Raw genomic sequence first — 276,145 nt, 5'->3', positions numbered from 1 at the left:
CTCAACCACTGAGCCCCCCAGGTACCCCTATTTTTTACTTTATGTCATATTTACCATAGTATTGTTAACCTCACAGCATAGTATTTAAGTTATGGGATACCAAGGAGAAGAGTAGACATCAGCCAAGGACTTTGCATCCTCTTTAGGGAAAGCGTCAGTGCATTTTCAGTTGTATACAGGATAGTCCTGTCGTGTTGGAGGGACTTATCACCTTCTTACTGTCTCTGTCTGGAGAGCAGGTATGATTTAAGGAGGTGCGTATGGATGCCTGGTTGCCATGGAGCGGCGGCTGATGGTTAATTTTACATGTCAGCTTGGCTAGCCACAGTGCCCATGTATTTAGTCAGACTTTATACTGAACGCTTTAGTGAAGGTGTTTTTAGATGAATTTAATGTTTAAGTCCGTGGACTTTGAGCCAAGCAGATTACCCTTCATAACGTCGATGGCCTCACCCAGCTAACCGAAGGCCTTAATAGAAGACGGACTCCTCAGGAGAGGAAATTCTGCTCCTGACCACCTTTGAACTCTTCCCTGGGGCTCCACCCTGGGGCCTATGCTGATGCTTTTGACCTTGCGAAGCCTCCATCATCAAGAGCCAAAGTCCTTAAAATCCCTCTCCTTCTCCTCCTGTCCCTGCAATCACTGCCCTCCGGGGCTCACAGTCTAAGGAGGGGGCCCACACATCTGCAGCTTACCCACTCCAGGGCAGCTGGGGCGCACTACCAGGCGATTCCACGGGCTCTGGGAGGATGGAAGAGGGAGCTGTTCCTTCCGATTGGGGCCAAGCAACAGGGTTCATAGAGGAGGTCATTGCCTTGGATCACAGATTCAAAGATAGGATATTATTCCTCCAGATTTCTAGCTTGAGAAAAGTTTAAAATTACAGAAAAGATGAAGGGTATAATGAACACCCATTCAGTATAATCTAGAGTCACAATTGTCAATTGTTGGTCACATTTGCCTTCCCTAATACACATACACTTACACACTTGGCGGAGTCATTTGAAAGTATGTTGCAGGGATCCCTGGGTGGCGCAGCGGTTTGGCGCCTGCCTTTGGCCCGGGGCGCGATCCTGGAGACCCGGGATCGAGTCCCATGTCGGGCTCCCGGTGCATGCAGCCTGCTTCTCCCTCTGCCTATGTCTCTGCTTCTCTCTCTCTCACTGTGTGCCTATCATAAATAAATAAAATTAAAAAAAAAATTTTTGAAAGTATGTTGCAGACGGACATCATGACATATGACTCCCAAATATTTTAGAATCTATTTCAAAAGAACAAAGCAATAGGGCAATTCTCCTACATAACTGTGACACTATATTATCACATTTAAGAAATTTAACATTGATAACAGTAGGATCCAGTTCATCTATACTTAGATTTTCTTCAGTTGTCCTAATAATGTCCTTTTGTAGTTTTACATTTTTTCCTCTCCATCAAGATTCCAACTGAGGAAAATAACTTATGTTTAGTTAGGTCCAGTTAGTTTCTCTTAATCTAGAACAATACCCCGCCTTTTCCTTTTGGGGGACAGGGTCTTTTGTGATATTAACAGTCTGATGAGTCCAGGCTAGTTGTGGGCCACGACAATTGCCAAACTGGAAGGAAGAGCTTAGAGAAATGAAGAGAATCTAAAGAAATGAGGCTGAGGAGCGGCTGGGGTAAGGTGGGGTCGGGTGGGGAGCTGGAAAGCTTGGATTTCATGGTGTTTGGCAGTGTCTGTCTGACTCCTATGAATCTTCCAGGTCCTCTTTTGGGGGATCCTGGCCAGCAGGGGTATCCCTGGGTTATCCTAGCACGTTTTCCTCATAACTGGAAGCTACTTCAGCCAGACCAAGAGTTTCTGGAACCTCTCCTTGCTTCTTCATCCCTCCTACTTCACCAGTTTCTGCAGCCAGTCTCCAGTGCAATTGCCCAGCCTTCGTGTTCTTCTCTCCCAATCATTGGCTCAAGTCTGGGGTGGCCGAAGATGGAAACACAAGTTGGCATCCTAGTGGGCCAATGAGAGTTGAGACAAAGAGAGCATGGGACATGAGGAGATGACAACGGGGACAGGAAGCTGGAAGCAAAAGACTACCAGACTGACCAACCCAGTTCTCCGGTACTAACAAGCTAGAAGCAAAGGCAAAACTGGCAGTGTGAAGGGAAGTGAGATGTTTTCTGGGACTCGGGGCATAGCAGGTGCTTCCTCAACTGGCTGCTCATTTTCTTGTGTGATGTGATCCTGCAGCAGCCACAAGAGAGTATGAGAGCCATGCTTGCAGGAAGGGTATGTTCTGATAAGTGGAGGCTGGATCAGGGGATGGGTCCCCCCCACACACACACACAGACACACAAAATAATAATAGAGCTTCACCCATGGTTGAGGGACTTGCAGCAGGAAGGCAGAGACCCAGTGTCCTGTCCCAAAGAGAGACCCCATGCCCAGGCACTCAATGACAAGGCTGAAATCAGGCAAGAAAAAGAAGTGAAGTATAAATAAAAGGAGTCAAAACTACCATTACTGCAGGCCCTATGATAATCAATCCAAACTTTTCAGGATAGTTAACATAATAGTTATTAGAATAATAATGGAGTTCAGGAAGTTGAACACAAGACAAATCGAGAAAATTTAAAGCTTCCCATTTAGGGCACCTGGGTGGCTCAGTCAGGCGTCTGCCTTCATCTCAGTTCAGGATCCAAGGTCCTGGAATTGAGCCCCCTGTCAGGCTCCCTGCTTAGTGGGGAGTCTGCTTCTCTCTCTCCCTCTCCCTCTGTTCCTCCCCACCCCTTGTGTGTGCACCTGCTCGCTCTCTCTCTCTGTATCAAATAAATAAAATCTTTTTTAAAAAGCTTTCCTGTTTAGAAAATGTAGTGGTAAAAAAAAAATCATAATAATCACAATGCAATAAAAACCGAAGTACCTGGAGACAACAAGAAATTGCAAAGCCTTTGTTTAAAAAAAAAAAAAAAAGTTGTAGGTCTTCACTAAGAGACATGAAAGATGAACTGAAAAATGAGGGGCCATACCATGTTTCCAGATAGAAGACAACATCATAAAAGATGGGGTTTTCCTTACATTTATCTAGAATTCATGACATTTGAGGGGGAGAGAAGAACTTGGCCATTGATTCTGAATGAATAAATATGCAAAATTAAGCAGGATAATTTTGAGAAATGCTTCATAAGATCAAGACATACTACAAAGCTAAGCTAATTAGGAAGTATGGTGCTGGTGCATGAGTAAAAAGGCAGATTAATGGAATAGATAGGCAGTCCGGAAATGAAACCACAAGTTAATGGAAATTTAATATACCCTAAGAGTGGCATTTCCAACCAAAAAAGATGAATTATTTAATGGTATGCGGACACATACCATCACCCAGGGTGTGATCCTGGAGGTGAGGATCCTGGATCCTCAAAAAAGATGAATTATTTAATGGTATGGGGACGATTATCTATGCATATACCATTCACAAAAATAAATTCTAAGTAGATTAAAGATTCAAAAATGAAAACTAAAACTATAAAAATACTGGAAGAAAATATAAAACTATTTCAATAACCTTGAGGTTGGAAAAGGATTTGCTAAACCTAACACAATGCCCAGGAGACACAAAGGAAAAGACTGAAAGATTAAACCACTTAAAAATGTATACTTTTGTACGAGGAGAACCAACCATTCAAGTCACTGGCTGAGCAAAAACATTTGCAACATGCAGATCAGAGAAGGGCTAAAAATCCTCAACATATAAAATACTCCTACAGATGAATAAGAAAAAGAGAAATAATCTAATTGAAAAAAATTGACAAAAGGTAGATAAATCACAAAAAAGAAAATCGAATGGCTGATAAACATAAGAAGATGGGCTCAAATACGATGATGAATCAACTTTAAAGTGTAAATTAGAAATATATTTTTGAAAAAAAAAAGAAATATATTTTTGTCAATCACATTGGTGAAAATTAACAGATTCGTGAGAAGTGAGGAAGCAGCACCCCCATACGCTTCTGGCAGGAGGGAAAATTGCAATCGTTTTTGAAAATGATTTGGCAGCATGCATGATACCCACGGACGCGGCAACTCCGATCTAGGACTCCAGACTACAAAAATACTAACACACTTTACAGACCCGTGTGCACATGGGTATTTGATGCAACATTATTTGTAACAGAAAAAAATAAAAAATAAACGATGGAATGTTTAAATAAGTTATGGTTCACCTATACCAAAAATACTACCTGCCCAGATTGGCTACTTTTCTGAATCACTCTTCCTCGTGTCCCGGCTTCTCCATCCCCTGAAACATGATTCTTGTTAGAACAAATCAGCCTTCCTGGCCACAGATGATGGGGTTTATGGGGTTCCCTTGACCCACAGCAGGCCAATTAGACACACCCCCTGAAATTCTGGAATTGAAAGAAAGAGGGCCAGTCTAAGGGTGTGACGTATGAAGCTTAGGAGGTAGCTGGGGAGTTCCCGAGCCACAGCTCGGACACCTTGCACCTGACAAATACGGCTGGCCCGGCCACAGGGAGCGTGACCGGAGTGGTGAAGCCCAGAGGCAGAGAAGACCAGCAAGTAGAGAAGCCGAGAGCCCTGCCCGGGCTCCGTCGTCCCTCATGCTCACAAGCCCCCTGAGACATTCTTCTTGCTTGAACTAGTTCACACCTGCATCCAGGCACACACACACACGACCAGGCAAGTGCTAACCACTCTGATTCCCGGCCACGGAACACCGCACAGCCGTTAACACCACTGAAGTCCAATATACGTGGAGACAAGGAAAGAGATCCAAGACATACAGTAATGTGAAAAAAAACAAGGAACAGAACAATATGTACACCATGGTCCACTGACAGTGGTTTTTTTTGTTTGTTTGTTTATAAAGACTTATTTATTCATGAGAGACACAGAGAGGGGCAGAGACACAGGCAGAGGGAGAAGCAGGCTCCATGCAGGGAGCCCGACGCGGGACTCGATCCCGGGTCTCCAGGATCACGCCCTAGACCGAAGGTGGCGCTAAACCGCTGCGCCATCAGGGCTGCCCCTGACAGCGTTTTTTCAAATCACACGTGCTTTTTAAAATTCCAGTTAGTTAACTAACATACAGTGTAATATCAGTTTCATGTGTATGACATGGTGATTCAACCCTTCCGTTCGACACCTGGGGCCCGTCAGGACACGTGCACTCCCTAATCTCCATCACCTGTTTTACCCATTCCTCTACCCATCTCCCCTCTGGTAACCATCAGTTGGTTCTCTATAACCTGTTTTTCAATTTGAAGAGAACTATTTGTGGGATATGCAACATTACAAACTTACTGGCATGAAGAAAGATGTGGGATATTAGATGCCGAACTCCCAATGGTTATTATTTCTAAGGGATTAGGATGGTAGAGGGGTGAGGGCCTTTTACTTTTACTTCATTTCCAAACTCCTTGAATTTCTTACACTAAGAATATACTACTTCATTTATGCTTTAATAAGCTTTTATTTTGAACAATTTTAGATGAAAACTTCACATATTCGCCTCACCCAATCTCCCCTAATGTGAACATAGATGACATTAACCTTGGCACTTGGTTAAAATGTCTGCCAGGTTTCTGCCCAAAAAAGTTCCTATTTTCCCTCTTCTATATTCATTCTTGGGAGACAAGTCACTAATTCTAGCTCATGCTCAAAGGGAGGGAATTAAGCTCCTAATCCTGGTATATTAATTTTAAATTAAAAAGCCTTCTGAGAACAGAGGAGCTGCCCTATGCATTTTTTTTAAATTGCTCTAATATTCAGTTATTTATTCTATAACTATATATTGAGCCCCTGCCGTGTGAAATCCTAGACCCTGACATAGATGCTGGATACAGCAAATTCCTACCCTCATGGAACATACATTCTAGACTAATACTAAATGTACAGTAGGTTAGAGCAGCCCGGGTGGCTCAGCCGTTTAGCGCCGCCTGCGGCCCAGGGTGAGCCTGGAGACCCGGGATCAAGTCCTGCATTGGGCTCCCGGCATGGAGCCTGCTTCTCCCTCTGCCTCTCTCTCTCTCTCTGTGTGTGTGTGTGTGTCTCATGAATAAATAAATAAAATATTTAAAAATTAAATATACAGTAGGTTAAAAAACAAACAGCAAATGGAAGCCTCCACGATACAAGGAACTAGGCTACGGAACCAGAAGTGGAGGTGGGGAATGGTTAAGACACAGTCCCCAAGGGAAGAAGGGGAGGTAGGAGAAAGGGAGGCAGACGGCAACCCAGAGATGTGGCCCTGCCGTGGTGGCGCCCTGCAGTCTGTGGGGATGCCTGTCGCGTACTGGAACAGGCAAGCTGGATTTAGTTGAAGGAACAGAGTCAACTGGATGGAATATAAGGGGATATTATAAACAGCTCAAGACACCCAGTAGGCACTTCATACATGTTCGTTGAATAAATAAATGAAGGAATAACTACATTAAGTAGGCACAGCCACCTTGCTTACTCAGCATTAAAAACTCCGGTAAGACTTTCCAAGGTCGGCAGAGAAGGGACAACCCCAACATTCTGGGGTGCAGCTGCTCCTGCCTCCAGGGCCCCCTTCTTAGGTATGTCCAAGGCTCCTCCCCTTTACCTGTCCACCCAGGCATGAGTACACACTTTTCCCCTAATTCCAACCAGGGGCCAAGAGGGCAGAGATGTTCTGAAACTGGTTCAAATGTCTACACAGCCTTGGCCAGAGGCAGAGAACAAACTGAAAGGAACATTCCCCATGCGATGCCGGCAACCTGATTCCCGAGGTGACAGCAACGGAGTCACCCAGGATGCTGTGATCACAGCTAATGTGGGACAGCCACATTATTCTGGGGACAGCCACTTACATCTGTACCCATATTTACTTCATCTTCTGAGGTCTCTCTAGTGTTTCTGCTTCCTGGGGCTTGATGGAAGAAAACACAAGCTTTTTTGCTTTTATTTACCACTTTCCCTTTGCCTGACGGGAGAGAGCCAAAGGGGGCCCCTGAAAATTGGTGGTGCCCACTCCTGTTTTGTTTTTTCCCATTCTTTTTTTTTTTAAGTATTTTATTTATTTATTAGAGACACATGGGTGGGGGGTGGGGGCAGAGGCACAGGCAGAGGGAGAAGCAGGCTCCCTGCAGGGAGCCCGACGTGGGACTGGATCCCGGGTCTCCAGGATCACGCCCTGAGCCAAATGCAGACCCTTAACCGCTGAGCCGCCCAGGCGTCCCTAACTTTTCCCATTCTTAAAGTGCTCTGAGAGACAGGCTTTTCAAGGGCAGCCTGTGTCAAAGTGACAAAGCTGGGAAGAACTCTTCTTCTACAGTCTAATTATAAATTAGCAGTTCAGCAGGTCTGAACACTTCTCCAGAGTCAAAAAACCAGCATCCAGTTTCTGCCACTATGTTGCCATGTGACCTTAAAACCTCTCCTGCCTGGGAACAAGACAAGGATGTCCAGTCTCACGGCTTTTATTCAACATATTACTGGGAGTCGTAGCCACAACAATCAAGCAAGAAAAATGAAAACAAGGCCTCCAAACTGGTAAGGAGAAAGTAAAGCTTTCACTATTTACAGATGATATGATACTATATACAGAAAATCCTAAAGACTCCACACACAAGAAAACTACTAGAACTGATAAATGAACTCAGTTAAGGTTGTGGGATAGGATAAAAAATCAACGTACAGAAATCCATCGCATTTCTATACACTAATAACAAAGCAACAGAAAAATTGATAAAGTGATCCTGTTTACAATTACACCAAAAATAATAAAATACCTAGAAATAGGTTAACCAAAAAAAAAAAAAAAAAAAGAAACAGCTTAACCAAGGAGGTAAAAGACCTGTACTCTGAAAACTATAAAACATCAATGAAAGAAACTGAAGACAGCACAAACCAGTGGAAAGATATTCCATGCTCACAGACTGCAAGAACAAATGTTGTTAAAATGGCCATACTACCCAAAATCAATCTATAGATTTAATGCAATTCTTATTAAAATGCTAACAGCACTTTTCACAGAAGTAGAACAAATGATCCTGAAATTTTTATGGAATTACAAAAGACCCCAAAAAAGCCAAAGCAATCTTGAAAAAAGAAAAACAAATCTAGAAGTATTACAATTCCAGATTTTAAGTTATATTACAAAGCTGTAGTCATCAAAACAGTAGGATACTGGCACAAAAGTAGACATATGGATCAAAGGAACAGGAGAGAAAGTCCAAATACAAACCCACAATTATATGGTTAGTGAATCTTTGACAAAAGAGGCAAGAATATGCAGTGGGAGAAAGACAATCTCTTCAACAAATGGGTGTTGAGAAAACAGGACAGCTACATGGAAAGGAATGAAACTAGGCCACTTTCTTACACATCATTTACCATACACAAAAATAAATTCAAAAAGGATTAAAGGGGTGCTTGGGTGGCTCAGTCAGTTACGGGTCTGACTTTTAATCTCGGCTCAGATAGTGATCTCAGGTGGGAGGATGGAAGCCGGCGCTGTGCTCCGTGCTCAGCAGAGTCTGCCTGTCCTTTTCCCTCTGCTCCTCCTCCTGCTTACACTCACCCCCAATCCCTCTCAAATATATAAATAAATATATAAAATCTATTTTAAAAGTCTTAAATTTTAAAACATAGATTAAAGACCTAACATGTGAGACTGGAAGCCACAAAAATCCTAGAAAAGAACATGGGTCGTAATTTCTCTGATACTGGCTATAGTAACATTTTTTCTAGATGTGTCTCCTAAGGCAAGGGAAACAAAAGCAAAAATAAACTATGAGGACTACATGGACATTAAAAAGCTCCTGCATAGCAAAGGAAACAATCAAAAAAACTAAAAGGCAAACTACAGAATGGGAGAAGATAGTTGCAAATGACACGCAATAAAGGGTTAGTATCCAAAATGTATAAAAAGAAATGAAACAACGCAACACCCCAAAACCAAATAATCCAATCAAAAAACGCACAGAAGACACGAACAGACATGTCTCCAAAGAAAACATCCGGGTGGCCAACAGACGCATGAGAAAGATGCTCAACATCACTGATCATCCGGGAAATGCATATCAAAACCACGCTGAAAGACCACCTCACACCTGCCACCGTGGAAAACATGGAGTTGCCCAAAAAGTCAAAAATAGAACTACCCTATGATCCAGATTCACATTACTGGGTATCTACCCAAAAAAAAAAAAAGGAAAACACTAATTCAGGGAGAACAGGTGTGTTCGCTGCAGCATTGCTTGCCAGGCCTAATCACGGAAGCAGCCCGAGAGGTCACCAGCAGAGGAACGGGCGAGTGGAGGAGAGCACGTGCTGCACATGCACACAGCGGAACGTCCCGCAGCCACAGAAAGAATAAAACGTTTGCCGTTTGCAAGGACTTGGGTGGACCGGGCGGGCATAGCGCTAAGTAAAATAAGTCGGAGAAACACAAATACCGGGCGATTTCACTCATAGCTGGAATTTGAGAAACAAAGCAAAGGAGCAAAGAAAAAGAGAGAGAAATCAAGAAACAGATTCTGCACTAAGGAGAACAAGCTGACGGGGGAGCGAGCAAGGGGCACTGAACACCCCACTAAGGATAGCCGCCCCGTAACTGCAGCGGCCCAACCGCTACATGGGCACCTGCACCTGACATGACACTGCATAGTAACCGCTGGAATTCTAACACTAAAAAAACAAGCCTCTCCTGGGGCCCTTGGGGGGTCCGTGGGTTAAGCCCCTGCCATTGGCTCAGGTCGTGATCTCAGGGTCCGGGGATCGAGCCCCGCATTGGGTGCCCTCTGGGGGGGGGGGGAATCAGCTTCTCCCCCTGCCTCTGCCCCCTGCTCATGTGCTCGCTCGCTCTCTCTCATTCTGTCTCAAATGAATAAAAACAAAACCAAACAAACAAAACCTGTGCTGACGGAACATCCATTTCTTTGTACGTAGGACGACGAGGCAGGCTTGGCGACAGCGCGACACCTGGAGCCCTGATGGCCCGGCTCCTACCCGGCTCAGGGCTGCGGCCCAGGGCGCACAGCAGGCCAGGTGGGGCGGCAGGAGAGAGGGGGACCCCAGCCGCGCGGGCGCTGGCGAGACACGGCAAGGAACCAGGCCGGCTAGAGGCAGGACCCCCGTTCCGGCGAGAAGGCATCGGGCTGTATGTTGAGCTTAGAGTCTAGTTAAGTATCATCATTCCACAGTGCAGCAGCGCCGTGTCGGGTAAACACTCCTCCAAACACCAGTAGCCTTTGCCGGGGACGAGTGACCGCCATACAGAGGATCACAATTGCCCTGCTTTTCCTCTAGGAGAAATTAATCTGAGTGTGACAACTTAGTTTAGGCCAGAAACACTAAAAAATTCAACCTAATGGGCTTTAATTAATTAAAGTGAGGCTTTGGAAGATGCCTCTCAAATGTAAGGCACAGCAAATCTGTGCACCGTGAAGTTGTAGATATTTAGTCCCTTAATAAAACTGCCCTACGAAAAATGCATCATTTTGCTCCCAAATGCTCAGTGGCATTTAAAGCAGTAGCAACCTCAACCCTAAGAAGGTGTTTAGAAATTTGCTTTCCTGACTATGGCTCCATCTCTCAAGTCTGTTTAAATACTCCCAGCTGGGGGGATTCCTGGGGGGGGGGGGGGGGGTGCTCAGCAGTTAAGCGCCTGCCTGCGGCCCAGGGCGTGATTCTGGAGTCCAGGGATCTAGTCCTGGGATGGAGTCCCACGTCGGGCTCCCTGCATGGAGGCTGCTTCTCTCTCTGCCTGCGTCTCTGCCTCTCTCTCTCTCTCTCTCTGTGTCTCTTATGAATAAATAAAATATTAAAAAAAAATACTCCCACACAGGTCTTTGAGACTCAGACCAAAACAGCCCCGGAAAGGCAGTGACCCCATCAAAGATCAGAGTCAGCCGCTGCTAGGTCCTTGGCGGCAGGCACAACTGGCAGGACACTTAGGCCTCAGTATCGCTTTCCGCCTACCGCAAGATGTACCCGCGCTTCCCGCCACCACCAAGCCCCCCGGCCCCTGAACCACAGCACACTTACTGCTGAGCCTGGAGAACCCTTGCATGTTCGCGGTGTTTGTCCAGATCCCTGAATCCTGACACACTCCCCAAGTCTACTCTGACCCGTCCTGGACATCCCTGCTGTAGCTTATGTCCCTGCCTTGCACTAATCTCACCCACCCTTTAAATCTAACGCTGCCTCTCCCTCTCTTATCGTTGCTTCCATTCTACCTCCGCTCTTCTTAGGTATTCAGTCATCCCTTAGGACTGGCAAGTGTCCTGGGGCATCGCTGGGGAGCAGGGTTTCTTATCAGGGGAGGAGTCTCCGAAGCAGAAAGACTCCAGCGACACTGCTCAGAAGTGCAGCAGCCTGCCACAGGGAGGTGCCCTGGGGCTGATGGAGCAGAAATGGGCCCTCAAAGCTGCTCCTGCTTCCCGCCAACCGCCCTGTACCGACATCCCACATCCACACCCCTATTCTACTGACCCCGCACTTCCAGACCAAACTCCAGCACAGGAGTGTTGCCAGGGGGACTTAGGCTTCGGGCCCTTGGTGAACCTAGAGCCACCTTCTTTGCCATTCCTCCTGCCTCCGTCCTCCTCCCAGGGTCCTGCTGCCTTCTTTTGGAGTCTAGAAATACAAATCATCTTACGCTACTCCTTCAAAAGTAGAACTTCATTCATTCAATAAAAAATTTTGAGCACTTACTATTTGCTTTAGGTGCTGGGGATATACCTAGAAACCAAACAGAATGTAAAAATACCTGCTCTCGGGACACCTGGGTGGCACAGGGGTTGAGCGTCTGCCTTCAGCCCAGGGCGTGACCCTGGGGTCTGGGGATCGAGTCCCACGTTGCCTCCCTGCATGGAGCCTGCTTCTCCCTCCGCCTGGGGCTCTGCCTCTCTGTGTCTCATGGATAAATAAATAAATAAATAAATAAAACTTTTTTTTTTTTTTAAAGAATTATGCACAAATAGGACTCGATCTGACCTTGGAGGTGCAGGAATTTGGGGTCTCATGAAATTCAGCAAGTCCCACAGTGCTGAAGAGAGACTAACTCAGGCAACAACAGCAAGGGGAAAAGGCTCTGAAGGTATCCGGCCCGGGGAGGTGCCGCGCTGCCCTGCCTTCCCCCCTCAAGCACCGATTGCTACTTCATGTCCTGAGGCCTGTGCATCCCGGGCACGTGGCAATGTCCTGTGGCAGGGGGGCTCCAGAACCGGCTCAGGAGGGGCGCAGGCGGGGCAGGCTGGAGGGGAAGGGGGGCTTTCACGTGACTTCTGCAGCTCTTCACTGCAGATCCGAGTGACTGTGGCTCGTCCCTCTCCAGGACTGGGCGGTGTTGGTGGAGATGGAGAGGCCCGCAGGAGGCAGGCCCCGGGCAGGCCAGCACCGACTCTCCCGCATCGCGGCCCCCCCCCAACCCCGACAAGGCCGGAGCCGCAGGTGGCGGCCACAGAGGGCGGCGCTTCAGCGGACCGCGGCTGCCTCGTCCCTGCCCGCACCCCTGCCCGCACCCCTGCCCGCCTTCCCGCCGGAGGCTCCTAGTCTCCAGGGCACGGGGACGGGTGCGCTGCTCCTGCGGCTGGGTGCCGGGCGCCCACCAGCACCCCACACCCCGCGCCCAGGCGCCCGCGGCCCCACCAGCCAGCCGGGCCCGCAGGCTTCCGGGGCTCCAGCGCGCCCCCCGCAGCGCCGCCCCCGCCCCCCAGCGTCCCTGCAGCCCCGTGCTCCTGCTCTTCGCGCCCCCCCAGCGCCCCCTGCAGCCCCGTGCTCCTGCTCTCCGCGCCCCCGCACCCCTGCAGCCCCGTGCTCCCGCCCCCAGCGCCCCCCCAGCGCCCCCCGCACCCCCGTGCTCCTGCTCTCCGCGCCCCCGCACCCCCCGCAGCCCCGTGCTCCTGCTCTCAGCGCCCCCGCACCCCCTGCAGCCCCGTGCTCCTGCTCTCCGCGCCCCCGCACCCCCTGCAGCCCCGTGCTCCCGCCCCCAGCGCCCCCCCAGCGCCCCCCGCACCCCCGTGCTCCTGCTCTCCGCGCCCCCGCACCCCCTGCAACCCCGTGCTCCTGCTCTCCGCGCCCCCGCACCCCCTGCAGCCCCGTGCTCCCGCCCCCAGCGCCCCCCCGCAGCCCCGTGCTCCTGCCCTCCGCGCCCGCCCAGCGCCCCCTGCAGCCCCGTGCTCCCGCCCCCAGCGCCCCCCCCGCACCCCCTGCAGCCCCGTGCGCCCGCCCCCGGGCCCCCCGCAGCGCCGCCCCGCCCTCCCAGCGCTCCCTGCAGCCGCTCCCGGGCCCCCCCGCAGCGCCGCCCCGCCCTCCCAGCGCTCCCTGCAGCCGCGTGCTTCCGCCCTCCGCGCCCCCCCGCACCCCCTCTAGCGCCGCCCCTGCCCCCCCGCAGCGCCCCTTGCAGCGCCGCGCTCGCTCCAGCTCCGCCCCCGCCGCCCCCGCCCCCTCCCTGCTGCACCCCCTGCAGCTCCGCGCCCCCGCCCCCTCCCCCCGTACACCCCGCCCCCCCCGACGGCGCCCGAGCTGGGTCCGCCGCGGCGTAGATCCGGGAACCACCACGGGAGGCCGCTCGTCGGCGTGGGGCGGGGAGCCGGGCGGGGAGCAGGGCGGGGCGCGGGCTCGGGGCGCCCTGGGAGGGGAGCCCGCCTCGGCCCCTCGGTTCCTGCGGGGGACCAACCTGCTTCGAGAGCCCGCGGGAGGGGAGGGGAGGGGAGGGGAGGGGAGGGAGGGAGGAGTAAGGAGGGGAGTGAGGGGAGTGAGGGGAGTGAGGGGAGTGAGGGGAGTGAGGGGAGTGAGGGGAGGGCCCCTCCCCCGGCCGTCGGGGTCGGGCGCGCGCTGGGCTGGGAGTCGGAGCGGGCGGGAGGGGGGAGGCGGGAGGGGGGGCGGGGCCCGGGCGACAGGTGGCGGGTGCGGGTGCGGGGCGGCGCAGGCGGAGCGGAGGGCAGCGCGCAGCCCCCCGCGGCGCCCACCTGGCCCGGCCTCCCTGGCCCGCCCCTCCCCGCCCAGGTCGGTGCGCGAGGCCGGCGCCCCAGGGGAGCCCCCGTGCCCGTGGTCCCTGCCCGCGGGACGGCCCCGGCGGCCTCGGGGGAAGACACGGGGGACCGCGCCCCGCCCGCGCTGCCGGCCCGAGCCTGCGGGCCCTCGGGACCGAACCCCGCGCCCCCTACGCCCTGGGCCCCCCCCTCCCCCCCAGGCCGGGCCGACGCCCCCGACCCCCGCGCCCCGCGCCCCGCGGGCTTCCCTCCCCGCAGGCTGCTGCCTCCTCGCTTTCCCACACGTGCATCGTGTGACCTTCGGAAGGTCTTTGACTCAACACGGCGCTCCCACCCGAGCTCAGGCCTCGATTGCACGGGCGAACTCCGCGTCCTGAGGGACGAGCCGCTGACCACGAGGAGGACCGCGGCCCTGGAGGGCACCGTGACCGGGCTGCGGCCCTAGGAGGCCCAGCATCACACCGCCGCTGCGACGGGCGCGCATCTGCACCAGCAGCAGTGGACGCTGCCCATCGCGGAATGTCTGCTGCTTCACGTAAAAAGTAGCCTCCCGGGGTGGCTCAGCGGTTAGCGCCTGCCTCGGGCCCAGGGCGTGACCCCCGGGGTCCCGGATCGAGTCCCACATGGGCTCCCTGCATGGAGCCTGCTTCTCCCTCGGCCTGAGTCTCTGCCTCTCTCTGTCCCTGTGTCTCATGAGTAAATAAACACCTGGTGGCTCAGTCGCTTAAGCATCTGCCCCAGCTCAGGTCATGATCCGCCTCCGGCTCCCTGCTCGGTGGGCCTCTGCTTCACCCTGTGCCCTTTCCCTTCCCCAGGTTCTCTCACACACACACTCTCTCTTTCTTTCTTTCAAATAAGTAAATAAATGAATTTTTAAAAGTTACCTAGGGGCTCCCAGGTGGCTCAGTTGGTGAAGCATCTGCCCTTGGCTCAGGTCCTGACCCCGGGTCCTGGCATGACACCCCTCTGGCTCTTCCTGCTAGTGGGGAATCTGCTTCTCCCTCTCCTTCCTGCTTGTGCTCTTTCTCGCTATCTCTCTCTCTTTCAAATAAATAAAATGTTTTTTAAAAGATTTTTATTTATTTATTCATGAGAGACACACAGAGAAAAGAGAGAGAGGCAGAGACCCAGGCAGAGGAAGAAGCAGGCTCCATGCAGGGAGCCGGATGTGGGACTCGATCCCGGGACTCCAGGATCACGCCCTGGGCCAAAGGCAGGCTCTAAACCGCTGAGCCACCCAGGGATCCCCTGAATAAAATATTTAAAGAGAAATACAAATAAAAAATAAAATTCTAAATTTAGTTTAATTAATTCCACATGTAACACCCAGATAGGAGTATGGGTTATTTGAATAGAACATTTTTCAAATATTTACATCTGTGTGTAACCCGTAGATTCAAAGAATGTGATTCAATTATATTTTCTAATCTGTTTTTATTACTTTCTATATATTTTACGTTTTTAAAATGTGTGGCCCATTCACCCACTTTCCCACTGTGCTCTAACCCCCATAGCTGACAACCACCAAACTGTTCACTGTATCTCTAAACTTGATTTTTTTTTCCTGGAATCTACATATAAAATAGATCATACAGTATTTGTCTTTCTTTGACGTATTTCACTTAACATAACGCTTTGAAGCCCATCCATGTTGTCTCAAATGGCAATATTTCAGTCTTTTTTATGGCTGAATAATACTCCATTGAAAAAAACATATATATATACCAAGTATCTTTATCCATTTATCCATCAATCAACACTTCAGTTGTTTCCATATCGTGGCGATTGTAAATAACACTGCAAAGGACATGGGGTACCATATATCTTCCAGAGTTAGTTATTTGTCTTCTTTGGATAAATACCCCAAAGTGGAATCACTGCAGCACAGGGATTTCTATTTGTGATTTTTCCGAGGAAGCTCCATGCCCTTTTCCGCAGCGGCGGCACTAATTTGCATTCTCCCCAACCCGCAAGGGTTCTCTTTTCTGCACATCCCGTCAATACTTCTTATTTCTTGTCTTTTTGATAGCAGCCACTCTGACAGGCGCCAGGTGGTACCTCACTGTGGTTCTGACTTCATTTTCCTGATGATTCGTGATGTTGAGCATCCTTTCACTCGCCTGTCGGCCATCTGGATGTCTTCTTTGGAAAATGTCTCTTCAGATGTTAGAATCAGCTGGGGAATGATTTTGATAATCATGAGGCCTGGCTGCAGCCAGACCTAGGAGGTCAGGCCCTCTGGCCTGGGGCCCCGAGGCTGGTGGAAAGCTCGCAGGTTCAATCCACCGCTTACAACCTGAAAATGGTGGGTCACGGGAAGGCCCACTGGCTCCAGGTAAAAGCAATAACTGAAGGTGTGGAGCCAACAGCAGGCCCACGAGCATCGTGCAAGAAGCTTCCGCTGAATATAGGCTTCAGAGGTGTCAGTGGACCTCACGTCCCAGGGGACGAGCACGCCAGGAGTGACCCTTTCCTGATAGGGACACCAACCTCAGACACCCCTTTCAAGGATAAAAACACTTGCATCACCTTACAGAGGAACAGTGAGGCAGCTCCTCGCCTCTTCTCGACAAAGCAAATTGCGAGCAGCTCCTTGGAAGAAATTTACCTTCAGCTTACTTGGTAGCCACTGCTAGTAACTAAAAAATACTCTAACTTGGAGGAAAAAAAAAAAGAAATGTCTCTTCATATCCTCTGCCCAGTTTTTAATCAATTATTATTTTTTTTCTATTGAGTTATGTGGGTCATTTATATATTTTGAACATTAATCCTTTATTAGGTATATGATTTACAAAAATTCCTCCTGCTCAGTAAGTTGCCTTTTCATTTTGTTAATGGTGTCCTTTGCTGTGCAGGAAGTCTTTACCTTGCTGTACTCCCATTGTTTACTTTTGCTTTTGGTGTCAGTTTTTTATTTTATTTTTTAAAAATTTTTTTAAAATTTTTTATTTACGATAGTCACAGAGAGAGAGAGAGAGAGGCAAAGACACAGGCAGAGGGAGAAGCAGGCTCCCATGCACCGGGAGCCCGACATGGGATTCGATCCCGGGTCTCCAGGATCGCGCCCTGGGCCAAAGGCAGATGCCAAACCGCTGCGCCACCCAGGGATCCCTGGTGTCAGTTTTTTAAAAAAATCATCACCACATCCTATGTCAAGGAGCTTACTGCCTATGTTTCCTACTAGGAGTTTTATGGCTTTGGGTCTTATGTTCAAGTCTTTCATTCATTTTGAGTTAATTTTTGTGTATAGTGGTCCAGCTTCATTCTTTTGCATGTAGTAGTCCAGCTTTCCCAACATAATTTTTTGAAGAGACTGTTCTTTCCAAATTGTATATCCTTAGCTCCTTGGTCATAAATTAATTGACTATATATATATATATATATATATATTTCTTTTGAGGCCCTCTATTCTGTTACACTCTTCTGTGTGTCTGTTTTGGTTTTTTGTTTGTTTGTTTGTTTGTTTGTTTGTTTTGTGTGTGTGTGTGTTTTTTTATGCCAATACCATCCTATGTTATAATAGCTTTTGTAAAAGAGCTTGAAATCAGGGAGTGTGATGTCTCTAGCTTTGCTCTTCTTTCTCAAGATTGCTTTGGCTGGGATCCCTGAGTGGCGCAGCAGTTTGGCGCCTCCCTTTGGCCCAGGGCGCGATCCTGGAGACCCGGGATCGAATCCCACGTCGGGCTCCCGGTGCATGGAGCCTGCTTCTCCCTCTGCCTGTGTCTCTGCCTCTCTCTCTCTCTCTCTCTCTGTGACTATCATAAAAAAAAAAAAGATTAAAAAAAAAAATAAAATAAAAAAAATAAAAAAAATAAAAATAAAAAAAAAAAAAAAAAAAAAGATTGCTTTGGCTATTCAGGGTCTTTGTAGTTCTATAAAAATTTTAGAATTGTTTTATTTCTACAAAAAAAAATGCAACTGAATTCCATTAGGGTTGCATTACATCTTAGATTGCTTTGGGTACTATGGACATTTTACCAATACTAATTCTTTCAATCCATGAGTATGGAATGTTTCCATTTATGTCTTCAATTTCTTTCCTTAGCGTCTTGTAGTTTTTGGAGTACAGGTCTTTCACCTCTTTGGTTAAATTTTTTCCTAGGTATTTTACTCCTTTGATGGAACTGTAAATGGAAATGATGCAACTGTAAACGGCAAAAAAAATCAAGTTTTCTTTCTGATAGTTCATTGTTAGTATGTAGAAATGCAATAGATTTTTGCATATTGATTTCATATCTTGCAACATTACTGAATTAGTTTATTCTAAGTTTTTTGGTGGAAACTTTAGGGTTTTCTGTACATAATTTCATGTTATCTGCACATAGTGAGAATTTTACTTTTTCACTTCCAATTTAGGTGCCTTTTATTTCTTTTTCTGGCTCGGACTTTCAGTACTATGTTAAATAAAAGTGGCAAGAGCGGGCATCCGCGTCTTGCTCCTGATCTAGAGGAAAAGCTTTCAGCTTTTCGCTGTTGAGCATGATGTTAACTTTTGGCTTATCATAGATGATCTTTATTATTTTGAGATATACTTCCTCTTTACCAATTTTATGGAGAATTGTTATCATAAAAGGGTGTTGAATTTTGTTAAATGCTTTTTCTGCATCCATTGACACGATCATATGATTTTTATCCTTCATTTTGTTAATGTGGCATATAGCATCGATTGATTTGATTTGAACCGGCCTTATATTCCTGGAATAAATCCCACTTGATCATGGTGTATGATCCTTTTAATATGCTGTTGAATTTGGTTTGCTAATATTTTGAGGATTTTTACATAAATGTTCATCAGGGATATTGGCATCCTTGTCTGATTTGGTTTTAGGGTAGTGTTGGCCTCATAAGATGAGTTTGGAAGAATTCCCTCCTCTTATGTTTTCTAGAAGAACTTGAGCAGGATTGGTACTAATTCTTTGAATATTTGATAGAATTCACCAGTGGAGCTGCCTGGCCCTAGGCTTTTGTTTGTTGGAAGATTTTTTTTTATTACTGATTCAATTTGCTAGTAATCAGTCAGTTCAGACCAGTTTGTGTAAACCGGTTTGTGTAGGAGATGAAACTTGTCGTTTAAAACCTGCCCTAGCTCTTGGTTGTTTCTCAAGCTTGAGTGCTCATCTAAGCACCCAATTATGTTTTTAATAGCTCCCAGTATCTGCCAAGACCCAGTATCTGCCAAGACACAGTATCTGTGTCCCTAAGGGGAGGATCTTAGCACCTCGTTTCAAGCTGATTGAAACTGGACTCTGAGACAGCAGCTCTTAAGAGTATGCAGATATATAGAGTCCTGTGGGACCACAAGCAGAAGCCCTGCTGCCACCAGAGCCAGGGAACCTGGAAGCACACCCAGAATGGCAGTCACAAAAATTAGAGCTCCAGGCAAGTGTTTAAGCTTTTCTCTGGGAGATTCCAGAGACCTGGAGCAAGGCAGACAAAGAGCACCAAGATGGCATCTATAGCCGGTGTTCCTTGAGAGCAGCTCTGGAGGCCACCAAATACGTATCAAACCTGACGCCTGTCCCTCAGGCCAAAGCTTCAGGACAGGCAAAGAGGCTCCTTCACAGAAAGACCGGGTGTGTACCCCCGGCTGCTGTCTCTGCAGTGTCCTAGGGGTGGTAGCCTGCCAACTGTCCCTCTGATTGTCAGAGCCCTGTGGATCCCAGGAATGTAAGTCCTCTGGCTACCAGAGCCAGGAAATCAAGGGTCATCCCCTGGGCAGCATCCATAAAGGTAGGGGAAGTAAACCTAAAAACCAAGGAAATATAAAAACCAGCTTTTAAAAGTATGTAAATATATAGAGTTCTGTAGGACCCTCTAGCATAAGGCCCATTCGCCGTCAGACCCAGGCGACATAGAGGTGTCTCCTGCTGGCAACTACAAGAATCAGGGCACAAGACAAGGGAATAAACTCCCTTTTGGGTGACTCTGATTGTTATAGTCTCATGAGACCAGGGATGTAAGCTCCTTTAGCCTCCAGGCCTAGATGATCAAGAGGCATCCTCCGGGCAGCTGCAGAAATCGGGGTACCAGACACATGTAATAAAAGGTCCCTTCCAGGAGATACTGGTGCTTTGGTTGTGACACAGGGAGAACACAAAGATGGTGCCCACCCATCTCTGGCCCTGGAGGGTGCCCCAGCAGGCTCTGAGATGTGCATGTTAAATTAGATGCTTGCCTCTAAGGTATCCTCACCTTCAACCTGGGCACCGTCAATCTACTTACCACCTCTGAGCTGGGCCTGGGGTGTGTGAGGCCTTCACAAGCCATTTCTCAGATCGTCACAGTCTTATGGGTGTCAGGACCTGAGCCCATTTGCTTTTCTTTTCTTTTTTTTTTCTTTTTATTTTTTTTATTTTATTTTTTCATTCATGAGGGATACAGAGAGAGAGAGAGGCAGAGACACAGGCAGAGGGAGAAGCAGGCTCCATACAGGGAGCCCGATGTGGGACTCGATCCTGGGACTCCAGGATCACGCCCCAGGCCAAAGGCAGATGCTTAACCACTGAGCCACCCAGGGATCCCCCCCATTTGCTTTTCAAAATTAGCTCCATCTCTCAGGGTGCAGGTCCTAAAATTTAGGATGTCTGATGTGGGGTTCAAACCCTTTGCTCCTCATGGAGAAGCTCTGGGTTTTGAGTTACCTCCCAATTGTGTGCTGGGTTGGTGGTAGGTTTTATGGTGGGTTTGTGTTCCAGCCTTCCTACCTGCTTTAGGGTGCACTGCCCTGCAGGCAGTAACCCGATGTATAATGACTACTCAGCTAGCCTTTGGGTTGGTTTTTTTTTTTTTCTTAAGAGAATATTATTCCACATGTCACTGTAAATTCACTGTGTCCAAGGGAGGAGGTGAGTTCAGGATTTCCCTATATACCATCCTGAACTGTTCAACTCCTCCTCCAAGCTTTTCTTCATCCAGAAAAATGGCAGGCCTTAGCCAGGGCTGGTTACACACCAGTAGTGTTCCATGAGCCCCAAGTGAAGTGTAGGCATTTGTGTCTTCGGTTGGAGAACATACAGGAGATGGTTCCATATAAAGGCCAAGGTAGCCCAGCAGGCCTATGAATATAATATGCCGCCAGCCCTCCTCTTCCCTTGGAAGGAATAGCACATCCGTTGTCCAACTGTTAAATGACTGGAGGTCCTCCTTCTGCAGCCCGTCCGTGCCAGGCATCCTCAGGGTGCAGACACATGTAATGGCAGAACCAAAGTGTTTAGTGTAAAGGTTGAATTCACTCACCCGGCTGAGCAGTAGCTCTCTCTGCAGCTCGAGTGTGAGCTTCTTGAGAACAGGGACCCTGCTATTCATCCAGATACATTTCCCCCCACAGAACCAGATGCGAAGCCTCCAGGTGTGCTTCCGGGAGTACTCGTCCAATCCACCCCACTCCTTAACCTCACCACTGACTTGAATTAGCCTCGGCTACTTATCTTGGGGGAGATTGTTTTCCCTGGAACACAGGAAAGATCCCCAGATACAACAAGTCAACATTTTGCACAACGACCATTTAAAGACATCTGTTTAATTTTTTTTAAATTAACTCCTGAAGAATGGACCTTGCACAAGCAGTGCCCAGTGTCTCCCAAGAGCCTCTGTTGTTAGCATATTTCTTCTCTTTTTATCTTTGAAGAACCAACTTTTTTTCCCCAAGAGAGTGCCTTCTGCAATGTAGTTTACCACCCTTGAGAAACCCGTTTGTGCCAGAAAGGAAAGTTAAGCCCTGAGAACAGGCTCTTAGCCCACTCTTCTTGACCTTGGAGAGCTTCTTTAAAACAATAAGGGAATAAGACAAATATTTCTGAGGCTTTTATATATTTTTCTTACGAGTGGATAAAAGTAAGATTTCTTCTATTGCCAGTGTGTCCCCAAACCCAAGCCTGTTAACATAAAAGTCACACTTCAATTTTCCCATCACCCCGTACCATCTGATTCAGGACCTCAGCCCACCGCACCCAGTATCTCCCTCCACCGCCACCGATTTCTGGGATCCCCTGCAACTGCCTTAGATGTGCTCAGTATCATCTCCCTCAGACTTTTCTCCAGCCACCTTGCATGCTCCTGCCAGCAAAACCTCATGCAAAGCCCCTTGCCACTGCCCCTTCAGCTGATGTCCCCCCAGAGTGGCAAGATGGTCAAGGTGCCAATGTGTTTGAGGTTCCCTACCAGCTACCACCACACCGGAGGTTCAGACTCTGAAGCCAGCCCAGGCTGGGCCTGCCCATGCTGCTCTTTGTCTTTCCCTATCTTTCTCTCTCCTCCACCCCTGACCCCAACACACCTAAACCTGCTTCCTCAGGACCCTTTTGGCATTTATTCATTTACCTGTTCATCACATCGACCTGGTGGTTCCCGAGAACTACTCAGCAGGCATCACCACTCTGACTCAGTTCTACAGCCGAATAAACATAACCCTCAGTGGCCCCTTTCCCTGGACTACACCTGGAAAAAGGTGTCAGAAAGTTTACCTTTGCGACCCCAGCTTCTTACGGGCAAAGGGCGAAAGGACTTTGAAAGAAATTGCTGCATGTACTTTAATTGCTGAGGCATTTCTACTCTTATGTCACTAAATGTAAACCGCATTCAGTATAGCACCTCTCGATAGACCGCGTTACTCGGTGCTAGGTAAGCAAAAGCTGAATATAAGAATGTATCTCTATGCGATAAGCTGAACAGAGTGAGATCATGTTTGGGAAACCCAGAAAGGGGGTTGAATTTGGAAGAGACGGAGTCTAGGGTGACGTTTCTTCTTCCTTTCTTTTGCTTTCCATTAGAGCTGATTGAATTTTTCTTTTTTCTTTTTTTTTTTTCTTTTTCTGTTAAGATCCGTTGAGATGAGAGGAGTATTGACGGTTGAGTGGTTAACTCAAATTAATGAGCACGTACTTATATCAGAAGGATAACCAGGCCCTGTGTCCTTACAGCGTCCTTCCCTGAGAACAGGGTCCTCTTCTCAGGCCACCTTCAGGCTCCTTGAACCACTCGACATAGACTTACAACCTGCTTGGTTGCTGCTTTTCAAAACCCTCGTTCCGGCCACAGTTATTATTTTTAAAACTCATTTATCAAGTTGAAGCTTATGTGGCGATTGAGCCTGTAAAGGATACTTAGCCTTGGTGCCATTTCTGGGAGAAAAAATGTACATGTCTCTCCTGATTGTACCCCTATCGTCCTCAAAATAGGGCTGGGCCCCTCTGTGGGCGGCCTGGGCCAGCACTAACCTAATCATCCCTCCTCCTCCTCCTCCAAAATCTTTAGCCCTCACCATGTTGCCATGGACCTTTCTTGTTTCTTTTTTGCTTTTTTTGGTAAGATTTTATTTGTTCGTTTGAGAGACAGGGAGCAGGGGACCAGGGACGGCCCAAGCCAGGGGAGCAGCAGAGGGAGGGGAGGCAGGCCCCATCCGCGGGCTCCGCCGCAAGGCCCCGGAGCAGCCTCACCGCCGAGGCCCCCACGTACCCCTGGCCTGTGCCTGTCCAGCAGGAGGTGGTCGCTGGCGAGGACTTTCTGTGCCCCGCCAGCAGGAGGGACGGGGCGCCCGCCTGCCAGGATCAGGGTCCCTGGCTGAGGGCCATGGCTCCCCGTGTGGGGGCTCCCCGCGGGTCTCTGCTCTTCCCCACCCCAGCTTGGCCTCAGCCTGACCAGGCCCTGCCCCCGGGAAGGAGGGAGCCCTCACTGCTGGCATTCAGGTGCCCCTGAGTAGGGGCATTCACTGGGGAGAACGCAGAGGCCCCCCCTTTGTGGTGGGGGAGCCTCCCCTGGGGTTTCCTTATACCCTCAAAGGGAACAACCTGGACCAGCCGTTTCTGAGCAAGATGTAATAATCCTCTCCCACCCAAACGCAGCCCCACACCCAGAGTTGACTGGTTCACTTCCCTTAATCGCCTGCTACGCGCTGCCAGCTGCTAAGTGCCGTGCACATGTCATTCCACGTCATCCCCACAGCAGCCCCGTGGGGTGGGCACTCGACCCGGCTCCTCCCTAGAACGGCTGCCCGCAGGCACCCGGCACCCAGGAGGTTTCCCACCACCCACAGCCCCACCACGCGGTGCCGACACTCAGCTCTGTGACGTCCGCCAAGCTAGCAGGTGCGCGGGGTGGCCTCTTCGTCCCGTTCACTTGTGTCGCCCCGATGACTGGTTTAAGCAAGTTCGCCTTCTGCCCGTGGGACTCTCGGCTGCTTGCTCTTTCCTCTCGTGGATCCTCAACTGAAAGTGTTTCCCAGACTCTTTTTGGAGCTCCCCACAAGTACATGTGGTCTTTCTGCCTGGTTTATTGTCGTCGCTCAGGACAGTCGGTTGTAGTCGGAGGCCAAGTGTTTCCTCCGGCTGTTGGCCTGCGCCTGAGTGGCCCTGGAAACACGCGGGCGCCTGGATTCCACGCCGAGGCTTCTGCCACCTTGGGGCTTTATGTTGAGTCGCAATAAGTAACTAAACAGCAAGACTTTTCAATCAGCATATTTGGGGCCGGTCCCCTGGTGTTCGCCGCTTACTGGTAATGGCCCCGGGTCATCGGCCTCTTTCTCCTGGGGGACGCAGGACTCAGGTCCCAGGCCGAGTCTGGAAGGGGGGGCGCGTCTGTGGGGAGCGTCTGGCCTGTGCTGTGGAAGGAGCTGGCTCAAAAGGAAACAACTGCTCTCTGAGCAACAAACCAAACCCCAGACGATACAAGCGTCCTCTAACTACGCTAAGGTCTCTAAGCTCTTTGGGTTTGGGTGAGATGTCAGGGCTCACAGCGCGCAGCTGGGCGGCAGAGCAGCAGGACCGGGATCGGCTACGTGAACCCTCCAGGGGTGGATTCCTCTGAGCCAGATGTGTGGTCAAATTTCCCTCTGAGTCCCCGGACTCCTGTGACCCAAGCGCTACAAACTGTTGGGCAACCTGGTCCTCGGTGTCTCTGCCGCCGGGCTGTCCCGGGCTCCGGCTCGATCCAGCAGCACAGCGCCGGCTGCTGGAGGAGCTGCGTGCAGGAGGGACAGCCAGAGGCTTCGAGAAGCCGGTAGTGTCCCTGTCCACCCCTGCCCCCGCTGGCGCCATCCCCTCATGGGCGTGTTAGAGAAGAGTAGGCCTGCCGGGATTTTGGAAGAACGACTCTTTGGCAGCCACCCCGCTGTTTAGCAGCAGAGGGGGCCGTTGTGTCCGGGCCCACAGTGTACAGTTGTGTAGTTTATACGTTGCACATGAAGGCCCAGCAGAGCTGGCAAAGAAGGTCCGAAATCCAAGCTGGGTGTCCTAACTCAGAGATAGCACCTCCTGGAAGAGGTGGCACACAGGTGCCCCGCAAGCTTACCGCAGGGCCCACGTTAGATCCCATAGGGCCGGACCCAAAACTCGGGGAAGGATGAGAACAGGCTGACGTCCTCCCAAGCCGAGTCATGTGTCCTTCGTCGCGCCCTATAGAAGTTATACGCTCAGGAGGCTGCCTGAAAAGCCTCTGCGGATCCTGCGAGAAGAGGGCTGTAGGAGCAGCTCCCGGGAAGGCAGTGGAGATCTCGCCCCCAAGGGACATTTGGCAACGTCCTCAGATTTTTTGATTGTCACGACCGGGGGCTGCGAGCGGTGCTTAGAGGCCAGAGATGCTGCTAAACACCCTACAGTACACAGGACCTCCTCCCACAGCGGAATTATCTGATCTGAAATATCAATAACGCCCTGTTGAGAAGCCCTGGGCTACAGGATAGTAAGAGGGGGGAGCTTCCTCCATTGGCGGATGTGCGGTAATAATGTGATTATTTTAATCTAATATTTAAGAAGAGCCAGCTGTAGGGGCCCCTGGGGGGCTCAGTCAGTTAAGTGTCTGCCTTCAGCTTGGGTCACGATCCTGGAGTCCTGGGACCCTGTGCCCCAGTCAGTCAGCCCGCAGGGAATCTGCATCTCCCTCCCCCTCTGCTCCCCCGCCCCCGCCCCGCTCCTTTTCTCTCTCTCTCACTCGCTCTCTTCCTCTCTCAAATAAATAAAATCTATAAGAAAGAAAAAAAAAGAAGAGCCAGCTTTATACTTTAAATTTTTCCCTGGAAGTAGATGTTCCTCCCCTACCCCAAGCCTACCCCACCACACCCTCATTTCCTGACCCCTGTCCCCCCTTGTCACAGAGGACAGGATGCTCAAAAGAAACTGCTATATATGATCGTGTGCATGTCCATGTGTGTATGAGAATCAGAAACAGACTAAGAAACAGATAAAAGCACCTAGAGATGCAGAGAGAGATGTGCAGAGAAAAGCAGATAGTAAGGGAGTCAAGAAAGGGGTAGATGGAATGAGAGAAAGAGAAAAAACCCGCAGCGGAGTGACACCTAACTACATTTTTAAAAAGATTTTATTTATTTATTCATGAGAGACACAGAGAGAGACAGAGAGAGACAGAGACACAGGCAGAGGGAGAAGAAGGCCCCATGCAGGGAGCCCGACGCAGGACTCGATCCTGGGTCTCCAGGATCAGGCCCTGGGCTGAAGGGAGATGCTCAAGCACTGAGCCACCCGGGCTGCCCTAACTACATTTTTTTTTCCCAAAAAATACCATCTATAACCTGCCAGTGTGGAAATCCAGTGATACCAGGCGAAGAAGGTCTCTGCATTCTGCAAGCCCACAGTCCCCAAGAGGCAGAGGTAACTGGTTGGACTACCTGGGGAAAGCGGAAGGCTTGCTCTAAACTCTAAACTCTAAACTCGGGATCCCTGGGTGGCGCAGCAGTTTGGCGCCTGCCTTTGGCTCAGGGCGCGATCCTGGAGACCCGGGATCAAATCCCACGTTGGGCTCCCGGTGCATGGAGCCTGCTTCTCCCTCTGCCTGTGTCTCTGCCTCTCTCTCTGTGTGTGTGACTATCATTAAAAATAATAATAATAATAAATAAACTCTAAACTCATAAAGCTAGAGGAAACTCGGAGGAGGCTGCCGTTCCGCAGGATGGGGGGGATGCGGGGCGGCCTGGGGGAGGGGGATGGTGGAGGTTTACTTGGAAGAAGCATTTTGTGAACAGGATGAGACGTGAGGATTCTTGGCAGGTGGTTTAGGGAATGGTAGTGGGTCAGGGGGTGAGGATGTGGATGGACTCAAACAGTGGGGAGGGAATGAGGTTGAAAGGAGCAGCTATGACTCCCCATCGTCCCCCAGAGCAGGGTCCCATCATGAGGCCACACTTGCTGTCGTCTACCTGTAGGATGCCCAGAGTTTCTCGTGCAGTATTTCCTCACTTCTTTCGACTTTCACTCAAGTGTTTCTTTATCAGTGAGGCCTACCCTGAAAAATTTCAATTCACCTTCCCAGTGCTCCGACCTCCCTTCTCTCTCCTTTTCTATCGTACTCGTTATTTAAGAACATACTATATAATTAACTTACTCATTTCAAGTTTGTAGTCCTTGACTAGACATATAAGCTTCATGAGAGCAGGGATTTTCTCTTTTTGTACTAATGTATCTAGAACAGTGCCATGGACTGGTAAGTACTCAGTAAATATTTGTTGAATGCATGAATGAATGAATGAATGAGCGTCGGGATTGGAGGCATACCACCCCTTCCTGAACTTTACATTTCTTTCTTTCTTTTTTAAGATTATTTATTTATTTATTCGTGAGAAAGAGAGAGAGATAGAGAGGCAAAGACACAGGTAGAGGGAGAAGCAGGCTCCCTATGCGGAGGCTGATGTGGGACTCAATCCTGGGACGCCGGGGTCACGCCCAGAGCCGAAGGCAGACGCTCAACCGCTGAGCCCCCCACCCACAGTGTCCCCAGGACTTTACATCGCAGGAGGTGTAATAGTCCTCATTTGGTGCATACCAAAGTACCACAAAGTCCGGTTTAAAAAGAGCACACGTCTTTATCCCACAGTTCCTCTGGGTCAGGCATCCAGGCACAGCTTGACTGGATCTTCTCCTTTGGGGCTCACATGGCTACAGTCCAAGTGGCTTTCAGGGGAAGGGGCTGCTTCCAAGCTGCCTCGGTTGTTGGAAGCTCCTGTGTGACTGAGGGCTCCGGTTTCCTGCTGGCTGTTGGCTGGGTCTGCCCTCAGCCCCCCGAGCTCCCCCCCACTGCCTTGCCATGTGTGGCTCCCCAGCACGGCCACTCGCCTCCCCAAAGCCAGGCAGGGACATGGAGACTCTAGCAGGATGGGTGCTACGGCTTTCTGACCGTGGGAATGTCACCGCATACACGCCTTCACCCGCATCCTACCTGCTTTGCCATATTTTATCAGTTAGAAGCAAGTCACAGGTCCCACCCACACTCGGGAGGGGATCACACAAAGATGTGACTACCAGGAAGTAGGGTCGCAGGGGCTATTTTAGGAGAAAGCCCATCACAGGAGGTGACAGATGGAGGTGATGCTTCTCCTCTGAACAGTCCCTTGATTTTATGCACACGCAACCTCTGCCCGTGTTAGAACTATTTATGTACGCAGATGCATGCATACGTCCCACGAGGTTGGGGACAGGGACTGTTCTTGCTCATCTTTAGAGTCAGCTTCTAACACAAAGCCTGGCACATACGTCGCCAGTTTTGGATGAATGGGTAGAAGGCTGGATGAATGCATGGATGGACGGATGGACAGAGGGACAGATAGTGAACGGATTTAGGACAGTGGATGATGGATAAATGGAAGGAAGGCAGAAAAGAAGGAAATGTGGTGAAACAAAGGTGAAGGCAAAGCCCCTAGGCAGAGAGAATGCGGCCCTGCCCTCGCGGACAGAGAGGCCACCCACTGTGAAGTAAGGAGCCCTGTGAGCACGGAGCTTGACCTGCTCACGGTCCCAGCCTGGTTCCTGCAGCTGCTCCTCCTCGGAGGCCTTGTATCAGGGCTGCCAAGACACCAGAGGCAGGCGGTTCCTCTCTCCCAGATCTTCTGCTTCCTACTCAGGAAATAGGAGTGCCAAAAACTCATGAGCGACGTCCAAGTGTTCCATGTATGAAGACCCCAGTGAACCCCTGCAGTTCTTTGTGACTGGCAGGTCTGGAGGTAATTTCCTAAGAAATGAGCTGGGAGAAGAAAGCATTCCTTTGTAACCCTGTCCAAGGCTCTAGGCAAAAGCTTTCGATAACAAAGTGCTTTGTGCAATAAATACTGAGTTTTGAGCTAAACTCCTCTGAGCTCTGGCTACAGTGGGACAGTGGATCCAGGCTATTCCAGGCCACGGCCCGGAGGCTGAGATGGAAGCCCGGGCCCCGGCACTCCCAGTGCTCCAGGCAGGCGCTCAGGCTGTCCTCTCCCCGTGGGGACCGCAGTAAGGCCAGTCACAGGCCCCTGGGGCCAGACTTCCCTGACGATGCCTCGATGCCTCGTGCCTTTCCACCCGGGAGTGCCTCATGGGCACAAAGATTCTGACATTTTTTTCTGTTTGGTACTTTAGATGCGGTGACCTTATGGGTTGAGCCTTTCATTCCCCACCCCACCCCCTTTGCTTGAATTTTTATGATTTATTCTGCTCACCTGTTCCATGACAGGTAATTTGCTTTATGTCAGACGAAGGTCGTGAGTAGTCGAGGTGAGTGAATTGTGACGTGTTCACACTGGAGGCCACGATATTTATGTCTTTATTAATTAGAGCCAGACTCTAAACCTGAGGAACACTATTGTTTTTTTACCAGAGATGGCTGAGCTTTTACATGGGTCCACGTTTGTAAAAACCTCTGTGTTTTGTGAATCTGGAAAATGTTTGGTGCTCAGTCTCCTGTGGGGTAGATGAGCTCAGAATCTCTGGACATTCTGACCAGGAAGAGAATGTCAGGTTCCAGGGTAAGTTACTAACTTTCAAATAAAAATTTTACCTTGGATTTCTCGTCCTGCATTTTTTCTTATAACCCATCAGCAGGCCGGCACCAAAGAAACCTGGAGAAGCCGCTGAATAACAATGGGATTTTACTTACTGAAGTTGCCCTGAGAGCAAACCAGTAAGAAGAACTTGGAATTTCTAAAACGCAGTGTTCATCCTTGTTTTGACAGCAGCGTCCTTGTTTGACAAGAAAGAGGCTTTAATCTGTTCCTCCCCACGTTGGCTCGTCTCCTAGGGTTTAGCTGGGGCTCCTCATCTCTTCTGTAGCATCCCCAACAGAAGGAGCACAGCTCCTCTGGATCCAAAGCCAGTAACCAGGCCTGGAACCACCCTGAGAAACATTAGAAGATCCCATCAGGTCCCTGCTGGGACCTTTGCGTCCGTCTGGAGTCCACACTTCAGGCCCTTTTAAAAGCTTTAAAAGCTGACTCTGCACAGGTGGAGAGCTTTTGCATAAAGGCCTCCAGAAGGATCAGGTCCCTGCTGGGTGCTGTGAGGGGGCACAAAAGGAGTAAAGTCCTAGTACTTACACTCTGGTGACAGAGAATTGTTCCAGAGTCAGCAGGAACCCTTGACCAGGGCGCTGACCCTGGGGAGTCAGGGAGCAGTTCCAACTTAGGTAGTACCTGGTGCTCAAAGCCTGTCTGAGCAATTCATCTGGGGTTCCCGGGCAACATTAGAGGAAATGCAGAGCCATCAGCCTGCTCAGCTCCCCAGCACAGGCTGGTCGAGTGGGTTCTCTGTGTAGGGAAAAGGGTGCGCACGTACACACGTGCCAGTCGTCTGTCCCAAGCATACCCTGCGTGTCCTCAGCGTCCACCTTTAGCCCAACCCTTCACCCGACTCCGATCTTGTATAAGGGGTTCCATGGCACAGCCCGGGCTCACTCTCAATAAATCATCTGCAGTAGTGCCTGTTAGAATGAAAGACTTGTCTCCCATAAACTTCCCCCTTTCACCAACAGAACAAAAAGAAAGAAAAAGATGAAACTCAACGGCTCCCATTCTCCCACGGAATCTTTTCTTTTGGTCTCTTTCCCCTTGAACGCGGGTCTCTGGGACCGCTAGCTTTCCATCTCTACTCATACTTCCTCTTAAGAAATTTAAGCTCTGTGAAGTATCTTTCAAATACACGAAACTTCTAACAAAAACTGCTTTCTTAATCGGTCCACATCCTTTCGACTTTCTAATATTCAAAAATGCATTTGGATACAACGACCTTCTCCCTCTATCTTATCTAGAGCAGGTCCTACCCTCCTGTCCACCCAGGCCCATTTCTCTCTATTTACACACTCCTTTTGTTGTTGTTGTTGTTTCATTTGCATATTCGATTTTTTTGGTCTGTCCTCCCCTGTTGGGCTGTAAAGCTTCATGCAAGGAAAGACCCCATTTGTTCTGCTCTTCACTGTACCCCCAGCACCTAGCGGGGGTAGGTGCCATTTAGGAGAATCTCATTAAAATATTTGTTGGATGGATGGAGGAAGAAAGGGAGGAAGGAAGGAGGGAGGGAGGGAGAGAGGGAGGGGAAAGGTCACAATAAGTGATATATCATGGTTTCCTTAGCTAGTTAAAGTGAAATGCAGGGCGCAGCAGAGCAGAAGGTAAGCAATGCCAGATAGGTCGGAATGGGATCTTGGGAGGGATCCCAAGGAGCAGAGTGCAAAGGAGCTGATGGGACTGATGAGTCAAATAAACGTGCCTGTCACTGGAGGGAACTGTCCACAGGTGGCCCAGAAAGTAGAGAAGCTGAGGGGGTGTCCGGGAGGGTGGGCACTGCGTGCCTGGTCTCGGCTTCATGCCAACGAGGCCGGCCGCTAGGTAAACGACGAGGTGTGTGGCTACCGAATGGCTGCTGGTCCACCTCCAGCCTTCAGATCTCGCAAGAGAAGCCTCTTACGTGTGCCCTACCCCGGCCAGCAACAAACCGGGAAAGGGAAATGTGGTTCGGCCTACCCACGCGCACACCCACCATTATTGTGTGAGTAAACGGATGAACTCGCGTGGCAGCAAGAGGCATTTGGCCGCTTGGTCTCAGCAGCATGAGAGCTCCAGGGCGATGGGCCTGCTTTGTGCCACCCCCTGCTGGGTGCATACCCGCCCGGGCTGCCCAGGACATGCTTCATAAGACTGTGCGATGAATATTGAGTGGATCTGGCCCAAAGTCTAAGGAGCCTGTGTGGAGTCCCTAGAAGACCCCACCAAATGAAAACTTTCCTACACCGTAGGGTGTGGGAAATCCATGAGGAACCATTTCTACCCATTCAGCATAAAGGAGCATAAAATGGAACCAAGGAAAAAGCATATTTCCTTCTCTCACAACGCATCCAAGGGGAGCAAGATACACAGCCATCGTAGTGACCGTAGGGCGAATATCGTAAATAATTAGTCAATTAAGGAGAAGCCTGGCTCCTGGGAGTCAAGAATCCTGGCTAAAGGGGGAAAGAAGAGAGAGGAGAAGCTAAAAGCATTTCCTTCACAGCTTTCCTCATGGTCCGTGTGGGGTGCTACACAGCAGAGTAAACCCCAGGGCCCTGGGGAGCTGAGAGCCACGGACGGGTGGGCGCTGCTGGCCTGCAACAGCGCCGCACAGGTAGAGCCAGGCTGCACGCAGAGGTAGCCGGAAAGGCCAGATTCCTGGGATTTTGTCCTGGGAGGGCCTGAGGCTTAGCTCAAATACTCCACCTCTCTCTCAAAAGGTCTTGCCTGAATCCTGGTGCCACCGCACTGTCTCTCTCACCTTTCTGTCTCCCTACCTGTCCGTAAGATCTCAGCTTTGTTTCAAGAGACGTCTGCCTCTCTACCCCTGTGACTCTATCTCTGTACGTCAGAAATACTGAGTGTTACCCAGGTTCTGTCCCACTGCTGGGATCACTGGCTCCTATAGATGTTTCTCTTTGGGCTCTCCAGTGTTTTCCACATTTTTTGCACTGACTATGAATTACTTCTATGATCACACACACAAAAAACAGTTACAAAAATGCTTTAAAGTACTTTAACTTAGGGTGAGTGGGGCAATGAACAAGAGAACTATTTTTTGATATTTTTAAAATGAATATTAACAACATCTTGGAGCGCCTGGGGGGCTCAGTTGGTTAAGCATCTGACTCTTGATCTTAACTCAGGTCTTGACCTCAGGGTCATGAGTTCAAGCTCCCTGTTGGACTCTATGCTGAGCTTGGAGCCTACTTAAAGATGTGTATATATATATATATATATATATATATATATATATATATATAATAAAATATATATATATTAGCAGCATCTTACAGCTCCACATGAGCAACTTGAAGTAGATGCTACTTCTAAGACACAATATCATGAGTGAAATATCTATTGCATATCAACAACATGGTGCTTGTGCTTTCTCTAGGCATAGCACCGTGGGGAAGGTCATCATCTGCCAAACGTTGTTGGTTATCAACCTGAATTAGACTTTCTTTGATCTTTATACCTTATATAAACTATAAGACTATATGCTCTATTTGTGTGCAAAAAATGCAACAAGAAATTAAAAGGAGTTAACTTTCCATTTATTATGTGTGGCATCTGCAGAATTGCATGGCCAAGAATTAAAGATGTCAGGACATGAAGACATGAAAGATGCAATTATCACCGTGTCCTGGATCTAATAAGCAGTATAAGTAAAAAAATAAAAACCAAATTGAATATTTGAGGCATATTTGAGGACTAAGCTTTCTTTTTTTTTTTTTAAGATTTTATTTATTTATTCATGAGAGACGCAGATAGAGCAAGAGAGGCAGAGACACAGGCAGAGGGAGAAGCAGGCTCCATCCAGGGAGCCTGAGGTGGGACTCTATCCTGGGTCTCCAGGATCAGGCCCTGGGCCGAAGGCAGCACTAAACCACTGAGCCACCCGGGCTGCCCAGGACTAAGCTTTCTAATTCAACCCTATTTTCAGGGCTGGTTGAAATCTATGACAATAAAGGGGATCAAAGTTTCTTTCACCCAAATCTCCCTAAACAAAGTACTAGAGGTGGCCTCAGAAAAGTAGATATGGAAGATTAAGATCATTCTAGACCTTGGAGAGCTAAGTTTTGTAAGTCTCTTCCTGCTCTAATTCTTGGTAGAGGTGATTCAATAAGAGGTACTTCTGTCCCCAAGTCATAGTCCTGGTCTTCCTCTGCTCCTCTTTTCTCAGGTTTCTTCCGGATTTTATCATGGAGTTCAGCTAGTTCGGTTGAGCAAGGTCCAAGGTCCTCCGGAGGAGTGAAGGCTAGTGTGGGGATAAGCTCACTGCCCTCTTCCATCATTTATATCCAGCTGATATTGGATAAAATGAGCACCTTGGGAAGGGGGTGAGGGGCAAAGATAGAGGGAGAGTCAGGAAAGGGACTCTTGCTGCCTGAGTAGCATGTGGACAGGGAAGGTCCAGCCCTCTTGTGAGGGAAAATCACGGTGTCGCGCGCGCTGGGGGCGACAACCGTCCAGGGCTGAGGGTAAGGGAATGAGGAAAAGAAAGGAGACATAAACAGGGTGGGAACAGGAGGGACATAGGGCCGGATTCAGCCACAATGCCAACTTTATTTGTATTATTCACTCTTTTATAAAGCAGGGTTGTTTAACAAGCAGGATATTTTAAGCTTAGTTCTCCAGACATGTCCTTTCACAGTAGACAGCAACAGTGTGCGCCCTTGAATAGATAGCAAAAGCGTCCTTGAGCCACAAGCCTCCAACAAGGGTGAGACAGGTGGGCCGCGGTTGGAAGAGTCAACAGAGAGCCTCTTTGCTCGATCCATTAACCGCTTCCTGGCACGCGGCTCCCAACATCACGGAACCATTGTGTGTATGTGCCTGGATTCCAGGTTTGGTTTGCACTAGATGAGCGAATGACCTTCCCCCCACCCCCCACCCCCACCCAATAAAAAGCCGGGCTAAAGCACCCAGGCACTTCTCTCTGCCTTCTCCAGATTGACTCAGGGCTCCGACTCATATCCCAGGCCAGTTCTGACCTGACCACTAGAGGCTTACCATTAAAAAACTGCCTTCCTCCTGGAGTCCAAGAGCCTGAGCTCTTAGTGACAATGCTAAGTCATGTGTCTCCGATAAACACTTCCCCTCAAATAATCAGTTCTGCAATTTGGGAGAAAAACCAACCAGATAATTTGGATCCAACAAGTAAACTCACCTATGGAATCATGGACTGTTCCCATCCATTCTCAATCCGTGATTTTGTGCTGGAGAGACAGACCTTCACATTCACCAACTGTCCACTAGATTGAGTGTTGAACAAGCTCATGGGGGTAAGACCATAAGGATGACACAGAAATGAAGTTCTTCTGGTGTCAAAAGGAACTCTGTGAGGACAGGATCCATTTAGAGTTTGACTCCATCTCTTCTGTGTTGTGGTGGGTTACTACAGTTCATCGGGAAAACTGTTTGGAATTTGCAAAATCTCCAAATCCTGCCTTGGGGAGTTTGTGCCTCTTGGCTTCCTTACAGAGTTCCTTTGTGCTTATAAGATAGGTTTAATAAGCACACTCTTGGTTGCACAACTGGTATTGCTCCCATCAGAATAACACAGTGCAGAAAAACAGAACCAGTGTTTTGCATTTCCTTTTCTGATAGACAATTTCATCCGAAGAGAAGAGCAGATGCTATTCATCCACGACTATAGTCCTATCCTGGTGTTGGGGCTGAAGGGTCTACAGGACGATTTCAAGACAGAAGCAGCGTCCCCTTGTTCTTTCCAAATGCCTTCTCTCCTCACCCACTAGTCTCTCTCCCTGGCTTTCCTCCCCCATGGTGGCCGCATATAGAAAAGAAACAGGGACCCAGCGATTCTTGGTGCTTCCAAGGGAGCCCACAGGCCCTGGTGAGAGCTGATGGTTTGGGGGGTAGAAAACAGTCAGTGGACTTCAGACATTTAAAGATGTTAAACAAGTTATGTACGGATCCAAGGATTTTTACTAGTTCTCAAGCTAATATGACCCTCCCCTAGCCTCACTTTCTGATTTCCCTAACCTTCCTTCTTCCCATGACCAAATTACAGTCATAGAATGTTAAAGTAGCAAGAAAGAGGATGAAACCTTGACATAGGCAGAAAAGGTGCCTTGCCAAGGTCAGCTGCAAGTTCATGACAAAGCTGGGTTTAGAACTCTCCTGTCTTGATTCACAGACCTGCGCTCTTTCCAGAAGCCCTAACGCGAAGAGGATTCTTAACACAAGAAGCAACAGGTGTTAGCAAGGATGTGGAGAAAAAGGAAACTCCTGCATTGTCGGGAGGAACGCAAATTGGTTCAGCCACTATGGAAAACAGTATGGGGCAGCCCGGGTGGCTGCCTTTGGCCCAGGGCGTGATCCCAGAGTTCCGGGATTGGGTCCCACATGGGGCTCCCTGCAGGGAGCCTGCTTCTCCCTCTGCCTGTGTCTCTGCCTCTCTCTCTCTCTCATGCATAAATAAATAAAGTCTTTTAAAAAAAAGGAAAACAGTATGGAATTTCCTCTAAAAGTTAAAACTAGTATTACCCATGACCCAGCAATCAGACTATTGGGTACTTATCCGAAGAATACAAAAACACCCCTATTTTACAGCAGCATTATTAGCCAAGATATGGAAGCAGCCCATTATTCATTAGTTAATGGATAAAGAAAATGAAATATATATATGTATATATATGGAATATCATTCAGCCATAAAAACTATAGTATCAACTATGATGGCCTGTCAAGATACCAAAATTGGAATAAGGCAAGCGAGCACAAACTTAGTGTGTATCGCATCATTGAGAGGAGACTACAGACTGCCAGGCCCAAGGGTCCCGGAGGATCAGAGCAGGGTTTAGGAACACAGCGGACATGTGCAGTTACACAAACTCTCCCTTCCCTCTTCCATCTGCAGCGTGATTCATCCCAACACCATTTAGCTCCAGGTCTCTGGGGGCAAGGAGGGCCTTAACGAGCATGCGGGTTAAGCCACTGTCTAGGCGCCCAGAAGACCACACGTGTGTGAAGCAGTTGCAGGCCCAGAGGTGGCCTCCTGATATTCACGGCCACACGTGCCTAGATCCTGCTGAAGTCTGCAGATTTGGCAGCGATCTGGCCAATCTGGTCCGTTCATCAGAATGGGTAGCAGTGGAGCTGAGTCTGTCACATTGGAATGTTCACTCTGCCACCTGAATTATTCTAGTGGGCAGGCTATGCTGCAGGCTCCCTAACGTAGGCCCGGGAAGTGCCCTCCACTTATCTGATTTTCCAGTCCAAAGTCTTGTGTGTAACCCTCTGTTCCACAGATGTCCGAACGTAGCCGTTTATCTCCTGGACCAGAGATGCGCTTCCTCCCAGCTCCCACGGATGCTGTGGGAGGCCTGGTACAGCGACCTGGGCCGGGCTGACCCTGCCACTCCATCTGCTCATGGGGACAGTGCTTCCTTTGTACCATTGTTTGCTTTTTTTTTTGTTTTTTGGTTGGTTTGGTGGTTTGTTTGGTGGGTTATTTTTTTTTTTTTTTTACTTTTCCTTCTCCCCAGTTTCAAATCCAGTCCCTCAGGACCTCAGGACCTCAGCTGAAGCCAGCCCTACCCAAGCACACCCTTGCTCCAGAACTTGTAATTATTCCCTAAGCAGACCATGACATCTTTCAAACGATCCTCCTGAAGCGGGAAGGTCCTGGGAAATCCAGTCACTTCCCCGCAAATGGAGACACCAGCCTCTAAGAATTCCATGGCCCTGGACCCTGGTTAGTGGAGAAAAAGGGGCGAGGGGTGACTTAGGAGGTTGGTGCCTAAATCTTCAGGCCATCAGTGGGGTTCTCTTGAGCATTAGGGTGAGTCTCCAGGACGTGAAGTTCTCAACCCAGGGTGGTTACCGTGACAACAGGAAGGTCATCTCAGGCTACATTGTAGAGAAAAAGGCAAAATGTGTGTGTTCATCACCTAGAGTTGTGAGGCGGGAACCTCCTTCAGGCCCCGGGGTCTTTCTTTAGATGAGTCTCTTGAGTCTCGGGAGCACTGACTCAGTAGAGAAGTTTCTTCAATGAAGCCCCAGGTCCCAACTCCCACTGAGGTCTCGTCACAGAGCATGAGTGTAGGGACACGTGAGCCTTCCCACGGCAACCTGGGTGGTGGCGGGCGTTGAGGCATCGCCCCTGGGGAGAGGGGATGAGACAGAAACTCGGGGGGCTGGCGGAAGAGAATGCAGGGCCTAGGTGGTGTTGAAGAGGGACTCAAGGTGACACGCCCAAGAGGTAAGTACTTCGTGGGGTGCTGCAAGGAGCAGAGTTGGCGAGGAGTCCCCGCAACGGTGGCGCTGGCGGAGGGCGGGTGGCAGGTTCCTAAGGGGAGCTGCTTTTCTCCTCGTCGTCCCTCTCCCTTTGCACCCACGGTGAGTCTCTCCCACGTGGAAACTTCGAGTTCCCGCCCAGGAGCCTTTGCCACCACCGCGGAGCCTGCATCTCGGGGCCTGGAGGTCACCGACGCACCTCTGCCTCTCCTGGTCCCCACGGAACAGACAGAAATAAAAGCGGCTTCTCTCCAGAGCTGCACCAAGAAAACCCTGAAGGCCCTTCTCTCGCAGCCAGAATGTTCCCTCTGTTACCTGGGACAGAAGCCACATTTCCGCGAGGCACAAAGAGCAGCCTGACGCGGAGCCCGCAGCCGAGGGATGGGGCACAGGGGGCCGGGCCGCGGGCCTGGGCTGGCGGCTCGCTGGGCCCCCCTAGCGACACCCCGACAGCGCCTTCTCCTTCCTCACAGCTGGGCGTAGCCGGTTCCGCGTGTCAGGGTCATACTCAGCCTCAGTCTCTCCCACACACTCCCGCCTGAGCGAGCTGGACGCCCTCCGGGCCCTGGGGAAACTAGACGGAGTCCGGGCACGGTCCTGGTTGTTGCCCCGCAAATACCTCGTCCCCACTTGCATTCAGCAGGTATTGGGGGTATTGGGCCCGCTCGCGCCTCGCAGGCTCTGGGCCGGAGGGGGCTTCAGGGACGGGCCGCATCCCCTTCCCGAGCAGCCTCGTAGGGCAGACACGCAAGCCACAGATGGGGGCTGCGTGATGTGAGCCCAGCAGGTGCGCGGTCCTGGGGCCCGGAGGGGGCTGCGGGGGAGGCTTCGCGCAGGACCAGCAGGTGTCGGAGCTTCCCAGGGAAAGGAGTGCGAGCGCCAAGGCTGGGGCAAGAGACCATGGCTCAGGGGTTCCTCCCAGCTGTACACCGAGGCCGCCGGCAGAGCTCCCCACAATTACTGTCCCCCAGGCTCTCAGACAGATGTGTCAAGTCCGAATCCTTGGAGGGGGGCCCGGGAAGCAGTCTCGGCCAAAGCACCCCGTGTATATGCCAGAGTTAAGGACCAGTGGGTTAAGGGGGTTAAGGAAGAGTCACGAACACAAGACCTTTAGAAAAGGAAAGCACAGAGTGTGTTATCAATAGCTTACTCTGCAGGACGCCTGGGGGGCTCGGGGGGGTTGAGCATCCGCCTTCGGCTCAGGGTGCGATCCCAGGGTCCTGGGATCGAGTCCCCGCGTCGGGCTCCCCGCATGGAGCCTGCTTCTCCCTCTGCCTGGGTCTCTGCCTCTCCCTCTGTCTCTCATGAATAAATAAATAAAATCTCTAAAGATTCTTAAAAATATTTTTAAAATATTTTAAAAATAGCTCACTCTGCCAATTCTTCTACAACACTGGCTCCTAGACCCTATGCAAAGCACACAAGGCCAAGGGATGACTGGTACACTCCTGGGTCTACAGCAGATCTGCTAGACAGCCCCCTCCGGGAGATTCAGCCCTGAAAAACCATTTGCCATTCTTAAAGGAGCGTACTGTGGCTCTCAAATCCAATAATACTCTTCTCATGGCTCTGATAAGGACCTACTTAGAAATACTAGGGTCAGAAAATTCTAAAGAATGCTTTCGATCAAGCACAAAACTCCGAACACCCTACAACACTGTTTTTGACAAAGTATATAGTAAGTCAATGACTCGAGCTTGGCATCTTCTTAGAGGCTTGGATGAAGACACAGAAGTCCTGCCCTTCAAACTGGGGCACGTCCCAGTCGGAGAGGGAGAGAGAAGACCTTGAGCCAGGAGACCGGCCGATGGCTCCCATCCATGGGAAGCCGAATGTGGAAATGGGTGTGAATCCCAGTTCAGCCACTCCCTGCACCATATTGAGCAAGTTGTTTAACTTCTCTGAGCCTGTTCTCTTCTCCATGAAATGGATATAATCATATTTACCTCACACGGTTGCTCTTGGCTTAAAGGAGATAATGTGTGTAGGGCGCCCAGCAAGTGCCCAAGATCTAATAGGTGGCTTATTGGTCAGTGACAACCTTTTAACCAGGATCTATTCTAGCATCATAATTCTATTATCAGAAACTGTATTATGGGAGTGGAAATAACACAGGAGGTAGAAGGCCAGGCCAGGTCATGGCTCTTCTCCCTCTCCTTCCTCTCTCGAGGCAGCAGCACATGGTTCTCTAGACATCCAGTTGGCAGGGAGCTCCTGCCTCTCAGGGTGGTCCCCAGATGCACTTCGGGTGTGTGAGTCCCCCTACTCAGATGATGAGAGCATGTGAGAGCCAAGAGTCTAGGTTTCCCCGTCTGCTGGTTGGGGCCCCAGCCCAAAGGTGATGCTGACCCCACTGGCCAAAGTTGGGAAACCGCCCTTCACTCTTCCACGTTCAGTTGGACTTTGTTAAAAGAAAATTAGTTCCCAGAAGGTATGTTAATCAAACTCAACGTCAGATTAAACAGGAAACCCAGAGATCCTCTGAGAGTATCCTACCCTTTTTGTGCCATGACCCCTTTGGCTGTTTGGCAAAAATGTCCATGAATGCACAAACTAAAAGACCACAAGACCACAAAGGAATTCAATTATACCGAAATACAGTTGCATCAATTTCCCACGGGGTCCCACCCATGCTCTACTCTGACCCCTTGGGAGTCAAAGCCCTCACTGAAAGCTTGGGAAGCTCTCCAAGGTCAGTCACCCAGCTATGAGGTGAAACAGCCAAGGCAAGGGCCTCATCTCCCCCCTCCTGAACCTAGGCTCTTTCCACCAATTCACTTATTATTTTAGACAATTGAGAAAAGGAAAGCAGAAATCTTACAGCTCTGCATGGAAAAATCCTGAATTTTGTGCAAGTTGGAAGGTATGGATGACGCCCTGCTGCCCGACATGTATTCAGAAGAACCGACCTTATTTTGTAGAGGATTGCAAAACCGGACAAAGATTGTTTCCCAGCAAACATCTGGAAAAACCTAAGGCCACAAAAATTTGAGGATTTATCTAATGCCCGGGTAACTGGCAGCAGATGTCCCAGGTGCACAGATGACAGTGTTGGACTACAGGCTTAGGTGGGTGTGTTCAATCCTTCTGCCTCCACACAGAGGAGTCGAGAACATTAATCTCCGAGCCTGCTACAGAAAACTCAGCTCTCCTGCTTCCCGTGGCAATTTTTAGGAACCAATGAGCAATTGTTGTTGTCTCTCTCTATGGAGAAGATTGAAAGGTATTTAACCTGAGGAGCCCCGACCCTCCTAGCTGAGCCCTTTCGCCCCTTCCCCTGCAGAGGCAATAGAATACAAATGGCCAAAAGTAGGGTTTAAATTTACTTCAGGGTTTAAATTCTCACTGCATCATTTTAGAAAAGTCGCTTGACCATCTCTTCCTACCTCGGCTTTTTAATCTCTCTCATGGGAACAGTACTAAAGCCTGTCTCGCAGGGTGTGGTGGGGACAGGGAGGGTGAATTTATGGAAGCCCTCATATAGGATCTGATGTATAGTATTCAGTAGTTAGAATCGATTATATAATTAGCTCTAGGCTGAACCCCGCACCTTCCCCACTAGGCCCCTTACTGAATAAAGCAGATGCTCAGGCAGGTGTAACTAGTGGAGTGACTGTGTAAAAGAAGCACATTCAGCATGATTGGAGCGGACCTGTTTAGTTTTTCAACGTATGTTGGCAAGGTAAGTGAGTCAATCACAGTCACACGCAGGGAAAATCCTGCATCTTCTTCTCACCAAACCCACATACTTCCCTGTGCCCGTTTGCCTCCCTGCTGCCTCCCTTCTGGTTTCTATGGGCCCAGAACCCTCCTTCTCTCCAAACCCAGCCTCTCCACCTGTGCTCTGGGTCCCGTGCCCTCTCTTCTGAGTAGAAGGTTCCTCCTGCAGTCCCCACCCCTACGTAGTCAACACTTCTCCTCTACTGGATCATCCCCATATGCATGCTCTTAGCATCTCCCTTAACCCCCACGTCTCCTCTCAGCTACTACCAAATTTCTTTACTTTCCTTCAATTTTTCAAGAGGGTTGTTGTCTCCATGTCCCCTCTTCAATGCACTCAAACTGGGCTTTCAGCCCCACTATCCATAGAAACTATTATTGTCCAGGTCACCAATGACCTCCATGTTGCTAAATCCAGAGGCCACTTCTTTGTTCTTATTTTCTTTTTTTTTCTTCTTATTTTCTTTGACCTTACAGCAAAAGTTGATTATTTCCTCCTTCTTGAAATGTTCTCTTGGCTCTGTGATCCCCTGCTGTTCTCTTTTCCTTCCTCTCCTTTTCCTTCTGTCTTCTTTTTTGGCTCCCTCCCCTCCCTTCTCCCCTACTACTACCTTTGGTAACCCCATCTAGTCTCATGGCTTTGGAGACCATCTATGTCCTTATGATCCCCAAATCTCCACATCCAGCCCTGATTTTTTCCCCAATGTAGTTGGATATCCAACTGCCTTCTTAACATTTCCATGCAAATGTCTGATATGCAACTCAGCCATAATTTATCCACGAAGAACTAGAATTTTCCTGCCAAACTTGCTCCTTCCTCAGTCTTCCTACTTTTAGTCATTAGCACAAGCATCCACCCATTTGTTCAACCTATGAATCTAGGATTCAGTCTTGAGTCCTCTCTTTCCTTATCTTCCATATTTAATCTGTCAGCCAGTCTTGTCCACTTTATCTACAAAGCATATTCAAAAAAGTTCATCCACTTCTCTCCATTTTCATTACGATCACCCTAACCCAAATCCACGCTGCCTGAATGACAGCAATGCTCTCAGCTCATCCCTCTGTAATCATCCTGAAATCAGTCTATTCTTGGAAGGGCAGCTTGAATGATCTCACCCTCTTGATTAAAACCCTCCAGTAGCTTCCCATTGTACTGGAAATAAAATCCAAATTCCTCAAAGCAGGATATATTATGGCTTCCGCCCACCTCTTCAAACTCATTTTCAATCACGTTCTTCCTCACTCTCACTACTCCAGCCACACTGGTCTTTCTTTCCCTTGGAAACACAAAGTCTGTTTCTGCCTTAGGACCTTTCCCCTGGCTGACCTTCCTGGAATGATCATCCCAATAGTCCTTGAATGACTGGCTCCTTTTTATCACTCACATCTCACCTGAAATGTCAGTTCTCAGAGACACCCTTCCTGACCACAAAGCTGAAGCAGCCACCCAGGTACTCCCCATCACATCACCTTTTACTGTCTGGGTGTTGGACTCTCCTCCTCTGGAAGACAGGAGTTAGGACCTTGTCTTTCTTCTTCACCACTGCATCAGCAGGATTTAGAAGAGTGCTTGACATACCTTGTTGAAAGAGTGAATGAGTTAGGACCGGAACCTAGGTCTGCAGTCTCCTGGTTCAGTGTTCTTTGCCTGGGCCAGGGAAAGTTGCTGCTTCACCCCTTTTTTTATTTTTTATTTTTTTTTAAGTAAGCTCTAGTCCCAATGTGGGGCTTGAACTCACAACCCCAAGATCAAGAGTCACATGTTCTACTGACTGAGTCAGCCAGGGCCCCTCAGCTTTAACAACTTGATTGTTTTCTTGCTGTTCGCCAGATGCCTGGCACCATTCAATTGTCAACAGCTTCCAGTTCTTAGCAAGAAAGGAAATGGCTATAAGGGAACAGGAAGGAGAGGAAAGAGGGCATCTGAATAAATCATGAAGTATGTAATCATCCCCGCAAAGAATGGGAATGGGACGTTCTATTATTCATTCAACCATCCAATATTTAGTAAACATTTACTATGTATCTGGTGTTACACAATTTACTAGGGATAGAAACCCAGACCTACTCTGGAGGATCTGGCCGTCTCCGGCAGGACATGATAGGCCTGCAGTGATGCCTGCCTGCCACGCTGTGGTACCCTGAGGACAAGCGCCTATGTGCAGAGAGTGAGAATGGCCTAACAGAGGGGGCAGGAAGACATCCCAGAGAGTGGAACTCGTGAGCCGAGTCTCAAAGCGTGAATATGTGTTAGTGGAAATCTTAGTCTGAGTCTTCACATGAAAAGTACAGTTGTATTTTCCCTTGCATTGACAAAAAAAAAAAATTACTTTAAAAGGGCAGGCAGGATGACCCCGGTATTTGAAAGAACCCCTTATTAATGACATTTTCACCAATGAAACACTTAACAAAAAATGGAATCGTTTTCTATTCCTTTTTTTTTAAGGATTTTATTTATTTATTCATGACAGACATAGGGAGACAGAGGCAGAGACACAGGCAGAGGGAGAAGCAGGCTCCACGCAGGGAGGCTGATGTGGGACTTGATCCTGGGACTCCAGGATCACGCCCTGAGCCTAAGGGAAATGCTCGACCGCTAAGCCACCCGGGGATCCCTCGTTTTCTATTTCTCACTACAATAAGTCCAAAACCAATTCATCTTCCCTGAAGATCTTATAGTGAAACCCTTGAAGCAATCGCTGTATGACAAAAGATCACCCAACCAAAGAAGAACCACTTCCCTGTAAAACCACAGGCAGTGTCCTTGAAGAAATATGCTGTCAGGTAAAAGCAACGTTGGCAGCAGGTAAAAGAATGAAGTAGATCTCTGTGTATTGATAGACAAAGAGATATGTTAGTACGTGAAAACAAGCAAGTTTCAAGATACTGGATATTGTGGCTCCTATTATTATGTTAGGATCTGTGTAGGAATCCCAAGAAGAATAAATGCAAACATAACAATGGTCATCTCCAAGGTGTGGGATTATGAGGCACTTCCCATTTTTGAGTCCTACATTTTGGTACTATTTTAACAGTTCACAATAAATGTGTACTATTTTGGAATTTAAAAATAAAGGTTCCTTTAGACCATGGGTCTGATTTGTTTTATGAAACTCGTGCTCGGCTCTACATTCCAGAAACAAGCTGAGACTCAGAAAGATAATGTGATTTTTCTTAAGCTGTGACTCCTAGACCAGTACAGTCAGCTCCACAGCTCTTGATTAAAGCTGAGGAATAGAAGATAAAGTATATTGGGGCACTCGGGTGGCACAATCAGTTACCGGACAGACTCTTGGTTTCGGCGCAAGTTCTGACCTCAGGGTTGTGAGATCGAGCCCTGCATTGGGCTCCACACTCTGTGCAGAGAGTTGGCTTGGGACTCTCTTTCCTTCTCCCCGTACCACTCCCCACCCTGCATTCTCTCTTTCCTTCAAATAAATAAATCTTAGAGAAAAAAAGATAAAATATATCAATTTCCAACTTACACATTTGGAAACGTTAGCAACATTGCTTTGTAGAAAACCATGTAGCTATTTAAAGGAAAATATCCTTTTTATGAGGTTAAAAAGAGGTTTGTTGTGTATTTCTTTAGTGACAGGCAATTCCTGGTGACAAATGTGATGCAGGTAAAGAAGACACAGAGATTTGCAGGCTACGACTTTCCCAGAAAAACAATTCAAATAAAGTCTCTAGAATATTACCTCCAGTTCCTTCTGTGGAGCTTAGAATACTCAGCAAAATCTTGTTTTTGTTTGTTTGTTTGTTTGTTTTTAAGTAGGCTCCACGGTCCAACATGAGGGTGGGATTCACAACCCCCAAATCAAGAGTCACATGCTCTACGGACTGAGCCAGCCACATGCCCCTCAGTAAATTCGAATAGATAGATCCCTTCCATACAATTTATTGAGTGCTTATGACGTGGTCTTGCACTGAGGGTACAGCAATGAGTCGGTGAGACGAATTCTCTGCACTTGTGGAGCTTATACACTAGTGGGCAAACACAATTAGCAAAAAATACATAAAATCAGGGGTATAATTTCAGGTAAAGCTATAACAAAGCAGGTAAAATGGTAGTGACAGGAGTACTGTTTTTCAAAGGTCAGGAAGGCCTTCTAAAGGAGGTGACAATTGAGCAAGGACATGGAAGGAGGGAGGCAGAGGGCCAGCAGAGCTCTGAGGGCAAGCCTTAGAGGAGCCCGGCAAGTCAGGGCCCTGAACGAAATCAGAATTTCTCCTTTTCTTGAAAAGGTAAGGAACATCCCAGAGAATGAGCTCTCCTGGTCTGGCATGTCAAGGATTCACTTTTGTTCTTGCTGTTGCTTTTCATGTTTATAAGGCCTGGCGCTAGAAGTTTCTCTCTATTGCTTAGACATTGGAGAATGCATTTTATTTGGGAATAGAAGTCTACTACAAAGGTACTGTCCTATCCACGTCCTAAAAGCATCTGCCTTGGGGCGTCTGGGTGGCTCAGTTGGTTAAGCATCTGCTGGTTCCCCTCAGGTCATGGTCTCAGGGTCCTGGGGTCTAGCCCCATGGGGGGGGGGGCTCCCTGCTCAGCAGTTGTCTGCTTCGCCCTCTGCCTCTGCCCCTCCCCCTGCTTGAGTCCACACACACACACACACACACACACACACACACACGCTCTTTCTCAAATAAATAAAATCTTTAAAAAACAAAAACCAAAAAATAAAAATAAAAATAAAAAACAAAAACCACCTCCTGCCTTATCATAAAGGCATAGAACCCAAGTCCTAAAATCCAACGCTGCTCATTCCACAGAGATGAGGCCCAGCCCAACCTCTGTGGATTGAGCAGCTTAAACCCGCTGCCACCCTAGGCAGGAAGACGCTGCAGAGAAGGTGCTGCTGGGAAGGGCCTGAGGGTACCTTTGGCGTTCTCAGCTCTTGGCCCCAGCTCTTCCCTCACTAACTGCCCTGTAGGCCCAGGTCCGGCGGAGGCAGAAAGGACAGTCTACCTCACAGTGAGGCGCCCAGGCCCAGAGAAGTGGGTGGCTGGTCCAGGATCACACAGAAAGCCAGCTCTGGTTCTTAACCTTCACTCCTTTGCCTGAGCCGCATTCCAGGCCTCCAGGCCGGGACCACATGGGGTGGAAATTCATGCTCCATTTCAGGAAATGAGATTGTTGATCTTTCATTTACACAAAAATGAAAAATAAATACCAGATGCTTGAAAACATGTTGCAACTCATCTTCCTGGAACTTAAAAGTGCATTCTGACTGAGAAAATTAAATTAGAAAATCCACACAGCAAAAAAGATGTTTTGAATGAAACGCACTTTGTCTTTCCCTCTATCTCACACACACAGTCTCTCATTGTTTCTTTTTCAGGGAGCAGCTGTGAAGGAAATTGGGGGAGGGAGGGAGATGGACAAAACATCCCATCTTTGTGTTTGGTACAGAGCTAAGCTTTTAGGCCAGCCTTCCTGAGCTGGAGGGGGTGTGGCATGCATTAAAATTAAACATCAATGACCCCACGAAGCTTATAAAAAAGCTTGGGAAAAGCCAGCCAACAAAAGAAGGCATCCTCGTTTGGATGAGTTTGCATGTGGAAACTGCCTTCATCTTGACAAAAAAGGTAGGTACTGGGGTTTTCATTTTCATTTATGACGAATGATGCTTCAAATAGAGACAGGCTTGACTGTTCAGCTAAAAACAGTGACTAACACGGTGGAGGGTTCGTGCCAGCTGCTCTGCAACTTTGGTCTCATTTTTTTCTCAAACACCCTTGCAGAGTAGGCACTAGTGGTGCCTTTTTCAGTGATGACATTGACAGTCAGCTATCCCAAGCCATAAGTCTAAGGGAAGACCGCCGCCAGATGCCAGGCCTGGGGTGCCAGCCCAATGTCGACTCACCTCCAAGTCTTCCGCTTGCCCTATGCAACCTCTTTTGTGCTACAGAAACAATAAGAAAAGGTTCCCTATGCGATGCTGTGCTGGATGAAGTCTCAGGGAGTGGTCATCCAACTGGGAATTACAGTAAAAAGTAACTGAAAAGTGAACTGGAATTCATCCTGTGAATAGAAAATGCATTTAACAATATGACCCCAAAATATTTTCTTCAAAAGACATGTTTTCTTCTTTTTTTTTTAATAATAAATTTATTTTTTATTGGTGTTCAATTTACCAACATACAGAAAAACACCCAGTGCTCATCCCGTCAAGTGACATGTTTTCTTCTTAGATCCAATAGTGAAATGGGTTTTTTTCAGACCCATTTACTTGTGGAAATGTGTTTTGTTTTATCACGTGAAATCTAAAAATCTAGTACTTAATTAGCTGCTGCTCTTTGAAATCAAGTACTGTGTCCTCACTAAGATGCAGGTATTAAGAGAACAGGCTCCCAGGAGACCTGGCATAAGTTCTGGCTGCAGAGCTAGCAGGAAATAGCCTGGGCACATTAACACCACTGAGTACAAAGAACGTCAATGTAGGATCCTTCCAGATATAGGGCTTGTGGCAATTCAGTGTGTGGCACATTTAAATACTGAGGCCAGGGCTTCTCCGTGGAGAAGTCCAATGAGCGTGAGTACCGGTTCACAGAGTCAGTGCTGGCCCAACGTGGATGCACCTTAACTTTAGTAGAATTATTATTAAATAACTTAATATTCAGTTAAAATAGCACCTAAATTACACTTATGTTTAAAATATGTAAACTCCCCTCATTAAGGCAATCTTGCCATTAGTATTAGAAGATGATGCAAAAATATAGGTCACACATACCCGAGTTCACAAGTGTACTTTAATAATGTCATTTACCTTTGATGTCGGATGGAGCTGAGGCCCCAGAGGGAGGGTTCTCGGCTTTGTATAGGAAAGAATTCAAGAGCAAGCCATTTAGAGGCCTCCCCTCCCAGTTGAGGAAGAAGACACCACTTCGCCTCTAATAAAGGGTTTTATAAGTTTTTTTTTAATTAGCTAACCATACAAGGAGGGGCTTACTCGTTAACGTTGGCTTTATCATTTACTACGGGGGGGGGGGGTGGTTATTCCATTGTTTTAGGATCATGAAATTACCCACAGGGAGCAATTTTAAGAATGTCTGACCTCTGTGGCTTTACTGCCGGAGAGAGTGGGGTCTCACGGTCTTCCGTGAGTCAGATCTTGTAATTCTTTTTATGACCCGCCGACCCTTAGGTTAAACAGCCTAAAACTGAAATGGCTTTACTTTGCTCACCTGGTCTCCCGAGTCCTTTCCCTCCTGCCTCACCTTCCGCAGATGCTCACTAAGTGTGGGGTGAACCGGCACGGAAGGGGCCTGGAAATTAGGGATGCCATCAACCTCTCTCTCACAAAAAGTTTTAACCATAGGAATGAAACTACTTCAATAAAGAGGCATCTTTGGAAGAGATGCGAGCAAGAATTAGCCTTCCTATGAAATCCTCCTACGGAGCTAAAGCACAGGTTCAGCCCACAATAGAGCATTTTCTAATAAGATATTTGTCAGAGGAAGCCATGGAACTGACTTTTGCTGTAACTGTCACTGGTGAGATGAGACTCAGCAGGTTAGGGAGGGAGGCGTTTATCGAAAGCCACCAAAGGTGGGGTACAGAGGGAAGCACGGCTCACAGTCGCTGCCGGACGGACAGCTGGTGATGGCACCGGAGTCCCGGCTCTCTACCTCTTCTGGTACTCAGCTGCCATCCGTACACCTGCGGGCTCGGGGTGTGGGTAAAGGACCCCTCAATCCCTGCCAGTTTGGGAAGTCCTGTAGAACGTACATAATGTGTGACCATCCTTTGAGGTTGGATCTTCTGGGCAAGGCACCAAGCTTGGAGCCTACGGAAGGCCAAGAGTAAAGCTCCATGGTTCTAAGAATTTCTCGGAAATGTGTGAATGTTTCTAAGTTCAGGCAAATCCATCATCTCCCATAAGGTTTAAGGACAGGTGTTGTGTACATGATGGTAGGAGCTGATGGGGAATGGACTCTCAGAAGGCAGCGTCCCACCACAGACTTGGCTTGCTCAAGGGAAGCTCACCAACCACCCTGCACGCCCCCAGCTGGCAGCTTTGCTCATTATGTAACTGTTCCTTTGAAAACGGGGCAAAGAAACCTCCAGAAGAAAAGCTATTGATTGTTAAAGGTTATTTGGAGGTTTAACCATAATAAAGTGGTTATAGTTATTCGTGTTATGACACATCCTTTTAAATGCTCAGATCTGAGAACATTTTGCTTGCATTGATTCCGTCCTCTTCACTGAGAGGGAGAAAGGGAGCTGGAGATGGCTCCTGTGCAGCTACAGGCAAGGAGTCCCAAGGGAGAGAACAGTCAGGGCAAGAGGCAGGGAGGGGTGCTTGGGCCGGAATGCCTGCCGCCAGCTCCGGGTCCTCCTCTGGGTGAATGCACATCCGTGTCCCCGTCTGTGCAGGGACGAAATAATTAATTAATTAATTAATTAATTAATTAAAATAAATGCATGTCTATGAAAAAACATCCCCAACAGAAGGCCAAAACGAAATTCAGGAAATAATTGGCTGTTTCCGCTTTTCATGGTAACATGTAACTAGCATTCCTGAAGCCCTTTCTTTGCCTGTGTGGGACACAGTCCTACCTGCTCTCTCCATAGCATCTCATTTAATTCTTGTAAAACTTCGTGAGGTCGGAATGATCATCATTTGCAGTTAATAGACGGGGAAACTGGACGTAAAGTGGACACGGTTCGGTTCTGCTGGGTGTGGGACAAAGCAGCCTCAGACCAGCTGGGGCCCGGGGGCGGGGTCCCCGCACTTGGCCTGTTGGAGCCTCGGGCCTCGGGGGGGCGCGGCCCCCTTGGGAGGCTCCTGAGGCCCCGCACATCGCGCACCTTCACCTCCACCGCCTCCCTGGCTCCGCGGACCCCGCTGGCCTCCGCGGACCCCGCTGGCCTCCGCCTGGCCCCCCGCGCCCCCTGCACCTGCCCGTGACCCCGCCGGGCTCCCGGGCGCCCGCCGGAGCAGCGCAGGGCAGGAGGCGGCGGGGCCAGCAGGCAGGCCCAGGAGCTGCAGCCCAGCGGGCTCCGCGGGGTCGGAGGGCGGGGGCCGGGGCGGGGGTCGCGCCCTGAGGATGGAGCCCCGCGGCCCTGCGGAGGGTCCCCTGACCCAGGTCCCCCACAGCCCAGGATGCTGACGGCGCTGCTGCTGCTCCCCGCGCTGGCCGGCCTCTTCCCCGCCGCAGACGGTCAGGCCTTCCACCTGGGGAGATGCCCGACGCCGCCGGTGCAGGAGAACTTCGATGTGCACAAGGTAGGCGGGGCCGCGGGGCCGGGGCTCGGCTCGGGTGCGGGTCCCATCCCCCGGGACCCCCCCCCGGGGCTCCGCTGCGGGTCCGCATCCCCCGGGACCCCCCCCCCCCCCGGCTCGGCTCCGCTGCGGGTCCCATCCCCCGGGACACCCCCGCCCCCCGGCTCCGCTCCGCTCCCCCGCAGGTCCGCATCCCCCGGGACCCCACCCCCGGGCTGCGCTCCGCTCCGCTGCGGGTCCCATCCCCCGGGACACCCACCCCGGGCTCCGCTCCGCTCCCCCGCAGGTCCGCATCCCCCGGGACCCCACCCCCGGGCTGCGCTCCGCTCCGCTGCGGGTCCCATCCCCCGGGACACCCCCCCGCCCCCCCGGGCTCGGCTCCGCTGCGGGTCCCATCCCCCGGGACCCCCACCCCGGGCTCCGCTCCGCTCCCCCGCAGGTCCGCATCCCCCGGGACCCCACCCCCGGGCTGCGCTCCGCTCTGCTGCGGGTCCCATCCCCCGGGACACCCCCCCCCCCCCCCCGGGCTCGGCTCCGCTGCGGGTTCGCATCCCCCGGGAACCACCCCCCGGGGCTCCGCTCCGCTCCCCTGCGGCTCCGCATCCCTCCGGGCCCCTCCCCGACGGGAGCGCAGGGCTTGGGGCGGGCCCCCGGGAGGCACCGAGCGCACCTGCAAAACGGCCAAGCCCGGGGCAGCACAGGTGCTGCGTCCCCTGCGGACCACAGGCCCCCTGCGGGCCCCGAGGATGTGCGCGGCGCCCGGATTGGGCCCGGCGCCAGGGGAGCGGCCCTGCCTTCCCCGCGGGGCCCGCAAGCCTCAGGCCGAGGTCGCGGTGCGGGCGGGGGCGGGTGGGCTGTCCCCGGAGGCCGAGGCAGGCCGGGGGTGGGGGGGGGCGCTGGGGCTGCTCCCGCCTTCTGTGCCCCAAGCAGCTGAGCCTCGGAGAGCTCGCGGCCCACCCGGGCCTCCCAGCCAGTGCATGCACAGCGGGACCCAGAACTGCCTTCCCCAGGTGCAGGGCGCCCACGAATTGCTCACGCAGGGCCTGGAAGGGGCCAGGCCTCCCCAAGACACTTGCTAGGCACCTGCTCGGGAAACACCCGCATGACCAGACCCCGCACGTGCGTCCTTCCTGGGCTCAGGCCCAGCCTTGCTGCCAGTACGTGCACAGGTGCAGGGAACAGCAGAGTCAACCGGCCCAGGGGAAGCACTTCCACCGCTCAGGACACTCGCCCAGGGGCTCCCTCTTTTTCTGGGGGGGCTGGTTTTAAAGATCTTATTTATTTATTCATGAGAGACACAGAGAGAGGCAGGGACACAGGCAGAGGGAGAAGCAGGCTCCATGCAGGGAGCCCAATGCAAGACTCAATTCCGGGACCCCGGGGTCACGCCTTGGGCCCAAGGCAGGCGCTCCACCCCTGAGCCCCCCAGGCGCCCTTAGAATCTCCCTCTTAAGACATTTTCTCCTTCATAGAAAGTTTGGATCGTTTGTAACAGGCAGGACTCGTCATGAGTAATATTAAAGTTATCAGTCACCCACTTCTCAGTGTGAATGAGTGTTGGGACCCTGCGGGGATGGATTAGATAGAGGAGTGAGGGAGGACAGCTCAGAGCCTGAGGGCTGTGGGGAAGGAGCACTGTCAGCAGTCACCCCGGGGAGGGAAGAAAGGAGACACACAGCACAGTCCACCTTGCCTTACTCCGGAACTATGATGGGCCCGTCCCTTTATTCAGGTAATCCTGCTAAGGCACGGGAGTCTTTCCCGAAAAAAATCAGGAACTTGAATTATATTTCAATGTGAGGGTAAAAATCCGAAGACACTTCAAAAAATGATAATTGATCTATATTTACAAAAGTCCTTTGAGGAGTAAAGCAGGATGTCTAAAAAAAAAGTTTTATTGGAATATAAGCCATATAGTTCACCGGCTTAACGTTCACTTTCATTGGGTTTTTCGTATAATCGCAGAGTTATGAAACCATCACCACAATCAATTTTATTTTATTTTTAAAGATTTTATTTATTTATTCATGAGACAGAGAGAGAGAGAGGCAGAGACACAGGCAGAGGGAGAAGCAGGCTCCACGCAGGGAGCCCGACGTGGGACTCTATCTGGGGTCTCCAGGATCAGGCCCTGGGCTGAAGGTGGCGCTGAACTGCTGAGCCACCCTGGCTGCCCTCCACAATCAATTTTAGAATATTTTCATCATCCTTAGCCACAGTCACTGTCCATTCTCCCCCACCCTGACCCCCGTCCCAGACAACCAGCTCTCTGTCTCTATGGATTTGCTTATTCTGAACATTTCATAGAGATGGGATCATACAGTATGTGCTCTTTTGTGACTGATTCCTTTTACTCAGCATAATATTTTCAAGGCTCATCCATGTACCATGTATCTGTACTTCCTTCCTTTTCACTGGCAAATAATATCCTACTGCATGGATAAAGCCACATGTTATTCATCTGTTCATCATTTGGGCTGTTTACACTTTTTAACTATGAGGAATAATGCTGCTATAAGCATCCACGTACAAGGTTTTTGTGTTTGTGTTTGTGGGAGTTTTTTTGTGGACATCTATTTTCGGTTCTCCTGGGCACACACTTAGGAGTAGAATTGCTAGGTTATATGGTAACTCCAGGTTAGCCTTTTGAGAAACAGCCAGACTGTTTTCCAAAACAGCTGCGTGCACCATTTTATATTCCCATCAGCAGTGTCTAACACCAATTTCTCCATAGCTTTCCCCATACTTGTTATTGCCATCTTTTAATTATAGTATACCTCAAAGTTTTAGTGGCAAAGAAGTGGTTTCTCCCTGTGGTTATGATTTGCATTTCCCCGATGGTTAATGACATTGAGCATCTTTTCATGTGTTTAGTATCCATTTGTACATCTTTTTTTGAGAAATGTCTGACTCCTTTGCTCATCTTTTAATTGGGTTATTTATCTTTTAATTATTGAGCTCTGAGAGTTCTTTTTTTTTTTTAAGATTTATTTATTTATTCATGAGAGACACAGAGAGAGAGGCAGACACAGGCAGAGGGAGAAGCAGGCTCCCTGCAGGGAGCCCGATGCTGCGGGACTTAATCCCAGGACCAGGATCAGGCCCTGAGCCGAAGGCAGGCGCTCAACTGCTGAGCCACCCAGGTGCCCCAAGCTCTGAGAGTTCTTTATATGCTTTAGACACAAGTCTCTTATCAGAAACATGATCTGCAAATATTTCCCCCCATGAATTGTCTTTTCACTTTATTGACAGCATAAAGGTTTTTAACAGTAATGAGATCCAATTTATCTTGCTTTTTGTTGCTTGTGCTTTTGGTATCTAGAAAATCATTGCCTGGGTACCTGGGTGGCTCAGTCAGTGTTTGCCTTTGGCTCAGGTCATGATCCCAGAGTCCTGGGATCAAATCCCGAGTCAGGCCCCCTGTTCAGGGAAGAGTATGCTCTCCCTCTACCCATTCACCCTCATGATCTTGCTCTCTCTCACACACTCTCTCTCAAATAATATTTAAAAATCTTTAAAAATTAAATAAAAATAAATCATTGCCTAATGCAAGGTTATGAAGATTTATTTCCGTATTTTCTTATAAGAGATTCATAGTTTTAAAGTTTGTCATCAATTTTAAGTTAAACTTTGTATATAATGTGATATAGAAGTCCAACTTGACTATTTTGCTAATAAATATTCAATTGTCCCAGAGCTATTTGTTGAGAAGACTGTTCTTTCCCCAACCAAATAGTCTTGGCATCCTTGCTGAAAATCAATTGGCCATATATGTAAGAGTTTATCTTTGGACTCTCAATTCTATTCTGTTGTTCTATATGTCTGTCCTTAGGCCAGCCCTATATAGTATTGATTACAATAGCTTTAGAGTGAGTTTTGAAATTAGAAAATATGAGGCCTTCAACTTTGTCCTGGCTATTCAGGGTCCTTTGCATTTCCATATGAGTTTTAGGATCCATTTGTCAATTTCTACAATGAAGCAGAGTTGGGTTTTTGTTGTTGTTGTTTTATTTTTTATTTATTTTTGTTGTTGTTTTAAATAAAGACTTCACTGAATCTAGATCAATCTGGAGAATATTGTCATCTTAAGAATTTTAAGACTTGGGGATCCTTGGGTGGCTCAGCGGTTTGGCGCATGCCTTTGGCCCAGGTCGTGATCCTGGAGTCCCAGGATCGAGTCCCACGTCGGGTTCCTGGCATGGAGCCTGCTTCTCCCTCCTCCTGTGTCTCTGCCTCTCTCTCTCTCTCTCTCTCTCTACATCTATAATAAATAAATAAATAAATCTTAAAAAAAAAAGATTTTAAGGCTTCCAATTCATGAACATAGGTTATCTTTCCATTTACTTAGGTCTTCTTTAATTTCTTTCAACAATGTTTTGTACTTTTCAGAGTATAAGTTCTGTTGTTTCTTTGGTTCAGTTTATTCATAAGTATTTTATTCTTTTGATGCTATTGTCAATGGAATTTTCATAATTTAATTTACAGAGTTTTCATTGTAAGTGTAGAAACTCATTTGATTTCTATATATTGATCTTGTATCCGTTAACCTTGCTGATTTTATTTATTAGTTCTAATAGTTTTTGTGTGTGTAGATTCCTTAGGATTTTCTATCATAAAATCCTGTTGTCTGCAAATAGAGATCATTTTACTATTTCCTTTCCAGGATTCTTTTTTCTTTTCTTTTCTTTTCTTTTCTTTTCTTTTCTTTTCTTTTCTTTTCTTTTCTTCTTTTCTTTCTTTCTCTCTCTCTCTCTCTCTTTTTAAGAGAGAGAGTGAGAGTGAGTGTACACAAACGGGGAGCGGCAGAGGGAGAGAGAGAGAGAGAGAGAATCCCAAGTGAGCTCCACGACCCTGAGATCATGACCCAAACCAAAATCAAGAGTCAGAAACCCAACCCAGTGAGCCACCAAGGTGCCCTTCCAGGATTCCTTTTAAACATTGCATTCTCCTTATATGGGCAGAGAAACTGAGACCCAAAAACATGAAAGGGCTTTCACAAAAATATTATGAAATTATAAGGGAACATGACATAAAAAAAAATCTTCCACCTCTGAGTTTCTTCTTTTCTGGAAAATCCACTTCCTCCGTTTTAATTATGGAGCACTAAAGTCACCTTAACAATAATAGAACTATTTTAAATGCTCTGTGTACATTGGAGCTTTTTTTGTTGAGAATGCCTATGAAACCAATTGACCTTTAACCTTATTTTTTGGTGGTGCTTTAAATGAGTGTTCATTTCAGTGGTTTTAATTGAAAGATGTGCTGTAATAAATGAGTGGAAAATTTAGGCCGTAAACAAGGGTATATGTTTGAGCAAAGAGCCATGTGACTGAAGCAATACTGCCACCTGTTTGCAGTACACTCTCAGTTCAAATTCTGACTTTTTGAGTAATAGATTTTTTTTTAAAGATTTATTTATTTATGATAGACACAGATAGAGAGAGAGAGAGGCAGAGACACAGGCAGAGGGAGAAACAGGCTCCATGCCAGGAGCCCAATGTGGGACTCGATCCCGGGACTCCAGGATCACGCCCTGGGCCAAAGGCAGGCACTGAACCGCTGAGCCACCCAGGGATCCCCGAGTAATAGATTTTTAAGTTTCTAAAATTTTTTCAATTAATATATTGACTAAGTAAATATATTCACATGGGTCCGAATTCTAAAGGTGCCAAAGAATGTTCAATGACAAGTTCTTTGTCATTGAACCTACCCCTGTTTCCCTCCTACCTCAGTGTCCCTCCCTAGGAGCAACCAGTTAAAAACAGTTTATTGTGTATCATTTGGGAGATAGTGTATACGTACACAAATACCCACATAAGTGCAGTAGGCAGAATGATGTCCACACCCTGATCCCTGGAACCTGCGAATATGCTACTTTCCACAAAAAGGAGGATTTTGCTGATGTGAATAAAGTTATAGACTTGGAGATGGCCAGAGAGCGTGGATTACCCAGTGGGCTCAGTCTAATTATTGAAAGCAGAGAACTTTCCCCAGCTGTGGTCAGAGAGATGTGATGATGGAACAAGAGAAAGAGAGATGCGATGTGAGAAGGATTTCACCCGCTTTTGCTGGCTCTGAAGATGGAGGAAGGGGTTCAACCAGCCAAAGAATGTGGGTGGCCTCTAAAATGTGGACAGGGCAAGAAGACAGAGTCCCCTAAACCCCCTAGAAAGGAACACAGTCCTGCCAACACCTTGATTTTAATCAAGCTCACTTGATGTACAAACCCACGAGACCATAAATTTGTGTTGTAAGCTTGTGGAATTTGTTATAGCAGCAATAGAAAATGAACATAATAACCTTTCCCCCCATTTTCCATATACTCTTATTTTTCACCCAGCTCTTTTTTTCCATTGAATGCATCTTGGATATAGTTGCGTGACTCCTTTAAAGGAGGCTATATAACATTCGGTTGTATGGTGTGCCATACACATTTATGTACCCAGTCCCCTACGAACGCTCACGTAGACTCTAATTTCCTGTCTTTTGTTCTTACAAACAGCACTGCATCAAATAACCTCATAAATTCACTAGATGTATTTTCTTTGCTAGATATTGTCAGATTGCCCCCCATGCAGGTTGTAAATTGGAGCAGTCTCCACGCAAGGCAGTGCATGGAAGCATGAAAGTACTTATCTCTCCTCACCGTCACCCACACCATTACACACTTCCTTTATTTTTTTTAATTTTTTAAAATTTCTTTAATTTTTATTTATTTATCTTCCTTTAATGTTGACTCTGTACACGAAGTGATGAACGGAGACCAAGTCCCCAGTGAAAGAATGATATCAATCTTCTGAATCCTGATCACTTGCTAAAAGCCTTTGTGACCAACTCCCTGTCCGGGGTCTTATGATGAGAAACAACCAACTCTGGAGTCCCAGTTCCCCAGAGTGACCATATCTGGTTTTGCACACAATTCAAAGATGCCTCGTAGAATCACAAAATATATGAGATGGAACCTTACATCATCTGGACCGCTCCCTCTCCTTTACAGAGCTTAAAATTTCACATAGATTTTGGCTGGAGGGCCCACTGACATCACATCTAAATAAAGGTCACTTTAGGAATAAAATGTGGCATTCGACCAATGCCTGCAAATCTGACTCACTTACTCTCATTTGAATCAATATCTTGCTCAGTTGCTGTCGGGAACAGTGCAGCCCTTTTTGCGTGGTTTCCCCAGGAAAGGGCTCTGCTCTAAAAGACAACAATAGGGAAGAGTTAGCAGGTCCCCAGAGAGCCACAGGGTTTTCTCTGCTTATTGTTATCTCTGCAGTATCTTGGACGATGGTACGAAATTGAGAAGATCCCAGTGAGCTTTGAGAAGGGAAGTTGCATCCAAGCCAACTATTCGCTAATGGAAAACGGAAACATCAAAGTGATAAACCAGGAGTTGAGGTGAGTGGCTGCGGTTTCAAAAGCAACACGGTCCCGGAGCCAGCCTGCCGAGAGCTGTCCCCGGGTGACTGGGTGTCCTTGCGGCCTAGCTCAGCGGGGAGGCAGATGTGGCTGTGTCTGCACTGACTGCTCGCAGCAGGTCCTGAGACGAAGGCTTTTGGCCGGCAGGATGGTGGGGACTAGAAGCCACTCGCTTATTTGCAAGACCTCTTGCTGGGCATCTTACTGTATTGTGTACTTACTGTATTGTGTGTTCCCGGCGAGCACTTACACTTATTCTGGGCCTGTTGTGTGTGTGCCCTGTAAAAGGTACTGGGGACTCAAAGGGAATCCAAACTGCAGGGTTCCTGCTCTCCTTGCAAAACAGACATGCGGGTAGCAAAGGGCAAGCAAGACTTTGATCTGATCTGATCTCCAAACCAAGAGAGAAGCTCTTTCTACCTCATCTACTGACAGGGCATCCAGCTCGGCTTGAACCCTCCCAGGGACTGGTTGCTCATGGCAATTCATTCCGTCTCCAGACAGCTGTGACGACTAGAAGATGCCTGTTCTCATTAAGCAAGAATCAAATACATTCATAGCCACACTCTAGGGTTTGTGAACAGGACAGCCTCTGGAAGACGCCTTTCTGTTTCCGAGAGCTTCTAACCGATTTCTATTTGATAGAAAAATTCATACTTTAGAAAGCAAACATAAACTTTAAAAATGCCCCAGGAAGAGCTCCTACCTACCTTCCATCAACAAATATAAGAGCAGGGACGCCTGGGGCCTCCGTGGTTAAGCACCTGCCTTCAGCCCAGGGCGTGACCTCCAGGGTCCTGGGATCGAGTCCCATGTCGGGCTCCCTGCATGGAGCCTGCTTCTCCCTCTGCCTGGGTCTCTGCCTCTCTCTCTCTCTCTCTCTCTCTCTCTCTCTCTCTGGGTCTCTCATGAATAAATAAATAAAATCTTAAAAAAAAAAGATAAGAGCAACAGTAAACAATAGTGGTAAGTATTAAGCATTTCCTGCGTGCAAGGCGCTATCCTGTGAGTGGACGTGTATGTGCACGCGTGCACCTGGGTGGATGTGTATGTAAACGAGCATGCGCCTCCCGGCCCTGAGGCCCTTAGCAAGGCCACTTTTCTAGATGAAGAAACAGAGGCACGGGGCGGAGGGGAACTCGCCCGATGGCCACACCGCTTATAAGCAACGAGGCCGACGTTCAGGCCCAGAGAGCAGGGGAACGTGGAAGACAACAGACGCCGGGAGAGAGGGCTGGGACCAGGGGCTGTCCCTCCTGTCCCCTACGGGATCTGGGAACTGTGTCAGCTCCAAGGAAACAGCCACGGCGCAGCCTGGAAGGCCCTGCGGCTCCGGGAGGCTTTGCGGGCCGTCCTGGTCCCCACCAGGCTTCCTGTGCCGGACCCGGGGTGGCCCCTGGCCCTGCAGGAATCCGAGGAGCGAAGTCGCATCTTAGCGGCAGAGAGAGAGAGAGAGAGAGAGAGAGAGAGACCGGCTTATCTCAGAGCCGGGGCAGGGCGACCGGGTCCGGGTGCAGGCGCATCGAGGCTGCGCCCCAGGAGTTGTCCCGATCTGCGACGAGGGTCAGACACGGCCCGGATCGGCCGCTTCCTGACGCTGGGCCCATCCCTGGTCAGGGAGTCAGGGCGACGAGGCCTGTGTCCCCCCGTAAGCCGGTGACCCCCCGGGGACCCTCCTTCACGGCCTGGGGAGCCTGGGCCGGGAGACACGCGGCGTTGGCTGCGGGTAACCCTGAGGAAGCACGACCCGTCTGTCACCCGCTCAGCCTGAACATACAGACGCGTTTTCTCCATGAACTGACCCTGAGTTTATTAGGACCAGACGGCGCCTTGGAACTGTTCGGGCCAAACAGCCGACGAGGGAGGGCGTCCGTGGGGACAGCCTGCGTGTCCCCCTCGGGCTTGGCCTGCAGCAGCGCCTCCCCCTGCCCACCCTTCCCCGCGGCCTCCTCTGCCCCGCCTCAGGCTGCCTTCCAGGGACGGACAGGCGGCCGACAGCCTCCTAGGAAGGGCCCCGGGCCCGGGAGCGCCCTCCTTGCCCTCCTCGGGTGTAGCCCGGGCCTTCGCCCTCTGGCCCAGGCCCAGGCCCAGGGGTCCCGGCGCGCTCCCCCGAAGCGGAGCCAGCTCCCAGCAAAAGGGCACAAGTGCCTCATGCGACCCAGGGCCACCAGTCCTAGACCCCTAGACAGAAATGGCCCTGCCACTCAAGTGTCAGGCGGCACCGGAGGACGTGCACTTCTCCCCATTCGGTGCCTCTGAGCGTCACAGGTGCCTCCCCACTGCCGCCTCCCTGGCCTGCGGCCTGCAGCAGGTGGCCCGCACTCAGGCAGGGGCTGCGTGGGCCGGATAGGGGCCTCGGAGCTCGGCGAACGCTCGCCTCTATGGGACACACGGAGTCCTGTGACGTCACTGACACCCCAGGAGCGGGGCGAGCTTGCCGACCCCCAGCCTCTCAGTAATCACATCAGACCTTGTTTTCTCCTTTGGCTCCGTCTCATTTTTCAAGAGGCGAATCTTCTCAGTGCTTTGGGTTCTTCTGTTGGTTTCCCCTTGTCTTTCACTCCTTCCTTCTGGAGACTGAGAGCAGGAAGTGGTCTTGCAAAACTTAAAAAGCAGTCCTAAAGCGCAGGGGCCTAATATACGATACAGTCCTAGAGCATTTCAGTAGTCGCTTCCTCTCACTCCTAGGCCTTCTTCCTCGCTTGAGTCTCAGAGACGGTGACAAAGGGGACAGAACCTTCCCGACTAGAAACCACAGCCTTGAGCCCCTGCTCCTTGGTGTCACAGATCTTGCCTTTCATTGATTTGTGGCTTCCAATGAGTTAAGGGTCTTTGTTTGGTTTGTTTGAACTCATTGCAGATCTGATGGCACCGTGAATCAAATTGAAGGCGAAGCCACCCAGGGCAACCTTACAGAGCCTGCCAAGCTGGGAGTTAAGTTTTTCTGGTGTAAGTATTCACTTCTCTTGGAAGGTTTCAGGGACAGGAGATATGCAAACTGAAGGCTGCAGCCCTGGGTTGGAGTACTCCTGTAACATCTGAGTGACTTAATACATAATTATTTGTCGAGCACCTACTACATGCCAAGCTCGGTGCTGAGCACCGGAGATGTGCTGATCAGCAAGACAGAGCTGGCTCCTGTCCCAGGGGGGCTTGCACCCCAGTGTGGATACGGACAAGTGCACCCACAATTTAGTATAAAAACAACCATGTTTCTATGGAGGAAGCACAGATTGCAGCACATCGGGCCTGAGCAGTAAGAGACCTAGTCCTGTCTTGTTTCCCAGAGGAAAGGGAAGCCTGAAAAATTAGTAGTTAGTAGTGGTATTATTAGCATAACAAGTGATGGGTGCAAAAGCTTGGAAGCAGGAGATGACAAGAGTGAAGGTAAGTTTGAGCCCTGGCTCTGTCTGCCACTTTCTCGCCACACAGTGGGGTTCCCCGAGGGATATCCGGTCCCAGGCATTTGCCCTCGGAGCCTTGGTCTAACTGAGGAATGAACACAGGCAACAGAGGAAGCACCAAACACTGGCTTTCCTGTTGATGTAGACACGCTGAAGAAGCCAGCTCAGAAACGTGAGATTTCCTAATGCTGGGAGTGCTTGAGGGTCCCTCTCCCCACCAAGTGGCGGACACTGAAGTCACAGCTGCAGAGGAATCGCCACCTCTTACCCCCAGCAAGACCCTGGAGTGGAGCAGAGAGGAAGCTCTGATTTGATAGACCAAAATAGGAATGCTGGGAGATGAAAGTAGCTCTTCCCACACACGTGATCATGGGCAGCCAACTTCACTTCTGTGCCCAGTGTTGCAAAGATAAGTGGCGTGGCGTGTGCCCTATGAACCGTGGGGGGCATTATACGTGTCAGTTTCTCTCGTTTATTCTTACAAATAAGAAAGTCAAAGTGCAGAAAAGCTAGATGATGTAGGCAAGGTCACTGGAGACCTGGGACTAAAATGTAGGACTTTAAACTCTCATGAAGGATGGGGATGGGAGTGGAGGCCAAATATTACGGGTACAACCTTCCGAAGGAAGGCTGCAACAGGAGCTAGAAGAGGCAGGAGCTGCCGGCAGGGCAAGCAGAGGAGGAAGAGATTTATTCCAGTGGAAGGGACCAGACGTTTGCATTGGGTCTTCCAGGATGTGTGAGACTTACAGGAAAGGCTGCCCTGAGTGCAAGAAAGGCGTAAGGAAAGGCCCCGAGAGAGGACCCGGAAGATGGGGGCAGGTACATGGAATGTGAGACAAGACAGGGCCGAGCCTCAAAAGCCATGTTAATGGGTTGAAGAGCCTTCCAGAAGCAGTAGGAGGCTGTTGGGGTTTTCTAATACAGAGACATGGAAGGTTTCTTCGCTAAGAGGAAATGTCTGGGTAAATGTATCTTGAGAGCTAGACCCTGTGGGAGGAAGACCGCATGTGAGTGCCTGGCTGTGTGCAGCTGGGGCATGATGCCCTCACCAGAGGAGGTGGGAGGACATACGACACGACGCAGCACTGCGGAGCTCTCAGTCCAGCTGGGAACACACAGTGGAAATCCACAGGTAGCGGACCCACGGCGAATACGAGCCCGCGTGGGTGAGCCCGGCAGGCAAGCAGCAACAGTGCTAGAAAGGGAAGTCAGAAACAGGGCCCTACAGCCTCGCACGGGCTTCTGTCCACATGTCCTCTGAGTGTCCTTCTGTTTAAATATTTATGGGCAGGTAGAAGTGAGAGCCAGGAGGGGCCGTGTTGGGTGGGCATCTGGATAGGCCGCTGGTGTCATCCTGACAACCAGTTGGGTCCTTGACACCCAGCCAAGCCCTAGCCTCTTGCACATCGTCTCCTTTGTCCGGCTTCTCATGGTCATTCACAAGTGCTGAGATCTGGTCTGGCCGGGCAATCAGAGGGATTATTTTTGAGTGAGGAGGTGGGAGGCTTGAAACCCAGGAAAGCACACCTCACGTGACTGCATATGTGTCCAAATCTTTGGTTCGTATGAGGTCAGCACGCATTTCTTTCTCCCATTTGGCTCCATTTTTTTTTTTACTTAACTTTAACAAGTTGGGCTATGAGTTTCCCTTACTGTGGACCTTGGCTGTGGAGGTAGTAAGTTCACAGAACACAGTTTCTGGATTCAGATGGAGAAGGTAAATCCTCCCTCTCTTTCCTTAAGGACCCTTTAAGGCTGGGCTTTCGATACTATACAGATGTCAATCAGTGCATCTTTGTAGGCCCTTTGTGAGGAAGAGTAAACCTCTTACCATCTGATTGACCATATTCTTAAGAACAGGGGAGTTTTTGAAGGTCACACCAACAAAGGGACATTAGCCCTTAATTCCTTCCCCAGGCAGATTCTAGAGGAAGCTGGGAAGTACTGAGTGGAAAGCCTGGGGCCTCTGACCTCGTGTTCTTGACTCTACTTAGCTAAGTGGCATCTCCACTGGTACTCGTGCTAAGAGCCCGGCCTCCTACAGACCGACCTGTTACCAGGGAGGGAGGAAGGATCTAGAATGATGGCTCTGAGCTCTGGCTGCACGTGGGAATCACGGGGGAGCCTTCAGGGGTACCAACCACCTCCACATCAGAATCTGGGGAGGCCTGGAGGGAGGTGGCCGAGGAGCTTTTTCAAAGCTCCCATAGGATTCCCACATGAAGCCAGATTTAAGAGCCACTAATATAGAAGGACCAGGACCCTGGCTTCCAGAGTCCTGGAGAGGAAGGTTCCTCTTGCCCTGGTCCTTCTTAATGCTTAATGTCCCTCCTCTGGTCCTCAGTGATGCCATCAGCTCCATACTGGGTCCTGGCCACCGACTACGAGAACTATGCCCTCGTGTACTCCTGCACCACAATCGTCTGGCTTTTTCACATGGATCATGTTTGGATCTTGGGAAGAAACCCCTATCTCCCTCCAGAAACAGTGACCTATCTGAAAGATATCCTGACCTCTAATGACATTGACATCGAGAAAATGACTATCACAGATCAGGTGAACTGCCCCGAGTCGCTGTGAGAGGCGCGCGTTCACTCCACGTTACTTCTTTTGCTTTGCTTCCCCCCCCCCGCCCCGCCTCCACCCCCCATAAAGACCGACCACCACGGCAAACCGTTGCAAACACCGAAGGGAAATTGGACAGCGGAAGCCCATGGAGAGAAAGTCAAGGAAAGTTGGCCCAAACACTTAGCCATGCACCACCCTGTTACTCTGCCCGTCTAATAATAAACTTGTTGCTGACCTGCTGTGCTCACAGTAGATTCTGAATTGATTATTGTGGGGTTTTAATTATAAGCTGATGTTTGGAGATCCTCGAACACTTCTGTTGAAAGAAACTAAGCGTTGCGCAGTAGGAAGGTAGCAATTCTGTTTCTGGAAGGGGAAAGCTGATGGCAAAGGCCTCTTGTGGGTGGCCTATCCAGGTGTCCCCGTCCTGCAGTGGGCACTCCTTTAGGTGGAATCATTTGGGTTTTTTGAAAACACTGTAAAAGGTACTAACTATAGTCACCTTCATGGTCTTTGATGTTACCGGACAGCTGTCACAACTTATTTTGTCCCATGAGATAAGAGATAGGCAGGTAACACTCTTGGGGATGACAGTATTTGAGAAGAGGAGCCAAGTGCCCTCTGGTCAGTGGGCAGCATGACAAAGCACAGGCATAAAGGCAGGCAGAGCAGGGGAGAGAGTCTTCTCGTCGTTCAGGACCTACCTCCTTCTTACTGCCTTTTTGCCTGGTAGTTTTCCGACTTTGGGAATGTCAAACCGGAAGCTACAATTTGAGATCATATTTATTTAGTAAAAGGAAAATTGTACATTTTAAGATGCTTGGGTTTTTTTGTAACCTTTAATATAGAACATCCAAGAGTCTGAAGAGCTCAAGGAAATTCATACCTTAGCTCAATATTCATGCTCAAAAGCAAATATCTAGGGGCGCCCGGGTGGCTCAGTGGTTGAGTGACTGCCTTCAGCCCAGGGCGTGATCCTGGAGTCCTGGGATCGAGTCCTGCATGGGGTCCCCTGCATGGAGCCTGCTTCTCCCTCTGCCTGTGTCTCTGCCTCTCTCTGTGTGTCTCTCATGAGTAAATAAATAAAATCTTTTAAAAAAAATACTTCGGGAGTCCAGAGGGAAGCATGAGGGCACCAAGTAGCACAAGGAAACATGAGGAAAAGAACAAAAATTCCAGAAGGGAGAGGAAAAGAAAGGCAGAGGGAGAAACAGCAAAATACACAGAGACAGTCGTGGAGAATAGATCCCCAGTGACCTGTGGTCGGCTGGGAGTCATCAACGCCTCACCAATCTGGTTCGGCAATCTCTCATTGCCCCCCAGTGTTTTTCCTAGAGGGTTTGAAGAAAATTCCAGATATCACATCCTCTTATTTTGCCCATAATTGCCCATGTACAAATCTCTAGCAAATATGGGTACTTTTTAAACAAAAAACATAAGGTTACGTGTTATATCCTAAAGGTGCTCAGGGAATGCAATTTCAATGTGATTGAAAGATTGATATAATGCAGATGACAGGGAAGAAGCATGACAGAAGGGTTCATCATCGGGGCCCCTGGCTGGCTCAGTGGTTCAGCGGCTGCCTTCGGCTCAGGACGTGACCCCGGGGCCCCAGGGCCCCGGGATCGAGTCCCGTATCGGGCTCCCCACATGGAGCCTGCTTCGCCCTCTGCCTGGGTCTCTGCCTCTCTCTCTCTCTCTCTCTCTCTCTCTCTCTGTGTGTGTCTTCCATGAATAAATAAATAAAATCTTTAAAAAAATAGGTTCACCTTAGTTTTACTTGTGGCAGCCCCCAAACCAAAAGGAGCTAAACCGAAGCTGCCACGAGCAGCCGAGGAACGGAATCATGAATGGTGGAGCTTGATGCAGTACGTTCACTACAGTCCGTAGTTAGGAAGACAGAGCAGCCCCAAGAGAGCTGGCGCCTGCCCACCCAGCCACACTGCCTGGGGAGGGGGGGGCAAGGTCCCTGCACGCGGCCGGATCGCACCAAGGTGTGTCCACCTGAGCCAGCGACAGGCCATCCACGGGCTGAGCAGCCACCTCTGACTCTTGTGGCCTAACTGGATGGAAAAGATAAATGAGGCCAATTGAATCAGGATCTGACTTTAAGAGATTGGGAGAGAACGACTGAAAACTCCGGAACTGCAAGGTCGTGGGGTTTGGGGCGCTCATCGTTGATGATGCACAACTGATGCTTACGAGATTGTGGAACAGAAATAGGGAGACCAGCAGGGACCCCCCCACCTGCCCTCCCAGCCCGGGGCCCCTAACAGAGCAGCTCCAGTAGCTGAGGGCGGGCCGCGCCCAGGATCCCATTCCTGTGGAGCTTAGCTGTCTTAGGTTCCTCTCCTGGGATTTGTGCAAGATTAGCCACATTCACATCTTTTTTTTTTTTTTTTCAGGTAATTTAACTTGACTGAGTGAATGTTCCTTGCAACCAAAATAGCACTAAGACAAAAGTGTTCACATTATGATGTTGAGTGAAAAAAAAAAGAACGAAGCATTGTCTCTGTGTCATAGTTAAGTGAAATGAAGGCATAAAATCAAGGACTAAAAGTAACAGAGAAAATGAAAGCGATTAACGTTGTTAGGATGCCAGAATTCCGAGGTGATCTTCCTCCTTTGTAATTTTTGCTTTCGGTGTTTGTAGCAAAGGCCCTACAGTTCAACCTGCCCTCTGGCAAGGCTAGCACCGAACACGAAATAGGCCTTTTCTTCTAGTAACTACTTCAGACTTCTAGACCCTTCTGGACTGTTCTCCTATCCCACCATAATCCTAATACATTGGAAGGGATGGTTTGTTGTGTGAATATAGGATGTGGTACTAAAGCAATCCTTATTTACTACAACAAGGTCCTCTGTACACTCCTAGGAGACATGAAGGAGGGTATCAAGTAATTAGAAAGTTTGTATTTGCACAGTTGTCTAAACATTATGTAATTTTAAAAAATATTTTGTTTATTCATGAGGGACACACAGAGAGGCAGAGACACAGGCAGAGGGAGAAGCAGGCTTCCTGCGGGGAACCCGATGCGGGACTCGATCCCAGGACCCGAGGATCAGGCCCTGGGCCTAAGGCAGGTACTCAACCGCTAAGCCACTCAGGGGTCCCTAAACATTATGCAATTTTATAAAAGATTCCCCCCAAAAGCAATCACTTTCACCTTGATAATTATGAAATACTATTAAAATTTTTAAATATTTGGGGGATTTTGTTTGTTTCAAGATTTATTTTATTTTAGAGAGAGAGTACGTGGTAGCAGGGAGTGAGGTGGAGAGGGAGAGGGAGAGAGAATCCCAAAGCAGACTCCCCACTGAATGCAGAGCCCATCATGGGCCCCAACCTCACAACCCCGAGATCATGACCTGTGCCAAAATCAAGAGTCAGATGCTTAACTGACTGAACCACCCAGGTGCCCCATGTTTTGTTTTATTTTTTTAAGTAGGCTCCACACCCAGCATGGAGCCCAACACAGCCCTCGAACTCATGATCCTGAGATCAAGAATCAGACACTTAACTGACTGAGCCAGCCAGACACCCCTAAATATTTGTTAAGTATGGTCAACTTTAAAAAATCTTTTTATTTAAATTCAGTTAACACATAGTATATTATTAGTTTCAGAGGTAGAGCTTACTGATTCATCGGTTGCATATAACACCCGGTGCTCATCAATCACATCCCATGCCCTCCTCAATGCCCACTGCTTGGTTACCTGATCCCCCACCTCCTTGCCTCCAGCGACCCTCAGTTTGTTTCCTAGAGTTGAGTCTCTTATGATTTATCTCCCTCTCTGATTTCAACTTATTTTTTTTAAGATTCTATTTATTTATTCATGAGAGACACAGAGAGGGAGAGACCCAGGCAGAGGGAGAAGCAGGCTCTATGCAGGGAGCCCGATGCGGGACTCGATCCTGCATCTCCAGGATCACACCCTGAGCCAAAGGGAGACGCTCAACCACTGAGCCACCCAGGCATCCCTCAACTTACTTTTTTTTTCCCTCTCTGCCCCTATGATCCTCTGTTTTGTTTCTTAAATTCCACATATGAGTGAGATCACATCATTGTCTTTCTCTGACTGACTTATAATTCCCTATTAGCATAATACCCTCTAGTTCCATCCACATCGTTGCAAATGGTAAGATTTGTCTTTTTGATGGCTGCGTAATATTCCAGTATCTTCTTCTTTATCCATTCATCTGTCGAGGGATATCTGGGCTCTTTCTATAGTTTGGCTATTGTGGACACTGCTGTGATGAACATTGGGGTGCAGGTGCCCCTTCAGACCGCTATGTTTGTATCCTTTGGGTAAATAAGATAAGGTCAACTTTTATGCTAAAATCAGTATTTTGACTAAATACCAAATATGAAATTGAAATGGCCTCACCAAGAATTATCTAACATTTTTTAGCAAAATAAGTGATCTGAAGGCTCTGGCAGTGCCGAGGCGGCGTGGCGGCAAGCGCCCTGGGGTGGGGGAGCGCTGCTCTGGGCCCAGGTGAGTTAGCAGCCCACTCCAGCGGCCTCTTCCCCGGGCAGCCCCGTCCCCTCGCTTGTATGCTCACTTCTGCTGCAGACTGTGGGCGCTGCTGCTTGCATGCTGCTGGCTGATCCCTCAGCCCTCCTGGGGGCCCTCCCAGCCCGGTTTCCCCCCTTCTCCCCTCGCTTATTCTCAGGCACCCAGTCTCCCGGTCTCAACCAAGGCACACCGCAATGACCTAAGAGAAATCATCCATTTTGGGGAGACATCCCGGAATAGGGAGACGGTGGGCAAAAGTGGCCAAAGATTACAAGAAGTCCCCTCCAATTCAGATTTGCTTTCAGGTTTCAAATGGGACCTGCTGCTTTGTCAAACAGAACTGAGTCCTTAGCACTCCCTGTGTTTCCCACACCTACACCTTTCGCACACATCATTCCCCTTACTGAAATCTAGTGCTGTCAAAATCCAGCCCACCTAGTGTACGTTGATACTTTTGCAGAGAAATTTGGCAGAGTCTAGCAAAATTGAGGATGATATAAGCTCTGACCTAGTAAATCTACTCTTTGGCAAATATTCTAGAAACACCCCACACACGAGCACAAGATGTGTGCAAAAAATCTTCAATGCATCACTGTCTGAAAGACTAAAATAAAACAACCTAAATAAATATCCATCGGCAGAAGAATTGATTTTATTTTATTTATTTATTCATGAGAGACACAGAGAAAGAAAGAGAGGCAGAGACACAGGCAGAGGGAGAAGCAGGCTCCATGCAGGGAGCCCCGGGGTGGGACTTGATCCTGGGTCTCCAGAATCATGCCCTGGGCCAAAGGCAGGCACTCAACTGCTGAGCCACCCAGGGATCCCCCCAGAAGAATTGATTTTAAAATTGAGGTATACACACACACACACACACACACACACACTAAAATACTATGCAACAGTAAAAGTGAGCTAGAGCTACATATGTTATCATATATATAATTTATAATATATATTTACATATATAAATTAAAATATGCGGAAGTATAAAAGCAAAAGGCAAAACATGGAATAATATAGTAGAATACATAAAATGATACTATTTCAGAATACACACATACATGTAGTAAAAGTATAATGAAATTCAGAGGATTGTAAGTGCCAAGTTCAAAGTCTTAGTTACCTCCTGAGGTAGAAGCAGTGGGCTGCAGCTGGGCAGGGAAACCCCAGTGGCTTTCATTGCATTGGTAATGGCAATAATTTTCCATGGCTGCTGTAAGAAATTATCACAAACTTGGTGGCTTCTAACAACCAAAATGTATTTTCTCACACCTCTGTAGGCCTAAAATCCAAAAATCAAGATCACTGAGCCAGAATGAGGGTAACAGGAGGGCCGTGCTCCTTCTGGAGGCTCTACAGGAGAATCTGACTTGTCTCAGCTTCTGGCGGCTGCTGGCATTCCTTGGTTTACGGCCTCCCCACTCCAATCTTCCAATCTCTTCCTCCTCTGTCTTCACTGGGCGGGTGTGTGTGTGTGTGTGTGTGTGTGTGTGTGTGCCACCTCCCTTATCAGGATACTGTGATGATATTTAGAACCCATCCAGACAGTCCAGGATAATCCCCTCATATCAAGATCCTTAATTTAATCATACCTACCTGCAAAGACCTTTTTTTTTTCTCCCCCAAATTTAACATATGTAGGTTTTAGGGATTAGGACCTGATATCTCTGGGAGAGAGGGAACTTGTAGCCTACATAGTACGGATTTGTTTCTTAAGCTGAATGGTGGGAAACGGCAGACACGGACTCATGGACCTCTCTCTCTATCTTGAGCTCCTGTTATCTGTGTCTTACGTGAGACACACTGTGAACCAGTCATGGCAAGAGAGGGCTCCGGGAGGCTGAAGAGCAATGTGATGAGAGTAACTCGGGGCGGGTCAGAAGACTAGGAGTTCTGTTCAAAGAGTAGAGTGTATGAATTTGTCATTTCAGAGATGGGGTAATTCTGGATAAGTCACTTATAAACGGACTCTTGTCATTTTTAGAATTTTTTGTGAGTCCCTTTTAAGATGTTAAATTAGAATCTTTGGGGCTCCTGGGTGGCTCAGTGGTTGAGCACCTGCCTTGGGCTCAGGTGGTGATCCCAGGGTACTGGCGTCAAGTTCTGCATCAGGCTCCCCACAGGGAACCTGCTTCTGCTTCTCCCTCTGCCTGTGTCTCTGCCTCTCTCTGTGTCTCTCATGAATTTAAAAAAAAATTTTTTACAATCTTTTAAGAGTGGCCCCTCCTCCAAAATTGAGAAAACTGAAGACTGAAAACAAACAGAAACCTTTCAAAGCGGAGTGGATTGCCTGCTCACTTCTGGCAGTCAAATTTCAAGCACTGAGGACAGGTCAGGGGAGAAAATTCCAGTTGTATGACATAGGCGGTCACCAGCTCCACCTGCCTTTTATCCAAGCCAGTTTCCAACCGCTCCCAGGGCAAACAGGAAGCCAATGCCCTGAGTCAGCTCTATTCCCACGAGATGACAAATGGGCTCAGAAGCTCTTTGGCCAACGTGAGCAGAGCTGAGGAAGCAGCAGGTGGTCACTCTTTTCTCAGCACGGTTCAGTTATGACTAAGCAGGTGTTTGTTCTTTGCCTGCAGCCTGGTGGGAGCGGGACTGAGGAAGCCAGAGCACGCACCACAGTCAGCGGACGCCCTGCATCCTCCATCCTCAAATGAGGAAGCAGTTGGTGGGAAAATTAGTAACAGGAAACCTCTTTTAGAAGGAATCCGGGGCTCAGCAAGGGGTGCTCTCAGGCCCGACCACTCAGCTGCAGGCCCAACGGGAAGAGGGGGGACCTTGCACATGAATTCCAGCAAAAGGAAGAAAGTTTTTACTCCTCCCCTGGCAACAGCCCAGCCAGTGAAAGACTGTTCACACTCAGCCAATGAAAATCCACTACTGTGAACCCCCAGTTTATTCCAATGAACTTTTTAATTTTTTAAGATTATATTTATTCATGAGAGACACACAGAGAGAGGCAGAGACACAGGCAGAGGGAGAAGCAGGCTCCATGCAGGGGGCTTGATGCGGGGATCACGACCTGAGCCAAAGGCCGACTCTCAGCCACTGAGCCACCCAGGCGCCCTCCAACGGATTCTTGATTTTTAACAGCCCTCCCAACTTCCCCTTTCCTCCATAAAAGAGAATTCTTCTCCTTTTTCTCAGGTCTTGTCCACGGTTTTGCAGTAGATGGCTTGTCCTGGACTGTGATTCTCTGTCATTCCCAAAGAAACCCACTTTTGCTGGTGAAATAACAGACCGTTTTATTTTTAAACTTAACATTGGTAATGGGCAGGACCAACCCTACTGGAGGAGGCCATAGACATCTAAAACCTTGAGGCTGACATCTGTGTTATCCTGCCTGAGGGCATTTTGCCCATTTTGTACAACGTGTTACTGGTGCACGGGAAACAGTCTAAACAGGTCATCTTTGCACTTACGAATTACTAGGATTACTAATGTGAATAACTGTTCTACGTTGTCAGGCTTAGATGCTTAAGTCTGGCATGTCATTTGTCAAGTCTCAGCTCAGATGGTCCCTATAAGCATCCACCTGCAAGCATTGGTCTCCACGACCTTCAATCGCATAACCCTTTCTCTTTCCTTCTTAACCACTTTTTCACTATTCGCAATTTTCTTATATCCTATTTGCTGATGTATTTATTGTCCATCTTTCCCACTGAAATATAGGCTTTCTGAAGTCAGGAGCCCTGCTTTGATACATAGATAGATAGACAGATATCTTGTATCGTCAGAGGTTAGGATAGTGCCTGACATATAATACACAGCAAATGTTTACTGAATGAATAAGTGAATGAGTGAGCAATGAATGGATGAATGCAGAGACTGAATAAATGCCTCAGGACTCAAAAAGAATCAGTCATGGAAGTGAAAACAGAATCCAAATTAATATAAATATCCCATATCCATGTGCTTCAACATATTCAGCTGAGATTCCTTCCCAATTTACTATTTCTGCTTTGTTCCCATAATATACCACTGTATGCACATTCATATGCACATTTGCACATTCATCATCCAAATGGAGAAACTGAAGCCCAGCAAAGTGAAATGCCTTGAATAAAACTATGTGGCTAGTTATAGTTATGACGAGGACCCTATTTTCTATCAGAGAAGTAATTTACTCATAGAATGATTTGGGATTTTTGCCTCATTTTGTTCCTTCCCTCATAAATAAAACAACAAAACATCTCCTATGAGAAAAGCGTACCATAGTCTTTGTCTCACGGAGACATGGTACAAAGTCAGTGTTACACTCGGCAAGTAAATAACCACATCGGAGGTTGTACACAAGGAAAGGTTATCAAGAAAGCAACTTTGGCTAGGCTTGATGATACTCTATGTCATTAGAGATGAGTGAGAGGAGGACTCCCGGGGCTACGAGGTACACAAGATGACCAACATGGAAGTCTTGGACTCAGACACTGGTTATTTTTAGCATTAGGGATATTGTTTCACATAGTTAAGGGGCAATTCTGCTAGGAAGCAAGACACCGACTGATTTTGTGAGGCCTTCCCAGCATCCGGGTCCAAGTGGACAAGGACAGAACAGGAAGCATGAAAAATAGGAGCTCCTAAAACCCACTTACTCTCCTCCCATGAGATTAGGCTGCCTCCTTTTGACTGGAGGGGCAAAAACTGATTGCATGTACTTAGTCCATTGATTGAGAAACATAACTAATTTTTAAATATGTCTGAATGTTTTATCTTGTCCAGTTCTCATTTTCCATTTCCAGAACTCATTTGCTCATCCTTTCTATCTTCTTGTTCCTTGAAAATGCTGCCCATTCTGAAATCGATTTTGAACTACAATAGAAAAGCATAGCTGTCATTGAAAGGAGAAAGAATTTCAAATAATTTCAATTGCAATAATTTCAAACAAACAAAAACCCTGAGGTGCCCTATCTTCCCATACATAAGTTCGCCATTAACCAACAACGAAAGAATTACACACAGTAAGGGAAGACTATGAAGATGAGAGATTCTATGAAGAAACAATAGCCTATCTTTGAGAAATTTTCTTATCTTTCCAACAAACTTCATAATTAACTGATAGTATTCATTATAACTAATAGTATTGCAGCAACCACCTCTAACCACCATCTTAAAGAAAAGCATCTCCTGTAAAGCCCAAAGAGCAACCAACAGCTGGCTTTCTAAGAGTGATTTTAATACAGAATGATGGTACCCTAAGTGTTCAACGCAAGACACACACACAAAAAAAATCACAAAGCAAAGCAATTTAAAATTAAGCATAATTATTATTTCATTTTTTAAAAAGATTTATTTATTTATGATAGACACAGAGAGAGAGGCAGAGACACAGGCAGAGGGAGAAGCAGGCTGCATGCCTGGAGCCAGACGGTGGACTCGATCCCGGGACTCCAGGATCGCGCCCTGGGCCAAAGGCAGGCGCCAAACCACTGAGCCACCCAGGGATCCCCCATAATTATTATTTCAGAAAAATAAAATAAACTATTCAGATGGTAGAAAAGCTAAAAACAGAATCCACAAAACCCGCCAGAAAATATTACAGTAAGCCACCACATTCAATAATAGTCAAGGAACAGCGTGCTAGTTTTCTCCCTGAGGGACAAAGAATGGCAACCTGTGCAATGTTTTCACTTACCTGCTCCGAGGACTGGTTTGATTCATTATTTGAATCATGCCTAAGAACTCCAATGGCTCACATATTAGCTGTGGCAGGAAGGCATCTAGTCTTCTTTGAATTACTGCCTCCAAAGATAAATCCACTGTGTCCACTCTAAAAATTGACCTAAGTTATCTCCTTGACTCTCCGCTGTTGGTTGGCCAGCACACCTGTCCTACTAGATAGTGAGGGCCTATTGGGCAAAAACTCTGACATTCATGTTTACATTCTCCACTTGGAGCACAGAGGAGTAAAGTTAACATGTGATTGAGTGTGGAGCCTGGCTCAAAAGTCAACCCTTTTTTGAGCACCTTTTTATTATATCTGTTCTATTCTTTGTTCCTATATTTTTGGCATTTTAAACACTTTAAAAAGTATTTTTATCAAAAGCAACTCAAACTTTGTTTTTTTTTTTTGGTTTTTTGTTTTTGTTTTTGTTTTTGTTTTTTCAAACTTTGTATTTCAAACTAGCTCATGACAGATTCGGAACATCTTATGAATGGTGTTATTGCTAGTTCCCTTATAACTGTTATTTTTCTTTTATTTACTATGAGCCAAGATCTCAAAATCACCATAAAATATACTGGATTCTGAAATGTTAATTATAAATAGTAATTTTTAGCAAATATATGGGTGACAGAAAGCAAGTTATTTCAAGCATTTATACTTGGGATCCACCAAGAGACAACAGTCTTCAGAGTCTCCATATCCCAATATCTCATCCATGGCAATGTTTCCAGATGTCTGCTATTTGCTCCATCTCCACGCCATTCAGACTTTGCTGCTCAACCTCCATCACGGGTATCCACAAACACTACCTCTTTGAAGGAGAGCGCCACAGAGCCACATCTAATGTCTATGGAAAGCCAGCAATTCCGTCAAGAAAAGGCAAACTAAATTGCAAAAATCAAATTCCATCAAGAGAAAACAAAATAAAAATGCCAAAAATAAGGGGGAGGAAGCACAGGATACTCCTACAGATGCCAAAAGGGGTCAGTATGTTAGGCACGCTGCTTTTAGGAGAACTGACCTGAAGTCTACTTGAGTTCCCCAGAATCTACAGAGATAAACAAGGAAATCAATCATCACAACGTAGGATTGGGAGACCACATAGGAATAGGAGGCTGTAATTGAGGTTAGAAAGGGCCATTATGGGAGCACAGAGGAAGGTCACTTGACCCTAGCCAAAGAGTCAAAGACGGTTTCACTCAGGAGCAAACCCTGAGCTGCATTCAGAACAAACTAGAGCAAGCCAGAACTAGAAGGGGGAAGAGGTTGCACCCCAGGCAGGAGAAAGACAGTCACCCAAGAGAACTCCCGTAATTCAGCAGCATTTGGGGTCCAGGGTTTGTGGGGGAGCAGTGGAATATGAGACTAGTAGGTGGCCAAGGGTCCACTCCCCATGAAAACCATGACAAAGAGTTTGGGATTCAATGTGACTGTCAAGGGGAACAATTTAGGAAGTAATTTAACTTGCATTTAAAAAATAAAATCGGAATAACAACTTGTTGATTCACAGTGAAAAGGAGAAAAAAATGAGTCAAAGTTCTTTTTTTTTTTAATTTTTATTTATTTATGATAGTCACAGAGAGAGAGAGAGAGAGAGAGAGAGAGAGAGGCAGAGACACAGGCAGAGGGAGAAGCAGGCTCCATGCACCGGGAGCCCGACATGGGACTCGATCCCGGGACTCCAGGATCGCGCCCTGGGCCAAAGACAGGCGCTAAACTGCTGCGCCACCCAGGGATCCCTGAGTCAAAGTTCTTGATGAAATGTGGAGATTATGGGGCACCTGGGTGGCTCAGTGATTGAGCGTCTGCCTTTGGCTCAGGTCGTGATCCCACAGCGCCTGCCTCTCCCTCTGCCTATGTCTCTACCTCTCTCTCTCTCTGTGTCTCTCATGAACAAATAATAAAATCTTAAAAAAGAAAAAAAGGGAAGTGTAGAGATTGGCAAAAGCTTATGAGATGGCAACCACTGAAAGGAGTGGACAGGGATGTATAGTAGCTCAGGAGGGAGTTTTTACCTGCAGAGGTGGGTTGGGGTGGAGGAGTGATGAGGAAGGAAGCAGCACTGAGATGCCTGAAGATGACAGAGAGAAAGAGGCTGCACATCCAGGGAAGCTAAGGGTGACAGGGCTAGGAGACCTCGTGAGTGGAGCAGGCCTTGAGTGTGAAAGAGCTGGCCCCGGGCCCTTTGAACTCTCTGACAGCTCGCTGAGCTGCTAGCCTAGCTGGCTCCTAGGTGGCTCCCTAGGAGGGAAGAGCTTAGCCAGGTCCCAGAGCCTGGCAAAACTGAAAGCAGAGTTCAATCCCTGGGGATGGGTGGGGGCAACATTTGTGCTACATTCTACTTAGAGTTCTTTTAGCATTGACTTAATTTCATTATATCCTAATTTGTAGGTATTGTATCACATTTAGTAGGTATGCTAACTTGATTAACCAGAGGATTTTATCCCTACCCACTTCATACAAATTTTCTTTATTTCTATTCCCTTACCCCCATGTAGACAGAGGAAACATTAAACAAAAGCAGTTAATATTTATGCATTTGCTTCGACTTTAAAAAAAAATCACAGGGGCAGCGGACACCTGGATGGCTCAGTCAGTTAAGTATCCAACTCTGTCTCAGCTCAGGTCTCTATCTCAGCTCAGGTCTTGATCTGAGGGTCATGAGTTCAAGCCCCACCTTGGGCTCCACATGGGGAGTGAACCCTACTTAAAAAAATTTTTTTAAAGTCAGACGGAATTTATTCTGTAGCCTTAATTCATTGTTTTCTATTTGAAGAGCTCCAATAAGATCAAAGTGAGCTTCAACTATGATTACCCATAAAGCTCCACAATCCTACACTACAGCCCTTTCTAAGCAGAGAATCAAACATGCTTCTGGACCCTTGTGAAATGTGGCAAATACAATTGTTTTTGACAAGCACACTTGAGCAGTGTACTTAGGAAGACCAGAATATTAGGGGTGGGGTAGACCTTCATAACTGAGACAAAATTAATGGGAACTAAGGTCTTATTTTGGATAGAATTGGGTTTCCAAGTCAGTAAACTATTAATGACAGGCAGTTAGAAAGAACTTTCTAGTTAGTTACCTACAATACAACAATATAGGTACCATAGTTTAAAAAGAAAAAATTCTGGGGACGAAACTAGCTTTTACTTTGGCTTCATTTTTAGTTCAATTTAGTTCAAGATGCTGGCCAGAAAACCCCATATGAAAAATGGTGAGAAGCAGATTCTTTTGCGCCCTAGAATATTCTTGATAAGAGATATAAAAAAAGATTATTGGAAACCTTCACCATTTCCTGCTTTATGTTTCACAGATGAGAATGTTTGCACAAAAACCACCAACCCACGTGACTCTTGCTCTTGGTTTCCCCAGACATGAGCTTCTCTCTGCAGTGTCCCTTGTTTTGCTTCCTCCTGACTTTCCTGTCCACAGGGGAGAGAGCTAGACATCAGGTGCTCTTGTGAGAGCTGTGTGTGTCCTACTGAGGGTTCCCCCCCCGCCCTGCGTTGGCCACAGGAGAGCACCGAGGGGCTGGAATCCTATCCAGAGCACCTGCCCACATAATAGAAACCTGAGTGTCACAAAAACAGCAACTTTACTCTTAGAGCAGAGGACCAAAGCTCGGAGAGACCTAATTAAAAGTAGATGCGCGTTTAAAAAAAAAAAAAAAAAAGTAGATGTGAACATGTGTGAGCACATGGATGTGTGCATGTGTTTTTAATGATGATTTTGGTTTTTTGGTTTTTTTTGTTTGTTTGTGTTATTCATGAGAGACACACAGAGAGAGGCAAAGACAGAAGCAGGAGGAGCAGGCTCCCTGCAGGGAGCTCCATGTGGGACTTGATCCCAGGACCCGGTATCACGCCCTGGGCTGAAGGCTGATGCTCAAACGCTGAGCCACCCAGGCATCTCTTTGGGGTTTTTTTTGTTTATTTTTGTTTTTTGGGGGGTTTTGGTTTTTTTTTTTTTTTTTTAAAAGCATTCTGAATCTAAAGTGAAAAGAAAGAGGATGCCTGGGTGGCTCAGTGGTTGAGCATCTGCCTTTGGCTGAGATCGTGATCCCTGGAGTCCCAGGATTGAGTCCTGCATCGGGCTCCCCGCAGCGAGCCTGCCTCTGCCAATCTCTCTGTGTGTCTCATGAGTAAATAAATAAAATCTTCAAAAAAAGAAAAAGTGAAAAGAAAGAAACTACTGCTGTAGTTCAGTTATTGAAACCAAGCAACATCGGGCTCCCTGCATGGAGCCTGCTTCTCCCTCTGCCTGTGTCTCTGCCTCTCTCTCTGTGTGTCTCTCATGAATAAATAAATAAAATATTTCTTTTTAAAAAAAGGAGGGGACACCTGGATGGCTCAGTGGTTGAGCGTCTGCCTTTGGCCCAGAGCATAATCCCAGTGTCCTGGGATCGAGTCCCACATCGGGCTCCCTGAATGGAGCCTGCTTCTCCCTTTGCCTATGTCTCTGCCTCTCTCCGTGTCTCTCATTAATAAATAAATAAAATCTTAAGAAAAACAAAAAACCCAAGCAACAGGTAGTACCTAAGACAGGGCCTGGCACATTGAAAGGTCCTCAATAAAGACTTGACTGGTTGTTGGCAGGACAACATCTTCCTCAATGCCTCCTCCACCGTGTTCAGTAACCTTCTTTTCTGTAATTTCCTTTCCAGCATTACAGCTGTTCATACCACAATCTGGCATGTGGAACAAGATGTACCATCACCTTGTTTTCCATGTTTTTAAGGGCATCACCATTTGGATGGCGAATTTCAGAACAGTTTACTCACTGCTTTGACCAACACTGGTTGAGAGCCTCCTCTAGGCAGACACCACATGAAGCTGTGCTGTTGGCAAGTGAAGGGAGAAATACACCTGCCCCAGGAGGCCCCCAGGAGACAGACAGACACAGAAATATGACCCTATGAGATAGAGGAACGTGAATCATTCCTGGGGATCTCCGCGAAGGCAAAGACTGACTCGGCCCGAGTGGAGTGGGAAAGAAGGTGACTTTTGAGCTGGGGGCAATCCCAGGAGGATGGCATTTCACACAGATTGAGAAAGGCATGAAAATGTGAAGGCACGTGGGGTGCTCTGGCACTTTGAAAAGGGTAGTGTGTCTGGTGCAAAGAGCAAAGGAAGGGGTGTGAAAAGAAACAGATGGGGCCAGATTGTGAAGGCCCAAGGAATTGGACTTTATCTTATGCGATGAGCAGTCCCTGAAGACTGAGCCCTTGGAGCAAATGATAAAAGCAGGGAAGGGTCCACTTGCTCCATGCTCAACACCACACCTGGCAAAGCAGAATTGAACTTATAAATTCAGTCTCGTCATGTAACCCAATTTTTGTTTTAACATGAGACCAGTGGAATATGGTGCCTAGACCAACCCAGAGACTGTTAACAGATACAAATAAGATTAAATATTTGAGAAATTTCAAAGTAGAACAAATCCAAGGGAGCGTAAACATAGTTATTAAAGGAAGGAATCTTCCTAGCGTAAACAATGACTGTGCAGACTTCAAAATACATTTCAGGTTTCCCATGAAGTGTTTATATGGACATCATACGTATTCTGAATTAAAATCTATATACTCCCAATTCCATTATGAGTTCACAGAATATTAAAACACAATAGGGCCTGGCGACATTAGCACAATGAAATTACAGTGTATGGCACTGCTTGCTTACTTCCTGGGATAATTTATAAACCAGACCAGTTGACATGTATGGGAAATTTATAGTCACAAAAAAAAAACGGAGTGATTTCTGGCAAGGCACAAAATAAATCTGTGGCTTAGCCAAGAAAATAATTCACATTTCCTACTTACCATTCCCAGGCTCTCCACGATAGTTCTTCTGCCTTCTTTTTTCTTTCCTTTTTTTAGCCTGAAAGGTTTTGAGAAAAGTAAATGCTTCTTGAGATTCCCTCAATTTAACCAGTTTTTAAAGGGTCAGGATACATTTGGAAACTAACAAAACCTCCGTATACCTGACACATCTACGTTCTGTGAGTATTTGGGCACCCGGGGGCTCTTGGGGGAAGGCTAAGGAATCTTCTTGGTAGATGTCTTCGAAGAGAACAGGTAAAAGTTCCAAATCAAAGTCATTTTTTTAAAGCAGAAAATGAGGAGTGCTTGGTGGCTCAGAAGGTCGCCGCAGTCTGTCTTGGGCTCAGGTGGTGATCCTAGGGGCCTGCTCAGTGGGGAGCCAGCTTCTCTTTCTGTTGCTCCCACCCTGCTTGTGCTCTGTCTCTCTTGAGCAAATAAAAAAATATTTAAAAATAATAAAGCAGAAAATGCTTCATCTTTGTTCTCGGCTTTCTCTCTTTTTGAACACTTTTTGTATTTTATTTAAATAATCTTGTCCCTGCTACTATGAACTTCTATCACGTACACTACAAAATCTGTGATTCTCCTGTCCTGTTGGAGGGGTTACTTGAAAAGGAAATGAATAATGTGCTATTCTTGGCAGGGAAAGAGGTGCTGCTGACCCGTGGTCATGAAGGCACAACTTTTGGATATTGTTCCAGAGTTCGGGAGGCAAGTACTGTCATTTCTCTGCTCATCAAACCTGGTTGATGACTTGGGCGGCCTGGGTGGAGCCAGCCCCTGAAGCCCTTGCTAGGTCTGAAACTCTGTTCTTGGTGAGAAACCAAGCGGTATTGGCCTCAGTTAGCCAATTTCAATGAGCAGAGAACCAAGTGGCTTAGCCACATTAAAAATATCTCCCGTCCTCCTTTCCATATGTAGCATTGAATCAGGCAACCATGATGACGTCTTCAAAAAGAAAGCAGGAATAATTGTGAGATAATCCTTAACCATGACTGTATTTTTAAATACACGATTTGCCTTGAGCTCGCTAGTTACCTCCAGAAGCTGGATCCACGATGGAAGATTCCATCCACAATCCATCTCTTGGCAGCCGAACCCTCAACATTCAGGAAATAATACAAATCCAGCCAAATTTAGTGTTTGGGCTGTTTTGTCCGGATGACTTCCTGTCCTGGAAGAGTGGATCTCGGCGAGGTGCAGAAGGAGAGGTGTATTTAGAGACACTTGGAAATCTCTGGGCTACCCTGAGCAATCAAGTGGTTCAATTATTTTAAAATATAAGGAAGGAAAAGCTGTACTGGCACTCACAGTCTTGCAAACGAACATTTTATTATTTTTTTAATATTAAGAAAGTCCTCTTTGTCTGCATTCACTTTGAGGGGGTTGGGATTGGAAGAAATAATACAAGAGACAAAGTTTGAATTTTGATGAGGGAAACTTTTTTTCAAGGTTCTTCAGAGAACTCCTCATTACTTCCTATTACAACGTATTTTAATTTATGAACTGTAATAAAACGCATTAGGTCATACTATGGCAGCCCTTTTCATGAGAGGGTCTCAAAGCAAGGCAGTGCTTAATTAGGGGCCAAGTCACAGGTTCAGGGAGGTGACTGTGGGCCCAAGCAGGAACAAAGCAAGTCTGCCCAATAATTTAGAACATGATAGGAGGTTTTGTGTATTCCCTTGAAAACAGGATTAGCACTGCTGACCTGGGCTCCTGCTGACAGGGCAAGAGAGGCAACACAGGTGTGAGAAGATGTGGTGGAAAGGCCTCCCGAAGGGAGGTGGCCATCCTGCTTCCCCTTTAATGAGAACCTTCCCTCTGCCCCAGGAGCTGGGCAGGGCTGTTGGGGTGTGAGGTCAGATCCAACTGTGGTGAGGGAAGAGGGCGACAGGGAACCTGTGGCTTGGAACAGAGGAGGGGCCAGAGGGAGGTGCCCAGGGTGGCTGTGGAGGGCTCTCCTGGGGAAATCCCCGCGGGGAACCCCAGGGGGCCCTTGGCTGACAAAGCTATTCCTTTCTGCCCTTCCTGCTCACTTCCCCTCCATTATCTTCACTCAGCAGGCCCTGTTCCATGCTGGGATCTCAGCGAGATGCTGGGGCCAGACAATAGAAGCAGAATGGTTCTCAGGAACCCTGAAGTCATGTCCCAGGAGCAGGGTTCTAAGGACCTGAATTGTGTTGCTCCTTAAGGCACAGAGCCTGTGTTATGAGGATGAGATGTGGGTCCCAAAGACAGGAGTTGACGAGCTGCCATTGGGGTAATTACCCCCGGCCGTGTTCTCTCACCCTACTCCCTACCCTGGTGGCCCAAGGCTGCTCAGAACCAGGTGTCAGCTCTACCTGAGGAAGAACTTTCTGAGTCAGAACTGTCCACAGATAGAGTGAGCTGTGTTGGCGGGCATGGCAAGCTCCTGGCCTCTGGGTACTGGAGAAGAGGCTCGGTAGCTACTGGTGGGATTGACAAGATCCCTTCCAGACCTGTGGTCTATGAATCCCCAAGGGGCTGGTCTCTTGGAGGCGGCAGCTCTGGGTGAACTGGTCTGCTCTGCTCTGGTGGGTCATGAGGATGATAAGGCCTGACCAGGAAATGGTGGTAGGAGAAAGCCTGGTGATGAGGGAGTTGGGAACTGGGGGTAGGAGGAGGAGGGAAAGGGGTGCACAGGGCTGCCACAACAAACTGGGGACCTTTCAACAGCAGAAATTTAGAGTCTTACTGTTCTGAAGCTAGAAGTCCAAAGTCAAGGTGTCAGCAGGACGGGTGTCTTCTGAGAGCTCTAAAGGAGAATCTGTTCCCTCCTGCTCCCGGCTTTCAAGAGCCCCTGGACTTCCTTGCCTTATAGATGCATCACTCCACTCCTCTGTCATCACATGGGGTCCTCCTTGTCTTCATACGGCCAGCTTCTTCTAGGGACATATTGTATGAGGGTCCCACCCTATTCCAGTATGACCTCGTGTTAATTTAACTAATTAGATCTGCACTTATCCTATTTCCAAATAAGTTTTCATGGGATCCCTGGGTGGCGCAGTGGTTTGGCGCTTGCCTTTGGCCCAGGGCGCGATCCTGGAGACCTGGGATTGAATCCCACATCAGGCTCCCGGTGCATGCAGCCTGCTTCTCCCTCTGCCTATGTCTCTGCCAATCTCTCTCTCTCTCTCTCTCTGTGACTATCATAAATAAATAAAAATTAAAAAAAAAAAAACAAATAAGTTTTCACTCCGAGGTACCCCAACATATCTTATTTTTTTAAGGGAACACAATTCCATTTCAATCCATAGCAGGAAGCGACTTGCTTAATCTCTAGCACCTCAACTTTTCCCATCCGTACAGCTCCTGGTGCTGACACTGAATGGAGAGAGGCTGGTGGCCGGAGCGGACACACTCCCTCCGCTAGCCCTAGCTTCCCTTTATTTACAGCGTAGTTCTGAGGTGGTTCCCAGGGCTTCAAAGTTCTGTCCTTTCCTGTACTCCACAGAATGCCTGTCTCCTCACACCATCCACAACAGCCCCAGCCTGGACACCCACTTTTCCTGACACCCTAGAGTCTCAAGCTCTGTCCTCTCATCAGAGTCCTGAGATCTTTCCTTCACACTCAGGCACAGAATAACTTGGACTTGGGGAGGGTGTGTGTGTGTGTGTGTGTGTGTGAGGTTTTGGTGTTTTTTTTTTTTTCTTTTTTTCCTCCTTTGGGATTCTTCTTACCCAAGTACCTAGACAGCATCCAAGATTTCTGGCCTACTTCATCCAGTGTTGGGCAGCTGAGTACCTTAAGTGAATTTCCTAGATCTTTTAGGAAGACAGAGTTATGTACCACAATGGTACGACTTTATGCCTGCGATACCTTCCATAGGATCAGGAGCACGTGGGGAGAGGCCGGACTCCCAGGCGCCGGAGGCCCCAAGTCTCCAGGTCTAGGACCACACGCTGGTCGTGTGACAGTGATGGCCAGGTCGCCCTCCTCGGCCCCTTCGCCGCTCCGGCGGTAAGACAGGTCAGGCTATCTCCAGGCTGGCATCCTATGATCTCACAAAAGTCAGGTTTCCGTGAGGTCATACTAGGCCTCCAAGGCCCCTGCCAGTGCTGATGTTGCATGAATTCATGGTAGCTAAAAGTTTGCGGGTAAACGGGAGGGAAGGGGTGGCCCCTACGTGATCCCCCTAGAAGCCAGGCAACAGCTCTGTGGAGCAACGTCACCGGGAACACAGACCCCGGACGGGGGCAGCGCGGGGGCGGGAGGGGGCCGGGAGCGGGCCGGGAGCGGCTTGACCCGCCGCGCTCGTCCTCGGCGCCCCGGGCGGGGCGTGGCCAGCGGGCTCGTGGGCGTGGCCAGCGGGCCCGGGGCGTGGCGGGGGCGGGCTCCGCGCTGGCCCCGCCCCTCCCTAGATATCGCGAGAGGGCGGGTCCGCGCGGCGTCGGCGTCGGCGTCGCTCCCGCGCTGGGGCGCTAGGCCGGCTGTGCTCGGCGGCGGCGGGTGCCTGCGTCGCCACAGCGCTCCGGGCCGTCTCCGCGCAGCAGGCGCGGCCGCCTTGGCCCCCCGGCGGGCTCCGCGGCTCCCGGCCAGTGCCTCCCCGTCCCGGCCCGCGCCGGGCAGCGACGCTGAGCCGACCGCCGGAGCGCCGGGCAATGGCGGCCTCCACGGCCTCGCACCGGCCCATCAAGGGGATCCTGAAGAACAAGGCTGCCGCGGCCTCCTCGGTGCTGGCCCCGGCCGAGCAGCCCGGCAGGAGCGTCGACGACGAGCTCAGGTGCGAGCCGGGACGCGCTCCCTTCCCGCCCGCCCCGACCCCCACCCCGACCCAGACCCCGCCCGGACCGCGACGCCGGGCCCCACCCCCCGGACTCGGACCCCCGGACCCGGACCCCACCCCCCGGACTCGGACCCCCGGACCCCGACCCCGGACCGCGCGACCCCGGACCCCGGGCCCCACTCCCGGACTCGGACCCCCGACCCGAACCTGGACCGACCCCAGGCCCCCCTCCCCGACCCCGGGCCCCGACCCCACCCCCGCCCCCACCCCCACCCCCACCCCGGCAGCGACCACCCCCCGACCCGAACCCCGGACCCCCCCCGGGCCTCCCTCCCCGACCCCGGGCCCCGGCCCCAACCCCGCCCGGACCGCGACCACCCCCCGACCCAGACCCTGGGCCCAACCGCGGACCCCCCTCTCCCGGCCGCGACCCCGGGCCCCCCTCCCCGGCCTCGACCGAGATCCCGGGCCCGACCGCGGACCCGGACCCCGGACCCCCCCAGCCCCGCTCCGGCCCCGACCGCGGACCCCCACCGCGGACCGCGACCCCGGCCCCGACCGCGGCCCCCGACCTCGACCCCGGACGGCGGCCCCCCCCCCAGCCCCGGACCCGACCGCGGACCACCCCCCCCTCCCCCAGCCCCGGCCCCGCCTCGGCCCCGTCCGCGGACCCCTCCACCCCGGACCCGGCCCCGACCCGGCCCCTGACCTCGACCCCGGACGGCGGCCCCCCCACCCCCGGCCCTGGCCCCGGCCCCGACCCCCCCCCCGCGGGTCCCCGCTCGCCCGCCGGGCCGCCGGCACAGGGACCAGGGACCGTCACGGCAGGAGCTGTGACGTTGGCCGCTTTCTAACCCTCTTTAAAAGGTGTCCGCGCACACGGAGTGTTTTTTAAGCAAACATCTGACCTTTGAGCTTTGGGGAATCGGGACTACTCAAGAAAGTCTCAAAGATTCACCTGTTAAGCCTTTGCTATTTCTTAACCTCGTATCCGAGGCATTTAAAATTCTTCAGGAATAAAAACCTTTGCTTGGCTTGAGAGCCCTTTAGGGTCTAGTCTAGGGCCAATACGTAAAAGAGACCCTTTCCCCCCGTTTGTCTGATGGAGCTTCCACAGTCGTTCCTTTTTAGGGGAACATTATCCGAAGCATCGAGCCACCGCCACGTCCTAGGTCGCGGTTTGTCATTATCTCTACGCTAAGAGAAACCGAGAATTTTCGAGTCTTTGGTCTGTATTTAATGGAAATCTGCTTATTGCCGATTAGTTTTGCATCTGCAACGAGAGTTTGGAGCGTTTTCTAGTCTTTGTTCCTCTTGGAAGACGTAAGCTCAGAACAGCCGAGAGGAGCAGCTTGCAGTGGTCCAGGGGTGTTGGACATACTCACCCTGTAAAAAATGCCCCACAGCATTGTGTGTGATAGGAAATAATCGGAAACGATCCAAGGACTTAAGCAATGAAGAAGGACTCGTATTAATTATGGTACATTGATGTAATGAAACCACATACCACTCTTAAAAAGAGCAAGGTAGATGTCCGTGCACAGCAGATACCCCAGGTGCAGTGCTCAATGGAAAGAGAGTAGTACCCTACGCCTAGTGTAAAATACACCCCTGGATTAGAAGTGCTAGGAGCCTTGGGTGTTACAAGATACTAAAAACACAAAGATTCTGTATTCTAGAAACCAGGCTTAAGAGAAGTCATCGTCGAAATCTGTAAAGCTGTAGAGCTAAAACAACGGCATTTGTAAAAACTTGGAATATTGCAACTGGAGCACACCTGTTTAAATATCAGTTTAGGACTATAAAAGGAGCCACTCCTTGGTGGTGGTAAATTTATAGATTTGTTTTACCTTGGAGGAAACATTAAGTAGGATGACAGCTTAGAATCATAGCCCCTCTGGGATTGGAAAGGACCTTAATGTGTCTCACAACTCCTGCACTCCCACTCTCTTGGATGCTTGACTTAAATTCTCTAACAAGAAATTTTCAAGCCTCTATTTTGGGTACACTGCTTCAAATGGGAATTGGTGAGGAATGATGGTTGTAGGTTACTGAATTAAGAAAACAGAATCTCCCGGGAACATGGGGAAGGCAGGAAGACTAAGATAGTTAACAAAGCCAACTTTAGAAAGCTCTTACACAGTTTCAGAGTATTGGACAGCAAGAGTATCCTCCTCACGGGCTTTATGTTATTTAGTTATTCTTGGTGTGAGCTGCTTTTTGTTTGGCTACCAAGTGGCTTATTGTTTTCTTCTCTTTCTCTTCCTTATCTTTACTTATTCTTTTTATTTCTTTTTAAAGATTTTATTTATTTATTTATTTATTTATTTATTTATTTATTTATTTATTTATTTATTTATTTATTTATTTATTTATTTATTCATGAGAGACACAGAAGCAGAGACAGAGGGAGAAACAGGCTCCCTGCAGGGAGCCCAATGTGGGACTCGATCTCTGGACCCAGGATCACGCCCTGAGCGGAAGGCAGACGCTCAACTGCTGAGCCACCCAGGTGTCCCTTATCTTTACTTTCTTTTCTCAACTTTCATCTGCCATAATTTCCTGGTCTTAATGGGTTAGCCTCTTTCTGTAATTGGCTAAGGTTTACTTCCAGGTCTTTCTACCTTGAAAGCCACTATTCTAGGCTGCTAGAAGGACAGATTATCCCTGGGTGGCTCAGCGTTTTAGCGCCTGCATTTGGCCCAGGGCTTGATTCTGGGCTCTCCAGATCAGTCCTGCATCAGGCTCCCTGCATGGAGCTTGCTTCTCTCTGTGTGTCTCTGCCTCTGTCTCTGTGTGTGTGTGTGTCTCTCATGAATAAATAAATAAAATCTTAAAAAGGGGGGGAGCTATTTGCAAGGTTCCAAGGTGGATGATTTTGATTGACTTATCTAGTTAGAGGGTTAGACAGCACTTAAATCTTCAAAAGGAACTACTAAACTCGAATTCATGGAGGTTCATGAGGGTTGTAATTAACTAGTAAAAGGGGATGGACTTTTTCATTATTAGTGTTATCTGACTAAAGCAAAGAAAACTTTTAATACAGTACATATTATGTCACAGCTTATGCAAACATAATTAGCAACTTTATGAGAGCCTTTTTGAGCAGAAATGATAAAAGTATAATTGAACCCTCTTTGTAATGTTTGTCATTTAATTACGAGTATTCCCCTTTTCCTATAAAAATGACTGAGAAGGGCAGCCCCAGTGGTCCAGCCCTTTAGCGCCGCCTTCGGCCCCGGGGGTGTGATCCTGGATCCTGGGATCGAGTCCCATGTCGGGCTCCCTGCATGGAGCCTGCTTCTCCCTCTGCCTTTGTCTCTGCCTCTCTCTGTATCTGTTTGAATAAATAAAATCTTAGAAAAAAAATAAAAAGGATTGAGAATAAATAGTTCTTTTAATTACAATACACTTAAAATCCAGAAACTAGTGAGTGTAGTGTAATGATTTAACTTTAAATGTTGGAACAGAGTATAAGGCAAAAGACTCCTATTATGAAAATGACCAGGATATAAGTCAATTCTTGTTATTCTCAGTAGTTCTGTTCTATATAATCACCACAAATTCTGAATTAGTGAATACTGAACCATTGTGCCTAGGGGAAGTACAGAGTTAGGTTCCTTGCACTTAGAACACTCGACAGCACTTTAGCAGTACACTTGGGAGCCGTTTAAAACAACGCAGTCAACAAAACACAAAAAGTAAAAAAATGGTACTAAATGGACTGCAGAAGAGATACTTCTAGTTGAGAGCTGGAACAACAAGAAAAATACCAATCACCTTGTTTAACAGCTGGGAAGATATAGCGACTCAGAATTTTTCTGGTCCTGTGCATGTCTGTGAGAGAGAAAGTACCTCACGTACTGATTTTGGAGGTAACAAATTTTATCAAGTAGGCAAATTTGCAAATACAGAATCTGCAAATGACTCTTTATTGGTGCCTTTATCAAGTAAAATGCAGTGGTAATTTCCTTTTTCTGTACATACCACTTCATCCCCTCTTCATTAGTTCTGAGGATATTGTTCAACATATCATTGTATTTAACATGAATAGATGTTACCAACGGATTTTTTCTAAGGTCAGAAGTTGAGTTGTCTTATTCCAAGTATCTCTAAGCTTTTTTATTATGTATCTTTTTAGTAGGAAAAATTCAAATATTCTTCAGATATGTTTGTTTATAATATATCTCATATATTACTATCATTACATAATGTTTCAAGGCTCACTGTACACTTAAAGTGAGATTCGTATAATGCCATGTTTCAAATAGTCTTAAAATTTTTTTTAACCTATTCTTGTCAAACTTTTTTTTTTGTCTCAGTGCTGTTATTTTCTTTTCTATTTATGCTTTGAATTGGTACTGTTACCTTCAGTGAATGGTCTCTTGTCATGCCATTTTTTGAGGGTTAGTTCAATTACAGCTGGGTAGAATCTGTAAATCCCCATAATCAGGAATAGATAAATCTCAGTATATTGTATCACAGTATTAGTTAGAACATCAGTGTCATCTCCTATGATGTTAGAACTCCCGTGCTATCAGGATACCTTGAATATGGTGTATAACTTACAAAGGTCTAAAATAATAGATGTATTGAGTAGCTATGTGCATTTCATCAAATACAAAAAACCATTGATTCTAAAATATACCATGATTTTATGTACCACCAGAAAAGAAAATACTATCAGTTATAAGATGCTATCCATTTTAAAATGTTTTCAGAGGGATTAAAATGAGAATGTGCATTTTGAATTGAAGATAAGAAATTAAATGTTACTAAAATCTATTTTTTGAGAAGTGTTATTACAGATTAGTGATTAATCTGGGGTAGAGTGCCTAGATTTGGATACTTTTTTTTTTAATTCAGTTAGTCTGTCTACTACTTAGTAATTCTGTGACTTCCAGTGACTTGTACGTTATATCCATGCATAGTTTAATTATTAAACAAGTTAGCAAATGTAAGGTGTTTAACTCAGTACCTCATCCTCAAATGTTAATCTTATTCAAGTAGAAATAAATGTAGGAATCTAATTTTTCCCCCATCTCAGTAGGTTGTTTTATACAATATGCTTTGAAGTCACTATGTTCTATTCAAATTCTATATTACTCTTAGGTAATGTAGGCAAATTCTGCTTGAAAACATTGCACTTGAATTAATTTCCTTTAATATAATTTTAAATAAACATGCTTCAACTTCGTCTTTTTCTGCCTCTAAAGGGATACAGGTTCTAAAGCCTTGCTGAGTAAAGTTTTCCAAAAGTGACTTTTTGATTACTGATTGCTTTTATTGTCAACTGTTACTTTAATTGTTCAGTAATTGTGCCAAGCTTCAAAGTCTTGTATTTTGTCAACTTATGTATGTTGAATCTTTATATAAAGAAAAAAACCATTTCTTGAAGTGTGCAATTAAAGTTTAACACCTTGAAGCAAAATCCTGCTTTCTACTTCAAGCATGGCTTAAAACTTATCAAATGAGCAAGTCACAAGCAACAAGGAGTACAAGTAGGTCTTTGAGGTGGTATCATATGAGCTATCAGAGTGAAAGTGAGAAGGGGTGACTTTTTCTAGACCAGATTTGGACTGCAGGAAATCCAGTCTTCCAAGAGGGAGAAGGAACATGAAACACCAGCGGGTGCTTTCATCCTCCCAGCAGATCTGTGATGTAAGTGGGGGTGCCCCTATTTTTCCTAGGTAGAGATAATGAACTACAGAAGGTCATACAAGCAGTTTGGCATTAAACTCACTTTCTTCACCTTTTGGATTTTGCTACTCTATAACTAACATTAATTCTGCCAAAATGTTATAGATGCTAATTTCCATATTTAGTGTTCTCTCCTGACAGTTTTCTTCTACTTCACTACTTTCCACCTAAGAATTCCTGGCATGCTTTGTAGCCTAGTGTTTTATGGCCTTATTTAAATTTATGTTTTTGCAAGATATTGTTCTCTTCTTTGGAGCTGAATAATTCCAAGAATTTCTATTGCTCTTAGTATTGTGTTGAGGAAGTGGAGTAAATCTTTGAATATATGAAACTTTAGTTCTTTTATTATTAATTTTTTTATTTATTTTTTTTTACATTTTTTTTTACTTTAGTTCTTTTAATAGTGGAAGGTAAACTACAGGACAGGAAGAATTTGAGTTACATACAATGTGATTATAATGTTAATATCTGATATATATCTTTGGTTTACATATACATAACATGGTTTAAGTCTTTAAGTTTGAGTAAGTTCTTTATGTTTTCCTACAACATTGTAAGTCTATATGTTAATGTATGAGAACTTGCTCATATTTAAATGTAAAGAACTTAGATATATAAGAGAAGATTTTCAATAGAAAGGCAAAGGATATTAACATAATTCATAAAAGGAAAGGAAAGTGACCAGCATTTTTTCATATTTATAAGGTAATGATCAAAGAAACATCAAATAGTTTTTAAATGATGATTTGTTCCTGCTCAGGTGGAGATAACATATACACAAATACCCAATTTGGCAAAGTTTTGGTAACTACTGGGGGCATTACATATTGTTCTCTCCTTTAAAACTATTTGGCAATGTGGAGTGAACCCTAAAGCTCTTGATAAATGTTAACCCAGATATGCCGATCTAGGAAATTATCCTAAAAATATCATTGAATAGAATATGCACAAGTATGTTCATTTCTGCTTCATTCTTGATAGGAAAAACTTGGATTCAATGTAAATATCTAAGATTTGGTGAATGGTTTATTATTGAGTATTATGCAGTTTTTAAAAACTAAAGACTTGAGATGCCTGGGTGGCTCAGCAGTTGAGCATCTGCCTTCAGCCCAGGGCGTGATCTTGGGGTCCCGGGATCCAGTCCCATGTCGGGCTCCCTGCAGGGAGCTTGCTTCTCCCTCTGCCTGTGTCTCTGCCTGTGTCTCTGTGTCTCTCGTGAATAAATAAATAAATAAAACCTTTTTAAAAATAAGTAAATAAAAACTAAAGATTAGAAAATACAAATGGCTTATAATAAAATATATATACTAATAGCTTCCATATTAGCATATGCATTTTTATATGGTGTGTCTACTATTTTATATATGTCTGTACACAGTATTTATATTTTTATATATTTTGATAGCTTATATATTTTATGTAATATGTGTTACATAATGAAAGAATTTGCAGAAGTCAAAACTGTTAGTGGGTTAGGGTGGTGGGATTATATCATTATTAAATTTTATCCTCAATTTTAAGAAAGCCTTTCTGCTTGTATCCTTTAGTTCTGTTTTCCCTGTTATCTTACAAAACAGATATATGGAATATTTGGGTTTCCACCCATTAGAGAAGCCTTTTCAACTCCTAATGACCTATATCATTCTTCTATCTTAATCAGTAATGATAAGAAGTTTCCATTTTTAATTCAGTATTGTTAACATCATTTAGGAAATAACTTGTTTCATTTTGAAGTTAGGGAGTACCTAACAAGGTTATTAATATGTGTATATTTTAAAGTTTTTTTTTTTTTAAAGATTTTATTTATTTATTCATGAGAGACGCAGAGAGAGAGGCAGAGATACAGGTAGAAGGAGAAGCAGGCTTCCCGCAAGGAGCCCATTATGGGATTCAGTCCTGATCCCAGGATCATGCCCTGAGCCGAAGGCAGACGCTCAACCCCTGAGCCATCCAACTATGCCTCTTTTAAAGTATTTTAGGGCAGCCCAGGGCTGCCTAGGGCTTAGCCGTTTAGCGCCGCCTTCAGCCTAGGGTGTGATCCTGGAGCCCTGGGATTGAGTCCCATGTCGGGCTCCCTGCATGGAGCCTGCTTCTCCCTCTGCCTGGGTCTCTGCCTCTCTCTCTGTCTGTGTCTCTCGTGAGTAAATACATAAAATCTTTAGAAATGTATCTCTTGGGATCCCTGGGTGGCGCAGCGGTTTGGCGCCTGCCTTTGGCCCAGGGCGCGATCCTGGAGACCCGGGATCGAATCCCACATCGGGCTCCCGGTGCATGGAGCCTGCTTCTCCCTCTGCCTGTGTCTCTGCCTCTCTCTCTCTTTCTCTGTGACTATCATAAATAAATAAAAAAAAATTAAAAAAAAAAAAAAGAAATGTATCTCTTCACTATGAGTTTCCTTATATAGCGTGAGTAGACCTAGCCATTTAGAAAGCAAAGCTTTCTAAAATATCACAGAAATATCACAGAAATTTGTAGATAAGAACTAGTTAGCCAAGTGTCTGAAACTAGACTTAGTTGAATACGAAACTGGTTGCTTTTTAGAAAAATTCATTCTGAATTTTGCATGGCAAGGTGGAAGGCATTCAGTACAAAAGCAGTTTTAAACATTTCTTCAAGACCATCCCAGCATTAAGGGATATTCCTATTAGTGAAGTAAACCAGATATTCTTCCTTGCAACCAAAGAACATTATGCCAAAAACTAAATTGTATGCAGACTCACATTACACGCATTTAAGTTTTTGATGTAATGATTTTAACTATAATTATTTTGATTCTTACACACCATATTGAAATGTTAAAAAAAAGTAAGTTGGTTCTTTTAAACCAATTTTTTAAATATTAGTAATGAACAGAATAAATAAAATACTGTATTACCATATAGCAGACTTTTTAAAAAATAGATATCAGTAAAAGCAAGAAGTCCTTCCAGAGAAAAAAATAAATAAACATTTCTTCAGAATGACCTTTCTCAACCCATTCTCTGCAGTGCTAAGTGAGATAGTTTCAGGAATTTTAACCTAAAACTTTAGATTTTAAAGTCCTAAAACCTTCTTATGTTTGTATGGTACTTTTTTTATTTGTTTATTTAATTTATTTTATTTTTATTTTATTTTTTGTATGGTACTTTTATAATTTGATTTCACAGACATTATTTCAGTTGATTCTCACAACAATCCTGTATTGTAATAAAGGCTGTTACTAAAACTCCCATATTATGATTTCCATGTAGAGTAAATATAGCCCAAGAGTGGGTGTTTGTTGGACTTGCCTGTAGTCACAGGACTAGTGAAAGGTAACTAGAACTTGAACCTTAAACATCTATCTCCCAGTTAAGCTGTTGTTGTGTTTTGTTTTTTTTTTTTTTTACTGCCACAAGACCAATTATGTATTAACTCAGCAGCTACACACCTAAAGAAATCAATATTATAAAGAGGGTTTAATTTTCCCAGTTTAGTTCACTCAAGTGTTTTTGTTTTGTTTTTTGTTTTTGTTTTTTAGTCTAGTAAGATTTAAATTTGATTAGTTGAAATTTCAGGTCCATTCCATGCTGAGTTTAGAAAGAGGAAAAAAACGAATAAATCTTGTTTCTGTGTTTCAGTTAATGACTGATATGTCTTGATTTTTAGCTTCTTAACAAGCTTTTAAGATTTTGACTGTTTCGTGGTGAGGAGACATTAGGTAACTTCTGACTGCTTTTTGGGGAAAAGTGGGAGTTGTAGTTTCTGTCACTTGTGGAGTATGTCTGGACCAACCTTTGCCTCTTGATAAAACAAAGGGTAGGTACCTGAAGTTGTAGTTGAAGTGTACTTAGTCTGTAGTGGAATATTAATCAGCTTTGAAAAGGAAGGAAATTTTGATTTGTGCTACTGCACAGATGAACCTTGAAGCCATTAAGTGATATAAACTAGTCACAAAAGAACAAATGCTGTATGAGTCTATTTATATGAGGTATCCGGAATAGTTAAATTTGTAGAAACAAAATGGAATGGTGGTTGCCTGGGGCTAGGAGAGGGGAGCATAGAGAGTTAGTGTTCAGCGGGTAGTTTCAGTTGGGGATGATGAAAAAGGCCTGAAGATGGATGGTGGTGGTGGTGGTTTCACAACAATGTGAATGCGCTTAATGCTGCAGAACTACTATACACTTAAAGATGGTTAAAATGGTGAATTTTATGTTATGCATGTTTTACTGCGATAAAATATGAAGAAGAAAAAAGTGCTTGGTCTGAAATAGGGACACTGAATACTTTGGAGAAGAAAGCAAGAGAATGTAAAAGGCTCACCTGTCAGGAGCAGGCACCTGTAGTTTTAAGATGGCTCAGGGCATGGAGAAGGGAATATGGTGTTAAGGTTTAAGTATGTCATTTTTCAAGAGCATTTCAGAATCTGGGTGTTGGTAGATTTAGGAAGATTAAAAATATCTACGGTAAAACCTCCAATGTGGGCAAATGCAGAAAAGATGTGAATATGTATAAACTCTACATTGATTCTTTTTTTTTTTTTTTTAAGACTTTATTCATTCATGAGAGACAGAGAGAGAGAGAGAGAGGCAGGCAGAGGGAGAAGCAGGCTCCATGCAGGGAGCCTGACATGGGACTGGATCCCGAGACCCCAGGACCATGCCCTGGGCTGAAGGCGGTGCCAAACCGCTGAGCCACCGGGGCTGCCTGCCCTACATTGATTCTTACAGTAGTTTTATTTTCAAGTAAGCAACCGACCTGTACACGTAGCAAAATATTGTTGGTTGGCAGAAAGATCTTTGATGTCCTTTTTAATGAGTAGATCTGAAAAGTTTGTAATTAAGTCATCTAATTACTTAGCACCTTAAAAGCTGTGTAAATATTTTGTTGAATGGATATTAATATGGATGTTCATAAAACACATTTTTATTTAAGTAGGTTTATCTCAAGTAACCTGAATGTACCATTTCTTAGCACATTCTTATTTTTCTAGATTAAAAAAACTGAACTGTAATTTTGTTTGCAATCTAAATCTTTATTGATGGTATTTAAATTTAATGAGGTATTCCCTGTAGTTTTATTTTTTTTAATCTATATATACTGATTCTATCAGCTTTATTTTTTTTTTTTAAGGATTTTATTTATTTGTTCATGAGAGAGACAGAGACCCAGGCAGAGGGAGAAGCAGACTCCATGCAGGGAGCCCGATGTGGGACTCCATCCCAGGTCTCCAGAATCACGCCCTGGGCTGAAGGCAGTGCCGAGCCACCCAGGCTGCCCCTCCCTGTAGTTTTATGTTCTAATTCTTTTGATTGTTTCTTGGATAGCTCTGAAAAAATTAGGTGAAGGAAGTATTTGTCCTTTTTTTAAAAAAAATTATTTATTTTGTGTGTGTGTGTCGCAGCCTTCTTTAAGAAAGTTTTGAGTGATGTGGGGATTAAAAACAAGAGCATCCCTGAACTTCACCTTCCCTCCAACCAGTTCCCTCCAAATTGCCTGCCGCCACAACCTTTGCATTCCCGAGTCCTTTCTTGGTGAATGAAGAACTTAATCCCCAAGCCCCAGGTCCTCTCTCACTGGCTCTCCCCTTTCCTCTGGCCCCCATTCCTGGGAAAGGCTGGCATCTTAGTTTTAACCCATGGGAGAGCCCAGAGTGGTGACAGACACAGAGGGAAAGGCTTCACTCTCAGGGAGAGGGACTGAGAAGTACAATGCAGTGAAGTGAGGGGCCCCATAGCTTGGGGTACCCAAATGGAACCCTGGTACCCCTGAGAAAGGGCACGCAGCAGCCTCAGAATCCTCTCATTGCTAATGGTCACTGCTTGATTGTTTGCCCTTCTGCCAACCATTGCAGAACCATGCTCAGACCACATCCTTCTCAAGCCCGAGCTGCTGGGCATTGTGGTTGATTGGCTGCAGGGTAGGTGTCAGGCACTGCAGGCATGTGTTCTCCAGGTTGCCTCTCACTTGGTTCTCGATCCTTGTTAGCTTTCTCTTTCAGGCCTGCACAAGGGTCTCTGCTTTGCATATCTCTTGTAGATTTTTGTTGTTGTCAGCTTCCCCCACCCACTTCTGCAGCAAGGGCCTTCCTACAGAGATTTGATGTCCTGGGATTCCTCAGGGTTTTGCTCCATCTTCTCCTTATCCGGCTTTACAGCCCCAAGTGGAGTTGCGCTGGGCTGGGCAGGGGTTGGGGAGGCCCCTTCAGAGTCGCTCTCCACTTGAGCTATTTGGCTCCCTGGTGGCCCTCCAGGCCACTTTGGGGCACTAACCCCACTCCAACCTGAGGTCCACAGTAGGCCATCCTTTCAAAGAACTCATACGGCAGAAGGGCACAGGGAAATCCCCCACACCTCAGTACCTGGCTCAACCCCTGGCCTGATTCCTGACCCATCAGGAGGAGGGTCAACCCAGCCAGGTTCTGATCTTCCAGGCTCATTGTCTCTACCACCAGACAGGGGTGAGCAGGCCAGATTGGAAGCCTGGTGCCCTGCCATGACAACAGAAATGGGAACGGAAGCACCCCAAGCCAGGGGTGTGGAAAAATCTCATAATTTATTAAACTGTTACCAATATAGAGTAGATGAAAAATTTTCAACTACTGAGATCATGTAGTGTATAAGTAATTTTGCTATTATTACTTCTATAGGCCAGATGAAGACTAAGCATGTCATAATGTAATGGTGTCTTGAGTGTCTGGTAAAAATTCTGAATAGGGTGTTTTTAATATGTGGGCACTAAGTATTCTATAAAATATTTATTTGATTGTAATTACTTACGGCTTTTACCCTATGTCATTTTCTTTTCCAAGAAAGTATATATAAAAATAGAAGCTAGCAAATAGCTGAATTGTGGGATTTGGATGTTTGTCAATTTTAGATGTGTACATTTTTTATCTTTTACTTCACTGAGGAAATTTTTTTCTTTTTAATTTTAGTAAAAAATCCCAGAAGTGGGATGAAATGAACATCCTGGCAACATATCATCCAGCAGACAAAGACTATGGTTTAATGAAAATAGATGAACCTAGCACTCCTTACCATAGGTAATGTTTTGTAGGCATCCTTCCTTTTTTACTTCCAGTTTGCATTCCTATGAGCTTCTAGGTAACAGCTGGTTTAAGTTTTTGTTTGATTTTATGTTTGTTACCCGAGCACTAATCAATAACCAACTGCATATTTCTGTAATATATAACTTTAAAATTTGGGAGATCTAAAAAAATAAATAAATAAAATAATAAAATAAAATTTGGGAGATCTAAGGGCGCCTGGGTGGCTCAGTCGGTTAAGCCTCCTGACTTGATTTAGGCTCAGATCATGACCTCAGGGTCATGAAATCAGGCTCTACACTGGGCATGGAGCCTGTTTAAGATTCCCTTTCCCTCTCACTCTGCCCCTCCCCCAGCCTCCCTTCTCTCCCCCCTCTCTTTAAAAAAAAAAAAATTGGGAATCTATTTTGTACATTATAGTAGTGGTAAGTGTTTATTTGTAGCAACTGAGTGGTCCCTAGCCACTGATGATGCACACAAATTAGTAACTTTTGCCTTCCTTAAAATAATCTTATTTATAAAAAGGAAGATCTGAGGATTGGGCTTGTTTGCTTTCTAAGAAATCAGGGGCTTAATCTCTGCAGAAAAGGATAACTTCACAGCTTTTTTTTTTAACCCATTCAAAGACCAAGTGGTCATTATTATTATTCTATGTCCTTATTTTTAAAATGAGATAATATTGAATTTCTGATAATTACGTTATGATTATTGGCAGTTTTGAATCTTCCAGAATTTTTTTAATGAATTGTAAGATTATAGTGTTTGGCAATAATTAATATGAAGACAAAAATAATGTACCAGTAAGCATTATGAAAAGATACAGATTCTAAGTAGTAGAAATACCCAATACAATCATGCCCAAATTTGCATTGAAAAAGATTTCCAGGGATCCCTGGGTGGCGCAGCGGTTTGGCGCCTGCCTTTGGCCCGGGGCGCGATCCTGGAGACCCGGGATCGAGTCCCACGTCAGGCTCCCGGTGCATGGAGCCTGCTTCTCCCTCTGCCTGTGTCTCTGCCTCTCTCTCTCTCTCTGACTATCATAAATTAAAAAAAAAAAAATAAAATAAAATAAAATAAAAAAAGAAAAAGATTTCCAGGAATGAAATGCCTTGTCTATGAAGGAAGGTAATATAAATCCAAGAGTTACTATTAAAGTAGAGTTATGAAAGTCTATATTTTGAATCAGTGAATGAAAACTTTGGAAGATAACTTGAGATAACTTATAACTTGATAGCAAAAACAGTAAAAACAAGAACAAACAAAGATTTTGACAAAGGTAGAAATAATGGAATAGGTACAGGTGCTGAAACTCAATACTAATAAAGCTTGAGGGGAGAAATAGACATATCATTTATGAAAAATTTATACCCTTACTTTTCTTCTAATTACAAAAATATACTTTAAAACATATATTAAAGCTCTTATTGTGCCAGAACCCACACTTAGAGCTTTCTTCCATTTCAGTAATGGTAGTAGATAGATTTCTTCCATCCTCCCAAAGATGACAAGGGTATCATGTGATGCTTAGCATCCTGGGACCTAAAGATAGAGTGATACTATAGCAGACTTGGTACGTTCTGCTTATGGTCATCTCCCCATGAGGGTGAAACAAAGAGAAGCATCTACCTTTGTATGGGGATTTTCTATGAAATATTGTTACGATCATCTCCCCTTGGGAATTAAAAGATACCTAAAAGTTATCCTGGCCATGTTTAGTTGAATTTTTGTGTATGTTTTGGTTTTAAAATGCACCGTGTAAAAAAAGAAAAAATTAAAGATAACTATCTACTGGTTAAGCCCAACCAACTAAAGAAATAGGTCTCTTAAAAAAAAAAAAAAGAAAAGAAATACGTCTCTTGAATGAAATAAAACAGTTGAACTGAAAAAACAAAACAAAAAACCCCTTCCTTGTCTGTGTTGATTGGAAATCTCTATCCTAAAAGAATTAACATTGAACATGACTCAAAAAAATAGTCATAGGCATTATTTTTAGACTGTTTATATTTAAAATATAACAAATCTGAATGGTATTTACTTGGTATTGTTCCCTCCCCCCCTTTACCTTATGCATTTCCTTCCTCTGGGAGTTGCCAAAGTTACTTGGTTCCTAAGTAATTGAGACTATGTATGTACCGATACATGTGCCCAGCTTTTAATAATTTAGTGCTCAGTTTTACCAATTTCTTTCAAGAGTTTTATTCAATAGAAGAGGATGCTTTTAATAGATCATGTTATATTATCTAAGAATTTCACAGTTAGTATACAGAAGTTATTAATGATTTTATATATTGTATGTTTGTATATACTCACACACATAATTTGTCTATAAATTTTATAACCTAGAGTTGTCATTAAAATTTCTACAAATTGATAGATTATTTTATTCTGCTCTGTTTAATTATATCCAATAATATAAATGAGTTTATTTCAGCTTTGCATGGAAAAAAAAGCATCATCTAAACTGTAGCACTTATTTAACATGTCTCCTAAACTAACCAGGATATAGGTGACTTCTGCTTTTATACACCTTTCAGTGGCTTGAGCATTAAATATGGCCCGGGGTCTGCAATTAAGTGGGGAGAAAATTTTTTATTAGAGGGTAGATTGGGAAAGCCAATAGCTTTTAAATGTGTCCTGAATAAGGTCTTTAGGATCTAATTATGGTATTCTACCTAGCCTTAAATACATATTCTAAAACCAGACAATGGTTTTGTTTTATTTTCCAAATATTTGTTCCTTCTCACTAGATGGAATAATTGAAGTATTTTTATTTTTTACAAATGATTCAAGTTCTTAGTATTTATTTTCATGGTTGCAGTAGTGGTTTTTTAAAATCCTCTGGAGGATTTTCTTGGTGCTGTATTTTCAGATACTTGCGTGGAATAGAAACAATTTAAAATTAAGCCTGGAAGATGACAACAGAGCTATAAATAGGTTGATATTATAACTAAATCAATAGGATTATTATTATTACACCTTGTTTTCTGCTTGAAACATTATAGTTCAGGTATTAATTATAATGTGCTTGTTCTTCTAGTATGGTAGGTGATGATGAAGATGCATTAAGTGATTCAGAAACCACTGAAACCCTGACTCCAGATATCTTAGCTAAGAAGTAAGTACTAATGACTGTGAAGTATTTTCACTTACACAGTTTTACTTGTTTTTAACTGGACAGAATTAAAGGTATTCTGCTATACTTGTACACATGTAAATAAAAAGCATGAGCCAAATTTATTTGGGTTTTTCATAGCAACTTTTGCAGTCTTGTTTCTAGATTAAAATCAAAGTATGCAGGTAGCAGAAAGATTAGAGTACTAGAGCCTGGTACACAGATTCCTTATGTCAAATCCCTGTGCTTTTAGTGATTTTTGTTTTTGTTTTTATTTAAATTAACATCCTATGTTTTAAAGGTTGAAGTAAGATGGAACATCTGGCTAGCTCAGTCAGAAGAGCATAGGACTCTTGGGGCTACCTAGAGGACTAGGACATAGGACTACCTATGAGGACTAGTCCTCATAGGACTCTCTAGCTACCTAGAGATTATGTAAACATAAACAAACTTTAAAAAATTCAAAATAAGAAAGGCAAAATAAGTGGATTAATAAACAAAAAGCTCTATTTCTTTGTTGTACACTGATTTCTGTCATTCTCCACTGTTCTTTTTGCTTACTGGTTTCTATACTCATTCCTACTTTCTTGCTTTTTATTTTCCTCATCAGGTTATAACTGGCATATTAATGATCTTTTAAATGTTTTTATGAGACTCAAGAGTTGAATGAATGAGACATTCAATAAAAGAATTCAGTGTTGATTTCTTTGTAAATGATTGTTGTATAGATTAGCTGCTGCTGAAGGCTCGGAGCCAAAGTATCGGGTTCATGAACAAGAAAGCAGTGAAGATGAAGATAGTGACCTCTCACCTGAAGAACAAGGTAGTTGATTTCCTTTACTGCTCTCAGCAGTGTGCTAATAATTTTTGCTAAAATAAATCTATTATTTGAAGATTGCCAAGTGGTTTTCCTTTTGAGGAAGTGGATGATGGAAGGTTAGGGAGCAACATTTTTAGAATTCAGATTCTACTTCTATGGGTTTATTGGATAGCAGCATCCTTCTCCCCTGCATACACACATCACCCTCCTTGGTTTTAAGAATTTGGGAAAAGATGTTAATTTATCCTTTAAGTAATTATAGGTGCTTCTTTCTTTTTACTTTTTTTTTGTTACTATCTGTTATAGAATAGATGCTCAGTAAATATTAATGCTTTTAGAGTCATTGAGTGTTTGGATGATCTTAAAATGGATAGTAATAAGAGCTAATTTCCAGTTGCTTGTGCTTTTCTGTTTTAAAATAGTGATGAAGTCTACCAAGTGAACCAAGATGATCAGATGTAGAGTGAAGATCTTTTATAGGTCCCATTGAACAACAACAAAAAAACCAGTAATGTCATAGGCAAGGAGATAAAAGAGCCTTCTCAACAGGGTTGGAAGATCCTCTTGTAGCCCATACAGTTAAGGCATTGCCAGCTACTCATGGTTTCTGTTTTTATAAGTAACAGTGGTTGTCTGTGGAGGTAAGAAGTAAAGGAAGAGATTTCACCTTCTTGCTTTTTCCACTTTTTGAACCATGTAGAATGTAGAGTCTTTTCAAAAAATAAAATTATATAGTTCTTAAACAATTTTTAAAAGGAAAAACCCCCAAAAAAATAAATAAATAAAAGGAAAAACCAAGCCTATTTATAGGAAAAAAGATGCAAGAAAAACACACACCCTCACAAAAAAGAAGAAGAGTTAGTAGTGTGCCTGAAGACTTGAAATGTGGGTGAAATTTGGATGTTACCTGTAACTATAAAGAAGTTCAAAAACTTTAGAACTGCGATTCTGAATATTTGCTAGTTGTCAGGATCTTTGTCATGTGTAACTCCTAAGATATAATTTGCTACTCCTGTCTGTCATCTTCAGAGTATAGCTTATTCAACAAACTGTAATGCTCTGAGTGTTATTGTTGTACAAGAGAAAAAAATTTTACATATAGTCTAATCCCAAGTTTTATTATGTTTTGTACCCTCAATGACTTCCTAACTTAGTATCCAAAAATATACCCCAAAGACCCTTGAAAACAGTTTGAAATATAAGTGGTTTCTGGAGCTGGTTTGTAATTTTTTAATTTTTATTTTTTAAAGATTTTATTTATTTATGAGAGACAGGGAGAGAGAGGCAGAGAGACAGAGAGAGAGAGACACAGGCAGAGGGAGAAGCAGGCTCCATGCAGGGAGCTCGACGTGGGACTGGATCCCGGATCCTCAGGATCACACTCTGGGCTGAAGGCAGCGGTAAACCGCTGAGCCACCGGAGCTGCCCTGGAGCGTTGTTTTTTTTTTTTTTTTTAATTATTTTCGTAAAAATATGATCTAATGAGAACAGTAATTTATTATTAGCCTGTATTGTCAGTATTTGTTAAGGGATTCCCCCCCAAAATTGTAATTCTCTGAATTGGCCAGCAGGGGGAACAGTTTGGTTACAATTTCAAAAGTTCTATTCCTACTAGTAGAATTACTCCTGTAGGTGTTTATTGCTTTTACACAATTACATATCTGAAAGTCCTTGTTTATTGATAGAAATGCTTAGAAAAAATTATCTTGTAATTGATAGTATAACAATTAAGATATTGGTTGTAGAGTCAGACAAATATAAGTTGGTACTCCAGGTATAGGTCACTTGTCTCATTTGTAATTTCTCTGAGCCTGTTTCTTCATGTCAAGTTGGGAACTATAAAATTATTTAGAGGTATTGTGAGTATTAAATGAGATAAAGAATCTAAAGCACTTAACACTGATTCCATCATATTGTGTTTAGTAAATAATAACTTCTAATAACTTAAATAATTGGTGTATTCTCCATTATTTTACAGAATAGTAAAACAAAGTATAAAAAAAGTAATTCACTTGTGAAATTTACCTGGAGAGTTGATTATTGTTAGAGCCAAGCCTAAAATCTTAATGTCCTTGTACTCTTTGTAGTATGTTGCTCTGCCATACAAGGTTATAGATAAATGAACATGAATAAAGAAGATTAAGACCACTTGTATTACCATCATTCTACAAAATGAATATATTGTGTATTTTAAACTTACATAAAGAATTTGAATATTCTAAAATTAAAATGTATCTATAACAAGCAAAACCAAGTTCAGCATCTCTTAGAATAAAAAAGAAATCATTTTCTTAGACTATAAATACTATTCACAGGAGAGAAATACTGTAATGTCAACTCCTAGGAATAAGAAACTGCAAATTAAAACAGCATCATGAGGATGCCTGGGTGTGGCTCAGTTGGTTTACCAGCCGACTCTTGATGTCAGCTCAGGTCTTGATCTTAGGGTTGTGAGTTCAACCACTTATATTGGTTGAGCATGTGGCCTACATACATACGTACGTAGGTACGTACATACATACGTAAATAAGCAATATTATGGTCTCTGTCTTTACTTTCAGATTAACAAAGATTAGAAAAAATGAGTTTCTCTTTGGGTGTGACTGTGGAAAAATAAATTACTCATATACTATTGGTGGGCATGAAAAATGGCTTGGCTTTTCTGGAGGGCAGTTGAATATATGAGCCAAAAGGTGTAAAAGAAAATGACACTCTTTGATCTAGCAGTCAGTTTCTCAGAGTCTGTTCCAATTTGTAAATATTTCTGACTAAGTTCATATTAAGAGAATAGAACCAAAACATAACATGTATGTGTATACTATAAAAACTATAAAACATTGAAAATATACAGGAAGAGATTAGAAATCTTTGACCCAAGAATAGAGAATTAAATGGTAACTCAGTGCATTGTAACCATTTAAAAATTAGATAAATCTTTTATGTACATTGCAGAATTTTACTGTATCTTCATGTACCTTATTGTCTAGACTCTGGATCTCTTTATGGTAAAAGAAAGGGTCATACACTTTCTCAGATGATAGGCATAAACTGAACCTTCCCTGGGCAAACTGGGACTTCTGTAATTGTGACTATATGGTGAATGAAAAAATAGCATATATAAAAAGGAGTTATTTTTATTTTATTATTATTATTTTTTAAAGATTTTATTTATTTATTCATGAGAGAGACACACACAGAGAAAGGCAGAAACACAGGCAGAGGGAGAAGCAGGCCGCATGCAGGGAGCCCGACGTGGGACCCGATCCCGGGTCTCCAGGATCACACCCTGGGCGGCAGGCGGCGCTAAACCGCTGAGCCACCGGGGCTGCCCGATAGGAGTTATTTTTATTTTTATTTTTTTATTTTTTATTTTTTTATTTTTTAGGAGTTATTTTTAGAAAACTTTTTAGAAAAAAGTCTGAAGTCATAAGATGTTTATTTCTGCCTGAGGAAATCAAGTGTTTTTTGTTTTTTTTTTAAGTTTCTATCATATGTTACTTTGTAATGATAAAAAGTGTTACCTTTTTAGTGAATAGATCTGGTATTGGAGGCAATTAGAACCATTTTTTTTTTTCAAAGATTTTATTTATTTATTCATGAGAGAGAGGCAGAGACACAGGCAGAAGGAGAAGCAGACTCCATGCAGGGGGCCCAATGCGGGACTCGATCCCAGGTCTCCAGGATCACACCCCGGGCTGAAGGCGGCGCTAAACTGCTGCGCCACCCGGGCTGCCCAATTAGAACCATTTTTAAAAATTTATTATTGAAAAAAGTTATTATTGAAGTATAATTGATGTTACGTTAGTTTTCAGATGTATAACATCTATTCAATTCTGTACATTACTTAATGTTCATCATAACTATAGTCACTGTCACCATATAGTGTTATTACAGTATTTTTTATCGTATTCCCTATGTTTTTCTTGACATCTCCATGACTTACTTTGTTACTGAAGTTTGTAAAACCATTTTGTTTGTTTCTTAATACTGGTTTTTATATCATTTGAATACTTGAAAGGCATCACTAAAAATTTATGTGATGTCATGTGGATTTGGTCTTTTTACTGGCCTCTTTTTTTCAATTTGACTTCCCTCTACCGTATGAAGTTCTCAAAGAGTAAAACAGATTACAAAAATAATTCATAAGCAGAGAAGAAAGATGCCTGGCAAGATCTTGGTTTGAAACAAATGTTTATGGAATAATACTGAGATGGTGGTTGGTGGTCTCAGAACTTTTCTTCTCCCAACCCAAATAGAGGCTGAAAAGTGATTGATCAGTATTAACAAGAACTATAAATGTCTGCTTTTGAAACATAAATAAGTGTAAGTCATTTATACTTACAGATGATTATAAAAACTTGGAATTAAATTAAAGGAGATTGAGAGTACTTTGAGTAGCCTTATTCAGAGATTTCTCCATGCTTTTGTGGCATTAAAGTACTTTCATGAATACTATAATAAAACTATGATAAATGAATTTTAATCCTCTTGTTTGAGAAAATAAATACTTGGCAATTTTATGTCACCCCCCCTTTTATTTACTGATCTAAGAAATTTTAAAATCTTAGAACTATTTCTTTGTTAGTAGTCCTTAAGTGCTGTTAATAAAATATGATCAATTAAAAAATACATACATGATCAGTTATATTGATTTGCTGCTAACCTTATGTTTCTTTGGTGAAGACTATAAATAAAAGAATAATCTAGGATTACTTCACTGTTTGTTGTAACAGCTTTTCCTTAAAATTACTTAGGGAATGAGGTTATGTTTTTAGCTAGCAGTGTTTTAAATCATGGCAGTTTCTTAATGGATAATGAGAATTTATTTTGCTGATAAGAATTTTTAAAGGAATTTTAGTTAATTATAAAAATGGAAGGCTCGGGATCCCTGGGTGGCGCAGCGGTTTAGCGTCTGTCTTTGGCCCAGGGCGCGATCCTGGAGACCCGGGATCGAATCCCACATCGGGCTCCCGGTGCATGGAGCCTGCTTCTCCCTCTGCCTGTGTCTCTGCCTCTCTCTCTCTGTGTGTGTGACTATCATAAATAAATAAAAATAAAAAAAAAAATAAAAAAAAATGGAAGGCTCAAATACTAAAATTACCCCACAGTTCCTTTACCCAGAATTATTATTTTTTTTATTTTTATTTTTTATTTTTTTATTTTTAAAAAAATACTTTTAATTTTTTTTTTCAATTTATTTATTTATGATAGTCACAGAGAGAGAGAGGCAGAGACACAGGCAGAGGGAGAAGCAGGCTCCATGTACCGGGAGCCCAATGTGGGATTCCATCCCAGGTCTCCAGGATCGCGCCCTGGGCTGAAGGCAGGCGCCAAACCGCTGCGCCACCCAGGGATCCCCTATTATTATTATTTTTTAAAGATTTTATTTATTTATTCATGAGAGACACAGAGAGAGAGGCAGAGACACAGGCAGAGGGAGAAGCAGGATCCACGCAGGGAGCCTGATGTGAGACTCAATCCTGGATCCCAGGATCACACCCTGAGCCAAAGGCAGACGCTCAACCACTGAGTCACCCAGGTGTCCCAATCCAGAATAAACACTGTTAATTTTTGAGTCTTATTTTCTGTGTGTATGCATACCCATGCTTGCAGACTTTTTACTTGACATGTATATGGTATTACATAGCTTGTTTTTCCCCATTCAACTCTTTCTGGAGATTTTTCTTATGTCTTTAAATTTTCTTCACAGATATAACTACCAATGGTATTTATTCCTATTTTCCCATTAAGTTGTACTTGAACTGTCTAAAGCAGAGGTGTGCAAACTTTTTTGTAAAGGTCAAGATAGTAAATATTTTAGGTTTTATGGGCCACATGGCCTCTATTGCACCTACTCAACCCTACCATTGAGCTCAAAAGTAGCCATAAGCATTACAGAAACAAATGAACATGATTTTGTTCGAAATAAGGTGTTTTGTGTGTGTGTGTGTTTTTTTTTTAAGATTTTATTTATTTATTTGGGGGAGAGAGAGAGGAAGAGAGAGCATGAGTGGTGGGGAGAGACAGAGGGAAAAGCAGACTCCCCAGTGAGCAAAAAGCCTGATGTGGGGCTCTATCCCATGACCCTGGGATCATGACCTGAGCTGACAGCAGATGCTTAATTGACTGAGCCACTCAGGTGCCCCCCAATAATAGTTTATTTACCAAACAGATGCAGGCTGTAGTTTGCTAATCATTGAGCTATTTCCTAAGCCTACTTTTTGTATCTTGTAGAAAAAAAGCGACAGTTTGAAATGAAAAGGAAGCTTCACTACAATGAAGGACTGAATATTAAATTAGCTAGACAATTAATTTCAAAAGACCTACATGATGAAGAGGAAGATGAAGAAATGTCAGAGACTGCAGCTGAAGAAAGCATGAACACAGAAGAGTCAAATCAAGGTTAGATGTTTCTGAAATTATCACTGAGACACTTGTGATTCTTTGTGCCTAAATAACAACTTTCTTTTGCTTTACACGTTTGAAAAGCCTTAGAAAAAAATTTTTGATATTGACTTAATTTATTATGCCAAACTTTCTAAAATTTCAACCCCTTTGGCCAATTTCAAAATAAAGTTTTTATGCCCAGAGTTGATATGATTGAAGACCATATGTATATGGCTGGGATTTTTTGTTTAGTTGGCTTAAACAGTGATGTTTGTCTTTACTTTTTTTTCTTTTTTTTCTTTTTCAAGATTTTATTTATTCATGAGAGACACAGAGAGAGAGAGAGAGAGAGGCAGAGACACAGGCAGAGGGAGAAGCAGGCTCCATGTAGGGAGCCTGATGTGGGACTTGATCTCGGGACTCCACGATCACACCCTGGACTGAAGGCAGATATTCAACCGCTGAGCCACCCAGGCGCCCTTGTTTGTCTTCACATTAAGCTGTGTTTTGTTTTTGATGTTTCAGATTATATTTTATCTAAATTAAGGTTTAAACTTTTTTAAAGAAGAGTATTTTTAATAAAACAAGATCTGTTTTTTACCATCTTTTCAAGTACAAAGTGTGTAATTTCTTTCTAATGTTGATTCTTTTGACTGTTGGATTGACAAAATATGTCTGATTTTTTTTTTTTTTTTTAAGATTCTTATTTATTTATTCATGAGCGACAAAGAGAGAGAGAGAGAGGCAGAGACACAGGCAGAGGGAGAAGCAGGCTCCATGCAGGGAGCCCGACATGGGACTCGATCCCGGGTCTCCAGGATTACACCCTGGGCTAAAGGTGGTGCCAAACTGCTGAGCCACCTGGGCTGCCCTGATTTTTATTTGTTTTTGTTTTTTTTTAATTGTTTTATTTATTTATGATAGTCACAGAGAGAGAGAGAGGCAGAGACATAGGCAGAGGGAGAAGCAGGCTCCATGCACCGGGAGCCCGACGTGGGATTCGATCCCGGGTCTCCAGGATCGCGCCCTGGGCCAAAGGCAAGCGCCGAACCACTGCGCCACCCAGGGATCCCCTGTTTTTAAGTCTTGGGACAGTCAGTCCTTACAATCTGCCAACTCCTGATCCATCATAGCTAATAGATTTTATTTATTTTTAATTCTGGTATTTAATGAAGGTGAATCTTCTTTATTGCTAACGCACATTTTATTCCCATTTACCTACTCTTTGTACTTGAAAACTAATGCTTTGTCCTGCAAACTAGAGATGTAACTTACTTTATTTGTGGTGCCTCAAATGCTTAAGTCTTAGGAAAGTAGATCATTATTATATTATTGTTTTGTTGAACATATAAAATATGAATGATTCTGTGATAGAATCTGATGACTCTGTGCCTCATTTAATATCCTAATTACAGGGATCCCTGGGTGGCGCAGCGGTTTGGCGCCTGCCTTTGGCCCAGGGCGCGATCCTGGAGACCCGGGATCGAATCCCACATCGGGCTCCTGGTGCATGGAGCCTGCTTCTCCCACTGCCTGTGTCTCTGCCTCTCTCTCTCTCTCTCTATCATGAATAAATAATAATAAAAAAAATTAAAAAAAAAATATCCTAATTACAATATTTTTTATTCCATGTTATACATTAGCCTTTCATTTTGTTTCATATATATAGCATTTCACTTCAGTTTTATTCACCATAGTTTTTTTAGCTTATATTTAAGTGAACAAACTTCATTTCAAGTAATTATTGTCATATATCTCTCTCTCCCTCTTTTAAAATTTATCCATTTTTAGGTGACATACCTTAATCTATCTTTGTTTCCTATTTACCTGTATCTTGATTTATTTTGGTTTTTTTGTTTTGTTTTGTTTTTGTTTTTTTTTTTTTAAAGATTTCATTTATTTATTCATGAGAGACACAGAGAGAGAGAGGCAGAGACACAGGCAGAGGGAGAAGCAGGCTCCATGCAGGGAGCCCGATGCGGGACTCGATCCCCGGTCTCCAGGATCATGCCCTGGGCTGAAGGAGGCGCTAAACCGCTGAGTCACCCAGGCTCCCTCTTGATTTATTTTGATGTATTCAAAATGAATGTTTCTTTGGTTACAACTTTTCATAAATTTCTGCTTGGACTTTCAATATTGATTTTTAGTGACTCTGTTCAAAAACACTAGAAATGGGGCAGCCCGGGGTGGCTCAGCAGTTTAGCGCTGCCTTCGGCCCAGGGCTGGGTAGAGTCACATCCCGCTCCCTGCGTGGAGCCTGCTTCTCCCTCTGCCTGTGTCTCTCTCTCTCTCTGTGTGTCTCATGAATAAATAAATAAAATCTTAAAAAAAAAAAACACTAGAAATGTCCCTTGTTTGCTGCAAATTTGTACCAGTACCATTGTGTCAAAGATTAAAAGGATTTTTTTTTTAAGATTGATTGATTGATTGGAGGTGGAGACAGAGGGTGAGGGGAAAAGAATCTTAAGCAGATTCCACTCTCAGTGCAGAGCCTGACGTGGGGCTCGATCTCATGGCCCTGAGAATGTGACCTGAGCCGAAACCAAGAGTTGGACACTTAAGTGAATGTGCCACCTAGGTGCCACAGATTTCGTTGTTTTTTTTGTGTGCTTTTTATTTTTAAGCCATTGCTTTTGAAAAATAACTTTGGCCTTTTGTCTGTCATTGCTGGTAAGATACTAGATTTCACACATTTAGTACATAAATACATTTTTTTCTTTTAAATATAATAGTTGGGGGCAGCCTGGGTGGCTCAGCGGTTTAACGCCGCCTGCAGCCTGGGGTGTGATCCTGGAGACCAGGGATCAAGTCCCATGTCAGGCTCCCTGCATGGAGCCTGCTTCTCCCTCTGCCTGTGTCTCTGTCTCTCTCATGAATAAATAAATAAAATCTTTAAAAGATAATTAAAAAAAATAAATGATTAAAATTTGTGTTAGCTCAGTGCCTTATTTTTCTTCAATGGAGACATTTTTTTATTTAGCATCATAAAGTCCACAAGGATAGTAAAGACTATGTAAAAAGGCTTAGGGAAGTAAGCTCCTTATTTCTCCTGTAGTCGTTTTGAGCCTTAAAAAATATCCAGGTTCTATGTAGCCCGTTACTTTATGAGCATTGTCATTCTCCTCTGTTTTTTTTGTTGTTGTTGTTTTTATAAAAAGAAAAGTAGTATGTTTAGACTCTTACGGAAATATTTTCTTGTTTTGAAATCTTTTTATAACTTTGGATATTTGAGTTAACTGTCTAATTGTGATTTATTCACAGAAATGTTCAGTCTGAAACCTTTTGTCCCATCACCAAGCAGACACTCTTGTTCTGCTCTTTAAAATATTTAGGAAGTATACAGGTTCTTTTATGTCAAACTAATCAGCCTACATCAAATATACCTTATTTGTTTATTAGATTTCTATATTTATCATCCATGGCAGTAAAAGAGGACTTTAGCTCAGGTAGTTCCAAAGTTGGCAGTACACAATAAATTATGTTGATTTTTTTTCTTTTATCTTTGCAGGATCTACTACAAGTGACCAACTGCAAAACAAATCACAGAGTTCGTAGAAAAGATTTGTTCAACACTGTAATTGTTTGTCAGATACAGACCCTGTTACTATAATACACTGCTTCTTGTTCTCAACAATTCATGACTTAAGTACCAAAATGCATACCAATTATTATATATTGCCAAGAATTAAATGACTTTAGAGACTAATTAGACTGAAAATGCCTAATTGATACATATATTCTTGTGCCTAGTACTTCACCACAAATATAGTATAATATCATCAGTCCTAAACTGCGTTACTTTTTGTAAGAACACTGGTTAATTTGTATAAGATATTATATAGCTTTTTATGCTTTAGAGGTTAAAATAATATCTTTTGGGGGGATCTAATTTATTTTCTTCACTTCTAGGTGTGATAGCTCTTATAAAAAGGTATTTTGTTTGTTTGTTTTTTTTTTAAATCAAAGTCCAAAAAAAAGAAAAAATAAATAAAAATAAATCAAAGTCCAGTTGGAATAACAGAGTATATAAGCTGGTAAATACTCAATGCGAAAAGTATTTTAACATGTATCTTCAACTTGATTTGTCTGTTTAATTGAAAAGGATTATAAGAGTAACTGTTGCATTTTCTGGCCTACTATCTTTAAAATTCCCCTTGAATTTCTTTGTTTACAGGGGCAGGATTGAATTTTTCCTCATCAAAACTAGCTTTTTTCACAAATAAATTATCAGGTTAAACTTGCACTAACATCTGCTCTGACTGTTTTTTGTACAATTGATGGGCAGACTTTGAGATCAGTTTTTTAAATAAATAAAGTTCTGATACAGTCTCAACATTCCCTTTGTACACCTGTCTTAACCTCCTGCCTTTGTTTCTTACTCCTTTCCACATATACACACATCGTCCTTTACCTTTATAAAGGATCATAAAGATTGTCTTGAAATTAGGAACTCTTCCTTCTCTCATATATTCTATCATTTGCTGCTACAATGAAATTTTTATTTGACTATCAATGCCTATTCTTCTAATACATGGAGAATATTAAAGAGCAGCCGTCGTATAGACAGGAAACACAATTCAACTGTGGAATTTCTGCACCTCTTTGATTTACAGCTTGCTAAATAAATTGCTGTAACTAGTTTATTGTTTGACTTGATTAGACCTTAGGAAACAACAGATTTTTTGCATGATGAGAGAATTGTGTGTAACCAGTGATATGATAGTTCCTGAATGTACAGACAGAAGTAATCCTGAATACTTTTTAATTTAAAAACTTTAAATAGTCCCTGCTTTAAGGGAATATGATAATGTAAACTATAACAAATGTGCTTTATTCTTCTAACACAGTAAGATCTGAATTTTTTTCCTGAAATGAAGTGTAGCTCCTGTGTATCTTAGTGATAGTTTCATTTCTAGTCAATTATTTGTATCTTAATTTTTTGTCAGTACCAAAAGAACTCATTATATGAACAGACTTTTAAAATAATTTCTGTATATTGTGTATATGAAATGGCTTTTATTGAAGAGCTTATCTTCCACTTGCAAGTTTATGAAAATACCAATATGTCAAAATAAATAAAAAGTGGGAGAATTCTTTGCTGTTAGAAGAATGTGCCTATTATTTTGAATAACTTTTTTTAATGGGATCCAATCAGAGTACTTCTAAACTATATAGTGTCCTAACTAAACTTATTAGCTCGTTATACCTCTGATATATAAACAAAATAACATTTATATCTGCTTTTTGAATTTAGAATGTTGAAGTATTCTTACTGGTTTAAATCCACCTTGGGGAATTTAAGCTTATACATATGTGTATATATACGTTCATGCCACATAGACTTCTGTTCTTGGTGTTGTCATTTTGAGTTCTGAGAATGTATCCACATACTCTTTATATTTGTAGAAATAGCTGTTCAACAGTGAAGAAAAGGTAAGACCTTTAGTAACTCATTTGTTTGGCTGTTTTCTGCAAACTGTCTTGAAACTATAATCACAGGCAAATTCTCATTTCTGGGTTCAGGAAGTAAGTAATTACCTCAGGAATAAGACATGAAAAATGACAATGCTTAGTAGGATGAAAACTGTTTTCATCGTGTCATGAGTTCCTCATTGATGGGGCATTGGAGTGTTTTAAAAAATGAGTCTAGAATTCAAGTTAGATTTTACTTTGGAGAAAGTTATATGTTAGTGTTCAGTTAGCCAAGGTAGATTTTATTTTCAACTTCTTAGTATCACTTCTACTTAATCCTTTTGTTATCATCTTTTTTGTTTATTCATTTTTCAGTCTGAAATTGAGCAGTGATCCTCTTTAAAATCAATATAGTGGTATGAAAGATTGTTAAGAATAAATTGAATATTGAGGAAAAGAAGCACTATTTTCCCCTAGACATTCACAAATATTTTTTAGTACAGTAAGCACATTGTAAGAAACTATAGTAGAATGACAGTTTTCTACCTGTAGATTTTATTTTCTTGCTGTCCGACTGTGTCGGGACTATGTTCTATTCGCCAGGTGTTCTGGAAACCATGAGAGGTTCCTCGACTATATCGTTGCAAACTAGTTGTTTTTTGTGATGGAAATGATAACAGGAGCTACCATTTCTTGAAAACCTATTATTTGGGCAGCCCCAGTGGCGCAGAGGTTTAGCGCCGCCTGCAGTCCAGGGCGTGATCCTGGAGACCGTGGATCGAGTCCCACGTCAGGCTCTGCGTGGAGCCTGCTTCTCCTCTGCCTGTGTCTCTGCCTCTCTCTTTCTGTGTCTCTATGAATAAATAAATAAAATCTTTAAAAAAAAAAAAAAAAAGAAAACGTATTATTTGTTGTTATCCAGCATGTGTTCCAAACAACCACACAAAACAAGTATTCTTACTAATACTTTGCTGGGAGGAAAAAGCTCTTGGCCAAGTTATTTAGTCTCAATCTCTCATAAATGCTAAATGACAGGATTCAAATCCAGACCAACTTAATATTATGCTTTTTTATCCGTGTTTTTTTAGATGTTGAAATTCTCTTATTTTAGAAGTTGCACCTTACAAATAAACTTTATTTGAATTATTGATAGACATTCTGTGTTTTAAGGAGTAGTATATTTCAAGGGATTGAGTTTTTTCTTTTTTAAACTGAAAACTTGAGAGTAATTGTATTTTGTTTGAGTTTAGTATGCCATTTAGGAAAAAGCTCAAAAGCACAAATAATCAATGGCAATAGATATCTAAATACATATGATTTGGTTGCATTTGGCAAGTTCATCTTTAAGTGGGTTTCAAACTCAGGACATACTTTTTTTGTAGAACTAATACTATGAAGTAAGAACTAAGCTAGCCTATAAAAATGTAACATGTACCTAAACCAGTGTTTTCCAGTGTGTTCCATGGAACCCTTATCTCAGTATGTTCCATGGAAAGGATTCCAGGAGCAAGTAGGTTTTGCACATCATACATAACTTTATTCCCCTACTCCCTTGAAGATTTAAAATAATGTTGATCATCATATTAAAGAGTCTGAGGCATCCTGCACAAATAACCTGTTTAAAACAGTTTAAACTACCATTTTCAAATATATTTCACTGTAACTTCCTTTCCCTCAAGTAACATAGCAAATAGAGGTAGGGGAGCATGATAGTTGGAACTTTCTCCTAGTAGAAGAAGAGAATGGTTTACCATTGAAAGAGGGAAGGCATGGTAGCAGTAACTGTACAGTATTTATAGGTCGTATGTGATTTGTAAAACATAAGACTTCAATTTTTGGTAACTTATGCAAGAAACTATAAAATATATATCCAACAGATGAAGATGTGGCTTATGTGGTTGGTTATAAGCTGCTATACTTTAGTATTTTTTAAATTGAAATATAGTTGACATACAATATTCTGTTTTAGCTGTACAACATAGAGATTTGTCATTTATGTACATTATAAATTGATCGCACCGTAAGTCTGTCACCGTATGTAGTTATTACAGTATTATTGACTGTATTCCCTATGCTGTACTTTACATCCCTGTCACTCGTGTGTTTTATACCTGGAAGTTTGTGCCTCTTAATCCACTTTACGTGTTTTGTCCATCCCCCTGTTCTCCTCCCTGCGGGCAGCCATAGTTCCCTGTATATGAGTCTCTTTCTGTTTTGTTTATTCATTTGCTTTTTAGATTCTGCCTATGAAATCATGTATTTGTCTTTCTCTAACTTATTTCACTTAGCATAATATCCCCTCGGTCCATTCATGTTGTCACAAGTGGCCAAATTTCTTTATTTTTTATGGCTAACTAATACTCCATCGGATACATATACCATATCTTTATCGATTCATCTATTGATGGACACATAGTTGCTTCCATATGTTGGCTATTGTAAATAATGCTGAAGTAACAAAGGAATACATATGTATTTTTGAATTCATGTTTTCATTTTCTTCAGGTGAGTACCCAGAAGTGGAACTTCCGATGTTAACATTTTTAATTTTTTGAGGAACCTTCATACAGTTAGTCGTAGTGCCTGCACCAATTTACATGGCCACCAACAGTGCCTAAGAGTTCCATTTGTCCACATCTTTACCAACACTCGTTCTCCTTTTTTTTCATTTCATTTTTTTGTTTTAACTCCCATTTTTAATTAGTTTCATGAGTACAATACAGGAATTGAATTAACTGTTCCATACATCACCCTGTGCTCATCACAAGTTGTTCTTGTCTTTTTGATACTAGTTACTGACTTGTGTGAGGTAATTGTGGTTTTGTGTCATTTGTGTCCTCTTCAGTTTCTTTTATCAGCATCTTAGAATTTTCAGAGTATAGGGCTTCCACCTCCTTGGTTAAATTTATTTCTTTGTATCAGATGCTTCATGCAATTGTAAATGGAATTACTAATTTCTCTTTCTGATACTTAATAGTGAATTAAAATGTAGCATATTTATGTATATTTTGTATTTTGAAACTTTATTAAGAGTTTATTCATGAGAGACACAGAGAGGCAGAGACACAGAGAGAGGCAGAGACACAGGCAGAGAGTGAAGCAGGCTCCCTGTGGGGAGCCTGATGTAGGACTTGATCCCAGACCCTGGGATCACACCCTGAGTCAAAGGCGGACACCCAACTGCTGAGCCACCCAGGAGTTGCATAAAGATTTTTTATTATTATTATTTATTTATGATAGTCACAGAGAGAGAGAGAGGCAGAGACACAGGCAGAGGGAGAAGCAGGCTCCATGCACCGGGAGCCCGATGTGGGATTCGATCCCAGGTCTCCAGGATCGCGCCCTGGGCCAAAGGCAGGCGCCAAACCGCTGTGCCACCCAGGGATCCCCATAAAGATTTTTTTATTTAGAGAGCGAGCACTAGTAGGATGATGGGCAGAGGGAGAAGCTGACTTCCCACTGAGCAGGGAGCCCAACATGGGCTCAATCCTGGGACTCTGGGATCATGACCTGAGCTCAAAGTGGATGCTCCACTGACTGAGCCACCCAGCCACCCTGTATTTTGAAACCTTACTGAATTCATTTATTCTAATATTTTGTTGTATGGAGTATTCAGGGTTTTCTATATATAGTATCATGTCATCTACAAATTGTGACAGTTTTACTTTTTCCTTACCAATTTGGATGCTTTTGTATCTTTTTTCTTGTCTGATTTCTGTGGCTAGGACTGCTAGTACTATGTTGAATAAAAGTGATAAGAGTGAGGGGGTCCCTGGGTGGCTTAGTGGTTGGGCACCTGCCTTCAGCCCAGGGCGTGATCTTGGAGTCCTGGGATCGAGTCCCGCATTGGGCTCCCTGCATGGAGCCTGCTTCTCCCTCTTGCCTGTGTCTCTACCTCTCTCTCTCTGTCTCTCATGAATAAATAAATAAATAAAATATATATTTTTTAAGTGGTAAGAGTGGATATACTTGTTTTATCTTGATTTTAGAGGAAAAGCTTTTAGCTTTCTACTTTTGAGTGTGCTGTTAATTTTAGGTTTGTTAATATGACCTTTATCATGTTGAGGTATATTCCCTCTATACCTACTTTTTTTGAGTTTTTATCATAAATGGATGTTGAATTTTGTCATGCTTTTCCTGCATCTGTTGAGATGATCATATGATATCCTTCATTTTGTTAATGTGTTAAATCACATTGATTTGCAAATATTAAACCATCTTTGCATCCCTGAAATCAATTGATCATGCTACTGAACCTTTGAATGTATTGTTGAATATCCTTTGCTAATATCATATTGAAGACTTTTGCATCAGTGTTCATCAGGCACATCGTCTTGCAGTTTTCACTTTTATAGTATCTTTCTGGTTTTGGTATCAGGGCGATGCTAGCCTCATAGAACAAGTTTGGAAGTGTTCCTTCCTCTTCAGTTTTTTGAAATAGTTTGAGTAGTATAGGTATTGTTAATTCTTTTTAAAATATTCGGTAGAATTCACCTGTGAAGCCGTCTGGTCCTGGACTTAGGTTTGTTGCGAGATTTTTTTTTTATTACTGACTCAATTTCATTGTTAGTAATCAGTCTGTTCAGATTTTGTTTCTTCCTATTCATTCTTGGAAGATTATATGTTTCTAGGAATGTATCCATTTCTTCTAAGTTGTTCAATTTGTTGACGTATAATTGTGTTAGTCGTTTCCTTAGCTGTTCCCTTAGATTGTTTATTTTTCTTATTTCTTGAGGTAGGTCTGTATTGCTTTGAACTTCCCTCTTAAAACTGTATGTGGGGACGCCGGGTGGCTCAGTGGTTGAGCATCTGCCTTTGGCTCACTCAGGTCGTGATCTTGGGGTCCTGGGATCGAGTCCTGCATCAGGCTACCCAGAGGGAGCCTGCTTCTCCCTCTGCCTCTGTCTCTCATGAATAAGTAAATAAAATCTTAAAAAAACAAAACAAAACTGGGACGCCTCGGTGGCTCAGTGATAGAACGCCTGCCTTCAGCCCGAGGTGTGATCCTGGGGTCCAGGGATCGAGTCCCACATCTGGCTCCCTGCATGGAGCCTGCTTCTCCCTCTGCCTGTGTCTCTGCCTCTTTCTGTGTGTGCCTTTCATGAATAAATAAATAAAATCTTTAAAAAAAAACCTGCTTTTGCTATATCCTACAGATTTTGGAATGCTGTGTTTCTACTTTTATTTATCTCAGGGTATTTTGTTATTTCCTCCTTGATTTCTTCACTGACCCATTGGTTTAATAGCATGTTATTTAGCCTCCATGTGTTTTGTATCTTCCATGTTTTGTTCTCGCAATTGATGTCTGGTTTCATACTGTTGTGGTCAGAATAGATACTTGATGTGATTTAGATATTTTTAAATTTATTGAGATTTATTTTGTGGCCTACTATATGGTCTATCATGGAAAATGTTCCACGTGCACTTGCATATGCATTCTATTGTTTGGGAAAAAAGTGTTCTGTATATTATCTGTTAAGTCCATCTGGTCTAATGTGTCATTCAAGATCACTGTTTCCTTACTGATTTTCTGTCTGCATGATTTATCCACTGATGTAAATGGGGTGTTAAGCTATTCATTATTGTTATCTGTCCGTTTCCCCTGTATGTCTGTTAATACTTGCTTTATACATGTAGGTGCTTAGATGTTCAGTGTATAGATACTTAAAATTATTCTATCCTCTTTTCAGATCGATACCTTTATCATCATATAATACCTAAGATTTTATTTATTTATTCATAAGAGACAGAGAGAGAGAGGCAGAGACACCGGGAGAAGCAGGCTCCCTGCAGGGAGCCCGATGCGGGACCCCAGGATCATGACCTGAGCCAAAAGCAGACACTCAACCACTGAGCACTCAGGTGTCCATATAATGCCCTTCTGTGTCTCGTTACAGTCTTTTTCTTTTTTTAAGTCTATTTTGTCTGATAAAAGTGTTGCTATCCCAGCTTTATTTTTGTTTCCATTTGTATGTAATCTACATCTTTTTCTATCCCTTCACTTCAGTTAGTATGTGTCTTTAGGTCTGAAGGGAGTCTCTTAAAGGAAACCTAGATAGGTCTTGGTTTTTTTATTTATTCAATCATCCTGTGTTTTGTATTAAATTGATTATATAGCCACCGTTTTAATGAGCTGGCTGGAGTTAGCTTCTCTAACTTTCTACCAAGAATGCTAACAACTCCAGTGAGTGTTCAGAAATGGGCCAACGAGTAGAGGCCATTTTCTAGGCATAGCGCACTGTAGTAGTGACAAAATCGCTAATTGATTTTGTCCCATAGGTGCCGACATGTTACACAAAGTTCTTGAACATCAAGTTACACACCAGAGAAATACATCAAATTGGATGTGTTTTACCTGTGGAGGAGCTGACATCTCAAGTCCATTTATGCTTGAAAGAATTATTGATAGGTGTGTACTTTTTAAAAAAATATTTTATTTATTTATTCATGATAGACACAGAGGGAGAGGCAGAGGGAGAAGCAGCCTCCACATGGAGCCCGATCCAATGTGGGACTCGATCCCAGGACTCCAGGATCACACCCTGGGTCGAAGGCAGGTGCTCAACCGCAGAGCCACCCAGGTGTCCAGGTGTGTGCTTTTATTGCCATTTTATTAATTGTGTTTTGATGGGTTTTGTAGTTCTCTCTTCCTCTCTCCTTTTCTTGCTGTCTTCCCTTATGACTTGATGACTTTCAGTGTTATACTGGATTCTTTTCTCTTTATTTTTGTGCATATACTGCAGGTTTTTGGTTTGTGGTTACCATAAAGTTCGTATGTAACACCCTGTGTATATAGCAGTCTATTTTAAGCTGGCAGTCACTCAAGTTCAAACACATGCTAAAAGCACTACGTTTTTATTCCTCCCCAGTCAGGTCTTATGTAATTGATATCAAATTTTACGTATTTTATCTTGTGTATCCCTTAACTAATTATTGTAGATATACTTGGTCTTACTATACTTTTGTCTTTTAATCTTCATACCAGTTTTATAAGTGGTTGGTCCACTGTCTTTACTATATGTTTGCTTTAACCAGTGAGATGTTTTTTCTTTCATGATGTGCTTCTAGTTTTGACCCTTTCTTTTCTGCTTAAACAGGTCCCTTCAGCATTTTTTTTAAGGGCAGGATAGGTAGGGGTGATGAACTCCTTTAACTTTTGTTTCTTGGGGAGACGATCTCTCCTTCAATTAATTGCCAGTGATAAACTTGCCAGGTAGAGTATTCTTGGTTGTAGTACATACCATGCCGCTCCCTACTGGCCTGCAGACTTCCTGATGAAAAATCAGCTCATCATCTTATAGGTGTTTCCTTATACATAATTAGTTGTTTTTCTCTTGCTGTTCTTAAGATTCTCTCTTAATATTTAACTTTTGACACTGTAATTAGTATGTGTCTTTGTATGGACCTTTTTGGGTTCATCTGGTTTGGGGCTGTTTACCTCCACAGGTTAGGGGAGCTTTCAGCTATTATTTTTTCAAATAAGTTTTCTGCTCCTTTCTATCTCCTCTTATGGGATTCCTATAATGGGAATGTTAGTATGATTGATGTTAGCCCAGAGAGGTCTATCCTTTAAAATTTATTCCACTTCTTTTTTTTTTTTTTTTTTTTTAATCGTTCAGCTTGGGTTATTTCCAGTACCCTGTCTTCCAGATCAGTGATCTCTTCTTCTGGAGCCTCTAAGCTGCTGTTGATTCCCTCTATTATATTTTTCATTTTAGTTATTATATGATTCATCTCTGATCAGTTTATTTTCTTTTTTGAAATTCTGTGTTCATGTATATGCTTTTCCCCAGTGTGGTATCTGACCTTTACCTTGGTCTCTTTATCAGATAGATTGCTTATCTCCATTGTATTTAGTTCTTTTTCTGAGGTTTTTCTTGTTCTTTTGTTAGGAACTTATTCCTCTGTCTTCTCATTTTGCCCACCTGTCTGTGTAGGAGTCCTGTGAGGCCCAGAAGCACAATCACCCTTGGTAACCAGAACCAAGAGCTCCCAAGGCATTCCCTTTGTGGGCTGCTTGTGCCCCCCTGCTGTGGCTGGCTCACAACTACTGTGGGTATACTGTTGGTCAGGGCTGGCCCCTCTTCATCCTGGGCAGGAGCCATTAAATGAGCACTGGTCCCAACCAAGACTGTCTACCAGATGTGACAGGGCAGGAGCTGTTTCGTGCTGTGGTTTACTAGTGATATGAATAATACTCAAAGACTTGCTCTTCTAAACAATTTTCCAAAATGCCTTCTCCCTATCAGCTCTTACATAACTGGTTGACAGGAGCACATCTGCTACACATTAGGAAAATAAAAGAGCAGATAGCAAATGTCTCTGGTCTGTGGCTTACACCCCCAGGCCTTGGTTAGCTGCCCCAGCAAAGTGTTTTGGGGATTTTGGTGGGGGGGGTTGACTCATCTAGTTCTTTATTTGAGGAATTATTTGGGGGAGGTAATGCTGAAAGTAGGTGACTGAGGGTGGATTTGGCAAGTGTTTAGTCATGATTTTATCTCAACTGCCCAACCTGAAGTTTTTTTCAGTAAATCTGCCAAGTGAGTTCTGCATTTCAGTTCTATTACCAATAGGATTATTGAAATGAAAGAGAACTATAAATTTTTGTTCTCTGTTTAATTCTTTTTGAATTGATAACAGAGTATTTGACTAGAAATAGAAGAGGATTATGCAGACTAATCTTTTTTATCTTAATATCATTTGACCTCACTTTTTAAGCAAAAAGGGATTATAAGCAGCTTTGCAGTATGAATTGTTCTAAGAAAATGGTTCAGCCTGAAAAAGTCTTAGCGGTAATAGAACTAGCAAACATAGGAATAATAAAGTTTAGTTATACTTCTTGTTTCATTTTATTCCTGATATCTGGAGTATCTCTTAATATAGGCAATTACTTACAAGACAGTGTTTAATTGACCCTTGCATAATGCAATGGTTAGGGGTGTCTACTCCTTACACAATTGAAAATCCATGTATAACTTTTGACTCCCCCCAAACTAACCACTAATAGTTTACTGGTGACCTGAAACCTACCAACAATATAAACAATTGATTAACACACACTTTAAGTATATGCATAATACACTGTAGTTTTACAAATAACGTAAGCATAGAAAATGTTCATGCAGTTCAATTTGTTGTTCAAGGGTCAGCTGTATTTTCTTTCATCTTCCGATGTAAAAGAGGTACCCAATTGAAAACTAAACAAGCACTTACTGTAGGGCACCATGCCAAGCTGGGAGCTATGGACATGAAAAAAGGTTTCTTCCCTTTAAAGATCTTCAAATTTATGTGTGCGTACAGAGCAGATTTTTACGCAGTTTCCTGAGGACCAAAGTACAGTCTATTTACCACAAAATTGTTACTAAGCAAGTTAGGTCCCACAGAAAATGTCAAATGATTTTTTTTTAACTTTTTTTTAATTTTTATTTATTTATGATAGTCACACAGAGAGAGAGAGGGAGAGGGGCAGAGACACAGGCAGAGAGAGAAGCAGGCTCCATGCAGGGAGCCCGACGTGGGATTCGATCCCGGGTCTCCAGGATCGCGCCCTGGCCAAAGGCAGGCACCAAATCACTGTGCCACCCAGGGATCCCTCAAATGATTTTTTTTAAGCCAATTCTGAAATGTTGGATTTCAGAACTTGAATTTGAAGCAGATTATGAACTGTTGCCCATTAAGCCATCCCTAAGTCAGTTTATCGAGGGTAAGGGGAGGATGGGATAAGAAGGTCTGGGTCAAGGTCACAGTTATGGAAGTCCCACCCTAGCTTGAAACTACCAGGAAATGTGCTGTGATCCAGTGCTAACTTCAAGAAGCAAATTACTTTCCACTAACCTAGTGGGAGCATCTTGAATGTTCCATGGTAAATCACAAAGTATAGAACCTAATCTAGGAGTCATAAAAACAGCCCTTGGGGGGAAAATTGACCAGATCGCAAAGTTAATTAGACCCAGAGTAGCATTCTCTGTTATTGTAAGCTTCAAGCATTGTACTGTAGACCTAGACTGGAGATACCCAGAATTTTAAGTTTTGGATGAGAACACATTGATGAATATAAAGTTGGGGAAAGATGTTTAGTTTTGAGAACATTATTAAACATTTATTAAACACTATATGCCAAAAAAAAACCAACCCCATTATATGCCTACAAATGTACTGAGCAATGTGCATTAAAAAAAAAGTAAATAAAAGATGGTTTTAGAAAAAAGATACACAATTACTGTGACCAAAATCAAAACATTAAGATACAAGAAGTGGGGGTGGGGGGGTTCAGAATGTCTGTTGCTTGCAGATGCCCCCACATCGAACAGCACATCCGGAACTGAGCTCTTTATGTGTCCTCTAGCTAATCTGACTTGACTGTGCCCCAACTCAGCATTCTTCCTCTACGTCACTTCTCAGTGTTGGTTTTGCACATTCTCTCAGATACATAAAACCAGTCCTTTAGTGAACATTTTTGATTACTCCATGATGCAGCTTGTATCTCTTCCCTCTCCAGTTCTGGTCAAGCTCCACTATAATTTGTACTCTCACAATCTCTGATTTCTCCACTTTGGTTCTCTCCCTTCCCCATCTGTAGCGGCAAGCTTCGCTGCCCCACTTACAGCCCCTCCGTGATTGCCGCTTTCTCTCATGTACTAGTGCCCACCTGCCCCCCAGATCTTCCTGTGCCGCTCTCCCACACAGTGTCCACAACTAGTGACCCCAGACATAATCTTTACGTATTGACTCCAGTTTGTTTTATGAGCATTGATCATGGTGTTTTCTGAAAGTCTTACCCTCCAGGGCCCATTGAAGGAATTTAAGTAAAATATATAAGGGTAGTTACCAGCTTCTGGGTGTGGGCTGGATGACTCTTCCTTGATGCCAAGAGGCTTTTCATTTCTGGTTTACTGTCTTTGTTTCTGGCTGTAATTGCCAAAAATTTCACACGAGGGTGAATAGGTTATTACTGTAACGTAACACTCCTTGAACTGTGCCCACCGTGACCTGTTTCAATAAGGTCTTGAACGCTTTTGCAAAAAATGCCAAGTTCTGTCGTCCAAATAAGAGCATGAGTCAAGAAAGTTCTATGAATTTTGAGAACGAGATTTTGAATACTTTGAACACTTAATGTTCTCTTTTGCCCAAATTCTGGAAAACTATATATGTTGATAAGATTCTTTTGAAGACTTAAACTGGAAGAGCATACTTTACCTTATAATTTTATTTTCCTGGTGAGTGTATATGTGATGGCTTTTCAATTATTTTAAATAATGAAAAAGGGTGCCTGGGTGGCTCAGTCGGTTAAGCATCTGTCTTTGGCTCAGGTCATGATCCCAGAGTTTTGGGATCCCGCACCGTGCCAGGCTCCTTGCTCAGTGGGGAATCCTCTTCTCCCTCTGTCCCTCCCCATCGCTCGTGCTCTCTCTCTCTGTCCTCCTCCTTCTGTCTTGCTCTCAAATAAATAAAACCTTTAAAAAAATAATGAAAGGATCCATTTGCTGGATTTACCTGTAGAAGATAGACCAATAAAAGACATGTTTGGAACATATGTTTAACATTTCACTCAGTGCTCAGTATAGAATTATTCAGTCCCCAGAGCAAGAGGGCTAACATGACCGAGTCTTCATTAGATTGAGCATCATCTAGATCCTGGTGATCTTGGTGAGAATTGACTTCACTGGGCTTGTGAAGGTGGGGTTGGGGCATTACAGGGGGCTGAGGAGTGAGTGGAAAGTGTGGACCCAGAGTCTGATGTGTGGGTAGCTTGTTCCAAGGAGTTTGGTTGTGAAAGGGAAGATGGAGATAGAACAGACAAGGTGGAACAGAGATTTTTATGTTTATATTTTAAAAATTAGTATTGAGTTAAAAGATCGGAAGAGAAGGGTCTCCTTTTGTATATAGGTATGAATGTACACATTACTAGATAAAGTTTAAAAAAATTTTTTTTAAAGATTTTATTTACTCATGAAAGACAGAGAGAGACAGAGACACAGGAGGCTAGACCTTCCCCTGGGCTGTCCCCCCCTATGGATTGATTGGTACTGACTGGCAGTTTTCTGGGCCCTGGGTTCCTTGGTGGCCAAGGACCCAACTTCTAGTACAAACGAATAAAAGTTTTTGTATAGTCACATTAAAAAAAAAAAAGGGTGGGGGGGAGGCTCCATGCCGAGAGCCCGAGGTGGGACTGGATCCCGGGTCTGCAGGGTCACGCCCTGGGCTGGAGGCGGTGCTAAACTGCTGAGCCCCCTGGGCAGCCCTGAAGGTTAAAAATTTATCGCCAGCAATAACAGTGAAATACCTAATTAGTAACTGTGCCTTACAGCTCTGCAGCGGAGCTGCCGCCTTGTCTGCGCACACTGTAAAGTGCACATACTCCTTAGTAAGCATCTCACTGCAGCAGCATCTCAGCCTGTTCTTTTAAAGCAATGCCTGAAGCACACCATTGTTTTCTGTAGCGTAGGTTTATGAGAGCCATATTTTCTATTATTTTCATGTCATTTGCCTTCAAAAGATTATCTATTTTTAAACCATTAATTAGCTTCTAAACAGATGGCACAACAACTAAAGAATATGTTTTGGAGTCAGAGGCTTTGGTATAAAGTTAGAACCCCAGACTTTATGGTTCTTTTATTGCATGCAAAATTTTGTTATAAGAAAAATTCTACCCATGGTAAGGGAGGGAAAGGCTATTAAGGAAAACATTTAAAATTACTACTTCCAGTTTTTTTTTTTTAATGAAATTTTGGACAGTAAAAGTGGCAGGTCTTAGAAAAAGGGGATATTTTAATGCCCCAAAACAAAGCACTTGAGCACAGAGCTAGATACCTCAGAGCTAATTTTGGAACTCAACAGTCAAAGCAAAATTTTTCAAAAGGCTATCTGAAAAAAAATACAGATTTAAGTTTGCATCCTTTTATTTTTTTTTATTTTTATTTTATTCTTTTTAGTTTGCATCCTTTTATTGAAACTCAATGTGTACAAAACCAAACTCAAAAATTCTCTACCAAACAATGCCGTAATGGTGGAGCAGTGTTTTCCTGTCAGCCACGCTGTGCAAAGTCCTACTTGATGCCCTTCTTGCCCTCCTCCTACATCTTCTAAATTACTAAAGTGGGAATATTAACCTTCAAAGTTTCCCTTTAATTTTTTTTTTTAATTTATTTATGATAGTCACAGAGAGACAGAGAGAGAGGCAGAGACACAGGCTGAGGGAGAAACAGGCTCCATGCAGCGGGAGCCCGATGTGGGATTCGATCCCGGGTCTCCAGGATCGCACCCTGGGCCAAAGGCAAGCGCCAAACCACTGCGCCACCCAGGGATCCCCAAAGTTTCCCTTTAATGTCTCCTTTTCTAGCTTCTCTGTAACTGTCCTCACTCTGATCCTTTAGTACCCACCTTCCAGCTGGCCTCGTGCCTCCAGTACCTCTCTGTCACCCGTACTAATTTATATTCTACTCCTGGATGTTAATCTCCTTTTAAAATGGATGTAATCGTACGTTAAAATATTCCCAGTTTGGAGACCCCGGGCTCCCTGTGGCCTGCAGGATAAAATAAAAACTCCGTGTCCTCAGGTCCTTTATGCTTTGACCCTGGTCTACCTTCCCAGGCATATTTCTCTCTACTCGTTGTATGTCCTCTGGGTTGGATGAAGCTGACAGCTCTTTTTTCTCTAAGATAGCTCTTGCTTTTTTTTTTTTTTTTTTTTTCTCTCTCTCAACCCTCTATCATTCTGACCATTTCTGTCTTTTAGGTTGTTTCACCTCTTTCAATAGCCTTCTTTTTCCATGTGATTTCTTTCCCACAGACTCATGTTCTGTGTTACAATTATTTGTGTACCTTTCTTCTCTTTCCTTGGACTAGTCACATCTTATGTGTTCTAACATGTAGGAAAGTGCATGACAGATGTTTAATAATTCTTGATGGAGCCTATGATGTAACGATTTATAATAAATATATACGTGGTCACTCAGATGACCAAAATAAGTTTCTCAGACATACTTGGTCTTCATCCAGTGTTCTGGAAATGCTTCAGAGACGAAAAGATGAAGTAAGTGTCTCGTTATTAATGAAGGTGGCTTTTGGGTGCCACCCTCCAAGGGTGAGCCTGGTTGCTGGGAGGACCAACCATGTGATGATTGGGAGGACAGAACTGGAAGGTGCATCAGCCAACGGCTAATGGCAGCCTATCGTGACACGTAAAAACCCCAAAGGACCGGGTTTGGAAAGCTTCCATGGTGATGAGCACATGGCACGCCTGAAGAGAGCATGGAAGCCCTGCGCCTTTTCCCGGGCCTTGCCCCACGTATCTTCATCTGGCTGTTGATTCATATCCTTTATCCTATCTTACAACGAGCTGGTAAACGCAGTGTTTACCTGACTTCTGTGAGCTGCTCTAACAAATTAATCCAACGTAATAGGAGGCTTAGGGATTCCACAATCCATAGCGGTTGGTTCGAAGCATGGGTAACAGCCTGAGGCTTGTGACTAGTGTCTGGAGAAGGGGGTGGGGAGCAGTCTCAGACGACTCTGAGCCTCCGCATAGGCTCTGATGTTCTCTCTGGGTAGATAGTGTCAGAATTTACTTGAATTGGAGGACACTGAGCTGATACCTGGTGCATTGATTGGATGTGGGGGGAAGCCTCCCACCTCCACACATCGGAAGTCGGGTCCAGGGACTCAAAAGAGCCCTAATGTCAACCTCTAGCTGGATATGGGTGAAGGGACCAAGAAGAAAGATTCCAGTGCCGTGGACCTGTTTCATTATTGGGTGTAAGAAAACATGTCAGCGAAGTTGCCCTTCGTTCCTCTTTAGATCTAGGCACCAAACAAACTTGCTGGATCGCCACGGTGTGATCTATATGTGGATTCCGACATGGGATTTGGGCTGCCACAGACACCCTTATTCAGCGTGGCTTGAGCTATTCAAGTGTTCGAATCCTTACAGTCTTCAAAGGAGATAGGAATTAGTGATAACATAGTCCGTCTCTTGGAGGACCGGAGTAGGTTTGGCCTGAACAGCTGCTTCTAAATGCCGGTTAGCAGGAAACGCGGGGATACTCAGATTTTCCAGGAATGTGTGGGTCCAGGGGGACCAGGATGTTAGTTGCAGCAGCTGCGTCAATTTTACTTCAGAGCAAAGGTGTCGGAACACGGCCCGTCACCAGAAAGAAATAGCTTCTTAAAGGCACTGGATGCCTGGACTTAGAAAAGTTAAAAATAAAAACAAAAACATGTTTACTTTTCAAATGGTGGTAAAAATATGTTACGCTTCACACCAGGACTTCCTCAGTGTGCTTATTTATCAGGATGTTTTCCTGCGTGACCCAGATGATAAACATCTCTGCCAAGTTTTTATAAGTTCCGAGGGATTCTTCACCTGCCTCTTCCATCTCAAGCTATTTACTGATATGAGGAGACTTGTTGCCCAGCATTTTGTTTTTCACATTCATCTTAATCCAGTTTTGAAGAGAATTTGTTTTTGGCTCTTGCTCAATTCCAAGAGAGCAAATTAAGTAAGGTGGGTGACTGGGTAGCTGGTTGGCAGCTGGGTTTTAGAACCACTTTGGTCTTAATCTGGTTTACTTCAATTACACGTTACTCTAATTTCCTTTCTACATTCAAACAGCAAAAATAAGATTTTTCTAAATATTGTAAGGGGAAAGTTATAAAAATATAAAATAGGGTTGAATTTGTGGATATGGAATCACACAACTGAAAACAGATGTTGCCTTTTTATTATTACACAAAGATGCAAAAATAGCATCGCCATGGTACACTTACTAGTTTTTGCTGATACTGAAGTAACTTTCTCTGAAAAGTAACAAATATAATGAAAGCTTGATATGACCGGTCATTCCTAAGATGCCTCGAGTAGCGCGAGGTCCTGTAGACCTGAAAGCACGGGTTACCAACAGCACTGACAGTCTGTGCCTTGGTTTATCAGCCGAACTAACAACTGATTTCTAACTTCCATCGTGACCCATCCTGTAACAGCCGTATTGAATTTTTAAAATGTTTTTTAAAGATTTATTTATTTATTTATTCATGATAGACAGAGAGAGAGGCAGGGACACAGGCAGAGGGAGAAGCAGGCTCCATGCAGGGAGCCCGACGTGGGACTCGATCCCGGGTCTCCAGGATCGCGCCCTGGGCCAAAGGCAGGCACCACACCGCTGAGCCACCCAGGGATCCCCCTGAATTTTTAAATTTAACAGATTCTTGAAGCTAAACAAATAATGTTGTTTAGACACAAGCAATTACGGATTTTGGAAAATCAGAGGGTCTTTCATAGAAAGTACAGATATCAAGAGTCTTTTGGTACAAGTGACAGACTAAGTTGTTTTTTTGTTTGTTTTTGTTTTTGTTTTTGTTTTTAGATTTATTTATCTGACAGCACAAGGCAGCACAAGCAGGGTGAGCCACAGAAGGTGAGGGAGGAGTAGAGCCCTGCTGGGCAGGGAGCCAGGCCAGGCTCAATCCCAGGACCTGGAGATCATGGCCAGCGCCAAAGGCAGACAACCAACTAAGCCGCCCAGCCACCCCAACCAACCAAGTTCTTTTAAATATTTTTTTAACGACTTTATTTATTTATTTATTCATGAGATACAGGGGGGGGGGGGGCGGGCAGAGACCCAGGCAGAGGGAGAAGCAGGCTGCCTGCAGGGAGCCCGATGTGGGACTCGATCCCTGGACCCCGGGGTCACGCCCTGGGCCCAAGGCAGACAACGTCTGAGCCACCCGGGCGTCCCAACAAACTGAATTCTTAAGCAGAATAGGAGTTTATGGCTCACGTGACTGTCCAGCCCAGAAGTAGATCTGACTTTCCACACGGCTCAATTCCCAGGAGGGCTCTGGTCCACCTTTTGACTCTTGCGTTGGCTCCCTTCTCGGTGTCTGGTGGTAGGTAGAGTTGGCGGCTGGTACCTGGTCCACACCACCCTTAGAGGTGTGAGGTGCCAGAGAGCATGGTTGGCAAAAACCCCAAGGAGAACTCTGATTTGTCCCAGTCTGGGTCTTGTGCTGTTCGTTCTTGGAACAGTCACCACGGGCACACACTGCAGAGAGTGGGAGGGACAGTGATGGCGGGGAGCAGCTGGAGAGCTCTGGGCCCCCTGGACCGTACTTCCCACCTTGCCGTTATTACACGGACCAAGAAAAGTCATGGGAAGAGGGAGGGCTGGTCCCCCGAAGGACAGAGCAGGGGGCGGTAAAGCCCTACGATGTGTTTATTGATACCCTTTATATTTAAGCACTTTATCTAATACTTTGGAGGAGGCTCATTTCTTGCCTGGATTCTATAACACTTTGTATATTAATATACATTTAATTTTTCTGTTTAAAATGTTTTTATATATACATTTTTTTTAAATTTATGATAGTCACACAGAGAGAGAGAGAGAGGCAGAGACACAGGCAGAGGGAGAAGCACCGGGAGCCCGACGTGGGACTCAATCCCGGGGCTCCAGGATTGCGCACTGGGCCAAAGGCAGGCGCCAAACCGCTGCGCCACCCAGGGATCCCCATTTTTTTGTTTAAAGATAAGTTGTAGGGCACCTGGGTTAAGCATCTGCCTTCGGCTCAGGTCGTGGTCTCAGGATCCTAGGATCAAGTCCCACATCGGGCTCCCTGCTCCGCAGGGTGTCTGCTTCCGTTTCTCCTCCTGCCCCTCCACCCCTGCATGTGCTCTCTCTCTCTCTCTCTCTGTATTTCAAATAAATTCTTAAAAATTAAAAAATCGTAGATTCCTAGAGAACTGTGCCCCACCGAACTCAGGCTGCTGCACGGCACGGTGAGTTAGCAGTAGTGATGGCTAACGCACCCGAGCTCGTTACTGGGCTCTAGAGTCATTCTAAGGGTCACACACGCGACATCTCATTTGACCTTCGAGATACCTCTCACGCGGGACGTGCTGTTATTACTCCTGTTTCGCAAGTGGGGATCCCCTGTCCCAGGCCACCCGTGGCGGCGCATGCGAGGTTCTGACTCGGGCTGTTGTTGCTCCTCCTTCGCCGTCTGTCTTCTCCTCACGTGCGTGAGACCCCGGACCTTAGCCACGATGCCAGGGGGACTTCTCGGTATTTATTACATGAATGAGGTTAGCTTCTCCCGGGAGGCTGTGACGTAATGAGGTAGAAATTATATCCTGTAGAGCCGAGGTGGGCTCAGAAAGGCGCCCTAAGTGCCTCGCTGTCGTGGCTAAGACGTGCTTGGGCCGGAGCAGGGCCGCCCTGGGCCTGGGCACTTGCCACTTTTCGCCCCTTTGCCTGCAGAGCGGTCACAAACCACTTCTGAAGTGGCCACCCGCAGCCCTGGGCGGGCGGCCGACCGCGGGCAAAGTGCCTGCGCTTGGGGCATTGGCGGCGGGTTGTGCCGACTCCTGCGGTTTCTGCACGTGGCTGCGCCGTGGCTGTAACTGAGCCGTGGACAAAGCTGCGTTCCGTCCCCGCCTCTCCCGTTCCACGCATGGTCACAGGATTTAGCGAAACCCGAAGTCTGATTAAGTTGAATTAATGTGTTAACCCGGCGTGGATTTAAGTCCTGGTCCTCTCTTTATTTACGTGTCATTTCATCTTTCTGGGCCTCAGTTTCCTCATTCGGCAAGTAGTGGGAGTAGTAGAGGCCGTTCTGGTGATTAAAAGGCTAAAGCACGTGACACACGGTGGCGGCTCAATAAGCAGCGATCCTGAGCTGTACTGCGTGCGCCACGCACTTGGCGATGTGAGGACGCCACCAAGAGCAAGCCAGACTCGAGCCCCCTTCCCTTAGGACCCTCAGTCTACAAGGGAGTGTTTCCGTCACATACTGTAAGTCGAGGAGAGAGCGTCGGCCTCGGACATACCCTTGACTTCTCTCACATCCCACACCCAATCCATCAGCAAATCGTGTCACCTCTACCTGCACAGAACATCCAGAATTTGACCCCATCTCTCCACTCTGGGGTAGTCGGGCCCAGGCCTCCACCGATCTCACCTGTAGTACCCGAATGGCTTCCTACCTGGTGTCCCTGCATCCACCTGTAAATATGCTGTCAAAGGACTTTGCAGATGCGATTGAGGACCTTGAGCTGCGGAGACTATTCTGGATCATTCAGGTGGGCCCAATCTAAGTCACATGAACCTTAAAAGTAGCTGTGGTCAGAGGCGGATGTGGCCACAGAAAAATGGCCACAGAAATGGACGTTGCTGGCTTTGGGGATGGAGGGTCTCCGGGAGCTGGAAGATGCCAGGAAACGTCCCCCCGGAGCCCCCGGAGGAGCCGCAGCCCTGCCCCGCCGCCCTGGAGTTTAGCCCGGAAGGCCTGTGTCCAGCTCCTGCCCTTCAGAACTACAGACAGTCGGGCCACTGCACTGTGGCCACCTGCTCCAGCGGGAACACACAGCTGACTCACGACCCTTCCGCTCCGAGCCGGCCGGTGGCTCACACGGCAGACGACAGTGACCGGCAGGGCCCCGGCCGCCTGGCCCCTTCTCGGACCCCCTGCCTCCTAACCTCGCTCCCTTCCAGCCGCACTGGCCGCCTTCCTCTTCTGGGACCCTCCATGCCGTCGCTTCCCTGCGGGCACGTAACCAGCGGTTCTCTGTGGCCGGGTCCCCCCGAGAGCCCCGTGGTGTCTCTGGCTTCCTCTGATCTGCGCGCGGAGGTCCCCCCTCGGCCAGCCCTTCCCTGCCACCTCCCTTGCCCTGCGCGTGCCCTGCCCGCTCGACTCTGCTCTACTTGTCTCCTTCGCACGACACCCCCTGGCACCCTGTTTAGTCTTGTATTATCTCCCCCTCACCCCCTCCGTGCCCCCGGCTCCCTTTTGGGAAATAGGAGCTCCGGAGGCCAGGGCCTCGGTCACATCTGCTCCTGTGTCCCCTTGCATGGAGTAGTACTCAGCAGGTCTCATCTGGGGGGACGGAGGCGCAGTCCTGTGGGAGCTTGGGGCCTAGGCCCCGGGAGTGAAGGACACCCGAAGGGAGGCTCGGGTGCAGGAGGGGACTCAGGCCTGGGGAAGGGCGGGTCCGGAGGTGGCGCCCACAGGGGGCTCGGTGAGCGCTCTAAGTAGCGGGGTGCGCGTGCCCTGCCAAGGGGAGCGGGCCTGGCAGCCCACAGTGCCGACTCTGGGAGTGGCCGCTGCTCGGGTTCAGGTCCTAGCTCGCCTTGCCCGCCTGTGGGTCGCGATTGGGTCCCTCGTCATGGTGACATGGGCCAACACGCTGACCTAGAGCCGTCGTGGGGGACAAGTGAGTGAAGCGTGTGAAATGTGTATGAGAGCGAGGCGGGTGGCGGGAAGCAGGAGCGTTGGCTGCTCTCCTCTCCGCTGGGGAGCTGCACGCACGGCCGCCCCGGGGCCTAAGGCCGGGACAGCTCGGCCCGGCCCTGCGCAGCCGCCGTGGGGGCCCGGGCTCAGCGGGCAGCACTGCCTCGGGCCAGGGCGTGACCCCGGCCCGGGATCGAGGCCCCATCGGGCTCCCCGCCCGGAGCCTGCTGCTCCTTCGGCCTGGGCCTCTGCCTCTCTCTGTGTCTCAGGAATAATAAATAAATCTTGGGAAAAAAAGAAATGGAGTGATGAGCCGGGAAAATAATTGTTCTGAAAAGGGCTTCACCGAAGTAGGAGACCCCTTGAACTAAGTGCTGATTACTTGTATTTCAGAGAATCTTACCCCGTAAGTGAGAACGGGTGAGGTGGCTAGGCGGGGCACAGGGCGTCTTGCTGGCCTGGGAGCTACTGACTCGGGGTCAGAGACCAATGCGCTGGCCCAGGGCATGGCCCCAGGGCAGGGCGTGTCCGCCCGGAGGCAGCTGCTCGGCCTCGGTCTCTAAGCGTGGGTCCCTAACCGAGCTGTGCCCCGGCCTTTCCGGTCCTGGCGCTGCTCGCGCCGGAGGGTTGTCGCGGTGGGGGGGGGGGGGGGGGGCGGGCTCTCTCGGGTGCGTGGCCCCGGGTCTGGCGGCAGCCAGGGGAGACCCGGGCACAGCCCAGCCTGGTACGCCGCCAGGTAGGGCCACCAGGTAGGGCCACCAGGTATGCCGCCAGGTAAGGCCGCCAGGTAGGGCCGCCAGGTAGGGCCGCCAGGTACGCCGCCAGGTAGGGCCACCAGGTGCGCCGCCAGGTGCGGCCTCCAGGTAGGGCCGCCAGGTAGGACCGCCAGGTACGTCGCCAGGTAAGGCCGCCAGGTAGGGCCGCCAGGTACGCCTCCAGGTAGGGCCGCCAGGTGCTCCGCCAGGTAAGGCCGCCAGGTGCGGCGCCAGGTAGGGCCGCCAGGTGCGCTGCCAGATAGGGCCACCAGGTAGGGCCACCAGGTACGCCGCCAGGTGCGGCACCAGGTACGGCTCGGACGGGGGCAAGAGCCTTGGGGGAAGGAGGCGGTGCAGCCGGCTGGGGGCCCCGCGCAGGCCAGGTCAGGGCCCTGGCTGCAGCCCCCGAGGCCCTGCTCTGACATCTGCCGGTGGCCTGTGGCCTCGAGGCGGGCGGCGGTGGCGGAGTCGGGGCTGCGACAGCGGCCGCTCTGCCCCTAACCCCGCTGAGACCAGCCGGGGACACGCAGTCCGGCCCGGCCTGGGTCCAGGCGCCGAAGCCCCGCTGGGGGCCCCGGGCTCTGAGCCCCGGCTCGTCGGGCGACTGTTCTTTACTAAATTGCAACATCTCTCCCTTATCTCCTCAGAGAGCACAATTCTGGTGTTTCGAATGTGCAGTTTGGGATTCTTTAAAAAAAAACATTTTACTTACTTATTCCTGAGAGACACACCCAGAGAGACAGAGACCCAGGCCGAGGGAGAAGCAGGCTCCACGCAGGGACCTGCCGGGGACTCGATCCTGGGACCCGGGGTCACCCCTGGGCCGAAGGTGGATGCTCAACCTCCAGGCCACCCGGGCGTCCCCAGTTCGGGATTTATAGCACTTTGGCAAGCATTTGTTTTGGTGCAAAAGACTATTAGTAACGGCGACATGACAACATTTTAAAAGATGAGTACCTCAACCATATTCCTATAAAAATAAAATATAAAAATGAATACTTCCCTCTGGTGAAACTAAACCTCTATTTAAAAGATGTTTTTGAAGTCATAATTATAATGTAGATCTGTACTGTGCTGTAGGGTTATATGTTCAAAGGACTGACAGGTAAAATTTGTCCTCTCCGTTCCCAAACCCTACCTTTTTCTTTTTTTTTTAAACAAGAAGTCACTTTGTCATTAGGAGAGATCCAAGAGGGGCGCCTGGGTGGCCCACTTGGTTAAGCTACTGGGCTCAGGTCACGATCCCAGGGTCCTAGGATTGAGCCCCGCATCGGGCTCCGTGCCCCATGGGGAGTCTGCTTCTCCCTCTGCCCTCTCACTCCCCTTGCTCCTGTGCGCGCTCTCTCTCTCCCTCAAATAAAAAAAATCTTTAAAAAAGAAAAAGAGGGATCCCTGGGTGGCACAGCGGTTTGGCGCTTGACTTTGGCCCAGGGCGCGATCTTGGAGACCAGGGATCGAATCCCACGTCGGGCTACCGGTGCATGGAGCCTGCTTCTCCCTCCGTCTATGTCTCTGCCCCTCTCTCTCTCTCTCTGGGACTATCATAAATAAATCTTAAAAAAGTTAAAAAAATAAATAAAAAAGAAAAAAAAAGAAAAAGAGATGCAGGAATGAAGTACCTATAAACCATGCTGGGCAGATCGTTAGGTATAGGGAGCTTCTTAGCTTTTAAGGGACATACTGAGCTCTCTTTGTACTATTCATAAGAATTGAAGAAATGTTTTAGGGATCCCTGGGTGGCGCAGCGGTTTGGCGCCTGCCTTTGGCCTGGGGCGTGATCCTGGAGACCCGGGATCGAATCCCATGTCAGGCTCCCGGTGCATGGAGCCTGCTTCTCCCTCTGCCTATGTCTCTGCCTCTCTCTCTCTCACTGTGTGCCTATCGTAAATAAATAAAAATTAAAAAAAAAAAGAAATGTTTTAAATTTCAACCACAGAAGCCAATAGCTTGGTTTATCCATCAATATCAGGTTTATCACATGAAAGAAGACATTTTTTTTCTATTGCCTAATACATCCCCTAGCACCGCCACCTACAATCTGGAGGCTATTAAAGGGAAAGATATTCAGAAAAAAAGCAGTTCAGGGGTTCGTGCTGAGGGCTGTCGATGGTTTGGCATTTAAGGAGAGAAACAGTGAAGCTGGTTCAAGTCGAGGCTTGAGTGACCCCCACTTCAACGGCAGCAGGAGAGAGACCTGTTCTTTGTTGCATACCCCTTTGTACCATATGCAAATATTTAAACGTATTTAAGTCATAAATAATAATAGCAACAAGACTAGAGTCCCCAAATATTTCAATTTAAACTTCATTTTCATGTTTGGGAATGCCAAATTTTCTTAATAAAAGCAAAGATAACAGGGTATATGTTTTGGTGCCCACCAAAAGGAAGTGCTGGAATGTTCTGTGAGACCATACCACATCCTCATGTATAAGCACTTTTCAAGCTGTGGATTCAGCATCTGAGACAGACTTCAGTGGAAGAGCTGCTTAGCTGGCTAACAGGAATAGAAATTAGGCTTGTATCAATTCCTCCTGGAACTCAGGAAAATATCTTTCTTAACAGGCTGCTTTGAATTCTTTCTTTCACTAATTAGAACAATTAGCCTTGTCCAAAACAAAACCTAGGTTTTTGGCATTACTTTTTACTCTCTTCCCTGTAAGGTGTTAATTGTTTTAAACTTTCATTTTAATTGCCTTATTATTTAATATTTTCAATTCAAGAAATATGCAGGATATAAATAATTAAAACAAATAGATAAAATTTGAAACTCTTCAGGATCTACTATTCTTGGAATAATGAATCTGAACAAAAAGTTTTTCTGATTGTAATAGTAATATAAGGAGCGCCTGGCTGGCTCAATTGGAAGAGCATGTGACTCTTGATCTTGGGGTTATGAGTTTGAGCCCAACAATGCATGGAGAGATTACTCAAAAATAAAATCTTTAGGGGGCCCCTGGATGGCCCAATTGGTTGAGCTTCTGACTCTTGGTTTTGGCTCAGGTCTTGATCTCAGGGCTTGAGACTGGGCCCCAGGACAGCTCAGTGCTCAGTGCTCAGTGCTCAGTGCATGGTCTGCTTAGGGTTTCTCTCGCCGTCTCCTTCTGCCCTTCCCCCAACCTAAAAAAAATAAATCTTTAAAAAAGTAATAAAACCTTAAAATATATATAACTGTCTACAACAAAAGAAGAGATAAAGGAGTGAAACAAAACATATAATCAATCATTCCTAGCACTGGATTTTTTTCCTTTTTTTTTCCCCAAGAGTAACTTACATAGTAAGTTACATAGTATTCCACTGTATGAATATATTGTGATTTATTCAACCAACGTATTAGTAAAAAACTTAGGATATATCCTTTTTTCCTCTGGGAACAACACTGCAGCTAACCTGCATATGTATAGAAGTCCTGTGTTTTTCGAATTGATACACATATTTAGCCTTTTCATACCTATGGGCCTAAATGTCCAGAAAAGTTCTATGTTCCTACTAGCAGCTTATGAGAACCTCTGTCTGCACAGTGTCACCAATTCTTACTAAAAATTTCCCCTTATACATGTTTCCTGTTTCCTTTTTGAAACTAGTTTATCTTCTCGTGAGCCGGAGCTCTCAGAACTTGCAGCATGGCCAGCCCATGCTTCTTTGGGAGAACAGGCATTTCCTCCTGTGTTGTGTGTGCCAGAAGGCAGGCCGTGGCTGGGATTTGCCTGCTTCAGGTAAAGCAAGCCCCGTCTCGTGACTGCCCATAAGCGCTAGTCATGTATTTAATATTAAATAGTAATTGAGCTCCAACTACCTGCCAGGCCTGTGCCACTTGAGAGGAGAATGATGGTGAGCAAAACAGCCGGCTTTTTTTTGCTTCTCAGGAAGTTTATACTCCAACGGACCATTTCCTAAGGCGTTCTTTTCTATCTGTACCATCTGAGAGGGGAGGAAAAGTGTATCTTTCTAACTTGCATGTGTTCGATTTCTGAATTCAAAATTTTTTTGCCCTTTTGTATTTCTTCTACTTTTTAATATAACCATTCTTGGTCTAGTCTTTTTCTTTCTGATTTGTCAGGATTAATTACATTAATCCTTTGCCACTGTGGCAGATTCCAGTGCCCCTCTTTGTCTTTGCCAACTGGCCCTTGACTTAGTTCAGCTCCTAGATGACCATGGTAAGTGGAGCTGGACTTGGTGCTTTTAGGAGAAACAGGAAACAGCGTTTCTGAGCCCTGGGCACTGAATCCCCACCTGGTCTCATAAGTGCACAGATCACTCACTCACTGGGCCTTCATTTCCTCACCTATAAAATAAAGGAGCTGGACACAACATGGTTTTTAGGTTCCTTCTAGCTCAGATAATGTTATGGATTTTAGAGTACATTTGCAAACTCAACATGTATTGCATGTTAATGCAAGGAACTCTGCTGGACTGTGAATATACACGGATTAAGGGCTAATAAGGGAACATAGATGTGTAAGCAAAGTAATCTATCAGGATGGAGTGTTGAGTGCACAGCCCTGAGACAATGAGCTCTCTCTCTCTCTCTCTATATATATATATATATTTTTTTTTTTTTAAGGTAGCAATCTTGCACTATTCACAAATATTGAGCCCACGTGGGATTAAAGATTTACACGAGAGGAACAAAATTTTTGAAGCTCGTATAAGAGAATGTCTTCATGATTTCAGGGTATGAAAGGTTCCCTCAAATACAGAAAGCACAAATCATAAACGAAAAGATAGATTTGGCTACATTAAAAGTAATTACTTCTCTTTATTAAAAGTCACCATATAAAAAGAACAGCATCCACAACTGAGAGAAGATAGTTGCAACACATAATTGACAAAAGATACAACGATGTTCTGCAAGTAAAGAAAAAATAACTCTAATAAAGACTGGGCAAGACAGACACGACTAAACATTTCACACACGTGGCCAATAGCATGCAAAAAGCTGTTCAACACCATCAATAAGGGAACCTTGTATATGTAAGTTGTGAACTCAATGAGATGATGTTTATACCATCAGATTGGCAAGAATCAAAACATTTGGCAGCACCACATGTCAGAGAGGGTAAGGAGTAACGGGGGCCCATGCGGGGTGGAGGTAAGACAGCGGTTTAACACTTGGCCATGAGCTATCTCCAGGGTCTACATGCTCCATGGCTCAGCAATTCCACTCCTAGGTATGTGCCCTGCAGCTATTCTTGTAAATGTGGGCATATCTGTGTGCACGTGCATCCCTGCTGTCCCTTCCTCTTGATAGAAGGCCACCACTCATATCAGATTAGGGCCCCAGACTTAGAGACAAGAATGCTTACAGCAGCATTGTTTCTGAAAACAACTGTAAACAACTTAAATTCACAGGGGGAATGGATAAAGTATATTCATACTGCAGTGAAAATGAATGATCTAGAATGACCTAGAATTATGGACATCAATATGGGTAAACTCCATAAACATGATTTTGAGCCAAAAAAAAAAAAAAGTACAGGAGAACATATGTAAAGTTAAAATATCATACAAAAGTAAACAGTATGTTATTTGGGGGGACAAATACAAGTGGAACACAAAGTGAGGGAGTAACAAATGCAGAATTCAAGATATTTTCTGAGAGGGAGGTAATGAGACAAGCCGGGAGGAACTCAGTGTCGGGAACGTTCTATTTCACACCCTGGGCAGTGGGTACAGGCACGTATCAGTCTTCATGCTCTGTATTTCTAGATAGCATGGGCACACGCACACACATACACGGGGTGTGGAGTGGGGAGGAGGGGGCAGGTTGGGAAGCAGCATGAGGTAGCACACGCAGGGGCCCGGGAAGCCGCACGGACCCGGGGAACTGTAAGCAGTTTGGCGTCCCTTGAGCATAAGGTGTGGGAAGAGGATTGGAGATAAACTCCTTCAACAGGCCCTTGTGTTGTCTGCTTGGAGCTGAGCGCTGGGCCGCCCGGCGGGTCTCCCAGGTCAGGGGGCAGCTCCTGCCCGTGAGCCGCGGCCTCGGGGGACGCGGTGGAAGTGTTCTGATGGGAAAGCCCCCCGGGGTGTCCTGGGAGCACGGACGGGGCCCAGATCCGGAAGGGAGGCTTCCCGGAGTCCCGGGCCTCTGGAGCGCATCCTGCAGCAGGAGTGCGAGCAGCAGCGATCCTGCGGGAGACTGAGGCAGGCTGGGGGGGGGGGGGGGGCCCACGCTGAAGGCCTGAATGAAGGGGGCGCTGGGCTTGGAGAAGGTGGCTGCAGTGTGCGGAGCCGTCCAGGAGCGCTCAGAGGCAGGCCACAGCCACATCAGAACGTTAGAAGCAACTGCTTAGAAGCACTAGTGCTTCGGCCCGGGATGGTACCTGGGCCAGACTGAGCCTCCCGCTGCGTGAAGCATGCGGGAGGGTGGGAAGGGGGTGGAAGGCAGGAGGAGCAGAGAGGGCTCAGTGCATACACACCGGCAGGGAGAGGCTGAGCTTGGGATCTGGGCCCCTCTAACCTAGATCTATCTTTAACCTCAACCCCGTGGCTAGTTAGATGTAAAAGAATGTTATATCCTAAGCACTGAAAACATTCCACATTCCAGTTCGACCTCCTCTACTTAGTGAGCTCCTACTGCATTGCCAGCGTCGGTGCCAGATCTGGAGCTACAGAGTGAACACGAGCGTTTGCGGAGGTTCAGGGAAGGCCACGCAGCAGAACCGTCGGGCGCCGCTTGCCCGCACCCCCTCTGGAAAATACCACTTAGCCCACGAGTGCATATTCAGACAAGCACAGCAAACCTCTCTAGGGGATTCTGTTATATATGGAGCCAGGCACTGTCGGGCACTGTCCGCGTATCTCACGTGACCTCGGACCACCCCGACAAGCGAGCATCACTCTCTGAGCTGTCATCCCTGGAGAAATCCATAACGTGCACAAGTAATCGTGCGGATGTGAGGAAGGAAAAGCTCACTCTGGGAGACAGATAACACCCATTTCTCCCTTACCAGACACTAAGTGCCAGCCGCTGGGCTCGCTTCTAGAGCCACAAAGACGGAAATAAAGGCTCCTCCCAGACGTGCCAGGCCTGAAGACAATCTGGGCATAAAAACCTCAACTTCTGATGCCGAAGTCTCTGCTACTAGTCAGGTACAGTCAGGTACAGCAGGTGAGAGAAGGTCCAGGACACAGGGAGCCGGCAGGGCACTGTGAGGGCGGCCCACCCGAGGAGATTCCGGTTGAGCCAAGTTTTAGATAATGGGCAGGAGCTCGGGGCAGGGAGGAGGCCCAGCCGGCGGGGGCAACCCTCTGCGGGCGGAGGAAGCCCCCTGAGTTGCTGAAGGCAGGACAGGTGGATCCAACGGCCTAGGAGATGGGGTCCTGGGGTGCAGTTGGGAGTGTGAAGTGAACGTATGTGAGTGAGGCAGCAGGAGACATCTGAGGTTGAGCCTGTGTATGGAATGTGCTGGGTGAGATGAGGTTTAAGGTGGGGACATTTAAGGACCGTTTGAAGTGACTTTTTTTTTTTTTTTAAAGATTATTTATTTACTTATTTGAGAGAGAGAGAGAGAGAGAGAACAGGAGCAGGGACAGAGAGAGAAGCAGAGTCCCCGCTGAGCAGGGAGCGGGATGTGAGCCCAATCCCAGGATCCTGGGATCACGACCTGAACCCAGGGCAGATGCTTAACCAACTAACCCACCAGGTGCCCCTGAAGTGACAGGAGACAGAGATAAACTTTCTTCTCTTTATGGACAGCACCGCGTCCCACCAGTCATTCTCCAGCTTGAAACCTGTAGTCCCCGTAGGAGCTTGGTCTTGTCTTACTCCCTCACATTTAGTGTGCACCATCAGATCCTTTTGATTTTGTTGCCTAAACATCTTTTGATTGCAAAGGCCTTGGTTGAAAACCTCTCAGCTGCTAACAGTGTTTTTGGTCTCAGTCCTCAGAGCCCCGCCCCCTGGATACAATCTTTTAAAATTCAGACTGAATTGTGTCACTCCAGGCTTAAGTTCTTCCCATGGCTTCCCGTAGCCTTAAGATAGAATTCCATAGGGTGGCAAAATGCTTTGTGTTCACTTCTGGAACTGCGACTAAAGGTCCTTGGGAAAACCTTCCTCACTTTCTCTTGGTTCTTACTTTTTCAAGATTCCTGATGTCTGGAAGATACCAGAACCCTAGTTCCTCCTCCAGAAGAAATGACCGTCAGCGTATGAGTCGCTCCCCGGGCTCTAGAGGGGAAACACTGTTTCACCTGTAGACCTCAGAGCCTGCTTTGTGACTGACCTGCATATCTGCTTAATGGACATTATTAAATGAAGAAAGAATAAGTGAATGTTGAAATCACCTTAGCTGGTGGCAGGAGTTGGGGTGGAGGACCGTGAGTCAAAAGGCAAACATGGGTTTACTAGCTGTGTCTTATGGGACCACATCCCTGATACTCTTTTAGGGAAATTGCCTTGTCTACTAGTCAGTCACCTGTCCTGCAGCCTCTGTCCTGATCTCCGTTCCTGTACAAATGATTAAATTGGGTAATCCGACCCTCCTATTTGCTCACTGTGGACCTGTGTGACCTGTCATGAAGGATGAGCTGGGTTAATCTGTTTTCTCCTGGGATCTGGGAATTAGGAAACAGATTAAAGTGATAAGCTCCAGGAGCATAGGTTGAAAGGATCCATCAAGAGTTGTCAAAAAAAAAAAAAAAAAAAAGAATTGTCAAAAATATATGAATTGCATAGTGGCCCTGAAATTTATTTTTGTGACCTGTGTAATCTTTTCTAGTATTTTGAATGTGTTGCCAACATTTGAAAATTGGGGAGGATTCACATTAAAATCTAGCTGTTTGGCTTCTCTTATAAAATCTGAAGGCTTGATATGGCAAAAACATACTGGAGCTGAGCAGTACACAGGGCATACGCTTGCCCCTTCACCTTGCCTGCTCCCCCACCCCGCATACTGCTTACACCTGGCCAGCTTCATTCACTTACATCATCTGCTCGGCCCCTGTAGCTGTCTGACAACCAGCTTTTTGAAGGAACCAGTAGCAATGAGGATTGTATCCAGGCCAGGCTCACAGGGGAACAGAACCCACACAGAGCAGAGTGGATACCTGGTGAGACTTGGGCAGTTGGTGAGAAAAACTGAGGATAGAGCCACTAGGGGAGGGAAACCAGTTCCCACAGGTGTGTGGGTTCTTCGGCTTCCCAGTTCCAGAAGCTACCCACAGTTTCCCTCATCAAAACGCCTGGTTCTTGACAGAATTTGCAATGCACTGAGCCAGGCTAAGTCAGCGATTGAGTGGGAAACTGGTAGAGAATAGCAATGAGGACAGTAAGACAGTAGTGTAGTGAGATGACATTAGCCGCCCCCAAAATAAGTTCTTGTACGAAGGTGGAATGTCAATTATAAGTTCTCAAGAGTTAGATTCTTGCTAAGTATCCTGGCCAACGGATCAGGGAAGGGGTAGTAAACAACTTCTACTGAAGAGCATACAGTTAAAAGTATCCTCACATGGGATGCCTGTGAGCATCTGCCTTCGGCCCAGGGCATGACCCCAGGTCTCGGGATTGAGTCCCACATTGGGCTCCCTGCGTGGAGCCTGCTTCTCCCTCTGCCTCTCTGTGTTTCTCATGAATAAATAAAATATCTAAAAAAAGGTATCCTCACAGAGGGGCCCCTGGGTGGCTCAGTTGGTTGGGGAGTGGACTCTTAATTTCGGCTCAGGTCATAATCTCAGAGTTGTGAGATTGAGCCCCATGATGGGCTCAGCGCTCAGCTCAGAGTCTGCTTGGGATTCTTTCTCCCTCTTGCTTGTGTGCACACCCCCCTGCCTCCCCCCGCCCCCGCCACTCACACACACTCTAAATAAATAAAATCTTAAAAAAAAAAAAAAGTATGCTCAGAGATAATCCAAAGTGTCCTGGGAAGGATGGACTATGGGCATACAGGGTTCCAGAGGTTTTGGAGGAAGGTATTGGGAAGTCTGGGGAGAAGACACTTGTGAGATTTAAGGTTTGATCATTTATATCCCTTACTAATTCTCACTGCCTGTTGAAAAGAGATGTCTGTATTTCAGCAAACTGAGAAGGCTTCCTGAAAGAGGTGGCATTTGAGCCGCACCTCTGAAATGAAACACATGAAAAGGAAATGTTTCATACGTAAACAGAGCCACACCCATAAAGGCCAAATTCTAAAGGGGAAGCAGGCAGTTTGCAGTTAGAGTCTTTATTTGACACAGCAGCAAGGGTAACAGCAGGCAGGGAGACAGGGAGAAGCAGACTCCCCGCTGAGCTGGGAGCCCGACGAAGCAGAGCTCAATCCCACGATCCAGGGATCACGACCTCAGCCGAAAGCAGACACTTAGCTGACTGAGCCACCCAGGCACCCCTACTTCTAATATTTCTTAATTTAGAACATATCCTACAATTGACAACCCCCGTGTGCTTGCTTTACCACAGGGCAGAAAAAATTTGAGTGTTATCACTGACTGGATGTACATACATTTAGCTGTCCACATTAAGAAAATGTTCATTATTGACAATTAGCTTATCTGAGTTACTTTCATTGAAAGTGGCATACAGCTGAATTTTTTTTTTGTTTTTTCATACAGCTGAATTTTAATTTGAATCTCAAAGTGTCATTTAGGCCTTTTCTAAAAGGTCACATTGTGTTGAAGCATTGAAACAATATTATCTTACACACAGATTAGTTGTCATGCATTTGGAATACAATTAAATGTAGAAATGGCCAAACTCTCTTTCTAAATTTGACACAGAAGGTGTAAGTCCGGAAGAGGTTGGCTTGACCAACTGAAATGTCTGAGGACACTGAAAGCTTAACTGTCAATAGTTTCCAGTTATCAAAAGAAGCTGTGCAGATTCCAGGCATATGCAATTTATTTTTTTTTAAAGATTTTATTTATTCATGAGAGACACAGGCAGAGGGAGAAGCAGGCTCCAAGGAGGGAGCCTGACCTGGGACTTGATCCCCAGTCTCCAGGATCACAACCTGGGCTGAAAGCGGCACTAACTGCTGAGCCACCCAGGCTGCCCAGAGGCATATGTAATTTAAAAAAGAAACCAAATTACCATATGATTTCACTCATACATTTAAGTATGTAAGTATGTTTCTTAAATTCCTTAAGAATTCCTTAAGGAATTTAAGAAACAAAACAAATCAGCAAAGAGAAAAAATAAGAGAGATCAAGAAACAGCCTCTGAATTATAGGGAACAAATTGATGATGGGGGGGGGGGATGGGTTAGTGATGGGGACTAAGGGGTGCACTTGCCCTGAGGAGCACAGAGTGATATATGCAAGTGTTGATAACTATACTGAACATCCGAAACCAATATAACAGCTGTGTGTTAAGTAGAATTATTATTATTTTTTTAAGGATTTTACTAATTTATTCATATGAGAGAGAGAGAGAGGCAGAGACACAGGCAGAGGGAGAAGCAGGCTCCATGCAGGGAGCCCGACGTGGGACTCGATCCCGGGTCTCCAGGATCAGGCCCTGGGCTTAAGGTGGCACTAAACTGCTGAGCCACCTGGGCTGCCCAAGATATAACTTTTTTAAAAAAATATTTTATTTATTTATTCTTGAGAGACAGAGAGGCAGAGACACAGGCAGAGGAAGAAGTAAGCTCCATGCAGGGAGCCTGACATGGGATTCGATCCCAGGTCTCCAGGATCAGACCCTGGGCTGAAGGCAGGCGCTAAACCGCTGAGCCACCCGGGCTGCCCTGTTAAGTAGAATTAAAACAAAAGGTTAAGAAAATAAACGTCTCAAAATGATACTATTCCTTTTCTTTTTTCCTTTTCTTTTTATACTGTTAATTTCTAATGGTGCAAAAGGAGATCAAGATGCAACCTCTGGTTATGTAAACCATCATCCCATCATGCTACACTTAGCCAGACGGGCGACACGGTTATGTAAGACTTGACCCAGTGGAAGTGAGGAGGCTTACATTTATTTATTTATTATTTATTTAATTATAAAATTTACTTATTCATGAGAGACACAGAGAGAGAGAGAGGCAGGGACCCAGGCAGAGGGAGACGCAGGCTCCACGCAGGGCCCCGAGGCGGGGCTCCATCCTGGGTCTCCAGGGTCACGCCCCGGGCTGCAGGCGGCGCTAACCGCTGGGCCACCGGGCGTCCCCGGGAGGCTTACACCTAAACTCTGAGCACAGCACCGAAGAGAGCGGTACCGGGATGCTGGCAGCCCCCGCTCCCTGCGAGGCTTCTCCGTGGCCTCGTGTCCGTGGACTTCTCAGTTCGGCTTCGGGGCAACTGCATCCCATCAGCGCTTTCCCGTCCCTTTACAGCCACAACAGACGTTCCCATCTCTTTGCCTTCAGGCTCTCGCTCCCTGACACTCCGCCGTGGCGTTTTACGAACATTCTGTAGCTTGCGCTACATTTAGGTGTAATGTTTGCTTTTTAAAAAAAATTTATTTTATTCATGAGAGACACAGAGAGAGAGAGAGAGAGGCAGAGACGCAGGCTCCATGCGGGGATGCGGGACTTGAACCCGCGACCCGGGGTCACGCCCCGGACTGCAGGCGGCGCTCACCGCTGAGCCACCGGGCTGCGCAGGTATAATGTGTTCATCGCGGTTTCTTTTTCTTGTTTTTTTTTTTTTTTTTTGTCTTTCTTCCTTTTCTCCGGCCAGCGGCGTCTTGGGCCGGGTCAGACCCCGCGCAACCTGCAGGGCTCCGGGGGCGCGTGTGCGGGGCGGCGGCGCGGCCCACGGGGCAGGGAGCTCGGCCGTCAGACCCGCCGCCTGCGAGCCGGGGAAAGCCCCGGAGGTCTCGGGGCTGTCCCCCCCCCCGCGCGGCCCCTCTCCTACCTGCCGGGACCCTCCCGAGCGAGGCCCGCTCGCCCCGCCAACCGGCTCCGCGTTCCCCCGCGCGGCACACGCCGTCGACGAGCCGCCACGAGCGCCCCCGTCCCGCCACCTCCCCGCCGCTCCCAGCGTGCCCCGCGGCCCCACGCGCTGGCAGCTCGGCGGGGCGGGGCCTCCGAGGGAAGCGCCGCGCTCGGCCACGTGACTTCCTTCCGGGGGAGCCTCCGCGGGCCTCCAGCCACGCCTGCGCGGCGCGCTGGGCCCTCCAGGCGCTCCCGGCGAGGGGGCGGGGCGCGCCCACGACCGCGCCGCTCATTGGCTCGAGCTGCCGTCGCTCGGCTGCGTTGCCGCGGCGCCCGCGGGGGCGGGGCCGCCGGAAGCCCCGCCCCCGGCCGCCGGGCCCGTGGCTGGCTGGCGGAGGCTGTCACTCCGGGGCGGCTTCCCTGCGGCCGGCGCTCGGCTGGGGGCGGGAGGAGGAGGGGCCGGCCTGGGGTCCGACCAGCCGCCGTCGCCGCCGCCGCCGCCGCCGCCTGCGCGGGGCTATGAGCAGCGGGCGACGCGCCCTCCGCCGCTCCGCGCAGCGCTAGTCGCCGCCCGGGTGCCCAGCGCCGCGGCCCGCGGCCCCCTCGGCTCCCCCAGCGCGGCCGGCGACGCGAGGCGGGGGCAGGATGAGGATGGCGGTGGACTTCGAGGAGTGCCTCAAGGACTCGCCGCGCTTCAGGTACCGGCGGCCTGCCAGGCCCGAGCCCCGCGCGCTCCCTCCGCCGCCGCGGCCCTGCCTGCGCTCCGCCCCGGCCCCGCCGCCGAGGCCCGGCGCCCCCCCCCTCCCGTCCAGGGCCCGGCCGCCCGGCGGGGCTGCGGGGGGCGGAAGTGGGAGCGCCCTGCCTCCTCCGCGGCGGGGCTCCGGCGGCCCGGCCCCTCGGCCCCTCGGCCCCTCGGCCCCGTCCCGGCTGGGCTGGGCCCCGTCCTCGGCTCCGTCCTCGGGCTGGGCTCGGTCCTCCGGCTGGGCTCGGTCCTCCGGCTGGGCTGGGTTCAGTCCTCGGCTCCGGGGCTCGGATCCTCGGCTCCATCCTCGGCTCCGGGGCTCCGTGCTCGGGTCCGTCCTCGGGTCCGTCCTCGGCTCCGGGGCTCGGTCCTCGGCTCGGGCTCCGTCGTCCTCGGGTCCGTCCTTGGGCTGGGCTCGGTCCTCGGCCCCGGGGCTCGGTCCTCTGGCTGGGCTGGGTTCAGTCCTCGGCTCGGGCTCGGTCCTCGGCTCCATCCTCGGCTCCGGGGCTCCGTGCTCGGGTCCGTCCTCGGCTCCGTCCTCGGCCCCGGGGCTCCGTCCTCGGCTCCATCCTCGGGTCCCTTCTCGGCTCCATCCTCGGCTCCGGGGCTCCGTCCTCGGGTCCGTCCTCGGGTCCGTCCTCGGCCCCGGCTCGGTCCTCGGCTCCATCCTCGGCTCCGTCCTCGGCTCCCTCCTCGGCCCAGGCTCCGTCCTCGGCCCCGGGGGTCCGTCGGCCGAGCCGAGCGGCAGCCCTCCCTGGGCGTCCCGAGCCCGTGCGCCTCCGCCTGCGGTCCGCGCCCCTCGGGGCTCCAGAGCGGTTTCCGGGGACCCCTTTGCCGGGCTCTGTCTCCCGGCGCGCCCGTAGGCTGCCGTCGGGCCGCTCGAGAGCAAGGGAGGCCTTGGGACGTGCGTTAGCCGGGGAGCCCGCGGGCACCAGCCTGCCCAGCTGCGGGCCGAGCGGCGCGCGGGGATGCTCGCCTGCATCCTTCTGGGAACTAGCTGTGCGCATTCTTTTCTTCTTCTTTTTTTCTTTTAAAGATTTTATTTATTTGTTAGAGACCCAGAGAGAGAGAGAGAGAGAGAGAGAGAGAGAGAGGCAGAGACCCAGGCGGAGGGAGAAGCAGGCTCCATGCAGGGAGCCCGATGCGGGACTCGATCCCATGACCCCGGGGTCACGCCCTGGGCTGCAGGCGGCGCTAACCGGGGGGCCACCCGGGCCGCCCATGTTCTCATTCTTACCACGGATTTCCCCATTCCCTTTACAGTGAAACGCAAAGAATTGGTAAAACCGAGGAACTCCTACTTCTAAGAACATTTTGTTTTGTTTTGCCTTTTTTTTTTTTTTTTTTTTGGAGGAGGATGTTAATTTTATTCGCAGCTTAGAGCTGTTGTTTGTAAAAAGCTGCATCTGGTTTGATCGCGGTTGTTGGCTTTCGTTTTTTGACAGTTTTATGGTCCATGTGAATTAGGGACCCAGAGGGGACACGCATGGATTGCCTAGGACAGCTTGTCAGGTTGGAGTGCAGACTGTGGCAGATGAAGTGATTTTTAAAGTATACCTCAGAAAACCCTGCTTTTCGTGAATTTTTGTTTATATGACTTGGCCTTTTTTTTTTTTTTTTTAATGAAGCAGCACAGCATTTTTCCTCCGGAGAATGTGGATTTATACTCCATTTGTTTCACATATTAAGTTTGATTTAAAAAAAAAAAAAACAGGGATCCCTGGGTGGCGCAGCGGTTTGGCGCCTGCCTTTGGCCCGGGGCGCGATCCTGGTGACCCGGGATCGAATCCCACGTCGGGCTCCCGGTGCATGGAGCCTGCTTCTCCCTCTGCCTATGTCTCTGCTTCTCTCTCTCTCACTGTGTGCCTATCATAAATAAATAAAATTAAAAAAAAATAAATAAAAAAAAAACAAGTTGAGAGAAGGGATATGGAAATACTTGTGGCCGCTGATGTTCAGAAACTTGTGATGTCTTTGTTTTTGAAATAAAGGAATCATCGAATATAAAATAAGAGGGAAACATACTGATTAGATCGTATGGAATATTATGGTGAACTTTGTAAAACTTGAGTATATTCTATTTTAATTCAGTATTAGAGATTTTTCAAGCGTTGCTTCTGGTATTCCAGTTATTGTTGGCTGCACATTGGAAAGAGAAGTCAAGCTTGAAGGAACTCCAGTATCTGGTATACGTTTTTTTAAAGCTGCATTAGATTTGCAATAGAAGGGGGGCCTCCCGGGTGACTAGATCAGTGAAGCATCTTCCTTTGGCTTGGTCTTGATCTCGGGGTCCTGGGATCTCATCCTGAGTCTGACTCTGCTCAGCAGGGAGCCTGCTTCTCCCTCTCTCTTTCCCTCTCTCTGCCTTCTGCTCCGCCTGCTTGTGCTGTTTCTCTTATTCTCTGTCAAATAAATAAATAAAATCTTTAAAAAAAAAAAAAGATTTGCAATGGAAGTATGCCAAGAAATAAAAGTCTCATCGCTCACATTCCTAATTTTTCCAGTCTCTATGTAAGTTTGTATAGCATTTGAAAATAATGTTTTAGAATTCTTTTATCCATATGCTTCATGTATAAGAGAAACTTGACTTTTAAGAGTATCTGCATGTGGTGAGTGATATGTTGAAACTTTCATATTAGAATAGAAGATTTGTGAGGGGTGAGCTTGTTAGTGGTTTTGGTTTTGTTTTTGCTTTTTAAAAAAATCTTAGATTTTATTTAAGAGAGTGTGGGAGAGCATGAGCAGGGGCAGGGACAGGGTGGGGGGAGCAGAGGCAGAGGGAAAAGAGACTCCCTGCTGAGCAGAAAGGCTGCCTTGGGTGGGGTCTCCATCCCAGCACCGCAAGGTCACGATGTGAGCCACCCTGGTGCCCTGTTTAGGCTTTTTGATTGCAAGGCAGCTGCACCATTTATTCCTTGTGGGGTTCTGATCTGTTGCGCTGTTTTTAAACTAATTCTTACTTTTATTTTCCTTCATACACAAATCTTATGGCATTTAAGTCTGGCCTGGGGACATGCCTTAGGTGTTGTAGAATTGATGCAGAAGGCAGATCTTGCTGAAGAAAAATTTCACCAGTGTTCAAGTTTTAAATATATTTTTTTAAATTTTTATTTATGATAGTCACACAGAGAGAGAGAGAGAGAGAGGCAGAGACACAGGGAGAGGGAGAAGCAGGCTCCACGCACCGGGAGCCCGACATGGGATTCGATCACGGGTCTCCAGGATCGCGCCCTGGGCCAAAGGCAGGCGCTAAACCGCTGCGCCACCCAGGGATCCCAGTGTTCAAGTCTTAATCATTAATTGTCCTGCTAGGTTGATAAGGAAAATTGGAGGGGAGATTGATGAAATAGGGGGAGAAGGATGTTGCTATTGCAGCATTGTCTGTAGTAATTTGAATAAAGCCAATGGTTACGTTTACATTCCTATGAACATTTTTTTGTTTGTTTTGTTTTTAGATTGGAAGGCACGTTTCATTGTGTAATTTTGTGCATCCAGATTTAGTTTTTTAAAAACCAGTGTAAAGGTCAACATCTTGTTCATCTAAAAATCTACCAGAAAGTACATGTGCCTAAGTATACTTTATTTAAGTGGGAATTTTCCATTTTGATCAACATTTGTTTGAACAAGTTTGAATTTGTTTGGACCCTAAATTGTATATGCAGTTGGTCTTTAAAATTTTATAAAATTTTAATAAAATTATGCTTTTATTTAAACATGTGGTTCACACAGGAAGTGAATATTTTCTTTTTAAAGGTTTTATTTATTTATTCATGAGAGATGCAGAGAGAGAGGCAGAGACACAGGCAGAGGGAGAAGCAGGCTCCCTGCGGGGAGCCCGATGTGGGACTCGATACCGGGTCTCTAGGATCACTAAACCGCTGAGCCACCCAGGGTTCCCCGAATATTTTGTTTGAAACAAAAAGCTGAATTAATTTGTGCTTTCTGAATTGTAAAACATTTTTGCTCTAACCAGTGTTCAAATATAAAAATACTGGCATTTGTAAGTCTTCAAAACTTTAGTTTTTTTTTTTTTTAATTTTTATTTATTTATTAGTCACACACACACACACACACACAGAGAGAGAGAGAGAGAGAGAGAGGCAGAGACACAGGCAGAGGGAGAAGCAGGCTCCATGCACTGAGAGCCCGATATGGGATTCGATCCCGGGTCTCCAGGATCGCGCCCTGGGCCAAAGGCAGGCGCTAAACCGCTGCGCCACCCAGGGATCCCAAAACTTTAGTTTTTACCTGACGCACATTTATGTTTTATCCTTAACACTGTTTGTTGTGTGCCATTCTGAAAGTTTTTTCATTTGTAGATTCTGTTTCAGATATGGTCTTTATTGGAGAACTTAGGAAAAAAATCTTAAAAAGGTTTTTTGGGGAGAAAGGTTTTAAGACTTTGATATAATATTTATCTATTTAGGTTATGTTTTGCTCTTAAATTGCAAATTTACCTTCCATCTTTAGAACAGATAGACTTAACAACTGATGCTTTATGCATGGCAAACATAGAGGGCGAGGAATGGGGGGAAACATCCTTTCATTTCTGGAGTGGTAGAATGGAATTATTAAGTAGATCTATTGTGAACTGAAATACAGGTATCCTGCTATTCCTCATTGCAGCTTGTAATTCCTCATTTAGTGTAATAACAACTTAAGTTGAAATAAGGAAGAACAAGCTGCTATAATATGGCAGACAGATTTCATACTAGATGCTTTTATGGCTATTCTCTCATTTAATATTAAAATATATTGTGAAGTAGGAATTATCTTCATTTTTAAAATTCAAAAAAGAAATCCCAAACTTGGTATCTTGAGAAGTTAAAATTAACTTTTTTAATGGTGGACTTTCAAATGGTCGACCTGGTGAATTCACTCTTTTTATGCTGTCTGTCAAGCCACAGGGTTTAGTTGTGTTAATTAAATTTGCATTAAGTTGGTTTATGGTGTTTTTTTTTTTTTTTTATCATACAGAAATTTAAAAACTGGTTTTAGGGTATTGCCTAGAAAAGTCTCCCCATCCCCTTATTATTTATAGAATATTTTTCTATCATTTCATAGTAATTTTTAGTTTCATGTAATAAAGCTGGATTTTAGTTTTGAGAGAGTTCAATTTTATTTTCTTCCTAATAGAAGTCATTTGTCCTAACACCTTTTATTGAATAGTTAATATTATTTACACACACACACACCCCTTTGTATATTTTTCTGGGTTCTACTCTTTTTCACTAATATATTTGTCTATTTGTCAACTACCATTTATATTTTAGTTACAATACTTTTCATAACTAGTCTGTTGTAATATCTGGTGGGACAAGTTTTCCCTTGTCCCCCCCCCCCCCCCCCATTTAATAGCTATTCTTGAATATTTTGTTTTTGTAGTACTTTCTTCAATTTCAGAAAAGGGTATGCCATTCTGGTGTATTTTGCCCTTCTTTTCTTTTTTTTTTCTTTTTTTTTTTTTTTTAAGATTTTATTTATTTATTTATGAGAGACACACAGAGAGAGACAGAGACACAGAGACACAGGCAGAGGGAGAAGCAGGCTCCATGCAGGGAGCCCGACGTGGAACTCGATCCCGGGACTCCAGGATCATGCCCTGGGCTGAAGGTGGAAACTCAACCACTGAGCCACCCAAGGCTTCCTGCCCTTATTTCTTTAAAAACTTTTTCTTCTATAAAATTTCAGTGTTGTTACATACAAAGGTATGTTTACAAGAAACATACTTTAGTTTTTTTAAATTTTTAAAAACATATTTGACAGCACAAGCAGGGGGAGCGTCAGAGGGAGAGGGAGAAGCAGGCTCCCTGCTTAGCAGGAATCAGGTGCAGGGCTTGATCCCAGGACTCTGGGATCACAACTGGAGCCAGAGGCAGAAGCTTAACTGATTGAGCCACCCAGGCACCCAGGAGTATTTTTCTTTTTGTTTTTTAATGATAATTTACTTTTATTTATTTATTTTTAAGTACTCTCTATACCCAGTGTGGGGCTTGAACTCATACAGGAAACATACTTTAGATTCAAAGACACAGATAGGTTGAAAGCAAAAGGGTAAAAAAGATAAATCATGCAAACAGTACCCAAAAGAGTTGGAATCATATACTAATATCACTTAAAATAGACCTTAAGACAAAAATTACTAGAGATAAAGGACATTTTATAATGATAAAAAGGTCAATCCATCAGGAAGACCTAACACCTACACACATTCACTTAGCAGATCCCCAAATACTTGAAGCAAAAACTGACAGAATTCAAGGAAGAAATAGACAATTCAGTAATAAGAGTTGAAAACATAAATACTTTCAATAATGGGCGGAACAATTAGGAGAAGATCAATAAGGAAATAGATGTGAGTTATAACACAATAAGCCAACAAGATAATAATAGGTGCATAATAAATGATAGATGTATAATAGATATCATTAAAACATAATCTATACAACATGTCATACAACAAAAGTGAGTTCACATTCTTCTCAAGTACATGGGAAACATTTTTTTTTTAAATTTTTTTTTATTTATGATAGTCACACAGAGAGAGAGAGAGTCAGAGACATAGGCAGAGGGAGAAGCAGGGTCCATGCACCAGGAGCCCGACGTGGGATTCGATCCTGGCTCTCCAGGATCGCGCCCTGGGCCAAAGGCAGGCGCCAAACCGCTGCGCCACCCAGGGATCCCCATGGGAAACATTTTTAAGCATAGACTGTATGTTCGGCTATTAAGCAAGCTTCAATAAATTTAAACGTTTTGAGACCATGCAAAATATGTTCTTTGACCACCATGAAATGAAACTAGAAATCAGTAACAAGAAAATCATGGGACGCCTGGATGGCTCAGCGGTTGAGTGTCTGCCTTTGGCTCAGGTCCTAATCCCGGGTTTTGGGATCAGGTCCCACATCAGGCTCCTTACGGGGAGCCAGCTTGTGCCTGTGTCTCTGCCTCTCTCTCTCTCAGTGTCTCTCATGAATAAATAAATCTTTAAAAAAAAAAAAAAAACAGGGATCCCTGGGTGGCGCAGCGGTTTGGCGCCTGCCTTTGGCCCAGAGCGCGATCCTGGAGACCCGGGATTGAATCCCACATCAGGCTCCCGGTGCATGGAGCCTGCTTCTCCCTCCGCCTGTGTCTCTGCCTCTCTCTCTCTCTCTGTGACTATCATAAATAAATAAAAAAAAAAAAATTAAAAAAAAATGCCTTTAAAAAAAAAAAACAAAAAAAACAAAACAAAACAAAATCCAAAAAAAAAAATCAGAAATATGTGGAAATTAAGTAACACAGTCTGAAATAACCGATGAATCTAAGAAGAAATCATAAAGGAAATTAGGAAGTACTTTCAGGGTTCCCTGGGTGGCTCAGTTGGTTAGCATTGTCTTTGCTCCAGTCAGGATCCCAGGGTCCTGGATGGAGCCTGGCATCCAGCCTATCCAGTCCTGAGCTGGACGCCCTGGGTATCATCTTAGGCTCCTTGCTCAGCTGGGAGTGTGCTTCTCTCTCCCTCTGCCTGCCGCTACCCCAGCTTGTACACTCTCTCTTGATCACTTTCTCAAATTAAAAAAAAAAAAAAAGTCTTAAAAAAAGGAAATACTTTGAGACAAATAAAAACAAAACCATGTATAAAACTTATGGGATGCAGCTGAAGCAGTGCCTGGAGGAACATTTATACCTGCAAACATCTGTGTTAAAATCATCTCAAATCATAATCAAACCATATAAAGAAACTACAAAAAGGAATTAGTGAAGTGATCTCAAAGCAGGAAGAGGGAGGAGATAAAGACTAGAGCAGAAATTTAAAGAGAATAGAAGAAGAGGAGAAAAAGTAATAAAACCAAAAGTTAGTCTTTCAAAAAGATCAATAAAATTGACATCTTCAGCTAGACCGATAAGAAAAAGAAGACCCAAATGACTAGATTCAGGAATGGAAGGGAGGACATTGCTTTTGTCCTACAGAAATACAAAGGGTTATAAGAGAATAATTGTGAATAATTCTATGATAATAAGCTAGATGAAATGAATATATTCCTAGAAAGATGCAATCTATTGAAACCAACTCAAGAAGAAATGGAAAATCTGAATAGACCGAAAAATATATAAAATATATAATTTTATACAATAATTTATATAATTTTATGTATATAATTTTACATATATATATATAAAGAGATTGAATTAATACTCAAAAAAGCTTCCTCTAGGGGGCGCTTGGGTGGCTCAGTTGGTTAAGCGTCTGCCTTAAGCCCAGGGTTCTGGGATGGATCCTGACACTCTGTGTTGGACTCGCTCCCTGCTCATTTTTCTCCTTCCCACTACTCATGCTGTCGCGCTTTCTCTCTCTCTCTCTCTTTTTTTTTTTTTTAAGATTTTATTTATTTATTCATGAGAAACAGAGAGAGAGAGAGAGAGAGAGAGAGAGAGAGAGAGGGGCAGAGACACAGGCAGAGGGAGAAGCAGGCTCCATGCAGGGAGCCTGATGTGGGACTCAATCCTGGGACTCCAGGATCACGCCCTGGGCCAAAGGCAGGTGCTAAACCACTGAACCACCCAGGGATTCCCTCTCTCAAATAAATAAATAAAATCTTTAAAAAGACAAAAGCTTCCTAGGTGGTTCAGTTGGTTAACTGTGTGCCTCCGGCTCAGGTCCTATCTAAGGGTCCTGGGATTAAGCCTCATGTGGGGCTCTGCTTGGTGGTGAGCCTGCTTCTCCCTCTTCCTTTCCTTCTGTGATCTCTCAAATAAAAAATCTTTAAAAAATTAAATAAAAAAAAAGTGCCTCAGTTGGTTCAGCATCTGACTCTTTGTCTTGGCTCAGGTCTTGATCTTGGGGTTGTGGGTTCAGGTGTCCTGTTAGGCTCCATCCGGATGTGGAGCCTACTTAAAAAAAAAAAAACAAACAAAAACAAAACTTCCCCTAAAGGAAAAGCCCAGGGTAAGATGGCTTTACCAATGAATTCTTCCAAATGTTTAAAGGTCAGTAAGCAATAATTTTTTACAAACTTTTCCATGAAATAGAAGAGGAGGTATCACCAAGTCATTCTGTGAGATCAGTGTTACTACCAAAGCCAAAGATATCACAAGAAAACAACAGACTGATAATCCTTTATAAATGCAGATACAAGAATCCTTAACAAAATATTAGCAAGCCAAATATAGCAACATATAAAAAAGATTGTACATCATGACCAAATGGGATTTATCCAGGAATGCAAAATACCAATGAAAGTGGAATAAAGGACAAAAACTATATAATCATCTTAATAGACACAGAACAAGCATTTGGCAATCCAACACACTTCCATAGTGAAAATATTTAGTAAAGCAGGAATACAGTACTTTCTTAACTTGGTAAAGAACATGTATGGAACATTCCTATATAACATCATACTTAAAAGTAAAAGACTAAAAGTTTTCCCCTATAACCGTGAATAAAAGTCTACTCTCTCTACTTCTATTCCACAATATAGTAGGGGTAATAGCCAAAGTGTTTGGCAGGAAAGAAAAATAAAAGACATCCATATTAAAAAGAAGAAAAAAAAAGTAGTGCTACAACTATTTTTACTTTTATTTTTTTTAAGATTTAATTTATTCATGAGAGACATAGAGAGGCAGAGACATAGGCAGAGGGAGAAGCAGGCTCTCTGTGGGGACCCCGATGTGGGACTTGATCCCAGGACCCCCGAATCACACCCCAAGCCAAAGGCAGACACTCAACCCTGAGCTGCCCAGGTGTCCCTATTTCTACTTTTATTTATTTTTTAGAAGATTTTATTTATTTATTCAAGACAGACAGAGAGAGAGAGAGAGAGAGAGAGAGAGGCAGAGACACAGGCAGAGGGAGAAGCAGGCTCCACGCAGGGAGCCCGACACGGGACTTGATCCCCCGTCTCCAGGATCATACCCCGGGCTGAAGGTGGCGCCAAACCGCTGGGCCATTGGGGCTGCCCTCTACTTTTAGATTATATATCTTGTATATAGAAAATGTTAAGGAATCCACCAGAAATCTGTTGGAGCTAATAAGTTTAGCAAGCCAGCAGGATGTAAGGTCAGTGTACAAAAGTCATTTGTATTTCTATGTACTAGCAAAGAAAATCATTCTATTGAACAGTGGCATCAAGAATAAAATATAAAGGCATAAATCTGGCCAAAGAAGTACAAGACTGTACATTGTATAGGATTGTACAATGAAAACTATATAACATCATTGAAAGAAATTAAAGACCTAAATTAAGGGAAAGATATTTCATGTTCATGGATCAGAAGACTTAATATTGTTAAGATTACAATATCCCCATATTCTCTTCCCTTATAGGCTAAAGGCAACCCCTATCAAAATTTCCAGCTAATTTCTTTGAAGTCTGGCAAGTTCATCCTAAAATTCATATGGAAATGCAAGTGACCAGAATAGCCAAAACAATCCATAAAAAGAACGAAGTTGGAGTGTTTACTTCCCATTTTAGAAACACTACACAGCTATTGTAATCAAGACAGTGTGGAATTGGCATTTAAGTAAGATATATATAGATCAATGGAATAGAGTCCAGAAACCCTTAAATTTATGAAAAACCAGGTTTTGATAAGGGTTCCAGTACAATCAATGGAGAAAGAATAGTCTTTTTAACAAGTGGTGCTGTAAACAACTGGACATCCACATGTAAAAGAATGAAGTTAGACCCCTGTATTGCATCCTATCTGAACATTAGGTCAAAATGGATCGTAGACCTAAATATAAGAGCTAAAACTATACAATTTTCAGAAGAAAACAAGAGTAAATCTTTGTACCCAAAATATTTACTTGAATTGCCTTGTTTCCATAAGATTTACCTTGAATTAGGCAGTGTTTTTTTTTAGGTACAATGCCTAAAGAACAAGCAAGTATAGAAAAAATTGGCAAATTCGATTTCATCAAAGTTTAAAACTTTTGTGCTTCAAAGGACACATCAAGAATGTGAAAGGATGATGTACAGAATGGTGGGAAGTATTTGCAAATTATGTAAGGGATATGTATCCAAAGAATATAAAGAACTCTACAACTCAGCAATAAAAATGAGCAAATAATCCAGATTAAAAACAGGTAAAGGGGGACACCTGGGTGGCTCAGCGGTTTAGCGCCACCTTTGGCCCAGGGTGTGATCTTGGAGACCTGGAATCGAGTCCTGCGTCGGGCTCCTTGCATGGAGCCTGCTTCTCCCTCTGCCTGTGTCTCTGCCTCTCTCTCTCTCTCTCTCATGAATGAATGAATAAATAAAATCTTAAAAAAAAAGCAGGCAAGGATTTGAATAAACATTTCTCCAAAGAAGATATACAAATGGTCAATAAGCACATAAAAGCTGCTCAAGATCATTGTTCAGCATATATTCAGTAACCATCTTGGGATTCTGTATTCTGAATCTTCTGGCTTCAAATTGGCTTTACCAGTGCACTTTGAAGACTTAGGTTCTGGCTTTCTCTGGTCTAAATGAGTTCCCCCCCTTTTTTTTTTTTAACCTGCCTTTCAGTTTCCAGAATTGTGTTGCTACTGTTACTCTTCTCTTCTTTGTCTTTGTGAATTAGTGCTTTAAAAAAATTTTTTTTCTGTCATTTTAATTGGATTTTTGGAGAAAATGGAGGTAAATGGGTATGGCTAACCTACGGTGTTTAAACCTGGAAGTTTCTGGTGCTGTTGATAGGCAAAGCATAATTCATACTGGAGAACATTGTTTTAGGGTAGTAAATAAGGACCAAGGATACAACCTCTGGAGGCAGATGACCTGTTGGACTTCTGTCTTTTTCATTTATTGGTAGTGAATCTGTGGGCAGATTTCTGAATTTTTCCCAGGCTCAGTGAGTGAGAACAATACTGCCTTTCACGGAAGTAGATAGGGAACAACCCACTTAATGCTAATTCCCTTTCCTCTTTCTCTTGTGTCCTTGAAAAGAAGTTTGGATGATTTAGTTAAAGATGCTGGCTTTCCCCTGTGGAAGTAGACTATTAGTTGGGAGCGTCTAGAATGCATGAAGAATTAGAATTAGGCATGTTACTTGTATATACGAAAATCGTCTATGTTGGTGGATTAAGAAAGAATACAAACAAATGGGCAAACTTCATTGAACTTTGTAGAAGTAAAGCAGTATAGATCTTTAAAAAGAGCCATTTATAGATTTTATGTTTAGAGTATTTAAGAAAGTAGAGTGAGCAAAAGTAGAGGAGGAAAACAAAACAAAACAAAACGGAGGACATGATGCCTTGAAGATTTATATCTGAATGATGTCAGAGCAAAGGGTAAGTAAACTGAAAGGTCATGAAAGAAAACTCCCGTGAGGAAGTATATATATGTTCATTTGGGATTATGTGAAGTCTCTTTCCTTTGAATTGTATCTCTAGGAGGATCTGGACGTTAAATGAGAAGAAATGTGAGTTAAATTAGTATATCATTATTTCTATTCCAGAGATGAAATTTTCATAGAAAGAGTTGAATTGATTGCCATCTTGTAGTAATTTGTATCTTTTTTTTTCTTTCTTAAGATTTTATTTATTTATTCATGAGAGACACAGAGAGAGAGGCAGAGAGAGAAGCGGGCTCCTCGCAGGAGCCCGATGTGGGACTCGATCCCAGATTCTGGGATCACGCTCTGAGCTGAAGGCAGATGCTCAACTGCTGAGCCACCCAGGTGTCCCAAGTAATTTGTATCTTAAGTAAGTCAGGGAGCACCTAGATGGCTCAGTTGGTGGAGCTTGTGACTTTTGGTCTCAGGGTTGTAAATTCAAGTCCCACCTTTGGTGTAGAGATTACTTAAAGGAATTTTTTTCTTTTTAAATAAGTCAGGATTCCTTAATGAAATATAGTCAATTTTCCCTTACAGTTTTTATATTTTCTGTGATGTCCCAGATATACTCATTTAAATATAAAAACTTTCACTGCTAAAACCCAGTGCAATATTGAAATGTAAAACATGGTAAAACAGCTTAATCCAAGGCAGGCAGTGGAGAGAGTCACTTAGATGATTAATATCAAGGATTTAACTTTGTTTTTGTATGTATTTTATTTTATTTTTTTTATTTTTATTTTTATTTTTTTTTGTATTTTATTTTTTTAAATTAAAAATATTTTATTTATTTATTTGAGAGACAGAGAGCAGAAGCAGGGGAGTGGGAGCCTGATTTGGGGCCTCTATCCCAGGACCCTGGGATCACGACCTGAGCAGAAGGCTCAGGTGAAAACTGGTTCCCTTGTATGTATTGTACTGTATTGTATTGCATTTAATTAATTAATTAATTAATTAATTTCATTTATTTATTAGTGAGAGAGAGAGAGAGAGGCAGAGACATAGGCAGAGGGAGGAGCAGGCTCCATGCAGGGAGGCTGATGTGGGACTCGATCCGGGGTCTCCAGGATCACACCCTGGGCGGAAGGCATTAAACCGCTGAGCCACCCAGGCTGCCCACCTCCTTGGATTTTTGAGTCAATGTTTTGCACTAATATAATAATAAAGAGACTGGGTTTTATTGGTTATTATCAAGTAATAGTTTTGTATGGATAAAAATAAGATACTTCCTAGCACATTTATCGTTTAATTGAAGACATTCTTTGGTATTTCTTTTAGGGTTTATCTGCTGGCTAAGAGCCATGTCAGTTTTTTTTTTTTAAACATTTTATTTATTCATGAGAGACACACAGAGAGAAGCAGAGACGTAGAGGGAGAAGCAGGCTCCATGCAGGGAGCCCGATGTGGAACTTGATCCCGGGACTCCAGGATCACGCCCTGAGCTGAAGGCAGATGCTCAATTGCTGAGCCTCCCAGGCGATCCCCATGTCAGTTTTTGTATGAAAATAACTTTGGTTTTCTTTGATATTAGAAGGCTATTTTACTGAAGCATGGAATAGTAGGTTGGTTTTTTTTTTTTTTTTTAAAAAACAATGTCATTTCATCATCCTTTGTTCTTTTGTTTGTTTTTTAAGTCATTTGTTACAAGTTTTATTAGATTTATTGTTGCTATTCAAGGATAATGTATCTTTTTCTCTACTTTTTTTTTTTTTTTTCAAAGGCAGGCGAGGGAGAGAGAGAAAGAGGAGAGGAGAGGAGAGGGTAGGGGCAGAAGGAGAGGGAAAAACAGATTCTCCAGTAGGCTCCACACCCAGCGTGGGGCTTGATCTCACCGTCCTGAGATCATGACCTGAGCTGAAATCAAGAGTTAGATGATTGACTGAACCACTTCTGCTTTTTTAAAACTTTTTTTCTTTGACTGGTTTTCAGCTGTTTTACTGTTGTATGTGTAGGTAGGGTTTCTGTTTTATTCATCCTCCTTGGGACTTGTAGAGTTTTTACAACATGTGGGGTATGTAGGGGTATGTCTTTGATCAGTTTCTAAAATTCCTGGCAGTTATCTCTTAAATATTGTTTCGCCTTTTTCTTTCCTTCTGGGCACTCAGTTACACATGTTAGAGTCTCTTGTTGTGTCCTACACGTCTCATATTCTTTTCTGAAATGATAAGCTTCGCAGAAAAGTGGAATATTGGGGATCCCTGGGTGGCTCAGCGGTTTTGCGCCTGCCTTTGGCCTAGGGCGCGATCCTGGAGTCTGGGATCGAGTCCCGCATCGGGCTCCCGGTATGGAGCCTGCTTCTCCCTCTGCCTGTGTCTCTGTCTCTCTCTCTCTCTCTCTGTCTCTGTGTCTATCATAAATAAATAAAAAATAAATCTTTAAAAAAAAGAAAAGTAGAATATTATCTACTGATCTATGTTCCTGTTTATTAAGCTCATCTTCCACTGTATATAATCTCCTGTGAAACCTATCTGTGGAGTTCCTTAATTGTGTTTTTCACTTTTGGAAATTTGATTTGGTTTTGTTTTTTATTGATTCTTTGGTGAAAATTGGCACCTTTGTATTTGTTCCTTGCCTATTTCTCTCTAGTTTCATGAACATATTATTGCCACTTTAAGTCCCTATATAATGAAACCAGTATTTAGGTAATTTGTGTGTCTATGTCTATTTGTTTTTTATTCATTCATTCTCGTCCTCCTCTTCTTCATTTCTTTTAGTGGGCTAGCATTTTTTATTTAATATTATAAGCTGTATATGAAAAACTGTAAATGCTCTGGGTGATGTTATCTTTCTCTTAAGATGATTCACTCTTTCCTTTGTTAGGTAGGTAGGGTAGTAGATGATCCTCTTAGTCCAGTCATGGAATAAGCTTTATTAGTTTCCTATTGCTGCTATAACATATTATCCCAAACTTTGTGGCCTAAAACAATACAAATTCATTCTTATAGTTTCAACACAGATCTGACTTGGCTAAAATCAAAGTGTTGGCAGGACTGCATTCCTTTCTAGACGGTCTAGAAGAGATTTTTTTTTTTTTTTTTTTTACCTTTTCCAGTATCAAGAGGCTGTCCACATTATTTGGCTCATGATACTCTTCTGTCTTCAGAGCCAGCAATTACTGGGGCACTTTCTGTTCTGCCTCCCTCTTTCACTTTTATAAAGACCCTCGTGGCAATGTTGACCTACTTAGATATTTCCAGCATTTTCTATTAACCTTAATTCTGTGTGTTGCCTTAATTCACTTTGTAGTGTAACCTGACATATTTATAGGTTCATGGGATTAGGATGTTGACATCCTTCGGGCCATTATTCTATCTACCATAGTTCCTCCCTCTGGCTTCCAAAGATGAACCTCTGCCCTATATGCAAAATATATTCACCCCATCCCAGCATCCCTATAAGTCTCAACCCATGTTGCAATTTATATCATCTTCTTATAATCATACTGCAAATTTTTGGTAGTTTTGCTACTTTTTTGTTTAGTGGTATGTTGTACATTTTCTAGATTGTTAGGAAATTTTTTTTTTTTTTGGAAAATTCTTATGATTTAAAAATGGTTGGGATCCCTGGGTGGCGCAGCGGTTTGGCGCCTGCCTTTGGCCCAGGGCGCGATCCTGGAGACCCGGGATCGAATCCCACATCAGGCTCCCGGTGCATGGAGCCTGCTTCTCCCTCCGCCTGTATCTCTGCCTCTCTCTCTCTCTGTGACTATCATAAATAAATAAAAAATTAAAAAAAAAAATTTAAAAAAAATAAAAAAAAAAATTAAAAAAAAAAAAATGGTTGTATCCTGTTTTATCAGGATGTTATAGCATAACACTTATTGCTTATGCCTGTTTTGGATGTGTTGCTCCTCCACTTTCCTGGATTATAGACAATATGATAGCTAATAATCTCATGCTAGTTACTTTCTTGAAGAGTGTAGGCAAATGATCTTGTAAAATACCCCACATTCTGAATTTGTTGACTCTCGGTAGATTCTGTTTACATATTTTTGGCAAGAATACTCACAGGTGGTAGGTGATGCATTATTTTCATCAGGAGACCAATGATGTTTGTCTTCTTGTTGGCATTGCTAATTTGGGTCACTGGTGCCATGGGTGGGAGACAGAGGGAGTGGAGGATTGAAGATCAAAGGACTTGAGCTTGAGAAGGAGCTTGATCTTCAAGGAGCAAAAAGACTAGTGTAGGTTGGAGCAACCTGAGCAGAGGGGATAATGGTAGGAGGTAAGTTCAGAGAGATAGCAGGGACCAGATCAAGTTAGGCCTTATAGGCCATCCATAGAAAGAAGTTTGGATTTTATGATAAATAGTGCAATAGGAAGTGCAGTAGGAAGTTATTAGAAAGCTTTTAGCAGTCATGAGCAATTATAAGGCTTATATTTTAAAAATATTTTGACTGCTGTTTGGAAAATTAGTCGTAGGGGGCAAAAGTGAATATAGAGAGACCAGTTAAGGAAGCCATTGCAAGAAACTAGTTATCAAGGTAGGGGAGGCAAGAGATGATTTGGTAGAGAGTGGAGATAATTTTTGTCGTAGAATCAATACAAATTGCTATTGAATTGTTTGTAGGGAATGAGAAGAATATAAATAACATTTCTGGCTTTAGCAACTGGATGGATGGAGGTATTGCTATAACTGATAAGGGGAAGGCAAGGGAAGAATAGGTTTGGGGTAAAAAAAAAATCAAGAATTTGATTTTTGTACTTGTTGAGTCTAAGATAGACACCCAAGTGGACCTGTTAAGTAAAATTGGCACTTCTGCATAGCCTTTTGTAATTCTACTTTACAAACAGATGCAGTCACCTCTCACACTCTCTTTTAGACTATATGTAAACTGTAACCAAGCTTACTAGCGTTATATCCTTTGAGCACACTTCCTTGCATATGATACTTAGGCTATAGACTTTTATTGCCAAAAATTACTTTCATAATATAGTCATAGATTCTTTATTTTCGTGTAATATGCTCTAATTTTTATTTAAGGACTTTCTCTGTTACTGTACTATTGATGAATTGGAAAACTATAAGTAGTATATGAATTGTTTAGGCTTTCTTTTCCAATGTAGTAATTAGAGTCAAACCAAAATCTTTAGGTCCTCTTGGATAGTTTGTCATAGTTGAGAGACTCTGATTAATCTTTTTCTAGGCTGCTTCTCCCTCTGCCTGTGTCTCTGCCTCTCTCTGTGTGTTTCTCATGAATGAATAAATAAAATCTTTAAAAAAAATGAGCTATTTGAAAAAAAAATGTAACTAAAGCTCCTTAAAAGCTATAAAAGGCCATAAAAAAATTGTTCCTAAGATGCTTATAGCAATTGGGAAATCAGGAGAGTGTGTTTTTTCCAAGGTAACTTTTGGAAGTGCATGCTTGTTTGGAGATATATTAAAATTTTTACCAGTGGTTACTTAATTTTTTTTGAAGATTTATTTTAGAAAGAGAGAGACAGAGGAGAGAGGCAGAGGGAGAGGGAGAGAATCTCAAGCAGACTCCTTGCTGAGCAAGGAGCCTTACATGGGGGTCAATCCCACAACCCTGGGATCACCACCTGAACCGAAATCAAGAGTCACATGCTCAACTGACTGAGCCACCCAGGTGCCCCTCACACATTACTTTAAATTGTGTTCTAGGGATCCCTGGTGGCACAGTGGTTTAGCGCCTGCCTTTGGCCCAGGGCGCGATCCTGGAGACCCGGGATCGAATCCCATGTCGGGCTCCTGGTGCATGGAGCCTGCTTCTCCCTCTGCCTATGTCTCTGCCTCTCTCTCTCTCTCTCTCTCTGTGTGACTATCATAAATTAAATAACTAACTAACTAACTAACTAACTAACTAACTAAATAGTGTTCTAGTTTATCTGTTACTCTGTAACAAATGAAAACTTAGGTACTTGAAACAACCATTAAAAAAATGAAACAACCATTTTATTTTGCTCAAGGTTTGTAGGTCAGGAGTTTGGAATGGTTTGGGCTGGATGGTTCATCTGTGGTCCATGGTCTGATAGTTGAGTGGCTGAGGCTGTAAGATCCACTTCCATATCTGATGTCCTGGCTCTTGGTCTTTCTGTCTTCTCTTCACATGGCATTTCATCCGTTAGAGCTTTTCCTTGTGAATAGGCTTCTCACAGCATGATAGTATTAGAGTAATTGCACTTAAATGGCAGCTAATTTTCTTTTTATTTATTTTTTAAAGTAATCTCTACACCCAATGTAGGGTTCGAACTCATGACCTCAAGATCAAGAGTAACATGCTTTTCCTACTGACTCAGCCACATGCTTCTTGGCAACTCATTTTTAAGAGACAGGAAGTTGAAACTAGCAGGCCGATTAAAGGCTAAGTTTAGAAGAGATACATCATTTCTACCATATTCTTTTAGAGCAGTCACAGGGGACACCCAGATTCAGGAGAATAGAGAAATAGAAATATTGATATTTTGCTGGGGGAATGACAAGGTCATGTTGCAGATGACCATGTGTAGCCACCTTTAGAAAATACAGGCTGCTGCACATTGTGTCCAAACGTGTCTTGGCAATCATTATGAGGAAAATTAAGATGCTGTAAGATTGCATATTTAAAGCTAAAAGCAAGCAGGTTTTGTCTGTCAAACTTCAATTTTAAGAGTTCCTACTCCTGGGAAAGTTTAGGGAAACAGTCCTCATACTGTTGGAAAGAATATAGTTTGGTAGAGCTCTTTCAAAGGGCAAAGTAGTAAAATATCTCAGAACTTAAAAATACACACTTTGGGGATCCCTGGGTGGCGCAGTGGTTTAGCGCCTGCCTTTGTCCCAGGGCGTGATCCTGGAGGCCCAGGATCGAATCCCACGTCAGGCTCCCGGTGCATGAAGCCTGCTTGTGTCTCTCTCTCTCTCTCTCTCTCTGTGTGACTATCATAAATAAAAAAAAATTAAAAAAAATACACACTTTGCTTCAGAGTTTTTATATCTAGGAATTTCTTCAAAGGAACAATAGGAAAAATATGCAAAATTATATGAACAAGGATACTTATCAGATTGCTTATATATAGAAAAAATTATGCAAGTAGAATGTTTGCATCCCTACAAACAGTGCACAAAGTTCCTTTTTCTTCTACATCCTTGCCAACACTTGTTGTTTCCTATGTTTTTGATTTTAGCCATTCTGACAGGTGTGAGGTGATAGCCCATCGTGGTATTGATTTGCATTTTTATGATTATTAGTGATGTTGAGCATCTTTTCATGTGTCTGTTGGCCATCTGTTTGTCATCTTTGGAGAAATGTCTATTCGTGTCTTCTACCCATTTTTAATTGGATTATTTGGGGTTTTGGATGTTGAGTTGTATAAGTTCTTTATATATGTGGAATACCAACCCTTTATCAGGCATGTCATTTGCAAATATCTTTTCCCATTCGGTAGGTCGCCTTTTAGTTTTGTTGGTTGTTTCCTCTGCTGTGCAGAAGCTTTTTACCTTGATGTAGTACCAGTAGTTTATTTTTGTGTCTCCTTTTCTTCAGGAGACGTGTCTGAAAAATGTTGCTATGGCCAATATCAGAGAAATTACTGCCTGTGCTCTCCTCTAGGATTTTTATGGTCTCAGGTGTCATATTTGGGTCTTTAATTCACTCTGAATCTATTTTTGTGTGGTATAAGACAGTGGTCCATTCTTTTGCACGTAGCTGTCCAGTTTTCCCAGCAGCATTTGTTGAGGAGACCGTCTTTTTTCCCATTGCATATTCTTGCCTCTTTTGTCGAAGATTGACCGTTTTTTAAAGAAAATTTTACTTTTTATTCATGAGACACAGAGAGAGGCAGAGACATAGGCAGAGGGAGAAGCAGGCTCCCTGTGGGGAGCCTGATGGTGAGACTGAATCCCAGGCAGACGCTCAGCCATTTAGCCACTCACGTGCCCCTAATTAACCATTTAATTGTGGGTTTACTTCTCTGCTTTCTATTCTGTTCTTTTGATCCATGTCTATTTTTTTTTTTTTGCTAGTACCATGCTGTTTTGATTACTACAGCTTTGTAATTTTTTTTTTAAATTTTTATTTATTTATGATAGTCACAGAGAGAGAGAGAGAGAGAGAGAGAGTCAGAGACATAGGCAGAGGGAGAAGCAGGCTCCATGCACCGGGAGCCCGACGTGGGATTCGATCCCGGGTCTCCAGGATCGCGCCCTGGGCCAAAGGCAGGCACCAAACTGCTGCGCCACCCAGGGATCCCCAGCTTTGTAATTTTTTAAAAGAGATTTTATTTATTTGATAGAGCACAAACAGGGGGAGCAGAAGAGGGAGAAGCAGGCTCCCTGCTGAGCAGGGAGTGTGATATAAGGCTTGATCCCAGGACTCTGGGATCATGACTTGAGCCCAAGGCAGATGCTTAACAGACTAAGCCACCCAGGTGTCCTTACAGCTTTGTAACATAATTTGAAATCTGGGACTGCGATACGCCCAGTTTCATTTTTCTTTTTTAAGATTGTTTTGAAAAATACTCTTGATATTTTGATAGACATTGCATGAAATCTGTAGACTGCTTTGGGTGGTATGGATATTTTAACAATATTTGTTCTTTTTTAATCCATGAGGATGGAATATCTTTTTGTTTGTGTCATCATTAATTTCTTTCATCAATGTTTATTATAGTTTTCTAAGTACAGGTCTTTCACTTCCTTGGTTAAGCTTATTCCTAGGTATTTTATTATTTTTGGTGCAATTGTTTGTGGGATTATTTTCTTAATTTCTCTTTCTGCTGCCTCATTATTAGCGCATAAAAATGTAACGGATTTCTATACATTGATTTTGTATCTTGCAACCTTACCAAATTCATGTATTGGTTTTATAGTTTTTTGGTGGAGTGTTCAGGTTTTTCTATATATAGTATATCATCTACAAATAGTGAAAGTTTTACTTCTTCCTTGCCAATTTGGATGCCTTTTATTTATTTATTTTTTTGGGGGGGGGCAGAGAACAAGAAAGCAAGCAGGGGAGGGGCAGAAGGAGAGGGAGAAAGAGAATCTTAAGCAGGCTCTACCCCCAGTGTGGAGCTTCATGCAGGGCTCAATCTCACGCTCTGAGATCATTACCTGAGCCAAAATCAAGAGCTGGATGTTTAACCGACTGAGCTACCCGGTTCCTTTTCTTGTCTGATTGCTGTGGCTAGAACTTCCAGTACTATATTGAAGAAAAGTGGTGAGAGTAGACATCCTTGTCTTGTTCTTGATCTTCGGGGAAATGCTCTTAGTTTTTCTCTCTTGAGTACAATGTTAGCTGTGAGTTTGGTACATACGAGCTTTATTATGTTGAGATATGTTCCTTCTAAACCTACTTTGTTGAGGGTTTTTATCATGAATGGGTGTTGAATTTTGCCAAATGCTTTTTCTGCATCTATTGAAATGATCATATACTTTTCTTTTCTCTTGTTGTGATTTATCATGTCGATTGATTTGTGAATTTTGAGCACCCCCCACAGCTTTTTATTTAAAAATTATTCAAAAATTATTCAGACTTAAGAGTTGAAGGGATCAACAAACACCTGTCTAACCTTTGTCTGGATTTTATCAGTTGTTAATATTTTGGCATATTTGTTTGCTCTGTCTTATACACATAAACACATACACACACAGCACATGTGTATACACAGCACATACATTTAGAAGAAAATAATTTGGAAGTGTGGTATGCATCTCCTGAAGATAAGGACATTCTGGGCAGCCTCGGTGGCTCAGCGGTTTTAGTGCCGCCTTCGGCCCAGGGTGTGATCCTGGAGACCCAGGATTGAGTCCCATGTCAGGCTCCCTGCATGGAGCCTGCTTCTCCCTCTGCCTGTGTCTCTGTCTCTCTCTCTCTCTCTCTCACATGAATAAATAAATAAAATCTTTAAAAACAAAAAAAGGACATTCGCCCTCAGAACCACATTATAACACTAATAGTAATTAGTGATACTCACATTTTCCCAACTGTGCCAATAATGCTTTGTATAAATAACTTTTTTCCCCTAGCATTTAATTAAGGCTTATGCAGTGGATTGGTTTTTCATTACCTGTAGCTGACTATACATTTTTTATTCTTTTAATCCATCATCTCTCACTGGGATGAATTAACTGTTAAGAAAATACTGGATTGTCTTAGTCATCTCTGAGGCCTTGATTTGGGTAAGGGCAAATTTTTCTGTCATGTTAAAGACTTTGTTGGCTCATCATAGAGACAGTGGAAAGCTCTTAAAATAATGTGATGTGTTCAGATTTGGTTAGTATATGTAGCATTAACTTCTGAGGCAAAATAGTTTATCACAATTTGATACAAAATGACATAGCCTTGAACAAAACTGTAAAAAATACATTTTTGAGACAATTTGGGAAAGTCAACATGAAATGAGTATATTTGAAGGAATTATTGTGTGATAATGATAGAGTCCATTAAAAATTGTGTATCTGAAAAAAAATTCCATATCTGTTAAAGATCAACAAAATACAATATCTGGGATTTGCTTTAAAGTACAACAGGAAAGGGATAGAACTATATGAAATAAGAATGATCTTGTTTCATTTGTTGAAACTAGGTGATGGGTATGTGTGTTTTATTTGTTTCATAAGAGGCTAAAAAGACATGTCCTCTGACATTTCATGTTTTGACTTGAAAAATGAACTAGAAGGTTTAATTTGCAATGTGAAAGTTGTCTGGTATTGAAAACTTTTATTACTTTACAGGAGAGTTCTTTATATAGAGTGTCAAGATCTATATCAAAGAAACTTATTTTAAATATTTGATTAGAAAAAAATAGCAAAAATAATGTTTCTGAATCTCATGAGAAGAATCCAACATTTTAGGATATTAAATAATCTTATTCTTACAGTATTTAAAAACTGCCATCTTTTATGTATGGCAGAAAGCTAGCTATGACAATAGAAAAATTCTGTACAAATTACAAAACTTTAATTCAAACCACCACTCACAGTTGTAGAATGCTGTTGTGGAGATTTCTTGCTTATCAATCAGCTATTGTGTAAATTATGTGTAATCTTCCCTTTGAATACAGCATTAATGCATTACTAGTACTGCTTTACTATGATTCCAAGAGACATAAACAATGGCATCTCTTTTGATTTGAATCCAGCAGCTGCATTCTGGTCGCAGGTGCTGATAGTAGTCACTGAAGTAAAAACACGACAATGTTAGAAGGTAGTGTTTGATTCTAAGTAAGTTAACAGATGATTTAGTGTCAAGGCCTTTGTCCTCTATATTAAGGATGTTTTCTTTTTCTTTTAATGTTGCATTGATAATTTGAGAAGCCATCCATGTGATCAAATAAGCAATTTTTAACCAGAGGTGCACATTGGAATTACCTGGGAAGCTTTTTCTACAGTACTTTTGCTTGGACTCAGATCCAGACCTACTGGATCAGAACTTTGGGGACAAAGGTAGTTTGAAGAACCTTTATAGGTGATGGTGATCTCACCCTTTACTCAAGGACTACTGCTCTGTGTTAGTATTTTCTTTAATATATGTAAATAGATAATGATAAAGCATAGTGATTGTCAGTCTTCTTGTTTTTTACTTTTTAAGATCTTAATTTTAAGTAATCTCTACACCCATCATGGAGCTCAGAGTTACAACCTCTAGATCAAGAGTTGGATGCTCTACTGACTGAGCCAGCCAGGCACCCTTCTCCTTGGTTTTTTAAACCTAGTCCTTTCAGGCAAGGGAGTTTTCCACCAGCTGTGTCTACAGCTCTATTTCTCCTTATTCTGTTTCTCTGGTACAAGTAAATCATTTACAGTTGCAATGGATAGGCATTAAAGTGTTTTTATGAGGCAAGTGATACGATAGCATTTGTATCCCACTTATTAGTAGCAAAAGTATTGTGTCATACCTCAGCTCCATCTCCACTCCCATGGTAGACAGCCTCATTATAGGGCTTTGTTAGATAACCCGTTCTTGTCCAACCCAATGCTTCCAGGTATTGTTATTGTGGTGTATTAACAGTAGTCTTCCTAAGATAGCCATTTCATCGTTTTTAATTTTATACACAAAAATTCTCAGTCTTTACATTGCCTTTGAGGTACACTTTGCTAAGGCCTTTTAATTTACTTCCTTCTGTGTATTCTGCTCTCTGATTTTTTTTTTGTGTGTGTGTCACCTAAACTTTGCCATAGCACTTCAAACTTTTATATGTAATGCTCTTTTTTCTTTCTTCTGTCTTAAAAAAAAAAAAATTAGGAGATTTTATTTTTGTTGTACAAGTTTTAATTTTTTGTATGGTTTATATGGGAAAAATAGTACAATACAAACATTTAAAATAAACTCATACTGCCAACAACTTAGTTTTTCTGTTTTCAGATATTCTGCTAACATTTATATTTTTCTTGTGTGAATGAGATCAGATCCTATTCAGTCCGCTGCACCTTGTCTTTTTTCACTTAACAATAATTTTCATATTTCTTTGTCAGGACATGGAAATCTGCCCTTTTTTTTTTTTTTAAAGATTTTATTTATTTATTCATGAGAGAAACCGAGAGAGGGAGAGAGGCAGAGACACAGGCAGAGGGAGAAGCAGGCCCCATGCAGGGAGCCCGATGTGGGACTTGATCCTGGGTCTCCAGGATCACGCCCTGGGCTGAAGGCGGCGCTAAACTGCTGGGCCACCCGGGCTGCCCGTGCCTTATTCTTTAAATGGCAGCCTACTCTTTAAATGACAGTGTAATAATTATTGAATAATTTGAATAACTAGTTACCTGATGGGTTTTTCTTTTTTTTTTTTTAATTTTTATTTATTTATGATAGTCACACACAGAGAGAGAGAGAGAGAGAGAGAGGCAGAGAAACAGGCAGAGGGAGAAGCAGGCTCCATGCACCAGGAGCCCGACGTGGGATTCGATCCCAGGTCTCCAGGATCGCGCCCTGGGCCAAAGGCAGGCGCCAAACCGCTGCGCCACCCAGGGATCCTGGTTAGTGTGTCTTGATCATGTTTTTGCTTATTAAAAAACATGTTGATTGCAGTGTTTTTTTTTTTTTTAAGATTTTAATTTATTTATGAGAGAGAGAGAGAGAGAGAGAGAGAGAGAGAGAGAGAGGCAGAGACCCAGGCAGAGGGAGAAGCAGGCTCCATGCAGAGAGCCTGACATGGGACTCGATCCCGGGACTCCAGGATCAGGCCCTGGGCTGAAGGCGGCGCTAAACCGCTGAGCCACTGGGGCTGCCCTGACTGCAGTGTGTTGATGCAGTTAACTTCACTGGAGCAGGATAGTCCTTTAGAAGGTGGTTGCTGCAACTCAGGTGAGGGGAAATGATGGTCTACTCTAGATTGTTAGTGGAGATAGAAGTAGGTAAGCATCAAGGTAGTTAGGTGGTAGAGCGTTAGGACATTGTGTTTGCTTGGCTGTGGGGATGAGGAAGAAAGAGTCCGGGATGATTGTAGGTTTATGTCTTGATCAAGTATGGCATGTTGTTACTACTCACTGAGATAGGAAAGGGCAGATTTGATGGAGAAGACAATGCTGAATTTGTTTAGTTATGGTCCATTTAGGCAGAGATGTGCAGTAGGCCGTCTGAAGTGGAGATAAAGATTTGAGATCTTGATACCTATTTCCTTGAGGGTAAGTTGATTTTGTAAGTTGGGATAATTTCCTTTTATATTTTATGACAGATACGTAATCAGCTTGTGCTGAAAGAACTGCTTGCCAAATAGCAGGCATTTCAAAAATGTTTTGTTGAATATGTTTATTTATTTAAAAGATTATTTGTTTCTTTATTCATGAGAGACAGAGAGGGAAGCAGAGACACAGGCAGAGGGAGAAGCAGGCTCCCTGCAGGGAGCCGGATGTGGGACTGGATCCTGGGACCCCAGGATCACGCCCTGAGGCAAAGGCAGACGCTCACCTGCTGAGCCCCGCTGGCGTCCCTGTTGAGTATGTTTATACTTCTGGTATTATAATTGTGAGATTCAACCTAATTGATACTTGTTCTTTTAGTTTCTTTTCAAATTTTTCATAGCATTTGGGAACCCATTGTAAGAAAATTCTTTACTGAAATTTATCCCTTCTGTGGTTAGACATTTAAATTATTTTCTTTTTTTCTCAGCGCTACCATGTTCATATTATCTCTGAAATTGCCTGTGGATATCTGCATAAATGTGAGAGCTAGGGAGTGGATACGTATCTTCAATTTTATCAGATATTGCCTAACTGATTTATATAAAGGGGTTATTTCAATGTACACTCCCACTAGCTGTTATTTCAGTGTATTCCCATTAGACATTATGTGTTATATATCTTCTCCTATCTTTGGTATTGTAAGACTGTAATTTTTTCCAAACTGATGGATGTGAAATGGAATTTTGTTATTTAAAATTTTTTTCTTAATTGCTAATGAAGTTGGGCATCTTATGTTGATTATTCATTGAGGTTTCTTCTATAAGTTACTGTTCATATTGCCCCCCCCCCTTATTTTCTCTTGGCTCATTTGCCCTTTTCTTTTTGACTTATAGAATTTTTGTACAAATGAACTAATCATTTGTCAGTGAAAATCTCGCTACCCAATATATGGTTCATCTTCACTGTTTTTCTTTTTTTTTTTTTTAATTAAAATTTTTTTTTTTTTTTTTTTTTAAATTTATGATAGTCACACACACAGAGAGAGAGAGGCAGAGACATAGACAGAAGGAGAAGCAGGCTCCATGCACCGGGAGCCCGATGTGGGACTCGATCCCGGGTCTCCAGGATCATACCCTGGGCCGAAGGTGGTGCTAAACTGCTGAGCCACCTGGGCTGCCCAATGTCAGGCATTTTTGTTTGTTGACTATAATTTTCTAATTAATTGGTTTGTGTCTTCACATAAATCTTTTTTAAAAATAATTTTTATTTTTAAGTAATCTCTATACCTAACATGGGGCTTGAGCTTACCACCTGAAAATCAGGAGTCTCATGCTCTACTGACTGAGCCAGCCAGGTGCCCGACATCTATCGATCAATAGATAGATTTTAATAAGTTTTAATTTTAATAGTGAAAGGGAATAAAGGGGAAAGGAGAGAAAATGAGTGGGAAATATCAGAGAGGGAGATGGAACATGAGAGACTCCTAACTCTGGGAAACGAACAAGGGGTGGTGGAAAGGGAGGGGGGGTGGGGGTGACTGGGTGACGGGCACTGAGGGGGGCACTTGATGGAATGAGCACTGGGTGTTATGCTATATGTTGGCAAATTGAACTCCAGTAAAAAAAAAATGTTTTAATTTTAATAAGTTTACTTTTAATTTTAGTAAGTTACTTTTATCTTTCATATATATAAATTTTTGATCAGTCAATGGTATTGAATGATCATAAATTTTAAAATATTTTACAGTTATAAATGATACAGATAGCACAAATATGTGTGTGTTCTTTTTTTTTTAAAAGATTTTATTTATTCATTTTTGAGAGACCCAGAGAGAGAGACAGAGAGGCAAACACAGGCAGAGGGAGAAGCAGGCTCCATGCAGGGAGCCCGATGTGGGACTGGATCCTGGAACTCCAGGATCATGGCCTGAGCCAAAGGCAGATGCTCAACCGCTGAGCCACCCAGGCGTCCTTGTTCTTTTTAATAGACTATTTTTTAGAGCAGTTTTAGGTTCACAACCGACTTGAGCAGAAAGTACATAGAATTCCCATGTTATCCTTACCCAGCATACTTACAACCTCTTCCCCCGTCTATTTTAGGCATCCAAGTATGGCATGTTTGTTGCAATTGAAGAACCTATACTGACACGTCATTATCACCCAAAGTACATGGGTTACATTAGGGTTCATTCTTGGTATTGTGGATTTTCTGGGTTTGGACAAATGCATGACTGCACCCACCATTGTAGTAACATGCAGAATAATTTCACTGCCCTCAAAATCCTCTGTGCTCTGCTAATTTATCCCTCCCTTCTCCTTAACCCTTGATTCTCTTAACATCTCCATAGTTTTGCCTTTTCTAGGATGTTGTATAGTTGAAATCATTCAATGTGTAACCTTTTCAGATTGGCTTCTTTCCCTTAGTATGCATTTAAGTTTCTTGCATCTCCTTTCATGGTTTCATAGCTCATTCCTTTTTAGCTTTTTGAATAATATCCCGCTGTCTAGATGTACCACAGTAGTAAATAAGTAAATAAAATAAATCTTGGATGCTTCTGAAGGATATTTTGGATGCTTCTAAGTTTTGGCAATTAAGAACAAAGCTGCTATAATATTCCTGTATAAATTTTTGTGTAGACATAAGTTTTCAACTCATTTGGATAAATACCAAAGAGCATAATTGCTAGATTGTATGTTAAGAGTATGTTTAGTTTTCTAAGAAATGAGTAAGCTGTATTCCAGAATGGCCATTTTGCATTCTTACCAGCAATGAATGAGAGGTCCTGTTGCTCCACATTGTTACCAGCACTTGTTAGTATTTTGGCCATTCTAATAGTTATATGGTGGTGTCTCATTGTTTTAATTTGCAGTTCTGTAATGATTTGATGATATTCATTGTAATGTGGAATGTCTTTTCTTTTTTTCCATTCAGATGTGGCAGCTGGTGCCACAGTTACTTTATTTTTTTTTAAAAGATTTTATTTATTCATGAGACAGAGAGAGAGAGGCAGAGGCACAGGCAGAGGGAGAAGCAGGCTCCATGTAGGGAGCCTGATGCAGGACTCGATCCCAGGACTCCAGGATCACGCCCTGAGCTGAAGGCAGGCACTAAACCGTTGAGCCGCCCAGGGATCCCCTGGAACGTCTTTTAAAATATGCCTTTTTGTCATCTGTGTATCTTCTTTAGTGAGGATTCAGATTTAGGTCCATTTTTGAAATGGGATGCTTAACCAGCTGAGCCACCCAAGTATGCCAGGCAACACTTACTTTTAAATATATGTCAGACATTTTTGTTTGTGGACTATAATTTTCTAATTAATTGGTTAGTGTCCTAACATAAGAAATGAAGATTGTGGTATATCCCATCAAATAAAATAAAGCAGAATCAATAAAATTTTTTTTTTAAGAATCAATAAAATTTTAAACTACAAACACTTCCAACCAAAAATATTTATAAAACCAAATCTTCAGGGTCGCCTGGGCAGCTCAGTTGGTTGGCTCAGGTCATGATCAGGTCATGATCAGGTCATGATCCCTGGGTCCTGGGATCAACCCCTACATTGGGCTCCCTACTCAGAGGGGAGCTTGTTTCTCCCTTTTCCTCTGCCACTATCTGCTGCTTGTGAGCTCTCTCTCTCTCTCTCTCTCTCTCTCTGTCAAATAACTAAAATCTTTTTTTTTATTTTTTTATTTTTATTTTTTTTAAATAACTAAAATCTTTAAAAAAAGGAAGAAATCTTAAGTGCTTTAAGATCTAAATTTAAGTGTGTTTGTATGTCTGTATGAAACTTCCTTCTCTGGAATGTAACAAATTGCATTTATTCAATTATTTTCCTCACTATTTATATTGTTGAAGCAATTTCTTTTCATTCCTCAGTATATTTTGATGATAGATATTTTTCTTAAATATTAACATTTGAACCTCTTTTCATCACTTTGTATCCTCATATCCTACTTTTTAAAAAAAGTACTTATACCACCTAATACATGTATGCATATTTTATATATCCTTAATTGTCCTAATAACCCCCTGTAGATTCCATGAGAGTAAAGACTTAATTATTTTGTTTACTACTATATCCTGAGTTTTTTGTACAGTGTCTGGCATCCAATAAGTGTTAAAGAAATATTTATTGAATAAGTAAAAAACATGACTCATATTTTAATATATAGGCTATTTAAAAAAATTATGGCTGATTTCAGTGGAACAGAATAGAGAGCCCAAAAATAAACCCATGATTATATGGTCAATTAATCTTTGACAAAAGAGGCAAGGACATGCAAAAGGAAAAAGATAGTCTCCTCAACAAATGCTGCTGGGAAAACTGGACAGCTACGTGCAAAAGAATGGACCACTGTCTTATACCACACAAAAATAGATTCAGAGTGAATTAAAGACCTAAATATGACACCTGAGACCATAAAAATCCTAGAGGAGAGCACAGGCAGTAATTTCTCTGATATTGGCCATAGCAACATTTTCCAGACATGTCTCCTGAAGAAAAGGAGACACAAAAATAAACTACTGGTACTACATCAAGGTAAAAAGCTTCTGCACAGCAGAGGAAACAACCAACAAAACTAAAAGGCGACCTACCGAATGGGAAAAGATATTTGCAAATGACATGCCTGATAAAGGGTTGGTATTCCACACATATAAACAACTTATACAACTCAACATCCAAACCCTCAAATAATCCAATTAAAAATGGGTAGAAGACACGAATAGACATTTCTCCAAAGATGACAAACAGATGGCCAACAGACACATGAAAAGATGCTCAACATCACTAATCATCATAAAAATGCAAATCAAGGGGATCCCTGGGTGGCTCAGCAGTTTAGCGCCTGCCTTTGGCCCAGGGTGCGATCCTGGAGTCCCAGGATCGAGTCCCAGATCCTGGAGTCCCAGGATCGAGTCCCACGTCGGGCTCCCTGCATGGAGCCTGCTTCTCCTTCCTCCTGTGTCTCTGCCTCTCTCTGTCTCTCTCTCTCTCTCTCTCTCTCATCTCTATCTCTATCTCTATCTCTATCTCTATCTCTCTCTGTGTCTATCATTAAAAAAAATGCAAATCAAAACCATGATGGGCTATCACCTCACACCTGTCAGAATGGCTAAAATCAAAAACATAGGAAACAACAAGTGTTGGCAAGGATGTAGAAGAAAAAGGAACTTTGTGCACTGTTGGTGGGGATGCGAATAAGTGCAATCACTCTGAAAAAACACTATGGAATTTCTTCAAAAATTAAAAATGGATTTGCCATCTGACTGGATGATTCCATTACTGGGTATTTACCCAAAGAATATGAAAACACTAATTCAAAAAGTTAAATGCACCCTATGTTTGCTGCAGTGTTATTTACAATGGCTAAATTTTGGAAGCAGCCCAAGTGTCTATTGCTGGATGAATGGATAAAAGAGATGTGGTATATGTATGCAATGGAATATTATTCAGCCATAAAAAAGAATGAAATCTTGGGACACCTGGGTGGCTCAGCGGTTGAGTGTCTGCCTTTGGCTCGGGGGGGATCCCCCGGTCCCAGGATTGAGTCCCACCTTGGGCTGCCCGTAGGGACCCTGCTTCTCCCGCCATGTCTCTGCCTCTCTCTCTGTGTCTCTCATGAATAAATAAATAACAATCTTAAAAGAAAAAAAAAAAAGAATGAAATCTTGCCATTTGTAGCATCATGGATGGATCTAGAGGGTATAGTGCTAAGTGAAATAAGCCAGCCACAGAGAGGCAAATACCATATGATTTTCCTCATATATGGAATTTAAGAAGCAAACAAAGGGAGAAAAAAGAGACAAACCAAAAAATAATCTCTCAACTATAGAGAACAAACTGATGATTATCAGAGGAGGAGTGGGTGAGTGGGGAGATGGATGAAGTAGGTGAAGGGAATTAACAAGTATGCTTATCTAGATGAGCACCAAAAACATATGGAATTACTGAATTACTGTATTGTACACCTGAAACTAATATAACACTGTTGTTAAGTATACTGGAATAAAAAAAATAACATTTTGTTACATGAAAATTAAATAAAATTTGAACTTATTTCCATAAATAAAGTTTATTAGAACATAAAAAATTACTGCTGATTTCAAAAACAATTGTTACAGTCTTATTTTTTTGTTATCCCCAAGACTGATTTTACAATTACTGCTGATTTCAGATGATTGTTATGGTCTTAATATGTTGTTCTTGCCAAGATTAATTTTATGAAAACTTTGTATAGCTGAAAAGGGCTTAAATCTCTGCTCAGATTTTCAAATTTTATACTCTGAGCAGAAAATTATGCTACTTTACTTAATAAAGTCTGATTTTTATTTTTAAGTTAAGCATGGATTCTTAAGGAGTTGACCAGCAGGTTTAGGTTGTATATGATGTAATCCTTTACCATCAAGACCTAGCTTTATTTTTTTTTATTTATTTTTTATTATTATTTTTTTAATATTTATTTATTTATTTATTTATTTATTTATTTATTTATTTATTTATTTTAATCTAAGATAGTCACACACACACAGAGAGAGAGGCAGAGACATAGGCAGAGGGAGAAGCAGGCTCCATGCACTCGATCCCGGGTCTCCAGGATCGCGCCCTGGGCCAAAGGCAGGCGCCAAACCGCTGCGCCACCCAGGGATCCCAAGACCTAGCTTTAAAACAAATTTTGACATACACTATCAGTTTTAATGCAGTATAATTATTATGTTACTTATCTGTAAATCTCTTAATGATTTGACCCAGAAATTTCTCTGAAATTGGTTGGTACTAGGAATATGCCAGTCACAAGGAAAAGACTAATGATTAGAGGTTATTGAGGAAATAGCTAAGTAAAATGTGTATGATGTCTTTTGATGTGTAGAAATTCTTACCTTTAATTTATTTTCCATTTTTTATGGTGGTAAAGTACTTATAACATAAAATATTGATTTAACCATTGTTAGTGCACAGTTCAGTGGTATTAAAGTACACTTATATTGTTGTATACCTATTATCACTATTATCTCCAGAACTCTTTTCATCTTGGAAAAGTGAAACTATGTACTAATTAACAGTAACTCCCTATTTCCACCTTATGTGTTTGTTTTTCTTTTTGAGAGGAGGAGAAAAGCACAGGGAGTAGCAGAGGGAGAATCTTAAGCAGTCTCCATGCCCAGCAGGGAGCACAACAGGGGGCTCCATCTCATGACCCGGAGGTCATGACCTGACCTGAAATCAGAGGTTGGACATTTACCTGACTGAGCCACCCAGGCACCTAGCATTTATTTTTCAGTGACACTAAAGATTTTTTTACTGGTCTTGTCCAGATGATGGGTGCTATCTTAACTCTTGCCACTGGGAATGACTTTACTCTTCAGGAATCTGGTTTTATTCCTGTAGTTTTAAATAATATAGTCTCATCAGAATATGACACAACTCTGTGGTCATACAATAAATACATCTATTTAGTGTTGGGCTGTTTCCTTAAGAAACATACTTTTTACTTTTCCTTTTTTTTTAAAGATTTTATATATTTGTTCATGAGAGAGAGAGAGAGAGAGAGCGAGAGGGACCAGAAAGCACAAGCAGGGGCAGAGGGAGAGGGAGAAGCAGACTCCCCAACGAGCAGGGAGCCTGATGTGGGACTTGGTCCTGGAACCCTGACCTGAGTCGAAGGCAGATGCTTAACTGACTGAGCCACCCAGGCACCCAGCTTTTTACTTTTCTATAACAATGTTGGACACAGTAATAATAGTTTAAGGTAGTCACTAGAATTTTAAAACTAGGTGATTTCTGCTTCCAACTCATTTAACATATGTATTATATCTTGTTATTTAAAATGTTAGGTGTTTTATTTATTTATTTTATTTATTTATTTTATTTATTTTTAAGATTTTTATCTACTCATTCATGAGAGACAGAGAGAGAGAGAGAAAAGGGGGGGGGTGCAGAGGGAGAAGCAGGCTCCATGCAGGGAGCCCGACGTGGGACTCGATCCTGGGACCCCAGAATCACGCCCTGGGCTGAAGGCAGGCACTAAACCGCTGAGCCACCCAGAGATCCCTGTTAGGTGTTTTATAAGAAAAAGTTATGTTTATGTATTACAGTGTATTTTTATTTTTGACCGTGAGGGTAGTGACTTTCTCTGTGGCTCACTGCATCCTAGATTTACCTGGGAGCTTAATGAAGATTAAAATATGTCAGAGTTAAAAAAAAAAAAAAAATATATATATATATATATATATGTGTGTGTGTATGTCAGAGTGAGTGGGTTAGAGACCTAGGAGTCTGTGTTTTGCCTTTCACTATTTGGTCAGGGATAGGTGTGGTTACCATTAATTCCAAGAGACTTTCTTACTACCATCTTTATATGGCATTTACATCTTTTTTTTAAAAAAGATTTTACTTATTTATTCATGAGAGACACACACACACAGAGAGAGAGAGAGAGAGAGAGAGAGAGGCAGAGACACAGGCAGAGGAAGAAGCAGGCTCCATGCAGGGAGCCTGGTGTGGAACTCAATCCATCCTGGGACCCCAGGACCACGCCCTGGGCTGAAGGCAGACGCTCAACCACTGAGCCACCCAGGCGTCCCAATATAGTTTAGATTTTAGTGTGCATCATATATACATGTATTTCCATTCCTCAGTATTAAACTCAAAATAGACTTGTCAGCAGTTGAGACTTCAGTAGAATCCTTTTATAAGATGGGTTATTAGTCCCAAATTTATATATGCTGCATGTCATCACATAGCACAAATAAGATTTAAGCCAGTTCTTAGGTCTGTAAAGTTTAAGTAGTAGTTTGTGTTTCTTTCCCCCTTGAATTGTGTTAAACACAAAATAATTTGAACTTGTAGGGTGTCTCAGTTTATATTTACTTGGAAATGTCACATTAGCTTGTTCTCTGAAGGTAAATACATTGTCATTGTACACATTGGTTTATTTAGTTCTCTTAGTTAAGTCATCTGATGTCTTTGAATATTTTCCTGTTATTTAGATGGTAACATTAGGTATCACCAAGAGTGTGCAACTAAAATGCTATAGGTCCACAGGTGTTTAATGGGCATCCATTGTATTGGTAGTTCATTCTTAGCCATTGTAAATTAGTGGATTTAGATCTCTTGAACTATGGAATATGAATAAATGCTCAGCTTATATATATATATATTACTGAAGTTGTACAATCTCTTACCTAAGTTGTACAATCTCCTTTAAAGTGTAAGGATGGTTAAATGGGAGGATCATGACTTGCTTATAGAAAATAAAATTTGAAGTATAAAGACCATTGGCTTTTCAGCAATATAGGTAAAATGATTATATTAAGGTTACTATAGCTGGATTATTCACATGAAAGTAACCCAGACCTCTAGTTTTGTTTAGTGCTGAGAAACAAGATTGGTGAATTTGTGGGACAGAATTATAACCCGTCCCTAAAGAGGTAATGAAAATAATTTGAAGTGATTGGTCTTGTGTATATGTGTTGTTTTTAATTTTGAGACTTTATCAGCAAAGGATAATTGTAGCTATACAAAATGAGTGGTAGAGTAGAATGAAATCAATCCTAATTTTATAGAAAGACAAGTGCAAATTTTGATGTCAGTCATATCAGGAGTTAGAGCTGGATTTGCAGTTCTTGTATTTATAGGAGTTAGACTGTGTTTAATATTATGAGTGGCAGTAGAGCTTTTGCCCTAGACTTCCGGAGAAAGACTGTGAAGATTTCTTTTTTGTATAATTAAGCACCTTTGTGTTCCAGAATGGAAAGGGAAAGAGGGGAACTTACCTATTTGTCATCCTTGTTGATTGTTAAAATGTATTTTCAGTTTCTATTTGAAATTTTTTTCCTCATTTTAAATTCTTGTGCCTTATATTCCTAGGAAATTTTCTGAACTTCTATTTTAAAATACTAAATTAAAAATATTTTATTTATTTATTTGAGAGACAGAGATAGCGTGAGAGCACAAGCAGGGGAGGAAATGGAGAAGCAGGCTTCCTGCTGAGCAGGGAGCCTAGGACCCTGGGATCATGACCCAAGCTGAAGGCAGACACTCAACTGATTGAGCCACCCAGGCTCCCCTTAAAATGTTAATCTTTTCCATAGGAGCACAACCTTGGTTCATAAAAGCATCAGGGCAGAAGTTTTTTTTCAACATTTAAAAACTGTATTCCTAACCATTTGACTTGACTTAAAATTGATGTTTGTTCTCAGCCCTTATCTTATTTGATGTGTCTGTAGCTTTTGACATTGTTGATCATTTCTTCTTCCTTGTTAACATTTTCTTGATTTTCCTTCTACACCATACTCTCTTGGTTTTGCTATTATCTCCTTCTTTGCTTCTTCTGTTTTGCTGTTTCTCCTTGTTTTGCCTGACCTTAAATACTGGAGTGCCCTGGAACTCAGTCCTTAATTATTTTTTTTTTTATCTTTACTTTTTTTCAATAATATCCAGTCTCACAGCTGTAAACACGGTTTATATTCATGATTCCTAAACTTACACCCCCATCTCAGACTCCTCTAAACTCTAGACTCATATTTATTCACCTCTTTGGTGTCACCGCTTGCGTATCTAATAAATATTTCAGATCAAGTCCAAACCTGAACTACAGTTCTTTTCTCCCCAGACCTGTTCTTCCCATAGTCCTCTCCATCTCAGTTGGTTGCAGCTCTGTCTTTTTGACTGTTCCAGCTAAAAACTCAGAATCCATCCTTAATTTCACATCTATCTGCTTACTGGCGTACTTGTGCATGTACTCACACACCACATCAATTCATGAGGAAATCCTCTCGGCTCTAATCTTCAAAATCCATCCAGATTAGCTTTTTTTTTTTTTTTTTTTTTTTTAAACCAGTGACTGGTGTTTAGTTTAAGCCACCTTCATTGCTTACTTGGATGATCTCCAGCTTCCTAACTGGTCTCTTTGCCTTTGTTTGTTTGTTTGTTTGTTTGTTTCTCTACAATCTTCTCCATATAGTAGCCAGAATGATTCTTGAAAGAGTAAGTCATATTGTGTCTCTTCCCTGCATCAGACCCTCAGTGTTAATGGTGATGGGGCTTTCCATTATTTCTCTCATTTCCTCTCCTGCATCTCTCTTCTTTGCTTGTTCTGTTTCAGCCATGCCAGCCTTCTTGCTATTCCTTTAACACACCAGGGTAACCCATGGCATTGGTTGTTTTTTCCGTCCATGACATCCTTTGCGTGATTTACTTCTTCAGGCTTTGCCCAAATGTCACTTTTTCAGTAAGGACTGTCTTGACCACCCTACTTAAAATTGTAGGTATCCTTGCCCCCTGCACTGCATCTCCTGATGTTTTGACTTTTTTTTTTTAAATAGCACTTACCATCTTACAGAGTACTATCTAAATGACGTATTTATTATGTTTGTTGTTTATTGACTTTCTTCTTCTTCCATTGTAAAGTCTAGAGGGCAAGGATCTTTGTTTATTTCATCTGGATATCCCAAGCAATGGATGTCAGTTCTTTTCTCAGGAAGAGAAAAGGAAGGCAAATCTTACTTCTTCATTTGTCTGAATTTTTCTGGTAGTGTTTTTTAAAGTTGTTTTAAAAAAAATCCTCCTGCGCCATTTTAGTGTAACTATTTTGATTTTTCTTTTTAAATGTTCAGGGATTCTATTTGATTATAAGTTGAATGTAGTTATGGAATCATGTTAATGTAATTTCGTGGTGGTGTTACAGTGAATTCCTCCTTAGAACCTTTGAGGTTTCTTTCCAGCCCTGTTTTAGAAATCCAAATCCTGTATTAGTGTATATTCTGTCTAGAGTGTTACGTTACAAGAATTTCCTCTTTCTTTCAACTGTAGAAGAAGTTGTAGGTATTATAATAATGGTTAGGTAAAGGTATATAGACTTACCCTTATATATGGAAAGACCTGACTCATTGTAAATCTATTTTGACATTTGTGCAATTATTTGTGGATTCTTTTTTCTTTTATTTTCTTTAAAGGCTTTTATAGTAACATCTATATGAAGCTCTAGAGGCAGAGTGGAATGACTAAAACTTGGAGAAAGAGGGAACTGGGAAATTACACATAAACACATGTGCATTGAGATGCAGGTATAGCCATCATGAGTGGTCTTGTGCTCCAGATTAGGTAATTTTTCTTAATGATGCATTTATCCATCCAGTAAACAAATAGGATAGATAGCTAAATGGACCATAGTCTCTACTCATGTCTCTCAGTTTAGGCAACAAGACCAAACGTTGAATTATCGTAGTGAGAGCCAGGTGTTCTATTTGATGTGAATATAGGGTGCTTTGTGGAGCTGGTAGTGGTAAGGTGCTCATTCCACTGAGAAGAAGGCACTTCAGTGTCACAAATTTACTATGTGAACAGTGTCTCTAAAACCCCAAGTCTCTTTATTAGGCTCTTAAATTTGTGTTCTTCTGTATCCTGTTTACAGACCTTATATCGCAGGGTTTTAATGGAGATGAAATACTACATGAAATGCTTTTCTAAACACAGCTGTTCTACTTCCATTAGACAGTTCTGACATTCAGCAATTTGCCAAGAGTTTCTTCCAATTCAAGATTCTGGGGTTGTAGCTCATTTTCTGTTAATGGTTTTTCTCTTCATTAGTTCATATTACTATTCTGTGCTCTTAATATAGCAAATGCTATATCATACATGCAGGTGCCCCATGCGAATTGTAAAACACAGTGAAAATATATGGCAGAATTATTTTCATCATGTACTAAAATGGGTTCTTTTGTTAACAGGGAACCTGGAAAAGTTATAGATGTGATTTGTTTAGCAGCCTAAGCTATGTCATAGACAGAACCCTGAAAGACCCAGTATGCAGATCTTTACCTTCTCCAATTTGCAGGATATCCTGTGGCTTAAGTGTCATTTTCAGTTCCTGAAAAGGATGAAGGGGAACAGCCACGAAAGGGCAAATATGGTCTCTGATTATAATCTTTGACAGTTTTGTCTGGGCGTGGCCCTAGATGTCCCCTACCATCTTGCTCCTTTCTTCCATTGTGAGTCTGCTGAGAGTCCCAACTTATTTGAGATACGTGGTCGTCTTGACAGTATTATCAGGCACAGTGTTCTTTCCCCAGAGCTGCCTACTGTACCCCGGTTATGAGCCGTGCGGGGGACCGTGCTCTCTCCTCCCTAAGGCCGCCGATAGGGTCAGCATTGTAGTTTAACTGCTTTGGGTGAACATTTGATTTTAATTCTTTCAACAGTGATGGTAACTTTTATTTCTCTATCGTCTCAGACCTACTGCAGTGATACGATTCTTGGGAATGGACTGACTGTAGAAAGTCAACATAAAAATTTTTTTTTTAGAGGTATATCTTCCTAAGTTTATTGTGATTTCACCACAGAAATACCTTTTTCTTCAGGTTTTATTTTTCTGGGCTCAGTTGAAGACAACATTATGTAGTAGTCTCCACGTTTGTAGTTTTTTAATCCTCTTTTTTTCTCATTAAAGTGATCTTACCCCTTTTTAAATGACTAGTATCTTCATTCTAACTTTATACCCTTTACTTGCTCGAAGGGACTGTTAACCAGTTACTCAGCACTGTTGATTTATTGATCCCAGCACAATAGAGGCTCTATCTCTTCCCCCACCTTCTTTCGTGGCACAGTAGTATGATATTAATTCTCACTGTAATTATAGTGGCATTTCACCTGCTTGAATAAGCTAACCGCCTGGACAAGAAATTCAGGCTGTTGGAGGAGGAGGGTGAAATGGAAACATGCCTTTCTATCATAGTACTGATTTTTTTCTGTGGAAAAGATGTAATTTCCCATCTGATCAAAATAAAACATTATTGGTATTTCCTTTCCCTCTCTTTCTCTAATAAATGAATACAATCTTTAAAAACTTTTCATTTACTTAAGAGAGAGAGAGATAGAGCACAAGCAGGGGGAAGGCCAGAGAGAGAGGGACAAGCAGACTCCCCAGTGATCAGGAGATTAAAAACTTTTTTCAGTAAATGTTACCAGGTAGAGAAGTAGAATTACAAGCTGATAAAAATGGTTATTCAAACATGACACCGAGGTTAAGTGGGTTCTTCTGGGAATAGAGCTTATATTTTAGCCATCTTTTTCTTAGATTTGTTATCTAACTGAGAATTTCCTACTCAGAGTTCAAAATAACTTTTTTGGATGGTTAGTCCCCCGCTGTTGTGTCCATTTGAAAAAAATTTGGTTAATTTATAAAATAACTACTGGGATGTTGCTAGTTTATCAAGCAGGTACCTGCAAGTGGGTTAGATGGCTTAAAGTAGATGAATTGTGTTTTGTTATATCTTAACTCTTAAGTGTAAAATCTTGTTATCCTTAAGAAGTTCTAGTTGCTTCTGTTTTGTTCCAAATTTCCAATTTTGGAATGTTGCTTGTAGTGTGATACCAAGTACTAACAAGTATTAGAATTTTATAATTCTCCTGACAATTAAGAGTATCTACTGATTTCTTAAAAATACGTGGGAAACAAAAGGCTTAAACAAGGCTGAACTATTTGTAAAAGTAAAAAGCCTTTCCTTTTTGGTTGCCAAGGATCCTCTGTTACTTGGTTAGGTGCGCTTTATTGAGTAGAAATCTGAGCTTTGTTAAGGCTCAACTTTTAAAATTACTTCCTAATTAAAAAAACCCACAAACGTGCTAAATACTTCTAATTAGTGTTATTAATTTGAGTAACATGATTGCTTTGAATCAGTCAGTCTAATGTGTTCTCTCATTACCTTAAACAGTAATAGTATTAATCTGTTATGTTGCGTGTTAATGGAGTATTTACACTTCATCCTAACGTAATTATTACTTAATGTGAAGTGTAATTTTTAAGTATTCATATCTTTTTTCATTGAGTTATTTTCCAAAAGTAAAGTAACATTTAAACACATGATAACTTAGAGGGGAGGAAGGAGGTTGGAGGGTGGACCTGGGGGGACAGGTACCTGAGAAGAGTCAGCACATGGTAACCTGTTTCGTGTATGATTTTTCTAGGGCTGCTTTGGAAGAAGTAGAAGGAGATGTGGCCGAATTGGAACTAAAGCTCGATAAGGTGAACTTTACTTAAAGATTTTAAGACATTAATTATGATTTGTGCCTTTAGTATTCGGTGATTCATGTTACTTTTTGATTTTATCTCTATGAGGATAAATGTTACTATCATCCCAATTTTACACGCAGGGAGATTGAGGCTGTAGACACGAGAGGCTTTGAAAATACAAGTGCCAGAACAAGAACTTGAACAATCTGCCTTCAAAGCTAACTAGATGCCCTTTATATTTTTGGAACCTTGTTGTTTTCTTTTCCATCCAAAAGGTTGCCTGTCTTTTCAGTGCTCAGTGGTTTTCATATATAACCTGACTGTTCTTGTTTATAAGTGTGAACCTGGATACATTAAGTATAAACGAAATTTAAAATACTGATTCCATTTTTTACAGCTAAGGCCAGAAATGCTTAGTGTATATTTAATAATTGATATTAAACGTTCATATTCTATTCAAGGGTGAATGTACATTGATTCCTATCTTCTATATTAATTATTAATCATCTTTCCTTTACCTAAGAAATATTGCTATAAAACAGGAAGAAATATGAAAATGAGTAACACTTGGCTTCTGGTTTCAAGGAACCATTGTTTACTGAAATATCTCTCTTACAATTTATGGAGATAAATCAGATGCACATGCTTGAAGTACCTTTTCTGAAAATAGCTTATTTAATTATTTTAAATGATATGCCGTGTAAAGCAGTGCTTCTCAAACTGTACTGTGCATAGGAAACACCTGGGGATCTCGCAAAAATGCAGATCCTGATTCAGTAAGTCTGGGGTACCTGAGATTCTGTGTTTCTAATCAGATTCCAGATGACACCAATGCTGTTGTTCCATGGGCTGCACTTTGAATAGCAAGAATATAAAATATGCTGAAGGTTTTAAAATGTTTTGAAATTGTGAAACATATGTGTATATATATATATATAATGTAAATAGTGTAGAAACTATATAAAGTAGTAGTATCATGTATGTAAAACAGAACTTTTGGAAAATATTTAGTAATAAGTTATTTTTGTATTGTACACTGTAGTTTTCAAAAACACTTTGATCTATATGCTTAGTGCTTATATGCTTAGTTCTAAGCATCTAAATGCTTAGAATGTATCTATGTTCTTTGATTTTTACAATAATTTTGTGAGGTAGTTGGGACACCTGGGTGGTTCAGAAGTTGAGCATCTGCCTTCGGCCCAGTGTGTGATCCTGGAGTCCTGGGTCGAGTCCCACGTTGGGCTCCCTGTGTGGAGTCTGCTTCTCCTTCTGCCTCACTGTGTCTCTGCCTCTCTTTCTCTCTCTCTGTGTGTGTCTCTCATGAATAAATAAATAAAATCTTTAAAAAAATATTGGCAATCAATACTAAGATCTCCAAGCCCTTTCTAGAGTGTTTATTACCCAAAGGGCTAATAAAGGCATCATGGAAATTTTGACATTTAAAAAAATACTATTTTCCACCTGAATAGAAGGCATACTTACTTTTATATTTCTCTAGTTATGATCTTGATTTCTTATTAAATGTCCCTCTCCCAATTCATAGGTTAGTATCTGTCATTTTCCTTGAGAATTCTGAGGAGTTCACAGAGAGGAGAACCAGAGAAGAGGAAGAAATGGTTGTCATGGAAGGTGATGGCACCGAAGGACTAGAGGAGGGGACGGTTGCCTAGGATTAGTGTGTGATTTCATAACTTTGTGCGAGGCCAGTTCCACCTGTAATTATCACTGTAAATCATGCCACCAGCAGGATAAACTGGCTTGATGACTTAGCTTACATTTATTTTGCTTATAATATATGTTACCAGTACTTTTCCTCCTTGTAGAGAGTAGCGCTGCATGCCTGGCTTCGTTCTGCTGGGTCCAAAGACACATCCTTTCTGTCAGCTGTCCTAGCCTCGGCAGCACCGAGGAGCACCTTGGGGCCATCGAGACGTGATTTCTGTGTCTGTTGCTTCTTCTCACTGGACTGCTTGTGCCCTCTATGTTAAGCAGATACTCTTTAAACCACAGTTCAAGTACTACCATACTTAGGTTCTTTCATACTTAGTATTCTTTCTTGCACATACTTCCATTAAGATTTACTATATTATTGTAGTCTTTGGATTGTAGCATGGCCTGATAGTTAAGAACACAAAGCCTGGAGTAAGACTGCCTGCATTTGAATCTGGCTCTACCACTTATTAAGCTATTTGGTGTTGAGCAAGTTCCTCAACCTTCCTGTGCCTCAGTTTCTCATCTCCAAAAAGGGTAAAATTAGAGTTATCTGTCTCAGAGAGTTAATATGAGAATATGGTGTTTTAGTATATTTTAAATGCTTCTCGTGGTTCTTAGCACATGGTATGTTCTAAGTAAATGTTAATGATGGTATCTCTTCAACAAATTATTAGCTCCTTGAAGACAGTTTTTGAAGGGAAAAAAAATCCTCATTTGATGTGCACTTACTATGTATCAAGTGCTAAGTTTTACTTATATTATCTCCGACTGTCACAACATGTTGCAAAGTTGGTATTACACCCAGTTTGCTCATGAGAAAAATGAGACTTAGGTTGTTACTTACTCCAGGACAGTCAGGGATAAGTTGTTTATATTCTCATCATCTGGAAAAGTGCTGTGACATATATATCATTTAATAAAAAGTACTTTTGAATGAATTGGGGCTACTAGCTTGATATTTTAGACTATTTTGATATTTACTCTTAGGGAAGATTTGTAGGCTTGTATTATTGGGTTATACCTGCCATCAGTGTCATCTACTAAGGATTTTTCAGCTGGCAAATTTTCTATCACCAAGTCAGCCCTTCCCCGTGAATAGCTGCAGTATATGTGTGGTTATGCTATATGCAATTCCATTGTCTTTCCAAGTCCGGTAATGGTGACCTCTGTTCTAATTCTCATACCTATTTTCATGGTCATAGCTATGCCTTACCATTCAAAGTTCTCATCTTGCAACTCTGGAATGCTAATCTCTTAATTTCTTACCTGAGACTCTAGTCTTTCCAGTTCTCATTTCACTTCTGCTTTTGATCTTCTTTTTTTTTTTTAAAGATCTTATTTTATTCATGAGAGACACACAGAGAGAGGTAGAGACACAGACAGGGGGAGAAGCAGGCTCCATGCTTGATGTGTGACTCGATCCCAGGACTGGGGGATCACGACCTAAGCCAAAGGCAGATGCTCAACCACCCAGCCACCCAGGCGTCCCTGCTTCTGATCTTCAAGCCTAGCTAGCCTTCTAGTATTCCAGTCTATAAACTTCTGATATTTTAGATCCCTTTTAAACTCACTTCCCTTTCAGTGTGGTTTTTTTTTTTTTTTGGGGGGGGGGGGCATTTTTTAGAGGTAAAATTCACCTAATATAAAATTCATCATTTTAAAGTGTACAATTCAATGTTTGCAGCATATTCACAGTATTATGCAATCCTCACCACTGTAATTCCAGAGCATTTCTATTATCTTCAAGAGAAATCCTGTACCTGTTGGTAGTCACTCCAAATTTTCTTTGTCCTTCGTCCTCTGGCAACCACTAATCTATTTTCTGTCTATGGGATTTGCCTATTTTGAACATTTCATATAAACAGAATCATAATTTGGCCTTTTGTGACTGACTTCTTTCACTTAGCATGATGTTTTTAAGATTTGTCTGCACATGTAACATGTTCCAGTATTTCCTTTTTATGGCTGAGTTATATGCCTTTGTATGGATATGCCACATTTTGTTTATCCATTCATCACTCAATGGACATTTAATTTAGGTGGTTTCCACTTTTTGGCTAGTATGACTAATACTGCTGTGAACCCTTTCAGTCTACTCTTAATTTTATTCCATAATATTTTTCTCCTGAAGGCCTTCATTTCCCTTCCATAAGACTCACTCCACAGAATTTTCACTCTATTAATCTAACCGTCTGTATTTTCTCTGTGTCATATCTGGGCTACAGAACTCTATAGGAGAAGTTGCACAATTGTTTGGTGAAACCAACTGGTGAGGGGATCCCTGGGTGGCGCAGCGGTTTGGCGCCTGCCTTTGGCCCAGGGCGCGATCCTGGAGACCCGGGATCGAGTCCCATGTCGAGCTCCCAGTGCATGGAGCCTGCTTCTCCCTCTCCCTGTGTCTCTGCCTCTCTCTCTCTCTCTCTCTCTCTCTCTGTGTGACTATCATAAATAAATAAAAAAATTAAAAAAAAAAAGAGAAACCAACTGGTGGAGCTTCACATTTCTGGAATTCTTGATGTTAAACAAATTTTCCAAGACTTATTCAGGTTATCTTGTTATACTGTTAAACAGCTGCTATACTTCTCTGTTTTCTTATGATTTATCACTTTGTTCTTCTTTCTTAGTACATGACTTTGACTCTATCTTCCTTTTGGTGGGAACACTTTTATTTCTTACTCCTAACCTAGAAATTTAGAATCTGTCCTTTTGTTTTTTCACTTTTCCTCCCATTTGAGTGGTAAAAGTATCGTATCCCTTTTCTTTTTTTTTTTAAATTTATTTATGATAGTCACAGAGAGGGGGGGGGGGCAGAGACACAGGCAGAGGGAGAAACAGGCTCCATGCACCAGGAGCCGACGTGGGATTCGATCCGGGGTCTCCAGGATCACGCCCTGGGCCAAAGGCAGGCGCTAAACCGCTGCGCCACCCAGGGATCCCTCGTATCCCTTTTCTTATGTAATTCCAAACTCTTAACTTCTCAGGACTTTGCTTTAGCCATCTTTTTCCTTTTCTTTCTCTACCACTTCTTTATTTTAAGTAGAAAGTGTTCGAGCTTCCCTGCAACAGAAACAAAACAAGACAGAAAACCAAAAGCAAACAAGAAAACTCTGACAAGAAAATGTAAATCTTTAGTAATTACCATGTGCCAGTAATGGTTTGCCCTAAGGTCTGTATGTGCATTATTTTAATTCTTTTTTAGTAACTATATAGTTTGGTACCATTCTGATCATTTCAGAGAGAAGAAACTTAAGTTTACTAAGGTTGAGGTCATTCAGGATCATTTAGATGGTTAATATGGCAGCAGGATTTTTTTTCTTTTTTTAAGATTTTATTTATTCATGAGACAGAGAGAGAGAGAGAGGCAGAGAGACAGGCAGAGGGAGAATCAGGCTCCATGCAGGGAGCCCAATGCGAGACTTGATCCCGGGTCTCCAGGATCAGGACCTGGGCTGAAGGCGGTGCTAAAACCGCTGAGCCACTGGGGCTGCCCTGGCAGCAGGATTTGAACCTAAGCTAACTAAGCCCACAAGCCTTTGTTTTTAACCGTAATGTACCAACCTCTCTTTTTATGGAACCTTTTAGTTTAATTTTAAAAAATTATTTAATTTGTTGTGTTGTGGAACCTTTTAATTGTTTTTTAATTATGTAATTTGTTGAATAAGTAATATTTCTTATGTGATATAAACTTCAAAGTGTGTACCCAGTGAAAAATTAATCATCCTCTAATCTCTTTCCTAGAGAACACTGCTTTCTGTCTAGGATCTAGCACTGTAACACTGATAACTGTAGATTTGTTGATGACTTCTATATCTGTATCTACAGCACACTCCTCTTTTTTGTTCCAGACATCAGCTTTCACTTGTGTTTGATTAACTTTCCACTTGGCTAATATCACAGGCCCATTAAATTCAGGGCCACCTCACAGGCCTAACAGTGAAATAAAAAATCTTTGCTGGCCAGTTTAATGTATCTTTGTGTGAATTAGCAGATGTAGCTCATGGCAAGCAGAGCTCAGGCTGGATTTCAGCTCCTATTTTTACCCTTGGTGGGACGCAGTCTACATAACTGTACACGGGTACTTGACTGTAATTCTTGAATTTGTCTCCTAGTTTTTCTCCCTGCTTACTGCCTAATTCAGCCTGTCATGGTTTTTGGTCTAATCTCCTTATCTTCTATTTCCTTGTCTTTACGTTTTATCATTTTACATCATCATTCTAAGATGGAACTCTGGTGAACTCACCAGTGTCTTCCCATTTTCTTTTATACAAAATGTGAACCTTTTAGCATTGTATACAAGTCTTGTCCTGATCTGGACTTGCATTTTCAACATCACACTTTTAATGCCCTACATTTTCATACTGCTTTAAGCTACGTAGTGCCTCTGGTTTGCCCTGCCCACGTAGCTGCTGGGCCTTAGCACATACTCTTCCTAGAGTAGAATCTTCCCATCACTCTGGTTTGATTGGCTAATTCTTGTTGGCCTTCAGGGCTTTTTTCAAGTGTTACCTTTTCCAGGAATCCTTCCCTGATGTCCAAAGTCCTGGTTAGGTGTTCTTCCTTTGTTTGATCATGCATGGTTTTTTGTCATGCATAGCAGTTGTGTTTGTGCTGCATAGAATTTATCTGCTTGTCTGCTGGTTAGACTAGAGCATCTGAGAGCAGACCTTATGTTTTTAATTTCTGTTCCTCTAGGTCCTAGGGTAACAGTTTTAAATTATACTTCTGAGATCCTTTAGATGTTTTCTACAGGGTTTTTTTTTTTTTTTCTCTTTACCCCCTTTTTAGTGTCCCCTATTGTCCCTTCTGTATCCTTCTTTCTCACTTCTTTTTAAAAATATATGTATTCACCCAAGATTTTATTTGTTTAAAGAAAATGTTCGGGAAGCCCGGGTGGCTCAGTGGTTGAGCGCCTGTCTTTGGCCCAGGGTCTGATCCTGGAGTCCTGGGATCGAGTTCCACATCGGGCTCGCTGCATGGAGCCTGCTTCTCCCTCTGCCTGTGTCTCTGCCTCTCTATGTGTCTCTCATGAATAAATGAAGTCTTTAAAAAAATAAAAAATAATAATAAAAAAAGAAAATATTCTGTTTGAATGAAAGGAGAAAAATAAGGTTGGAAAAAAGAAAGAGAGGGAGGAAAAGAATTACAGAGTAAGAAAAATGAAAGTCTCAATTTTATGATTAGCACAATGTCTAAAACAGTAGGCATTGGAGAAATATGGTTGGTTAATCAATTCAGGTGTTTGTGTTGGTAGACTGACACTGAAATGCCTAGCATCACTAATCGAACACACCAATTTGCTCCCTTTTCCTCCAACATACTACAGGTTTTGTTTTTAATTCATGTATTTTTTAGCATACTGCTTGTTCTGCCTGAAGTTCCCTGTTTTTCCTTCTAAGAGGGGCTTAATAAATTTTTATGGAGTTAATTTATGGGATCAAATTTGACTTAATAAAATGATTTATTGTTGTTACCATATAGCCTCTGGGTTCCAAAGGGTCAACTTTTTTTTCGGTACAAGCCTCCTATGAATTTACTTTGTAAGTCAGAGTTAAAAAGAACAATTTTCAGTTAGTCTTTTTCGGCCTTATTGATGAACCATTATTTATCTTATCTAAGCTAACTCATAGGTATTGCTAACACTTGTTCAACTAATTTGTATAATTATTTTCAATCTGGTGTAATGATTTTCTTTTTCAGCTTGTGAAACTTTGTATTGCAATGATTGATACCGGAAAGGCCTTCTGTGTTGCAAATAAACAGTTCATGAATGGGATTCGAGACCTGGCACAGTATTCTAGTAATGATGCTGTAGTTGAGGTTAGTATTTCTGAAATTATTAATATGATAAGTTTAACAAACTATTAAAGAACTATGCATCCATCTACCTTATTAGTAGTTATAATGGTCCTTAAATTTGTGAATAAAAAAGCTATGACCTACTGGTGTTGTATAATCCTGTTTTCTAGCATAGTTAGAAATTGATGGTTGATTTGCATTGTGAATATAAGTTTATTTCTGCTAAGTGAGCTGAATCATCTACAAGAGAACATGGAGGGAGAAAAGGATTATACTTATTGGTAGGAGCTTTTAGGGCAAGCAGAGAGCATTTGAATCTTAATAGTATCTAACTGTATGTATGGGGCTGCCTAGGAAAGTTCTTGTCAGGTAGCTATGCTGGGTTAACTTAGACCCTTTGTTATATTATGTGGTATTATGATATTTCTTCCATGAGGGAATAATATCTGGTTAGGTAATGGATGTACTTTGATGTTTCTTTGATTCACAGATTCCTAAGTGGGCACTGATATACTCAGTTTTACCTTTAGGTTTATATGTACCATTATTATTTGTTAGCCTACTCCTATTGATATGACAATACTAATTCTTTGACTATTCTAGGGTTTTATGTTACCTACCACATGTACACTTGTCCTCTTTGTAGAGCATGACCATGAAGCAATGCCATGAAATCATCCTCCAAAGTAAATGTTATTATTGTTTACATTGTAACTTGATCTTTCTGTTAGAAATGCTGAAGTAACATTTTTGTGACCTATTTTAGTGGCTCTTTAATGACCTGTTTTTCTTTTGGTTTCTTTCTCTTAGACAAGTTTGACCAAGTTTTCTGACAGTCTTCAAGAAATGATAAATTTTCACACAGTAAGTGTCAATAAGTAGATGTTACTATGACCATGTAAATATTTAGTACTTTCGTTGAGTGGCAGCATTTTATAAAATTACTTAAGTTGTAATTCAGTTACTTTGATTTGCCAGCTTTTTAGTTGGGGAATTAAAATGTGTGTATGTGTGTGTATGAGAGAAAGAGATATTTTATTTCTCATTCTAATATAGTGAAATTAGTATCAATGAAATATGTACCCATAAAAATTAATTCTTGGTTTTAGTTGTATCTTTGTATTTTTTTTAAGGTCTATTTATTTATTCATGAGAGACACACAAAGAGAGAGAGAGAGAGAGAAGTGGAGACATAGGTAGAGGGAGAAGCAGGCTCCTTGCAGGGAGCCCAATGTGGGACTCCAGAATCACTCCCTGGGCTGAAGGCAACAGCCCAACCGCTGAGCCACCCAGGCGTCCCAATCTTTGTGGGTTTTTAAGGAATTATTTTGAGAATGAAGAAGTAAAGCCATTATTCTAAATTTAGCTATTTCTTTTAAGATACTTACAAATTGGGCAGCCCCGGTGGTGCAGCGGTTTGGCGCCGCCTGCAGCCTGGGGTGCGATCCTGGAGACCCGGGATCGAGTCCCACATCAGGCTCCCTGCATGGAGCCTGCTTCTCCCTCTGCCTGTGTCTCTGCCTCTCTCTCTCTGTGTCTATGAATAAATAAATAAAATCTTTAAAAAAAAAAAAGATACTTACAAATTTATCCCCTTTGTCTAATCAGTTGCTAGTATTAAAGACTGCTGTATTCTTTGAGCTATTTATATGTGCATTTAAGATTTGAGGGCTTTTATCCTTTAAGAATGAGGGATGTATACTACCTTTAAAATGTCAGTAAATTTCTTTATAAATTGTGTAATAAAAGTTTGCTAAAAATGTGATAGCTTGTAAGTTATATACTTCTTTAAAATTTTTTTTTATTGAGGTATAATTGGCATCATAATAGTTTCATGTATACAGTGATTCTCTGTAAGGATTCTACATTTGCATATTTGCAAAATGATCACTACATTAAATTCCAGTTAACATGTGTCACCATATATAGCCATACATTTTTTTTCTCGTGATGGGAACTTTCAAGACCCACTCTTTTACCTACTTTAACATATGCAGTACAGTATTTTTTTTTTTTTAAGATTTTGTTTATTCATTTATTTGATTGAGAGAGAGCAGGGAAAGGAGCAGAAGGAGAGGGACAAGCAGACTCTACACTGAGCTCAGAACCAGATGTGAGATCACGACCTGAGCTGAAATCAGAATTTGGCTACTTAACTGACTAAGCCATCCAGGCACCCCTGCGTTACAGTATTATTAACTGTAGTCCTCATGCTGTACAATACGTTCCCACAACATATTCATTTTATAACTAGAAATTTACACCTTTTCACCCCTACCTCTGCCTCAGGCAGCCACTAGACCCATCTGTTCTCTATATCCTTAAGCTTATTTTTTGTTATTATTTTTAAAATTTTACGTCTGAGTGGAGTTGTACAGTATTTATCCTTTTCTGTCTGATATATTTCACTTATCATAATGCCTGCAGGGTCCATCCATCTTGCTGCAAATGGTAGGAGTTCATTATTTTTTTTTTATAGCTGAATAGTATTCCATTGTATGTGTATGTGTACGTATACATACATTTATCTATCCATCTTTGTATCTGTATCTTCTTTATTCATTCATCCATTTATGGACATTTAGGTTGTTTCTGTGTCCTGGCTATTGTAAATAGTGCTGCTGTGAACATGGGGGTGGAGATACCTTCTCAAGTTAGTGTTTTCACTTTTTTCTGATAATACTCAGAAGTGGAATTGCTGGATTATAGTGGTTTTAAGTTTAATTTTTTGAGGAACTTCCATACTGTTTTCCATAATGGCTACACCAATTTGCATTGTTACCAACAGTGCACAAGGTTTCCCTTTTCTCTGTTTCCTCACCAATATTTGTTATTTCTTATCTTTTTGATAATAGCCATTCTAACAGGTGTGAGAGGATGTTTAATTGCATTTTGATTTACATTTCCCTGATGATCAGTGATGTGGAATATCTTTTCATGTATCAGGCATCTGCATGGTTTTTTTTTTTTTTTGCAAACATGTGTATTTGATCTTCTGCCCATTTTTTAATCAGTTTTTTTTTTTTTTTTGGCTATCGAGTTGTATTTTTTTGTTTTGTTTTGCTTTTGATGTTAACCCCATATCAGGTATATGATTTGCAAATATTTTCTGCCATTCTGTAAGTTGCTTTTTCATTTTGTTGCTGGGTTCCTTTGTAGTGTGGAAACTTTTTAGTTTGATGTAGTTTGTTTATTTTTGCTTTTGTTGCCTTTGTTTTGGTGTTAAATCCGAAAAAATCATTGTCAAGACTTATGTTAAGGAACTTACTGCCTATGTTTTCTTCTAAAAGTTTTATGGGTTCTGGTCTTACATACAAGTCTTTAGTCCAGTTTGAGTTAATTTTTGTGTTATATGCTTTTTAAAAATTTTAAAAAAGATTTTACTTATTTATTCATGAGACACCTGGAAAGAGAGGCAAAGACATAGGCAGAGAGAGAAGCAGGCTCCTCGCAGGAAGCCCAGTGTGGGACTCGATCCCAGGACCCCAGATCATGCCCTTGGCCGAAGGCAAGTGTTCAACTGCTGAGCCACCCGGATGTCCCGTGTCACATGCTTCTTAAAATTTTTAAAAAAGCTTAAAATATATGGCTGTCATATAATTAATTATTTGATGTTTTAAAAACTTATTAGCAGCTGTTTAGAACAAGAATATCAATGCTTAATATTTATAAAATTTGCTGATTTTTGGTTCTTAGTTTATTTGATTTTCTGTTTTTGTTTTTTAGTCAAATTAAGGATAAAGTTATCTGATAATATGTACTTTAACTGTACTTCAAATTTTATCTATACAAAAATTAACATGTACAAATAAATGCTTCAGTTCCTGACTTCAGTTCTCTTGAATATTCCAGGTGTGGAATTACTGGCTCATATGGTACTTCTATACTAATTCCTTTTTGAGGAACCACTAAGCTATTTTTCACAGAACTTGTGCCATTTTACATTCTACTAACAATGTATGAATGTTCCAGTTTTTCACATCCTTATCAACATTTATTATTTTCCATTTTTTTGGTCATAGCTATCTATCCTAGTAGGTGTGAAGTAGCATCTCACTGCGGTTTTGATTTGCGTTTCTCTGATGCTTAATGCAGTTGAGCATGTTTTCATATGTTTATTGGCTATTTGTGTATCTCTTGTCATTGTTATTGTTGTTGACCATTCAACTCTTTTGCCCATTTTTAAATCGGAATTTTAAAAATTGAATTCTTTGTATTTTGTATATTCAACTCTTATCAGATAAATGATACATAAATATTTTCTCCCATTCTAGGAGTTGTCTTTTCACTTTTTTGATAAAGTCCTTTGATACACAAAAGTAAATTACAAAAGTAAATTTTGATGAAATTCAATTTATCTATTTTTTTCTTCTGTTACTTCTGCTTTTGGGGTCATATCCAAAATCCAGCGGTGCCTGGGTGGCTCAGTATTTAGGTGTCTGCCTTTGGCTCAGGTCATGATCCGCGGATTCTGGGATTGAACCCCACATTGGGCTCCGTGCTCATTGTGGAGTCTACTCTGCTTCTCCTTCTTCCTCTGCCTGCTACTCTCCCTGCTTGTGATCGTTCTTACTCTCTATCTGTCAAATAAATGAAATCTAAAAAAAAAAAAAAAAAAAAAATCCATCGCCAAATCCCAGATCATGAAGATTCATTTATATATTTTCTTCGGAGTTTTATGGTTTTAGCTCTAATCTTTTTGTACCAGTTTGTTTCTTTGATGACTTCTTAATCTCTTTTTACCTTCTAGTGGATTTAGATACCAGCATATAGTCTGTCTGATTTCTTTTTAAATCAAGTGATCGTTTGTGTTTAAACTTAATATAATTTAATATAGTGAGAATTAATTTGGGGTGATAAAAGCTATTGATTTGAAATTAACATGAAAGGTTAAATGTTTTGTCCACAATATGGTGTCTTTTGAAATAGTCTTGTTTCTGATATTTTCTTTAAATCAGTGTAACTGTTAGGGTGCCTGGGTGCTTAGTCAGTTCAGTGTCTGCCTTAGGCTCAGGTCCTAGGATCTCAGGGTCCCAGGATCAAGCCTCACATTGGGCTCCATGCTCAGCAGAGAGTCTGCTTCTCCCTCTCTGTCTGCTCCTCTCCCTGCTCATGTTCTCTCTCTCTCTCTCTCAAATAAATAAATAAAATCTTAAAATCAATGTTAAGTCTTAAATTATTGCTTTACATAAGAATACCTTACTCTTTGTTATAGTTTTATATGTGAAAAGTTAATGGTTACGGTAAACACTTGGTAAATAAATTGTTTAAATGTGTATTACATTGAACCTTTTTTTGTCAAGAAATCTTCAAAGTATTTTATTTTATTTTATTTTATTTTTTATTTATTTTTTTTCTTCAAAGTATTTTATTTTTTTATTTTTTTATTTTTTATTTTATTTTATTTATTTATTTTTTAATTTTTCACTTATTTATGATAGTCACAGAGAGAGAGAGAGAGGCAGAGACACAGGCGGAGGGAGAAGCAGGCTCCATGCACCGGGAGCCCGATGTGGGATTCGATCCCGGTCTGCAGGATCGCGCCCTGGGCCAAAGGCAGGCGCCAAACCGCTGCGCCACCCAGGGATCCCATCTTCAAAGTATTTTAATAATCACTTTCGTTTTTCAGTTTTCTGTTTCATATAAAGGGAATAATAAAATTTGCCCTGCCTATATGTAAGGGTGTTATGAGGAACACAGTATGTGAAAGTAGACTCTGGAGAGGGATACTCCTTTCTTTACTGTGTCAGTTGGCATAGATTCAGGAAAACAGAAACCACTTAGGATATTTCTGGGAGATTTTAATGCAGTGAATTGGTTACAAAAGTGTTGGAAGGGCTGGAGGAATAAAAAGTAGTTAAGGTGATGCCACCTAGAGATAAGTAAATATGGGAAGTAGTTAATGCCCCTGGGGCTGGAGAAACAAGGGGGAAAGTGGTGTCGGCCAGAGCTGCTAAGGATTGCACGGTTGAGAATATGGTCACTGCTACCTGGCCAGGGGGCTGGGAGCTTGCCTTCTTGTGGCTGCCTGCAGAGCCAAAGATGCCCACAGTCCATTGAAGCTGCCCAGATGGGTCACCAGTGCTGCTCAAAGTTGATGTGGCCCACAGCTGGTCTCTGATGGCTGTGTCGGAACGGAAACAGAAAAGCCAGTGGCCTCCTCTGTGCCCTGCTCTTGGTCTAACATTGGCTTCCACTGGCAGAACCTAACCTCTTTGTATGCAAGGAGGCCTAGGAAATATCCTTCACAGGTTTCCAGCACCCAGCCCATGGGAGGGTGATGCAGCGGTGAAAACCAGCAATTAACCAGCACACCAGCCATAAAGGCTATAATTTGAATATATTTTTGGCAGGCATGAGCATTCTGTGTCTTTTCCAGACAAATCTAGTTTTCACCTTCACAGGACGTAACAGGAAGGATCTGGAGGTGGGTGGGAGGGTCATGGCAGGGTAGGGGGGCGGCTGTTTTCCAATCTTGGCTTTAATACTAAGAACCGGTTGCACTGAGGAAAAAAATATTTTTTTTGGCAGGCAAATTATTGTGCAACTTAATGATTTTTATCCTTAAAACTTCTTGTATGACTTTTCTTGTTTCCTATCCTCCATATCCAACATATTAGCAGAATACACCCTAACAATGGTCTCCCTGCCGCCTCCAAGTCTGAACTACTACCGTCTCTTGTTGAGGCTTATATCATAGCTTCCCGGCTTGTGTTTCTGCTTCTTTTCTTACCCTTCTATAAGATGCTCTGTATACAGCAGCCGGGGAAGAACTCTTGTTTTATTTTGTCTTACTTATTTGGGAGAGAGCATGATTGCGGGGGAGGGTGGCTAGGGACAGAGGGAAAGAAAAAATCTAAGCAGGCTTCACGTTCCACACGGAGCCCAGTGCAGGGCTCGATCTCACAACCCTGAGACCATGATCCCAGTCAAAATCAAGAGTCAGTTGCTTAACCAACTGAGCTACCCAGGCACCCTGCCAGGAAGAACTTTAAAAATAAAAATTAACTTCTAGTATTCCACTGTTCTAGCTTCCCATCACTCTGAGTAAAATCCTAACCGTGGTCTACCTAGCTCTGTGATCAGACTTTTGCTGCTAACTCCCTGATCTCATCTCTGCTCTCTTAGCTCTAGCTACTTGGACTCTTTGTTGTTTGTTAACACATCAGAGTAGTTTTCATCTTAGGACCTTTGCACTTGCTGTCTGTTCTGTGCAGAATATTCTTCCTTCATGTCTATGTGTGGCTATTTTCCTTACAGTATTCCTTCTCTTCCTACGGATCTCCTTTACTTTATTTAGGTCACAACCTCTCAGAGAAACCTTCCTTGGCCATGCTGTGGTCACTTTATGTCGTTTTACCCTGCTTTACATACACACACACAAACACACGTGAGGACACACACACACACAGATGATGTACAAATGTGTGGTTTGCTTCTTAAATGTATGTATGTTCTTCATTTATTGTGTCCTCTAAGTTCCATGACTGCAGGCACTTTGTTGTATTAATTTCTGCTACTACCACCTAGAACATTCTTGGTAGAAAGTACGGGATGCCTGGTAGCTCACTGGTTGAGCATCTGCCTTTGGCTCAGGTCCTGATCCCCTGGTCCTGGGATCAAGTCCCACATCGGGCTCCTTGCAGGGAGCCTGCCTCTCCCTCTGCCTTTGTCTCTGCCTCTCTCTGTGTCTCTCATGAATAAATCAATAAAATCTTCAAAAAAAAAAGAAAGTAGTTACTCAGGGCAGAATTGAGACTGAGGTTATGAACTTAGTAAAACTCTTTTATTTTTTTATTTTATTTTTTTTAAAGATTTTATTGATTTATTCATGAGAGATACAGAGAGAGAAAGAGAGAGACAGAGAGAGAAGCAGAGACACAGGGAGAGGGAGAAGCAGGCTCCATGCAGGGAGCCCAATGTGGGACTTGATCCAGGGACTCCAGGATCACGCCCTGGGTTGAAGGCAGATGCTAAACCGCTGAGCCACCCAGGGATCCCTGAAAACTCTTTTAAGTGTTTTTTAAAAAATCGTTACATGAATAAACATTTGTTGAATCAGTGACAGCACACACTAGGAATATAATTAATGCAATGTTTAAAAATTTTTTCTTTTATTATTTCTGGCACTTGAAAAACTTCAGAATCTCTGTTTTGACTGTAAAATTTATGTTGCTTTAAAAATAATTTGCGGGGATCCCTCGGTGGCTCAGCGGTTTGGCGCCTGCCTTTGGCCCAGGGTGTGATCCTGGAGTCCCGGGATCGAGTCCCGCATCGGGCTCCTTGCATGGAGCCTGCTTCTCCCTCTGCCTGTGTCTCTGCCTCTCTCTCTCTCTATGTCTATCATGAATAAATAAAACCTTTAAAAAAATAAAAATAATTTGCAAAAGGGGAGCCTGGGTGGCTCGGTCAGTTAGGCATCTGCCTTCAGCTCAGGTAGTGATCTTGGGGTCCTAAGATCAAGCTCCATATTGGGCTCCCAGCTCTGTGGGGAGCCTGCTTCTTCCTCTCCCTCTGCCTGCCACTCAGTCTGCTTGTGCTCTGTCAAATAAAATCTTAAAAAAAAAAAAATTGCAAACCAACAGATTACTTTGCGTGTCTGCTTAGAGATCTTAAGGCAATAGGTTAGTGAGCTTGAGTGTGTTTATATGTATACTATATATGTATATATAGAAAACTCTTTGATACTACACTCAGATGTTCAGTGCCTTTCTAATTTTATTTGCATATTTTCCAGAAATTTTCCTACTATTAGATACAAGTATGAAATTGTATACTGTTTACTTTTTACTGTTTACTTTCTTTTAATTTCCTTTCCTTTTATAAAGTTGTTATGCTGTCTGCTCTATTTGGCCTTTTTATTTCTTGTTAACAAGTACTTTTATTTTTTCCCAGGAGGAGTGACTTGTATGTACTTGTGTCAGAGTTCTTATATTTGAGGCAAAGATTCTTCATCATAATACTGCATACTTCACTTTGACTAGAATATGGACAAGGATGACACATCTCTTTTTTACTATAATATCCCTAGTACTTGCATAATTCTTATCATATGGAAGTCATTCAGTTTTTCTGAGCTTTATGTTCCTCCTCTATAGAATGAATGGACTTTACTAGATGACTTTTAGTTATAAACATTCTAAGATTATAAAGCATTATTTATTATAAGATTTAAATATCTCAGAACCATTTGGTAAAGTGTGGGAAAAGCCTAAGTACATGAAATGCTTTATTTTAGTAGCATTCTCTACAATGAATTTTAATTACATAGCATTATAGGGTGAGGAAGTTTTATAGGATAAGACAAACTGCTTTCCTAAAATGTAATAAACACTGGAATCTGCGTACATTCCAAAGCAGACTTTGTAACACTTAAGTTTTGGTGTATCACTTTGTGTCAGGATAAAAAGCTGGGTATTCTATGGATGTCATTTATTAATAGCATTATGAGTTTAAATAAATGTTTGAAATAATTGAGCCATTTGGGTTTTTAGCCAAGTAAGATTAAACATAGATTGGAATTAGATTATCTGGTCATTTAAACAATTATTTGGATTCTTTTGTGGTTTATTTCTTCTGTAAAAATGGATATTGGTGTTCCTTATAGAATGAGAATTTCCTAGGGTTGCTCTTTAACTCACGTCTTTATGAGATACCAACTCATGACTTTTCCAGAGCAGGTCATGTGTGTTACATTCTATTATGTACTGGAGTTAGCTTGAATACTAACTTGTTTTTCTGGAACATAGAGATTTCTGTAATTTTACTGATGACTCTCTTGGATTCTAATTTGCTATTGATGTAAGGAACTTGAATATCTATTTTACTATTTGCTGAATGAAGCTTTCAGGTTGAATTGCTGCATAAATTCTATAAAATGTGTAATCCCTTTGCTTTTTTTTTTTTTTTATAAGTTTGGGTTTCCATATTATAATTCACTCTCATTCACTCAATAGATGATTTCATGAAACTGTCATGTCCTATCTGGGTGTTGATGAAAAATGTTTAGATTTTTATTTTTATTTTATTTTATTTTATTTTAATTTTTATTTATTTATGATAGTCACACACACACACACACACACACACACACAGAGAGAGAGAGAGAGAGAGAGAGAGAGAGAGAGGCAGAGACATAGGCAGAGGGAGAAGCAGGCCCCATGCACCGGGAACCCGACGTGGGATTCGATCCCGGATCTCCAGGATCGCGCCCTGGGCCAAAGGCAGGCGCCAAACCGCTGTGCCACTCAGGGATCCCTGTTTAGATTTTTAAAATTAAATTATGTTAAAATACTAACATATTTAATATGTCACTCCCTGAGCGGAAGGCAGAAGTTCAACCGCTGAGCCACCCAGGCATCTCTGTAACTAGTTTCTTAATCTGATATTGTTGTGACTAATCTTGTAAAATAACTTTGATTCTTATTTTGTGTTTACAGAAGTTTAGAGTACAAATATTTTTCTGTGTGTTATGTGTTGAAGTCCTGTATGGGTTGCTTCTACCATTGATTCATTTAGTAACTTTGATATAAAAAGATAGGTCAAAGAGGAGAATTTGGACCATTGTGTTTGTATTCTGAATGTAATGACTTTTTAGCACTATTTATTGAAAAGTTGGTTCATTATGGCGGGTAAACAACAATCAGTAAAATAGCTACTTAAGTATGAAAATGAAACAATACATGTTTTAAGATTCAGAAATTGATATGTGTGTGTATATTTTTCTACATTCTTAAAATGTTTAAAAATATGTTGAAAGATAATAAAATGAAACCCTTAATAAATAAAATAGGAAATATGAATTCATTTTAGTTAATGCAATAAATGTTACCCTCAAAGTGTTTTTAAGTCTGCAAATGCCCACAATCCCATCTAAGTGATTATGTGCATTTATTTGTTTCAAGTTTTTATTTAAATTCCAGTTAGTTAACATATAGTGTAATATTAGTTTCAGGAGTGGAATTTAGTGATTCATCACTTGTATATAACACCCAGTGCTCATCATAAAGATTATGTGTTCTTAATTTCATCTTGAGAAATAAATGTTTTTTAATAATTAAAAATAAAACAGTGAAATTTCATCAGGAGTCAGAGTTTGGCTAATTAACATAAAAATCCAATAATAATAAATATCAAGAAGTAACTGCAATAAATAATTGTATTCTAATAGAAATACCTCATAACAAATGATGTTATGAAGGAAACAGTCATACATACCTTCTTAGTGGGAAAAATGTGAAAAAGAACTAATAGCAAACATTTGTGAAAATAAAAGCCAAAGAAAGATGAAATATTTTAACAGTGGGTACAAATCAAAGAAGTGATGACAAACTGTGACTAAAATAGTTTTGGATGATTCAAATGGTAACCCAGGGGGAAAGTTATGTAATTTTGTTAAAAAGTAGTTACTGCATTTAAATACTTTACAGAGCAAATCAGAGAAATAATATTAAAATCTATTTTTAGCAAAAAAATATAATTTTAGCAGTTGGTAATTCCTGAATGATTGTACCAAATAGTTTACAACTTATTGACTCACAATGAAAACTTATAAACACTAGGGCACCTGGGTGGCTTAGTCAGTTTAAGTGTCTGATTCTTGATTTCAGCGAGGTCATGAGCTCAGGGTTGTGAGATTAACTCGGTGTTGGGCTCTGTGCTGACTGTGGAACCTGTTAAAATTCTCTCTCTTCCTCTCTCTTCTTGTCCCTTTCCCCTCCCTCTCTTAAAAAAAACGGCCCCCCAAAACCATTATAAACACTAATATCTTATGTATGACTGTTGACATCTTATTTATCTCTGGCTGTTTAACAACTACCCCAAAATGTAGTGACTTAAACCAACTACTGTCATATGTTTGAGTAGGCCTTGGAGGGTGGGGGGCAGCTTGTCTCTACTTCAGTTGGTGTTGGCTGAGTGGCTTGTGTGTGGCCGGAGGATCCAACATATTTGGTACATCAGCTGGGGTGGCTAGTATGTCTGGAGTTGGCCACGCTTCTCCTGTCATCCATCCTTCCTTCCTTCCTTCCTTCCTTCCTTCCTTCCTTCCTTCCTTCCTTCCTTCTTTTATTCATTTATTCATGAGAGGGAGAGAGAGAGAGATTGAGAGTGAGGCAGAGACACAGGCAGAGGGAGAAGCAGGCTCCATGCAAGGAGCCTGACATGGGACTTGATCCTGGGACTCCAAGATCACATCCTGGGTTGAAGGCAGGCGCCAAGCCACTGAACCACCCAGGGATCCCCATCTCCTGCCCTTTCTAGTCTTTTTTTCTGGAGCTTTTCTCTTAAAATGTGGTCTCTCTCCATCAGGGTAGTCAGACTTAATATGATGGCTGGCTTTCAAGTGGGTGAAATCAATAGGTGTAAGACTTCTTAAGGCCTAGGTCTGGAAATCACACAGGATCACTTCTGCTTCTTTTGGTCAAAGCAAGACACAGGGCTACCTCAGATTCAAGGAAAAGGGAAATAAACTCTACATTTTGGCGGGAGAGTGCCATGCACATGGAAGAATGAGAGGACTTGTTGGTGGCCATCTGTGTATACTGTCTACTCTCTCTTTGAACACACCAGTAGTGTGTGCCATGACCCAAGTGTTTGGAACCTTTACAGTAGAATATTTGACCCCTTCCCCAGAGATTTCAATTTAGGTCATCTAGAGTATAGCATCAGAATTTAAAAATTTCTGTAAGTGATTCTGACATGTAGTTAAGTTTGAGAACCACTACTTTGAATCAGTGATTCTCAAACTGTGATTCATGGACTAATAGCTTCAACATCACTTGGGGATTCAGCAGTTCTGGGGTGGGTGGAAGGGAGCCAGCAATCTGTGTTTGAACAAGCCTTCTAGGCAATTCTGAGGTACCATAAAGTTTGAGAACCACTGTTTAGAGCAGGGGCTGGCCACTTGTGTTTGAAGGTCAAAACTAGCTCATCACCCCCCTTTTGCATATAAAGTTTCATTTATATGCAACACATTCTGTTTTTCTGTATTGTCTACAGCTACTTTCGCACTACAAAAAGAGTAGTTGTGAGAGAGACCACATGGCCCACAAGCCTAAAATACTGTGCAGTCCTTTACAGAAAAAAATTGTGCTGACCTCTGCTCTAAAGAAGTACTTTATTTTTTGTGTACTTCCAGGGACTGTATCTGTCATGACACTTACTGAAGAGAGACCTTTTTCTGCTTTAGTGGAAGCGATTTAAAGACTAGCTACCTTGATGACGTTTTCTCAGTGGAATGGTAGTGGGTGAAATCTGCAAGGCTGCAATCCAGACTAGCTAATACCAGAATCTCTGGAAGTAGGAACCAGGCATCAGTAATTTTCAAAGGTCTCCAGGTCATTCCAGTGTGCAGCCTAGTTTGAGAAATAATGCAGTGCTTCCCCCAAACAGACTACTTGGAAGTCTTGGTAAATGCAGACTCTGATTCTCTGAGTCTGGCTTGGTTTTGGAAATTCTCCTTTTCTAACAAGCACCCAGGTGATATGAATAATGCTGGTTCACTCCTGGGGAACTTTAAATTTATTGATTCTTGAGTCTCCCCAGTGTTTCTGATTATCAGCATTAGGGTATTTAGAAGTTCCCTAGGACATCCTAATGTGCAACCAATTTAACCCCTGGATTAGAGCAGTTTGTCTCAATCTTTAAGTAATAGGATCACCTAGCAAACTTAATAAAAATACAGAAGTGCGCAGCCCCGGTGGCTCAGTGGTTTAGCGCCGCCTTTGGCCCAGGGCATGATCCTGGAGACCCGGGATTGAGTCCCACATTGGGCTCCCTGCATGGAGCCTGCTTCTGCCTGTGTGTCTGTCTCTGTCTCTGTCTCTCTCTCTCTCTCTGTGTGTGTGTCTCTCATGAATAAATAAATAAAATCTTTAAAAATACAGAAGTGTGTGCTTTTTTTTTTTCCGTTTTTTTAGTAGGGAATGGTATTGGGAGGGAGAGGCAGAGGGAGAGAATCTTAAGCAAACTCAGTGTCAAGCTGGAGGTGGGGTTCCGTCTCCCTATTTGAGATCATGACCTGAGTTGAAATCAAGAGTGGGATACCCAACTGACTGAGCCACCCAGGTGCCCCAGGGATTCTTTCTTTCTTCAACAAGTTTGGATCTTGGTATTTTCTCTTAGCTTTACAGGTGATTTTCATACTTAAGCTAGTGAAGAATCAATGTTTTAGAGGAATGAAGGGAGAAAGAAGAATTTAGAGAAATGGATAGATCAGGACAGGCAGAGAATGTAGCAAAGAGGAACAAATAATAAACAATCATTTGCATATGGGGGCATGTTCTGATGATAGCAAAGAAGAGTCCTCTTGATTTATTATTGGCCTGTTTATTACATCCTAGTGAGATTAATGAAAAGATTGAGTCCAGGGGTGCCTGGGTGGCCCAGTGGGTTAAGCATCCAACACTTGATTTTGGCTAGGGTTGTAGGATTGAACTAGGAGTCTGCTTGAGACCCTCTCCCTCTCCCTCTCTATCATACTCACTCATGATCTTTCTCTCAAATAAGTAAAATAAGTAAATCTTTAAAAAAATTCAATGAGTCCACAGCCATAGCTTCTATAGATTTTGGAAAGGACAGGAATGATTGTGTCCTGTAGAATTATAGAAGAGGGTACTATGGTAGCTGAATAATGTTTAAATGGATGACAAAGACTTTAAAAGTACAAAATTTATACTTTTAGCCATTGGGACCTAAGTGGTAGGAGCTGGAAACTTTTCAATATCAACTATGGATGTGTAGTCTTCTTCCACTAACCTTCCTAGAATACTGTTTGCCATGTGTAAAGTGCATCTCAGCTTTCATCCTTTCCTGAAAGCAGGTGAAATAGTGTTGCTTTAACTGGATTCAGACATGCGAGTATAAGACATTGGTTTTAAAGATTTATTTATTTATTTTAGAGAGAGAGTGAGAGAGAACAAGTGAGGGACGGGGAGAGGAGGAGAGAGAGAGAGAATCCTCGAGCAGAGTCCCCACTAAGTGCAGAACCTAATGTGGAGCTTGATCCCATGACCCTAAGATCATGACCTGGACTGAAATGAAGAGTCTGCCGCTTAACCTACTGAGCCACCCAAGCACCCCAAAGCCATTGGTTTTTAACAGCTATATGTTGTTTGTGCACTATAGTCAGATCCTTTTTCATTTTTTTAAAAAAGATTTTATTTATTTGAGAGAGGGGGAAAGGGAAGGAGCTGAGGGAGAGGGACTGGTGGACTCTGCCAGAGCTCAGAGCCTGAGGCAGGGCTTGATCTGACAACCTGAGATCAGGACCTGAGCTGAAATCGAGAGTGCTATTTAAACAACTGAGTCATCCAGGTGCCCCAAAGCCATTGGTTTTATTTTATTTTATTTTTATTTATTTATTTTAAAGATTTTTAAAATTTATTTATTCATAAGAGATACACACACACATACACAGAGGCAGAGACACAGGCAGAGGGAGAAGTAGGCTCCTTGCAGGGAGCCCGATGTGGGACTCAGTCCCTGGTCTCCAGGATCAGGCCCCGGGCTGAAGGCCGTGCTAAACCGCTGAGCCACCAGGGCTGCCCAAGCCATTGGTTTTAAACGGCTGTACATTATCTGTACACTAAAGTCAGATCCTTTGTATAATTAACAAGTTAAATAATGTATTGTTGATTATTTGTTTTATGTACATGTTGCTAGGAATAATACTGTTAATTTCCAGAAATGGAACTGAACCTTAGCTTTTGTGTTGGTAGCTTCCCTCACCCTCCAAATCTCTCACTGTGGCTTTATTACACTATTCCAGGTTTTGTGGTATAGAAACAAAAGAGAAGACCCGAGATGTATTCAATTCTGAGGATAAAACCATTTTTTTTTTGGTCTAAAGCCTAGGTAAAGTTTTTGGGTGGTCCTGAGCACTTTAGATGAGATCTGGATCAGAATCTGCAACTAGTGAAGATAGTAGAAGGCAACACAAGGGAAATGGGGAAATCAGATAAAAGGTGAAAACTTGTGGAAAGAGTCTTACAAACTTTATTTGGTAGCTGGCTTCCAGGAACACCCACAAGGCTACTTTTATTTCATTCTCTAGTTCTCTGTAGAGCTTTTTATGTTCTGCATATGAAAAGGACTGCTGTGAATTCAGCCTCAGGCAGAGCACAGATGAGTGACTAGGAAATGGGACCAACGGGCAGCCCTGTGGAGAAGTTCTCCCCAGGAAGATGCAGTAGTTAGCTGGTAGGTGACCAGGTGGCATGCCACTGGCCAGTAGGAGACAGCTCTTTACTCAGGTGCTTTTGCATTAACAATGTACTTTTCACTGTAATAGAGGTGTTGAAGATATGTTGCCTAGACAATTGGCAGATTCCTAAAATACTTTTTATCCTTTTCAAATGTTTATGAAATTTAGGTAATGCTGTGTCTTCAAGGATGTAGATGGTAATGTTTCTATGGTTGTAAAACAATGACAGTGCTACACAGGAAAACATTGTGTTTTTTCTCTCTGGAATACATTAATTTTTTAGACAGCGTTATTGAGGAATAATTTATATAAACAGCGTGTTAAAGTGTACAATTTTGTAAGTGTTGACATATATAAACCTCCATGTCACCTGAATGAACAGTCATATCTCAAAAGTTTTCCTTTGCCACTTTGTGATTCTCATTTCTAGTCATTCGCTGATCTGCTTTCTATCATTATGATTAATTTGGATTTTCTATACTTAAATGTACAGAAATGGAATCGTATTTTGAGTCAATAGCGTTATGTTAATCATTAATCCATTCTGTTTTATTGCTTAATAGTTTTTACATTGTATGGATATATCATAATTTTCATTTGCCTGTTGATGGATATATTAATTATCTATTGCTATATAGTGGATTACCCCAAAATTTAGTGGCTTAAAACAGTAAACATTTATCATCATGGTTTCTGGGCCAGGAGTTTTTAGAGAGACATAGCTGGGTTGCTCTGACTTGCTGTTAGGGTGTTGGCTGGGCCCCAGTCAGTTGAAAACTTTACTGGGGCTGGAGGATCCAATTCCAAATAGGGCCATGCACATGGCTCTTGGATTCAGGCAGGCCTCAGTTCCTCCCAAGGAGCCTCCTCCCTGGGCTGCCTGAGTGTCCCTGCTACCTGCAATGTGCTTACTCCTTATCAAGTGACCCAAGAGCAAGGGCAAAGAGAGAGCTGCAATACTTTTCATGACTTAGTCTTAGAAGCCACACATTGTCACTTTCTCCATATTACCATTTGGTAGAAGTAAGACACTATATGACCAGCCTATTCTCAAAGGTGAAAGCATCAGACTCTACTTCTGAAGGGGGGAAGAGTGTTAAAAAATCTCTGGACATTATTTTAAAGCCACCACAATGAACATATGAGTTGTTTCTGGGTTTTGACTATTACAAAATAAGGCTGCTTATAAAAATATATGTAAAGTTTATATAGATACATGCATTTATTTCTTCTGTGTAAATAGCTAGGAGTAGAATGGCTAATTCATAAGGTAGGATTATGTTTAACTTTTTAAAAAATTTGTATAGTGAAGACGATACAAAGAAAAAAACATTGCTAAGAAAAATTAAGGGAAGAAAAAAACTTATTGTTGTTTATAGTAATAATGTTAATATTGTTTCCTGTGTTAAAGTTCTAAAAAATTTTAACTTCTTCAAAGAAATTAAAGAAAACCTCCCCAGATTTGGAAATTGTTTTCCAAAGTTGGTTATATATTTTATAGCAGCCAGGTATGAGAGTTCTACTTGCTTCAGATGATCAACAACTCTTGGTATGGTCACTTTAAAAAGATTTATTGTAGTGGGATACTTGGGTGGCTCAGTGGTTGAACGTCTGCCTTCAGCTCAGGGTGTGATCCTGGGGTTCTGGGATCGAGTCCACATTGGGCTCTCTGCAGGGAGCCTGCTTCTCCCTCTGCCTGTGTCTCTGCCTCTGTTTCTGTGTCTCTCATGAATGAATAAATAAAATCTTTAAAAAGTAATAAAAAAAATAAAAATTGATCATAGTTTTAATTTAATTTTCCTAATGACTAATGATGCTGAGCATTTTTTAAAAAAATTATTTATTTATTAGAGAAAGTAGAGAGTAAATGAGTTGGTGGGGGCAGAGGGAGAGGGAGAAGCAGACTCCCTGCTGAGTAGGTAGGGTCAGGTGGGGGCTCCATCCCTGAATTCTGGCCTCTCCGGGATCATGACCCTAGCCCAAGGCAGACCTTTGAGCCACGCAGATGGCCTACTGAACATCTTTTTTTGTGTTTATTTTCCATCAACATATCTTTGGTGAAATGTCAGATATGTTGCTCACTAAAATTTTTTGGATATTTAAAATCTTACTATTTAGTTGTAAGAGTTCTTTCTATATTCCAAATGTGTCTTTTGAATAAATGTTTTGCAGATACTTTCTCCCAGGTTTTGGCTTGTCTTTTTCACTTTTATAACAGTATCTTTTAAAGAGCAATATTTTAAATTTTGATTGTCAATTTATCATTTTCTTTTATAGTTTTCTTTTTGTGTTCCACCAAGAAATGTTTGCCTAGTTTATTCTGTGTTTAGATTTGTGATCCATTCTGAGTAAATTTTCCTGTATGTTGCATGGTGGAAAGGTCAAGTTTTATTTTTTTTTTCAGCATATGGCTTGTCTGTTGTTTGTTCTAACATCATTTGCTCAAAAAATTATCTTTCCCATATTGGCACCTTTCGAAGGCAGCTATGCTCATCAGTATACCACCAGCACCACAGTGTTGGTACCTTTTGTCTAAAAAAAGGCGTGTGGGTCATTTTTGGGTTCTATTTTGTTTCACTTATCTTTTTGCCTGTTTGTTCTAATACTACAATAGCCTCGATTACCGTAGCTTTCATGGTATGAGTCCTAAAGTCAGGTAGTGTTAGGTATTCCAGCTTTGTTCCTTCTTTTCAAAATTGGCTGGGCTATAGAACACCTGGAAGGTTTTTTACATTTTGGTATAAATTTTAGAATCAGATTTTCACCTTCTAGAGAAAATCTTACTGGGATTTAGAGGGGTATTGCATTGGATGTATAGATCAATATGGTGAAAACTGACATCATATTAATACTGAGTCTTGAAACCATGAACACAGTATATCTCTGCATTTAAGTTTTCTTTAATTTCTCTTGGTAATGTTTTGTAGTCCTGACTGTAGAAGTCTTATGTATCTTTTGTCAAATGTATCCCTAAGCATTTCCTATTTTTTGATGCTATTGTAAATGATATTTTTTAAAGTTCAGTTTCTAATTAGTTTTATTTATTTATTTATTTATTTATTTATTTATTTATTTATTTATTTATTTATGATAGTTACACAGAGAGAGAGAGAGAGAGAGAGAGAGAGAGAGGCAGAGACATAGGCAGAGGGAGAAGCAGGCTCCAAGCACCGGGAGCCTGACGTGGGATTCGATCCCGGGTCTCCAGGATCACGCCCTGGGCCAAAGGCAGGCGCTAAACCGCTGCGCCACCCAGGGATCCCTCTAATTAGTTGTTACTGGTATATAGACATAGCACTGATTTATGTATATTGACTGTTTTCCTGAGGCCTTGCTAAATACCACCAGTCTGCTAGACTGTACTAGTTCCAGTAGAGTTTTCTGTAAATTTCGTAGTAGTATCTGTAGCAAATCATATCATCTGTGGATAAAGAGTTTTGTATTCTTCCTTTTTAGTATTTTCAATTTTCTTGCTGGATTGCACTGCTAGGATTCCTAGTACAATGTTGAATAGAAATAATGACATTCTTGCCTTATTCTTGATCATTGCTGATAAGAAGCCTTTCACCACTAAATATGTTAGGTTTCTCATATGCGCCTTTTATTAGTTTAAGGAAGTTCCCTTCTATTCTTGGATTCCTGAGAATTTTTTTTTTTCAGGAACGGATGTTGGATTTTGTCAAATACTTTTTTGTCTCTGTTGAGATAGTCATATAGTTTCTTTGAATTTGTTAGCAGGGTAAATTATAGTCATTAATTTATGAATTTAGTTAAATCAATCTTGCATTTCCAGAATAAATCCCAATTAGTTATGATATGTTGTCCTTTTTATATGTTGTTGTTGTTATATATCATTGTTATAAAGATATTTTGCATCTGTGTTCATGCGGGGTATTGAGGGCTCCCTTACCTCCATATCCTCACCAACACTTCTTCTTGTCTTTTTGGTACTAGCCATTCTGACTTGTGTGACGCGAGAGCTCATTGTGGTTTTGATTTGTATTTCCCTGATGATGAATGATGTTGAGCTTCTTTTCATGTGTTTGTTGGCCATTTGTGTGTATTCTTTGGAAGAATGTCTACCTAGGCTCTCTGCCAATTTTTAAACCAGATTGTTTTGTGTATGAGTTCTTTTTTTTTTTTTTTTAAGATTTTATTTATTTATTTGAGCGAAAGTGAGAGCAACAGAGATCACAGAGGGAGAATGAAAGGAACAAGCAGACTCCCTATTGCTGGGGAGTCCAATACGGGGCTCGATCCCAGAACCCAGAGATCATGACCTGAGTTGAAGGCAGATGCTTGACTGAGCCACCCAGGCTCCCTTGTGTAGGAGTTCTTCATGTATTTTGAGTATTAACCCCTTATCAGATACATCATTTGCAAATTTCTTTTCCCATTCAGTATATTGCCATTTTTTTAAATTGATGGTTTCCTTTACTGTTCGAAAGCTTTTTAGTTTGATATATATAGTCCCAGTTGTTTATTTTTCTTTTGTTTCCCTTTCCTGGAGAGAGAAATTGAGAAAAATATTGATAAGGCCAATATCCAAGAGTTTACTGTCTATGTATTTTTTGGATATTTATGGTTTCGGGCGTCTCATTTAGGTCTTTAATCTACTTTGAGTTTATTTTTGTGTGTGGTGTAAGAAAGTGGTCCAGTTTCCTTCTTTTGCACGTGGCTGTCCGTTTTCCCAACAGGATGTGTTGAAGAGACTGTTGTCCTTGCTGTACATTCTGCTTCCTTTGTTGTAGATTAGTTGAGTAGGAGTTTATTTCTGGGCTCTTTGTTCTGTTCCACTGATATCTGTGTTTGTTTTTGTGCTAGTACCATACTATGTTGATATTTTGTAGTGTAGTTTGAAATCTAGGGATTGTGATGCCTCCAATTTTGTTCTTCTTTTGCAAGATTACTTTGGGTCTTTGAGGTCTTTTGTGGTTCCATACAAATTTTAGGATTTTTTTATCCTAATTCTACGATAAATAATATAAATTAGCTTTATGAATTTTGACAGACTCATACGATTGGATCTCTATATCACTATCTATATGCATGACAGTTTCAGCAACCCTAAAAATACCCTTATGTTACTCCTTTGTTAGTATTCTTCCTTCTACACTACTTGACCACTAGAAATTACTGATTCATTCTTCATCTGTATAGTTTTATCGTTTCCCAAGTGTCATATAGATGGAATCATATAGCTTGTATTGTAGCCTTTTGAAGATGACTTGTTTTAGTTAGTTAAATCCATTGAGATTCATCTATGTTGTTGTATGTATTAATAATAATAATAATAAATAAAACGGTTGTTCCTTTTTATTGCTGAGCAGTATTCCATGATGGATGTACCATAGTCTATTTCTTCAAGGACATTTGGATTGTTTCCAGTTTTTGGCAATTAGGAACAGAAGTGCTATAAATATTTGCATACTGATTTTGGTGTAAACCTAAGTTTTTCTTCTGGGGCAAGTACCTACAAGTGGGTTTGCTAGGTTTTATGTAAGTGTAGCTTTAATTTTATAGGATATGGGAGTTTTTTTTTTTTTTAAGACTTTCTTTATTCATGAGAGACACAGAGAGAGAGAGACAGAGACATAGGCAGAGGGAGGAGCAGGCTCCATGCAAGGAGCCAGATGTGGGATTCAATCCCAGGATCCTGGGGTCATGCCCTGAGCCAAAGGCAGACACCCAGTGGCTGAGCCACCCAGGCATCCCTGCCACCCAGGCATCCCAGATATGGGAGGTTTTTTTGTTTTTTTTTGTTTTTTTTGTTTTTTTTTTTTGATATGGGAGGTTTTTAACTATAGATTCTATTTCTTTAATTCTGTTTAGGTTATTGATTTCTTACTGAGTGAGCTTTGGTAGTGTTTGTTTTTCAAAGAATTAACCCATCTCGTTGGTTGAATTTATAGGCATTAAAATTATTCTTCAGGGATCCCTGGGTGGCACAGCGGTTTGGCGCCTGCCTTTGGCCCAGGGCGCGATCCTGGAGACCCGGGATCGAATCCCACATCGGGCTCCCGGTGCATGGAGCCTGCTTCTCCCTCTGCCTGTGTCTCTGCCTCTCTCTCTATCTCTCTGTGACTATCATAAATAAATAAAAATTAAAAAAAAATAAAAAAATTATTCTTCAATTCCTTTGATTATCCTTTTTAATATTTGTAGAATATGTGTGTTGTTATCTCTCTACTTCTTGGTATTTGAAGTGTTTTTGTTGTTGTTGTTGTTTTAGTGTTTTGGGGAGGGACAGATGGAGAAGGAGGGAGAGAATCTCTAGAGGCTCCATACCCAGCATGGAGCTGGGGATCTCACAACCCTGAGATCATGACCTGAGCCAAAATCAAGAGTTAGACACTTAACTGACTGAGCTTGAAGTTTGTGTTTTAAAAGTTTTCCTTGGTTGCTTTGACGGTAGGTTTATCGACTTTAAAGATCTTTTGAAAGAACTAGCTTATGGTTTTGTTGAATTTTGGTTACTGATTTTGTTTTCTGTTTAGCTGACTTCCAGTCTTCTTTCTTTTCTTCTTTTTTTTTTTTTAAGATTTATTTATTCGTGAGAGACAGAGATTGAGAGAGAGAGAGAGAGAGAGAGAGAGGCAGAGACACAGGCAGAGGGAGAAGCAGGCTCCATACAGGGAGCCCGACGTGGGACTCGATCCTGGGTCTCCAGGGTCAGGCCCTGGGCTGAAGGCGGCGCTAAAAGCTAAACCGCTGAGCCACTCAGGCTGCCCCCAGTCTTCTTTATTATTTCCTTCTGCTAATTTAGATTTAAAACTTTGGGTTTAACATATTACAAAAAAACATTTTTTTTTTTCCTCTCTGGAAGTAAATTGTCAGATTTTTGAATCCTGTAATACTCAATTCAGGTGGTGTGTGTGTGTGTGTGTGTGTGTGTGGTGTTGGTATCTAGGCAAGAACATGACACTTTGCTAGTAGCAAGATTTCAGAGACAACGATATTGGTACTGTTTTTAATGAGAACATAGGAGTTTCTTTTGTTTTTTTTTTTTTTCCTTTTGTTTTGAATATTGATTTTTGTCTGTTCATCTGACATCTGTTTCAAACTCTGAAGAGTATCTGTAAATTATGAAAATAGTCAGAATTTCCATGACAAGCCCAGTGAAATTTCCTACACATGGAGCTCCTGGAGTTTAATATGTGGAATTATTTAATTGGGGCAAAATATTGTCACGAAGAATAAAATTGTATTCTTGTGGGATCCCTGGGTGGCGCAGCGGTTTGGCGCCTGCCTTTGGCCCAGGGCGCGATCCTGGAGACCCGGGATTGAATCCCACGTCGGGCTCCCGGTGCATGGAGCCTGCTTCTCCCTCTGTCTGTGTCTCTGCCTCTCTCTCTCTCTGTGACTATCATAAAAAAATAAAAATAAATAAAAAATAAATAAATAAATAAAGTAAAAATTAAAAAAAAAATTGTATTCTTGTTTTCCAGTCTTAGCAGTCATGGAAACTAAAGGACTATATCACGTTTACTCGAATTAAGAATGTAAAATATTTAAATCCCTAGGTCTTCCCAAATGAGTAACCTCTAACTAAGATATAAGGCGGTTCTGGAGTAGTTTTTAATTGATGTGTTTTGATATGTTAAAGTAAAGAAATTTCTGTAGTAAATGAAGTAGAATTTGTATTACTCTTTCAGGTTGTTTTTCAAGGCTTGAATTAAAATCGAGAAAATAATTGCTCTGTTGTTTGAACATTCTATTTAAATGGTAATGCAGGTTTGATTTTCCCTGTAATTAGAAATAAAATTATTTTTTAGCCAGATGGAATTGGCTTGAACATCAGTTTCAGTTTCTTTTTTGAAATGCTTATTTTTATGTAGTTTTCAATAAGAAATTTAAGTGTTATTAGAATTGGGGTACTGGTGGAAGGATGTGTTATTTATCAACCTGCATGAGAATTATTTTTTGTTTACTTTTCTGATTGTTTTATGTTACATTTTATCTTTTAGATCCTATTTGATCAAACTCAGAGATCAATTAAAGCACAGCTTCAGAACTTTGTTAAAGAGTAAGTCAATTGCAGTGAAGACAAAAGCAACCAGTTAATGATCACATCTGGGAGTTGGTATCTTTTGAGAGGAATTTTATGGGTTATGATTTATTGAAAATATTGGAGTTTTTGTTTGAATTTTTGGTTTGTGAAGTGTATATTGCATTTCTTCCTGAATTACTGTGTAAGGGAATCAGATTTTGTGCCTTTCAGGGAATCGTTTATACTGTGAAATTTATATTTAGGATACATAACTACGATTGTTATAGATTAAAAAATAAAATAAATTAATGACCTTTCAAAATCAAAGCAGACTCCAAAAGTGGTTGAAAATACTATTTATTATAGTGGAGGCTAAGTTTTCCATTGTCTCAATATGATATTTTCTTTGAAGAGAAGATAATAGAATGTTTGAGAATGAATCATGAAAGTGCATGCTTTTTGCAACATGTGAGCCTTTTGTGTCACATTCATCCCATCTTATTACGTGAAATAAAATTAAACTAGAAATAAAAACATCTGAACTTTCCAGAGAGAAACGTTTTCCTTTCCCACATTGATAATTCAGTTTTTCTCTTTTAATTCCTGACTGAGGAATATATAAAACTACAGATAAAGTTGCTTATGATGCAGTATTCATGATAAATTACAGATGTTCTAAGCTATAAAAAAAAGGCATATCTCATGAACATAACACACTGCTGTTTAGTAGGTTAGAATTTGTTGTCCTGTTAGTGATGTGTCAGAGATTCTTTCCAAATAATAGACTAACATTCACAATCTCCTTCTAGAGTGTATACATGAAAATTTATGGCTTCTTACAAAGGGTTAACGAAGATGACTAATGAATTAAGGATTTCAGATTTTCAGAATACTGAAATGGAAACCATTACCCTTTATGTGTTTACAGTTCTTTGACCAAAGATTATATGTGTGTTTTAAGAATATATTCATGCCCTTAAGCCCAATAATTTCCCTCAACAACAACAAAAAATGGTATTTCTTAAAGTATGGTTTGTAGCTCAGCCATAGTAGGATTTATGGAAGTTTTATTATTTTCATTTTTAGAGATCTTAGAAAATTCAAAGATGCCAAGAAGCAATTTGAAAAAGTCAGTGAGGAAAAGGAAAATGCATTAGTAAAAAATGCTCAAGTACAAAGAAACAAACAGCACGAAGTTGAAGAGGCCACGAACATTCTGACAGCAACAAGAAAATGTTTTCGACATATAGCCCTCGACTACGTACTTCAGGTATATTTATTATATGTTTTCCAAAAATACTTAACTAAACATGTCATTACTTTTGAATTATTTTACTGAAAAGAATAATGCTGTTTCTTTGAGTTTAAAATTAGGCCATCATCTTTTATGAAGGTTTTTCACTTGTCTGTGTACTGTTTTTGCACATATATATGTGTATACATGTGTCTACCCTTGGTTCTAATTTTATCTCAAACCAGTTTTAGGTTGCATTAACTTGTATTAAGCTTCTATTTTCTTATCTTTTATTAACTTTTGTTTCTTTTCAGTTTCCATGTTGGGCTTCTCTCCTTTGTCCAACTTCCCAACCGCTTTTTCAGTGTTTCCTCTTTGGTCTTATTCTTTTTCTGATCTCTTGAATTCCCTGACAGTCTCATGTCCTTAGCTTGAATGACTGTCATGTATAGATGAGAGAATCTATTTTTCTCAGACATCTCTCTTTTTGTATCCACAACTGAAAATTGTCTTCTTCCAAATGGCTTCTTTCTGCCTTTCCCTAACTGAATGGTGACACCCTCTCACTGTATCCTGGAAATCCACATAGAGAATTGCATCAGATAATCTCATTCTCAGCTGCTGTATCCAACAATCAGAACTGCCTTAAAAAGTTCTGTGTACTGGAGCACCTGAGTGGCTCAGTTGGTTGAGCATCTGACTCTTGATTTCAGCTCGGGTCATGATCACAGGGTCATGAGGTGGAGCCCTGAGTCAGGCTCTGCCCTGGGTATGGTGTTTGCTTGGGATTCTCTCTCCCTCTGTGATCCACACCCCCACTGCCTGCTGGTGCACTCTCCCGCCCTCCTAAAAAAAAAAAAAAGTTCTGTGTACTCTTAAGTCTGCTCTTTCTTACCCCTGCTGCAGCACTAACACCAGTCTGTATTGTTTCCTGCCCTCTTACCAATTTCTTCTGTTCTGTGGTCAGTTACACAAGTTTCTCTGGGCAAAGTGAATCATTCTTGCTTCTGCTTCCTCTGTTTTGTCATAACATTATCACACACATTGTTATTAAAGCAATCACATTTATTGTAATTATTTATCTATATGTCTTTTCTATAGGTTATATCCCTTCTCTTAGTCCAGTGGTTGAAAAATAAATCCATTTCCTCTGATGTCCATCCACCAGTTTTAAGTTAGGACCTTCACGTCCCCCAGAACCATTATCTTGTTTGATTTTTCTGATGAGAACTCTTGTGTCTGTTCAGACTGTTGTTTGAGTAATAGGTTATCCGCAGCCTCTACTTTTACTTAGAGCATTTGAAAGTTAATATTTTAGTTCTCAAAACCGAATAGGCCTTGAAACAGACATACAAAGGAAGTTAGTATTTACTTAGGCATAGTTATTTGGCTTTTTCTTGGTATGTTTTTAGTTTTCTGATCAGTGCTTTAAATTATCTTATAAAACAACAGGCCGAATATTCAATGGGAAGAACATATCGAAAAGGAAAATACTCTGTAATCTTTGGACAATATTAGCAAAAAATGAATGGCTTTTTTTGCATAAACATTTAATTTCATTAAGTTGATCTATGAGACAAAAATAAAATATTTGCTAGGAATTTCTAGAGTTGGGAGAGATATGCCACAAAGGCAACTTTTATAATTTACTGGTCTTTCAGTAAGTTTAGTCTAATTAAAATATTATTTAATGTCTATTAATTTGGTTAACAAATATTGAGTCCTCACTATGTACCACTTGAGGAATGCAGCTGGGGATAAAGTAAGACCGTGATCTTACAGAGCTCATACTTTAGCTGTGGAAAGACATAAGTAAATAAGAAAATATAAGGTAGTTATGAATGCTATAGGGTTGTTGTACTAAAGAATACATAGGGCCTCCTCAGACCTTTCTGAGGAGATAGTATTTCACTGGGGCCTGATTGGTAAGAGGTAGCCTTGTGCCTATCTGGACGGACAATCATGACATGAAGACAGAACAACTAGTTTGCAGGTGTTGAGGTAGGAGTAGTTTTGTCTCCTGCCAGGAAGCCAGCTACAGTCCTCCGCTCTACCAGCTGAGCTATCGAAGGGACGAGGTAGGAGTAGTTTTGGATTGTGGTTGCAACATAGAAAGGGGAAAGTAGTAGAAAACTGGGTTACAGAGGTGATCATCACAAAGGGTCATGCGGGCTACAGGAGGAAGTTGGAAGGTTTTAAGTTGGATATAGCATAATCTTATTTATACTTTGAAAAGATCACTGTTTGCTGTGTGGAGAATGGATTGTAGAAAGTCAAGAGTATAGAGAGACTACTAGTGAGTAGGCTATTGTAACAATCTAGAAAGGATGAGATGGTGGTTGGTCGTGGTAAAAGTATTGAGAAAAGTATTGAGAAAAGTATTGAGAATTTGCAGTAAGGATATATTTTGAAGGGTCTAGATGAGCAATTAGGTAAGGAGAATGGGGAAAGAAGAAATTCTAAGAAATTCAAATTTTTATCAAAGTGATAGTTTTATCACTACAGTATTTATGACTTACACATGGCCAGTTTTTCTTTGGTCTGAAAACAGATGAGAGTTTCCTTGGTATGTTTAACTGTTTTTGCAAAACGTGGGTCAAAGGGTGAAACACCTGAATTTTGTTTTTATTTACTTTTCTGGAAAAGTATCAAACTATCAGTAAGCAAAGTTTACAATATTACAATATAGATTAGTTTTTAAAATAATGCATGAGTGATTAACTAATTGTATTTTCCCTCAGATTAATGTCCTTCAATCAAAAAGGAGATCAGAAATCCTAAAATCAGTAAGATATTTATTGAAATGACGTTTTCAATATTTTAATATGATCTAAGTGTACCTATGTAAGTGTTTAAAACAGCATCATGTGTGTGTATCTATATGTACATGTATTTATTCCAGGTTCATAATTAATCTTACAGATCTTTGTATACTTATGTCACTTAACCACTTTTTTGTTTACTTCATGTTAGAGGTATTTATGTTTATCTCCTCTATTAGCACACTGTGAGTGCCTTAATATTGACATTTAAATATTTGAGATTGAAGGCATACATAAATTGTATCATTGGGAGAATTTTCCTCAGGGTTATTGATGATGTATCAACCTTTTGGTTTGTTCTTTAGAATGCCATTTGAAAATAAATGGTATAAAATGTGAGAATAATGTTTTTCCCTGATCATGTATGCCCATTTTTTTATTTGACCTTTTTTTTTCTTTTTAACCCTTTTTTTTTTTTTTTTTTTTTTTTTAATTTTAAAGCCAACAAGTGGACAGGGGATGGTAGTGGTATGACACTGCACTCTTTCATATTTTGAGAACCTTAGAGATAATTTTTCCTCTATGTTCACTGAAGTGTTTTGTTTTTTTCCCTGGGAGGGTATACCTAAATTGCTTTTGGTTTTTGTCCCCACCTAGCATTTCCCTAAATTCTATATGTATGTTATTACTTATCAGGTAACGCTCTTTACCTGCACTTCCTTTTCCAGATTGAGAGTAATGTATGTTAATTGTAGAATGTTGGAAAGTAAAATGCACTAAGAAAAAAAATTAAAATACTTATGAGTCTTACTACCAGGGGAGAACCACTGTTAATATCTTGGCATATATCCTCATCCTTTTTCATTTCTTTCTGTGTGCATGTATGTATGTAAATGTGTATATGTGTGCTTTAAAATTGCATTTAATTTCTTTAAACAAAATGGAAATCATTGCTTCATATGTTTTTAACTTCTTTTGTACAAAATCACCATGTGTCATTAAATATCCTTTATTTAATGCTGACTCCGCTGGCCATGTAGAATTCTATCACATGAATTTACTGGGGGTAGGCAGCCGTTTTTTGTGAAGGTCCAGGAAGTAAATATGTTAGGTTTGCAGATGGTGGTGTCCGTGTTGTAATTACTTAAACCGTGTTGTAATGTTGTAATGAGAAAGCAGTCGTAGAAGACAGGTAAATGAATAGCATGACTGTGTTTTAATAAGGATTTTTCTTACGGACATGGAAATTTGAATTTCATACAATTGTCACATGTCATGAATTCCATGTCTTCTTTTCATTGTCTTTCAACCATTTAAATGTGTAAAAACTACTGTTAGCTCATAGTCATCCAAAAACAGATGATAGAGCTGGATATAGTTCACAGATTGATTGAATATGCTAAAACAGATGCCTCATCTTGCTAAAAATAAACATGGATGTTTGGAAGATTCTTTCACTATTGTGATTGAATTAGATTTGTAACCATGTAAAAACAACAATTAAAATTAGGGTGATTTTTCTCTCACAAATAGGTAAAATGTAGGGAAACCTGGAAAAAATCTTAACCTATTAGCAACATTTTTGGATACTGGGAATGAATATACAGAAACCTCCATATTGGCAAAGTCTGTTGACTCATTTCAGTATCTTGAGAAAGAAAATGAACATTTTTCTACTTTGGGTTGTGTTTGGTGATCCTAATAGTTATATAAAGTATGATTGCTTTATTTTGAGAACTTCATATTTCCCGTTCTTATCTTCTAATATTTTATTTGCAACTTAAAGTTTTGCCAGTGAGTTTGGTTGAAAGGCATATAGATATTTTATATTGTACCTGGGAAAATGGTGAAAGTATGAAGAACTTGATTCTTTTGGTTATTACCATATGAATTTTGATCATCTGGATATAATCTAAACAACTAAAACTTGGGGCATCTTAAAAATGATAAACCACTTGGAGATTTCTTTTAAATATAATTTATTCTCACTTCACAAATACTTCTGAAATACTCTTTTAAGAAAAATGACTCATTTTTAATTTTAAGTAGTTTTGACATTTTGGACTCTGATGGAATTTTTAAACAGGTAAGATTTTTATAAAATTTCAGAATATCTAATAATTGATTTTAAAATGCTAAACTTTTTTTTCTCTTATTAGATGTTATCTTTTATGTATGCCCATTTGGCCTTCTTCCATCAAGGATATGATCTATTCAGTGAACTGGGGCCCTACATGAAGGATCTTGGTGCACAGGTAATATCGTACTGTATTGCTTGGTTCTGTGTTATACATTGCTATTTGTATTTTTTTCATTGAGATATGATTGACATACAATATTGCATTAGTTTAGGTATATAAAATACTTTGAGATATATGTGTGTATAATATTATTATTATTTTTTTAAAGATTATTTATTCAGAATGAGAGAGAGAAAGAGAGAGAGAGAGAGAGGCAGAGACACAGGCAGAGGGAGAAGCAGGATCCATGCAGGGAGCCCGACGTGGGACTCAATCCCGGGTCTCCAGGATCACACCTCAGGCTGAAGGTGGCGCTAAACTGCTGCGCCACCGGGATTGCCCTATGTGTGTATATTAATACACACGTGTGTGTGTGTGTGTGTGTGTGTGTGTGTGTGTATAGTCAAATGACCACCTCAGAAGTGTAGTTAACATCTTTTAGTCCACAGAGTTAAACATTTTTTTCCTTGTCTTCAGAACTTAGAAGATCTACTGTTTAGTAACTTTGAAGTATACAGTGTAAGAAGCATTAACTATAGTCACCATGCTGTACATTACATTCCCAGGACTTATTTATTTTATAGATGGAAGTTTGTACCTTGTGACCCCCTTCACCAATTTTGTTCACTCATCCCCCTCCTCCACCTGATGTGGGGCTCTGTTCCCTGACTTGTAGAACTAAATCTATTGGAGGAAATGAGCAAGTTACCAAACTATTACTCCCTGTGCTAAATGTCCTTTCTGAGTATATAAATTGAGACTAAACTCATTTGCATGTGATAAATAGAAGCTTTAAAATAGTGGTGGCTTCAACAAGATGGAATTTTATTTCCATATGTAAAGCCTGGTATGGTTGTCACTTGGTTTGTAGGGATGCAGGCTTATTATATATTTTTTATTCTACCTCACGGTTCAAAGTGGGTGATCAAGTTCTAGTCACCATACCTACATTCTAGCTAACAGGAAAGGGGAAAGGAGAAAGATGCATTCTCTCTCTTTATTGATATCTCCTGGAAATTTTAGAGTTACTTTGTGCATCCTAATGGCACAATGGCTACAAGAAGAGCTGAGAGATACAAACTTCATGCCAGATAATCATGTGACCTACAAGAATTTGGGTGTTGTTTTGTTAAGAAAGAAAGAAAGAGATTGGATATTGGAGGATATCTGGCTGTCTCTACCACGTAACAGAGGATCAAAGAGGTATAGGGACATACATCTAGGACCTGTAGCCCAGACTTGGGAGGAAGACAAGAACTTCCTCGGCTCTAGGGATTCCCCACATTCTGTGAAGCATTATGTTGCACCCTCATCTTACATTATATATAATTTAAAACAAAAGAGTTGGATTGCAGTTGAGTAGTCCACTTTATACTTTAGACATTTATTAATTTCAGTTTTGCAGTTTCCCCTCTCTCAGTTCCCACATAATCTTTCAGATCCTTGACAAGCATCTAAGCTCTGGTGTAGTGGAAAATGTAGCCTTGGTTGGAGGTGGCCAGTTTGGATATTCTTTCAATAATTCAGTTATGAGGGGATCCCTGGGTGGCGCAGCAGTTTGGTGCCTGCCTTTGGCCCAGGGCGCGATCCTGGAGACCCAGGATCGAACCCCACGTCGGGCTCCCGGTGCATGGAGCCTGCTTCTCCCTCTGCCTATGTCTCTGCCTCTCTCTCTCTCTCTCTCTCTCTCTGTGACTATCATAAATAAATAAAAATTAAAAAAAAATTTTTTTAAATTTAAAAAATTAAAAAAAAATAATTCAGTTATGAGAGAATTACATCTGGAACTAGGAACATGGCAGTAGGGATAGAAGCAAATAGACTCAAGGGATATTTAAGATACAGCCAATTTTTGAAGGTAGAGGGACATGATGAGTTGAGGTTTAAATGTGTTAAATTTTGATGATAGGACATCTAAGTGGGTATATCTGCAGCTCAAACAAACAAAAAAACTAGGTTAAAGGAGTCAGTAGCATATTATTGCTAATTGTAACCACAAGAATGGGTGAATTGACTCAAGGAGAGTTAATAGGTATCCCCAAATCATTTATGTATTTTGAAAGCTATTTTTGAAAAATGTGAGTGCTAGAACACTATGCTTAAAGATTTTGATTTTGTTAAATTAAGGTCAAGGGCCACTAGTGTAGAGTAAAAGAATCTATTTCAGACAGGGCCCTAAGCATGACATATTTTTGAGAGATGACTAGATATGAGGAGCTCTATGAGAACATAGATGAGAGAGGAGGTAGAAAACTGGGAGATGGTGGTAGCACAGACCAAGGAAGGAGTTTCTCAAAAAGGAGAGGGTGGTTATCAGTACAAATATTGGAAAGAAGGTCCAGTAAACCTAAGACTGAGAACTACCTATTGGGTTTAGCAGCAAGATTATTTGTTACCTTTGTGAGAGTTGAGGGTCTGAGTGGGAAAAGCTAAACTACAGTGAGTAGATGAGTAAGAAATAGACAAGTGAAGAACAAGGAAGTTTTTTTTCAGAAGTTGTATTGTGAAGGAAAGAGAGGTAGAAGGTGGTGGCTAGAGAGAAATAGGAGTTGAGGGAGGCTTTATTTAAGATAGTAGGATTTACACAAATATACAAGCAGATGGAAATGGGAGAAGTTCAAAAGCAGAAAGAGAAGTGATTATGTCTGATGTGGTAGGAGTAGAAAGGATTCCAAACACAGAGGATTGGGGACACCTGGCTAGTTATGAGTACCTGTGAAACTCCTACTGTCCAATACTAATAGAAGTATGTTCTATTAGACATGTTGTGCTCCAGACTCCCTCTTGCTGATCTAGTCCCAGCATGTAGGAAACAAGACTATCAGTTTTCACATCTCTTCAACTTGTACCTTCCCCAACCCTCTATCACATTGAGATAGTTTTTTCCTTTATACTTCTGCTCCAACAGAGAAAGGTGAATTTTCCCCCTTTCTGTTGTTATAGCAATGAGGTGGGATGTAGCAGAGGCATTTACTACCAATCTGATAGGCAGAAAACCATCACTTGCATTGCCGTACTAGCATAGCAGGTACATGCACACAAGTTTATAAATATTAGTTGAATCTTAGGGTCTGCCTTGTACCTCTCTTCAATCAGAATGAATAAATAATATTTATATGCCATTCAATTAAAGGCTATAAAACCATGGCATAATGGTTGTTTCACTCATTCAGTATAAGAAAAAATATTTTTAAAAGATTTTCTTCCACAGAGAGAAAAAGGGAGTGAACACATGAGCAGGGGGTTGGAGCAGAGAGAGAGGAAGAAGTTGATTCCCCATAGAGCAAGGAGCCAGATGTGGGACTCGATCCCAAGACCCTGGGATCACAACCCTACCCAAAGGCAGATGCTTAACTGACTGAGCCATCCAGGTGCCCCCAATATAAGAAAATATTGAGCATGTTTTCCTAGTGCAGCATATACCAGCATTACCCATTAAATCAATGTTATGTGTCACTAAGGCATGTATGCATTAGATCCTCAAGTATAGTATAGTTGCCATCTAAATCAGATATTTATAATAGTGATAATTCTGTTTCAATGTGTTTTCTTTTGGTTATTAATATTCAGCGATAATTAAGATTCTGTGGCCAGTTGTACACCTGAAACTAATATTGTGTGTTAACCAGCAGATTTAAATAATTAAAAACTTTTTTTTTAATTAAAAAAGGTTCTGTGGCTAGAGTTATTCTCTGCTAGGGGAAAAAAACCCCATCATTTGTAATAGAGTGAATGAAGGACAAAATGTTTTTTTTTACCAAGACTTTTTAAAATTATTATTATTTTAAAGATTTTATTTATTTATTCATGAGAATACACAGGAGAGAGGGAGAAGCAGAGACACAGGCGGAGGGAGAAGCAGGCTCCATGCAGGGAACCCAATGTGGGACTCCATCCCGGGTCTCCAGGATCACGTCCTGGGCTGAAAGCGGTGCTAAACCGCTGAGCCACCCGGGCTACCCTAATATTTTGTTTTTAAAAGATATCAATGAAAACATTTGGATATTTAATACTTTATTATTCTTATTCCTGTTGATATTTGCATTTTTGTTTTTTCATTTTTCCCACAGTTAGAGGTATGGGGATTCAAAGATGAAATGACATACATCACAGTCTAGAAGAGTAGACTCACATAATTTATAACCCGATTATTTTTTATTCTAGCAAACAGTAGTTCAAGAAGCCAGGACATTTGTCGTAATACAAGAAAATCATCTTTTCTGATGGAAAGAACAAGAAAGAAATGAGATTTTATGATTTCTTAAATTTTTTGAGCTTTTTAAAACAGAACTTTAAACAATAGCTTTTTCTTTTTTTTTCTTTTTAAACAATAGCTATTTTACTTTATTTATTTATTTATTTATTTTTTAAATTTTTATTTATTTATGATAGTCACAGAGAGATAGAGAGAGAGGCAGAGACACAGGCAGAGGGAGAAGCAGGCTCCATGCACCGGGAGCCCGACGTGGGATTCGATCCCGGGTCTCCAGGATCGCGCCCTGAGCCAAAGGCAGGCGCCAAACTGCTACGCCACCCAGGGATCCCAACAATAGCTATTTTATACCCTGGTCTTAGTAGACTTAAATTGGCTGACTTATTGAGAGTGTTTTAAAAAAATAATCATACTTTTTTTTCTTTAATTTTTAACTCAGTCTAATTTTCTCCCTTTATAGTTGGATCGACTGGTTGTGGATGCAGCAAAGGAGAAAAGAGAGATGGAGCAAAAACATTCCACCATTCAACAAAAGGTACTTGATGAGAAAAGTTAAAGGAGAGTAATTCCTATTTTATGCAATTGCTCAATTACTGGTTTCAGCAAGATACCATTGTGTTGGAACAAATCCTTTAAGTTGCTGTAATAATTAAATTGGGTAGATAAAATCTTCCCTTTTTTTGTGAAAAGTAAAATATTTTTTGGATGGTCAGGCAATATTTGAAAGCTATGTTCTTGAACCACTTTGCAAAAACATTAATCCCATAGGACCTTTTTTTTTTTTAAGATTAATTATTTCTTTACTTACTTACTTACTTACTTACTTACTTGAGAGACATCGCGAGCAGGGGGAGGAACAGAGAAGGAGAAGCAGACTCCCTGCTGAGCAGGGCTCCATCCCAGGAGCCCGAGATCATGACCTGAGCTGAAGGCAGATACTTAACCAACTGAGCCACCCAGGCCCACAATCTTATAAGATCTTAACTAATTAAAAAATGCCTCTTAAAATTTAAACAGATATTAACAGATTCAGTTAGGATATCACCAACTTCTGTAAAGTGTGTGGGTGAGAAGGGATGGGGTGGAGGGTGGGCAGAGGGGGTGGTGAAGAAGAACATCTCTTTGCATCAGTGTGTGTGTTTGGTATTGTGGACCTAACAGCTATATTACTCTGAGGCAGCACTTGCCCTCTCTCATGTGTTGTTGGAATTTCACATGCATTTCTTGTGAATTTGCCTAAGCATAGCTAAATTGAGATTTGAAAAATGTATTTTTAAAAATGAAAATTAAATATGATATTTTTGTTTTTGTGTGTGGAGGGGTTTGATTACAAGTAACTTGGAACTCAACGTAATAATATTTCATCCTATATAGTCAGTAATATTTTTGTGTGGTAATCTGAAAATAAAAGGAGAGACTTGGAGATTGAATTTAATACGAGTATGTGACAAGGTGCCTTCTGTACTTACCCAGCAGGGGAGAGAGCATGAACCCAAAAGTGGTTTCCAGGGTGAGGCTTATCCACTGACTCCAAATGTACTGACCCTTGGAATTTCCCCAAATGTGGAAAACTTGACTGTATAATTTGTGGTGGTGGGGTACCCTATTTGTGTGTTCCCTTAAAAAAAAAAGATGCCTTCTAGCATTGCTTTAAAAATCTGTTCCTCTGGTATTGACTAGTCAGATCAACTTTTATTATGATTTACTTAGAATATAAATGACCAGTGAACAAGATCTGACTTAAAAGATGTCAGTGGAAAAAAATTAAAGTGAAGTTAGTAGTACAGGTAAGGAAAATTATATTGATGATGGGTTATTAATATTAAAAGAGAAACATAAAGGGGAAATTTTTCTGCCAGACCATCTTTAACTTAGTTACTTCCAGTTATAGTTAGGTAAGACTAACTTCTGTTTTGTTTTATTTAAAGTTAGAGTAACTTTTGGTTGAGTAATTTGTGTTAATGACATTATCATGGAGAGATTATTAAAAATTGGGACCAATCATTTCTAATTAAAATGAGAGATCATGATATTTGTAGGAACTTGTGTTTTTTGCTTAAACTGAATTATTTAATGAATATTGTGTATCTTTTAATATTTGTCCCTGTTGTATACACAGCTCGGTGTTGTACTGAGAATCCAACAGTAGATTATTAAATCTAAAATTAGTTTACTTGATTTTAAGTAATAGGTACCGCTGTACTGTAAAGAAAGTAATGCTATTTTTGCTTTTTTCTGCCCTTAAATGCTGACACAAGGCTGCATTACAGGTAAAAGAAAAAAAAAAAGGGGAAAAAGATTTAATCATAAAAATTAAGGGAAAATATGTCTGATGTAATTATTTACATTTTTCAAGAATTTAAATTGATCAGTTAAAGAAACAGTGATGGCTATGCACATTCATGTACATGTCTTTTGGATATGTGTACATATTCCTGATGGATTTATACCTAGGAGTAAAACTCCTGGTTCAGAGGGAATATATATGCTCAGTATCAGTAAATAATGCTAAATTACTTTTCAAAATGATATTGCCATTCCTGGCAGGCAGCTCTGTGTGTGAGTTCTCAGTGTTCTTGGCCACCCCACGGTATTGTGAGGGTTTTTAATTTTTGCTGATTTTAGTGGGTAGATATTAACATCTCATTGTGGTTTTAATTTATGCTTTAGTTACTAATGAACTCAAGCACCTTCCCCTTATTGATGTTTATTGGTCATTTGGTTTGAGAAATGTCTGTTAGTTTTTCTTCCATTTTTACATCAGGCTGCCTAACTGTTCAGATTCTTCATATCATCTGGATTAAGCGTATCTTGGGGGGATATACTATGTGTTTTTAATTTTCACATAGTTTTTTTTTTTTTTTTTTTTAGTTTTTTTTTTTTAATGTCTTTTATGGTTAGTACTTTTTGTGTCTTGTTTAATAAGTCCTTCCTATCCTAAGATCATGAAGAAATATCTCTGGTGTAATCTTCTAAGTGTTTATAGATTCACCTTTTATGTTTAGACCTTAAATCCATCTGTAATTGGGTGTTTGTGTTATGGTGTGAGGTAGAGATCCAGATTTTTTGTATTATACTGGTATGTAGATGATCCAGAATCAGTTATTTAAAAATGTGTTCTTTCCCTACTACTCTGTTGTATCCTCTGATTTACATCACGTTTGTATACATATGAAGTCTATTTCAGGCTTTCAGTTCTTTTCATTGGCCTTTTTGTCTTAATTGTGCCAATACTATGCTGCCTTAATTATTTTAGCTTTATAGTAAATCTTGATGTCTGACAAAGCTAAGATTCCTACCTTCTCTGCTTCAGAAGTGAATTGCTTAAATTTTGCATTCTTATATAAATTTCAGGAGCAGACTTTCAGATTGCATAAAAATAGCTTTTGGGATTTTGATTGATTGCATTGGATCTGTGAATCAATATGGGGAAGAATTGATATCTTTATTTTATAATGTCTTCTAACCTATGAGCTTGAAATATTTATTTCTTTAAGTTTTCTTTTATATCCTTTATAAGTTTTATAGTTACTTGTACATCTTCTGTTAAATTTATTCATATATACTTATATTGCAAATGTTACTGTAAATGTCTTAAAATTTTTTTCTCACTGTTTACTTTTATTACATATTAAAATTGATTTTTCTGTATTGACTTTGAAACCAGTTACCTTGTTAATAAGGTCTCTTTAATGCTAATTTATTTCTGGATTGTTTTGGATGTTCTTTGTACAAAGTCATATAATCTGCAAATAATAATAGTTTCTTCCTTTCCAATTCTTCCTTACTTTTTGTTTATTATCTTGTCAGCTAGGACCTCTAGCATAATCTTGAATTGAAGTGATAAAGGCCCTTCTTGTCTTGCTTGCAATTTCAGAAGGGAAAGTTTCTGCTAGATTCTCTTTATTGGCCAGTCTTGGTCTTGCCTTCTTTTCCCTCAGCCTCACACCAAAGCTTCCAATTCTGGTGAGGCAAGTGCCCTTAAGGTGAAATCTGGCTTCCTTGATTTGCTTACTGCTTACCTCTTTAAGCCTCCTATTTTCGCTCCTCTTGTGCCTTTGAGTATTTCTTCCTAATTTGTCAGCTCATCAATATATTTAAATTATAATATTATATATTTTATATAGTGTTACTAGTTGCTTTTGTAATAAAATCATAATCTGTCACGCTTTAAGTACTATACAGTATTAATTGATATTAATAGTAATTAAATTGAAGACAACCTTTCTCAAAAAATAGTTGAAAACTAGAAAATTACTTATAATGCACTGTACTTTAAGGAGGTGTTATATTTTAATGTTTTAAATAGCATCAGGGTCATTAAAAAGCTGCCAGTTTTACAAATGAAACCTTTAGGGATCCCTGGGTGGCGCCGCGGTTTGGCGCCTGCCTTTGGCCCAGGGTGCGATCCTGGAGACCCGGGATCGAATCCCACGTCGGGCTCCCGGTGCATGGAGCCCGCTTCTCCCTCTGCCTGTGTCTCTGCCTCTCTCTCTCTGTGTGACTATCATAAATAAAAATTAAAAAAAAAAAAAATGAAACCTTTAGAGTGTTGCCAAACTCAATTATATCTATTGCTGACATAATCCTGTCTGCCTAATTAAATAAATTACAGCCTCAAATAAATTTTAAATGAAGGAATTAAGATTTTCCTGATTTTTTTTTTTCAAAGAAAAGCAGGAGAAAATGTAGCAATTTGTTTATAGATTCTGTTTCATTTGATTAGTTTGGGTTAGTCTTTTTTTTTTTTTTTTAATGGTTAAATTTTGAGAGATGTCAGCAGGGTTTTTGTTTTTAATAAATTTTGTTTTTCTGAATTAGTCTGTTTCCATATTCCATCTTTGTAGACACTTAGGTTTGGAAGGTCCCTAGGTGATTCTCACTCTGCCTGGCTACTAAGGGAGAACCTTCACATCCCAGCATCATTTGCAGATGGTCATCTAGCTTCTGCCAAAATCTTTCTCAAGCCCGAGAGTTTGCTATTCCCTAAAAGGATAGTATTCTAACTTTGATTTTTGGTCCAGAAGTAATTTTGAAAGTTCTGAGGCTGATTTTTAGAATTTTAAAATTGGGGATAGCAGTAGTCTTGCAGTTTTGTACAAATTACTTTTAAGTTCATCAGGAAATCTTTTAATTAAAAAAAAATTATTTATGTATTCATGAGAGACACGGAGAGAGGCAGAGACATACAGGCAGAGGAAGAAGCAGGCTCCATGCAGGGAGCCCAATGTGGGACTTTATCCCGGGACTCCAGGATTATGCCCTGGGCCGAAGGCATGCTTTCAACCGCTGAGCCACCCAGGTGTCCCATTATTTTAACTTTTTAAAAGAGATTTTATTTATTTCTTTGAAAGAGAGCAAGCGAGCAAGAGAGTATGAGTTTGGGGGAGGCCCAGAGGGAGAGGGAGAAGCAGAAGCAGACTCCCTGCTGAGCCAAGAGCCCAGCATGGGGCTTGATCTCAGGACCCCAGGACCATGACCTGAGCAGAAGGCAGATGCTTAACCGACTGAGCCACTCAAGTGCCCCAAATTGAAATATTTTAATATGTTGAAGCATTCTTCTATTATTCAACATTTAAGTCTCACCTTTTCTTATGAATATTGTTAATATAATTGTCTTAATACAAAGCTTTTCTGTTATTTGAGCTGTTTCTCTACAATAAATTTGTTGTCTAGGGGACTTAATAAAACCCTATGAACTTTTTTTATCTTGTCTAGGATTTCTCCAGTGATGATTCTAAGTTAGAATATAATGTAGATGCTGCAAATGGCATTGTTATGGAAGGATATCTGTTCAAAAGAGCCAGCAATGCCTTCAAAACTTGGAACAGGTAATATATTTCAAATACTAGTCTTGATCCTTCCGCATTCCGTTTTCCAACCTTCCCTGTGATTTGGGAACTCTTTCATAATTCTTTAAATTCATAGTTTGTAATAACTTTCTTGAACCCAGTTCACTGAAGATAAGTTTCCCTTCTAGGAAAGGGGATCCTAAGAAGCAAGTGAAAAGTGCTAGTACTAAATCTAAATTGTAAAATTTAAGCAAAGTTTAAACTAGGAAGCAGGATTTTTTTTCTTCTTTGGGTTCCTTCTCTGTATGTTTATGTACATTTTAATTTAGTGTTTGCTTGTGAATTTTTAAGCTAGGCGAGCCTGATCTTTTGATCTTTGCAATAACTTTAACCAGGACTTTTAGGAAATGCGATTGTTCTTGTGTGTGAAGTATGTGTGGCAGTTGGTACTCCTTTCTTCTAAACTTGATGGCTACCAAAAATGTTACTTTTTTTTGTTGTTGTTAAACTGATTTTTATAAAATATTAATCATGTGAATGTCTGTTAAGTATTATAAAATATCTTATTATATTTTCTTCTAATTTAGTATAATAAAGTAAAATAATTTCAGACATTAAAGCATTAAAAAAAAGATTGTGTTGACTCAGGATCATCCTTCCATCCTTAGTCTTTTATTCAAGGATGCCTCTGTTTTTTGGGGGGAAAAAAAAACAACCCAATTTGTAATAATTGAGAGTAACATTGGGTTCTGGTGAATTGATTTACATTATTAGTTGAATGCGTATGTTTTATTTGCTACTTGAACAGAACATGAATTCACTTCATGATAGAGAAGATTGTTTTCTTTTTTTTAAAAAAATGGATATTAGCAAAATAAATAGAAAATTCTTGGTAAATTTAATTTAGTATGTATTTTTGTTAATTTAAATGAGGACTATTATGTTTGAATATTTAATATATTATAAGGAATTCCTAGTGCACTGATTTTGATTTCTTGGTGATGAGCTTATATGGAAAAAGCATGCACTGCTATTTTCAAATGTCAGTGATTTATTGAACATTTCCATAGCATTTGATATTGCCAGATATTTATTTAAATGTATGGGGTGTGTTTTATTTGAAATAATTTATCTTTACTTGAGTATGAATATAAGCTGGAAAGTGATTATATTTGGTAGTAAACCTCTTTGAATTATATAGAACTTCTAAAATAATGTATTCATACACAAGGATTAACTAAAGTGGTCTGGGTAGAATTAGTGTTTTTAACTGTTACAAAGTGAAAATGAGAAATTAAAATTCTGTCTTCTAAGCTATTTAAATTAAGACAATATTTTAAGTGTTTCCTGGTTAAATTTTCATAGCCAGAATAGGAAATTAAAACTAAAAAATAGTGTGTCAAATTTTTATAATAAATAAAGATTTCTCAACCAGTACGGTTTCATGAGGTAATGTTAGAATTGAATTTTAACCTTCAGATTTCAAAACAACCTACTTAAAGTTTAACACAGTGAAAATACAGTAAATCCATAGAAACTATACCATTATGTTAAGAAGAAATGAAATGATCTTCCATGGACTTCTCCAATGAGAAATGATCTCAGACTTCAAAATGAAGCACAGTAAGTGTTAGTGGAAAATTACATTGCCATTTAGGGCAATAGGAAAAAAATTAATCCTGATTTAAGCATGGAACTTTCATTATTTATTATTTGTTTCATGAATTCTGTTAATTGGCTTAGGTAATAAAGTGTACCTAAAGCAAGTAGGGAATAACTATTACATTTCTCAGTTATAGACATGTTACTTTCCATTTGTAAAGTGGAAGAGACAGTATTGGCCTTTGAAAATGAGGCTGCTTTTTAAAGGAGATGCCATCTAATTGTAGTGGGATGGCAGTTATTGATTAGAATCATGGATTGTGTTTCAACACCCTAATTTTTAGTAAAGAAATAAAGGTGCAGAGAGATAGTGGCTCTTTGAAGGTCACACAACTGGTCTGTGACAAGATGGAGGCCCCAAACCTGGCTTTAAAAGTTTTTTTAACTTGCTGTGGAAATTCCATATAAATTTGTGTTTTGATGAAACAATATGTCAGATATTTTAAAAATAGCTTAAGAACTATTAAAAACAACTTCCTAGTCTACATTATTAGGAAAAATTATGAACAGCAGATTATTTCATTTTCATATACCTTTAAAAAGAGCATTTTAATGAAAATACTAGTAAAAAGCAGACTTCTAAGGAATGTAGCATAAATTACTTTTTATATAAAAGTCTTCTCACAAAAAAAATTCCAAACCTTATAACAGAAGTTTTAGATATTTTCTAGATTATAGGTCAGTAACTGTGAAAAGGAGAGAAAGAAATCTATTAAATATTATTTAGAACTTTTTTCTGCTTTTCAATTTGGAATGTAAAATTTCTTATGTGAAGTTTATTTAAAAAATCTAATCTCAGGAAATACTTGCAGATACCTTCCCTTTACCCATATATGACTTTAAAGTCTGCCCTCCTTCTTTCTCTTTTTTTAAATATATTTTATTTATTTATTCATGAGAGACTCAGAGAGGGAGAGGCAGAGACACAGGCAGAGGGAGAAGCAGGCTCCACGCAGGGAGCCCGATGTGGGACCTCCTCCCAGGATCATGACCTGAGCCAAAGGCAGACGCTCAACCGCTGAGCCACCCGGGCATCTCTACCCTCCTTCTCTAATTAGTTCTCTATCCAGCTTGATTTCATATATTCAGTTTGACTTTGAATAAAAGACTCTATTTGTGATGTTTGTACCTTTAAAGATCCAGGATTGCAGCTCTTTCAGCATAATGATTTTTCTACCTACTGTTTAAGTATCTTTAGACTGTCTGTAGATTAGTTTTAGGGAGCATTTTTTTCTTGTAGTCACTATAAGGTACCAAGCATAGGATGACAAACTTGCCATTATCTTTAGCTTTATGGAATAGTGGCATGTAATATTTTCAAAGCCAACATTTATTTATTTGTTTGTTTTAATTTCAATTCCAGTTACCATACAGTGTAATATATTAGTTTCAGGCGTAGAATTTGCGATGCAACACTTACATGCAATACCAGGAGCTCATCACAAGTGCCCTCCTTAATCCCCATCACCCATTTAAGCCATCTTTTAAAAAAAACTTCCTTCTTCAGGGAAATGTGAATTTGACTAGGAATTCCCAGGTAGTTTTAAACCTCGCCCCTGTGCGTCATAAAACGTAAACATCGTTCTCTAATTCAAAATTTAACTAAAGAGACCGTATTTTGTGTGATGTGATTGAAAGAGTGTAAGGAGTGAGACCCTATGTCTTATGTGAATTGCTGAGTTTGTCTTTTGTTGGTTTCAGATTTCTAGTTTGTAGTGTCTCAGATTTTTATGTCTGTAATACATATTTTTCTGAAAACATGAGAAATACCAAAATTATCTTTCCATATCAGGCCATTTTCTCCATGTGGCTGGCAGCTTTACCTCAGGCTCAGATCAATGCCAGGTGGATTATTCATACCTATATGTCTCTTTTGCTTTCTATGATAAATTCAGAAAAGCTGAAGGAACAAGGAAAATAATTAAATTCTAAGATTATTTAGTAGTAAGCTGGTAAAATGAATAAAGAAGCTGAATTATTGCATGCTATGATTAGTCTTTGTTGAATGAGAAAGTAAATATACCTAAAAGTATAAAATGTATTAACAGTTTCTTAAAGTATTCTATATGCTGCTAGCACAGATATAAATTTAACTTTTGTTGGCTTTTTGTTTTAAAATAAGAAATGTATGCATATATTAAAGATGCCCTACTTATGTGTATAGCCTTAGAGTGTCTGCTGTCATTGATGAAAAGGGGGAGAGCAGGTGGGAGGTAGGTTTATTTGGCTAATAATATTTTATAATCTTTGAAATTCTTAATTAGTCATCCCACTTTCCTATGAAAATTGTCATTTGTTTCAGGTTTATGAAGCTCTATCTATAGTGATTGTTTCCCTTAAATTTTTAGGAGCAACTTATTAAGATGAGGAAAAGTATGATTTACATTTTATAGCTATTACTATAGAGACAGAAAAATAATAGTAGAGGTATGCTCAAGTGTGCTAAGTCCTACCAGAACTTTTTATACCATAACAATTGAAGAAAATTTTTGAATATTTCTGAAATATTAGCATTTCACATTCCTAAGAGTTAGAATTAATTGTGTAAATGCATATATGTATAAATTTAAGAACAAAATGCAAAATATATTTTTGATGATTCTGTTAGGTTACGAGCTTAAGCTTATTTCTTTAATTCTTGCTTTATTTTCATATCATGCTAGTCCTTTGCTTATTTTGCACATTTGCGTTTTCATTCTTTTACCACCTTTCCTTTATGTTTTAATCCTGCCCCATTTTTTCATATGACAGGAAAAAGCCCGATCATATCAGGTACCAAATGGCTTCCTTCCCCTCATTCCTGCCTTACTCCAATTTCCTCTTTGGCACGAGAAAGCTCATAATTAACCTGCATTTCAGTTGGATTACTTGCAATGGATATAATGTCTCTTGTTTTAAATTGGGAAGAAAATATACACATTTCATTTGAGAAATGGAATTATCCTTTCATTGCCAATCACCTCAATTTGTTTTAATTGAAAATGAAAATAACATTTGATATATTTATCAAATAAATATATAGATATTTACATATCTGTATATATCAAAGATATATATGAGTAATATGAATGCCTATCTTTTTTTAAGGGAAATAAGCTGGGAAACACTTTTCAAAATTTTCTTTTTTTTTTTTTTTTTTAAGATTTTATTTGTTTATTCATGAGAGACAGAGAGAGAGAGAGAGAGAGAGAGAGGCAGAGACCCAGGCAGAGGGAGAAGCAGGCTCCATGCAGGGAGCCTGATGTGGGACTTGATCCCAGGACTTCAGGATCACACCCTGAGCCAAAAGCAGAGCTTAACTGCTGAGCCACCAGGTGTCCCTGCTTTTCAAAATTTTAAACAGTAACTAGGAATAATCATATTAGTTTTGCTGAAAGTAAAAATTTTTTTATAATTTAAAAATTTTCCTAGAGCTTTTTGTTTTAACATCTTGGTCTTTTTCCTTGTGAAAAATTAAATTGAATTTGAAAAATTGTAGCATACGTGCTAAAGCCTTTAATTTTGTTAAATGTTCACCCATTTGGCACATAAATAAATATGTGCGTGAATCTATAATTTTTAGAGTTTTAGTGAGAAAGCCTCTAGAGATTTAGAAGTCTGACTTTTACATTTTATTTTTGGTTTCAAGTACAGGTCTAGGACTAATGATAAACATAGTAAAGACACTTGATTTATTTATTTATTTATTTATTTATTATTATTTATTTATTTATTTTTTGATTTATTTTTTTAATATATTTTTTCCTCCTCCCTCCCCCCTGTTTGGTTATCTGGAAGCTCTCACATGTATTTACAAATCAATAATATCTAATTGTCCATGAACTTAGTAATTTTGGTTTAAAATATTTATTCAGTTATTTCAATTTGGGATAGGTAAAGTGATGTATTATTTTTCTTAATGAGCCAATAAATTTTGCTTTTTAAAAAAATCTATATTTTGACTTTGTGGTCAGTTTCTGAATTTTGTAGAATATAGAATAGTTGTCAGCATAGTGCTTTCTAAAATTTGTCTTTTTTATTATTTAATTATCTTAATTTTTTTAAAGTTTATTTAAGTAATCTACACCCAACATGGGGCTTGAACTCATAGCCCCAGAATGAAGAGCGGCATGCTTCTTCTCCACCACCTTCTCCTCTGGCTTCTCTGTGCCAGCCAGGTGCCCCTATTTAATTATCTTTTAAAGTAACTCCAAATTGCAGGCAGCATGAACTTGAAATAATATTTCAAACACCATAGGCTATGAACTGTCTCATATTGCCTTTTATTAGAAATATTCTTTTAAAAGATTTTTATTTATTTATCCATGAGAGACACAGAGAGAGAAGAGAGAGAGGCAGAGACACAGGCAGAGGGAGAAGCAGGTTCCACGCAGGGAGCCCGACGCGGGACTCGATCCTGGGACTCCGGGATCATGCCCTGGGCTGAAGGCAGCGCTAAACCGCTGAGCCACCCGGGCTGCCGCCTTTTATTAGAAATATTAATAATACCTAGGATTTTTCTATAGGAGCAATTTAAAAAATTATATTCCATTTTACTTACCTGAGTAGAGTTTTGATCAATGTAAATGAATGTAGTTGGCTCTTTTTTTTTCTTTTTTTTTTTTTTAATGGCAGAAGACGGGAGTTAGTGTCATATAACCTACAGATCTTAGTAATTGCAAGTTCTTTTTCTATGTAGGATACATTGTGATTTTGTTCCTTAGGAAATGTTTTCAAAATTAAGATGAATTTATAGTGTCTTTCCTGAGTATACAAAACTCAGGGAAAACTCAAATGATGATATGAAAGAGTCACCCAGAAGCAAATAGATGGCAGGGGAAATAGGTTTCAGAAATATATGTGATCTATAAAGTTAATAATTATCAGAGGAAATGCTCTTTGACAAAAAAGGGGGAGGTTATGTAGTATTTTGTTATTGTTTTTAAAGGTTATTATCCTAAGATGCACCAGTTCAAAAGAAATTTACTTTTTAAAAGCCTCAGAAGCATGAAAAGTTTATGTGATTATATGGGTATTTTTCTATTGTGCAGTAAAACTATAGTTTTTCATCTAATTATATATCCTTGCTATTTAAAAGTTGTTGTTAGTGTAGTTTGCCGTATTTCAAATGATTTTTAAAGACCTACTTTAATCAACATCAGAGATTGTTTCCATTGCATGTCATCCCGTGTGGCAGGGCTGCTCCATTTTCTTTGTTTATAGGTATTTCCTTTAACATTTCTAACTAACTGTGTGCCCCAGAGCAAAGAAACCTAGGTGTTCTTCCTTTTCTAGCCTGCCTCTTGATGATTTGCACGAGAGGCAAGTCACTTGGTTTTATTTAGATGCTTATTTAACAAATCTCTATTTTAATGGTAAAGGTGATACCTTTTTAAGTAGCAAGAAAGCCTAACAGTCTGTCTAGTTTAAAAATAGAAAAGCATCTAATCATTTTCACAGCTTTGGAGAATTAACTTAATTTTTTAAAATGGAACTTCTAAATATGTCTAAATACAATTTCTAGTGCTTTGTGTTAGTATCAATGAAAAGGTCAAATCTCTGTCTGCTAATAGATTAATAACTAATGTTGACGATAGAAATCATCTTACGTAAAACTAATTTTGAAATAATGTCTCAAGTAGTTTTACCTTTCATGCTTGATGAGAATTTTTGCTTCCTTTTATGAATGGCTTTTGGCTGTGATTTTTTTTTTTTTTTGTAAATATTTAGGTTCTTTTACTGTCTTAATAAGTGAGAATTAGTAAATATGCCGTTTATAGCTTAGCTTTTTCTTTCAAAAAGATTGCAAGTAAATTGTTTGCCTGATAATTTACAAGAAGTGGCAGAACAATGTAGATAGTTAGGTGAATTATTTTTAGTAATAAATTTGGTTATTCTGCTTAGAAGTATTTTAAATTAAAGCGAGGTCAAGTAAATTGGCGATTATCTCTTGTTTGATATCAGTTCTAAATGATTTAATTTCCTGTTTTGTTGAACAAACGCTTGCTGAATTAGCTGCAGAAAAGTTGAAAACAAAGCACCATTTATCAGTGTTTTACTGTGTACAAATGGATAGTCTTTTTTGCAACATAAATTCATTTCTACCCTATAATAGAAACAGTTATTTTGGGGGAAAGATTTTTAGTTACTTTTGAGTAACCTCAAAAAAACTAAATTTTTACCTTAATACAGTTATTTGCTGATAGCATAAAGGATAACAGCTGTTGTCAGGATATAAATTTCTGACCTAAAATTAATAAAAATACAGCAATTTTATTTTCCTAGTCTGTGGTTTTAAAACTGTTTAAAGTTGTTCTTTACTTTCAATAGTATTCTCATTGACATCAGTTTATATAAAACAAAACAATGCACTTCTCAAAGCATAATTACTATCAACTGATTTTCTAGTACTTTTCCAAATATTTCTAACAACTGACATAAATTATGTTTATGAAAACTTAATCTATTTTTATTTGTTTAGACGCTGGTTTTCAATACAGAACAATCAATTGGTTTACCAGAAAAAGTTTAAGGTAGGTGTTTTGTTAATTAAGTGAAAACCCAGTGAGTCCCCTGTTTCAGTTCTCTGTTCATCTTGATAAAGCACTGAAGCCCATAAATACTCATGTGTGCAAAATTATTTTTTATTAGTTTTATTTTTAGGCATGTATAAGAGAACTCAAAAGTGGAAAGCATCAATTTTTGATCCTTAAAAGCAGAGTGATACTGAATCTTGAATTCTTAACTCCTAATTTTGAGACAGGTGTTTCTGTGTCCCAGGATTATTGCTTTCATTTCTTCATTTTCTTTGACCAGCTGTGTGACAGGAACAATACTACATTCCATTTTACTATTTTGAGGCTGAAGGAAAAGGGTACCTTTTAAGAAACATCACCTTAGGGCCAGAGGTGATACTATAAAATTGTTAAAGATGACATTAAAATGTAAGCTTGAAGTGATTTAAATAGAAACCTCTGAATTTGTTATAGTTGTTTTTAAACATTTCTTTTCCTGAACCCTATTTTAAGGGTGAGGACTTTTATTTATTGGGATGGCATACTGAGATTATATGGGACTTGAGAATTGTTAAAAATAATTAGGAAAAAAAAATCCCTTATTTAATAGATGAATTGATTTTTACCTAGTCTTTGTGAATGATGTATTCAACTGTACATTTTAAGTACTCACACTTTACTCTTGAGATACACAATCTGAAATTTTATTTGCTTCGTTCTGTGCTAGCAGGCTTATTCCACACAAGTCCTTTATTCTAACTCAGTTCAGGGTTTATTCTGCCCTGATAAACTTGGTTTTGACTTTATATTTTTGATAAGTACTAGAAAAATGATAGAAACTTTCTCATTTCTCAGGTATTTTAAGAAGAATGTATAAGCTTCCTTTTTTGGAGGAAAGTAGCTTTTATTATATGTGAAGGGGGACCAGGAAAATAATGGATAATGAAAGAAAATTAGTTAGTAGGAAGCTAACATTTGTTGAATACCTATTAATTACCATGTTTTAGACTAAGCTCCTTACATATACTTTCATTTAATCCTTGTATAGCAATTTTATGAGACAGATAAAATTATGAACAGGACACAGTTACCTTTAATGGTTGTATCTATGTTGATAACTCCTATCTCTAATCCTAAATTAGATAAATATAAATCTTTAAAATTAGACCATTCATTCTGAGTAATATTTTTAAGTATGTTATTATTGATGGTAGTACTTAAAAGCTAAGTTGATAAACATAGGAGTTTTGTTTCCTTTTTGTAGGATAACCCCACTGTGGTAGTGGAAGATCTAAGGCTCTGCACAGTGAAACACTGTGAAGACATAGAACGACGTTTCTGCTTTGAGGTAGTCTCTCCAACAAAGTAAGTGGTTCTAAAGAATGAGAGTTGCTTTTAAGTTTCTGTATTTTGTTTTAAAGAACTTTACAGAATAGAGAAACATTTGTTTTACTTGTGATTATGGTAGAGAGAGAAAAAGGTGCCTTAAAACTAAATTTTAATAATTAATGATTATAGGTAATAACAGTGAGATATTTATGTTAACTTTTACCCAGTATCATTTTCTTCAAATTTCATAAAGATTATTGATGTGGCCATATGAAAACTTTTTGGCTGCCTTGTTGATGAATTAACGTCGTATACCAGATCAATCCATATTTGTACCCAATAGAAAAAATTAGTGTTTTATTTGGTAAATTTAAAGTTATTTTTTAATGTTCAGGGATTTTTAATTTTTTTTTTCTACTAAGCAATTTATTTCATTTCTACTGATTTCTTCATGAACATACTCTGTCCTAAAGATAGATGAAATAAAACCGTTCAAAAGAAATTATTTTATGTTAGAAAATTATTGAACAGCAAAGTAAACACTATTATTATTTTGAGGGGTCAATTTAGTGTCTGAGAAAACAATGTTATTTCCTTTTAGAAGTTGTATGCTTCAGGCAGATTCTGAAAAGCTGCGCCAGGCATGGATTAAGGCTGTTCAGACCAGTATTGCCACTGCTTATAGAGAGAAGGGTGATGAATCAGAGGTTAGTAAACAATATTGTAATACAAAATGATACATTGCCAGAAGTTTTTAATTTTAGTTGCAACATTATATAATTATAACATTTTTAATGGATGATGAGTTTTATAATTGAAGAGATTTTACTATTAAAATCTAGATTTGATTTATTTTTATTTCTTTTCACTTTATCATTTTAATATATGTTTAATTCAATATTTGAATATATGTCCTAGATTGACATACAGCATTCTAGTGTTAAGTATTTTTCCCAAAATATTTTACTATTCTAATTAATAAAAATTAGTGAAAAATGGATGAATAGTGATTAGTAAAAATAAAAAAAGGAAAACTCAAATTGTCTCTGGATTGAAGTCTACCTTAAGATAAGTTGAATGTGGAGTGGTGGGTCATAGTTTGGCTTCAGCTTCCCAGTGATTTTATAGACTTTTGAGCAACGCCATGAGTAAGTTTTGAGAAGTGGAACTTGCCAATTCCTCTAGTAACTTCCTGAAAATGAGGCATTTGTGAGTCTGTACATGTTTGAAAATGTCTTTATTTTATCCTCGCATTTGTTTGATAGTTTGGTTGGGTGTAGAGTTTATAGGTTGGAAGTAATTATTCTTAAGAATTTTAACAGAATTGTTTTTCTAGTTTTCAGTGTTGCTGTTGGAGTCTTTCTTGTTACTGATCTTTTTGTATTGCTTCTCTCCGGTTTTCTTTTTCTGGGATTTCTGGACTAATTTTATGATTTTTCTGATTTTTTTGTGTGTTTTTGCTCTGCTTTCTGGACAGTTTTCTCAGTTAATCTCACAACTTTCTATGGAATATTTTAGTTCTGTTAGCTCATATTAAATTTGTAGGAGTTTCTTTTTGTTTGTTGAATGTTTATACATGTAAACTTGTTCTTTCTTCATGGATACAGTGTTAGAGCTGTTATGGTTTTCAAACTTGGCTGCCGTGATGATAACACAGGGATTTTTTTGAAATCCCAATACATAGGTTCCACCCCAGAGTAATTAAATGGAGTTGGGACCCAGGCATCAATAGTTTGAAAAGCTTTCTAGGTGGTTTCCATATATACACAATGCTGAGAACTATTGTGTCAGAGGTTTTTCTTGGCTCTCTGGTAATTTGTTCTGATTACAAGTCAAAGACTTAAAAACCTCTTGGATGCTCTAAGAACATAGTAAAGACTTTGTTGACTATGAGCCTCTCTGAAGTCTGGACCATTTGCTGAGGAACAACTAGAAAGTTAGGATCTTTGGAATCTTTTAAGCTGATATGATTTCCCAGAGGAGTCTCATCAGTCAGTCTCCTGAAGAGGGGTAAGGGGCTTCTGGGAACTTATTAGGGATCTCAGCATTCAGTGTGTATATATTCACTTAATCTTCTGCCTTCTACCTTTCAGGTAAATCCTGTACAGAGAGAGACTCTGTTTTACTGCCTCAGAGAATAAAATAAAATTCTAGTCATTTGTGTTTATGTGTGGGAGCAGTTCCAAAATGCATGGAGTTGGGGTAGGCACCTTGGGATCCATCTGCTCCTTACACAGTCTTTTGTCCCACTTTGATTCCCACTTCCATGGTTAACTCGTATATAAATCGTGGAGCCCTCTGTGTCATGTAAATTCATGAACTCATATTTACTTACTACTGCCGTTGTTAAGATTTGGCCTTGGTCTGCTCAGTTACTGTTCATCCATCCGTCTTCCAGATTCCAAAATTTTGTTGCTGTTATTTGCTTCTCTGTTCTTATTTTTATGGGCAAATGTCTTTTTTTTTTTTTTAACTAAAGGAAAACACAAAAGCTTTCTAGACTAGATTACAGTCATCTCATTTCATACCTAGTAATAATTTCTTAATATCATCTATTACCTAGTCATATATGTTTCCAGTTGTAAAAAAAGTAGCATCGTATCTATGACTGGGCATTGCATCTGGTTGTTATGTCCCTCACGTCTTTCAGTCTAGAGCAAGGCCTTTTTTTCATGACAGTAACTTACTGAGGAGAGAAATTTAGTTGTTCTATAGAATTTCGACTGATACAATTAAATCATAGGTGATGTGTATACTTCTGTTGCAGCAGGAGACACAGAATACTTGGTTATCCAACCATTCATTGCTAATGCTGTCAGGCTTCTGTGTGACACATTCCAAGTGACCCATTGGATTAGAAAGACGACAATATGACTCCTTGACTGTAAAGTTACATTCCCTCCCTTTTACCCAGTCTACTTTGTTGCTTGGTGTAATAAGTCTACTTTGTGTTACTTTGATCCCATAAGATCTACTCCTCCTCCAACCATTCATCTAATGGTTTTACAGATGAATTTATGATTTCATTAGGAATTTCAAAATGATAATTTTCTAATTCTGTCATCCCATCTGTATTAATTAACTTGAATTCTTATGTTAAATATAGCTTTTGTTTATCAGCTGGAGCTATTCAGTTACTGTAATAAAATACTCAATTTTTTTGCTTTCAGTTATCACATTTGGTTAGTTTATTAGCTGCCTTAGTAGCTGCCTCTAATTTTTTGAATATTGTTATAGACTCATGGATTTTTGTAGGTATAATAGGTCCCAATTAATTACACTAATTATTCTATTTTTACAAAATTATTTGAGTGTAGTTGACACACACTGTTACATTGGTTTCAGGTATAGAACACAGTGATTGAACAACTCTATTCATTATCCTGTGCTCAGCATATTCACCATACAGTGTTACTACAGTACCATTGACTGTATTACCTGTGCTGTACTTTTCATCCCTGTGGCTTATACATTCCATAACTGGAAGCCTTTATCTACTACTCCCCTTCCCATTTTGCCCATCCTTCCATCCCCCTTCTTTCTGGCAACCATCAGTTTTTTCTCTATTTATAGGTCTGTTTCTGCTTTTTGTTTGTTTTTTAGATTCCACATATATATGAAATCATATGGTATTTGTCTTTTTCTGTATGAATTATTTCACTTAGCATACAAAATACCCTCCAGGTCCATCCTCTAGGATGTCACAAATGGCAAGATCTCATCCCTTTTCTATGGCTGCATAATATTCATGTGTGTGTGTGTGTGTGTGTGTGTGTGTGTGTGTGTACACATATTTTTCTATATCCATTCATCTATCAGTGGATCCTTGGGTTGCTTCCATATCTTGGCTATTGTAAATCATGCAATTGTAAACATAGGGCTGCATATATTTTTTGGAATTAACATTTTCATTTTCTTTGTGGTAAATACCTAGTAGTGGAGTTATTAGATTACATCATATTTCTATTTTTAATTTTTTGAGGAACCTCCATACTATTTTCCATAGTGGCTGCACTAATTTACATTCCCACCAACCTTGCACAGGGGTTCTTTTTTTTTCTACATCCTCACCAACACTTGTAATTTCTTGTCTTTTTTATTTTAGCCATCTGACAGGTGTAAGGTGATACCTCATTGTGGTTTTGATTTGCATTTCCCTGATGAGGCATCCATATTGGTAAGGAAGAAGTTAAACTGTCACTATTTGCAGATGACGTGATACTGTATATAGAAAATCCTAAAGATGTCACCAAAAAGCTATTAGGATTAATAAATGAAATCAGTAAAGTTGCAAGATACGACATTAATACCCAGAAATTGGTTGCATTTCTGTACACTAATAATGAAGTAGCAGAAAGCAAAATGAAGAAAACAATTCCATTTATAATTGTACCCAGAAGAATAAAAGACCCAAGAATAAACTTAACCAAGGAGGTAAAGACCTGTACTCTGAAAACTGTAAAATACTTATGAAGGAAATTGAAGAGAACACAAACAAATGGAAAGATGCTCTTGGATCAGAATTAATAATGTTATTATTAAGAATTAATAATGTTAAAATCCCATGCTCGTGGATCAGAAGAATTAATAATGTTAAAATGTTCATAAAACCCAAAGCAATCTACAGATTTAGTATAATCCCTGTCAAAATACCAACAGCATTTTTCATGGAACTAGAACAAATAATATTAAAATTTGTATGGAACCATAAAAGATCCTGAATAGCCAAAGCAATCTTGTGAAAGAATAAAACTGGAGGTGTCACAATTCCAGAATTCAAGCCATACTACAAAACTGTATGGTACTGGCACAAAAATAGGCAGGAATAGAAAACAGAGCCCAGAGATAAACCTACACTCACATGGTCAATTAATCTATGACAAAGGAGGCAAAGGCAGTCTCTTTTATACAGTGGAAGAAAAGGCAGTCTCTTCAATAAATAATAAATGGTACTAGAAAACTGGATAACTATATGCAAAAAGAAAGAAACTGGGACACTTTCTAACACCATACATAGAAATAAACTCAAAATGGATTAAAGACCTAAATGCAAGACCAGAAATCATGAATCTCCTAATAAAAGAACATATGCAGCAATATCTGTGATATTGGCCATAGCAACATTTTTCTAGATATGTCTAGAAAAGCAAGGGAAAGAAAAGCAGAAACTACTGGGATTACATTAAAATTAAAAAAAAAAAAAACATCTGCATAGTGAAGGAAACAATAAATTTTAAATTTTTTTTTTTAATTTTTTATTTATTTATGATAGTCACAGAGAGAGAGAGAGGCAGAGACACAGGCAGAGGGAGAAGCAGGCTCCATGCACCGGGAGCCTGATGTGGGATTCGATCCCGGGTCTCCAGGATCGCGCCCTGGGCCAAAGGCAGGCGCTAAACCGCTGCGCCACCCAGGGATCCCTGAAGGAAACAATAAAATAAAAAGGCAACCTACTGAAGGGGAGAAGGTATTTGCAAATGATATATCCAGTTAGGGGTTAAGATCTAAAAAATATAAAGAACTTATACAACTCAACACCAAAAAACCCTACAAATAATCTGACTAAAAATGGGCAGAGGACCTGAATAGACATTTTTCCAAAGAAGATATACAGATGGTTGGGCAGCCCGGGGTGGCTCAGGGGTTTAGTGCCGACTTCAGCCCAGGGCGTGATCCTGGAGACCCGGGATCGAGTCCCTCGTCGGGCTCCCTGCATGGAGCCTGCTTCTCCCTCTGCCTGTGTCTCTGCCTCTTTCTCTCTCTCCTCTCTGTGTTGCTCGAATAAATAAGATATTAAAAAAATTATTTTTTAAAAAAGAAGACCTACAGATGGCCAACAGACACATGAGAAAGATATTCAACATCAGTACATTTTTTTAATGTTCAGATTATCACAGCTTTGTCCAATAAAGGCTTGGGATAATACCTTTTAATATTTTCTTATGTTTTTTAGCAAAATTTTAAGAAGGAACAAAATTAGGGGTATTATATCCAGATCATCTTGATGAAGAAGCTGGTGGCATTGCTGAAATACCTATGTTATGAAAAATCATACATTTGAAATAATAGAGGTTATAGGGAAAATGGGGATAGGGCTGTCCTAACAATCTTTGTAAGTTTCTAACTAAAATTACTTGCAGGAACTTGAATCTCAGTAAAAATACTATCATAATTAAATTCATAATAAATGAATACTACAGTATAGATAGGACTTTACTTTAAAAAATTGTTGAAGATAGCTTAATGGAAGGATAGATACAGTAGGGTTGAGATTAGTCATGGTGACAAAGGTAAAATACATAAAGATCAGAGAATGAGTGTAATACACACTTTTAAGTTCAAGCACGTGGCCAAAATGAGCCAAAAAGAAGAATGAGGGGAATGAGTGTCATGATTATTCCTATGTTCCTGAAGATGGCTAGCCCAGGTTCTGCTGTGTAATGTACTTTGCTTTCAGCTTCTATAATTTGGTGCAAAAACTAACTTTTATAAACTGGGAATGAGCCAATAAGATTTCTGTATTATATTGACGTCTTTTTTCCTACCTGATGATTGCATATGGGGTAACTCACATTATTAACATATTCTAGAAAAACAGATATTTAAAAAATATCGAAATCATTTCAAAAAGACAAGTTCCAAGTATTGTACAAATAGCGCCCCCCCAAAACTATTTCAGAGTAAGTTTCTAACATGATGCCCTATCATCCATTATTTTAGTGTTACTTTCCTCACCCTAGAACATTTCTCCTATAAAACCACAGTACTGCCATCATAATGAGGAAATGAGCATTGATACATGGCTACAATTTAATTTCCAAACATCTTTAAGTTTATCAGTTGTCCCAGTACTGTTCTTTATAGCAGAAGGATCCAGTCCGGAAGCACAGGTAACATTAGGTGTCATAGCTCTTCATTTTCCCTCCCTCAGGAATAGAGCCTCAGTCTTACTTTGATCTTGACCTTGATAGTTTTGAAGATAGAAACTAGTTATTTTGTAGAATGTCCTTCAGTGTGAGTCTGATGTTTACTCACTAGGTTATGCATCTCTGGCAGATGTATCATATAAATGATGCTGTGTTCTTCTCACTGTGTACTCAGGTGGCGCATAACTTTGATTTGTCCTGCTATTGGTGATGTTAACTTTGATCACTTGATTAAGGTGGTGTTTGCTAGACTTATGTACTATTACATTCCCTTTGTACGTAATAAGTATTTTGTAGGGGAGGTATTTTGGGACTATGTGAATATTCTGTTCCTCATCAGGCTTTAAATTTTATTTATGTTAGTATAAGCCACTATTTTTTTTTCAATGTATTATAACCCATTATTACTATCATTTTTTGTTTTGTTGTTCAAATTGACCCAAGTTTGGCCAGTGGAGCCCTGGCTTCTGTATCCTTTTGACATGTTCCCATCAATCTGAGTTCCTCCTTACTTTCTAGCAAGATGAGGTGTTCCAGGTTCATCTTGCACTTTCTCTGTACCAGTGCTACAATCAGCAGTTTCTGCAAAGAAACTTCCTTTTTTGGCGAATGGATTTTAGAAACAGAAATAAAGGAATACATGTATGTGTATATGCACAGACATGTTTATATTTATATTTGTTTTTGTATCTGTGTATATTGAAAACCATCTATGTGCCTCTTGTTATCTCCAGTTCTAATCACACACAACAGGGTTTGTTCTAATTTCTCTCCCTTTCCATATAAATAAATGGCTCCTTTTTAATTTTAACATGTTTACATATTTAATCAGTCTCCCTTTATGTAACCAACATCCTTCTTTGCTGCCAACTGCCCCTACTCAGGCTCAGGCACCTCACTCTAGTGTTTTCTTCTTCCTGCTGGGGCTCTCACTTCCCTTGGTGGGAATATAATTATAATTATGTAATTGATTTATTCTTTGGTAAAAGGCCATACCATTCCAGTTATTCACTACAATAACTGAAACAATTTGCTTGCAGTTCATTGAATACCTTGGAAAAACTTGGTATAAAATAATAATATTTTATTCTAGAGTCTTAATAGTCTCACGTTTATTCCATCTATCTACGATCTTGCATGTTAATTTAGTGCTTCTCTTTTTCTGTCCCCTTGTATCTTGCACATGTGTTCATTGTGTCACTTATCTTATGTATATACGTATATAAATACATATATATATATATATGTCATTTCCAATGTTTGTTTCTTCTGACAAGACTAAATGCCAGTTGATGGAGAAACCTATATCTTTTTATCCTTGAATCTGTAATGCCTAGAACAGTGCCTGGCTTAGGCCCATAATAACCCTTTAATTTATTGGTTGGAAGCTTTTATTTGGAGCATGTAAAGTGTAGCATAGTATTACAGTCTTTTTTTTTTTTTTAAACAAATAATTCTTAATTTTTTAGAAGCTGGATAAGAAATCATCTCCATCCACAGGAAGCCTGGATTCTGGAAATGAGTCAAAAGATAAATTATTGAAAGGAGAAAGTGCACTACAGCGAGTCCAGTGTATTCCTGGCAATGCTAGCTGTTGTGACTGTGGTCTGGCCGACCCACGGTGGGCCAGCATCAATCTGGGCATCACTCTGTGTATCGAGTGCTCTGGGATTCACAGGTGGGTAGGCCTGTACGGGGTAGGAAACGTCTTTTGGATAAATACACATAGTAAATTATCGTGTCTCATTGGTTAGAGGGCCTTTTCCACTTGCCTTAGTTTGACTGCTGTTTGTATCTTTGTAACTTTTGTAGAGTGAATAAAATTCTGGCTTGTGGAGGGCTTTAGAGGACTTTATTTTACTATTTATTATTAACCAGACGATCTCTCCGTATTTACATATATGTTGGGGACATAGCAACTATGTCCCATTAAAAGAGAAATAATTTGCATAATATGAGAATAAAGACAATAGCTTTATATATTAATATATTTTTTTCCCTCTTAGGAGTCTTGGAGTTCATTTTTCAAAAGTACGATCTTTAACTTTAGACACCTGGGAGCCTGAACTTTTAAAGGTAAAATACATAATTGCTTAAAAATATTTCAAATTTTCACATAAAAGATCAGGATTTTAGAATCTTGATTTATAAAATGTATGAGCTTCTTAATGCTAACAATAAACTAAACTGTTGAAACACATCTGAGGCTATTTTGGCAAATCTGGTATTTTCATATTGGGTTTTTTAAATTGTGAAGTTTATGTAGCACTTTTAATTGCAAGTCACTTTACCTTTTAAGGAAAACAGTGTTCCTACATTTTTATGTTTTCTCAAAAAAAAAAACCCCATCAATTCCGTGCCTTAATTTTAATCTTTTATGATTATATAAATTGTTGTTGAAAATATAATAGACATACCAGCATGCTCCAGAATGGATGGGTATAGCATGTTGTTATGATTGGGCCATTTTAGCATAGGACCGTTTGAAGGTAGTAACTACTCAAGGTAGTAGTTATCCAACTAAGACATCCTTTCACCTTGTGTGGGGATCCATATCTATGAAAATGTCATAAATAATTTTAGACCACAACTTGGTTTCTCGTAAGGTTTATAAAACTCATATTTGCTAATGATACATTCCTTGTAATTCCCACCATTTAGTTTGTCATATTGTAAAAAAATATATATATTAGTTTAATGATTATAGTATACTCTGCATTTATTTGTGTGAAATTGTGTTCTTTATGTCGATTCTATTAATTGTTATGAATTCAAAGGAGAAGAAAGTAGGTGATGAGAGGTAGAAACCTAATTTCTTAACATCAGTTTTGTAGCCATGAACTTAATAGATTCAGTTTTTTTTTTTAAGATTATTTATTTATTTATTCATGAGAGACACAGAGAGGCAGAGACACAGGCAGAGGGAGAAGCAGGCTCCTTTCAGGGAGTCCGATGTGGGACTCGGGGTCTCCAGGACCACGCCCTGGCCTGAAGCAAGACGCTCAACCACTGAGCCACCCAGGTGTCCAAGTAGACTCAGTTTTTAAAATTTGGTTGAAACAAGTCTGGTAAATTAAAAAAATATAACCATGAGCTTTAAACAAAATATTTTGAGATTTGTATATATAAATATATGGAGAAAATAGTTTACTTCCATTTTAAAACTTAACCTATTTGGCTTTAGGCTTCTTTTTTCATTTAATTTACTAACCATTGTGAATAATATGCAGCATTGTACTAGCCATTGTTGAGGGAAGGTAAGTGAGGAGAAACCCTGTCTTGTAAAAGTGATAGTCTTCTAGGGGGAGGTATTGTTAATGGCAAATGATATTGCTTAGTCCTTGTCTTATTTTGTTTTAACTTTAAACATCTTTGTGGGATGAGCATTTGCAGAATATGCAGAAGGAGTTAGTTAACTGTACTTGCTTTAAGCACTTTTATAGTATTCTTAGGAATTTGTAGCTTATTTTTGTATTTTCCTGCCAAAACAGCTTATGTGTGAGTTGGGAAATGATGTTATAAATCGAGTTTATGAAGCTAAAGTGGAAAAAATGGGAGTAAAGAAACCACAACCAGGACAAAGGTATTATGTGTTCCTTTTTTTTTTTTCATAAGCAGGAATATAGCTATGATTTTATTTCACTGTAATGTTTGATATGTAATATTGAGACAGACTATTTAGAAGAGAACAGTACTGTGTCTGTTAAAATATGGCTCTTTCTTGGGTAGGTGTTAGATAATTATTTTTTTGTTGATTAGATAATCAACTATAGGCTCCAGATGAGAATCTTAAAACTTAAGTGTCTACATAGAATGTAAAAGCTCTTAGCAGTTAAAGTAGACCAATTGTGTTATTGGTAGGTCTTTAAAAAGAGATAATCTGTCCATTAATGTCTCTAGGGATCAAGTTTCTATTGCCAACAATGAATGGTTTTACATTGTTTGACTTCATTCAGTAAATACCTGCTAATAATAATATCTGTACCTGGGTGGCTCAGTCAGTTGAGTGTCCAGCTTGATTTTGGCTCAGGTCATGGTGTTCGGGTTGAGGAATTGAACCCTGCTTCTGGCTCCACACTGGGCGTGGCAGCCACACTGCTTAAGATTCTCTCCCTAAAAAAGAAAAAGAGATTCTCTCCCTCTCACTCTGTGCCCACCCCCGCCCCTGCCTGGGCTTTGTTTCTCTTGTTTCTCTCTTTATCTCTGTAAAAAAAAAAGAAAAAAGAAAAAAAAATATACACACATATATGTGTATGTGTGTGTGTGTCTGTTAATCATGTAATTTATACATGGCATTATGATGGTAAAGAATTAAAGGTAAAAGGGTAGCTTCTCGTAGGGGAGAGTACTTAGTTGCTGTGTTTGAAATTATACTTCCCGTTCTGTATATGGAAGCTCATTGAATGAAGTTGGCTAAGAATGCCCTCAAAGTACATAATTAGTTTTTATTGTTGATGTTGCTTTTAGTCTTTATGGCTTTTTATTTTTAGCATTAAAATCTTACTTGCCGTAATCTTGTTTTGGGTTTTTGTGTTCAACTAAATCTTTATGTATAATCACTATTATTTTAAAAGATTTTGTTATTTGAGAGAGAGAGTACACAAGTTAGGGGGAGGGGCAGAGGAAGAGGGAGAAGTACACTTGGCTGAGTAGGGAGCCCTACACTGTGCTGGATCCCAAGACCCCTGGATCATGACCTGAGCCAGAGGCAGATGCTTAACTGAGCCATCCAGGCATCCATATGCATAATCAATATTATTTTAAAGTTATTGCTGTCTGAATTAATATCACTTAAGTGTGATTATTTGCTAAAGTATGGCCAAAGTTATTTCAGACCTCGAATAACCTATTTTAGGCAAAGATTTAACTTTTTTAAAAGGATATAAGTAAGAAAACGAATAGAATGGATTAGGCATTTTGTGATCATATCAGAAAAGTTTAAAATGTGACATTTTTTTTCTTCTCCTTTAATTAAGAATGCTATGTTGTTTTAAAGTAGCTGTCCTAGGAAAAATCATGACCGACAATAGTGCTAGTTCATTTATTGATGTTATCTATTGGAGTAAAATGAAATCAAAGTTAATTTCTATAAGTTTTTAAACTTTTCTTGGTAATATTTTCCATTTTGTAAAAAAGCACAGGGGATTTACATATAGAACTGAATGAGCCCAGAAATTAAGAGAATAAGAGAGTGTCATGTTAATACTTGTGATTTTTCATTTAGTTTATTATTTGTTATTTCATTTGAATATGAGATCATAGTTATTGAATATTTGGAAGGGAAATATGTTGCATAATATCACAAATTTAATTTTAACTAATAATACATCTAGTGACTTTTGGGGAAATATTCGGTATGTAATGGCTTCTTTTCAGTATCAGCCATACTAAGAGATTAAACAGAATATCATGACATTTTTATGTATACCAGACAGGAGAAAGAGGCATATATCAAAGCAAAATATGTGGAGAGGAAATTTGTGGATAAATATGCTATATCATCATCACCTCCTGAGCAGGAAAAAAGGATGGTCTCCAAAAGTTGCGAAGAAAAGAGGCTGAGCATTTCGAAACTTGGGCCGGGTGACCCAGTCAGGGCGCCTCCCCAAAGTTCAGGTACTATGGCGTACTTGTTGCGTATAGAAATATTTTCTTAAACTGAAAAGTCACTTTGTTAATCTCTGAATTAGTAGCCATTGCAGATTATTTAAATGCTAAAAATCTGTTTCTTTCTACGTATTCTAAGGAAAAATTGGGTTTCTATGGCCTTAAAACAGTTAAAATTGAATAGTGTCTTGGTAATTCACATCTCTAGGTAATGTGTATATTCTAAGGAATAAAACTGCTTAAAATGCAAGGGGAGATGGGAATTATAAATCTATCATGGCAACAAGCCCTAAATATCTGATTAACCACCTAATATCCTTCCTTTTTTTTTCCTCCTAAATTTCCCCCAGTAACGTTTTTTCCTGCCCTTTTCCCTTCTTATGGCCTGCTTTGTGCTTTGCTAACTTGCATGTCCCCAGTGGTTGCTGTAAATAGCGACGAGGCCAGGCGGGAGTCTCTGTTCTGTCCTGATGAGCTAGATTCACTCTTCTCCTACTTTGATACTTCTTCAAAACTACGTAGTAGTAAGTACTGCTCTTGTGGAGCATTCCAAGTCTGTGCCAGTGGTCATTGTGCAGTGTGGCCGTTTCTCTTGATGTTACCCATTGTCTCAGAATTACACATTACTTGCAGTCATACAATACATTAAGCTCTTCACCGCGCCTGACATATTATGGGGTAATAAGATGTGTTGTGACTCTGAAGAGAAGTTTATTTTCCAGCTTTGTGATTGATTCGTATTTCGATAAGCTGAATGTTTGAAAAGATTAAAATTGTATTAAATGTGTTCTGGTGGTGGCTGAGTTCGTGTTGACTTATCAGAGCTCATTTTCAAACCTGTTAGTGGTAGGTTGTTTTCTGAGTGGCATGAACTTTAATCACTAGCTGATTTTTCTTTAAAACAGTCAAAAGTAATGATAGTGGGATCCAGCAGAGCTCTGACGATGGAAGAGAATCTTTACCCTCCACGGTGTCTGCCAATAGTTTATATGAGCCTGGTGAGTTCTGGTGAAATTCAGTGTTAATTGAGACTGTTGGCTGGAAAATGCATGTGCTTTGTCCTTAGTCTTGATTAAATAATTTAATCTAAAGAAGCCTTTTGGAAGCCATTGTTAAATGAGAAGGCAGCTGTTTCTTTTCCTATTTGGACGTTGTCTTCTAGTTGTATGTTCTTCTAAGCCTCATAAGACATGCTAAAAGTGCCCAGTCGCTGAGGATACTTTTTAATGCACATGAACTATGACTTAATACGCTTTTGGGCTGTTTTATCAGGACAGAGATTAGCAGCTCCTTCCACATTATATTTTTCTTCTGACCTGTGTCGTCTTCCTATATTCTCTCCTTTGTGATTTCCATGATTTTTGATCTTGCAAATTACTCAGTAGTGAACATTTTTTGAATTACTTGAATGGCTTGTACTGTAAATTGTGGTGATATTGGACCATTCTTGGGGTAAAGTGAGGTTTGGTCTAGTAGTAAAATTCTTCAGGTTTTTTTTTTTTTTTTTTTTTTTTTAACACCAGCTCTTGTTGAGTCCTTAAATCCAGGCTTACAGAAATACACCCAATTTTAATCTAGTACGGAGTAATTAACCTCGCATTGAATACTGGCAGGACCACAAAGGTCTAGCATACCAATTGATATAAGAGAAGTAGTTTGACTGGTTGGGAATTGATCAGTCTGTTGGAAATAACATACTTTTGTGGAAATCTCCAATTCGCTCATTTTGTTAAATCAGTAGTTTCTTTTACATTTTTTATTGTAGTAAGAGTTCATTTTTATTTTTTAAATTGTGGTAAGATATACCTAACATAAAATTTACCATCTTCACCATTTTCAAATGGACAGTTGTGAAGCATTGACCTTTGTGCTGCCGTCGCCACTGTCCAGCCACGTAGCTCTCTCTGTCTTACTGAAACTGAAACCCTGTACCTAAGAAACAGTAACTTCCTATCCTTGCCCACCCTGCTTATTTGTACTGGTGTATTTGTGTTTGCTTTTCAGAGGCAGAAAGGCAAGATTCTTCTGTGTTTCTCGACTCTAAACATCTTAATCCAGGACTCCAGCTTTATAGGGCTTCATATGAAAAAAATCTTCCTAAAATGGCTGAGGCTTTGGCTCATGGCGCGGATGTGAACTGGGCTAATTCAGAGGAAAATAAAGCAACACCGCTTATTCAGGCTGTATTAGGGGTATGAATTCATATACAGTAAAACATAAAAAAATCATAATTCATTGTGAACATAGCTTTAGCATTATTTTTTGCTTTAAGATACGGGTTGGAAAGTAGAAGAAAAAGCTAGTAGTTATTTCTGAGGATCACTTTTGATTATGTAAGTTCAAATTTTTTTTTTTTTTTTTCTCAATGGAAGAGAATTTTGGTGATGAATGTACTGTCTTTTGCTACATCACAGACTACAAATTGAATCTCTATTGAGGTCATTCTTGGAAAGAAAATAATATAATTTGTAATTTCTCTGCTTTTACTGGGGAGTGTTTTCTCTTTTGGGGAAAATGAAACAGGCTAACAGAGTAAATACCTGTTTTTAATAGAAATATATTGTTGCTTGCTTTTTGTACATTGTTATCTTCTGTTTTCTGCTAAGGGTTCTCTGGTGACCTGCGAGTTTCTCCTACAGAATGGTGCTAATGTGAACCAGAGAGATGTGCAAGGGCGGGGCCCACTGCACCATGCCACTGTCTTGGGACACACAGGGTAAACCGTAGTACTTACATATTTAAGTGGATTTTATTTGAAAAATTATTTTGAAATAACGTATGCTTTGTCTCAAGTTAAGGCCAGTGAGTGGAGTCTATGAAATGATACTTTCCTATGACCTCTATTGTCATCATGGAATTTGAAATTTTAGAAATCTCATGCAGAAAAAAGCTACTGTTGCTTTTCAGATAAGAAAGTTGCAAAGCCATTTTGAACTTTACTTGCCACTTATATAGATCAGTTTTAGCATTTAAAACTGTCACTGAAAAAAAAAAAAATAAAAATAAAAATAAAACTGTCACTGAGGGATCCCTGGGTGGCGCAACGGTTTGGCGCCTGCCTTTGGCCCAGGGCGCGATCCCGGAGACCCGGGATCGAATCCCACATAGGGCTCCTGGTGCATGGAGCCTGCTTCTCCCTCTGCCTGTGTCTCTGCCTCTCTCTCTGTGACTATCATAAATAAATAAAAATTAAAAAAAAAAAAACTGTCACTGAAATTATGGTGCTGTTGTCAGACAACTAAGTCTGTGTTTGTATTTATGCATGTTCACACATATGTGCATAGCACACATATTTGGGGAGAGTTTTGTAACTTTGGACATTTTAGTTTTCCCATGGGGTGCCTAATGTCCAGTTTTAAAGTAAATTCTTAGTCTCTACTATTGCTGCTGAGGCTTCTGAAGCAATATTTAGATTCACAGAACAATAAAGCCATGAACATGGATTTTCTTTTTTTTTTTTTTTTGAACATGGATTTTCTAATAGAAGATCCAAGCGAAGTCAAAATGTTGATCCTAAATGAAAAGTTTGTTTCATAGGTGATTGTTTTTAAATAAACTGCCTTAGGATACCCAATTCTTATTACTCCAACAAGCAAGATGCTGTTCTTTTTAAAGTTTGCTTAAAACATCTTCAATTTTTAAAAGCATTTTGTTTTTATCATAGCTTACTCTTGTCCATTAGCAAAAAGATTGAGTTCAATAACTTCATCATAAAAACTTTTGTATGCTTAAAAATGTTCGTTTTTAATTCATCTTTCGCATTTTCTTCTTAAACAACTCTTCTTTCCATTTTTCTTCATAGACCCCATTTGCTCATTCTTCCATATTTTTTTCATTTTTGTCAGTTTCTTCAAGTTATATTTGTGGAATCCAGTGGGAGGATTACCTTCCATTCTTTGCTGGTTGAATTGATGATCGATATGATGTTAAATGATGTTAACATTGCTGTGGCTTTCTTCTTTCCCAGATAATGACCTTGAGTGATTTCTGTCTTATTTAAGCCTATGGATATGTGTATACATCTTTTTCTGGTATTATTTATTTGAGGGTAGGGGCCATAATTTATACATCCCACCATGCTACAGAGTACCAAGTTAATTGTGAAAACATCTTGAGATTTGTAAAATGCCGATCATGGTAAATTTTTATTATTAGAGTCAGTGTTCAATAAATAGTTGTAGAATGAGTCTAGAATTTCCTAATGAAAATGTTATTTCTTTAAACGGCAGTGCTTTTTTATTTTTTAAAGGTGAATACTAATTTTTTTCTTATTGGCAATATCTCAAAAATGCTATTTTCTTAAACAGACAGGTATGTTTATTTCTAAAACGAGGTGCCAATCAACATGCCACTGATGAAGAAGGGAAAGACCCTTTGACTATCGCTGTGGAAGCAGCCAATGCTGATATAGTGACTTTGTAAGTGTTTTCTTTTTACTTGATTATTTCTCATACGATGTATTTCTCTGTCTCCTCTCCTCTCCTCTCCTCTCCTCTCCTCTCCTCTCAATAAAATAAAATAAAATAAAATAAAATAAAATAAAATAAAATAAATAAAATCATCCACCATTGGATAAAGATAAGTTATTAAAGAAAAGATAGGGATGGTATAGAGAAAGAAATTCTTATAATAGCGGTCCCTTTTGGGGCCCCTGGGTGGTATAGTCAGTTAAGCATCTGACTCTTGGTTTTAATTCAGGTCATGGGAGGAAATTCTTTTCTTAATCCAGTGCTGTTTGTCTTCCTGCTGCCAGGATGAATAACCCAAGAAAGAATATATAACCAAATGTTAACCCTGGGAAAATCTTGGTAACCTCTGGTCATTTAATACATCAAAATAAATTTCTTACTGTTTAGACATAACACATGCTATTTACATGTCTAGAACTACCTCACCTCAGGGTGAACCAGAATGAATTCATATGGTACAAATGACATTCCATACCATAGAAACAATACTTTATATAGTTGGCGATTAAAGTGTGGCAGGTTGCTTGCTGTAGAGTCTCTGGAGTCTGGAGGAAGGGAAGTAAGCTACTGGAAGTGCTGCAAGGGTCCTGCTTAAACAGAGCTGAAATGTACTTGTTAGAAATCTTTTATTGTCAGGGAGCCTGGCTGGCTCAGTCAGTAGAGCATGTGACTCTTTATCTTAGGGTTGTGAGTTCCAGCCCCATGTTGGGCATACAGATTTACTTAAAATCTTATTTTTTTTTTTTTTTTAAGATTTTATTTATTCCTGAGAGACATACAGAGAGAGGCAGGGACACAGGCTGATGGAGAAACAGGCTCCCTGCAGGGAGCCCAGTGTGGGACTCCATCCCGCGACCCCGGAATTACGCCCTGGGCCGGAGGCAGATGCTCGACTACTGAGCCACCCAGGTGCCCCCAAAACAAAATCTTTATTTTATTTTATTTTATTTTATTTTATTTTATTTTATTTTATTTTATTTATTTTTTTTCAAAACAAAATCTTTAAAGAGAAAAAAGGAAATCTTATAATTGTCTTCTCTCATGAGAATTGTATAAAGGAAAACTAAAACTAAAATCCCATCTATTTTAGTGGCAAGTACTGGGAAAAGAAAAAAATTGTATCAGTGTATGTTTTTACCTGCTTACATAATTTACTAGTTTATGAATATATTACAGAACTTCATCTAAAAATCTTTTCCTTTAATTTTAGGTTACGTTTAGCAAGAATGAATGAAGAGATGCGGGAATCAGAAGGACTTTATGGACAGCCAGGTCAATATTCTACTAATAACCATACTGAAATGCAATATAAGAAATGCATTCAGGAATTTATTAGTTTACAGTTGGAAGACTCATAGTTCTTTAGCAAACTGACTTAATACTCTAGAGATTTTATAACTTGTAAATTGTGAGTTGTTATGTATTGTACCTATTGAATTCTTGGGAGTGACTAACTCTCGAGCCTTTAAAAATCCATAACTATTCCAACTACAGTACACATTGACTTGCTGTGTCCAACTTCGGCTGCTGACTTCTTTTTCTGCTGTACAGATGTCTTCCATATACATTCCTGTGAAACGAACGGAATGATAACCTATCTTTATACCCTTACAGCAGCACAACAGTCATTTTCATTTTGGAATTCTCTTTAGCTGTCAAGTGAATATAACAGAGTCGTTTTCTTTTTGTTATTCAGGGAATTTCTATAAATTGTGTTCAGGGAAAAAAACAAATCACCATGTGTTTGGCATATAAAAAGCCAGTATGGAAAATACCTAGAAAAAGTTTATTGAATGAAGAGTTTTGTACTCTGATCTAAAGATAAGTCGTAGGTTTAAAAATAAAGTTTATTAGTTTAAGAAGTCCATAATGGGAATGGAGTTAGTTTAAAAGGTATAGAGAAAAGGTCTCACTTTATATTGTAGCTTTGCCCCCAGTGATTATACAGTATTTGTTGGAAAAATGTAAGTATTTAGAACAGTATTTCATGAACCTGATGACAGAGTAAACTTGTTAGAGAAACTTCAACTCAGGATCAGTTCATGTCTCATTTTGAGTAATTTTCACCTTTGAGTCAAGATGTCAGGAGAAGGAAGAAATGTTGCTGCTAATCAGATTCCTATCTTTAAGATTCCTAATTAGACCTTCTTCACAAAGAAAAGAGTAATAATTGGATCTCCAGTTTCATGAATTTGAGTATATGAATTACTAGTTTATCTGTTTTAAATTCATTCACATATTAGTAAAAAGATTTCAGCAATTCATGACCAAAATAATTGAGAATATTAGTTTCAATAAGTATATTTGTTTTTTAAAAATGAATATTAATGTATTATTTTTAAAAGTGGCCTGGTAATATCATCTATTCTTCCTGTTTATGTTTTGAAATTTTGGTAGTTTAATGCTAGCTTCAACCATTAACTTTTATTTTAATTGGATTAATATATAATTAATATAAATATGGGGGCCATTCTTTTCTCAGCGGACTGTATTTACTGTTTATTATTGGTCTCGTTTAATAGAGAACAAGTAAGAACTTTGAGAATAGAGGCACTTCAGCTAGATACTTCTAATCTAGGGTGTCCCACTTTAATCCTATGGATCAAATAATACTATTGAATCATGATATACCAAGATATAAGAGTGCTGATTAAGGGTGAAGTGTCAGTGTTAATTCTGAATTTCACCCATTTGTTTTAAACTTGAATGTTAGATTTTAAATAAGTTATAATTTTGTAACAGATACACTTGAGTGAGAGTATTACTAGGCCGTTTTTGAGGCCTTTATGTTTAAGCACTTTAAAAATAAAAATTATTCAAAGGATATGACCTGATATTTGTGAGGTAAGAGTGTACTTCAGGATTTTAAGTTAAATAATTCTTATTCCTGAAATTTTAAAATTAAATGTTTGGTCACCTGTTCTTTCCTTAAGCTATTTGCTGATGAAGTTACACCCAACTGATTAGTCATAAGGTCAGTGGTGGACTCTCCTTTGGAGTTGGGAAGCTTGAAAGGACAGGGCCTCTATGTTCTTGCGACTTCTGGTTCCACCCAAATTGCTTGGGCTTCTGCTGCCACCATTTAGGAGCACTCAAATGTCTCTTTCACTGTCGTTTTATGTATAAGTTTATGAGTATACACTTTACTTTCCTCAGTAGAAAAATGAATTTTTCTAATTGATTTGACTGAAAATTTGAACAAAAAAAGCCTCACTTAAAAAAAAAAAAAACAAATATTTTTTCTCTTGCTCTCAAATTTTAGTTTAGAGTTTAAAATAGATCAGAATTCTGGAAATGGCGTATCAACAGATAAAATGAGAGGATGATCTTGATAATAGATTTTTAATGCATTTTGGGGGTCTCATATGTAAAGTGGAACAATTTTATACTTATGCCATGATGTGGTGAAATGGCACAGCAGTTGCTCTCCGGCTACTTTTCTTTTCCTTCCTGAATCTTTGGAGAGCAGAAATATTTGCTCAGGCAGTAGGTCTTTCTTTCCCTCCACTTGTCACTCTTCTCTCATTAATTTTGGTTGCTTTATTGAGATCCTTTTTTTTGTTGCCTAGCAATACCTCAGAATTTTGGTAAAATGCAGGTATTTTCAATCTTTTGATAACAAAGAGCGCTGTCATTTAAAAGTCTCAGATATAATTTTTGGGAATCATGGACTTATTTCTAAGAAACTCCACTTGTGAATCTTCTATCTACAACCATAAGCACCTGAGACTCCCTGTATTCTGCAAGGCGATATAAGAGCACACATTTCCTGCGGGGAAGATAGATCCCTTTCTATCAGTCCCTATAACTCTTAAGAGGACTGGGTGAGTGAATGCTCTCAATTGTTGGAAACCACTTTGGTAGTTCACACAGTCTTTGGCTCTATGACTCCTCTTGATTGTTGGCAGAGTTTCTCAGTTAGTTAACAATCTTTAGTGAACCAGGGCTGGTTATATGAGTATGTTGCTGGCAAAGGCTGATCACTGATCTGATCAGTTCTCAAAAGGAAGCTGTAATCAGCCCAGAAAGGGTGGGACCATATACTTGATCACCTGGGGGTGGGGTCTCACGTGCTGCCATCGCTCTGAGGGGAGTGCGTTTCAAGAGCAAAATCAACAAAATCTTGGATCATCATAATCACTGTTGCAATAGATCTTCTGAATACCAAAAATCAAAGACTATTTTAAACTATCCGTGGACATATAGCAGTCCACATTTTAAAAATTCAGAACTGTCTGGGCACATAGAAAAGTTAACTATCCGAAGAGAAATAGAATGTGATTTAAGTAAAAAAAAAAAAAAAAAAAAAAAGAATGTGATTTAAGTAATTTAAAGCATATAACTTAGCATTACAAATATTGGTGATTAGTTGCTTACCATTTGTAATAAACTATTAAACGTACTTCTTTGAACTTTCCAGGGCAGCATATTCTGGGTTACTGTTCATGTATTCTCGTGTAGACAAGTTATAGTTGCCTTGAGCAAAAGTCTGAATGATTAAAGTTATACTTAAATTTTAAAGAGTCACATTGAAGTTCAGTTTATGTTAACTATACTAAATATCTTAGTCACTATTGTTATTGTAATGTTTGCTTTTTGATAATACATTTTGAGGCCTAAGAAAGGTATTTTATTGATAGTCCATTAATTAGTGTTTCGTTAGAAACTGAACGTTAACAGGAAGTTTTGTGTGTGTGAAGGTGAGACTTCCTTTTGTATTGTACTAACTCTTAAAATGTATTCGTGAAACCAATGATTAGTGTAGCACCAACACTTTCCTTCAAGGAAGCATTTAATTCAGTGAATAAAAGATCTTATAATTTGTCTTGCATGGTACAATGGTTCCACTAAAATGTACTTGTGTAATAGGTACTAGATGATTTAAGAACAAAAGCCGGAAAACCACAAAAAAGAAAAAACCCCCCACAGTTTGTTATACAGAATATGCATTGCTACTAGTAGAAGCCATATATTGCCATTGTACTGTTGTAATACTTAAGACTGCTCATCTGGTGCTATCTGTAAACTGTTTGGCATTAGCGTCTGCTTAGATTCTTCTCCCGGTTTCTTCCTGAATGTATATAACGTGTGCCTTTTAAGTTATTTCTGGTGTTGAATGGTAAAATCAGTGTGTTATTTTTGTATTATATTCTGCACTTTACACTTCCTTGGAAAGTAAAATTCCAGACTCTCAAGTTTAAATAGTATTTTAAAAATATTTATAATGTTTACAATAAATATTTTAAATATTTTAATTCAACATCTAAGAATAAGAATTTTTTAATATTTTGTATGTTTTGTTAATTGATATTTAATGTCAGTCTCTTCTCAGTTTATTTTATATCTTTAGAATGGCTAAAAATGGGAATAGATTTGTAGTTTGTCTTTTAATGTGAGAGTTTAGCTTTTAAGAATTCATGGGTGTGATTAGATTGTCTTAACAGTTGTTCTGGTATATCAAATTTTATTTTTATTGTTTTAATAACATAATATGAATTAGATGCTACTCTTAACCAACCTATTAAGATTTTCTTTTTACTATATTTTTTCATTTTAGAGAAGACTGATTGATACGGGTCACGAGAAAATTTCCAGGCCTAAATGAAAACTACATAGAGATTTTAATAATTTGCTTTTTACATAGACTAAATACTAAAAGTGATAAATATTAAAAACATTAAAATTTTTTTATTGAAAATCTTGAGTTATGCTGTTAGACCTTTTTACTAGATCTTTATCTCCCTCCCCCAACATTTTTCCGATTCTCTAGCTTTTGGTATGACACCTATTGCCTCAAAAATCTCGCTTGTTAAAAGCTGACAAACTTGCTGCACTATTATCAGCTGTAGCAATGAGTATGTAATAAGATGGATGCAAGATATCTTATGGGAAGTACTTATAAAACCGTGTTGCAGCCGTAATCATTTAAAGTGGTATTTGATGGTTTAAATCTTGAAAACAGAACTATGCTAAGCTTCTGTGTAAAGCTAATGTTTAACAGGAAATATTCATGATAAAAGATTCATCTTGAAAATAAGATTTTACTTTATACAAACCCTTTGTCCAGGGAATTAATCTTTATGTATTCATATATTTAGTTTCTCACGGCAAGAACAACAGTATTCAGTCTGCTATAGTATCAGTATCTGTACTCTGCTTCTCTACGAGCGTATTTGTACGTATATACATGTGTGTATTACTCTAATTTAACAGACGTCTTTGGTATCTCTTCCCCTTTTCTCATAGCACTCTTGCTCATGTGACCTACAGTAAACAAAAAGCTTCAGACTAAATGTGAAACTGACTTTATATAGTCATTTTCTAGGCTTTATTATTTCATAAGCTCAGTAAGCAGTGTTTTAGGTGCATTAATTTTAGTTAAGCATTAAAGTTTGAGTAAAGAATTTCTTTTTCACATGATATTTAAATTAAAATGCCTTTTAACTAAAAGATAAAATAGGCTTTTTTTTTCCCTTACCTGATGATCGGTTTGTCTTATTAATAACTTGCATCCTTCAGAAGCATTAGTATTTGTTATTGGTCTTTTCTTTTGGCCTTGATCAAGGGAAATATTCATTTAAAGAATGCCTTGTTTACTATACCTCATTTAGAATGACTTTTATTTCTGTGTAAATAAATGTATTTCCTTACATTGCTTTAAAACACTTGCATCTTTGCTCTTTTCTAACTCTGAGCTTTCCTCTGTGGCTGCATCTGAGGTGCTTTTTTCAGGTATAGCCTTTTTTCTTTCAATATATGCTTTTCCAGCATTTATATTAGTCCTTTTTCTTCCAAAAATGCTCATCTGAGCAAAACTTGAATATGATTAGTTATAATATAGTTACTAGCCATAAAAAATGAATGTTGTTTATTAATACTTTCATGGAATGCATTATAAAAGTGTCTTTATTTTACTTTCCTGCAGGTGATGAAACCTACCAGGATATTTTTCGTGATTTTTCCCAAATGGCATCCAATAATCCAGAGAAACTGAATCGTTTCCAGCAAGATTCACAGAAATTCTGAGTTTTTTCCAGAAGGGGAAAATATTAATTTGAATGATCCCCTAATGTGTACATCTGAAATCTCACAAATTTTTACTGCTTTAATACTACTTAATTTTAGTAGATATTGAATGGCTTGGAAAAAAGGTACCCATTCACTGATATTTTTATAAATTAAAACCTAGAGTTCTAGTAGTTGGGAGATGAACTTACTTTAAGACCTCTGTTATTAAAAAACAACAAAAAAAGCCTGTTTAAAGGGCTATTTTTTATAGATAAAGTCAAATCTAGACTTAGGCCATCTCTAGGTTATAAGATGCTAAGAGTTTGGACAAAATCTCTGGTTTTTGCCAGTGAGTGGTAGCATTGATTTTTTTTTTTTTTCTATGCATCACGCCCAGGATCATTCAGCCAAACATACCTGCTTCAAAGTGGGAGCCAACAGTCCTGCCTGTCTGAAGAATATGTTTTTTCTTTAGCTTCCCTGATGATTTTTGGTGGTTCAATCTTTTGTTTTGTTTTCTGGTGTCCTAGATATCATACACACAATATGTAATTTAATTACCATAGCTAGAGAGTAAGTTTCCCTCATTTGCTCATAAATGTAGTGATACTCTTTAGATGTCTGGTTATTGTCATGTACTTTAACGTATGTGTAATGGCTGTACAAATAGACATAACTCGGTCTTTTAGATTTATTTCGTTTTATGAAGCAAAAAGAAGCCCTTAATTTTTTTTTTTTTAAAACCAAAATCCTTACTTCTAGAGGTTGTAGTCCATCATTGTTGGGTGGGTTTCCTAAAACTTTGACAAATTTATTGATGTAATAAAACTATGAGGTTTTATTGGAGGTTCAGAGGTTACTTGAATGTTGCAAAATTATGCTTTCATCAGATTGTAACTTTCAAAGGAAAAGTTTATTTATAAAATAATGTAGAGCATTTTTATATTTGAAGTTTCTCCTTTTCAAGATAGAGTTTTGCTATTGAACTGAGTAAAAGAAAAAAAGCCCACTTTTTCTTAGTTTATATTAAAATACATAATGATAAGTTGCTTTTTAACTTTTTCAACATTTATCCTGTGTACATCTGTACACAGTGTACATTACTTTAAATTGGGTGGTTACATGAAACACTGATCTTGGAATTCCAAAACATGGATCTACTCATTTACATATAAACGCTATAAATTTGTCTGATTCCATCTTTGATATATCTTGTCAGGAGTACAAAATAAGTAATTTGCCTTATTGTTTCTAATACTGTCAACAATTAGGTTTAATCTTCTTTTACAAGTTACATGTAAGTGGTATTACTGATACTCAGTTTCTAAATAAATTTTTAAAATTCGGGTTACCAAATAAGTAGGAAAATTATATTTAATTGGGTAGATAAACAAATTTTCTAACATCCATCCCTCTAGTAGCTAGAGTCTTATAAGTTGATAGAATGTCAAATCAGGATTTGTCTAAACAGGAATTAGACTGAAGTAAATTCATGTCACAGAGAAGTTTCCATATTTGGCCAAATTGTGTGCATATAATGCTTATTTTGTAATAATCATTGTATATTAGATAAGCATCAGATATATTTATGAATTATTTCTAAGAAAATGTTAATTTCCAAAACTTGTATTTTAATTGCAACAGTAAGGGGAACCTTAAATCTTCCTTGTTTCACCTTAGAGTCACAGATGATCTGGCTTTGCAGAAGTTTAGTCTGTAACATTTTTTATCAGAGTGTACTCTAAAGTTGTCCAAAAAATTCAAGGATAAGGAAATATGTTAAACATGAACAGAAAGAGTGCCTATTCCTTTGTAGTGCCTATTCCTGTTAATCCTAGGGCTTCACTTCTAAAGCTCCTAACCTTTGAGGAAACTGAACAGTTTTGCTTTGGGATCCAGTGGTTGGTGCTTCAGATCGCCTCTGGGGTCTCTGACTGTGAAGGCGATTGTTTATGACACACTTACCTCCTCTGGCTTGAGTCATGAGTTTTATTAATATGCTAGTAATTAGTGTCTACTTAAATTTAGTGGTTAGAGATATATTTGAAGATGATCATGATTCTAAATATCCTCAGAGAAACTAAATCGTTAACAGTACAGGGAGCCTGGCAGTACAAAAATACATTCCTGCGGCTTGATTTCTTGAATATGCCAAGACCCAGTTTGGATGAAATTTGGCAGAAATGATGCAGAACATATAGCAAGGCTTTAAAGTAAATTAATAGTTATAAGTAGTTACAAAGTAGATTGGCTCTTACCAAGGTGAATCTAGCTGTGTCAACTAATAGCTTTTATACAGTATGTAACAGACCTGGGTTTTATTATGCTGTGAATTATTCGCAGTGCGTTATGAGACATTATAGTATAAACAATGTTAATCCTGCTTTTGGGCTTCATAAGTCAGTGTGATTGCCCTTTGTTTTCTTTCCCTAACTGATCTGTTTCTATTGGTTTCTGATTCCTTATCATTGTTCTATTGGTCTGTTGTCACTAGCACATTAATTTAAAAGCTAGATTAACATCAGAATAAGAATAGCAGTGCTCTGAAGAGCCCATAAAATGCAGTCCCGTGCTAGAACTAGGCTAAAGGTAATTGAGTAGTTATTTGCAGTGTTTCCTTGTAACACTTTTATGTTTAAGATTTCTAAGGTTTTTTAAAGATTATCTTTAGCATAATCCTTTAGAAATTCAGAAATTTCCAGGGATTCAGTACATTATAGTGTTTGCCTAATTTTTACTGGTCTTCACTGTAGATTTTAATGAACTTTGATGTTTACTTTCCAAAACATACAATTTAATTTGGAATATGTACCTTGGTTCTTCATGAGTGCATTTTGGAAAAAAAAAAAAAAAAAAAATATATATATATATATATATATATATATATATACCTTTACAGTCTGGACTACTTAAGTTTGTGATGTGTTAAGCAGTATTTTAAAAATATAATTTTATACTTGTGTGGTGACAACAAACCAAATTGTATTTAAGATTAAATTGACTACTCGTTTTAAATAGTAAGACATTCCCGTAGCACTCTTATATTGTCATACTAATTTTTCTGTTTGATAGCACTTTTGACCATGGATGGGAGCAGGAAAAAAATGATGTATTTTTATAGAATTATGATGTCCAGAATGACTTCCACCTTCATGATATAGTGGAAAGAGCACTGACTAGTAGTTACTACACTTTTTGAATTCAGAGCTCCTCACAAACAAAATGAGTGGATGAAGCGTGGTGAAACTACAGTAACATTCTTTTGTGTACTGTTCTGCGCACAGTGTACCTTGACATTATCTCCCCTGATTCTGACAGTAGGACTTGAGATGTTAATCTGAGAAGGCCAACATTTCTCTTGTCTGATCCTGGGCTGCTCCTCTTGTTTACAGAGGGGAGTCATCGATTTGCTGGTTGTGGCATAGCCGACAGCAGAACCCCTGTCTGACTGACTACTAGTCAGAGGCACTTTACTTGTATCATGAAATGTTTTGAAATTATTATAAAGTAGCAAAATCTGTTAATGACCGCCAGCTTTCCTTGTGTTTTCATAACAAAGACTCCAAATGTTCTGGAGAACTTGGATATAAAATTACCTTGAAGGAATAGATTAGGATTTGAAGACGTTAAATTGTAGGAAATATTACATTTTTGTACTGACATTAATGAAGGCAAAACATGGTAATTTTAACTCCCCATATATTCATCAAATTCTTGATGCTTCCGAATGAAAGGTAACTAAAAGGGGCTTGGATTCAGTTTAGCTGAATTCTGACGTCTGTAAACATGGTTTTGTGGCCCTCCTTTCCCAATTACATACATTTATCCACTTAAAATGAAATAATAAGGGGAGTGAAATAAGGCTTGATTTAAATAAACTTTTCTCTGCATTGGTCTTTTCTCTATCTTCGGTTTTAGATTTTCTTATTTTTCCTCAACAACCCCTTGCCTTGAGAGTTAAACAGGGAAAGCTTGCTACATTATAAAGATTGCTGGCACCATTTATTTTACACAAAGGCTAAAGGTTAACTTTTGAAGATGATGAGCTACTTTTCTACATGTGTTTACTTGTGCTTTGTGGTATTTCTGGATCATTCCAGTCATAAAGACTTATTACATGTAATATTTCTTGCTACCTGTGAAAAGACCTATTTTAAAGAATGTATAACCAACACTCCATTTACTTTTTATTAGTATGTAGAGGATTTGTATCTAATTCATGAATGTAGTTTTACTGTAGTTTGTCATTGTAAATGGAGCAAAAAGTTCATTATCTTTATAGTCATTCTAAAATGTACATTATGTAAGAATTGTAAATATTATACTTGATTAAAATACTTTGTATGCTGAAAAATTATGATAATAAGTCAATAAAAATCTCACCTCTGGCATAGGTTTTTTATGCTCAGACTTGCACTTTATTGTGAACCACAACTGCAGACATATCTGTTAGGAACTGTCCTGTTTAAGGTCTTCTGTTCCTTTCCAGCTCTGCCACATTGACCTAGTTGATCCTGTTTGCTGGTACTTCAATCAGGAAATCCATTTTGATCTTTTAAAGAATTTCTCTATGAGCACATAGCTATATGCATTCAATAGCTAAAAATGACAAAGGCTTTTTTTTTTTGCTGGAAGTGGGGGCTAGGTCTGATTATTTTCCATTATGATTGGCATCTGTTGAAGCTCCCCATCTAGGCAGCACATTCACACTCAATCCTTTTAGTAAACAAACAAAAACATGTTTTTCTATGAATTGAGATAGAAGGAATGGAGGATTGAAAGAACGGACCTGGAAGTGAACCTTTTTTTGCTTTTTCCTTTTAAGTTCATGAAAAGCGGACGCATAACACTTTTCTGTGTGACTTGCTTTATTCCTCTTCACTTCATCTTCAGAATAGTTCTGTGAAGAAGAGAACCCACACCAATAGTAATCTTTTTAAATGGAAATAACCTACTTTTCCCTATTGCAAAACAATGCTCTTTCATTGTAGAAAAATGTTTGACAATACGTAAAAGAGAGGATCATCATTCCATCATCTGCCAGAGCCCCCAGTATGGTCTCTACCAGCCACATGTGCCTATTGAAATTAATTAAAGTCAGACAAAATCAAGAGTTGGATTCCACCGCTGCATTTTAAGCACTCAGCCGTGTGCCTAGGGACTGCCGTCTTGAACAGGACGGATTACAGAGCGTGGCCACCCATCAGTGTAGCAAGTGCTGTTGAATAGTTTTGAGGGGGAAACTTACTTTCTTGGTATATATCTTTCTAGAACTTTGGGTGTGTGTATTTAAGTTGATATACGATGGGGTCATACTGTTACCTGCTGCTTTCACTCGCATGGGGAACAGATTTCTAAACCACTGCGCCACCCAGGGATCAAGGGAACAGATTTCTAAGTCAAGTGTTGTACATCACTTTGGGGGAGGATTTTAAAAAGTTTTTATTACGGAGAATTTCAAACATATACAAAATAGAATAATTTCAATAGCTAATGGCTCATGGCTAACATTGTTTTATCAATACTCCCACCCATTTTTTTCTCTTGCCCAGATTTTACTTTGAATCAAACCTCAGACATTTCACTAACAAATCAGTATGTACGTCTAAAAGAAAAAAGCCAATCACAACATTGTATTTCCTTGAACTGTAAAACTACTGTAGTCTATTCAAATTGTCCCAATTGTACCAATGTGCTTTTATTTATTAAGATTTTATTTATTTATTCATGAGACAGAGAGACACAGAGAGAGGCAGAGACCCAGGCAGAGGGAGAAGCAGGCTCCATGCA

At 41.5% G+C, this 276,145-nt stretch overlaps 3 protein-coding genes, 1 non-coding gene and 1 pseudogene across 7 annotated transcripts; 4 read left to right on the top strand and 1 right to left on the bottom strand.

The window, feature by feature from the left end:
• Positions 1-47,139: 47,139 nt before the first annotated feature.
• APOD (apolipoprotein D) lies at positions 47,140-64,566 on the top strand. The gene is made up of 5 exons (XM_041770491.1): positions 47,140-47,276; positions 50,792-50,920; positions 58,197-58,318; positions 61,200-61,288; positions 64,091-64,566. Exons 1-5 carry the CDS (start codon positions 47,235-47,237, stop codon positions 64,324-64,326), a joined length of 618 nt encoding a protein of 205 aa, XP_041626425.1. The 5' UTR covers positions 47,140-47,234; the 3' UTR covers positions 64,327-64,566.
• A 20,157-nt stretch (positions 64,567-84,723) lies between these two features.
• On the top strand, positions 84,724-113,779 carry PPP1R2 (protein phosphatase 1 regulatory inhibitor subunit 2). 2 transcript variants are annotated; one of them, XM_041770466.1, is made up of 6 exons: positions 84,724-85,076; positions 97,675-97,782; positions 100,823-100,900; positions 101,626-101,723; positions 107,952-108,119; positions 111,613-113,779. In XM_041770466.1, exons 1-6 carry the CDS (start codon positions 84,955-84,957, stop codon positions 111,657-111,659), a joined length of 621 nt encoding a protein of 206 aa, XP_041626400.1. In that variant the 5' UTR covers positions 84,724-84,954; the 3' UTR covers positions 111,660-113,779. The 2 variants fall into 2 exon arrangements, with proteins under 2 accessions (XP_041626400.1, XP_041626410.1); XM_041770476.1 differs by having other exon boundaries at positions 84,725-85,076; positions 101,626-101,720.
• On the bottom strand, positions 95,931-97,651 carry LOC121499614 (annotated as a pseudogene).
• Positions 113,780-147,715: 33,936 nt separating the features above from the next.
• Positions 147,716-274,746, top strand: ACAP2 (ArfGAP with coiled-coil, ankyrin repeat and PH domains 2). 3 transcript variants are annotated; one of them, XM_041770258.1, is made up of 24 exons: positions 147,721-148,007; positions 188,871-188,928; positions 196,327-196,446; positions 197,236-197,289; positions 220,597-220,655; positions 221,706-221,889; positions 224,595-224,639; positions 226,775-226,870; positions 231,529-231,603; positions 236,787-236,899; positions 241,274-241,294; positions 244,983-245,034; positions 246,281-246,381; positions 246,947-247,052; positions 254,741-254,949; positions 255,278-255,347; positions 256,763-256,854; positions 258,703-258,887; positions 259,784-259,876; positions 260,883-261,070; positions 261,485-261,594; positions 263,186-263,296; positions 264,558-264,619; positions 270,273-274,746. In XM_041770258.1, the coding sequence occupies exons 1-24, from the start codon at positions 147,955-147,957 to the stop codon at positions 270,371-270,373; spliced, it is 2,358 nt and encodes a 785-aa protein (XP_041626192.1). In that variant the 5' UTR covers positions 147,721-147,954; the 3' UTR covers positions 270,374-274,746. The 3 variants fall into 3 exon arrangements, with proteins under 3 accessions (XP_041626204.1, XP_041626192.1, XP_041626198.1); XM_041770264.1 differs by lacking the exon at positions 241,274-241,294 and having other exon boundaries at positions 147,722-148,007; XM_041770270.1 differs by lacking the exons at positions 254,741-254,949; positions 255,278-255,347; positions 256,763-256,854; ... (5 more) ...; positions 264,558-264,619; positions 270,273-274,746 and adding an exon at positions 250,451-250,579 and having other exon boundaries at positions 147,716-148,007.
• On the top strand, positions 232,530-232,690 carry LOC121475284. Its single transcript, XR_005983706.1, has one exon. It is a non-coding gene; the product is annotated as a U1 spliceosomal RNA (small nuclear RNA).
• Positions 274,747-276,145: the final 1,399 nt, after the last annotated feature.

Source organism: Vulpes lagopus, chromosome 1 (genome assembly GCF_018345385.1).
Source record: "Vulpes lagopus strain Blue_001 chromosome 1, ASM1834538v1, whole genome shotgun sequence".
In the NCBI taxonomy this organism is placed as follows: Eukaryota; Metazoa; Chordata; class Mammalia; order Carnivora; family Canidae; genus Vulpes; species Vulpes lagopus.
This window is presented reverse-complemented; position numbering and strand designations above follow the sequence as displayed.

Coding starts and splice junctions, on each gene's coding strand:
- APOD (XM_041770491.1), top strand. CDS start 47,235: ATGAGTTTGCATGTGGAAACTGCCTTCATCTTGACAAAAAAG. Junction 50,921..58,196: donor AGAACTTCGATGTGCACAAG/GTAGGCGGGGCC, acceptor TTATCTCTGCAG/TATCTTGGACGATGGTACGA. Junction 58,319..61,199: donor GTGATAAACCAGGAGTTGAG/GTGAGTGGCTGC, acceptor AACTCATTGCAG/ATCTGATGGCACCGTGAATC.
- PPP1R2 (XM_041770466.1), top strand. CDS start 84,955: ATGGCGGCCTCCACGGCCTCGCACCGGCCCATCAAGGGGATCCTGAAG. Junction 85,077..97,674: donor AGCGTCGACGACGAGCTCAG/GTGCGAGCCGGG, acceptor TTTTAATTTTAG/TAAAAAATCCCAGAAGTGGG. Junction 97,783..100,822: donor CCTAGCACTCCTTACCATAG/GTAATGTTTTGT, acceptor TTGTTCTTCTAG/TATGGTAGGTGATGATGAAG.
- ACAP2 (XM_041770258.1), top strand. CDS start 147,955: ATGAGGATGGCGGTGGACTTCGAGGAGTGCCTCAAGGACTCGCCGCGC. Junction 224,640..226,774: donor GATCAGAAATCCTAAAATCA/GTAAGATATTTA, acceptor TTCTCTTATTAG/ATGTTATCTTTTATGTATGC. Junction 241,295..244,982: donor AAAAAGCCCGATCATATCAG/GTACCAAATGGC, acceptor TTATTTGTTTAG/ACGCTGGTTTTCAATACAGA.